The sequence below is a fragment of the Pan paniscus genome, chromosome 12 (assembly GCF_029289425.2).
Source record: "Pan paniscus chromosome 12, NHGRI_mPanPan1-v2.0_pri, whole genome shotgun sequence".
Taxonomy (NCBI): Eukaryota; Metazoa; Chordata; class Mammalia; order Primates; family Hominidae; genus Pan; species Pan paniscus.
In genome coordinates, this window is record NC_073261.2 from 61,613,353 (window position 1) to 61,901,710 (window position 288,358).

General features: G+C 41.1%; 3 protein-coding genes, 1 long non-coding RNA gene, 1 other non-coding gene and 1 pseudogene across 11 annotated transcripts; 2 read left to right on the forward strand and 4 right to left on the reverse strand.

Annotated features, from left to right (window-relative positions):
- The first annotated feature begins 32,375 nt into the window (after window positions 1-32,375).
- On the forward strand, window positions 32,376-154,895 carry SERTAD2 (SERTA domain containing 2). Of its 2 annotated transcripts, none has more exons than XM_003830898.5 (2): window positions 32,376-36,563; window positions 149,645-154,895. In XM_003830898.5, exon 2 carries the CDS (start codon window positions 149,649-149,651, stop codon window positions 150,591-150,593), a length of 945 nt encoding a protein of 314 aa, XP_003830946.1. In that variant the 5' UTR covers window positions 32,376-36,563; window positions 149,645-149,648; the 3' UTR covers window positions 150,594-154,895. The 2 variants fall into 2 exon arrangements, with proteins under 2 accessions (XP_003830946.1, XP_034809163.1); XM_034953272.3 differs by lacking the exon at window positions 32,376-36,563 and adding an exon at window positions 132,567-132,916.
- Window positions 106,327-121,061, reverse strand: LOC100982524 (small ribosomal subunit protein eS10-like; annotated as a pseudogene).
- A 15,124-nt stretch (window positions 154,896-170,019) lies between the features above and the next one.
- On the reverse strand, window positions 170,020-179,209 carry LOC130541257 (uncharacterized). Its single transcript, XR_008955304.1, has 4 exons — window positions 179,101-179,209; window positions 173,416-173,735; window positions 173,211-173,323; window positions 170,020-171,248 (listed from the first exon to the last, which is right to left on the reverse strand). It is a non-coding gene; the product is annotated as an uncharacterized LOC130541257 (long non-coding RNA).
- Window positions 179,210-193,489: 14,280 nt separating this feature from the next.
- AFTPH (aftiphilin) lies at window positions 193,490-261,459 on the reverse strand. Of its 6 annotated transcripts, none has more exons than XM_003830897.5 (10): window positions 261,144-261,459; window positions 232,924-234,890; window positions 218,656-218,807; window positions 217,145-217,271; window positions 216,684-216,740; window positions 213,305-213,427; window positions 206,865-206,925; window positions 205,226-205,309; window positions 200,957-201,080; window positions 193,490-194,611 (listed from the first exon to the last, which is right to left on the reverse strand). In XM_003830897.5, the coding sequence occupies exons 2-10, from the start codon at window positions 234,856-234,858 to the stop codon at window positions 194,464-194,466; spliced, it is 2,811 nt and encodes a 936-aa protein (XP_003830945.2). In that variant the 5' UTR covers window positions 234,859-234,890; window positions 261,144-261,459; the 3' UTR covers window positions 193,490-194,463. The 6 variants fall into 6 exon arrangements, 4 of the variants coding, with proteins under 4 accessions (XP_003830945.2, XP_008954568.2, XP_003830944.2 ...); XM_008956320.4 differs by having other exon boundaries at window positions 193,490-194,614; XM_003830896.5 differs by lacking the exon at window positions 205,226-205,309.
- LOC129397226 (U6 spliceosomal RNA) lies at window positions 207,417-207,521 on the reverse strand. The gene has a single exon (XR_008624467.1). It is a non-coding gene; the product is annotated as a U6 spliceosomal RNA (small nuclear RNA).
- LOC130541227 (uncharacterized) lies at window positions 261,167-263,564 on the forward strand. Its single transcript, XM_057301300.1, has one exon. The coding sequence runs from the start codon at window positions 261,167-261,169 to the stop codon at window positions 261,641-261,643; it is 477 nt and encodes a 158-aa protein (XP_057157283.1). The 3' UTR covers window positions 261,644-263,564.
- Window positions 263,565-288,358: the final 24,794 nt, after the last annotated feature.

The following is a 288,358-nucleotide window of genomic DNA, read 5'->3' on the forward strand; positions in this document are numbered from 1 at the left end:
TGCTTGTTAGTGGAACAAAGAAATCCCCTTTCACTCACTTCCCCAATTCCACTCCCCAGAATTAACCACTGTGAAGTTTGATCCTTCCTGATTATCCTCTTTATAAATACACACAGACAGAGGAAAATATAGAGGTGCCTGTTTGCATAAATGGAGTTATGCCATACATGTATATTTTATTTGTTCACTTAATAATATATCATAGATGTTGTTGCTTGTCAATGATAATACCAAATTTCATGCTCAGTTGTGCCAGGCAATATACCAAGCTCTGTAATTTTTTTTATTTCATGTCACCTCTCAACCATCTCATTAGGCAGGTGCTATTATAGTCGCCTCTTAAAGTTGACAAAACAGTCACAGAGAGCTTAAGTGACTTGCCCAAGGTCAATCAGTTGATAAGTTGCAGAGCTAGGATTTGAACCCAGATTGGTCCTACCAATCCAGGTAGGACTTCAATTTTTGCTAGCTCCTTTTGCTGTTGATTATGTTTCTGCCACAGACATTCCTTTTTTTTTTTTTTTTTTGAGACGGAGTCTTGTTCTGTCACCCAGGCTGGAGTGCAGTGGCGCGATCTCGGCTCACTGCAAGCTCCGCCTCCCAGGTTCATGCTATTTTCCTGCCTCAGCCTCCTGAGTAGAGTAGCTGGGACTACAGGCGCCCGCCACCGCGCCCGGCTAATTTTTTTGTATTTTTAGTAGAGACAGGGTTTCACTGTGTTAGCCAGGATGGACACAATCTCCTGACCTCGTGATCTGCCCGCCTCAGCCTCCCAAAGTGCTGGGATTACAGGCGTGAGCCACCGCGCCCAGCCTCTGCCATAGACATTCTTGTAAGCCCTTGTCATACAGCCCCTCCACTGGGGACTGCATCAGCTACTGCACCAGATAAGCTCAACGTTTGCATCACCACCTCTTAGACTTCCCCAGAAGCTGCTGTGGTCTCCCTGGCTACTGGACTGCTGACTCTCCTGTAGAACACTTGGCCCCAGCTGCCCTGGCTGGCTTGTGCTGGGAAGGATCCTTCAATTCCATTCCAGAGGTTGTACCTGCCCTAGTCCCAACTCCTTTCCTAATCTTCTCTCAGCCTCCACACTTGTGCTCCGAAGCCCTAAAGGGTTTGACCAAACATCTGTAGCCCCTGCTCAGATAACTTGACCGTGCCTGGCATTTCTGCTTGAAAAGCTAGTCATGAATGGTGGCTTTAGACCCTCCCCTGGGGCTCTGAGTGGGCACTGCTCCCCTCTGCTGCTGTAGCAAATAGAAGGTTTTTGTGATGGTCAGGGGCATGTGTCAACCTTTTGTCTTGGGTCTCCCCTTTGGCCTAGAGCAGGTAGCAAGGGCCTAGTGAGAACTCTGCTCCTTTTCTGGGGCTGTAACCATGGAAACAGATGCCATCAAGGGGATGCATCCTCCTTTCTGCCTGCCCTCACTCCGCAGGTGCTCACCTTCTAGGTGGTACTCTCCCTCCTATTTTGCCCCCTTGCCTCCATCCCTCCCTCCCATCAAAAACTTCTCTTGTGCACATGCAGGTCAAGTGGCTATAATGTGAGACCCTGAGCCCATAGTCTCGAGTAGCCCTCAGGAAGAACAAGGACTTGGATATGAGGGTGGATGACCCCCTCATCAATGTCAGACATAGATGCTGGCAGTTGCTCCTGTGGTAGACAGGAGTTCTCTTCAGATAATTTGGAGCTGGGGGTCTGACCCTGGACCTTCAGAGGCTAAAGGCTGTCCTTGGGGCAGGACCAAATGAATGCTCTGAGGTGCCAGGATAAAGGCCTCAGCTGCCCATCTCTTCTTGGTGCAGCTGCTCCTGGTGAGCCCTGCTCGTGCGCCACGCCCTCCCCAAAGCTGGTCTCCCTGGTCAGTCCAGTTGCAGTCTTTGCCCTCTGGCCTAGTTGCAACAGGAGTTTCCGCAGGCCCCAGCAGCCCGAGGGAGGAAAGTGCAAAGAAAAACAAAGGGGTTTCCACACACTGGCCACAAACACACAGCACAGTCTCAGGAGGCAGCCCAGGCAGAGGTTCAGGTGGTTCTCTGTGAGCCTGTGAACTCTTAGACCTGCTTGCCCTGCCAGCCTTGACCCTGCTGCTCCAGCTGCACAGTGCCCCATGTCCCTTTGCTCTGCCCACGCTGTAGCCTCCCTCTCTTGGTGGTGATGCCATGAGCGGCAGGCGGCAGCGTGAGTGCCTCCAGGCCCTTGGTTTCGGGAGAGTGGGGGCACCTACCCCACTGGCTTCCCTGCTTCAACTGCTCACCCCTCAGGGCCTCTCAGAGCAGGGAAAGGCCGCTCCACCTGGCCGCAGGCCCTGCCTGGACCTCTGCTCCTCCCACAGGCCAGCAGATCCCCTGTAGCTCCCTGTACCCCGGCAGCCTGTGTGTGCTGGGCTTAAATACTCATTTCCACACCTAAGTAACCCAAAGTCTGGGGCAGGATTGCCAAGAGTTGCTGGGGCTGATGTTTTCTGAGTTCTGTCCACCTCTGGGTCCTGTGGCTCCTGCCTCTTTCCACACACTTGGGAAAAGCTCAGACCTTCACCTACTAACAGGCCTCTCCCCCAAGCATTTCGTGAGTGTAGTCAACTTTTCTGAAAGTGGAAGTGCCACTGGGAAGGGCCCATGTTGAAGCCTACTGCCTTTTGTCATCTGACTAGTTCTCCTCATTCGCCTTCCTTTCCCCCTTCCCCTAAGACAAGAACGAATCTCTCTACTTGTAGGTAAGCCATTTAGTGTCCACTTTTGGTAGCAGAAACAAGCTGTTGGGGTCACCCTCCATCCCGGTGGTTTATCAAAGTATCCCTCCCAAACACACACCAAGCTCTCCCTAAGCATTGTGGTGAATAACAATGTCTGCATTACATTTCCCCTCCCAGCCCTGGACTTAGAGATGGGGGAAGCAAGGAAGATCCTGCTCCCTCTGCCCAGGACTGTAGGCTTCCCGTGACAGTCCCCCTGAGCAGTGGTTCTCCAAGTAGGACCCTGGGACCAGCAGCTTGGCATCACCGGGGAACTTGTGAGAGGTGCAGATTCTCAGACTCCACACCAGACCCACTGAATCTGGATCTCTGGGGTGGGACCCCACAATATGTTTGAACAAGCCCTCCAGGTGGGTCTCATGAACACTCCAATTTGAGAAACATTATCTTAGGACTCCTGATCCTCTTGCTCTCCTAGGAGGAAACAGGTCCACTTCCCTCCCATCACAATGAGACTGAGGTTTCTCACATGTAGTTGTGTTTTGTCACTTTTGATTAGGTGCTGTGGTCCACCTTGCTAGCCCATGCCCTCTGTCTCGGGCCATAAATCAAACTTTTTCATCATCTCTCATGAGAAGCTGGTTATCCACCAAAGCTAAGTAGGAAAGAAGCTTAGAGTATTGGCCCTCCCAGGGAGTACTGTTGTGTTAAGAGGACAAGAAAACTAAATGTGTAACCTCAGGCTTTGGTAGAGGAAGGACTTAGGGGAGGCAACATGATTTCCTCACACTTTGGAAGCCACCTCATTGGGAGGATTCCCTTATTACTAGGAAGGGGGACAGGATCCATGATGCTTCATGCTGAAGTCAGACTTCCATTAACCATAACCTTCTGGAACACAGGGCTGGAGTGGGAAGCAGAGGCCGATCACATAGGGCCTTAAAAGCCATTTCTAGAAGCTGGACTTGGGGAGAGCCATGGTAGGCTTTCAGGCATAGAAAAGATATGCTCAGATTTGAATGTGGGAGATGGCTCTTCCTTGCAAAGAATGGATTGGAAAGGGGTTGGGTGAGGTCAGAGACAGTGAATGCTTGGAAACCAATTTGAGGAACAGGTGAGAGGAATTCAACAGTAGCTAGATTTAGGGCATTGGCAGTGGTAATGGGGAGAAGGAAACAGACTCTAGAGATGTTTAATGTGGTGGGAGAAGGAGAAAGAACACCCATATATGACACTTATGATGTGCTAGGCACAATCACAAGCACTGGACATTGAAAACTTACAATGACAACCTTATGAGGTCTGTACTATTTTTTAAAATTATTATTTTAAAGACAATAAAGACAAGGTCTTGCTACGTTGGCCAGGCTGGTCTCGAACTCCTGGGTTCAAGTGATCCTCCCACCTCAGCTTCCCAAAGTGCTGGGGATTACAGGCATGAGCCACTGCACCAGGCCCAGTCTGAACTATTATAATCCTCATTTTACAGATGAGGAAACTGAGATGCAGAGGAGCTAAATAACATGCCCAAATAATTTCTGATTGAGTGAAGGTAAGAGAGAGAGGGAAGACAGTCAAGAAGGGCGCTTTGGTTTCCTACAGTAGTACTGGGTGGATACAGTACTATTTCTTGAGATCGGGAATTGGGGAGGAGAAACAGGATTTTCGGATAGGGAGATAATGAGTTCTCCCTTGGACTTGCTGGGTTCTGGAGGTAGAAATATCCAGTCATAAATCCTTACTGTTCTCTTTTAAAGAAGCCAGCATAATGCAATTTAAACATTTTTATCAGAGATTGTTATGATGAAAAAATATTCAGTTGTTCTGAGGGGGGTGAGCTTCAGTGATGTAGAGTTACCAGTGTAGATTATTTTTAGGGCTCTGGGGCTTGGCTGAGCTTTGGGATTTTTATCCCTGAATCATGAAAGATAAAGCCATTGTCTTTTCATGAGTAACCACCACCTCAGAGTATTTAATTGTCTTGTTTTGCATGTAAAGCCACTTCTTTGGAAAAAGGAATCTTCACCCAAGAGATCAGAATGAATCAAGTAAATACGTATTTAGACAGTTTCTAAAAATCTGTAGTTTAACCCAAGAGACCAGAAAGGTTCCTGTCTCCTGGCAAACAACAATTAAATGGTATATTAAAATGTATATTATGTATCTGATTGGTCCACAGGGTAATTAGGCATTTTAGGAATATTTTTAAGCATGTGTTCTATATCTCTCAGCACTGTTTCAATCCATCAAGTAACTGAATACTTAGAACATGTGTTCCGCATAGTAAGAGTCATTTTATAAATTCCCATTAAAGGGAACTAAACTAAAAGGCATCAGCTGCAGCCCATTTTTCAGAAGTGTTTATGCCGACCAAATGTAGACAAAGGAAAACAAAATTATAGAGATAAATTGTCCACCATGGAGTCTCACTCCCTGGCTTGGTAATAGCTGAGGGGTGACCCTAGACTGTGAAGAGCAAACTTTGGGGGTTTCTTGGGCACCTTCTGTAGTTAGGCTACAAGATGTGTGGTGGTGGAGGGGAAGGGGGTTATAGCATAGGTGCAGGTTATAGCCCCAAGGGAAAAGTTCACACTTCCCTGAAGAGAATGAAAAGCAGGTGTTCTCTTGGCTGGTTGGCCACTGAAAAGGAATGAGCCAAGGTCCAGTTCTCTCTGATGTGTTGTGTTGGCCAAGAAGTTGGAGCAGAGGTGAGAGGTGAGTTGGGTACTCATGGGGGCCATAACAAAAGGAGGTGCAGGGGCCGGGCGCAGCGGCTTATGCCTGTAATCCCAGCACTTTGGAAGGCCAAGGCGGGTGGATCACTTGAGGTCAGGAGTTTGAGACCAGCCTGGCCAACATGGCGAAACCCCGTCTCTACTAAAAATACAAAAAATTAGCTGGGTGTGGTGGCACGCGCCTGTAATCCCAGCTACTTAGAAGGCTGAGGCAGGAGAATTGCTTGAACCTGGAAGGTGGAGGTTGCAGTGAGCTGAAATTGCACCACTGCACTACACAGCCTCAGCAACAAAGCAAGACTCCATCTCAAAAAAAAAAAAAAGAAAAAAAAAATGGAGGGGCAGGACCTTCCTAACAAAACTCAGAGGGCATGTAGCTATGGCCCTGAGGCCAAGGGGTTCTCCTGGCTCCCTGTGTGTGCTAACAACACCTGCTAAGGCCTACGAGCTCTCTTAGCCTCACATTGTTCTGAAGGAGGCAGCAACATACAAGGCACTCTATTTTCCCTAATATGTCAGCCTATCCTTTGTATTCATAAAGTGCTGTTTGCATGTTAACTCTTTCAGGCTGTAAGGAAACAAGGATTCACTGAGCATGCCATTTTCCTAGTCTGAGAGTCTCTCTGAGGCCTTGGCCATTAAGTAGAAGGAACTGAAGCTTCTTCTAGGCCAGGCACGGTGGCTCAAACCGGTAATCCCAGCACTTTGGGAGGCAGAGGCTGGCGGATCACCTAAGGTTAGGAGTTCGAGACCAGCCTGGCCAACATGGTGAAACCCTGCCTCTCCTAAAAATAAAATGAGCCAGGCGTGGTGGCTTGCGCCTGTAATCCCAGCTACTCAGGAGGCTGAGGCAGGAGAATTACCTGAACCCTTGAGGCGGAGGTTGCAGTGAGCCGAGATCATGCCACTGCATGCCAGCCTGGGCAACAGAGCGAGACTCCGTCTCAAAAACAAACAAACAAACAAAAAAGCTTCTTCTAAACTAAATGGACTTGGTGGAAAAGGGAGGTTTGCAGCATTCTGAGCCAGAGTGGTAGCCACTGTATCTTAAAGGTCAGAAGAGCCACACAGGAGAGAAAAGGAGCTTAAGAACTTCAGATCTCACTCGGAAGAACTGTGGAGTAGGCAAGTGAAAAAATAAAGTGATTCACCAAAGATTAAGTACAGCAGGCAAACATGAGAGAGAAGAAAAGGAAAGTCAGCAAACAGGAAAGTGATTAATAGGGAGGAGCTGAGAGGAAGTAATAATTGGATGAGAATTTTTGAAAAAGGGAGGAAAGGGCCGGGCGTGTAATCTCAGCACTCTGGGAGGCCGAGGCAGATGGATCACCTGAGGTTGGGAGTTCAAGACCAGCCTGACCAACATGGAGAAACCCCTTCTCTATTAAAAATACAAAATTAGCCGCGCATGGTGGTGCATGCCTGTAATCCCAGCTACTCAGAAAGCTGAGGCAGGAGAATCGCTTGAATCCGAGAGGCGGAGGTTGCGGTGAGCCAAGATCACGCCATTGCACTCCAGCCTGGGAAACAAGAGAGAAACTCCATCTCAAAAGAAAAAAAAAAGAAACAGAAAAAGGGAGGAAAGGAAAAGTAAAACTTTCAGAGGAAAAGGCAACCAATGTCAAAGTATGGGCTTTCGTGGGATTAATCAATGATTTCCTCACTGCAGACAATTTTTCCTCCATATATAAAGAGGAGAATTCACTCTCCTAGAAAAGATGGCAGCACCCCTCTTGTTTTATCTGTGGCATTAGGACAGCTCACAGCACTGGCTCCTATCTGGAAACTGGAGAATTCTTTTGACGTTATTTTTGGACGCAGTCCTACTCAGTTTTAAAGTATGACACAGAAGCATTCTTCCAATGTTTAATGTCTAAAGTCATTGATGCTGCTGGACGAGGAAGGAAATAAGCTGCGTGAAATACCTGAGTGGGTCTTGGCACGGTCTTGTGGCCTTAAGAAATGACTGTGACCTCAGAATCTATATCAGATAAGGCTGCCAAGAGAGCTTTAGAATGGGTCACATATTTATTACCAGCAATGCTGAGGCTGCACTGGATGAGGGCTGCCCAACTTCATTCTCAAATCGTCATCATTTAGTGAACACATCCTGTGTATAAGCATTGCCATGGATACTTTGCATTTACCGTGCCCTGATTTTGACAACCACCTTGCAAGGTAGGGTCATATCTGTTTCATTTCACAAAGGGGGAAATCTGGCATGACTGTGGCCTCAGGAGTGCCTTTACACTTCAGTGCTGCCTGCATAGCCACCTAGGAGTGGTATCCTTGCTGAAATGTTTTGTTGCTATTTTTTTCACAAGTAAATCAAAGAAGCCACTTGCTGAACTGTTTTATGTGCTCATTCTTTACAGGACACCAGCTTGTCTTCAATCCAGACTCTATTTCTCTCATGGTCAGTAAGTTGTGGGTTAATAGGAGAAAAAAAAGAGCCCTGAAAGGTTAGGTCCAGGACTCTGGACAGACAGTTCAATCACCAACATCCACTTGGTCATCTGCAACATGTCTGACATCTGCTAGGTGTGTTTTAAGGGATATGAGGGAATTTGTATGACAAAGGGGCTTATGGCTTTATTCAGAAAAGAGTCAGTCAGTCAACTGAAAAATCAGTCAGTTGATCAACAGCTGTTTATTGAGCATTTGTTCAACTATGCTGGTTAAGGCCTGTTCTAGGCTCTGAGATACAGCCATGAACAAAACAGAGAAAAATCTCTGCCCTCAGGGAGTTTATAGTCTCATAGGACAGAGAGAAAAATCACTAAAATATACAGCATGTTAGTGATAGGGTAAAGAGAAATGTAAAGACAGAAAGGAGAATAAGAATGGAAGGTGTCCACATGTAAATTGTGATGTAGTAACATATTTGCTTCTTTACTAAAACATCAATTAACATGATCTAATGGTGGGTCTAATAACTACAATCTTTGAAATCCCCTCCTTTTACTTCTCTGACAGCACTCACTACTGGTTCTCCTAAGTAATAGACATTCTTTTTTCACCTCTGAGAGACTTTAAGCTCTCTTTATGAGGTTATTCTGAACTACGCTGGTGATCCGCTACCACTCTTCATCCATTTGAAAAATATAAAGACCTTTTACTTGATACAGGGCCACATACAGAGCTTCTCTAACTGGAGTCTCCATGTAACTCCAGAGGCTGTTTTGCTGGGTGCTAAGAGTTGAGGAGGGAAGTCAAACTTAGGAGGTCTTAGAAGCCTTCCCAGTTTACCCTCTCTACTACAAGTCTTCCCTCCTGTGTTATCGCTCAAGTTGCAATAATAAAATTCTGTAGACTGGGTGGCTTACACAACATTCTAGAGGTTGCAAGTCTGAGATCAGGGCGCCAGCATGGCCAGTTTTGGGTGAGGACTGTTTCAGGCTGGTAGGCATGCACACACATGACCCTTTCTTTGTGCCTGCTTGGAGAGAGACAGAGAGACAGAGATAGAGAGCTCTGGTCTCATCTTATAAAGGCACATATCCCATCCTTAGGGCTCCACGGTCATGGTCTAATTACCTTCCAAAGGTATCATCTCCAAATACCTTCACATTGGGAGTTAAGGCTTCAATATATGAATTTTGGGAGGATGTAAACATTCAATCCATAACATCTCCCAAACACACCATTCTATATCTCAGCCCCTTGTTGGCTTTCTTCATAACACACTGTTACTTGTCCTTGTTTTCTCAGTTTACTTGGTTTGTGTCCATCTCCCCAGCTAGGATAACAGCTCAATGAGGACAGACACGGTTTCTCTTATTGTGATGTCTTCATCTCCCAGGACACAACATGTGGCATATGATAGAGGCTCAGTAACACTTACTTAATGGGTTTAAAGATAGATGAATGAATGAATGATCTCCCATAGTCCTCACTCGCATCATAGGTTAAGGAACCTACCAGGTCTGGGCTTTTGTCCCCGTGTCTGTTCTCACGGCGGAATGTAGATCTGCTGCAATGTCGGCCTAACACTGGCCACAGTCTCGCCATTTCCATTTTCCCTTGCTCCTCATCATCCATCTTAATGCCATTGCTCTTGGTTTCACATGGTTTTAGTCCACACCATATGATAACTCACATTTGTTCAAATCCAGTGTCTTTTGTGTGCTCATGACACATTTCCAAATTCCTGAAAATTTGGTTGTGCACTGGAAGAGACTGAAAGATTCAAAACAGGACTAAATAAGTGAGAAGTAATTACAAAGCAACATCTCACATTAACTATAAAAGTGTCTACAGTTTTCTCGGGGGTATCACCAGCTTATTTCCCTGGCCATACATTTACATGTATCTACCCATATTCTAGTATTAGGTGTAACTCCTTTAGTATTTAAAGTATTGGCAGCAAGCTGTACACAGCTCTACACCTGGTGGCACTACCCCCTGGCTAACATCATTGTAGTGACTGTATGTTACTGTGCAGTAAAAACACATTTCACAGATTATGCTAAATTTGTTTGCCCACCTGTTTAGGATTTGCAGGCCACCACTTGCACACTGCTGTACTAGCCTATTGACTGTCTGTCTTCCCATGCTCAATGTGAACCAAACAGGAGAGCCATGGTTGACATACATGGGTGCTGTTTCCTCTATTGAATTTGTATCTGTATATAAAGTGAGGGTATGTAATTCTCTGTAGATGCAGCCAGCGTTTTGGCTTCTTCTATTGAGTATTTTTCTTTTTACAAATTGAAGGTTTGTGGCAACCTTATCTTCAGCAAGTCTATCAGTGCCATTTTCCCAACAGGGTGTGCTCCCTTTGTGTCTTTGTGTCACATACTGGCAATTCTCACAGTATTTCAAATGTTTTATAGTTACTCTATTGGTTATAGTGATCTACCCCACTGACCAGACATTCCCCTGTCTCTCTCTCTGTCTCTCTCTCTCTCTCTCTCTCTTTCTTTCTCCCGCCTTGGGTCTCCCTATTCTCTGAGACACAACAATATTAAAATCAGGCCAATTAGTAACCCTGCAATGGCCTCAAAGTGTTCAAGCGAAAGAAAGAGTCACATATCTCTCCCTTTAAATAAAAAGCTAAAAATGAATAAACTTAGTGAGGAAGGCACATCAAAAGCCAAAATACACTGAAAGCAAGGCTTCTTTTGCCAAGCTGTGAATTCAAAAGAAAAGTTCTTGAAGAAATTAGAAGTGCTACTCAACTGAAAACACAAATGATAAGAACGTGGAACAGACTTATTACTGACATGGAGAACGTTTGAGTGGTCTGGATAGAAGATCAAACCAGCCACAACATTCCCTTAAGCCAAAGCCTAATCCAGAGCAAAGCCCTAACTCTTTTCAATTCTATGAAGGCTAACAGAGGTGAGAAAGCTGCTGAAGAAAAGTTTGAAGCTAGCAGAGATTGTTTCGTGAAATTTAAGGAAAGAAGTCATCTGCATAATATAAAAGTGCAAGGTGAAGCAGCAAGTGCTGATGGAGAAGCTGCAGTGAATTATCCAGATCCAGCTCAGGCCTTGATAAAAATGTCTACATTAATCAATAGATTTTCCATGTAGACAAAACAGCCTTCTATTGGAAGAAGATGCCATCTGGGGTTTTCATGTCTAGAGAAAAGCCAATGCCTGTCTTCAAAGCTTCAAAGGACAAGCTGACTCTTGCTAGGGGCTAATGCAGCTGATGACTTTAAGTCAGAGCAAATGCTCATTTATCATTCTGAAAATCCTAGGGCCCTTAAGAATGATGCTAAATCTACTCTGCCTATGCTCTATAAATGGAAAAACAAAGCCTGAAGGACAGCACATCTGTTTACAGCATGGTTGACTGAATATTTTAAGCCCACTGTTGAGACCTACTGCTCAGAGAGAAAAAAAAAAAAGATTTCTGCTCATTTATGATGTACCTGGTCACTCAAGAGCTCCAAGGGAGATGTACAAGAAGATTAATGTTGTTTTCATGCTCACTAAAACAACATCCATCTTCAGCCCATGGAGCAAGGAGTAATTTTGACTTTCAAGTCTTTTTTTTTTTTTTTTTTTCTCCAGACGAAGTCTCACCCTGTTACCCAGGCTGGAGTGCAGTGGTGCAATCATGGCTCACTGCAGCATCAACCTCCTAGGCCTAAGCCATCCTCCCACCTCAGCTCCCTGAGTAGCTGGGACCACAGGCATGCGTCGCTATGTTGCTCTAATTTTTAATTTTTTTTGTAGAGACAGGGTCTCCCTATGTTGCCCAGGATGGTCTCAAATTCCTAGGCTCAAGTAATCCTCCTGCTTCAGCCTCCTAAAGGCTGGGATTATAGTCATGAGCCACCACGCCTGGCCTGACTTTCAAGTCTTAATATTAAAAAAAATACACTTCATAAGGCTATAGCTGTCATAGATAGTGATTCCTCTGATGGATCTGAGCAATGAAAATTGAAAACCCTCTGGAAAGGATTAGCCATTCAAGATGACATTAAGAACATTCATGATACATGGGAGGAGCCCAAAATATCAACATTAACAGGAGTTTCAAAGAAGATGATTTCAATCTTCATGGCTGACTTCGAGAAGTTCAAGACTTCAGTGGAGGAAGTAACTGCAGAGGTGATGTAAATAGCAAGAGAACTGGAATTAGAAGTGGAGCCTGAAGGTGTGACTGAATTGCCAAAATCTCATGATAAAACTTGAATGAATGCTTCTTACAGATAAGCAAAGAAAGTGGTTTCTTGAGATAGAATCTACTCCTGGTGAAGATTCTGTGAACATTGTTGAAATGATAACAAAGGATTTAGAATATTACATCAACTTAGTTGATAAAGCAGTGGCAGGGTTTGAGACAATTGGCTGCAATTTTGAAAGAAGTTCTACTGTGGGTAAATGCTCTCAAGCAGCATTGCTTGCTATCGAGAAATCTTCCCTGAAAGGGAGAGTCAATCAATGTAGCAAACTCATTGTTGTCTTATTTTAAGAAATTGCCACAATCATCCCAACCTTCAGCAGTCACCACCCTGATCAGTCAGCAGCCATCAATATCAAGTCAGGATCCTCCACCAGCAAAAAAGATTGTGATTCAATGAAGGTGCAGATGATCATAGCATTTTTTTAAGCAATGAAGTATTTTTAAATTACGGTATGCACATTATTTTTTAGACGTATGCTATTGCACTCTTAATAGACCAAGCATAGTGTAAATATAACTTTTACATGCACTGGGAAACCAAAATAAATTAGGATGACTCGCTTTATTGCAGTGGTCTGGAATTAGACCTGCTATATCTCTGAGGTATGCCTGTATTTCTATCTGCAAGGTAGAGCTGGGTATTTCTAGCTGTGTGAGTAGAAAAGGGTGGAAAAAGGGTACTGAGAATGATCCAAAGTGTCCTGGGCAAAAACAGGAACTGTACCAAGGACAGGCACAAATGATTGACACCCGTGGCCATACACAGTAATCAGAGCAAAAGAAGATTAAAAGCCAAGATCAGCCATGAATCCGGAAGCGCTCCCTGCTCAGGCCCCGCCCACGGGCTGTCTCCTAGAAAACCTGTCCTCCAGTGATCCTCTGTAATGAAGTGGTACCAAAACATAAGGCAAGAAATAGTCAACTGAGCAAGATGCTCTGCGGCCAAGACATGATGGACATCAGAACAGAGTGAAAAGGTCCCTGAGCAGTTCAAGGTGGAGAAGAGTGAGGGGCAAAGTAGAGGTGGAAAGGGTTGTTGTATTATATATAGTTTAGGCTACTGAGAACAGCTGACTGCTGATTAGGAATTCCCAGACTGGAAGGATTATACAAGACTTATTAAGCGGAAAGAAAGCGAAAGTAGTTACAGCTACATGGGCTCCGACTTGTAAGTAAGGATGGTGTGGAGAGCTGGGTTTTTACGCTGCTCCAGATGAGGATCTTGGGAGTCTGAGGCTAGTAAACAGGTGCCACTATACCCTGGGTTTAGCCCACATCACCAATATTTTGTTATTCAAATGTATTAACATTTCAGTAATGGTATATACAATCTCCAGCCTCCTCTGCCTGTTCCCACTTCTCACTTACCTACAGTTTTACATCTTGGGAGGTCATCCACTAAGAAAAGTGGGCCAAGAGTGGGTGAAACCCAAAATAGCTAATTTTTCTACTACACATGTCAACTCTGGTTTAAAGTTTTTTCCCCCCTGGGGAGGAGATTAAAATCACAATAACAGCAAAAATGAGAACTCATAATTTTCTATGGATTTCAATTAACATTATCTATGAAAGTACCATCCCCCACTACCACTAATTACCAAGAATTTACTATAGCAGGATGAGAATATTGAGACACAATTACAGATGTAAGTATAGACACATGTGCATACATTTCAAATTTAATATTGAGAAGAGGTCATTAGAAATAGAAAGGTTTTGGGGGCTCATTTTTAGGATGTTTTAAAAAATGAAATAGAAAGATTTATTGTTATCAGATAACTGAGTTATTTTACCATGGGAAAAATGTAAAATTTTACATATTGAAATCCATAAATGCTCAAGAAGCCTAAATAAAGATTATTTACCAAAAGCTAAAATGTAAGTTATTTTTAATAACACACAGACAGGTGGATAGATTAGAGTAGAAACCAGAAGTGGGAGACTTAGCTAGTTATTTACATTATCTGTTTAAACCAAAAGAGAGATTTCACTCACTCATTACTAATTATGTAGTGTAGACAGTCAATGTAGGTAACTTAGGTCAAAATACCCACATTGTGACCCAGCCTTTCTAAATTATTGGTCTTCATCAAGCCAAAGTTACTAATCTCCTCTTGTGTTATACTGGTCACAGGAAAAAATGAATTCAATTTCAAAACCAGGTCACCACGTCAACAGTTTTGAAATCAATTTTTATAACTTAATGGCTGATTTCCTCACAGTTCGCCAAAACACCAGCTCTTGACCTATTTATTTCTTTCATTTAGATATAATAAAAGACTAGAGATCATCTGTAACCTAGTCTACTCTTTTAAGTGAGTTAAATGAGAGTTTTTTTTAACAAACCTTTGATTATTCCGCATGAATACCCACAATTCAGAGACATAGTTCTATTTGAACACCATTCATTAATTTTTTATATAAATCATAGACATTTAGAGTTAAAGGTATCTTAGAAATAAACTAGTCTGTATCAATCAGCATCTTGCAAGTGACAGAAAACGAATTTGATCCAGCTTAGGCAAAAGGGGTGAATCGATTGGAAGGACATCTGAGTGTCCCATTTAACTGCAGGCAAGGCAAGGGTACACGTGGGTCTCAGAAACACTTGATACAAATGCCATTAGAGGGACCTATCTCTTGTCTCTGCTTTTCACTGCATGTTTGCTTCTTAGACTTCACAGGGTGAAAATAGGGCTGCCAAATGGTCCTGAGCCCCACTCTACCTACTTTTACAGACTCACCACCACAGAGGTGCTGATTTTTCTCAGTACCAGTTCAAAACAAAACAAAACAAAAATCCCAGGGAAGTCCTCTGATTGGCCCAGCTTGTGTCAGATGCCCACTCATGGACCAATCAACTGTGGCCAGGGGGATGGAGTCATGTAAGAAAATGGTAATCCCAATAGTTGGGGGCTGGAGAGAAACAGTTTCTGGAAGAAGGGAAGGATGATGGGAAGATCCACCCCAACCCCAGAGTTCATCCTAATTCATTTTACAAACGTGGAAATTTAAGCTCAAAGAAGTTAAGTGACTTACTCAAGGGTACAACCTGTACTTAAACTCAACTCTTCTGGCACTTAGTCCAATGCTTGGTTTACTCACCCACACTGCTGTTCATTCTGTGGAATTTGCATTTCAGGGTCTTCAGCACAGAAAAGGCAGGGGCTAGGGTGGAGTGGTGGGGAGGAATTAGGGTCTTACGCTACACTTAAACTTCTACCCAGGATTTTGTTGGAGTTCCAACCCCATCAGTCTGTTATCTGGTTTTGCTTTATTTTCTTACTGGGGGAATGGACACCCCAAGCGGGACTCTCCCTGTTGCCCTCCTACCCTGTCAGTTCCAGGGGGTTCAGCCTGTTCATGCTGAATAATTATCATAAGAACACCTTACACTGAGAGAGGACTTACAATGTGCCCAAGACGGTCCGTTGTCAGCCTTCCCTCATTTAGCCCTTACAGCAGCCCTATGAGGGAGGTATTATTGGCATTATTATCTCCATTTTGCAGATAAGAAAACTAAGGCACAGAGAGGTTAATGAACTTGTCTAAGGTCACAGAGTGGGGAAGGGATGGAGGCAGGGTGTGAATGCAGGCAGGCTGGCTCCAGAGTCCTTGTTAAGTACTGCAGTTCTACTGTTCTTTTCTAGTCAAACACCTCCAGCCTGTGGCTGCCTGCACTCAACCCGGTAGGGTCTGGGACTCCTCCAATGTCTGCTGACCTAAGTGTTGGCTCATCTCTGGGGCTGTTGCCAACCTGTCTCTGATCAAGGCTCTTCCCACTACAACTGTACTGCTCCTCACCCTCATCTTTTGCCACTGCTGCCCAAGCTGCGGCGTCTTGCTCGGGGCCTGCCTCATCACTGCTGACAGCTGCTGTTGCCGCGACTGCTCCTGGTAATGGATCTGCTCTCTTGCTGCTGGAAGGAGCCAACTCTCCTGCTCTGTGCAGATAAAGGCTTTGCTCCCCAAACTTGATAGCACAGCTTAGGACAGTTTAGGGTCCTCTCAGAAATCCTTGCTCTTTCAGGTTTACAGATTCTCCTTAAAAGGACCTGAATCAAGTTCCAAAGGAACAAAGGTGATTGTCATAGTGCTCTCTTTGCAGAATTGTAGACCTCTGTAAACACAGACCTGGGCCCCTAAGTGATAAATAAGAGAGAGCTACTGCAACTGTCCCTCACTAGACGATGAGTTTTCAGGTCCTCGTGGTTGGGAATGGCCTTTATCTCCTCCTTGTTCAGAGGGGTTCATATTACAGGCTTTGGAGCTAGACGGTGGTTTGAGTCTTGGTCTACTACTCATTAGCCTTGTGACCAAAGGCAAATAAACCCTTAATCACTCCTCTCTGCTTTGGTTTTCTCATGTGTAAAATAAGAGTATTAATATATATCTCAAAGTCCTCTTGTTGCTAAATGAGATACTGAGATTAAAGCACATAGATTAAATGAGATACTGTGTTAAAGCACATAGCAGAGTACCTAGCATAAAATAAATTTCAATACTGATACAATATGATTATTATTTTAGAGTCTTAACCCTGCTGGCTAGAACCTGACTTTTGGACGCTCAAATATTTACAATGTTTTGAAGGGTGTGAGGCTGGCATGTGGGGCTAGGATTGCTCATGACCTATAGCTTGTTCTTGATTCCCCTTCAATCTAGGTCCTGGCTGGCAGAAAGCAGGTTTGGTAACTTAGGCAGGCAGAAGAGGTGGCAGGATGGAGGAGGGGCCCCCGATACAGAGCTGGTACCCACAAAGACAAACCTGTCAGTTACCCTGCACTTCTCTCTCCTCAGCTGGACAACTCTTCCTCATCTCTGCATGTTGTCATTGCTGCCACTGGTTGTAGGTTTTTCTGTCATGGCTGCACCACATTCATTTCTATCTGGTATCACTTGCAGAGAAACGTGATCTGTGCTATGTCCGGGCCCCGCCCAACCTGGGGGTCAGCCCTGGCAAAGAGAACTGCCTCCTAGATATTTATCATAATTGCACAACCCCCACTCCTACCTCGCCCCCTCACCCTGGGACCACTCACACACCTTCTTACCTCCAAATATTTCAGCCACAAACAGCATGCTTTTTGTTAAAATGTTAACCATTCTTTTGCCTGATTTTTTTCTCACGTCCCACATCTAGGAGCTATTTCTGATTTGCTTGGTTGATAAAGGGTTGTACTTTGTACTCTAAACCACACCCAGAGGATACAGCAACGTGGCCAGACATTCCGCAGATGAGGACAAATGCAAAAAAATGAGACCAAGGAGATGGCACTTCATGGGTGAATGAAAGATGCCAGTCTCTTTCACATACTATATAATCAAAATTTTACTTTAAGATAAGTGGAGGGTGGCATGCTGGCTCACACCTGTAATCCCAGCACTTTTGGGAGGCCAAGTTGGGAGGCTCCCTTAAGGCCAGGTGTTGGAGACTGGCCTGAGCAACATGGTGAGATCCCATTTCTAAATAATAATAATATGATAATAATAATAAACGGATGTTGTAAAATCCCTATTTAGAGACCTAATTTGAAAATACTTCCCCCCCACCGCCGCTTTTCCTGCATGCCTTTTTTATTGTAAGCAAGCACCCAAGCACCCTAGATATTACAGAGGTTTGTGATTTATTCAGCTAAGACGGTTTGACCCATATATAAGTATAAAATCCCAGTATCCCCGACTCCCTGAAAGTGGAACTACAACACATTATTTCCCTCAGATAAAATGCAATGAAATTCTCTTGTCCCCTCCCTACCCCAGGAACGCTTGAGCCCTTAAGGGGACAGAACTTATGGCAGTAGGAAGAAAAAATCATGCAGATACAGTTACTTGTGACAAAAAAAAAAAAAAAAAGAGGAAATGAATTGGAGAAAACAAATTATGAGAGGGATGGAAATAAAACCAGCACTTCGAAAAGGGCAGAAGAACCCAAAGAAAGCGCCAATCAAAAGGGAGAAAGAATTGCAGCACCAAAAAAAAAAAAAAAAAAAAAAAAAAAAGGTGCAAACTGGGGCAAATGTATGTGTGTAGGGAGAGAGGGAAGGAGGAAAAGAAGGAGGGAGGGAGAGAGGGAGGGATACCTGGACAGGGTCAAGCTGGAAGAACAAGCAGCGCAAGACAGGAGTCGGGGTGGGGGAATCCCAGAAAAATCTGTTTACAAAAAGACAGGCTTATGGAAATTCCAAAAGTGACTTTAGAGATTCAGATCCAAAATAGAAAAGGACCCAAATACACACATGTCTGTGTGTATTTTAACCAACTGCTGATGTTCTATCTAGACTGGAGGAAATTCTCCCCGGCCTTGAACAGACGCTGTGAGATTTTAGATTTCAAGAGACCTAAATTATCTTCCACGTAGCCTCTTACTGCGCCCCCGCGGCCCGCTTGCCCCAGGCCAAGCCCTCGGGCGCGGCTGGGACACAGCGAGAACGCGCGGTGCGCTGGGGCTGCCCCCTCGCAACTCCCTCGCATTGTCTGCCCGCCTCCCAGTGTCTCCGATTCCCAGGCGCGCTCGGGTTATTGTTCTCCCTTCGCGGGCAGGGAGGAGGGTAGGACCGGACGGGGGAGGCAGCCGGGGGATGCGGGAGGCGGCGATCGGCTGCCACCCGAGCAGGGGCGCCTCGGTCCTTCGCGCCCCGCCGTCCCTCCGCTGAAGACCGTGCGCCCCGGAGTGGGTCTAACGCAACCCTGAGCTCGGGTTCTGCAGGGGACCGGGTCCCCTGCCCCTGCCTGCAGGTCTCCAGCTCCTAGGAGGGAGAGGGGCTCGGGCCAGGGCGGGGAGCGGGAAGCCGGGCGGGCGTCCCGGTGCCGCGCAGTGGCTCCCGCGGGCTGCCTGGGCGCTTTCGGCTCGGGGGAGGGACGCTATGACGCACCCTGTCGGTATTAGAACACTTCACCTTCTATTTATAGACACTCCTCCGACCGCAGACCTACCTCGCCCTCCCTCTCCTTGCCTTCATCGTGAACGAAAAATCCTACCTAGAATGGGAGATGCTAATACACGATGATCGGGAAGAATTCAATTTTGTGTATCCCTTTGTAATTCCAAGTATTAATTGCAGGTCTAATGATCTCTCTCTGGCCCAAGGAATTCCCCAATTTTCTAAAGCTTTAAAACCTACACTACTTTATTTTACATCCCTTCTAAATATGTCAAATTCGTCTCTTGTGAGTTCATGAAATATTCGCCAAGAATTTGCTCAAGCTGGGTAAGACGTAAACCCATCGAATTCAGGGAAGGGATGTTTCTAGCTGGCTTTCTGTATCTGCGGAACCCTAGCAATTCTAAACGTAGAATTTATTCGGGAAGAGAGAGCATGTAAAGGAAAAATATTGCACATTTCAAACAAAAGCAAAGTTTGTCTTAGTGTTGTTGTTTTTTTTAATTGTGGCTTTTGGATACTGACTTCGTGCTTTTAGCTGTACACTAACCGTGTAATTATAGGTGATTAAAAATAATTCTTACCTAGTCACGTTAACATTTGCAGTAATTAAAACGGGGAATTTTTTTTAACGGTAATTTATTTCTTATAATTTGGTTGGTCTGCTGCAGTCAGCACTGAAGAGGAAGCCTGATTATCTTTCATCTTGGTTTCTAGTCAGTTTCACTTTCTAAACTCCACATACTCCAGAGTCGACTGCCTTTTAGATTTATTAAGAAAAAGGATTGGATATACATACATAGATATAGGTTTGTTTTTTAAAGCCTAACTAAACCATGGCTCGGTTACCATGCCAATTATTCTATAACCACAAAATTCAAGTAGAGTAGCATACAATGTACTGTTCTTGCTAACAACTAGTCTATGAAGTGGGGGTGTCTGTAAAAACAGCATTATTACATGGTTTTGCTGAGGAGAGTATTGTGCCCTACCACTGTATGAGTACTTAAACAACAACCACAATAGCAACTGTTAACAGTGCATTCATTATAAAACACCCATTTGATGGTAGGACCCTCATGAAAGACAATTTGGCAACTGCACTTACCCTTGGATCCAGTCATTTCATTTCTAGAAGTTTATGCTACAGATGCAGTACTTACATGTGAAGTCATTGGTTGTTGCAATGTGTGTACTAGCAAAAGGTTAGAAACAATATTAATGTCCCACAATCATGGTACATCTATATAATGAACTGTTATGTGGCCTTGAAGAAGATTAAAACAATCCCTTTATGTACTGATAGGGAAGTATCTCCAAGATATTAAGTGAAAAAAGAAAGGTGCAGAAACAATATAAACTACTATGATTTACATTAGAAAAATAAGTATACATGGTATATATGAACTTGTATATATATTCAAATTATATATATGAAACCTGTAACAATGTTTGCCTTCTGGGAGGTAACTGAGAGGCTAGGATGGGAGAGAAAATTATTTTCCATGATCTATCCTTTTGTATCTTGGAATTGAGTATGTATCATCTATTAAAAATTTTTTTAACTAAAAATAACCTTAATTTTTTTTCTAAATTTAGGCACATATGGCAGGCAGATCTCTCTTTAATTTATAGGTGAGTTAATCTTTGGAGGGAAATCTTCAGTTTCTTCTTTTGCTTGTCTGTGGAGGCCTAAGGGTACATAGTAGACACTCAATATTTGTAGAAGTTCTGTTTTGGGATTACCATTTTAGAGAAGTTTACTGGGAAACAAACAAAGCTAATCTTTCATCCTTAGCATGCTTTTTAAAAATTTTTTATGGGTACATAGTAGGTGTATATTTTATGGAGTACATGAAATATTTTGATACAGGCATACAATACATACTTATCACATCAGGGTAAATAGGGTATACCTCAAACACTTAACTTTCTTTTAGTTTATACTAAAAGAAACATTCCAATTATACTCTTAGTTATTTTTAAATGTGCAGTGAATTATTGTTGACTGTAATCACCCTGTTGTGCTATCAAATACCAGAGCTTATTCATTCTAACTCTAGTTTTGTACCCATTAGCCATCCCCACTTCTGCCATCCCCGACTACCTTTCCCAGCCTCTGGTAACCATCATTCTACTCTCTATCTTCATGAGTTCAATTGTTTTAATTTTTAGCTCCCACAAATGAGTAAGAACATGTGAAGTTTGTCTTTCTTTGTCTGGTTTATTTCACTTAACATGATGTCTTCCAGCCCCATCCATGTTGTTGAAAATGACAGGATCTCATTCTTTTTTATGGCTGAATACTTCTCCATTGTGTATATGTACCACATTTTCTTTATCCATTCATCTGTTAATGGACATTCACTTTGATTCCAAATTTTGGCTATTGTGAATAGTGCTGCAATAAACATGGGAGTGCAAATATCTCACTGAGATACTGATTTCCTTTATTTTGGGTATATATCTAGTAGTGGGATTGCTGGGTCAGATGGTCGTTCTGTTTTTAGTTTTTTGAGGAACCTCCGTACTGTTCTTCCTCAGCACTCTCAACCTAGCTGGACCTAATCTATGAATCACCATAGAAATCATTTGCTCAAAGCTTGGTAGACCTGTGTTATCAGCATTTTAAAAAGCATTCTGTTGTTCATATTTTTTCCTCTATTCTTGTGGCATGTTAGGAATAGAAGTAACGGCAGAGTTAAAGGTCTACTGAGTATCCGTTATAAAATAATTATGTAAAAAATTTATAACATCAATTTTATGTTACACCAGAGTGTAACTTAAAACAAAGATCTGTTTATCAGAATTCACATTTCCTACAATGGCTTTCTGTACTAGAGATCAAGTAGTTAGATTCCAAAATATTCCAGTGAGGTAATGTGTACACAGTGCTTCTGCCTGTTACAAAAGTGAAAAAGCACAGGCATTGAGATAGAAAAGGGGTTGTGCACTACAGGAGTCATGCCAGAAATAAGCCAAATGATTTGTTTTCAATTCCATTGTAGGTGTTTCTTACATAAGTTTATGTAAGTTAGTGTTGTTACTCTTCAGTACAACAGGAAAGGGTGCAGGATTGATGCTGCCAGGGCGGTTTCCCTTCAGAGGACCCAGCACTAATGCCCTGTGATGAAGATTTTGATGAAGACAAAGAGGAAGAAGAGGAGGAGGGATATATTTGAATAAATGGAAATATTTTGAGTGTATCTGTATATGAGCTAATGTACACAGAGCACTTTACCAGAGCCTGGCAGATAAGAAGAGCTCAAAATAGATTTATTATTGGAATGAGGAGAGATTTACAATAGTCTCTTGGGTCACAAGTTGTGTTTAGGGTCATAGAGTAGGGCTGCTCACTGCCCATATTCCACTTTCTTAAGAACCACAAAATTCCTGTGCAAACTTTCCACCAAAGTAGACCACTTTCGTGATTTGTACTCTCTCTATGCACCAGCTATACTATTTATAGGGACCTTTCTTTTTGAAAGCTTTTAAAAACTTTAATTCAGGCTACCTTTGCTCTCTACTTCAGTTTAGTTTTGCTCTAAGCAATAATCATGGCTTTTAGGTGTCAGCAATATATATATTATATATTTAATATAATATATATGAATATGCGGTATTCATATATTAGAATAAAACATATTCTGTATATTAGAATAAGAAACGTTTGTAAGGCTGCTGAAAGTATCTCATGTAGCACGTCTACCCAGTTGGGATACGGGAAAGGCAAGATCACAACGTACTTGTCCTTAAGGATCCTGCAGATATGCTATAACCTGAAGAGGACTTTATAACATACTTGGCAGCTACTCCTCCCCTTCCACATCCTAGATTTGGTTAGGGGTGGCTGTCCTGAAGCTGGAAAAGCATGCCATGTACCTGCTCTTTGTGCTACAAGGAAGACACTTACAGAGCAGAAAGCTTTTCCAGTCCTGGCCACACATGGTTAGGTCTGCTGTGTATCCATGTATGTCTGCGTATCTATATTCTAGTGCATTCCTGCATTGGTGCTGGTCTCAGCTCAGACATAACCTTTCAGACAAATATACTCCAGTCAGCTACTTAAGAGCAACAAGATTAAATTCTGTGGGTGGTGAAGAAGTTGGGTGTTTTCCCGGAAGAGCCTCAGTTTCTATAACCTGTCTGGCAAAATCTCAGGATACAGAGACTGAGGCTGGGGAAAACCTTATCTTTTGGAATTGGCATAAGATATATAGGCCTATATTATATCATGCACACAAAGGAGTATATTAAATGAAAGTGTACAGCTTAAGAAATAATCATAAATCGACACTCGTGTGTCTACCACCCAGCTTAAGAAATAGAACATTACTAGCCCCTTGGAAGCCACTGTGAGCCCATTTCTGAACACATTTGCCTCCCTGGCCCCACCTCAGGAGCTATCATCCTGAATTTCATCTTTCTATGCAGTTTTACTGCCTACATATATATTACTGAATAACATGGTGTTTAATTTTGTCTGCTTTTGAACTATATATAGATAGAAGCTTTGGTGACTTGCTTTTTTCACTATCTTTTTAAGCCCCATCCAGTCCTTTCCTTCCTCTTTCCACTGCAAGCCTCCATAGTGCCCCTCTTCGATTCTTGTGTTTCTCTCCTGACCAGGCTCTCTGTTGTCAGATTGTTTCCTCCAGAATTCATCGTACAAACCACCACCAAATACTCACCTTAAAAAGCAATGTTGACTTAAAAATCATTTTCTAGAAGCACATGCAGTATTATGAGAAATGATTACCATATATTGTTACATTTACAAATTTTGTACGAATATATTTCAAATCACTTATGAACCAAAATTCTAACAGTGACTCTCTCTGAACGGTAGGATTATAGATAGTTTAATTATTTTATTGGGATTTTCTATATTTTCCAAGGTTTCAATGGATTATATAAAGCCTTGGCAGCAAGGTACAGCAGCTCTTTCCTGCTTTCATTTTCCAACCTCCCAGGGGCTTCTGGGGAATGACCTGATGGGTAGATGGGAGCGTTGAAGCCAAGATCATGACTCAGATCCCCCTTTCTCAGAGATACATTCGTATCTAGAGCCCCTGGCTTTCTCTCCTACCCTCAGTCCACAGCATCATTATCTTGTCTGCAGCTGGGTAGTCTGGCTCTTCATTTATTCTTCCAAACATGGCTAGCATCACAGATCCCTTGCAGTTGTACAGGGCCTCACACTCAGAAGGGCCCAGGTTTGTTTTAATACTCTGCCGTGCTATCTTGAAAGTCTTAATTTTACTTTTGAACCTATGATTTGTAGGTGATGTCTGCTGGGACAATGGTGCACAAGCAGAGGAGATATTCATCAGCTGTACATCTGCTGTTCCTTGCTGCCCCACAAGCCCAGAATTCGGGTTGTCTTACAATGTTCGGAGGTTCAGTGACATGTGTGTTTCATCTTTGATTGGTAAGTGGGGGTGCTGACAGCCCTGAGAGGTCACATTTTCCATTCAAACCAGAACTTGTTTTGAATGCAGAAAAAAAGGCAATGGCATTCTAAAAAATGTGAATGACCAGGGAAATGGATCATGTATCTTTTCTTACTTGTTATATTTCCCTGTATTAGCTAATCACATATGCTGAACATGAAGACATAGAAGAAGTGGGAAATATTGGGCAATGTATAGTTCTTTTTCCTTTCAGCCATTCCTTGCTCATCACTAAGCTGAAGATAGAGTGTTGGTAGAATGCTTACATATCAAGGAATAAAAGCAATTGAGCTGGTTGTGCAGTGTTTCCAATATTCTGGTAAGAACAAAATGCATATGCATGTACAAACTATGAAATGTGAACTGGATAATTTCAGTGATTCCACTATAAAGTAAATGCTCTTATATTTGCACTTAAAACTGGTAGTGCACAATATAAAAATGAACAATAATAGTCAAGCTAATAAATTAAAATTTCCATTTTTTAAACTTAGAATGACATTAAATAAATGAAAAAAACCCACACCACAAGTTCAGAGACACACTACAGAAGAAAGGGAACATCTTTATATTCTAGTACTTTAACAGCCCTTTTTATTTCCAAGCTCCACAAATTATGTAGCTGTCCTGCTTCAAAATCTGTCATTCATGTTGCGTTGTAACTTATGAAAACCCACGCTTCTTCTTTAAAACTATTGTCTCTGTTGTGAGTTCTTAAAGTTCATTTTGAAAACTACAAATCAAGAATCGATTCTTTTCTTTGTTTCTAAATCTCTGCTGTGCTACCTCTGTACCGCAAGAAAATGGACAGGAGTATAGGAAATGCAGGAAAGCCACATTGGTTAATACCTCAAAACACTACCCCCCTATATTAAAAACAAAAACAGAACAAAATCTAGCAGCTATAAATGAAGGCAGGGACTTTTTTTCTTCCTCCTGGGTTTACCACAGTGTTTTCCTTGTTTCTTGTAATAAGGACCTAATAGCTATTTGTCCCTTTCCTCAACAAGTGTTTGTTCAATTAATTTTTTTGTTTTGTTTTGTTTTTTGAGACGGAGTCTTGCTCTATAGCCCAGGCTGCAGTGCAGTGGCACAATCCTGGCTCACTGCAACCTCCACCTCCTGGGTTCAAGCAATTCTCCTGCCTCAGCTTCCTGTAGCTGGGATTACAGGCATCTGCCACCAACCACCCTCTGCTAATTTTTCTTTTTCTTTTCTTTTTTTTTTTTTAAGAGACGGAGTCTCACTCTGTTGCCCAGGCTGAAGTGCAGTAGCATGATCTCGGCTCACTGCAAGCTCCGCCTCCCGGGTTCACACCATTCTCCTGCCTCAGCCTCCCGAGTAGCTGGGACTACAGGCACCTGCCACCACACTCGGCTAATTTTAATTTTTTTAGTAGAGACGGGGTTTCACCATGTCAGCCAGGATGGTCTCGATCTCCTGACCTCGTGATCTGCCTGCCTCAGCCTCCCAAAGTGCTGGGATTACAGTCATGAGCCACCACGCCCAGTCATTTTTTTGGTATTTTTAGTAGAGATGGGGTTTCACCATGTTGGCCAGGCTGGTTTCGAACTCCTGACCTCAAGTGATCCGCCTGCCTCGTGCTCCCAAAGTGCTAGGATTACAGGCGTGAGCCACTGTGACAGGCCTGTTCAATTAAATTTAAAACACTCTTCATTTTGCTTTTCCAGTTCTCAACCACCACCAGAGGGTCCCTATTGTCTTATCCCATAAATTGAAACTCTTAACCAGGCATCTAATGCTCTATAATCTGGACTCAGTCTACTTTTCCAAATACGTTTCCCAAGGCTCCCTGGAACTCAGTAAGTAATTACTGAGCAAATATGGAATGACTGATCAACAGCTCCTAGGAGTTACAGAAACTGCAGTTGGATAAATCATTAGACCTTTTAGGGTCAGGTTTATGAAACAGATGCAAGCTAACATTAAGGCCCCAATATTGGGAGCTGGTGGTGAGTGTTACAGACCCTAGGCGAGAATAGTAAGAAATGCGATCCCAAGAACAGTCATCCCCGCAGGATCATATTCTGGCTTCTGCAAGATTCAGGGACCCAAAGTTTGCTGGAGAATTGCCTGCAGCTGCTGCTAGTCCACCAGGAAAGGGTATGAGCAGCTGAGCCTCACAACAGGGGCCTTCCTGTAGAGCTCCCTACCTGAGCTCAGGCAAGCTCCTACATATGAGAGTTTGAGGGCCATGAAATCCTAGCCATTACTAAGGGTCAGAATTTAGTATACTGGTAATAGCCCTTAAGAAAAGCTTCGGGCAGAGACTGGCTTTTAAAGCAGCATAATTCGAACAGGCGTTATTCTGAGCGTACCTTTGTGGGAAACGATTTTGTTTTTAACATGCCTACTGGAGGGCTCATAACCTAACAGGGCTGGGAGAAACTTCAAGAACCATCTCATCCATTCCTCTGTCTTTAGCTAGAAAACCCTTAAATTTTTTTTCAGAAAACTACCCATGTATCCCCAGCCTTTTGGTAACTCCATTTGTTCATCAATCCTGATTTCAGGGAGCTATTTCTGATATTTAACCTAATCTTCTTCGGCTCTCTTTTTTCATCTCATGCTTCTCAACTCTAAATGGCCCTCGTGCCTACTGCTTGCTTATTGACACAAAGTTGATATTACAATCACTGTTATTGTTTTATCCTTATGGTTATTATTAGAACTGACAGCACATTAAGAGGCGTACAAAGATACATAAGTAAATATATGTTTAGATCAGTAGTCTTACAACTTTGAAAAATCCAGGACTGTTTGGGTGTTTTTTTTTTAGACGGAGTCTTGCTCTGTTGCCCAGGCTGGAGTGCAGTGGCATGATCTCAGCTCACTGCAAGCTCCGTCTCCTGGGTTCATGCCATTCTCCTGCCTCAGCCTCCTGAGTAGCTGGGACTACAGGTGCCTGCCACCACGCCCGGCTAATTTTGTTTTTGTATTTTTATTAGAGACGGGGTTTCACCGTGTTAACCAGGATGGTCTTGATCTCCTGATCTCATGACCAGGTGATCTGCCTGCCTCAGCCTCCCAAAGTGCTGGGATTACAGGCCTGAGCCACTGCGCCCAGCCAATTTTTGTATTTTTAATGCAGACAGTGTTTCACCATGTTGGCCAGGCTGGTCTCAAACTCCTGACCTCAAGTGATCTGCCCGCCTCAGCCTCCCAAAGTGCTAGGATTACAGGCGTGAGCCACCGCACCTGGTCTGTTTGTATGTTTTTAACTTGGAAATGGGGATGTGAGCAGATACGAATAGCAGAGTAGCAGGATTGTTTTCTATATCTCGGACTGTGGCCCACTCCTCAACAGCCATCACTCATCTTGCACCCAGCCTGGGAAGAAAACATATAATCGATAAATGTCTTTTAAACATGCAAAAGGGGAGCAGGAAGGTGATGGTGGATGCTATGAGGGTAGAAACCATGGGGGCCTGGGGACTGCATGAAAATCTGCCTCAACCTCATGTGAGAACTGGAAGAAAATATTTGTCAGAAGTGAATTGTAACAATACCTACCCTACCCTTCCCTCAAAGTGTCCCAGCTAAAAGCAGAAATGAAAAACAAAGAGATGTACCCTATAAGGAAAGACATTCAAAGGCCTGGGGCTTACGTGATCTTGTTCTGTTTACCTTTTTTAAAAAATTCATAAAACATTTAAAAAAATGTATCCATGTTGCAAAATGTACACTTAGTGCATTACTTCCAACAGCTGCATGTTGTTCCATGGCACCCATTACCTCGTACTTACCCATTGTGCTGGTGATGTATATGCTAAGGTTGCCTTCAATATCTGGCTAGCTCAAGTGCTGCTGTGATGAACACCTCAATTGTGGTCACTTAAGGACCTGTGCAAGAGCTTCTTAGGGGTGCACATTCCCAGGAGTGGAACTGCTGGGTCATCGGGAAAAATACATTCTACCACATTCTATATTTCATTAAGTATTGTTAGTTAATGCTCCAAAATGATTGTACCAGGACTTAACTCCCAATAACAAAGCAGGAGGATTCAAATTTCTTCCTATCCTAGGCAACACTTGATATTACTAAACTTTCACATGTTTGCCTATTTAATAGATGTAAATAAGTATTTTGGTGTTTTTATGTACAGTTATCTGATTATAAGTGAGGTTGGATATCTCTTCATCTACTTGTTAGTCTCTCAAGGTTCCCTTCTATAAATCTGCCTGTTCATATCCTTTGGCTATTTTTCTATTGCATTTCTTTTTTTCCTCAGTTATTTGTAGGAATTCTTAATACTGTATATTCTAGATATTAATCTTTTGTTGGCTTCAGCCTTTGAAAGTACTTTCCAATCTATCAACTTTCTCTAAACTTGTTTATGATGTTTTTTGTTGAACAGAACAGTTTAAAATTTTGATGTCATCAAGTTCATCTTTTTTTGATTTTATAGTTTATGCTTTGAGTCTTGTTTAAATGCTTTTCTTCTTTTTTCTACCCTAAGATTACAAAGCTATTCTTCTATTTTTAATTTCTATTAGTTTTACCTTTTACTTTTAGTTTTTTTTTCGTTGTTGTTGCTAATGTAGAGCTCACCTTTGCATATGGTATGAGATAGGGGTTTAATTTTATATTTTTCTCACAGTGAATCAATTTCCCCAACATTATCTATGAAACCAAATCTCTGTGTTAGATTGGATTATTGTTCCCAATCCTTCTTGTTCTCCTGGCTCTACAATTATACACCTGTGCCCTTTGGCATGAAGTTTTGCATTACCTTCCACTATTGATGTTCAACTTGGCCATATGACTTGTTTGGCCAATGGAATGTTGGTGAATATGATGAGAGGAGAGGTGTTAAATGTATTTGAATGATTTGGCTTGACCTCTTGCCAGGAGACATGTGGTGAAGACTTGAATCTGACCTGCATCCTGGAGTCAAGTCCAGCTGAATTCAGCTGAACCCAACCAAGTCTTAAGGAGCCCAGATGAGATGAGCTGAATCTCAGTTCATATACAGACCCATAAGGGAGAAAAATAAATGACTACCATAAGCCACTGATAAGTTGGGATTATCTGTTACATAATATTATTATTGCAGCAAGCAATAGCTGACTAACTCAACATGATTTCCTCATGGATTTGTGGTGTTACCAGGATCACATATCAGATTCTCTTATGTAAATGGGTTGTTTCTGAGTTCTCTATTCTGTTTCATGGTTCTGTATGTCTGCTACTATCAAAAATGACCGACTTATAAAGAAATTTAGTCTTCCATGTGCATTTTAGAATACGTTTAAATTCCCCAAATCTTGCTACAAGTTTGGTTTGCATTGAATTTATAAACACATTTAGAGATAATTGAGATCTTAATAACGTTACATCATCTTATCCATAAACATTATATATACCTCTATTTGGGTTTCCTTTGAATTCCTTCAGTAAATTCAAATATGTTAATTCCTGGATACTTTATAGTTTTGTTGCTTTTATAAATAGTATCTTATTTTCTAGTTTGTTAGTGTAAGTGTGAATGAATACTTTCAGTTTCCATGAATTGATTTTCTTTTTCTTTTTTTTTTTTTTGCGACCAAGTCTCACTTTGTTGCCGAGCCTGGAGTGCAGTGGCGTGATCTCGGCTCACTGCAACCTCCGCCTCTGATCCTTCAAGCAATTCTCATGCCTCAGCCTCCTGAGTTGCTGGGACTCGGGCATGCACAACCACACCAGGCTAATTTTTGTATTTTTAGTAGACACAGGGTTTTTCATCATGTTGTCCAGGCTGGCCTCTAACTCCTGACCTCAGATGATCCACCTGCCTTAGCCTCCCAAAGTGTTGCCACTGTGCAGGGCCATGAATTGATTTTCTATTTGGGAATCTTGCTATATCAGTTGGGATTAGATTTGGCTATAAGTAATGCAAACACACAAACACAAACTGAAATAAAAGTGTCATGATGAGACAGAGGTTTATTCAAGAAATTCAAGAAGATTGGTGAGTAGATAACTCAGGGCTGGTACTGTTATATCAGGTGTCTTCTGTTTTGTTGCTCTGCCTTGTGTGGCTTCCCTATCCAAGGTCAGCTTATGATCTAAGATGACTGCTAACACTGCAGCCATTATGTCTGCATTCCAGATAACAGGAAAGAGGATGAAGGCACACTTTCTCCCTTTAAGGATGTATGCACTACTTCTGCTTACAACCCGTTGCCTGGGGCATGACAATACTTAGCTGCAAGGGAGGCTGACAAATGTTGTTTTTATTCTGGTTGGCCCTGTGCCCTGCTAAAAACCTAGTATTATGGAAGAAGGGGAGAACAACATCTCTGTCACCTTGCTGAACGCTTATTATTTCTAATAGCTTGCTATTTCTATTGGATGTTTTACGTGGTTGATCGTATTACCGCAAACAATCCAAATTTAGTTTCCTTCCTTCTAATTCTTCTATTTCCTCTTCCTTTAAAAAATATCATTCTGTTAGCCAGAACTTTCAGGGTCATATTAAATAGTAGAGGCAACATTATCTTGATCTCAAACTTATGTGGAATGTGTTTAAAGTTAATCCATTAAGTAATGTACTTGCTGTACATTTTGGTCCTTTATAAGGTTAAGTAAATTTCCTTCTATTCCTAATCTTATAAAAGTTTTTATCATTAATAAGTTATATACTCTCTCAAATGCTTTTTCTTAGTCTTTTGAAATGGATTATATTGATAGACTTTCTGATGTTAAATCATACTTGAATTTCTGGAGTAAAGTCTACCTAATTTATTATGTTTTCATGATAGAGGACTAGATAGGTGGCTAGTCAGATAAATGCATTCTAAAGACAGGGAAATACGTTTTAAGGTTTCTCCTAGCTCACTGTAATAAGCATGTTGGATTTAGTTTGCTAGTATTTTACCTATAATTTTTGCATCTATGTTCATAAGTGAAATGGGCCTATTCTTTTCTTGATCTGTTCTTTTTTCAGATTGAGAATCTAACTTGGCTGTGTAGGTTTAAAAAAAGTTTTTCCCTCAACTTTCTTTTGCTCACAATGGCCTTTTTCTTCATTTGTTTTGTAATTTGGATTGTGAGCTCATGTTTGCCTAGGCTTTATATGTAGAAATTCTATGAGGTCTGGGTGGAATCCTTTATCCTTGATAGAGGATTTGCTTTTGCTTCCTGATCTATGTGGGTAGTATATGTTCAAATCTGTTTAAAAGGAGCTTGGCTCACGCCTGTAATCCCAACACTTTGGGAGGCTGAGGTGGGTGGATCACGAGGTCAGGAGATCGAGACCATCCTGGCTAACACAGTGAAACCCCGTCTGTACTAAAAATACAAAAAAAAATTAGCTGGGCGTGGTGGCAGGCACCTGTAGTCCCAGCTACTCGGGAGGCTGAGGCAGGAGAATGGCCTGAACCCGGGAGGCGGAGCTTGCAGTGAGCCGAGATCTCGTCACTGCACTCCAGCCTGAGCGACAAAGCGAGACTGATCAGCTACAATCATAAATATATAAATAACAATAAAAAGGAAATCTTTTATTATGACATACTGTTTGTTTTTCAGATTTTAAAAAAGACATCCAACTCATAATCACAACAGATTAGAAAGTAGAGATAAGCAAGAGGAAAACTATATAGAAATGAACCAAATTCTGCTTATCTCTGACAAACACACTTAAAGCCTCCCTACACGTTTCCTCAGGTTCCTGTTTTAATGTTGCATGTGTGTACTTTTGAGCCTCTCAAATAGATTGTAAGCCATTTGAGACACCAAAAATCTCACATAGTACTTTATCTTTTAAATAACCATCACAGCCTTAGTACATCACTATTACATCACTAGTATACTACCAGTACATCACTAGTACATCTCACTGTTTGGAAGAAAAATGACAATAATACTATAGTTGTTGAAATTAATACATTGAAATTTGCATTTTGAAATGTTCCTACATAGAAAAAATTCTGTCTCTGTGTATTTTGAGATCATAAACTAGTAAGCTTCTCACATATTACAATTCATATACAACATCAATTACAGTGATTTTTTTTTCAGGCATATATGATCTTTATTTGACTTGCCCATACTTCTTAGTGCTGTAGTTATGAGGTATGCTCATGTCATTTATAGAAGACTATTGGCCATCTTCATCCTCTTTTTTAGGGATCACTCCTTCCCCGCAAGGCCTGTGTGCAAGCAGTGTAGAAGGGGAAGTGAGCACAAAAATGAGAGGTAGAAAATATAGGCCGGGCGCGGTGGTTCATGCCTGTAATCCCAGCACTAAGGGAGGCCGAGGTGGGCAGATCACAAGGTCAGGAGTTTGAGACCAGCCTGACCAACATGGTGAGACTCCGTCTCTACTAAAAATACAAAAATTATCTGGGCGTGGTGGCACGCGCCTGTAATCCCAGCTACTCAGGAGACTGAGGCAGGAGAATCACTTGAACCTGGGAGGCAGAGGTTGCAGTAAGCCGAGATCGTGCCACTGCACTACAGCCTGGGTGACAGAGCGAGACTCCGTCTCAAAAAAAAAAAAAAAGGGAGAAAGGAAATAGAAATAGATACACATAAGAAAGGAAGAGGAGGAAAGGAAGAAATAAACAGGGGGTCTCAAATTTTCAAAACAAAGGAATAAACAAGGGTTCTCAAATCAAATATTTATTTTAGTATTTTAATATTTTAAAATGTTAATATTTATTCAAGTCACCTGGGATATTTGTTTAAAGAGCAGATGTCCAGGTAGAGCCTACAGATAACTCAATAGGTTTCAGCAGATCCAGGAATTTGGGTGTGTCTTCCCTTTAAGAAACACTGGACTAAGGAGAGCACAAAATTAGAAGGCACACGGTAGGGCCTGGAGGCATGCCAGTAACAACTGACACAGGGGCAGCTTCTGCCACAAGATGCTAACCCTAGGTATTTGCAGATCCTCTGAAAGATACTAGTGAATGTCTACTCAACTACATACTACGCACTACATTCTAGTGTATGAAGAAGATTCAAAATCTTCTTCAGGGTTATTCATATGTAAAACAATACTCTGATCAATTATAGTCACCTGAGTCATGAAATGACCTCACAGTGGAGGAAATAAGAAAGGGGCTTCTAAAATGTATCATTAGCACATTCTTTTTTTTGTTTTTTTTTTTTGTTTTTTTTGAGATGGAGTCTCCCTCTGTTGCCCAGGCTTGAGTGCGGTGGCGCGATCTTGGCTCACTGCAACCTCCACCTCCTGGGTTCAAGCGATTCTCCTACCTCAGCCTCCCCGAGTAGCTGGGACTATAGGCACGCACCACCAGGCCCAGCTAATTTTTTTCTTTTTGTATTTTTAGTAGAGACGAGGGTTCACCATGTTGGCCAGGCTGATCTCGAACTCTTGATCTCAGGTAATCCGCCCGCCTCGGCCTCCCAAAGTGCTGGGATTACAGGCATGAGCCACTGGACCCAGCCAGCACATTCTTAAATGTAGTTCAATAACCCACTTTGGAAAAAAGTGAATTTTTCCCACACAAGGGATCTAATTTGTTTCACTTACCACAGGGTGACCTGGCTAAGGGAACACTGTCCACTTTTTGCAAATCATGTCTTGGGATGAGGACACTGGCCTTCCTGCACTGTGGAATTCCAAAGGAGTTTCAGCATACTGAGAGGCAACACATACACAAGCTGTGTGCTACAAGAAGTTTGTGGCACAGCTCATTTTTGTAAGTGGACTCAGGACTACTGAAAGAAATCATGGAGTAGGGCTAAAATCAGAAAGGGAAGAGAAAAGAAGTGTCAGGCTGTATGTCTTAACAGGCCCAGGGGAAGGATCTGTATCCTAAAATGACAATAATCAAGGAAGGTCCCAATATGACCAAAGTAAACCTTTGTGTTCACTTAGTATCTCTCTTCTGAATTCCAGAGCACTGTAGGTTTCAATTTCATATATATATTTGAAATATATACACATATATACATACACACACACGTATGTAAAGATTTCGCTCACTTCAAGACTCCAAAGCTAAATTATTCCTAGGTCTCTCCAGATGACTCCTTTGTGGAAAGGGGATGTCGGGTATTCTAAGTGAATTTGAGTAGAGATACAGTGTCTACTTTGCCTTTCCTTAGTTTCTTCACAGAAGCAATTGTCTTTAAGTCTCAAATTACGTGCAGAAATGCACCTGTGGGGAAGAAGGTGGGTTCTTGCCAGTGTATTTGCTTTAGTGAACATCTCCATTCAGGTTTATTGGTGGTTACAGTTACAGTACTTTCAAGTACAAGGGTGTGTAAAGGGTTAAGGTCTGTAAAATGATTGCTGGACAGTAGCCAAGAAACTGTGAAAAGCCATAACTCCTGGGAATCAGCAGGGAGGAGAAGATCTAGTAGTGGGTGCTGCGGAGCATCGACGTCAGGGTTCAAGGTGAGCCAGTGGGAGGAAGATCCGTGCGGGAGGGAGGGTTGGAGGAAGCTGAGGTATCGACATGCATTTACAGCTTCGCTCATACCAGGTTAAGAAGTGCCTTTTCCAGAAACTCAGTAAAGCAACAGGACGTATTCAGGAGCTGTTTCGACCTGCCCACACCCTACCCTGACTTTCCCAGAAAACAGGCAAGCAAGCAAGGGGCAAATGTCACGGCCAAGCCTCCCGCCTACGGCTTCCAGCCTCCTCAGATCCCAGCACACAGCCCCGCCGGACTTCCCCCGGAGCGGTCTCCAAGAGTGGGCACTGCGTGATCTGATTCACTCCAAATCTGGCTGTCCCCCGGGAGTGGGGTTTGGCCGCAGGGGCTCCCCGGCAGCGCCAGGCAGAGGCTGAGCAGCAGCAGCCGCCTGCACGCAGAGTTAGGAGCCAGCCTCCGCCGCCGCCTCCTCCTGCCGGATCAGAGTAGGCAGCACAGCCAGTCCCTATCGCTGTCACGCAGCCAGCAGCGGGCCGCCGCCCCCCCGCGCGGCCCCGGCCCTCACACTGTTATTTGCGTGACTGACCCGAGCCGCGCGGGAGGGGAAGGCTGGCCCGGAGAGGAGCTGGTGGAGAGGGGGAGGCCGGGCCCGCCCGCTCCTTCCCCTCTGGCCGGCGGCGGAAGCCATCTCCTCCCCATTGGCCACACGCTCGCGTCCATCACTCCCGCGAGGCGCTCGGATTGGCAGAAGGCGCACTTCTGGAGCGAGGAGGGCCGAGTGACTCCGCGGGTCTCCGGCGCCTCCTCCTTCCCTCCACCCTAACACTTGAACGTCCACCCACCTCTCCCCACCCCCCACTCCACTGCCCCCGCCCCGCTCGCGGCAGTGTCCTTAGAAGACTCATTGGGCCAGGGGTGCAGCCAGCCGCTTAACGAGCCGCGCCGCCATAGGTCGAGGCCCACGCCCGTCGGAACGATGGGCCTCACCATTGGGTAGCTCCGCTCCGCTCCGCCCCCTCAGCGCCTCACCCTCTCGTCGCCGCCTCTTAGCCCAGCTCTTTCTCGGCCCCCTTACCCCGCCCGTCCCCGCCGCATCACCCCTGTCCAGCTGGGCGGGGATTGCTGTACGACTCTGTAAAGTCTGTGAGTCACTGCACAACCCATCAATCCAATTAAATGTCTTGAGCGAGCCGAGCAGGCGGTGCTGCTGCCCGCCGCCGCTCGCCCCGCCGCGGCCGCCCCTGCTCCTGCTTGCAGCGCCCCTCTGATCCATGGCTGGCTGTCTGTACTTGTTACGGTGTAACATCCTCCTCCTCCTTCTCCTCCTCCTCCTCGGGAGCCGCTGCAACTTCCCCTCAGCCAGCCTCCTCCTCTGCCTGGGGACTGCAAAGGCATGGGATAGACCCAGAGCCGCTTCCCTCTGTCTCCCCTCCAGCCCTCGCTCAATTTTCCCCCCTTTAAATTAAAGTCTGTTCCTCGCTCCTCGTCGTTTTAGAGATTTATTGGTTGGTCTATTATTTCCCCTGATTTTATTTTCCCTCTCTGGGGCAGAGATCGTAGGGGCCGGTGGGTTTATTTTAGGGAGGGGGCGCTCCATCACCCCACCCCTCCGTTTCTCCTTCTCCCTTTTCGGCCGTGACTTGATTTCCCCGCTCCTCTGCGCTCCCACCCCTCGAACTCACCGTCCTGTACTCGAGTGACGCACAGAACACCCCCCGCCCACAGCCCAGACGCCCCCTCCCTCGCTGCCACCCCGACCCGTCTCGGAGCTGGACTGGGTGCCGACTTCTTCGCAGAAGGGTGAGTGCTGTGCTGGGTTGGGTGGGGAGGATCTGAAAAAATTTGGTGGCCGGTCCGCTGTTGGGGAGGGCAGGGATCAGGTTGTGGGCTGCAGGTTCCCGGTCCGGCGTGGATTTAAGGTGGCGACTCCCTCCTTTCCTCCCTCCCTCGCTCCCGCTTCCCCCGCCCCTCAGCTCCTTATTCACCAGCCTTGCTATATGTCTAGGTATTGCCAGACTTCCACCATCGGGGCATTATAACGCTTATAAAACATTTGGTAATGGCATGCTTTCTATCTTTAGGATGCTTAGAGAGCAGTGATAGCCACCAATGTGATCTGATAGATTCTATCACCTGCAAAAAGTGTAAAAGGGACGATGCGTACGTTTTCTTCTAATTCAAAGTTAAACTTTTATTCAATAAAGGCAAGGCAGAAAGGTATTTTTAATTTTAATGCGTGGCGATAGGGCAGCGATAAAGCAGAGAAAGACAGATTGTCTAGTGGCATTGCTTAGTGTTTTTATTTGAAAATAGTTTTATGGGTTCCCTATTGAAAAAATATCAAGTCCGTATCAAAGGTTATGAAGTCTTTGAACCTGTTGGAGGAAAGCAAGGTAAGATGGAAATCCAGCTTGACACTTCATCTTTAGCTCACCTCTGTTACAGGGAGGCATTACAACACAGAGTTTTAAATTTCTCAGTCACTGGACACAATGGAGCATGTTAAGGATATGAGAGAAATATGGATTATTTCTCTTTTGATATCCATCTTTTGTGTACTTCATTGCTTGTTCAGCAATGTCATACTACAGAATTTTGTAAAATTTTGATTTGGTTTCTTGGTTGTCCATAGCTCAGAAGTACAAATACCTGTCTATATATGCTTTATGAGGATGTTGCCATATGCATCTTTCATATTTTGTTTGAAATAAAAGTAAAAATTATGAGAAATAGTTGCTCAGAGTTGGCTTCTGAGGTTGCTTTTTAGAATTCAGCTGTTTTAAAATGGTATTACTCTTTTTGAGTCAAGTTCTGGGCTAGTTGTCCACAAGATTCAAATGAGGCCAAACCAAACATGTTTTGAAACATTAAAGTACAGGAAAGGCCTCTTAATAGTTCATTCTCTCCTTCTCTTTCAGAGTAACCAGAATAAGTTGTTACTAAATTTAATTTTAAAGAATAGACTGTTCCTGTACCGAAATCTGCCAAGTTGCTACAGAAATATTTCTTTTTAAAGAGCAGAAATGTGTTTATGATCAGCCCAAAGTAGTAAAGATGAAAAGTGACTTAAATGTAAATGCTGTCTTAAAGAAATGCTTGTCATAAGCCCCAAAACCTTCCAGAGTGTTTCAGGAAGACTTACACAAAACCTTTTTGAATTGTTTAGTAAATTTTATCATGTGACCTTTTTTATGAGTGTTAAGACTAAATTATTGAAAGACCTCATAGCACAAGGGAGCCATGCTGCCAGAGTTTCAATCTTACCACCATCCCTCACTGGCTGTGTGACCTTGGGGACGTTTCTAACCTGGCTTTTGTGGGTTTTGTCCTGTAGATGGAAAGAATGACTTCTCAAGGGGTTGTTGTAAGGTTGCATGAGAGTACATGTCACAGAGCACTCCAGGTTAGCTACCCCATCATCACCAGCAGTCTTAGAGAGGTGTCTAGTGTAGTGGTTAAGAGTAGGACCTCACGCTGGTTCATGCCTGTAATCCTAGCACTTTGGGAGGCTGAGGTGGGAGGATGGCTTGAGCTCAGGAATTTGAGACCAACCTGGTCAAGATGGTGAGATCCGGTCTCTACAAAATAATTAAAAAAAAAAAAAAAAAAAAAGAGTGGGGCTTCCAGAACCAGATTCCGTAAGTTTAAACCCCAGCTTTTCCTCATTATCTTTGTGACCTTGGCCAAGTTAGCCTCAGTTTCCTCATCTGTAAAATGGAAATAATAGCACCTACTTCATAGGGTTATTGTGATCGCACAGAATGAGTTAATATATGCAAAGATCTTGAGTAGTCTTTGGTGCATCTTTGCAAGTTTAACTCTTATGTGCTTTGCATATCTTGAAATATGAATATGTTTTTTAGACAATTTTTTGTAAAGATAAAATTATTGTTATCAATAAAATAATCAAAATTTTTATCAATATGCCTAATGTTTTATGGGATTTATACTTTTAATCTAGAGTTTGTATGACTCTTTAAGAAATAGAGCTACTGGACCAGGCAGAGTGGCTCATGCCTGTAATCCCAGCACTTAGGGAGGCTGAGGTGGACTTTGAGCCCAGGACTTTGAGACCAGCCTGGGCAACACAGCAAAACCCCGTCTCTACAAAAAATACAAAAATCAGCTGAATGTGGTGGCACATGATTGTAGTCCCAGCTACTGAGCCCTGGAGGTGGAGGCTGCAGTGAGCTGTGATTACGCCACTGCATGCACTCCAGCTTGGGCAACAGAGACCCTGTTTTTTTTTCTTTTTCTTTTTCTTTTTTTCTTTTTTTTTTTTTTTGGAGACAGAGTCTCTCTCTGTCGCCCAGGCTGGAGTGCAATGGTGCAGACTTGGCTCATTGCAACCTCTGCCTCCCAGATTCAAGCAATTCTTCTGCCTCAGCCTCCCGAGTAGCTGGGATTACAGGTGTGCGGCACCACGCCCAGCTAATTTTTGTATTTTTAGTAGAGACACAGTTTCACCATGTTGGCCAGGCTGGTCTTGAACTCCTGACCTCAAGTGATCCACCCCTCTTGGCCTCCCAAAGTGCTGGGATTACAGGCATGAGCCACTGTGCTTGGTAAGACCCTGTTTCAAAAAAAAAAAAAAGAAATTTAGCTATTGAATGAATTGAGTTGATCCCCTTTCATTTAAACTTGCATAATAGAATGTACATACCTCTATTAAAGTGTAATACATATCACACATTTGCTGTTATCTGTGGTTTTCCCTCCTGTTAAACAAAGCTCTTTGAGGGTAAGAATAGTATTTCATTTATAATTTAATCTCCAGTGCCCAGTACCTTGTATTTAAAGAAGCTTAATTAATGCATGTGAAATTAATTAAATAATGCTACTCTCATGTTTATAGTAGTTGAGTGACATTGTAAGTGATACTTATACAAATATAAGTAATACTATTATTTGTATTATTGAATTGAATTTTCACTTTCTCAATTATTTTTGCAAATAGAGAATAAATGAGAGGAATTACAGTATAATTTACTCTTCATTATGGAACTATTTTTTATTTTCAAGGTTAAACAGGAAATAGTCTGAAAAGTATGCCTGTCATATCCTTCTTTGATACCTGACATGTCCAGTTTTTAATCATAAAATCTGACTCCCACACTTTCTGTCATTAAGTTGGATGTTGTTAATAATTAATATGAATTATGTGAATTAGATTTGGAATGTCCCAAAAATGATGATATGATGTTATTATCTGTTACAGATTAATAATAATAATGTATCAGCCTAATCCTGTGAAATTTAAAATGGCATCATTTCCTTAGGGACCACATCCTTATTCTCTTTCCATTCAAGAGTGAAACTTTCTCTTGAGCAGTCTTAATAAATAATTAGCTATTGAAATAGCTGCACTAAATAGTGTGGCAGGAATCATAAAGGAAGCATATGTAATTAGTAAATAAAACACACTTTAAACTTTACCATACGCTTAATATGGTTACTCAATTGGGGAATATATTTTTCAAAATAAGCAAAGTTCATGGGGCCTACCGCCTGCCTCGTTTATAGAATCATTCTATTTTACTTGTCAATAAAATCCAGTCTAATTACTGAGCCCTCTGAAGTTATAAAAAGCCAGAGTTATCTTTCATTAGAGATCCTTGGTAATAAAATCTGAATACTAATCTACTCAGAATTGTTACAGTGTTCCATCACATTGTTAAAACTTTTCAAACACATATATGAAATATCTATTACAATGTGGGCAATTTTGTGTATATAAATCTTCGTTTAACCAAATCATCAGTTACCCAGTTCAGTTTAATATATTACATTTTCATTGGCTAAAACAATTAATTTAGAAAACTTGCCCTTTTTTGTTTTGATACATTTAAAGCAGCTAATCTACAGTGAAACTTTAAAAAATAATAATTTATAAGCACTTAGAACCTATGCTTAAGTGTTTGGTATGCAAGATCGAAAGTCTATTTTTCACTTGACACATTTTAGCATGCCATTTATTCTATAGGTCACACCTCTTTCTTTCTTTCAGCTTTTTTTTTTTGCGAGGACATTTGGGTATTTATTAGTGTTTTACAGACATATACAATTTCCGCAGGTTTTTTTTTTAAACAATGTTTGTTGTGTACAATTATTTGGAAAGAAGAGCAAGGAAGGGTAGAAATAACCTTTGAGGCTTGCGATTTCTATCCTTGTCTTCTAACATTAGGAACATGGATAACTATCTATACACTTTGTCAGTAATCAAAAGGAGAAGAAAATAACGTATGCATTATCTTATGGCATAAACTCAGAATTAAGGTCCATGAAGTTCTATACTGAGTGATGCTACTGATTGGCATGTGACCTTGAGCATTACACTTAACCTTTACCACTCTCCATGAGTGAAGGCAGTTACCCTCTGCTCACTCACAGAGGAAGTTGTAGGGGTCAGTTGTAAGTGCTTTTTAAAAGCATTTGAGAAGGACACAATGCAAGCAAATACAAAGTAAACATTAGCATTTATAAATGAATATTTGTTCATCATTATTTAAAAATTGTGACCTTTCAGATTTTTTACCTAATGGGCATTTTTCCTTTTAATTTTATATGTGAAGAGACTTCTTACTAGTATGTTCACAAAAATATATATATGGTACCTTTTAAAGAAGCAATGAACTTTGGTTTAGCTGAACGGGGTTTTAAATGTTGTAACACTGAGATTTTGGTACATCCTGGGTTATAACAGATGTTGATATTTTTGAGAACAAACTTCAGGTATCTTGAGAGTTAATACATTTTATTAAGTTAAAGTTTATAAAACTTATATTTGCATTGCAGGAAAACATGTTCAGACTTAGATTCCATTAGCAGTGTATTTAAATAGAAAAATTAATCATATTATTTACTTTTAAATTTCAAAAGGATTACTTGGCTATAGGACCCATCTTGTTTTATTTTATATTTTTATTTTTTTGAGAAGAATGGAATCCCTGGAAAGGACCCTTCTTTATACTAACTTTTTTTTTTTTTTTTTTACCTTGAATGCAGTGAAATATGCATTATTTCAAAATATAGTGGCTTGGAGGATTTAATTTATTTCAGCTAATTTTGTATTTAGGAAAGCTAGGGAAGGCCCGTGTGGAAAGGCTGCATTTTAAGAAACTGTGTCCCTAGTGATGAGTTAGGAATTATTAAAATTTAAAAGTCAATGTATATAATTAGCATTATATACATTCCTTTGAATTCAGTTTTATGTCTCTGTGATTATTAGCAGAATTGTCACAACCTCATGATGTTACTCACTTTTTTAAGCGAAAATGAAATTCTAGTTTACTCAGAATAACAACTATTAAAACAAATAAGGCATGTAAAGAAATATTTCTTCTAACTGACTTTAAGAAGAGTGAATAGTGATCCTCAAATGTGAGGTTTCTAAGCAGAAAGTAACTTTAAAAAACATATTGTCCTTACTGTTCAGTAGCCAACCCACTGAAACTTAGAATGATCAGTTTTCTTTTTGAATTTAAAGTTCACATTGATGTTTATAATGTGTCGTGTGTTGGTATGTATAACTCTTTGGTATTGAATATTTACCTTTAACATATTAAATAAAATGGTCAAACTAGTCTACCTTTTATTTAAATTTCATCTGTTTTTCACACCCTTCTTTTTATTCTTACGTTGTATTTCAGTTTTCTTAATATTTCCACGTTTGTCTTTTCTTTTTATGCAGCATCTTCATTTTACTCTGTCCTGTCTGCCTCCCAAGAATCATAGGAATTCTTTTTCCTTGATCATAGCAGGTTTTTTTTTTTGTTAGCTCCCTTTGCATTTGCCTCTATATAAGGTATGGAGTAGGAGTTTTTATTTATTTCAGTCTGCTTTATGAGACTGATGGAAAGACCTTCTCTATAGAACATTTGTTTTGCCTTGTTTCGGAAGATGAGCTCTCCAATCATCTTATCTACACAAACTTAAGGGACCACGTCGTAAACCTAAGACCAAGTTATAGCTTGTGTGAGGTGGTAACAAGGGAAAACTGTAACATATTTATTATTTACTGATTTTCTATTAATCTATTTTATGTGGAGGAGCCCACAGATTTTTTTCTTTTCACATTATCTTGAAATGTTTCATCCAAGCTTTTTTTTTTTCATCCCGTGTCTGGTTCCCTGGTGAGCTTTGGAGTTGGTTTCTGCCATGATCATCGCCACCTGACCATGAGGAGGGTGGCTTGCCCGAGAACATCACATTAGCCGGGATGAGCAGCTCCTTTTGTTTTGTTTTGTTTTGCTGTTGGCTCCTTAAAGCCAGGCAGAACATCAGACCATGTCCACTGTGACATTTTCCAAGGTTCACCGTTGTGGAATGATTAATGGTCGTTGGTGAAGTAACCATCAGCTTCATTGTCTTCTATGGCTTCAACTCAAATGAAATGTATCCCTTTGAGTTAACTTTAGTTTTGATTTTAAGGGTTCTTTTTATCCAGAAAATCAGAGTATAAAAAAATGTATTTTTAAACATGAAAGATTTACATAAAAATCCTGTAAGTAAGAGTTTTCGTACGGACCAAACTTCATTGATCTGGAGAAAATATTTAATAGTTTCTCAAAATATCTGACATATTTAGACATCAGTAGTAGAAAAGCTTTAAATTTGATTAAACAAAAATAAATCCTCCTTTTGATTTAAAAAGCAAAGTCTATTTTTACTTTTTAAACAATTTGAATGCAAAATTAGATAAACCGAGTTTTGGAGTTGATTAAATAAGATATTTCCCAGAAATGGTACTTTATAAAATCTATGCCTCATGGAAGAAGTTTGATCTTTTTTATACCTATACGTCCCATTTTGGGCTTCTGTTCATTTACTCATTCAGTTAATTCAACAGATATTTATTGGGCACTTACTATGGGTCAGCTACTCTTATTAAACACGTATGATATAGCGGGGAAGAAGAGGGATGAATACGCTTGCCTTTATGGAAATTCCAAACTATTTTGGGGGTATTTACAGCTTGTTATCTACTATTTGGAGTAGTTATAATGAAACATTGTACAATAATGACCTGAAAAAAATAAGGATTCTTTACATGGATTTTATGCCTGCTGACTTGGTATAAAAGGAATCCTAAATCTTAAAACAAAATTTCATTTAAATGGACGATTTTTATTTGAATTTGAGTTGAAATATTAAAAACAATAATGTCAATAGTTTCCAACGGAAATCATGAATCATCCTCATTTCTGAACCCTGGAAAACCTTACAGTGGACAGAGTCTGAAATTTCTCCTAGGTTTTCTTTATACTTTTAAGTTGTTTTATCCTATTGCTTTGTTTTCTTTGTAATAGAGCCTGAGAAAAAGGGTAACACTGAAAATTACACAATGGAAATGGAGTCGTCTCTGCTATATTGCACAATTGGCAAGAAAATCTTAAGTTTTCTTTGTCTAGTATACATTAAGAACTAATTTTTTGTTTCTATGATTGTACTATGTAATTTCCTAAAGAAACAAATAAATAAAACGCTTAGGGTTCATTTCCACCTCAAATATTAAAGTAGATATACCTAAGTATCTATGCAGTACAAGTAGCATTAATACAGTATAACATATAATGATTTTCATTAATTGTTTCATTTTTATTAATATTTAATACATGTCCCAAGTGCTTGAGGCTATCAGAGACTAATAATATAAGACATGGCATCTGCCTATAATGGTATTCACAGTCCAGTTAGAGACAAAAGAGCTCCATATGAAAATTAAATCATTTATATTAGGCAATATGTAATTTAGCTTAATGGGAAGTCTAGGGTGGACCACTACAGTAAGCCTAGTCTTGCATCAAGTGAACTTACCTTCTAGAAGAAGTTTTAAGTGGCCTTCCTGGGAATCCATCTTTCCTTTTAAGTCTGGGCAAAAATGGTTAGCAGGCTTTCTTTTTGTCCTTGGACACCTAAGGGTAGAATAGTCTCTGCGCTAGCTGTTGCCGTGGCTCAGCAAGAGAGGGGAGGAAAAGGGAATGGAGCACACATTTTACCCATTTATTATTCACTAGCTATCACCTTGGGAAGCAAAAAGTGCGCCTGAGAATAGAATATATGGACACAGTATGGATATATTTTAGTTTCTTGAGAATAAAAATTATTCAAGACTGAGCACAGTAGCTCACACGTGTAATCCTAGTGCTTTGGGAGGCTGAGTTGAGAGGATTGCCTGAGGCCTGGAGTACGAGACCGGTCTGGCAACATAGCGAGACCCCTGTCTCTGCACAAAAAAGATTAGCTATAGGTGGTGGTGCACACCTGTGGTCCCAGCTAGCTTCTTGAGGGGCTGAGGCAGAAGGATGGCTTGAGCCCAAGAGGTCAAGGCTGCAGTGAGCTATGATTGAGCCACTGCACTCAAGCCTGGGTGACAGAGTGAGAAACTGTTTAAAAAAAATTATTTCATAGCTTTGAGAAGCCTGATACATCAATATGGGCCCCATGGACAAGGGAAGTTCCTAAAAAAATGGAAGAATCACTGGAAGGGGAATAAAACGTGGGTTGGAGGCTTTTGACAGTTACTGAAGACGCTTTCTTCCTCGGTTTTCCCTAGAGCAGCCCTGCCTACAAGATGGGTGTCCTCCAGACCTAATATAACAAATTTAGGAAGTTTGCATATATTGCTATGATTTATAGATATAATCTCTCTAAATTGTTTTGCTTTGGAATTAGCTGAAGTTCCTGATGTGTGTGTGTGTGTTTAAATTCTCAAATGAAATGTTATGTGACTGTGGCTTTTGTTTTCATTTTCTTGGATATTTGAAAATAGTAAGAATCTCTGTTTTTATAGTACAGGTGTTTGTTCATTTGGAGCTAAATCTAAGATAGGATAATACAACGTATGCTTATCTCTTATATTTAAATTAGGGGAAAAAGGCTGGGCGTGGTGGCTCATGCCTGTAATCCCAGCACTTTGGGAGGCCAAGGCTTGCGGATCACCTGAGGTCAGGAGTTCGAGACCAGTCCGGCCAACATGGTGAAACCGCATCTCTACTAAAAATACAAAAACTAGCTGAGCGTGATGGTGCGTGCCTGTAATACCAGCTACTCGGGAGGCTGAGGCAGGGGAATTGCTTGAACCCGGGAGGCAGAGGTTGCAGTGAGCCAAGATCGTGCCACTAGACTCCAGCCTGGGAGACAGAGTGAAATGCCGTCTCAAAAAAAATAAATAAATAAATAAATTAGGGGAAAAAAACCCCAAAGTCTCAATGTTTATCTGTTAATAACAGTATTCGGATACTTATGTGGATACTTCTTTTAAAAAAAAAAAAAAAAGATTATCTGTATGAAAAGTTTCTTTTCCTGAAAATGATTTCTCCTAGAACCATCAATCTATATGATTCAAAAAGCCACCAAAGATGTTAATTTTGTTAATTATCTAGAAAGTTGTGATGGTTTTGAGGGTGTATACATATGTCACAGCTTATTAAATTGTACATTTTAAATATATGCACTTACTATATATCAATAAAACTTTTAAAAAAGCCAACCAGATTGTAAGGTATATTTTCAGGATAAAATACTTATTATCTTTGGGAGGCCGAGGCAGGCAGATCACCTGAGGTCAGGAGTTCAAGACCAGGCTGGCCAACATGGTGAATCCCCGTCTCTACTAAAAATACAAAAAATTAGCCAGATGTGGTGGCGGGCACCTGTAATCCCAGCTACTTGGGAGGCTGAGGCAGGACAATTGCTTGAACCCAGGAGGCGGAGGTTGCAGTGAGCCGAGACTGTGCCACTGTGCTCTAGCCTGGGCCACTGACTGAAACTCTGTCTCAGAAAAAAAAAAAATATATATATATATAATATTTTTATATTATATATTATATAATATACAATTATATATAATATATATTTATATATTATATATAATATATATTTTATATATTATATAATATACGATTATATATAATATATATTTTATATATTATATATACAATTGTATATTATATATATACACACACACATTTCTTATAATAGGTATTTTCCTTTTTTGGAAATGGAGTTTTGCTCTTGTTGCCCAGACTGGAGTACAATGGCGCGATCTTGGCTCACTGCAACCTCCGCCTCCTGGGTTCAAACGATTCTTCTGCCTCAGCCTCCCGAGTAGCTGGGTTTACAGACACCCACCACCACTCCCGGCTAATTTTTTGTATTTTTAGTAGAGACAGGGTTTCACCATGTTGGCCAGGCTGGTCTCGAACTCCTGGCCTCAGCCTCCCAAAGTGCTGGGATTACAGGCGTGAGCCACCATGCCCGGCCAAGAATTATATTTTTAAAGTTTGTTATTTATGTTTTATTTCTTTATTTCATCCACCCTTTATTCACCTATATCTCATACCCCAGAAACACATATTTCAAGTAAGAAAGACAAATAGAATTAAGGAGGGCTTTGTGCCCATTGAAATTTAGATATAGGACCTTAGAGAGCTTTTTTACCATATGTAAGACTCACTGGAGTATCTTTAAGTAATTTGCCCAAATTTGAATTTGGAGAATTGGAGTTGTGTATTCTTCAAGGAATCCTTTTCTTATAGTTTAACAGATTGTGACTTATCTTTGGCAAGGAGTAAAGAGCATGATTTTAGCGAGTCTTTTTCCTCCTCTTTTCTTTCTTTCTTTTTTTTTTGGAAGAGGTTAAATGGCTTAATGCTTTTTAAATATTCCTTTGTCTCCCCTGCATGTTATACATTAAATTTTGGCATGTTGGGCCATAGACTCTATGAATAGATTTGTTTAGGGAAGAACCAGGTTTGTTCAATTATTCTTGCCTGTATGGTCTTCAGCACAGTACAGATACCTTAATATAAGTTTGTTAATTGGTGGTTTAATGTTAATCAAACATTCCTTATGTTGCCCAGTATATATATCAGGCAAATTTCTGTATGTATAATATCAGGAATTTTTTTTTTTTTTTGAGGTAAGGTCTTGCTCTGTTGCCCAGGCTGGAATGCAGTGGTGTGGTCACTGCCTACTGCAGACTCAACCTCCCAGGCTCAAGCAATCCTCCCACCTCAGCCTCTCCAGTAGCTGGGACTACAAGGTGTGCACCATCACTCTTGGATAATTTTTATTTTATTTTATTTTTTGAGACGAAATTTCATTCTTGTTGCCCAGGCTGGAGTGCAATGGCACAATCTCAGCTCACTGTAACCTCCACCTCCCAGGTTCAAGCGATTCTCCTGCCTCAGCCTCCTGAGTAGCTGGGATTACAGGCACCCACCACCACACCCGGCTAATGTTTTTGTATTTTTAGTAGAGATAGGGTTTCACCATGTTGGCCAGATGATCTCGAACTCCTGACCTTCAGGTGATCCACCTGCCTCGGCCTCCCAAAGTGCTGGGATTACAGGCGTGAACCACCACGCCTGACCAATTTTTAACTTTTTCTTGTAGAGATGGAGTCTCACGAGGTTGTTTAAGCTTTTCTTGAACTCCTGGCCTCAAGCAATCCTCTTGCCTCAGCCTCCTGGAGTGCTGGGATTACAGTTGTGAGCCACAGTGCTGGGCTGAAGCTTCTTTGTTGTTGGAATTAATGCCTATGTTAAATTTAGAACATTGGCAAATTTTCATGAATTAAAAAAATAGTCTATAAAAATGATCAGAATTGTGTTTCTGGGGTTGGGGCTATCAGGGCATTAATGAGTGATTTGAAAGCTCTAGCTCTTTTTACAACACTAGCAGGACACGTTGGAATCACCTATGTCTAGGCCACAACCCAGAGGTGAGGCCCTGGGTTATTGTAATGTGTAGCCACACTGTGCTCTATGATGCTGTCTCTCATACCGTATTCCCCCATACCCAAGCTTTCTATCATAAAACTTTTCAGACATGTAGAAAACCTAACAGAATAAGTCAACAAACACCCATATTCTCTCTACCCAGATTCAGTAGTTATTAACCTTTTGCTGTATTGGCTTTATGAGTCTGTCCCTCTTTCTCTGTATGAGTACTTTTTTCCTGTACCATGTGAAAGTAAGTTTCAGACATCATGAGTCCTTACCATTAAATACTTCAGAATATATGTTCTGAGAATAAGGACATTTTCTACATAACCACAATGCCATTATCATCCCTAGGAAAATTGGTAATAACTTGGAATGCTTTTCAAAAATTCAGTTCATTAAAGACATATGAATTTATATCCTACTAAAAATTAAATGCATATAAAGTGAGAAGTTTCACAGAATATGGAATTTTGGAAATTTTCTGGTAAAGATATGCATTTCTTCTCTGTGTTTACAAGTGAGGCCACTACTTCAAACATTTTTATGAGGTAAACACATTTTCTATGTTTAGTGAGGTAAAATCTTTTCTAGCTCTCCCAACTCATGATCATAGCAATGAGAAGAAAGAAACATTTCTCAAAGTTCATGCCACAATGTGGTTTAGTGGAAGAAGTTCAGTCTTGAGTCAGAAGGAACAGTGTTGGTTTAAATAGTTGCTCTGCCCGTTCACTGGAGGTGACCTTGCAGAAGTGAAGTTCTTTTATCAGTTAAGATGCTTTTAGAAACTGCCCTCAAGCTCACTGGAATCATCAGGAAATGTATTCTTTCACAAAAAAAAATTCAGAGGCAGGGCAGGCTTCAGGGTTGGTCAGTTCTGGAGCTCAGGTTCTGAGTGTCCTTCTGCCTTGCCAGGCTCCTTGTTGGCTCTGACTTTGTTTCACCTCCTTCCTCCAGCTGGTTTATAGCCATATATCACCATATTCAGAAGTCAGAAACCTCTCCACAGGGATGGACCGTCAGTTTTCCTGTCTGATTGGGCATCTCTGCCCACTTCTGGATCAGTAACTGTCTTCAGAGAGCGTTCTGCCCTGGATGGCTTGGACTAACCTGTAACCCTACCCCTAAAGCCAGGATGGCGTTCACTTAGGGAGAGGAAGGGAGGAATGGATGTTGGGTATGTCTCTAAGACTTCATTTTCTTTGCTGTAAAATGGGAACAATGATATCTACCTCTATGCTTATTACTGACATAAAATAAGTAAAACAACAAACACAAAGCTGATATTTAATAAATGTTAATTCCTGTTCTTTCTTCTCTCCTTTCAATCTTATATAAAATCCTATCTTCCACTGATGCTGCCACCCTCCATACTGGTAAGCATTTGTTTTTTTTTTTGTTTTTTTCTTTTTGTTTTTGTTTTTTTGAGACGGAGTCTCACTCGTCGCCCAGGCTGGAGTGCAGTGGCGCCATCTCGGCTCACTGCAAGCTCTGCCTCCCGGGTTCATGCCATTCTCCTGCCTCAGCCTCCCGAGTAGCTGGGACTACAGGCGCCCACCACCAAGCCCAGCTAATTTTTTGTATTTTTAGTAGAGACGGGGTTTCACCGTGTTAGCCAGGATGGTCTCAATCTCCTGACCTTGTGATCCGCCCGCTTCAGCCTCCCAAAGTGCTGGGATTACAGGCGTGAGCCACCGCGCCTGGCCGCTGGTAAGCATTTGTAAGTGACTCTCCCTTGGCTGGTCTCCTACCTGACCTCTCACCTCACTGTCTAGGGCATAGCATTTTATGTGAGCTTTGCAAATTGGTCAGACCTTCCATTAACCTATCTTGCCCATCTTATTTTTTTCTTATATATTTATTTTAAAATTTTTCTGTAATATATCCCTAGAAACATCTTACATAATTTCAACTTCACTTGATATTTTTCTAAAACCGAGGAAGGGAAATTGTTAACAATGTGTACAAGGCCAGGCATGGCAGCATGCACCTGTAGTCCCAGCTACTCTAGAGGCCAAGGCAGGAGGATCACTTGAACCCAGGAGTGTGACATCAACATGGGCAACATAGCAAGACCCCATATTTTAAAAATAACACTTAAAAAACAGTGTGTTGTACATATTTATCAAATGTGAAAAAAAAATCTCTTCAGCTTTGCTGTCCATAAACACAGAGTTGAAATAGATTTCCCCCTTTATGAAAAGAAAACCATGATGACCCATGAAAAGGTAAGCAAAATAAAATGCTGTTTGAAATATAGTAACTTGTTTGTCCAGGATAGACCAGGTCTTTGATATTTTAGGAAAATCTAGACTCACCACAGTAGTGTAGCTGCTCCAGTTTCAAAGAATTTCCTTTAGAAAAAAAATCGTGTCTAATTCCAGCCTGGCCAAGATGGTAAAACCTCGTCTTTACTAAAAATACAAAAATTAGCCAGGCATGGTGGCGGGTGCCTGTAATCTCAGCTACTCGGGAGGCTGAGGCAGAAGAATCACTTGAACCCGGGAGGTGGAGGTTGCGGTGAGCCGAGATCACGCCACTGCACACTTGCCTGGGTGATAGAGCGAGACTCTGTCTCAAAAAAAAAAAAAAAAAAACGTGTCTAATTTACCAATAAATCTCTTTAGGATTCTTTGGTCTTGAACCCTCTCATACCTACTGCAAGAGAGAGTCATCTTCCAAAGACATGTTTTCCAATACTCTATGCAGGAACAATGGAGGGTCTTTGTTCAGGCATGCCCTTTTCAAAATAGAGAGAGAAGGACTGTCATATTTTTCTCGCTATGGTATTTCTAAAGCACTTCTGAAACACCTGTGACTTCCTGCAAAATTGCCACAACCCAATTACATGGGATGTTCTTCCCTTTTGAATTTTCTTCCAAAATGACAGCATCACTCTTGAAGGAAAGTTATTGATGCCTGTTGACCCCTGTAAGTAGAACGTTTAACTCTGCCATCCTCCATGACAAGAGAATGGAAGAAGGGTGAAAAGTCTGGTCTCTCTCTTGACTTGGAAGATGCTGAACCCTGGCCTGTTCCTTTCTGTTACTTTTTTTCAGTGTCTTTAATTTTTAGATTTAGTGTTGAAGTAGCTATTGATCCGTTAGGCTCTGTGAATACTGAAAATACTCAGATTTTGGATGGTTCGATCCATAATTCAGAGCTTCTGCTGGCATGAATCTTTTCAGCCAGAGAGATGTTTTTTAAAGGAACTCTTTAAGTGTGTGTTGATGATTCTAACACATCTCAAATTAGGTTCTATAATTGTAATGCTGCACAATGAAAGCAAAACTCTGAGATAAATTATAATTTTATTAAAGAAGCCAGAGAATGGGACATTGTGGCTATAATTTTGTTTAAAAGTGCTGAGTTTTGAGAATATAAAAATTTGAAATTCATATTGCATTCCTTGAAGTGCTATTGGTTATTTTTAAGAAGGATGAAATATGATTATAACTTATGAAGCTTGGTTTCATTTGAGCACATTTTAAATGTTAGTGCCTTGCAGAAAAGTTTTGTGGACGAGATTCCCTTTGCTGTGTAACAAATGCTTTTACTGTTTAGCCAAGGTTTGTTACTAACGGCTCAGAGGCTGAAATGAAAAGTGAAATGTCTGTTGTTTCCCATCTAGTAGCTTGATTTTATTTTTATTTCCACTACCCAGTGCTAAAAAAAGAAAGCCAAGATCAAGATCCAAAAGCTCAAACAAACTAACATTTAATTTCCCAACTAGAGTTAAGACTGACCTTGCCGTGATGTGAAAGTCTTGTATGGGAAACGTTTATTCATGGCTGTGCAGTTGACCATACTCATTGCTGGATCAGGGTGTATTCTTGTCTTCAGACAATCAAGCAGGTAAAAACCAGTCGAGACTAAGCAGTTGGACTGACTCAATTTCTCTTTTTCGTCTCTGTTGAGAAATGTTTTAACTGTGTTTCTTGCCCCTACTTCTTGGTCTACCTGAGAGAATGGAACAAAAGTCTAATTCAGTGGATTGGAAAGCAACGAAGAGTCCAGAGTGTATTATCTGCCACTTATTACTGAAGGTTTATACTCCAATGATAGAGCAATCACTAGCGCTTTGTCTTTGTGTTTGCTAATTTCTTGATTCTGTCATTCCTGTGTACTCTCTTGGAGCTTCTCATGGGCAAGATCTACAACTTCAAGTTGTGTGCGATGGATTTTAAGGGCAAACTGCCATAGTTCCAGGTCATTTATTGTTTTCATTTTTCTTGAGGAATTCTTATTCTGACTGAAAACTGCAGGATGACCAGTGAAAAATTGTTGACCAGCTAAGGAAAATGTATTTACAATAGTTTTTAAAAACTATTTGGAAAAGAGATTATATTTGGAGAAAATTTGTCTGTACTTTGGCTAAGTCCCTAGACATAAACTTTATTGTGTACCAGGTCATGGATCCATCTTTTCTACCTTAGCATGAAATCCATGTGGTACAAAGACACTCATGTCTTCTCAGCACTGTTGTGTTCCACTGCCACTAATTTCACGTTATCACTAGTGTAGTGATTACTGAATGGTAAGTACACTAGATTGACATGGGTCATGAAGATTTGGTTTTATTTTTTGCAGTACTTATGCATCTTAAGAACAATATGATAAAAATGGAAACTTTTTCCACATGGGCTAATTTAGGGTTATTAATAGAGTTATACAGGCATTTGACCACTCGTTTTTCTGTTTTGATCTTACATGATGATTGGACAGGTAGATGGACAAAGAAGCATTGCATAGAAGAGATCACTTTCATGATGGAGGAGAGGTGCTTGTTACCACTACCTTTTGTTTGTCTGTGCAATCTACAAATCAGTTCATATGGCCTCTGACAGCTGTTCTGGTGACCTAGGTTCTCGTATTTTGGAGAAACTGTGACTTTTATTATTGAATAATTATGTGAATGAGGAGTTTTTTTAGAATGGATTTCCCATTTCCTAAAATAGAGGCCTTTTCTTTAAGATTCTTTTGCTTCACTTTATGTTAGTTATTCATACACTTATTGACATTGTTGGTGTGAGAATTACTCTTTTACATTGTTCTTCAGTTCAAGTTGTTAACATTCCAGCTAGCAGTATCCCTACCTCTCACCTTAGGAATACAAAATGAGATGCAGTATGGAATACTTAAATCTTAACTTTTGAATGCTAGATGCAGGTATCAGTGTAAACTTATTACACCATTATATGATGAGGGAAAAAAATAGGCATTTTTAATGACTAGGAAAAAGTTCTTGACAAAGAAAAGTTCTGTTTTGTTTAGTCAGTTACTGAAATGGAACTGAGTCTTTTTTTTTTGAGTTGGAGTTTCACTCTTGTTGCCCAGGCTGGAGTGAAATGGCCCTATCTCGGATCACTGCAACCTCCATCTCCCGGGTTCAAGCGATTCTCCTGCCACAGCCTCCCAAGTAGCTGGGATTACAGGCATGCACCACCACGCCTGGCTAATTTTGTATTTTTAGTAGGGATGGGGTTTCTCCATGTTGGTCAGGCTGGTCTCAAACTCCTGACCTCAGGTGATCCACCCGCTTTTTATTAGGTGTGTCTTTGAAGCTAAAGTGATTCAGTGCTTACAGTCACCTATGAGCGTTCATGTAGTGAGTTCTCGGAACCCTTTGTGCTCCTGGAGAGGCAGTTTATGTAGCAAATGTATAGTAAGCAAGTGTATTATGACTTTTCTAACTATCACACCATTGAGCACATGATGCTTTGATGTACTGGAGTGCAACAAGCAGTTTCGCCATGGGGTGTCAAGTGGGAACTCGGGCCCTTGGTCAACCCAGTTATAAATGTCTATTCTTCACATGTCCTCCTATTTTCTTTGTGTGCATTTATAATTGCTTTTAGTGATCCTGTCAATTTGACAAACAGAAAAGGTTAGAAAAGTAAAGTCCAAATAGCCAGTTTTAGAATTTTAAGTAAAAGTTGGATAGGGGCAAATATTAAGAATAAGGGTTCCTGTCAATTCAGTTTCTCTTACTATTCCTCTTACTGATTGCCTTGACTGACAAGTTGACTGCTTTACTTTATGTGAGGTTTTATTCTTTTAAAGATAGAGTTCATGAACTTTGTACTGGCTCCAAACGTGTGAAGCTCTGCTCTAATCATTGCTTTGTTCAGTCGATAAAATTCCTGCTCATTTAAAGCATTCCTAACTGAGACTATTAATGCTCCTGCCTGCCGCCTTTTTGCTATCATTGTTTCACATCATCATTGATTCGTGTATTCAGGTGTCTTTCACCACATAAAGGAATGAAGCTGATGACAGCCATTTTCAAGTATAATCTGAAACTACTTCCACATTTTTCTACAAAGGTGTTTGGCATCTGGATTAGCACTTATGTTGGGGAGGAACCCTGGGATAGATAGCTCTTTAGGTTTCTTGACGTGTTTAGGATATGTGGCCAATGTTACTTGCTGGCACCAACCCTGAAAAAGTTGAACTGGTGTCATACTTTTTATGCTCCTGTTACGTCTAACTATAAAATGAAGGAAGTGCTCATGGCACTTCCCCCTTATTTAGTGAGTTCTCCTCCGCAGCTCTCGGAGGAGTTGGCCAGGGTCCGGCTGGATGCGCAGTCCATGTTTCTGTTCTTTTCTAGTTCCTGTAATGTAATGTTGCATAAAACTTTTACTCGTTATCTTCTTTTTTTCTTATGTCCTCCTAAAAATTGAAAAGTAGTATTTTCTATTATCATCACCATTTCTCATACACTGAGAATAAGGCCCATCTTGGCTAAGTGTTTGACCTAGGATTATATGTAATGAACTGCAGAGCCAAAAACAGAACTTGGGATTCTTTCTGGGCTTCATTTTATTCCTGAGCCATAGTTTCTCCTTTCTTCAGCTACACTTAAAACAGGACCAAAGAAACTAATTTCCAGGGACCAAGAATATTTCCCACATCTCTTCTTCAGTGTTCCAGTGTTAGGATTTACACGAGATTTATTGTCTGAGGTAAAGTTTCATTGCCAGTTATAAACACGATCCGCTCCCATATTATTCCTGATTTGACTGCTGTCCCAGAAGGTGATGGATAGTTGAAGAAAGATTATAATGAAAGCAGCCCCTATTTTCTTTTTTGCCCTCTAAATTTGATTTAACAGGCTGCTTTCTGCCAGGAAATTTCATGAATGGGCAAATGTTAATAAGCCAGATTTTCTTCCCGTTTATAGTAATAAACGTAACAAAATATCTCCCCAAAGTGGATTCAGTTAGACTATGTTAGTACTTGAGTGAGTACTTCCTGAACTTATAGGAGGAAGCAACTGCAACCACTCTGAAAATGAAGTGGTTCCTATAAAACTTGGTCACTGCAGTCTGAATATATTTCATGCTTTGAAATATTTTGTCCATAGTTCTTTTGTTAGTGAATGTAGAGCTTGAGGAGAGTTCTGTAAAAACTAGAATCAACTGTTTTGCTTTCAAAATGCTTTTTAAAAATCAAACTGAGGATAAAGTTGCCGAATGACAGGTTTTCCCCGCTTTCAGAGTAACAAAAGTGAAAGTTGCATTTTGATCAATTTTGCTTAGTCTTCTTAGTGAAATCGTAAGATCCAAAGTACATGCTGTTGTGCACACACCAAGCAGTTAAGCAGTTTTGTTGTTTTAGTGCTGCTGAACGTGAACTGGTGCATGTCCACACATGCCATGCATAAAGAGTCCATTCTTGCTCACGTGCAGCCTGAGAAGCCTGGCCATAGAGGTCTTGGGCTCAGTGGAAATTGGCAGCCTCTCTTCTCCTGTAAACAACAGCCTGACGTCACCCCATGCAGTGGTGATAGCAGACCCACTTCAGAGATTCCCAATTGACAGAGCTGTGGAAGGGCTGGCTTTGATCATCTTCAGTCACGCTTGAGTGAATGCAATGCAGAGAAATTTGTTAATGTCAGAAATACTGGAGTAGCCCTTTAAAACTGTTTTTAAAATACTTATCTGTGAATTTTCACATGTAATCCCAACAACAAATCTGTGTGATCAGCAAGAGAATTGTGGCTATTCCTATGTTAGAAATGTGCCAATTCAAGTCCAGAGAATAAAAAAGTTAGTAAGTGGTGGTGGAGTGACTGAAATTCAGGCCTTCTAAACCCTGCCTTGTCTCTCTTTCCACTATATTAAATAATTTCTGTAGAATAGTAATTGTTAATTGTTCCATTCTGCTATTTCCTCTCCCATCTAAAATGTGTGGGGTGATGATTTATGAGTTTTCTTTTTTTCCCCAGTCAAGACATCTGTGCATTAACATCAGATACACTCTTTCTGCATTTGGGAACTCCTAGACAATAAGGTAACCCACTCCTCTGCTTCTGAGAGAGCCTTTGAAAAATCTAACATAAGCCTACACTCACAACTTAATTGGAAAGATTTATTAACAAGATGATCCTGTTGCTCATTTGGCTTCTGAAAGCTACATAAAATTGACAGGATGAATCGTCGTAATTCTTTTGTGTTGTTAACTGGAAGAGACAAAACCAACATGAAAGGACTGCTCTATTAGTTAGAATTTTATTGGGGGAGGAGGAGAAAATTGAATAGCCACTGGTGAAAATATAACTTATTTGTTATATAAAATAGTTGTCTTTTCTCATGTCCCCACTTCTGGTTTATTTTCAGGCAGTTACAAAAAGTAGAAAAAGAACTATTACCTTCCATGATTTATATAGTTGCATATATGATGTGGGAATACTTCAGGCTGTAGGTAGCTCTTGGTTTTCTGTTTGTGACTAAGTTAGTTTTTCAGGGTGACATTAAGAATAGGCAGGAAGAGTGCTTAGATATCGTGGATTATCCATAGTGAAGTATGTGGACCTTCTCTGCTGAATGCCCGGAACTTGGAGCAGCTCACCTGGGAGGTGTATGTTTAGGGAATACAAATTTATGTTGATTTTAGTTTACCCTAGACTGAAAATGTATTAACATCCTATACATTAAAGCGAATGTAGTTTTAAAAAATAAACGGCTTTTTAAAATGTACTTTGGCAGATAGCAAGCACTCAAAAAAACGAGTTTTAAATAAAGCTGTGATAATCAGAAGTTAATTATTTAGCAACCTCAGTAAGCTAGCATCTATACAATAGTTGACTAAAATATACCCAAGAGAAAAAGTACATTTGGGCTGGGCACGGTGGCTCACGCCTGTAATCCTAGCACTTTGGGAGGCCGAAGCGGGAGGATCACCTGAGGTCAGGAGTTTGACACCAGCCTGGCCAACATGGTGAAACCCCGCTTCTACTAAAAATACAAAAATTAGCTGGGCCTGGTGGCGTGTGTCTGTAGTCCCAGCTACTCGGGAGGCTGAGGCAGGAGAATCACTTGAACCTGGGAGGCGGAGGTTGCAGTGAGCCAAGATTGCACCACTGCACTCCAGCCTAGGCGACTGAGCAAGACTTCGTCTCAATAAAAAAAAAAAAAAAAAAAATTTTTGGGTGAAAGAAATGTATCTTACTGAATAAAGTAAAACAATCTAAAAGGGCTATTTATTTTGCATTTTATTGCATTAAATGGAAAAAATGTTTTGCCTTTAAATGATGATACTAAAATTACAGCAGGCTGAAGGAATAAAGTATATAGAACATTCTTAAAGCCTCCATTTATGAAGAAACAAAGAAAACAAGTCACTGCCTTCTTACCGTCTTTCTCTTTTTTCTGTGAGTGACAAAGAATAAGGAGCAACTAACAGCTGCCAGCCAAAGCCTCTCACTTCTGTTCTGCAGTTAAAGTCTCAAAGTCTGGGGCTGCTGTGAGCGTGGAGTGGTGGTGCGTGCAGGGAGCGGCCCGTGCAATGCATTGTGCTGGCCTTGCTGGAGCTGCCCATGCAAGGAGCAGCCATGCCGTAAGCTACTCATGCAGGGAACGGCCATGCAGGAGCTCAAGCAGAGGGCAGCCCTTGCAGTGCTGTGGGCACCTTGTGGAATGCAGTGCAGAAAAAGCCAGTGCAGCATGCATGCCAGTCCGGGTCTTCCCCAACACTGCCCTTGGGGAAACCCACACCTATTCTTACAGGAATGGCAGCAGGGGGTCTGCCCAAACCAGCTTTAAGTTAAAAACAAAACAAAGCGAAACAATTCCTAAAGTGCCCCAGCTTATCATCTAACAGGCAGTGGAGTTTCTCAGCACTGCCTGAGGTTGTTTGTAATTGTAAACTAATAGTAGTAAGGGCAGAGGCCAGATGTTAGATAACCGAAGTCAGTGGTAGACCAGCTGGAGAGCCACGCTGGGCTTAGATTTTAACTCTTAAGTTGTCTTGCTGTCCAGTCCACACCTAGATATAATATGAGCAGAAAACAAAGAATTTCAATTTTAGTTCTTCGGGAAAACATGAGCTTTTTATTTTAATACTTCAGAGTTTGTTGAAAAAACCGTCTTGGCAGGTTGGTACAAGGAATAATACCATCTGTATTTGTATGGTGCCTTGCAGTTTGTAAGTGCTCTCATGAGCATTATCCTATTTAACACCCACAGCCACAACCACCTTGTGAGGTATTGTCTCCCATTTTACAAACGAGGAAGCAGACTTCTGAGAGTTTACAGCTTGTCCAAGGGCATACAGCTAGTAGTCATTAGAGCCATCCTGCTCCAGTATTCCCTCCACCATATAACCAGCACTTTGATAGCATCTAGCTTCCTGTCTTCCCTGTCATTCTCATATTTACACAGAAAATCACCGTCTAAAAATCTTCCTCAGTGGCCATTCCATGTTACTCACAATAAGAACATATATACCGTCAAAGGGTAGCTTCTTGATTGACTTTGAAGTCAATACTTGAATAAAAGAGGAGCCTTGTTATTTCTTACTTAGAACCATGCTGAATGAACCTTAGGGACCATTTGGTTCAAATATGTGTATATATCTAAATCTAGAGTAAAGCCCTTCATAAGGAAAGTGAAACTCCAGTTAATTGCAAAGACTAGGGCCCACTTCCTCAAACTCAGACCATTGTGTTCTTTCTTTTAAAGTACACCTCCTTCAACAGAGGTACAGTTCTTGTCTCAAGAGCTAATTTGACTTGAGATTCTAGCAGATATTCCTGAGTATCTACTCTGTGCAAAGCCCTGTGTGGAACCAGCTCTGGAGGAGTTTTGGATCTAGTGGGAGAGACTTAATCCAGGAGAAAATGCACCTAGTGCTAAGTCTTGAGCCATTTAAAAGACTAAGAATGTCATAGATAATCCAAATTTGGTCTTGGTCATCTGGAAACATTTATGAAGAAGCCCTTTCTTATATGTTCTTATATGACCTCCTATTTGTAGAAAAATAGCAACTGTGGCCACTTTGGAACTTTTGGAATAATGCCACCCATCCCTGAGAAGCTGAAGTATAAGATTAAAAGCAAATCAAACTGTGATTGTTAGCACCAAGTTTCTCTTTAGGTCTTGCCCCTAAAAGTTTTAACTTAGAAAATCACATATTACTCATATCTTATTATAAAAGCTCTGCTAATAACTTTGAACTCCTTAAAATACATTTTCAAAGAGCTGATGGTGAGCAAGCCACATGTTTCATGGCCTTCCCTCAGCACTGATCAGCTGACAACCTGGAGAGCCTTTCTGAATGCACCCCTGATAATTTGGGCTGTCTCCAAGTCAAGATGAATTGATAGGGAATGCAAAATTGATCAGAATAATTACAAATGCCATTATATGAAAGAGATCACTTTGCCAATGAACACTCACAGAATGCCTTTACAGACCTAATTTGCACCAGAATTAAGTTTGTCTTTCTCAATAGTTGCTTCCCAAACTAAACAAACTGCATCGTGTAAGTGGGTCAGTTTTCACAGTACTCTGCTTGAAATATTCAGATATACACAAAGGCAGTTGGATTGTAAATTTCAAGGGCAAACTAGTGTCCAATAAAGCAGGTATGGGAGGAAGCTGTGTTACATTCTTAGAGGGATGAGTTTCTCTTTAATTTATAAAAACGCATTCAGTATCCTGCTTGCTTTGCGTGGATCATACTCAGCTTCCATTTTTTGCCTTTTAGCCAACCTCTTTTCATTTACTCATGTTTCTGCCTCTCAGTCAGCAGTATTTGGCTATAATCAGGTGATTTTGCCCTCAGTTAGTTCTCCAGGGCCTAAGAACTCAATAGTATCGAATGGTTTTGGGTTAGGTTTTTTTTTTTTTTTTTTTTTTTTGAGATGGAGTTTCGCTCTTGTTGCCCAGGCTGGCATGCAATGGTGTGATCTCGGCTCACTGCAACCTCCACCTCCCGGGATCAAGCAATTCTCCTGCCTCAGCCTCCCGAGAAGCTGGGATTACAGGCACCCACCACCATGCCCAGCTAATTTTTGTATTTTTAGTAGAGATCAGGCTGGTCTCGAACTCCTGACCTCAGGTGATCTGCCTGCATTGGCCTCCCAAAGTGCTAGGATTACAGGCGTGAACCACGCGCCTGGCCAATTTTGGGTTAGTTTTTAAAAAATAAAGACACTCTATTGATAAAGGATTGTGTAGTACCTAACTACCATAATGTGTCTCACTGGCTTTAAATCAGGCCAGAGACAGAAGTAAAATATTATAAATAGTGCATACATGAACTTTGCCAAAGAAGGTTTGAGGATTCCACCTCCACTTACCATGTTTACCCCAAAATATTTTTTATTTCATTATAGTAGTGAAGATGACAGTTGAATTTCAGCAATAATTTTTTTTTTTTTTTGGACGGAGTCTTGCTCTGTCACCAGGCTGGAGTGCAGTGGCACAATCTTGGCTCACTGCAACCTCCGCCTCCCAGGTTCAAGTGATTCTCCTGCCTCAGCCTCCCGAGTGTCTGGGACTACAGGCACGTGCCACCACGCCCAGCTAATTTTTATATTTTTAGTAGTGACGGAGTTTCACCATGTTGGCCAGGATGGTCTAGATCTCTTGATCTCATGATCCGCCCACCTTGGCCTCCCAAAGTGCTAGGATTACAGGCGTGAGCCACCGCGCCCGGCCAGCAATAATCTTTTTATATTTGTAGCTTTTAATGAATTGTTCCAGTTTTCCCTTTTCCATGATAAATGGAGTGTGGTGAGGACAGGGAGGTTCATGAATTTTAGGACAATAATGTGTTTATTATTTATTGGAATTGAAATTTTCAGTTCATCACTTCAGCCCCCAAGTCTTTAGGACAAAAACAGGCGTTGCATATATATTTGATTGAAAGTGTCAGAAGCCTATGAAAGTAACTTAGTGGAAAATGGGGACTTACTGGCTTACAGGATCTAAGAAAGAATTGGGCCACCAAACTGTGGGAAGAGCAGTAATGCAACTGGCCTCAGTAGGGCCAGAATTCTCTCCATCTTTCATCTCTGCCTCTTTCTGCATGTTTATTCCATTCCTTCTCAGAACAGACATTTCTCCGTATGGCTGGAAACATGGCCACCAGCAATTTATCCTATAGCTTCTGTTACTGAAAAGTTCTGTGACTGCCAAGTTAAAAAAAAATTGTAAGCAAGTAACTCATGAGGTGAGGGTCACATAGAAATGTGGTGACATGTGTGTTTGCCTGTATGACTATAAGTGGCTGGGTGACTATTTCCCTGGATAAGAGATAGTTGCTGGGCAGAAAGTTACCCAGCATGTATGCTCAGTACAGTGTGCCCAACTAGTGCCTTTCAAATGTTTGGACAGAAACCCACAGTAAGAAATGTATTTTACATTGAGACACACATATAGACACAGGTTTGATTGAGAAAAATTTTCTTGAAACAATACTCATCCTCACTATGTACAAGGCATTCTGCTATTTTCTATTATATTCAAAGGTAGTTCATTTTTAAAAAATTCTGACTGTAACTCATCTAAATGATCTCATGACTCAGTGGATAATGATCTGTAGTTTGAAAAATACTGCGCTAGACATTAAAAGTATCAGGTAAGTTCATGTGTCAGTAGATATTTGGGTATAGATATTCGTTGAGTCCTGAAGGAATAACTTACATTCTAGAAAGATACTAGGGACTCAAGGGTGACAAATATGTGACGTGAATGTCCTTTCCAGTTCCCACGGTGGAGATGGCAGCAGCTTTCCTACTGAGGAATGTTCTGGAGCCTCTCCTCAGCCCTTTATAAAGTCAAGCAAGTTAAAACAAGTGCCCTGTGCTATCAGCTTCCCTCCTCTTTGTTTTGGATTTACCTTTTGCTGAGAAATACTGAAATTCTGTGGACCTAGAAAATGTCCCAAAGTGCTTTCAGTTCTCTCTTAAAACAAAACATCAACACAGCTTTCTTGAAAGCTTTATTGTGGCAGTATTCGTGATAACTGTGATATTGTAAAAGGATGGATGATATCTTTACCTATCCAGGAATCAGTTGAAAAACTCTGGCCAGGCGCAGTGGCTCACATGTGTAATCCCAGCACTTTGGGAGGCCGAGGTGGGCAGATCACAAGGTCAGGAGATCGAGATCATCCTGGCTAACACGGTGAAACCCCGTCTCTACTAAAAAATACAAAAAATTAGCCGGGCGTCATGGCGGGCACCTGTAGTCCCAGGTACTTGGGAGGCTGAGGCAGGAGAATGGCGTGAACCTGGGAAATGGAGCTTGCAGTGAGCTGAGATCGCGCCACTGCACTCCAGCCTGGGCGACAGAGTGAGACTCCGTCTCAAAAAAAAAAAAAAAAAAAAAAAAAAAAGGCGGGGTGGGGAACTCTAAGGTCTCCAGTTTTTAATTTTCTGTTGAAACATTTGAACCTATAACCTTCTGTCTCTTAAAGATTCAGATGGAAACTTAGTAACAGTAGTACAGAATGACTTCTGAATGTGACATGAAAATGCAGAGAAGAGTGTCAGAATTCCTTGCCATAGTTGGAAGCCCAAAGAGATCCTTAATAACTAATAAGTAAGTAGTGGCAGGGATCTAACTATGAAATGCAAAGCAATACATTTCCTTGAAACGATACTCATCCTCACTATGTGCAAAGCATTCTGCTATTTTCTGTTATATTCAAAGGTAGTTTATATTTTAAAAATGCTGATTGTAGCCCACCTAAATGATTCCGTGACTCATTCTTCTAAAATAAAACTTTTAGAAAAATGTATTAGGAATATAGAGTTAGGGATAGAGAAAGATTTCATAAACAAGACTGACCATTAAGGAAAAGACTGATAAGTTTGACTTCTGTTGACGAGCTTCTATTCACTCAAAGACAGATTGGGAAAAGTATGTAGAACACAAGAGACAAACGACCCATATTCAGAATATATAAATAACTACTGGTGGGAGTATAGACGGGTACAACCATGTTTACCAGTGTCTCATACAGCTGGAGATAAGATACCCTGTGATCCAGCAGTTTCACTCCTAGGTTTATACCCTAAAGCAGCAGTTCCTCATACCTTTGATCTCACTTGACACTTGATCTCCTCTACACTTTTAAAAATTACTGAGGACCTCAAAGAACTTTTGTTTATATGGATAATATCTGTTGATATCTACCATAGTACAAAATGGAGACATTTAAAAATATTATTCATTTAAAAACCTATTATGTGTTAATATAAATAACAATTTTTGAAAGAAAAATACCATTTTACCAAAACATAAAAAAATTAGTAGAAAGAGTGGCATTGTTTTACAGTTTTGTAAATCAGTTTACTGTCTGGCTTAATAAAAGACAGCTGGATTGTCACATCTGCTTTTTGCATTCAAGCAGTTGTGATGTGTTGTTTTGTTTGAAGCATATAAAGAAAATGTGGCCTCACACAGCTATGTAGTTTGGAAAAAGGAGGAGTATTTTCATAACCTTTTAAATAATTGTAGATATTCCTTTTTGATACTTAATTAAAACTTTGACAAATGATAGTTTGAAAGGTTGGTGGCAGTGTGAAATCTGAATCCATATCAGTGAACTTTTAATATTTATTACATTAAAATATTTGGTTTACCTTGCATGCTGAGTAGGTTTTTACTTATGTATGATTTTGTAATATCATACATTGATTATTTGGAAACATTAGTTTACTGAGTTATGTAGATCTTTCCATTGTTGACACAGTTCATTATACAGTATTAAAATATCACATTCTGTAACTTTACCACTGATCTCATTAGGAAAGTGTTTAGTAAAGCTATACTTTCAGGGATCATTTCTATAGCTTTTTACTAGAAAAGTGTTTAAGTATTAGGAAACTGTCAAGCTCGTAGTGGCAGACATGTTTTCCAAAATTAATTTTCACTTGAAAGCCTGAATTTTGTCACTGGCACCAACTGTCAATTGGTTTCCAGCTTTATTTTTTTATTTAACTTTTTAATTTTTTAGATACAGGGACTTGCTCTGTCACCCAGGCTGGAGTGCAGTGGTGTGATCGTAGCTCACTGTAAACCTCAAACTCCTGGGCTCAGCCATCCTTCTGTCTCAGCCTCCTGAGTAGCTGGGACTACAGGCACGCGCCATCACATTGAGCTAATTAAAAAAATTTTTTTTTGTAGAGACAGGGTCCCACTATGTTGCCAGGCTGGTCTTGTGCTTCTGACCTCAAGCGATCCTTCTGTGTCAGCCTCCCAAAACACTGGGATTACAAGTGTGAGACACCATATCCAGCCTGTCGGTTATTTTTCTTCAAGTGATAGGTTCACTTGTCTGCCAGATACTCACATTGGAATAACCATAGTTTGTCTGACTGTCATTCCTTCAGGTAGAAATGGTGTTCTGTGATAAAAGCAACGATGTCAGCTCAAAAGCAAACAACCGCCCCAGTGCTTTTTTCCTCCAGGCAACCTTCCTACCTGGGTGTGCGGCAGAAGGGCTTTGTGTGTGCTCTACCATTTTGTCACACAGAATATTAAAAAGACATATATTCACGGGTAGAGATTTAATAAAAGTAATATTTCTTCTGCCTCACCAAGGACATTTTAAAGTGAAACTGGCATATTTTCTTTAGTGTGTAGAGGAGAGGAATACAATGACTGCTAGTACTGCCTTTGTTCATGCCAAGGCACCAGCAGTTCTTCCAGCCCAGATGTCAACAGTGACAGAGGCAAAGAATATCTTAGAACTAGAGTGAAAATAGTTTTAACTTTGTGGACTCTCTGAAAGGGTCTGGGGATTCCCAGGGTTCCTGCTCCCCTCCCCACAAGACCACACTTTGGAAGCCCTAGGGCATGCCCAGCTCTTGTACACCGGGAGTATATGCACTCCAACGGGATGGGAAGCAGGGGCCCTGATCCAGGAGGGTGTGTGGCTGGGAGGGAGGGAGTTTTGCAGTACTGACCTGGGTAGGGGCATTTGTTCTAGACGATGTCAATCAGTCATTTATATTTATATACTTTTCTAAAAGTCTGTTATACTTTTAAGGTTTTTTAAAAATTAATTTTCTCACACAGCCTTGACTCTTAAGTTTTGTAAACTGCATTGTTAGCCTCTGGTTTTGTGATGCAGACGGTGTTGAGACGGAAAGAACCATTTCTGATACTTCCCTGTTTATGCTGTATGCAGGATTTATTTGTTGAACCTTTTCTGCTTTTTGGGCTGTGTTTCCTTTGGTTATATTATAAGTGAGGTAGGAATTTAAGTACTCTTATGTACAGTTTCCCCCTCATAGTTACTGACATGATTAAGGCAGTGAAAATTATGTAGAGTACTTTTTTTTTTTTTAAGACAGAGTCTTGCTCTGTTTGCCCAGGCTGGAGTGCAGCAGTACAATCTTGACTCACTGCAACCCCTGCCTCCTGGGTTCAAGCAGTTCTCCTGCCTCAGCCTCCCTAGTAGCTGGGATTACAGGTGCCTGCCACCATTCCCAGCTAATTTTTATATTTTAGTAGGGACGAGGTTTCACCATGTTGGCCAGGCTGGTCTCTAACTCTTGACCTCAAGCAATCCACCTGCCTCAGCCTCTCAAAGTGCTGGGATTACAGGCGTGAGCCACCGCACCCGACTGGAGTACTTTTTTTAAAAATCGACAGCTTTATATTGTGCTTAGTTACTTGAGATTTAGCAACCTTACCATAGAAGCAATTCCCACCATCATTATTTTCTGGAAGGGGAACAAAATGAAGAGTGACGAGTAAGAACGCAAAGTATAGAATAAAACCATTTCTAACTTCCTTAGTAACTTTGCTGTTACTAAATCATAAAACTATGGTGGCTTTGTAAGTGAAATAAAATATAGTAAGATTTTGGCCCTGCTGTATTAAATGGCTTATGGTCATGCCTTTAGAATTTTAGGAACACATTCGCTTCAGTTGTTTCATTTTCTCTCTTCAATGCTATGAATTAGGCATAACAGGTACTAATACTTCCATTTTATAGATAAGAAGATTGAGGCATAGAAAATATCAGTGACTTACATATAACTAATTCAGTAGCAAAGCCAGAACTAGTCTAGTTCATGACTCTTAGAATTTGCTTTTCCCACAAAGCTGGTTTAATTGTAAGCAATTCAGGATAGCCATCAAAATGAGGACCTTTTTGTCCGTGCCTCGTGGGTCATCATGCAGCAAGCCAAGCTCTCCTGTCTTCGGTCTGCCTTATATATGTGTTGGCATCATCTGCTGTGCTTCTTTACATTCTGAGACTTGAAATGAGAACATTTAGGAGACCACAAAGACTAAATTAAATTTCAGTTTTGTCTGTTAGAAATGGAGTCCGTTGAGGTGTGCATCTCTGCTACTAAGCATAGTTGTCAGCATGAACCCCGGTGCTATAAGTGAGAGGCATGTTAATTCTCCATTTATCAGCTGTCAAGATGACTGGAAAGCGGTGTAGTTGGGCTGTGGATAAAAGCGATTAACTTTGAGATGTACCTGATCTCCCAACAGGAATATCTTCCTGTTCCTTGGCATTGGTTCACCCACTCGGGGCCTGGGTGGTATGCAAGAGTGTATGCAGTAAGAGGAAAGAATTATTCTAGCTTGGTTGCAACAGATCAGCAAAGATTGCCCGGGCTCTGTTGTGTATGTGGGATGGCGTCCTCACAGAACTCACTCTGATTTAAATGGACATGTAAAATCCTCGCAAAAGCAGCTAAGAATATCTGGCAAAAGAATGAGGTAATTAGAAAATAAATTGAGGCTCTTTATATAGTTTGTCCAGGCTAATCTTTTTTAAAAAATAAGATTTACTTTTGTTGATGTTGGTGTCTGTGAATAAATAAAAACGTTTTTGAACATTATAGACCCTGTATTTCACAATACAGAATCCCGATTCAGTAAATACTTTTCTCACTAAATCCTGGCAGGATATTATTTGTAAGGCATAAGGTCTTAATCCAAGTGTTTCACAAGTGAAATATAACAGAAATCTAATAAATGAATCTGCTACTTGCAATTTTCCTGATGCATTTCAAATAGGGCAGTCTCTAATTATAAGCCTCCCCTACATACAAATGGCTGCTGCTCTTGCCCCAGTTTTCCCCATCTAACCAGGCCCAGATGCTGCTGCCACAGAAGGCATTGTCAGTGCTTGTAGAGAATGAGAGGGTCAGAGCAGAGGAAGGAGGAAAAGTTATGGAAACAGTAACCAGGGGAGCAGATCCCAGGAACAGAGCCCATCTGGACCTATTGTGGTGCTTTCCTGCCCTCTTGTTTGCTGTTGGAGTTTTTCTTATTTATCCTTGTCAAGTGCCACTGAACAGAGTAACAAGTTTAGGGTAACAAGCGTCTTCTTTAACATATGTCAAAAAGGTTAAGAGCATGAGCTTTGGAGTCTGACACTTCAGACTTGAAATTGGGCGTTACTACCTCCCAGTGGTGTGACCTTTGGGCAGGTTGGTTCACCTCGCCTGTCAAGACTATTTTGTCTTCTGTGAATGGGGATGATTGTACCTACCTCCCAGGGTTACTCTAAGGATTAAATGAAGATCTGTATACATACAGTGTACATGACCCCATGCCAAAGACGTACTAAGCTCTTACTAGACAGTAGCTCTTAATGTATATGCAAACTGAAAGTTTTTAAATGATCTATATATCATAAATTATTTTTATGATTTATGTGCTTTATTTCAAATATCAACTAGAACTTTACTCCCTGGAGGCACTGACATTTTGAGAGGAGTGGGACAGTTGGGAACTTTTAGCATGGAGATGTTAGGGAAAAAGGCAGGTCAGGATGGGGAACTCAGGAGATTTATAACATCATATGGACCTGGGAAATGGGGAGGAGAATTCTAAAAAGTGGGAATGGGTGTATTCTTCCTGCAGCTGAACCACTTACTCATTGTTAGAACCCTAAATTCAGGCCTAGACTATTAATACTGTATCTTCCCTCTCTGTGCATTCAATCACCTGAAAAGCTTAAAACAAATATTCATGCTTGGGCCCTGCCCTAGTCCCTCAAATGTGAATCTCTAAGGGGTGAGACTCAGAAGCACCTCAGGTAACTGATACACAGCCAGGGTGAGAAGCACTTGTTGAACTATGTTTGAGTTAAGTTTACTAGTGAAGGCTAGCCTGGAAACCTGCCCATTCTGTCTTCTTTTTTTTTTTTTTTTTTTGAGACGGAGTCTCGCTCTGTCACCCAGGCTGGAGTGCAGTGGCACGACCTCAGCTCACTGCATGCTCTGCCTCCCGGGTTCACGCCATTCTCCTGCCTCAGCCTCCCGAGTAGCTGGGAATACAGGCGCCCGCCACCACGCCCGGCTAATTTTTTTGTATTTTAAGTAGAGACGGGGTTTCACCGTGTTAGCCAGGATGGTCTTGAGCTCCTGACCTCGTGATCCGCCCGCCTCGGCCCCCAAAGTGCTGGGATTGCAGGCGTGAGCCACCGCGCCCGGCCCCATTCTATCTTCTAAACAAGTGCGAACTATACACGGACACACACAGACACACAGACACCCACCCACCCACGCACACACACACGAATGTGCATATGCAGTTTTAACTTCACCAGAACAGTCTTTCTTTGATTCAGCAATCATAAGGAGTGCAGAATAAATGCTATTGTCAATGGAGGGGTAAAATTTATTCACAATTAAGTATAAAATTTCCGAGATATTATGAATGCCAAATAGAGGTACAAATTAGGATGACAGTTCAGAGGAAGGACAAAACATTTCAGTGCTAGCAGGGAAGGCTTTTTGAAGGAAGTACCATTTGAACTGGATCCTAAAGGACAATTAGGGTTTTGGACCGTAGGGGTGAAGCAGGGGAGAGATATTTCAGAGAGAGGGAATTGCAGGGAAAGACTTGGAAATGGCAAAGCCCAAGCCATATATACAGGAAGTAGTTCCTTGTGCTGGGTGATTGAAGCAGAGAGAATGTTAAGGAAAGAAATTCTAACTAAAAAGCGGGGACAATAGATGGACCAGATGGGAGAGACGTGAAGTTCATGCTAAGGAATATGGCAAGTTAACGTAGGTCTTGAGGAGGGTGATGTGGACAGAGCTGTCTTTTAGGAAGCTGAATGACAGTAAACTGAGGGGAGAGGACTGGAAGCGGATATGTTCTCATGGACATATGTCTTTTCTGAAGAAAAGGGGCTGTGTGAAGGAGTGAGGGAACAGTGTGTGTTAAACAATGAACAATGGTGGTTGGGCTGACATGATGAGAATGGGAAACAGGAGGGGAGGCGGCTGGATCTGAGGGGGAGCTCATTCTTTTACTCCACCCTCTGTTGCATACTGTCTACATTTTATTCCGCAAGATCTATGTTGGCCCATTTCAAACCACTGTTTGGGTTATTTTTAGAGATGCAAAGGCACAGAAAAAAAGCTAGAATATTTTTTGAAAACTACCTTTTTTTTTGGCTGAGAATTTTTTTCTGAAGCTGAGTCTGGAATATTGGAAAAATTGTTTAAGAGAAGATGTTTCAATTGCAACCTTCTCATAACTGCTGATTCCTCCCAGATTACTTCTAAAAACCCAGCGACAGGAAAGACTTCCCTGGAAAACCATCCGCAGCTATTATTTCCCCGAATCTCATTCTCCCTTTGTCAGGCATTCTTTATCTAATGGCCTAGATAAAATGAACTCTTCAGGAGAGTATAGGTGCTTTTCCACTAACAAGCACAGAGAAATACTCTATTTAGAAATAGGAAGAGATTCATCGGAAGCCAATCCATGTGGCTGCAGGACTCTCATATCCAGAAAGTAAGGAAGGTGTGTAGGTATAGAAGCACCCTGGATGAGCCCTGGACAGACTCAGAGTCTTGGAAAGGGACAGCGATTTGTGTTATTTCCAGTTAATATAAATGTTAAAAGTGAGAAGAATGGCTACTGTTAGTGCTGCCTTAGAAATGAGACTAATAAGGCAAAACTGTGCATGATAGAAGTCATAATCAGTGAGATTAGGGGGTAGGAAGGTGGTTTTCCCTTAAGAAGTTTCCTCTGCTTTAATGAAGTTGAAAAATTAATATAGATATGAAGACAATAGAAAAACATTAGACATTTTTAATTTGATAAAGGATACCCAATCACAGCCATTGAACTATTTTTATATTTGTCTTTTGCCTTATTCCATGTATGTATGTTTTTATGCAGTTGTAAATAATACACATACAATGCTGTATCCAAGAATAAGCACTTAAAATATAACAGTGATACTTTTGTATGTCGATCTCATTTTTAGAATAAAAATTTAATATTATAAATATTTTATTATATGTATTCATAATTTATCAAGCAGTTCTCTAATACTTGATTATTATTTCTTATTTTTAGGTACTAGAGAAACAATGCATTGTTTATCTTCTACATATGCCTTTTTGCTTTCCTTCCATTACTTCCCTAGAATAGATTCCTAGGAGCATATTTATTGAGTCAAGGGTATAATATCTTTATGGTGCTTGTCCCAATTCCTTTCTGAAAATGAGTACTTTATCTGCTCAACGCTCTAATGATAATAAACCTAGAAACTATGGAGGTTTCTTATTTTACCACAGTTTTGATTATAGTTTTTAAATCCCAAATTGATAAAAACTATTATTCCCTTAAATTTAACATCACATAAATACATTTACATCATTTAAAAATAAATTCACTTCATGAATGTATAATTATCTAAATAAGCTATATCTTTTTTATAAAATAAAATATAATTATAAAAGCTATATCTTTTATATCTAAATAAGCTATATCTTTTATTTTATTTTATTTTATATATTTATTTTATTTTATATTTATTATATATATATATTTGAAACAAGATCTCCTCCATCACTCAGGTTGGAGTACAGTATTGTGATCATGGCTCACTGTAGCCTCCACCTCCCCGGCCCAAGTGATCCTCCCACCTCAGGTCCCCAAGTAGTTGGGACCACATGTGCATGCCAGCATGCCAAGCTAACTTTGTTTATTTTTTATAGAGATGAGGTCTCACTATGTTGCCCAGGCTAGTCTTAAACTCCTGGGCTCAAGTGATCCTCCTGCCGTGGCCTCCCATTTTATTATATATTTTAAAACTCCACACATTATCTTAGATTCATTATTTCCAGAAAGCTTATATCACTAGTTTGTTAAACCTATAAATCACTATACAATTCTAATTTTCTTTATAATATTTTAGGTCAGTCAACCATATTTACATATCTAGTATGTCTCAGAATTTACTTTATAAAATTTGATGTTTGTACACACACATATGTTTCTTTTGTTAATTTTTTTTTTTTTAAGACAGTCTTACTCTGTCACCCAGGCTGGAGTACAGTGGCCCAATCTCAGCTCACTGCAACCTCTGCCTCCCAGGTTCAAGCGATTCTCATGCCTCAGCCTCCCAAGTAGCTGGGATTACAAGTGTGTGCCACCACGCCTACCTAATTTTTGTATTTTTACTAGAGACAGGGTTTAGACACATTGGCCAGGCTGGCCTTGAACTCCTGGCCTCAAGTTATCCACCCGCCTTGGCCTCCCAAAGTGCTGGGATTATAGGTGTGAGCCGCTGTGCCCGGCTCTTTTGTTAATTTTTAAAAAGGAACAACCTGATTTTTACTTCAGCCAGTGTATGTAGATCTGGAATACTGAAGTACATTTTTCTCCAAGCTGCAAATCTTTCTATGTTTAGATGGGTCTTTCCCAAGGATTCATTTTTCTGTTGTCTGATACATGGGTTTATTAAGACTAAAAGAAACTTTGTGGCCTAGAATAGCTTCCTAACCAGTCGGTCTTTGCCACACTTTTCTTTCCCCTCTAGTCCATCCTATTCATTACTCCTAGATTAATTTTTCTAAAACACTGGTTATTGAAAAACCTCACTGAAAAACCTTAATTGACTCCCCATTTCTAGATGAATTGAGCAGAAGCTTTTCACCTTGGCATTTAACACCTACAACACGACATATTTTTGCAGTCTCATGAGAACCACTGGCGAGGAGATAAAGTGGGTGGCCAAGGCCCCTGGCCCAGAGCCACCTGCTCAGAAACCTCTAGGTGTAGGACCCTCTGGAATCTCTTGTTTTTTAAAGCTCCACAGCTGAAGCACCACTAGCCAGGGGTGGTGAGCTCTGGCACTAGGAACGGGCAGATGTAGACTCCTATCTTGCCTTTACCACTTACTTACAACTCAGTGATTTCCAGCGTGGGTGCAGGCCTCTCGAAGCATAGGCTGCTGCTTTCTGTAAAATGGGGTCAAATGATATCTTGTGAGAAAAATTGCAATTATATGTACAATAATAATTGGTATAGAGTGAGCACTAGACAAATGTTAGGTGCTATTGTTTCACAGTAATAGTAGTAATAAAAGTCACAAGCTTCGTGTTCAGGCAGATGGGGGCTCAAATCACAACTCTGTTCCCCCCGCCTCTAGATCTTACCCAAAATTGCCTAATTCTCTGATTCTCAGTTTCCTCGTCTATAAACAGGATGAATAATGCCTACCTTATTTGATATAAGATAGAAAACATTGGCTGGGCGTGGTGGTTGACGCTTGTAATCCCAGCACTTTGGGAGGCCAAGGCAGCAGATCGCTTGAGCTCGGGAGTTCAAGGCCAGCCTGGGCAATATGGCAAAACCTTGCTTCTCTACAAAAAAAATACAAAAAATTAGCCAGGCACGGTGGCACACACCTGTGGTCCCAGCTACTTTGGAAGCTGAGGTGGGGGAATCACTTGAGCCCGGGAGGCAGGGATTGCAGTGAGCCGAGATTGCATCACTGCACTCCAGCAGACCCTGTCTCAAAAAAACAAAAAAGAAAGAAAATATTAGCACATCACTACATAGTAGGCACAAAATCATAGCAAATGTAGTTTTTTTGTTTGTTTGTTTGTTTTTTGAGACAGAGTTTTCACTCTTGTTGCCCAGGCTGGAGGGTAATGGCGCAATCTCCGCTCACTGCAACCTCCGCCTCCCAGGTACAAGCAATTCTCCTGTCTCAGCCTCCCAAGTAGCTCAGATTACAGGCATGTGCCACCATGCCCAGCTAATTTTTTTGTATTTAGTAGAGATGGGGTTTCACCATGTTAGTCAGGCTGGTCTCGAACTCCTGACCTCAGGTGATCCACCCTCCTCGGCCTCACAAAGTGCTGGGATTACAGGCGTGAGCCACTGAGCCCAGCCAGCAAGTGTTTTAATATATGCCAGGGACTGTCCTAAGCTCTTCATGTTTTCACCAGCCCTTCCCTTCAACCCTATGAGGTAATACTGCTATTATTTTACAGGTGAAGAATCTAAGACAGAGAAGTTAAGTGACTTGCTCGAGGTCACGCAGCTGAAAAGCTTCAGACTCTAGAGCCCACTCTTACCTGCCATGCTGTGCTACTTCTCATTATTATAATGCATTACTATTGACTTACTTTCTTTCCCTACTTCCACCCCTATCAACACTAGCTCCCATAAGGCTGTGAGTAATTCTTTATATCCCCTATAGCACCTAGCAATCACTTCATATGGAGAAGACACTGTTAACTCTGTAGACCTTATCATTTGAGAGAGATGCTGGATTCATTTCCCAAAAAGTATGCTGTTTTTAAGGGGTCATTTCTGAGCTACTTGTCTTCTCCGACCTCTTCTTTATTCTCTCTGCATCATGAGAGTGTCAGTTACCTTCCCTTTTCATGCTGTTACACTTACTTTTGTGGATTTCACACTTAGTCCTTTAAAGACTGTTTTATTCTGGCTTTCTCCAAAGGAGAAATTTAGGTGTACATCTTCCTGTATTTTATTACTCATATTCTGAAAATTTGGAGATTTAATCAGGATTCCTATCTTCCTGAGTCGTCTAAAATTCTGCATTACAGTTGCGATTATTTTCCTTTGATATTACAATTTTGATTTATGTTTTTTATAACACTTGTATTTTTCCTTATTACCACATCAATATATATTCATTGTGGAAAACTGTGTAAAAATGCAGAAAAGAATACATTAAAAAATAAAAACTCCTGCATTTTACTCCTTACTGATACTCACTTTTAACATTTTGATAAATGTCCTTCTTGTTTTTTCAATGAACACACACACACCTTTCATAAAATTAGGATCTAACTGTACATACTATATCTTAATTTTCTTTTATTTTGTGATTTACAAATATTGTTCTTTGACTTATTTAACAAATAATGGAAATGAATGAAAAGGAGATTTTGTATACATTGCTAGCTACCAACAATAGGCATTTATTACTAATGCGTTTCTTAAGACCTAGATAGCTTTTTGTCTGGGATCCATTAAAAAGCCTGTCTTAGCAGTAAGAGTGACTAAAAGAAAATTAGCTCAACAGGGAATTTTGAGGAGGTTCCCACTGTCAACGGCAGGCGCTGGCCTTCACTCTGCCATTTGAGTCCTGCTACTGAAAACAAAGCTGGCTTTGGGCTGCGCACTACTGTATGTGGTATTTGATTCTATATGCCTTGGTTTTCCACATACCTTGCCAAATTGGTTTCCTGACCATGACCTTGTAGTTCAGCATTTCCTCTTCCCTCCACCCGTTTCCTGCCTTTACGTTTGATCGTCAGAATCTTTTTTTCACATGAATCCCATGGTAGTAATGTAGTAGTCATATCTAAAGTCAGGAGACCCCACCCTTGGTCTCCTGAAATTCTTTTGGAAAAGTACACTTTACATGTCTGTACTCCATAACTGTAATATGAAACCACCACACAATATAAAAATGTATTTTCTGTCTTTTTTTTTTAATTTTTATTTTTGAGACAGAATATCGCTATGTGTCCCAGGCCAGAATGCAGTGGCGTGATGTTGGCCCACTGCAAGCTCCATCTCCCGGGTTCAAGCGAGTCTTCTGCCTCAGCCTCCTGGGTAGCTGGGATTACAGGCTCCCGCCACCATGCCTGGCTAAGTTTTATATTTTTAGTAGAGAAGGGGTTTTGCCATGTTGGCCAGGCTGGTCTCGAACTCCTAACCTTAGGTGATCCTCCTGCCTCAACTTCTCAAAGTGCTGGGATTACAGGTGTGAGCCACTGCGCCTGGACTCTATTTTTAATAGAAGATTTTAGAATAGAGAAACATTTTTTCTTCATTAATCCTGGCATGACATTGCCTTAAGGAGTATTTTCACCTCTTACCTGTATGCGTGTGACTCCTACATCTTGTCCAGCCCACACCTCTCCTCTCTGCTTCAGTTCTCTATTTCTGTATACTTTCATGACATCTTCAGCTAAATATAATATTGTCACTTTAAACCCAGTCTTTCTTAAATGGACTTCATTATTTTGCCTACAAACCTGCTTCAACTGTTGTCTTCTCCTTTCCTGTGGAACCAAATACTCTTTCAGTCTCCTGGAGTACTGATAAAACAGTAAGGTGGCCAGATACAAAGTAACTATACAGAAGTCAACACCTCTCCGGTACGTCACCAGTGATCAATTTAAAGAAATAAAACTCCAATCACCATAGCAATTAAAATTATAAAATACCCAAGAAAAAAATTAATAATTCTGTAAGACACATATTGCAAAAAATATTTATTGAAGAATTAAATTCATGGAGAAACATATTCCTAGAAGATAAAATGTTAGTTTTCCCTGAAGGGATCTGTAGATTCAGTGTAATTCCAACCAAAAGTCCCAGTGGAATTTTAATTTGATAAACTTAGTCTGAGGTTCCTCATAATTTGAATGAAGAAGATTGAGAGGAATAGTCCTACCAGGTATAAAAGTATATCTTAAATTTAAACATTATGGCATTAGCACAAGAAGAGACAAACAGATCACTGAAACAGAATAGAATCCAGAAAAAAAAAAAGGACTTAGAACGAAATTTTTTTCTTTTTTTTTCTCTTTTTCTTCTTATAAACACTGCTCTAGAAAGAACCAAATTTAACATATGATAAATACAGCATTTAAAATCAGAGGGAGGCCGGGCGCCATGGCTCATGCTTATAATCCCAGCACTTTGGGAGGCCGAGGCAGGTGGGTTACCTGAGGTCAGGAGTTCGAGACCAGCCTGACCAACATGGTGAAAACCCATCTCTACTAAAAATACAAAATTAGCCAGGTGTGGTGGCGCATGCCTGTAATCCCAGCTACTCAGGAGGCTGAGGCAGGAGAATTGCTTGAACCTGGGAGGTGGAGGTTGCAGTGAGCCGAGATCGTGGCGTTGCAATCCAACCTAGGCAACAAGAGCAAAACTCCGTCTCAAAAAAATTAAATAAAATAAAGTAAAATAAAACAAAATAATAAAATAAAATCAGAGCGAACAGGAGGGACAGTTGAGTAAATTGGAGAGGACAAAAAGAATATTGCAAAGGCCTTCAGGTGAGAGAGCATATGTGGTGCATCTCTTGGACCAAGAAATTCCTGGGATCTGAGAGCAGGAGTAGGGGCAGTAGAGAGAGAGGATGTTAAAGAGCAGGCAAGGCTAATACAGTATGTGTTCTTCCGAAGAGTTTGGACTTTTATTAAGTGTCTTATTCATCCCCAGCAGCTGAGTGACATGGTCAGATCCACATTTGTAGAGGGATTGCGCTGGCTAGCTGGAGTTCTGTTCCAGTGAAATTCAAGCAAGAGAGCATCTCAGCCTGAACTGAACTGAAGCAGTTGGGGTGGTTGGGGTGGAATGGGCAGACCTTGGTGCTTGCAATGTGGTGGGCTTGGAAAGAGGAGGAGAGAAGGATTGTGCCCCAGTTTCTGAGTTGGGAGACTGGATGGATGATGATGATGACTTTCAGTGAGAGAGAGAAATTGGACCAGGTTTCAGGAGAGGCATGGAGAAGAGAATGAGTTCTGTTTTGGACATGTTGAATTTAAAATACCCATAAGACATCTCAGAAGAGAAGTAGAGTTAGGCATTTGACATTGTAAATCTGAATGTCATCAAAGATCTGGCTGGAGATAAACTTATGAGGCATCAGGACATAGCTCACAGTTGACATCATGGGAGCAGATGAGAGTGTACAGGAAGAGCATATAAGCGAACAAGTGAGGACAGCATCGTGAGGAATACCTGAGGGAGAGGGGCCTCCAAAAGAGACTGAGAAGGGGAAAAAGTGGATGGAGACAGCTTGTTAGGAATTTTCACTGCAAAGAAAAGAAAGATGGTGGTATTTAGGAGAATATGTGGAGTTGAACAGTTTTCTGAGTTTCTTTTTTGAAAATGGGGAAGGACATCGACATGTTTAGATATTGATGGGAAGGATCCAGAAGAGAGAAGGGAAATAATTGATAGATCCTGGTCTCCAGTGAGGCTGAAAACAAAAGCCCCAGATGGGTTGGGTGCAGAGAAAGTGCATGTGTAGGTGACTGCATTGGGTTGGGATCAAGTTAAGAGAGGCTAATGGCTTCTATTTTCTCTGTGAAGTAGGAACAGAGTTTTCTGCTGCAAACAAAGCAGCAGAATGAGGAGAATGAGGAGTCTGAGGAAAATGCAGAAAGTTTGAAATAGCTACTGTGGAGAAGGGAGAGAGAGGCAATTAACACAGTACGATAATTTTGGACATATGGAATTTGAATTCCAGAGAGATAACATCTATGTGAGGTGAGGGTTTGGAGCTGAGGCTTGAGTTTAAGATTAGATATGGAGATTTGGGATTGTTAGAAAATTTAAGTTAATGGTTGAATAGAAAATGAACAACTGGCAGGGCAAAGGGAATCAGAGAAAGAAACTCCAGATAAGGAGGAACAGTAGGAGAAAGCTGAAGGGGAACAGCAGGAGAAATAGAAATACCCGGCAAGTATGATATCATGGCAACCAAGATAAGGTCATTATCCTTAGCAAACTAACACAGGAACAGAAAACCAAATACTGCATGTTCTCACTTATAAGTGGGAGCTAAATAATGAGAAGACATGGACAGAAAGAGGAGAACAAGAGACACTGGGGCCTACTTAAGGGAGGATGTTGGGAGGAGAGAAAGGTTCAAGTAGAAGGGGTGAGTTAATGAGTGGGGTCACTTTTGTAAAGTAGTGATTCTTGACCTTGGCTCATGTTGGAATCACTTGGGGATCTTTAAGCAAATACCCATGCCTCTGCCAATCCAAGACCAATTAAATTGGAATCTGTGGGTGGGGCCCTGGCATCACTATTTTTCTTTGTACTGCAAACTTCTTTTTAAAAAATATTTTAACTTTTATTTTAGGTTCAGGGGTACATGTGCAGGTTTGTAACATAGGTAAACTTGTGACTTGGGGGCTTAGTATACATGTTATTTCATCACTCCAGTACTAAGCATAGTACCCAATAGGTTTTTATTTTTTTCTGAACCTCTTCTCCTCCAAACCTGCTCCCTCAAGTAGGCCCCAGTGTCTCTTGTTCTCCTATTTCTGTCCATGTCTTCTCATTATTTAGTTCCCACTTATGAGTGAGAACATGCAGTATTTGGTTTTCTGTTCCTGTGTTCGTTTGCTAAGGATAATGACCTCCATGGAACTGGAGGCCATTTTTTTTAATGACTGCATAGTATTTCTTTTTTATGGCTGCATGGTATTCCATCATGTATATATAGCACATTTTCTTTATCCAGTCTACTGTGCATGGGCATTTAGTTTGATTTCATTTCTTTGATATTGTGAACAGTGCTGCAGTGAGCATACGCATGTATGTGTCTTTATGGTAAAATGATTTATATTCCTTTGGGTATATACCCATTAGTGGGATTGCTGGGTCAAATGGTAGTTCTGTTTTTAGTTCTTTGAGGAATCTCCACACTGCTTTCCACAATGACTGAACTAATTTACACTCCCACCAGCAGTGTATAAGCATTCCCCTTTCTCTGTAACCTCACCAGCATCTGCTTTTTTGTTTGTTTTTACTTTTTTATAATAGCCATTCTGACTGGTGTGAGATGATATCTCATTGTGGTTTTGATTTGCATTTCTCTAATGACTAGTGATATTGAGCATTTTTTCATATGCTTGTTGGAACATGTTTGTCTTTTGAAAAGTGTCTGTTCATGTTATTTGCCCACTTTTTAATGGTTTTTTTTTTTTGCTTGTACGTTTCCTTAAGTTCCTTGTAGATTCTGGGTATCAGACCTTTGTCAGATGTATCGTTTGCAAATATTATCTCCCATTCTGTAGGTTGCTTCTACTCTGTTGATAGTTTATTTTGCTGTGCAGGAGTTCTTTAGTTTAATTAGGTCGTATTTATTGACTTTTGCTTTCATTGCAATTGCTTTTGGCATTTTCATCATGAATTCTTTGCCAGTTCCTATGTCCAAAGTGGTATTTCCCAAATTATCTTCCAGGGCTTTTATAGTTTCAGGTGTTACATATAGGTCTTTAATCCATCTTGAGTTGATTTTTTTTGTACTACAAACTTGTAATTCGTAGCCAGGGTTGAGAATCCCTGCCAGAAAGAGAGAGAGAGAGAGAGAGAGAGAGAGTCCGATGAAGACTAAGAAGTGATTGGATCTGGCAAGCAGGACATCAGTGGCTTTTGAGGGGGCAGTTTCAGTAAAGTGATGAGACTAGATTCCAATTTATAGCAGGAAGGGCTGGATAAGGATACAGGGTTTTGTGGTCAATGTAAAGTACATGGAGAGAATTGATGCTGCATGGCCCCGATGTTATGAGGTAATATTGTTAACTGCTACGAGTTGGATCTTTTTGAGCTGTGGAACTTTCTGAGACTCGTGGAGAGTGGGGAAGCACTGAAGAGATGCTCTTAGGAATATAAGAAGAGTCTGCAAGGCCACAGTGATGGCCTGGAAGAGTATGAATTGCATTCTGTAATTATGTGGCCCCTATTACCGACTGTTAATGATGTAACGCATACAGTGCCGATGCATGTAGTGGAGTTGCTTCTAAGGCCTGAGACAGATTTTGAAGTTAGCATGTAAGGCAAAAATGGCATTGGTCAAAATTGTTCTTATAAATCTCTTAGGAAGGTGCAAGTGGCGACTGCCTTTCCATCTCCACAGGGAGCCAGCTCTCCCTGGAAGCAGCAGAATATTCTTCACTTGAGCACCAGGTGAAATAGTTGACTTGTATACAGCTAATGTTATATGAAAAAATGTGACTCTTTACACCAAAGCCATGCTCAGTTTAATTAAATACTCTCATTAAGAAGAAGTACTTGGGTCATTAATGAGGGATATTTAAGTACGGAAATTAACTGAGGGTACAAAAGAATTAGTTCCCCGTCTCTCTGCTTGTAGGTATGTGATGAATAAAATGAGGAATTGTGTACACTAAGTTGTAATTTTTAGTTTTCTTTTTCTTTTTAAATATCCTATGATCAGTTGACAGTTTTCATTTTTAATTGAGCACATATAATTGAATTTGAGTAAATTAAGTGCATGATGATGCAGCTCGCATCACTGCATTTTTTATTTCTCACTTGCCCAAAATTGAGAGAGTATAACATAGTCATTAAGAGGATGGGCCCTGGCTCAGACCACCTGGGTTTCAATCATGTCAACATCACTCACAATATGTGTAACTTTGGTTATGTTACTTAATCTCACTTTTCCTCCAATTTTTCATCTATCAAGTCAGCATGAAAATAGTAGCTACCTCATCTGTTTGTTGTGAGGACCAAGTAAGTTAATACAGGTAAAACACTCAATACTGTCAGAAATTATTATTGTTGTAGTAATGGTGTATGCTGATGCATAAGTGTGATTTGATGTTAGGCTACAACTTATATCACAAGGTCAGGCTTTTACTGGAGCTTAGGCTGTGGCCCATTATATTATCTTGCCTTTCAAATCAAGGGCCAGATGAAAGAGCTGCTGACAAAGCTCAGATGTTTTACTGCAAAAAGCTGTGGGCGGGGAGGCTTATTTATGACTTTAAAAAAATTGAGCCTGCCCAAAGTGGGGGGTCTCTTTCAAAACTCAGAAAAAAACAAATACACCAATCAAGACACAAAATCATGGTCTTTGGACTAAGATAAATGGTAAATACATTGGGATGTCATAGATTCTTAGTTAATTAAAGCTTTTTAGATTGTTTCTACCAAAACCTGTGGTGCTCTGTGTGTTAAAGGCAGACTCTTTTGGTGATGTGATATGATAAATTCACCAGATTTTAGGTCTCATGATTTTTTGCAAAGAGAGAGAGAGAGCATTTATTTCAAAAGAGCATCCCTATTGAAAAGGGACAATTAAATGAAGTCTAATGATGTGTTAATCATCATTAAAGTTAAAGGATGGTGGCCAGGTGCGGTGGCTTATGCCTGTAATCCCAGCACTTTGGGAGGCCGAGGCAGGTGGATCACTTGAGGTCAGCAGTTCCACACCAGCCTGGCCCACATGGTAAAACCCCGTCTCTACTAAAAATACAAAAATTAGCCAGGTGTGGTGGTGTGCACCTGTAGTCCCAGCTGCTTGGAAGGCTGAGGCATGAGAATCATTTGAACCTGGGAGACGGAGGTTGCAGTGAGCTGAGATCACACCACTGCATTCCAGCCTGGGCAACAGAGTGAGACGTGGTCTAAAAAAAAAAAAAAAAAAAAAGGGTGAAAATGTAATGGTGAAGTGGGGGGAAAAAAGAAGCTTCATTTTGATAGTGTGGGGGGAAAAACAATACATCTAAGATAGGTCAGTTTTGAGTACGAAGCTTTTCATGTTTGGATTTTGCAATAGTCCCATTCAAATTTTTAGTAATAACTGGCATAAACTTCCCATTACCACTTCTTTGAAGTATACCTGTCATGTCTGTAAAGATTTCTTTTTCAGAATGAAGCTGGCAGCCATGATAAACATGTTCACATTTAGAAATTGTCTATTTGAAAAAGAATTACTACAGTTTTGGTTCAGAAAATAATTAAATTAAGCTTCTTAGTGCTTTGAGACTATGGTACTGTGTAAACTTATGAATAACATTTAGTTACCACTGAGCTTAATAGTGCCTTGAAGAATTAAAGTTCATTATTCACTACTTTTTTAAAAAGTCAGAACCATAATGAGTTGAATAATAGATGTCTTAAAAGTTAAATTTAGTTTGGTTAGTTCTATGGCTATCCCATAACATTAGAGTACTAGAATAATTTATGCCTCATAGTCATACAGTAGCTAATATTTATTGAGCATTTTTTTTGCCAGAAACGATTCTAAGGGTTTTACATATATTAACTTATTTAATTATTACACCTCTGTGAAGCAGGTCTTGTTGTTACCCCTTTTTTATAGATGAAGAAACTGAGGCATAGAGAGGTAAAGTCACTTGCCAAAGACTTCATAGCTAGTATACGGCAGCACCAAGATTTGTATTCATATCAGCCACTGCCAGGGCCTTAACCACCAGGCTAGACTGCCTCTACTTGAATACATAAATTCTGAGTTAGAGTTTAACATCCTTGAATTCTCATATATCTTAATTTTTAAAGAAGTAGGGCAAATTTACAAAATTAACTTGGGTTTATTGTACTAGTTATGCTACCCTGTAGAGAGGTTTCTGTTTCAAAGGTAGAATTCTTGAGAATTTAAATACTTCAGAATATTATGGGCCATTGAAACAAGACTTTGAGATGTGCTGGTTGTACTATTTAGTGTAGTAGACTGACAGGTTGTGTTACATTACCTCTTCTTGTTATCAATCTTGCCTTTGATAATACATGCCAAGTATTTTACTTACTACTCTTCAAATTGATTCTATGTCTGAGGATTTGGGGATAAGCAGTGGGTATGTTTGAGTTTGTAGCAAAGAAGAGATACTGGGTGGTTTTGGACAAAATAATTCCCTTGCGTTTTGGATGCTTTTTCAAGTAGTTTTTCTGACTGGTCAAAATTGACACAACAACCATCTGAACAAGTCTTTATGGCCTTCATTTGTTCCCTCATAGTTCCTCATATACCTTTGCTTTTTGTGCAAATTCAGAAGAGCATTATTTACAAGATACCATTATTTGAGCGGTAGCAAGTTCAGGGATGGGGAAGGTTCCGAAGAGCATCGTTCATTTATTCCGAAGATAAAACAAATTATTTCCTCAGGATGCTTCAGTTGGTTGCTGGTCTAGCCTAGGCCTTTCCCTTAGGTCTTATATCTCTAGAATGAAAAGAGAGGGGAGTTATTCCTATTAGGTCAGTTTTGTAAATTTTTAGGCTTACATTGCCATATGAAAAGATTAAAATTCTCTTATGTCTTAACCGACTCCAGAGTAAATTTAATTCCTTTGGAAATTATACTGATTTTATGTATGTGCATGTGTGTGGTTTGCATTATGATTTTGTGTGATTATAAAGATACGTTTGTGCAAGAGATTCAAACCATAAAGGCATAACCCCCCTCCCGCAAGCCCTCCACCCAGAATCAACTGGCATCATTTTAATGAATGAGCTTCTAGACCCCACCCTCCCCCAGGGTATATATATAGAGAGAGAGATAGATAACTTTATATAAATAAAATCATACTATAGATGCTGTTTTGCTTTCTGTTACTTTCAGTCATGGGGATCTTTCCATGTCAGTATAGACTGTCTTTTTAAATGGCAGCATAGTATTCCAATGTGAATGAATAATAATTTATTCAACAAACCAGTATTTCCAGGCATCTGTCTTGTTTTTCATTGTACTCTTGTAGGCATTGTGCTGCTGGGAACATCATTTAAACCTAACATTTTCTCACATTTTTTTCATTTTTCTCCATGGGGTACATTTGTAGGTATGGGCTTGCTGAGTCTAGCAGAACGTACATTACAATATTTTATGATGTTGCCAGTTTGTCCCCCAACGTCTGATTGTTATGTAGTCAGATGTATCTTTCTAGGCAGGCTTTCTCCACCCTAAAATTATGAAAGTGTTCACTCATTGGAGTAGCCAGGGTTCTTGGTTGTAAAAACAGAAACTGGGCCAGGCGCGGTGGCTCACGCTTGTAATCCCAGCACTTTCGGAGGCCAAGGCGGGCGGATCACGAGGTCAGGAGATCGAGACCATCTGGCTAACACGGTGCAACCCCGTCTCTACTAAAAATACAAAAAAAATTAGCCGGGCACGGTGGCGGGTGCCTGTAGTCCCAGCTACTCGGGAGGCTGAGGCAGGAGAATGGCATGAATCCGAGAGGCGGAGCTTGCATGAGCCGAGATAGCGTCACTGCACTCCGGCCTGGGCGAAAGAGGAGCGAGACTCCGTCTCAAACAACAAACAAACAAACAAACAAAAACAGAAACTGATTGTGGTCTATTTAAAAAAACAAAAACAAAAATGGTATCCGGTGCTCCTAGCATTGGCAGGAAGACTAGAAATAAGGTGTTAAGGGAGCTGGGTGCCCTGCATCACAGTAAGGCCACATAGCAGGGATAGGCTGGTGAGACCAACCTTCCCCATCCCTGAACTTGCTGCCGCTCAAATAATATCAGGAATATGTTGTTTTCCCACTTTTCTTCATTGGTTTCCCCTGTAGTGTCTTCATTCTTACATGCATTGTTCCCATGTGGTAGTAAAGACAGCAAGAATCCATAGTCTTACCATTTTAGCATCCCAGAAAGAAAGAAGGCACTTCCCAATATTTTGTGTGGAAATCTTGGTGTGGAATCTTATTGGTCTGTCTTGGGATATGTATGCACCTGTGAACCAACCACTGTGGCAAAGGGGATGAAATGCACTGACTGGCCAGGCCTAGGCCATGTGCCCATCCCTGGTGCCGAGAATTAAGTCATCCAGACTGAGAAAAAAGGGAGAGGTGTTTCTCAAAGAAAAGAAGGGTGAGGTTGTGAAAGAAGGGGAATAGATGCAACAAGAGAAATAAATATCCCCTGTGACTATGGTATATATTTTTAATATTTGACTGTATTCTTTTAGGAGAACAAAGTGCCATTTTACAATTTATCATTTCAGAAAATTAAACTTTTTATAAAATCTGTTCTTCATTGTACATGGGATTATTAAAATACCAGTAAGGATTTATTAAAATACCAATAAGGAAAGTAAGCTTCATTCTTTATTTTTCAATCAATTATCTTGAATTAAAGAAGGCTGTGGGGCCGGCTGCGGTGGCTCAAGCCTGTAATCCCAGCACTTTGGGAGGCCGAGGCGAGAGAATCACCTGAGATCAGGAGTTCGAGACCAGCCTGGCTGACATAGTGAAACCCCGTCTTTACTAAAAAATATAAAAATTAACCGGGCATGGTGGCCGGTGCCTGTAATCCCAGCTACTCGAGAGGCTGAGGCAGGAGAATCACTTAAACCCGGGAGGCAGAGGTTGCAGTGAGCTGAGATCACGCCATTGCACTCCAGCCTGGGGGACGAGAGAGACTTCGTCTCAAAAAAAAAAAAGAAAGAAAGAAAGAAAGAAAGAAAGCTGTAAAGATGAGTAAAGATTTGCTTATTTTTCATTGTATACGTGGAATATGGATTCTTAAATATGCAGGATTCACACATGGTGAGGGTATACATTTTACTAAAGGACTGTATATTAGTGAAATTTGATATAGTATTCTAGACACGTCTAGAGGGATACATAACAGGCATACACTAGGAAAGCCAAAACTAAAACTAAAAAAAAAAAAAAAAACCTCAATCACATGGCATAAAAAGTCATTGCTGTGTTTTACAAGACAGTCCTGTAGTCATTCAAAACTGTTTCCCCATTTGAGTCACTAGTTACTCAATATATTTTCTCCCATGAATGTCTGTAATATGTATTTTAACAAACAGAAGAGTATCAAGAAACAATGTAGTGTAGTGAAACAAACATGGGTTTTGAAGTTAGACAAACTTGGGTTTCAATCTGATGTTTGTTTGTTTTTTTGATATGAGATGAGATCTGTATTAGTCCATTCTCAACGCTGCTGATAAAGACATACCTGAGACTGGGTAATTTATAAAGGAAAGAGGCTTAATTGACTCACAGTTCAGCATGGCTGAGGAGGCCTCAGGAAACTTACAATTATGGCGGAAGGGATGCAAACTCGTCCTTCTTCACATGGTGGCAGCAAGGAGAAGTGCGAGCAAAGTGGGAAAAACCCCTTATAAAACCATCAGCTCTTGTGAGGACTCACTTCGCTATCATGAGAACAGCATGGGGGGACTGCCTCCATCATCTAGTCACCTCCTACGAGGTCCCTCCCCCAATGCATGGGGATTACAATTTGGATTACAATTCAAGATGAGATTTGTGTGGGGACCCAGAGCGAGACCTTATCAGGATCTTACTGTGTTGCCTCTCTGGGCTCAAGCGATCCTAGTACTTCAGCCTCCTGAGCAGTTGGAATTTCAGGGGCACACCGCTGTGCCTGGCTTCCAGTCTGATCTTAAAGGATATGACCTTGCATATGTCTCCCCATCTGAAACCTACCTCGTGAGTTTAAGGATCAAATGATGTTTTTACATAACAGTAGTAACTATTACCATTATTATAATAATTTGGAGTTATTACTTGAGGGAAAAGTAACATTTTTAAAGAAAATCGGTTGTTCCAATTAGCATATTCAGAGACGGTTGTATGTGTAGGAGAATTATGATACATTTCCAAATGTGTACTGGGATTTTTTTTTTAATATCTGCAGTTTTGGTATAGCTGTGGTAAGTAAGCCTTTGGGGTGAAAAGGTTGATTTACTAGAGATAGGCTGTGATGTGCCAGCTAGTATTACTCTACAGTGATCTGTGAGAAGCAATACTTCCTGTACATTTTCAGGAGTAGAAAGGAGCAGTGGTGGCCCAAAGTGCCTGGCCGCTGCACAGTGGTCATGCCCCCTAAAAATTGAATGAGTCTGTAGAGTGAGCCCAATCTAGCCCAGGAGTGTTTGAACTCTGGGTCACACTTTAATTTGATTAACACTTTCACTTATTAATGGTCTTGATTTGTCTTGGCACTTTGCAATTGAATGGTCTATACAAAGACTTTCTCCTTTGGACACAGCATATGTTTGTCGTCTAACTACAGAGTTTAGCATCAAATAATTTTATGACAGACCACATTTGGCATGCCTAGTTATTCAGGGAATTTTCAAAGAACCATAGAGGGACTTTTTAGTCACACATCCTCTCTGTTCTTAGTCATCTACTCCTTTTATGGTAGTCATTAGCCAGTATCTCTCAACCTCTTCTACAATGTTTAACAGTTAGTGTACACTCTCTGTAGCACTGGCTTTTTTTGAGCTCTGTGTACTTAATAATGAGACAGTCAGCATATACTTGTGAAAACATAAACTAAATGTTGGTATATTCTCCGCATGGTTTCTTTTTATAGAACCACAGTTGTTAACACACATTAACTACTTCAAAATCACTAATTAAAACATTTTCTCATCTGTATTTTGGGAGTATTATCTTTTCTCCCCTCCAGTTGTACCACTTAAGTATCATTGGTTACATTCAGAATTAAGGGACAAGAGAAATGAAAGACAGTGTGATTTAGAAGTTTTCATATTCTAGGTAATCAGAAGTACCTTCTACATTTAACTACTTGACCCTAATGACCTGGTCAAATTCCAGTGTTGCACAATTGCATTGTACCTTCCCTAATACCCAGTGAATTTAATTGTTTGGCTACAAACTATTCCCCTTAACTTTTTAGAACCATTTTGTAGGCTGTGCTCTTATAAAGATATATCAAAAGCCGCACTTGTCACCTTTTCTAAAAATGCAAGTCATTTTCACTCCCTCTCCTTCTAATCCTTCTACTTTCTCCCCATATTTATAAACACATTTCCCAAAAAATATTCAATCTTCTTTTTCATGGATCCAAAAGACATTGGACATATGGCTTGAACACAACACTGGGGTAATAATTAATTAAGGTAAGAAAGCAAGGATTTTGGAAAGTGTGGGTTGATGAGTCAGATAATGGTAGGATTTTTCTCCTGATCTCTGGTAAGGTATTACAAAGTTCTCTCCTAATTGTCTTGCAGGCCCCTGACAGCATATCCTGAATTAAACTTGTTCTGTTTTTCCCAGCTCACCCTTCTAAATTCTGTATCTCCTGTCACGGCATCTCTCTCCATCCCTTAATCATCTAAACTGGAATCCCAGCTCTCTATTTCACACCCCATATCCAATCCCCTCGGCCCTTAGGGGAGAGCGGGCAATAGATCTTGGCTGCGCTGGTCACCTGTGGGCTCCAGCAGCAAACAGGTGGGTTCATTTCCTGCAGTATGCTGTACAAATGTTTTATTTTTGTATGCCCTGATGTGAAAAGGTTTGGAAAGTATTCAGGATAGAATTTACACTCATATGAAAGCTGTGCCAGAAATGACCCCAACTGACTTCTGCTTCATCCTCTCCCTCTCTCCTCAAGTACATTTTATGTTATAACCTCATCAAAAAAAGTCTCAGTATCCTAAATACACACACTTTGCCATTTTATTTCCCCATCCTTAATTACATCATTTTGTGGTTGCTTCTCCCTGTTTCTGCATGGTGAAATTTTATTCCTCCTTTAAGCGTAACCCAAATGTTATCTCTTCCTTGGCCTTAGTAGGGAGAATTAATGGTGTTTTCTTTTGTGATTCCAGAGCTTATGCTTTTAACCATTATGCTATGGTGAGCCAGTAAATCTCTATTTCTCTGGAATTAGACTACCTGGGTGTAGATCCCAGCTATATAGCAGCTGAATGACTTTGGGTAATTGTGTAAACCTTCAAGTACTCAGTTTTGTTATTTGTAACCTGGATATAACAGTAGTCTCTAACTGTGTCACTAGGATTAAATGACAGAGAATGTTATTTAGTGCACAGTAAATGTTTTCTTACAATGATTATCTGAATATTTATCAAATATTTGGAAAAAAAAGTCTTCTTGTTGTGTGTCCTGTACTGGGTTGTAACCTCCTTGAGGGAAGGGGCTGTATCTTATTCCTGTATCTTATTCATTTTTGTCCAATATTTATGATAGTGCTTGGCACTATTATTAGTATTAGTATTAAGCATTCTATAGATCTTCCTCTCCACCAGGAAGTATCTCCTTCAAATACCCTCGCAACAACTCTATGAGGGAGATACTGTTTCGTCCATTTAACTAAGGCATAGAAAGGTTAAGTACTTTGTCTAAGGCCACAAGCTAGTAAGAATTTGGACCCCAGGCAGCCTGGAACAAATTCCAAGCTATTAATCACCACACTAGGCTACCTCCTAGTAGGTGCTTAGTAAATCTCCATTGGAACAAATAGATGAATGAGATTCAGATAAACAGGCAGGTGGGATGGAGTGCTAGGAAATGGTCCTATTGAAAAAGATGTGGGTAAGAAGTGAAGAAAAAATTATCAAGAGCTAGACTAAGTGAGTAAGAGGAAACATTGATAATAGTACTATAGTAACGCCGGGGGTAATCAGTATTAGTGTCCTTTGCAGATACATAAAACTTTATTTTCTGAGTTGGAAAGCTTCTGGATTGCAAAAAGTAGCTTTATGCCTCAAATGAGCTCAGTTTATACCCCAATTAAAATATATTACAATGAGAATTTATTTTTCCACCGTGATAGAGTTACTGGCACTGGTCCTCCCTCCTATTTCAAGTAACAAGAAAACTGGACACAATGTATGAAAGAACTGTTTCCAACACTGGACAACAGGCAGTGCAGACAGGGATCTCTAAGAGAGGGGAACAGAGTCAGTCTTGGGATCACCACAGGTTTCTGAGTGCAGGCACTATGCATCCACCATGTAGCAGAGCTGAGGGAGGAGAGAGATTGGAGGTCAGTGAAGCTGAAAAGACTGGGACTTGTGAGGCAAAGTGCCAGAGAGGTGGGAGCTATGCAGAAAAAGAACTTCACACATCTGCATAGGATCCCTTGAGTTTGTTGCCAGATACTCAGCTATGCATGCCTACAGTTAAACTCCCCATGGCCAGATGTGTTGGTGGTTCCCAGATCACCCTCTGTTTGATGACTTTCTAGGAGGACCCACAGGGCTCAGGATGTACTCCTGGCTAAGATTTGCTACAGTGAAAGGCTACAAAGCAAAAAAACAACAAAGGGAAAAGATGCATGAGATGAAGTTTGGAGGAAGCCAGGCACAACAAGCTTCGAAGAGTCCTCTTCTGGTGGAGCCACACAGGATGCATCTAATTTCCTTAGCAATGAGTTGTGACAACACATGTGAAATGTTGTCTACCAGGAAACCTCATTAGAGACTCAGTGCCAGGATTTTTATTAGGGGTAGTCACATTCTGCCTGCCACATACCAAAATTCCAGACTTTCACAAAGAAATCAGGTGTTCAGCACAAACCATATTGTTTACACAAATAATTTAGGCACTGTGAGCCACTCTTAACAGGGTGTTCAGAATGATCCTAAAATCCAAGTTCCCAGGTGTTAGCTAGGGGCCAACCTTGTAAGCAGGGCTTTCAAAAGGCAGCATTTGCATCTGCTATGTTAACTTTTTAATACGCTTTGGGCAGAGAACTGTAAGAGATCCCAGAGGACATTTGACAATTTCTGGAGACATTTCTGTTGTCATAACTGGGAGGTCCACAGACATACATTGGATAGAAGCCAGGAATGCTGCTAAATGCTATGCAGTCCACAGAACAGCCCCCATCCCCTCAACCAAAAATTATGTGGCCCAAAATGTCAGTAGTGTCAAGGTGGAGAAACTCTGGTCTAGACCTACCCTAACAGAATTTAACAACAAGCCTGGAAGGGATCAAGTTGATTTGCAAGTAACTTAAATGCTAGTCAAAACAAAATCAGCGGCCGGGCACGGTGGCTCACGCCTGTAATCCCAGCACTTTGGGAGGCCAAGGTGGGTGGATCACCTGAGGTCAGGGGTTCAAGACCAGCCTGGCCAACATGGCGAAACCTCATCTCTACTAAAAAATACAAAAAATTAGCCAGGCGTGGTGGTGGGCACCTGTAATCCCAGCAACTTGGGAGGCTGAGCCAGGAGAATTGCTTGAACCCGGGAGGCAGAGGTTGAAGTGAGCCAAGATCAAGCCACTGCACTCCAGCCTAGGCAACAGAGCAAGATTCTGTCTCAAAATAATAAATAAATAAATAAAATAAATAAATTATATACCAGGTGAAAATACCCTTCAGAAATGAAGACAAAACAAAGACATTTTCAAATCAAAAGCTATGAGAACACATGGCCAGCAGACCTGCACACCAAGAAATGTAATGGGAAAATGTTCAGGCTGAAGAAGAAGAGATCCCAGATGGGAATTTAGAAATACACAAAACAATAAAGAGCATTGGAGGTGGCAAATATATGGGTAAATACAGGAGACTTCTTTCCCCATTAAAATTTTATAAAAAATCCTTTTAAACAACAATTGACTGTTTAAAGCAAACATGAGAATGTTGTATTGTGGGCCTTATAATCTATGTAGAAGTAAATGTATGAACCAATATAGTACCAAGAATGGCTTTTACAATATATATGAAGTGATCTAATATTATTTGAAAGTACAGGTTGAATATCTCTTATCCAAATTGCTTGGAACCAGAAATGTTTTAGATTTTGGACTTTGGAATGTTTGCAGTATGCTTACTGATTGAGCATCCCTAATCTGAAATCCCAAATGCTCCAATGAACAATTTTTTTGAGCATCATTGCAGGGCTAAACTTTTCCAACTACAGAGCATTTTGGATTTCAGATTTTTGGGTTAGGGATCCTAATTCTGTTAAATTAAAAATGCATAGCATAGTGCCGGGCACAGTGGCTCACGCCTGTAATCCCAGCACTTTGGGAGGCCAAGGCAGGTGGATCACAAGGTCAGGAGTTCAAGGCCAACCTGGCCAACGTGGTGAAACCCTGTCTCTACTAAAAATACAAAAATTAGCTGAGCATGGTGGCGTGCACCTGTATTCCCAGCTACTCGAGAGGCTGAGGCAGGAGAATCGCTTGAACCTGGGAGGCGGAGGTTGAAGTGAGCCGAGATTGCTACACTGCACTCAAGCCTGGCAGCAGAGCAAGACTAAGTCTCAATAAAAAAAAAAAAGCATCTTGTAAATACTAATAAAGAAATAAAGAGAAATAGCTAATGTATAAATGGAAAAGATAAAATGAAATAGTAAAATACTCAAAAGAAGGGAGGAAAATGTAGTCAAGAACAGATGGTGGAGGTAAGGAGTAGAATGAAGGTTACCAGAGGCAGGGAAAGGTAAGAAGTAGAATGAAGGTTACCAGAGGCAGAGAAAGGTATGAGGGTGTGTGTGGCGGGGGGAGTTCGGGATGGTTAATGAGTACAAAAATATAGTTAGGTAGAATGAATAAGATCTAGTATTTGATAGGACAACAGGTAACAATATATTATACATTTAAAAATAACTAAAAGAATATAATTGAAATGTTCATGACACAAAGAAATGATAAATCCTTGAGGTGATAGATACTCCGTTTACCCTGATGTGATTATTACACATTGTATGCCTATATCAAAATATCTCATGTACCGCATATATATATCCACCTACTACGTACCCATAAAAATTAAAAGTTAAAACAAAGAACAGATGGGACAAATAGAAAACAAGTACCAAGATGCTAGACTTGAGCAAATCCATATCAATAATTACATTAAGTGTAAATGGTTTAAACAATCCGTGTAAGGGACTCAGAGTGGGGAAAAAAATGATTCAACTATATACGCTATCTATAAGCAGGGCCTAACTATATGCCATCTATAATTATATGTTATCTGCACTTAAAATATAAAGACACAGGTTAAAAGGATAAGGAAAAATAAACCATGCAAACACTAATCAGAAGGAAGCTGTAGTGGCTATATCGATATCAAAGTAGATTCAGAACAAGAAATATTGGCCAGGCATGGTGGCTCACACCTGTAATCCCAGCACTTTGGGAGGCCGAGGCGGGTGGATCACCTGAGGTCAGGAGTTTGAGACCAGCCTGGCCAACATAGTGAAACCCCGTCTCTACTAAAAATACAAAAATTAGCCAGGTGTGGTGGCAGGTGCCTGTAATCCTAGCTACTCAGGAGGCTGAGGCACGAAAATTGCTTGAACCCAGGAGGCGGAGGTTGCAGTGAGCCGAGATTGCACCACTGCACTCCAGCCTGGGCGACAGACTGAGACTTTGTCTTAAAAAAAAAAAGAAAAAAAAAAAAAACAAGAAACATTACCAGGGATAAAGAAGACATTTTATAATGATTGTGGTGATTTTAAAATATGTCTTCATATTGTTAGATATACTTTTCTTTAAGAGGTAGAGCCTAATTCTTCTCCTCTTGAATGTTGATTGGACTTTGTGACTCATGAATAGAATATGGTAGAAGAGATAAAAGATATTGTGGCTTCCAACTTAGTTGCTCTCTACTTAGTCATTTGCTCTGAGAGAGGTCAGCTGCTATGGATGAAGAGAGGTTCACATAGTGAGCAACGAAGACCTCCAACCAAGAGCCACGTGTGTGAGCCATCTTGGGAGCATATCCAACAACCCCAGTCAAGCCTTCAGATAACTGCAGCCCCAGCCAACCTGTTAACGGCTACCTCATGGGAGACCCCAGACCAGAACCACCCAACTAAGCTACCCCTGAATTTCTGAATTTCTGATCGGCAGAACCAGTGTTTGTTTTTTTAATAAATGTTTATTATTTTAAGCTGCAAAGTTTTAGAATAATTTGTTACCTAGCTTTAGATATCCAATAGAATGATAAAAGGATTGATTCATCAAGAAGATATTCAAATCATGAATCTGTATGCAGTTGACACCTTCAAAATATACTATATAAAACCTGAGAAAACTAAAACCAGAAATAGATTATTCTGCAATTAAGTTGGAAATTTCATTACTCCCAGCCCAGTAATTGATAGTACAAAAATAGACAAAAAATTGGAAAGGAATGGGAAGACTTGAAAAACACTATCAACCAACGTGATTGAATTGATTTTTACGGAATACACTACCCAGTAGTAGCAGAATACGTATTCTTTTCAAGTGCATATGGAGTGTTCACCAAAATATACCATATTCTGGCCCATAGAAAAAGTCTCAGTAAATTTTAAAAGATAGAAATCATGGAGAGTGTTTTCTGATTACAGGAGAAACTAGAAATCAGTAACAAAAATGTACCTGAGAAATTCTCCAAATATGTAGAAATTAAACTTTGTAGTTTAAATATAACACATGGATGGTTTGAAGAAATCACAAAGGAAAATAGAAAATATTTTTAACTGAACGAAATCACAGCATGTCAAAAGTTGTGGGATGCAGTTAAAGCAGTACTTGAGGGAAATTTATAATTTTAAATGCTTATACTAGAAAAGAAAGAAGAGCCAAAATCAATTATTTAAGTTTTTACCTGGAGGAACTAGAAAAAGAAGGGCAAATTAAATCCAAAGTGAGTAGAAGAAAGAAACTAATAAAGAGAAATCTATAAAATAGAAAAAGGGCAGCTAATACTCCCCCAAAAATCTATGAAACAAAAAAATTGGTTCTTTACAAAGAATAATAAAATTGATTAAATGAGTCTGATGCATTTTTGCATCCTTAAAATACAATACACTGTTGACATGACTTTTTGAAAGCCAAAATGCTGAATTCCTCGTTGTTCTTTATTTGAGATATGTGGCCTTGTTCTGAGTATTCAGCCAAAATAAAACCTACTTAAGCAAGTGTCAGTTAGAAGTTTAGTTATGATAAATTGTATTTATTTTTGTCCAAACATTTCAGAAAGTTTCCTCTGAAAGGTAGTTATGGAGAAATAGTATTTGGGAAAAAACCTTACAATCTATGTGTTCTCTATTTTGTCTTTAATTTTGAACAAAAAAGGTATGTAAAGCGGGTGATGAAAAGTTTGAGATCAAGACCAAAAATATGTGTTCCAGAAAAATCCAGTTAAAGATGTTGAAAGACACATATTGGACATTCGTAGATTCCATTCGCAAGAAGTGTATTTTCATAATATACAACATTTATGGCAAGGTGTTATTCAGATACTATAGATTATTTTTTTAAATTTTCCAAAAGAAAGAAAACTATGCAAAGACCAAACTATCAACATGTCAATGATCATGTGCAATTTTAATAGTTTATCTCTTCAGTTACTAAACCCATTGATAAGTAATCTGTGCCACTGTTTGTAGTTATTCACCGTGACAGAATCTTGTAATAAAGATGAAGTAAATATGTATGTATAAGGAGTAATTTTGTTCTTAATGAAAATGATTTCAACTATTTGGTTTTCTTCAATTTGTAAGATAATAAACTACTTGATTGTTCAGCAAATACTGAGTACAAGCCCAAGGAAAATGTAAAATTAATTAAAATTCTCATAACCACTAGGATATTTAGTAAATTTATGTTGTTTCATGATGGTTCACTATCTGATTATTTAGTTCATAGACTATATGGATTTTCTGTTTGCTTATAAAATCTTAGAATCAGAAATATAGTCCTGCCCCTCATTCAGTTTCCTTTTACTTTTCATCTTTTGAACACTTCAGTGATCACGAGCCTCCCAGATACAGGAAGAAATACTTAAAATTGACCCAGTCAGTTCTGCTATATTCTAATGGTGCTTTTAAGAGATTTCTTCATGTTGTAGTGGATGAGAAGTGGGGTGGAGGATGGATATACAATGAATGATAAAACAACTAAGTAACTAATCCACAATTTTAGGATTATTGGTAGAATTGAATTTCAGATTCTGATTTTTAGCTTCATTTAACCTCTTAGTTTGTAATATGCTTGTCCACCCGCTTCTCAAGAATAGTTTGTTTCTGTTTTTGATTATCTTCCTTCTGAAGTATGAATTTTCACCCCAGGCAAAAGATGAGAGTTAATAGACAATAGGGCAGACAAAAGGGAAAACTTTATAAAGATTCATTTTTTCTAAGGGAATTTTGATGGTTTGATTAGATAGGGAACAATGCTAGAAACAAAAGGAGACTTTTGACTGGCCCAGAGGAGAACCAGTTTTAAGGATAGAGGACTATCATTCTTTCTGCCTATTGTACAGTTTTCAGCTACCAGGAATTCTTGAAGTGCTGTGAATCCCAGGGATTAAGTAAAGACAGAGTAATAATTACACCCGTTATTGGTGGGAATTGTTTGCACTCTTGTTTCTTTTATGCATGTCTTCCTTCCACATTTTTGGAGTTTACTCTATTTGACAGCTGTGCTATTTGACAGTAGTATTTTTATAGTTCAACATAACTGAATGTAATATAGATGTAACTCTATTTTCTGTAATTTTCTCTTTTTTATTTATTTATTTTGTTTTTATTTATTTGGGGCTGTGTTTATGAAGTAAGAGGAAATAAAACACCAGACAAATTTGAATTCTAAGATTTATTGTTGCAGAGGGTAAGATCTAATGCCATCATAAATAGATATAAAATGAATTGTGACCATCTGCACTCACTCTGCCTTTCTTTTTGATTTGTTTTAGTGAGTGTTTCCCTTTTCTGAATTCAACTTCTCAACTTATTCTTTCCCTCTTTCTTCTTCTTATTCCTAGGTGTTTCTTCCTGGGCTAAAGCAGTACTTAATTCTTCTCAGAACTAGATCTTCCCTGTTTCGTTTTAAAAAAAAATATGACCTGTCTAGAACCTCACTTTTCTTACACGGTTTATTTGGCAGATAACATTTTTTAAAATGAATATTGTGAAATCTGTAAATTTTCTAGTAAAATAATAACTTTCCATCATAGTGGGCACTAAATAAACATATGTTGACTTAATTAAAATGAATTCTTTTACTTAGATTTAATGCAGAATTGAGAAATACCCAGATTATCAGAGTCCCCAGAAAGGGATCAATTAATCCCAGCAGACTAAAGCCAAAGGTCACCATGTTCCCAATGGTTTTGTAATTCTGTAGAGACTGGCAAAAATGAACCCTTGGTTACTAGGTCACATTGCATAAGAAGAGGAGTGTGAACTCTATTCATTCAACAAAATGTATCTAATACCTGGAATAATCTAGGCATTGTGTGGTGTTGGGATATGGTGGTAATATAAGGTAGAAGTTGTCCCTGCCTTCATGAGGTTTGCATTCCAGGTTCCCTGAGAAATCTGATCCTTAGCTAGAGGCAGCCATTTCTCATCTGCTGCCTGATTTCTCTTCTCTTTGTTTCTCAAACCATGTCCAGGGGTTTTCTTTGTTAACATTCTGTTATACCATTACCTGGGTACTCCTATCACAATGTCTTATACTGACTTAGATGTCTATTTTTCCAGATTATAAGGGACTGTCTTTTTATTTATATTGCCCCAATACCTAACAGAATAATTGGAACATGGTTGGTTTCAAGATATGTTTGTTTACCAAGTTAGTCAAACTAGAACAGTGCTTCACAGCTTTTTCTGTGTTATGACACACAAAAAATATTGAAGAGAGCGAGCCCTCCTGAGGCACTGGCTTGAGGGTTTCCATTGCTCTGGGCCCTTGGTGGCTGCCTTGCAGATGGAAGGATCAGCATCTCAGTGTACCTGCCACCCATTCATGGTACTTTGCACACCGTGCAGAAGCTCTGCACTGGAGAGTACCATGTGCTATTGGAGGTCTGCGGATCTGGAGGTTATAGTTAGAGAAAATGGAGAAAGAGCAGTGGCCAAGAGCAAGTGTATGGCAGTGGGGCTGGAGGGCAGAGTCATTTAAGAATAAAGGCTGAAAAGTAATCTAGGGATTTTAGCCAGTTGTGGAGGAGAATACGTTTTTGGTTTTTTTTTTCTTTTTTTGAGACAGAGTCTCGCTTGGTTGCCCAGGCTGGAGTGCAGTGGCGCGTTCTTGGCTCACTGCAGCCTCCCAGGCTCAAGCAACCCTCCCACCTCAGCCTTCTTTTATTTTTTATAGAAATGAGGTTTCGCCATCTTGCCCAGGTTGCTCTAAAAGTCCTGAGCTCAAAAGATCTGCCTGCCTCAGCCTCCCAAAGTACTGGGATTACAGATGTGAGCCACTGGACCCAGCTGAGAATAAGCTTTGAAAAAATTCCTGCAGGTTAGCTTTGGAAGATAGGCCTTAGTCTTTGAAAAGAGTGGTAATTTATGGAAAATTTCCTCCTTTCTACTTTCTTATCATCCTGCCCTCTCAAAACACCATGTGCAAAATGCAGCTGGTTTTACAACTCTGTGAATATACTAAAAGCCGTTGAATTGTACACTTTAAATGGATGAGTTGTATGGTATGTGAATTCTAACTCAATAGATCTGTTATATTTTCCTCCACTGTATTTGAGTTTTTAAAAAATAAATCTGAAGGGAAACAAAAGAAAAAATGATTTCTCTATGCAAGAGAGAGTCTACTTAGAGGGTTGGAATTACCAAGATGTAAATATTTAAATTATCAATACTTAAACATTTCCAAATCTGAATATTTAGAAATTTGCTTGTTTTTATTGATACCTCATGAGTTTTATAACATTTTATAAATCTCACAGATAGAATTTCATCTTGAGTTATAATAAAGATTCTATTTTATCTTGGTGGAAAAGAGTAAGAGATCTTTATGACTATAATATAGATTATTACTTTGATATGAAATCATTGGCCTTAAAATATTTAAACAAAATTAATTATTTGAGTACTTTCAAAGGCTGTTTTGCTAGTGTTCAAATTGTAGCTATAAACAAAGTTATTTTAATACTCCAATGATGTATTCCCTTTATTTTCATATAAATACTACCTACAAGATTGTAGTATGTGTAAAAGCAGCAAAATCATGAAATGAAATGCATGTATGCCCTTTAAAAATTACCTATTTTTTTTTTTTTTTTGAGACAGAGTTTTGCTCTTGTTGCCCAGGCTGGAGTGCAATGGTGTGATCTCGGCTAACCGCAACCTCTGCCTCCCGGGTTCAAGCAATTCTCCTGCCTCAGCCTCCCAAGTAGCTGGGATTACAGGCATGTGCCATCAAGCCAGGCTGATTTTGTATTTTTAGTAGAGACGGAGTTTCTCCATGTTGGTCAGGCTGGTCTCGAACTCCTGACTTCAGGTGATCTGCCCGCCTTGGCCTCCCAAAGTGCTGGGATTACAGGCGTGAGCTACTGTGCCCAGCCCTCAAAAATTACCTCTTATCATTGATATTTCTATTTTGTAAGTCTGTATCAGTTATCTATTTATTGCTACATAACAAATTACCTCAAATTTAGCAGCTTACAACAACAAGCATTTATTATCTCAGTTTTTCCATGAGTCAAAAATCCAACTGCAGCGTAGTTGGGTGCCTCTGCCCCACAGTGTCTCAGTGTCAGGCAGGGTCACAGTCGCATATGAAGGCTCAAATAAGGAAAGATTTACTTCCAGGCTCACTCACATGGTTGGGGGAAGGATTCAGTTCCTTACAGGCTATTGGAATGAGGACCTCAGCCCCTCATGGGCTGTTGGATGGTGTCCTTATCATAGGAATTTCTGTCTAGAATAGCTCACAGCATGGCAGCTGGCTTTCACCAGAGCAAGCAAGCAAAAGAGCAAGAAAGGGTAAGGAAGAGGGAAGCCACAGTCCTTTTGTAAACCTAATCTTGATAGTGACATCCCATGACCTTTACTGCCTCTGTTTGTTAGAAGTGAATCGCTAGGCCAGCCTACTCTCAAGGAAAAGGGAATTTCCCTAGGGTGTGAATACCTGGAGGCAGGAATCACTTGGAGGCCATCTTAGAGGCTGCCTACCACAACGTGTCTCTCAGAAGGTTCTACATAATATATATTTCAACTTAGAATTCATTTTTTACTAAGAATTTTGTGGTATCTCCCGAAAATATTAGTGATACTCAAAGATATAAAGAAAGATTAGGGAACAATGCACTAGCACTATGATCATATAACTTTCTATCTTCACTTGCTTCACCATCCCTGGAGCATTGCCTTTGTCCAAGATGGCTGAACACCCATTAGATCAGCCGTTGGAAAGGGAGGGGGGATGGGCACAACCCAAAAGTGACAGCTGTCACTTTAGCTCACTTCAGCTCAAATCCTGTTTGCCAATCACATGGCCACACCCAGCTACAAAAGAGGCTAGGAAATTTAGTCTTTGGTTGGGCAGTCATGGACTCAACTAAAAATTAATTATTGTGGAGGAAAGGGGAGAATATATATGGAAAGCTAGAAGTCTCTGCCCAAGGCTGTCAACAACATCAAAATGGATATCACACAGCCATGCATTAATGCATTTTACCCAGAGGTGACTAAAATCATGTCCCCAGTTCAGAGCCTCTTAGTCTTATTTAGACAGAATTCTTATTAGCTTGGTTATAGGGCTTCCTAAATCGTTACAGATTAAAAGGAAGTGTAGTGAGTGGCAGGCATCTTGACAGCTGCAAAAATTGAGAGCAGAATGCCCCAAAACAAATAAGGATGTACAAAAGGCTGAGGCAAAAGTTAAACTGGCAATTCAGAGGAATCTGACACAGGGGCAAATAGTCCTATGAACTTTAGTGGCCCCGAGGCATTGCCCATTTAACAACATTGCCACATAGTAAAATATTTAGGTTAAGTAATCAAGATCCAGAGTCTTCCACTGTGGTTAAAAGAAAAAACATTTTGACACTCTAAAAGAAGGTAAGCTTCATCAGTTTTCTGGAATTTTCATTTATGTATAATGTTCTATGAAAGTGATTCTGTCAAATAAAGGAGAGGCCCCTCTGCTTGCCATTCTTTTCACCTTCATCTAATTAACACCACATTGTTTGTGTAGGAAAATGCCTTCTGAATTCCATTTTTGGAGTCTAGGATTATATATTATCTCAGAGGGTTTGGCACTAGTACTTTTCCTTGTTTTTGAAGAAAGTGCTTATTATATTCACCAATCCCCAAATATTTCAAATTGTAGACACAGAGCAGTTACTCTCCATCCCCACCTCCCTATCCTATAAAGAGTATAGGACTTTCTGGTTGCACAGAAAGTATTATTGTAGGTATAGGATTGTCAAAAATTTCCCATGTTCTCATGTTTTTTAAGCCAACTGGCATACTAGGTAGTATTGCAATCCTGATACATTATTCTTGAATGTTCTTTCCCATTTCTCTATCTGGCAAACCTTTATTTGCTTAAGACCAAGTCCCATTGTAAAATAAGTTGTATTATGCATGTAAAGCACTATCAATAAAAGGAAAAATTGACAAACTAGACAGTCAAATTTAAAAGTTTGCTCTAGGAAAGACCATGTTAAGAGGATGAAAATACAAACTACAGACTTGGGGAAAAAATATTTGCAAACCATGTATCTGACAACTAAGATATATAAAGAACACTGGAAACTCAACTGTAAAAAAATCATAGAATCAAATTTAAAAATGGGTAAAAGGCATGAAGAAACATTTCACCAAAGAGGATATACAAGTGCAAAAAGATGTTCAACATTATTAGGGAAATGCATTTTAAAACCACAAGATACAAACACACCTCAGAAAGGCTAAAATAAAAAATAGTGAAAACACCAAGTACTGATGAGGATATGGAGAATCTAGTTCACAGGCACATTTGCTGGTGGGAATGTAAAATATTGCAGGCACTCTGAAAAACAGCTCGGCGATTTCTTTAAAAACTATGCATGACACTACCACACGACCCAGCAATTGCACACTTGGGCATTTATTCCAGAGAAATGAAAACTTAAATTCTTACAAAAACCTATATACACAAGTGTTAGTAGCAACTTTATTTGTAATAGCCCCAAACTGTAAACAACCCAGATGTCCTTCAGTGAGTAGGTGGTTAAATAAACTATGGTACTTTCAGCACTACTCAGCAACGAAAAGGAACGGGCTAATGATTCATTCTACAACCTGGACGAATTATGCTGAGTGAAAAAAAGCCAATCCCAAAAGTTTCAGACTGTATGATTCCATGTATGTAACATTTTTGAAATGACAAAAATCATAGAAATGGTGAACAGATTAGTGGTTTCCAGGAGGTAAGGAAGGTGGGGAGTGGGGAGTGCAAGGGAGGGAAGTGGATATGGCTATAAAAAGGCAACACAAGGGATTTGTGTGATGGCAATATTCTGTATCTTGTCTCTATCAATGGCAACATCTTGTGCCATACTTTTGCAAGATAGCACCCTTGGGGGAAACTGTATAAAGGGGACATAGTATCTCTTAGGATTGTGTCTTCCAACTGCATATGAAAATACAGTTATCTCAAAAACAAAGTTTACTTAAAAAATTATGAGCTCCTTAAAACCCCATTGGACTGTGAACTCCTTGAGGGAAAGTATTTTATTTATTCAGCAGCTGATATAGTGCTGACTTGTAGAAGATGTTTGAAAAGTGTCTGTGGGTTGCCTTAGGTGAGAGAGGCTAACCATTTGAATGTAGCCATATTAAGCACCCACAACTGACAGTACATCTCCAAATGAAGGGCAACTCTCTGCTGACCCATTCATTTAAAAACTGTCTACTGAGCATCTACTTTATGGTAGGCATTGTTCTGAGTGCTGGTGTCTTAATTCAGGCTGCTGTAACAAATTAGCACAGACTGGATGGCTTAAACAGCAAATATTTCTTATGGTTCTGGAGGCTGGAAGTCTGGGATCAGGGTGCCAACATGGTTGGGCTCTTGGTGAAGGCCCTCTTCGTGGTTATATCATTATATGGCCTTTCCTTGGTTTGAGCACATACACAGAGAGGGAGAGATCCCCTGTCTGTTTCTTTTTCTCCAAGGGCACTAACCTCTATCATGGGGACTCCACTCTATGACCTCATCTAAACCTAATTACCTGCCAAAGGCCCCACCTCCAAATACTATCACACTGGGGATTAAGGCTTCAATGATGAATTTGAGAAGGGGACATAAACATTGAGACTGTAGCAGCTAGAAATATAGTAGTGAACAAAATCAGGGGGGAATGCCCTGGCTTTCAGGGACCTTACAGTTTAACTGAACAGAAGACAATGACTATAATACATAAATTATGCAATATGTTAGGAAGTAATAAGTGCTATGGAAAAAAATTTTAAAGCAGTGTTTACAGGTTAAGGATATAGAAAGGCATGCAAGAGTGGGTGGTTGCAATTTTAAACAGTTTGAAGAATATCATTTGAACAAAGGCTTGAAGAAAGTGAGAGAGAAAACCATGTGGATATATGGGGGAAGAAAGTTCCAGGCAGAAGGAACAGCCATTGTAAAGGCTTTGAGGTAGAAATGTTTCTAGCATGTTCAAAGACCAGTGAGCAGGTAAAGCCAGTGTTGGTGAAACAAGATGTATGAGGGAGAATAGTTTGGTGAGAGGTTAGAGGGACAGTGAGAATATAGAACATTGAGAGCCTTTTGTCTTCTCCTTTAAGTGGAATGATGGGGGCCATTGGAGGATTGGAGGAGTGGAGAGGTGGCATGATCTGACTTCCGTTTGGAAAAGAATCACTCTATAGCAGGGCGTGGTGGTGGGCACCTGTAATCCCAGCTAACTGGGAGGCTGAGACAGGAGAATTGCTTGAATCCGGGAGGTGGAGGTTGCAGTGAGCCAAGATCACGCCATTGCACTCCAGCCTGGGCAAAAAGAATGAAACTCCCATCTCAAAAAAAAAAAAAAAAAAAAAAGAAAGAAAACAGTCACTCTGACTGCTGTGTTGAGAACAGTAGGAGAACAAAGGTGGAAGTAAGGAAGTGTACTTCAGAAACTATTTCAGTATTCAAGGTCCAAGAGGTGATGATGATTGGGACTGGGGTAGTAGCATAGCACTAGAGTTGTGAGAATTTCCTGACAGATTAGATGTAAGAAATCAATGATGGGTCCAAGGCTTTGCAGCTGAGGACTTGGACAAATAGTGTTGCCATTAACTGAGTTGGAAAAAAAATGCAGGGGGATGGCTTTGGGGGGAAGTTGAGGAGTGCATATTGATAAGACATCTATATGGATATGTTGAATAGGCAGTTGAAGATTTGAGACTGGACCTCAGAGGAGAGGAATACAGGCAGGAGATACAAATTTGGAAGTTGACAATATTTATATGGTATGTAAAGCTATAAAACTAGATGAGATCTCCAAGGGAGGAGCATATTGAAGAAGCCCAAGGATTGAGCCCCAGTTACCCTTGAGAGTTTTAAAGGCCAAGGAGAGGGAGAAGAACTTACTAAGAGAGACTGAGAGGCGTGGCCAGTGAAAGAGGAAGAAAAATCAGGAGTGTAGGGTCCTGGAAGCCAAGTGAACAGAGTGTTTCCTAGAGGAGGGAGTGGTCACCTGATCAACTGTGTAGGTCAGGTCAGGTAAGGTGTGAGAACTGATCATTGAATTTAGCAATGTAGAGACAACTGGGACCTCCACACGTCAGAGGGAAAGAATTTTAGCCATTAAATGAACGTATGGCTCATTACAAGAACATAATTATGTTTTAAAAGATTTGTTTTAAAAAGCTACTTTTCACTTCCTCAAAAAGGTAAGCATAGAATTACAATATGATCCAGCAATTCCACTTCTAGGTATATACCCCAAAGAATTGAAAGCAGAAACTCAGATAATCATATGCCAGTGTTCACAGCAGCATTATTCACAATAGCCAAAAGGTGGAAACAACCTAAATGTCCATCAACAGAGACTGGATAAACAACATGTGGTATGTACATACAATAGAATATTAGCCTTAAAAAAGAATGAAATTCTGATACTGGGTACACCGTGTGTGAACCTGGAAAATAAACTAAGTGAAATAAATCATGCACAAAATAACAGAATTCTACTCACGTCAGGTACCTAAAATAGTCAAATTCATAAAGACAACATAGAATAGCTGAGGAATAGAATAGCCTCCTTACCAGAGGCTGAGGCTAGTAGAGAATGGAGAATCATCATTTAATAGGTATACCATTTCTTCTTGGGGCAATGAAAAAGTTCTGGAAATGGATAATAGTGATGGTTGTGCAATATTGTGAAGGAACTTAATTGTACACTTTAAAAAGTTTAGAATGGTAAATGTAAGTGCCACAATTAATTTTTGTTTTGTTTTGTTTGTTTTTTTGAGACGGAGTCTTGCTCTGTCGCCCAGGCTGGAGTGCAGTGGCGTGATCTCGGCTTACTGCAACTTCCGCCTCCCGGGTTCAGGCGATTCTCCTGCCTCAGCCTCCTGAGTAGCTGGGATTACAGATGCACACGGCCACGCCCTGCTAATTTTTTTGTATTTTAGTAGAGACAGGGTTTCACAGTGTTGCCCAGGCCGGTCTCGAACTCCTGAGCTCAGGCAATCTGCCCGCCTCGGCCTCCCAAAGTGCACAATTTTTTTTCAAAAAAGCATAGGACGCAGGTAAAACACTATCTCAAGGGAAATTTATAACATATATTAGAATTAAAATCAACAAATAAGCAAAAGAAAAGCTGTCTTTTACGTATTGCTGACCTGAAAACTAAGTTTGCTTTAGGCATCATCTATGACTTGGCTTTCCTTGTAGATCCTTTTGTACATGTTTGTTATACTCATTTCTTAAAGGATCAAGCTTTAGCCATCACAGTTAAAGAAAACGGTATCCCCTTATACAGGTCATCATCAGAAGGGTAGGAGAAAAGTCAGCTACTGCAGAGTGATCCAACTACTTACAATTTTAGTAAGAGTGTATCTTTTAAATAACATATTTTATTTATCTGTATACTCTCATTCAGGAAAACTGTTCTCTCTCTCATATAATGGTTTTTGAAAAGAATGTTCCCTGAATGCACATGTAAATAATTTCTTTGCTAAAACCAGCATTTCTGATAATTTCACAGAACTGATAGTGAGAAAACCTTGAGTACTGGAAGGTTTTGTGGTGCAGCATATTTAATAACTGTGACAACTCAAGAATTTTAAGCAGACTCGCCTCCTTGTCTGGGATCTGTCGGCAGCATTGTGTCTCTACTGGCAAGCCCCTCAATGTACTGTTTCAGCCAAAACCGTGCTAATGATGGTCTACCAAATTTTTACTTGGTATTTTAAAGTCTCAATATTCTCAGGATTTAGAAAATACTTTCCCTCATCCTTTCAAAAGCTGCCACTCTGAAATACATAGGATTTTTTTTAAAAAAAGTCTAAAATTGCTTTACAGCCTTGATAAAACAAAGACTGGTGTGTTGATGTGGCTGCTTTTGTATGATTTCCGAGGTGAATTTAGATGACTGGAAGATAGATGGGTGCCAGATGCAGTTTGACATAGATTCAGGCAGCTGCTCCTGGGCTAGGTTTCATTAGCTGGTAAGTGCTCCAGCAGAAGCAGCAGAGCGAGGCCCCAAATGCCAAAATGACAGTGAGAACAGTGGAACAATACAATATTCACCAAGTGATTTTAATCTCGAAGATTAAATGTCACCCAATCAGTTTCCAGGTCTTAAAAAACCAACTTGCATGAAACCATTAGAGGGCCCAAGTCTTTGTTCACCAGAAGAAACAAGTTTTACTGTTTTTGAAGGGGGAGGGTGGTTAGTTTTAAAACACCAAAAAAAAAAAGTTTTAAACCCATGTTGGTAATATACAATTAAAACTCTTGTCAACCCCCAACACCCACACCACAGTAAAAGAAGTTCATTCACTATTGCAACCGGGCAGATAGGCAGATTCCTCAATAAAAGGAACCAATGTTTGTTTGTTTATCTATCTTTCTTAAAATGAAAGTCTTGGATGGGCTTCACAAGCCTCTTCCAGCTTAAATGCCCTCCCTCCCCCACCACAACCACACCCATTCTTCTCCAAAGAAAGCCAGAAGTCTTAACACAGAGAGAGCATACTTCTTTGTTTTTGAGACCTTATGGTCTGCATAGCTTTTGGTGGGTAAATAAGTACCCAACCACATAATTGTGAACTTAAAAAAAAATGTTCCTATAAAGGATTTTTGTTCTCACTACTTGTGGTGTCATAAGTAATTGTGAAACTGATTCCAGAATTCTCCGTACTTGATTTCAACTCACGTGTTTTCTCAACTGAGAAAGGGGACCTTTATTTAGTGTATTATTTACACTTACTAAACTTATCTTTGCTTTTCTGAAAAGAGTGTAATGATCTAACCCTTCAGTGATGCAACCATTTCATGTGAGGTAATTTTTTTTCACTAAAATTAACCCAAAATAAATAATTGATTGGACATGTACCTATTTGAAAACTGCAAATCTAACCAGTCTCTGCTTTTCTTCTTTAGTTTTAGGAAGCTACTGCATCACAGTAGCTCTGAAGCATTACAGAGTATCTTTTCCCTCTAAATGTGTGTGTGCTCAGCTCTCTTAATAACAATGGGAGTTGTATATGTACTCAAATAATAGTTTCCATTGCATTTTAGTATTTTTAGTCTTTTGCTTAGTAATAATGTCGTAATGCTACTTTTTTTTTTTTTTTGTCTACAGAATGGTTAAAGATTTGGAAATAAGCTCTGGTTGAATTAGAAACACTCTATGTTCAAAAGCAAATTATAATGTTAACTAATGGCCATGTGATGCCCTACCAAGTTTGAATATATTCTGGGCCTGAAGATATTGCATACATGCTCTCTGAAAGTTGAATTTTCTTGGGGCAGAGCTACCCATCTCTGAATTTACATTTGAATTACAGGGAATAACATCTCAGGTGCCATGGTTTGACTTCATCTAAATCTTTGAGAAATGTTTCATAGTAATCAAAGCTTCTCTTTCTCTTCTTTTTTCCCTTCCTTCCTTTATGGGTCTAGCACTGACAACTTGACCACATTGACCTAAATATTAAGACCTTTTTTCTGTTTCTCTGTACCCACTACTCACAAGGGCTATGCTAGCAAACGTCGTTGATGAGAGGTGAGTATTGCGTTAATGAAGAGTCATTAGGTTCAGCACACTCAGTTTGGGTGAACCTAATTAGACTCAGATTGTATTTCTCTTGAACAGCTTTTAAAAGCCTTTTTCTCTTTTTTTGAGACAGAGTCTTGCTCTTTTGCCCAGGCTGGAGTACAGTGGCACAATTTCGGCTCACTGCAACCCCCATCTCCCAGGTTCAAGTGATTCTCCTGCCTCAGCTTCCCGAGTAGCTGGGATTATAGGCACCTGCCACCACACTTGGCTAAATTTTGTATTTTTAGTAGAAATGAGGTTTCACCATGTTGGCCAGGCTGGTCTCGAACTCCTGTCCTCAAGTGGTCCGTCCGCCTCGGCCTCCCAAAGTGCTGGAATTACAGACGTGAGCCACCCCGCCCAGCCCCTTTCTAGCCTTTCTTTATCCCTGAATTTACATAATTCCTCTGCTCCATTTTGCTTCATTTCTACCAGGTATCTGGTCCTTCTTTATCTTCAAGAGATGTTGTGAGAAGACAGTGAAAAGGGAAAAAGGTGGTGAAAAGAGCATTGGGTTCCAAGTCCAAAGTCCAGGAGGTTGCCTCCCTGCCAGAGCCGGAGCCCTGTCTTCCTCACAGGGTGGCTGGGAGGGGTAAAGGAGCATATGGAGATCCTTGGAGAAAAGCACTATATGCAGAAGTCCAAGATGCCATTGTGGTTATTACTATTAATTACCAACCAAATCCAAAGCCATTTCAATTGCTAATCATTTGATATTTTAATTCATTTTTTTCTACCTTAAAATTATAAATGTAAGCCACAGTCTCTTACCACTTATGGACTACTAACCACTCTATTAACTCTCCGTGCTGTATCTATTCCCCCAGTTCTCCCATCCTGTTTTATTTGTTGTTGTTGTTGTTGTTTGTTTGTTTGTTTTTTGAGATGAGATCTTGCTATGCTGCCCAGGCTGCTCTCAAACTCTTGGGCTCAAGTGATCCTCCCTCCTCAGCCTCCCAAATAGCTGGGATTACAGGTGTGCACCACTGCACCCAGCTCATTACTGGCATTTTTTAATGTAGAAAAAAAAAGTGCTGTAACCCAGTTATAGCAATGAAAGTAGGAAGAAGCATGCTGATTCCTCCTGTTACTTGAGTTATAAAGCCATTGAAGAAAGTAGCTGGTCTTTCCTAGACTTTATTATGTTTTCCCATCAGAATATAACTAAAGCAAAGGGACAAGAGGAGGGAATCTCAGAAAATTAACAATCCAGAGGTTTGACACTCTTAGTAATTTGTGAGAGAGTCTTGTCTTAAGCTTAGCCTAAAGCCTGGCACAGTGGACATTCGGTAAATGTTAGATGAAGAAAAAACAGGGGTATTGGTTTTATATTAAATTTGCAGTGGCAGAGGTACATTTTGAATGCTAGTCAGATGATGATATTCATTCAATAAAAATATATTTCTCCTATACTCCAGTCTGACCTAATGCCTTAAATGAGTGGAGCTTCATCTAATCTCTCCTGTACAGTGCGCACCACAACGCCTCTGTAAGATTTGTCCCAGTTGGCAGCAGTGACGAGGCCTGCTGGGGACAAACCAGGGAGCTCTCCATCCAGCGCCAGTGACCACCAGCACAGTATTGAATTTGATGAGCATTATGTTATTAAATAATTATTAACAAAAATAACTACTGTTGTTTATCATTTTCAGAGGCTGCACTAACCTTTCTACATACATTATCTCATTTAATTCTCACAGTAACACCACACTGCAGGTTCTGGGTCTATCCCCTTTTTACAGATGAGGAAATTGAGGCTTAAGCAAGTTGCTGAAAGTCAACCAACCAACACATGGTCAAGCTAGAAGTTGAAACCCTGTCTGTCTCAGGACTGTCTGACTCCACAGTCAGTGTTTGCAGGCATGTCAGAAAATGTTGCCCACAGTTTGCTAAGTTACATGTTAAGTAGTCTCAAAATACTCTTTGTTTTGCCTCTGGTTTCTCTGCAAAAGAACTAACAGGTACTGATGGTATAAAATGGTATAAAAGCAGCCAAACTCATAATGAAGACTTTTTTCTTTTTCTTTTTCTTTTTTTTACCGTTAATGTAGAAAAGATGATTTCTGATGAAGGGTGCCTTTACTTCAGTCTCATAGCACAGGCTCTCCCTCAGGTGGGAGGGTGAGTCAGAGGTGGATGACTATGCTTTCCTGGAGTTATTTGCAGTGTGTGACAGGGACAGAAAGTGTGAATGCATGCAGCCTCACATCTGATGGGTACATCCCTAAGCTGCACAACTGTGGCAGCCTCAGATGAATCATGGCATTTTAGGATCCGCATGTGTCGTCAACATACGTGGGTTGAATTAGCATGGAAGCATAGTAGTACTCTAGAAACACAAATAAAAGTAAAACACACCATTGAAGTACCTGCAGTTTTTCACATAGAAGCCAAATGCTTGTGAAATCAGTACATTTTGAGCTTTTTGTTTTTAGAGCTAATGCTCTTGTTTACTAGATAAGACCATCTTAGCATTTTCTATTTAAGTGTTTAAAATTCAGTCATAAAATTTCACTCTAAGCTAAAGCTGTTTATAGTAACTTAGGCTGTATGTGGGTGTATTAAGAAGGAAAAATAGAATATATTTCTAAAAAGATATATTAAAGTTTTTCTGGTTCATGCTGCTTGATTGATGATAGATAGATGATTGATTGCTAGATAGATAGATAGATCACCATAAGTTTGTTTCCATCTGAGTTTGTTTTTAGAAATGTGCCTTGGCAAAGAATCTTCTTTAGACAGTTAAGTAAAGTGATATTTACAGTAATATAAATTAGAAAATGAAAACCAGATCTTGAAGTAGAAGATATATAGATTCCAGTCTGGGCTTTGCTTCTTGGTGGTTGTGTCATCTTGAGAAAGTTTTCTCTGAGCCTCGCTCAGTTCCTCAGGTGTAAAACAGAATAGTAGCTGGTGCTTGGGGTCTTGGGGATGGGGAACAAATAAGATGATGATGTCAGCGTGCTTTACAATCTGTAAATGCTATACAGTTTTTTAAAGTACTGTAATTATCCAAGTTTAAAATTATCCACAGCCAGCAGATGGACTGATCCGTCACCATTCTTCATCCATGAAGGTGATAATGTTTATTTTGGTCTCCTAAAAAACACAGGTTTTTTTGGGATTTTTTTGTTTATTTTTTTACACATTTATTGAGCTCTTATGATTTGTGAGGACTTCCTTCACATCAGCAGAATTTATATGTAGATTTATAATGCCTTTGTTTACACAGACTTGTTATTTATATAGCATACCAACTTTCTGTGCATGTGAATTTTATAGACACCTGAAGTTTATCTCGTTAAGTACCTAAACTTGTTTAACATAAGCTTGTTCAATAAAAATCTTTCTTTATGTCATGTTTGTTGTTGATGTTATTATTATATTTTTTCCATAGACAGCATTGAGCAATGCTACATTTTCATCATGATTCAGGATCATTTAGATTGCTAAAATATTCTGTGAAATAGATTCCTTTAGGGTAGAGCTAGTAAGGGACATGGTGCTATTTACCATTATTTTAATGGTCCTAGATCAGTAAATTTTTTGAATTATTGAATCAGTGTTGGTTTTTGTTTTTAATTAAAAGAGATGGGGTCTTGCTGTGTTGCCCAGGGATGGTCTGGAACCCCTGGGCTCAAGCAGTCCACCCACCTGTGCCTCCCAAAGTGCTGGGATTACAGGCATGAGCCACCATGCCCAGCCAAATCAATGTTTTTATAATCCCTCCCTTCTATTCTAGTTGTTAGCTGTCTTTTTCTTTTTTCTACTATCATGCACTTGCCTCTTTTAATTCTTTCTCCCTTCTAAATTTCTAAATTTTCATTTACAATCTGTGGTTTGGGAAAAAGGCCAGATATATTTTAATCTTTAAGATTAAATAGGCACTTAGGTAATACATGTTAATGTATGAGGTTTGGTATATGTGCTTTGTTTTATCTTATTTTTGTCGAAGGATTTTTTTGCTTATTTTCTAAGTTCCAAGTAACGAGTTCTCTCTGGATGAATTGTTTTACACACCAACATTTACAGCCTGCATCAATTTCACCAGTTATACTTTTTTTTTTTTTTTGAGACAGAGTCTTACTCTGTCACCAAGGCTGGAGTGCAGTGGTGTGATCTCAGCTCACTGCAACCTCTGCCTCCCAGGTTCAAGCGATTCTCCTGCCTCAGCCTCCCGAGTAGCTGGGACTACAGGTGCATGCCACCACGCCCGACTAATTATTTGTATTTTTAGTAGATATGGGGTTTCACCATGTTGGCCAGGCTGGCCTCGAACTCCTGACCTCAAGTGATCCACCGCCTTGGCCTCCTAAAGTGCTGGATTACAAGCATGAGCCACCACACCTGGCCAATCACCAGTTATACTTATGTAGCTCTTTATTAATTTCAAAGTGCTTGTGTATACTTTGCCTACCTTGATGTCCACAAAATCATGAGAGACAGGCAAGACATATTTCAATATTTTACAGATAAGAAAGCTAAGGCATAGTTGGAGGTTATTCAGTAGATCTTAACTAGGGATTGCAGCCGAATCTCCCAGGGAAGTTTGTTCACCTGTACATACCAGGGTATCCCAATTCCATGGGTCTGGGGCAGAACTCAGGTACATATATTTTGGAAAAAGATCCCAAATGATTCTAATGTGCATAGCTTTCCCAGACCTTTTTCTCTGTCCCCTCATCCCCCACCTCTGCTCCCACTGAGAACTGCTAGGTTAAAGTTTTTTATCACCAGTAAGTGGTTTATTAAGATGCTTTCACCTGCAGGTTACAGAAAAGCCAACAAACAGTGGCTTAAATCTGATTTTCGGTGGTTCCACAATCAGCTGGTGTGGTGGTCAGAGTAATCCTCCCTGTATGTTACTTTACGTGGTAAAAGAGACTTTGCAAATGTAATTAAGGTTCTTGAAATGGGGAGATCATCATTATCTGGCTGGGCTCCGTGTAATTACAGGGGTCGTTATAAGAGTGGGGCAGGAGCATCAAATGCAGAAGAAGAAGGTGGGATGACAGAAGCAAGGGTTGGAATTATGTGCTCTGAAGATGCAGGAAGGGGTTATGAGCCAAGGAATGAATGCAAGGCAGCCCCTAGAAGCTGGAAAAGACAATGAAGGAGGGCCTCCCCTGAAGCCTCTGGAAGAATGCAGCCCTCTCAAAACCTTGATTTTTAGACTTCTGACCTCCAGAACTATATGAGAATAAATTTGTGTCATTTTCACCCACTAAGGTTATGATTTGTTACAGCAACAATAGGAAACCAGTACAACTGGGAAGTATAAAATGCAGATTCTTAAGCCCCTCCCACAGAGATAAAGTTTGAATAGAGTAGGTGAGGTTTAGGGAGCTGTGTTTAAACTAGTCCTTAGGTGATTTAGTGGCCTGTGGTTTTTGGCCCGTTGGCCCGCATCTACAGAGTTACAAAATAACCACAAGGCCATTTACTGTTTTCCTCAGATGTCTAGAGCTGGGTGGTCCCAGCATGGCAAGGATGGGGGTAGGGGTGTCATCAAGGACCCAGGCCCCACCTGGACCTCTGCTCTACTCCTCTCAGTGTGTTGGGCTTTTACCCTATCCCTTATTTTTGTTTTGGGGTTTTTTGTTTGTTTTTTTTTTTTGAGACAAGTTCTCGCTCTGTCACCTACCCTATCCCCTTTTTTTGTTTGTTTTTGGGTTTTTTTTTTTTGTTTTTTTTTTTTTTTTGAGACAAGGTCTCACTCTGCCACCCAGGTTGGAGGGCAGTGGTGTGATTATAGCTTACTGCAGCCCCAACCTCCTGGGCTTCCCACCTCAACCTCCCGAGTAGCTGGGACTACAGGTGCACACCACCACACCTGGCTAATTTTTAACAGTTATTTTTAGTAGAGATGAGGTCTTGCTATATTGCCCAGGCTGGTCTTGAACTCCTGGGCTCAAGTGATCCTCCTGCCCTTGGCCTCCCAAAGTGCTGGGATTATGGGCGTGAGCCACCCCACCCAGCCTTACCCTTATTCTTGTTATATCATGGTCACAGACGGCTACCAGAAAGAAGATTCCTTCCCAGAAGTTCCAGCAGACTTTCCCTTTACACCTGACTAGCCAGAACTGCAGCACCTGGCCATCTCCAGCTGCACAGGAGGCTGGACAGCAAGAAACCTCACATGGTATCTCAAAACATTATTCTGTCTCCCTTCTCCTCCTGGGAAACACGTGCACCCCTCCAACATCACTTACCTTTCATCTGGCTGTTGTCTCCCTCCTCCAACATGGCTGTTTAGTGTCAGGTCCTTGTACCTTTTAAAATTATCTCAGGCTGGTGGCTCACTCCTGTAATCCCAGCACTTTGGGAGTCCCAAGGCAGGAAGATCGCTTAAAACCAGGAGTTTGAGACCAGTCTGGGCAACATAGCGAGACGCCTGTCTCTATAAAAAATTAAAATAATAAAATGGTTCCTGTCATTTTGGAAAAAAGAAAGCACTTAATTTATTTAATCTTTACAACTTCATGGGATGATTAATTTCCTTTTTTTTTTTTGAGATGGATTCTTACTCTGTTGCCCAGGCTGGAGTGCTGCAACCTCTGCCTCCCGAGTTCAAGTGATTCTCGTGCCTCAGCCTCCCGAGTAGCTGGGATTACAGGCATGTGCCCCCACGCCCGGCTAATTTTTTGTATTTTTAGTAGAGACAGGGTTTCACTGTGTTAGCTAGGATGGTCTCAATCTCCTGACCTCGTGATCCGCCTGCCTTAGCTTCCCAAAGTGCTGGGATTACAGGCGTGAGTCACTGTACCCGGCCTCAAATGTCATTTTCTTATCAAGGTACATTCAACCACCTCTTTACAATTGCAGCCCTGCCCCACACATACACACTCAAGCACACATTACCCATCCTTTTTTCCTACTTTATTTTTCCCATAGCACTTAATCTCTAATATACCATATAATTTACGAATTTATTCCACTTTCTCCCACCATCCTGAATGTAAGATCCGGGAAAACAGGGATTTTGTGTTTTGTTTGCAGCCATATTCCAGCTCCTAAAACTTAGGCTGGGTGCAGTGGCTCATGGCTGTAATCCTAGCACTTTGGAAGGCTGAGGAGGGCGGATCACCTGAGGGCAGGAGTTCGAGACTAGCTTGGCCAACATGGTGAAACTCCGTCCCTACTAAAAATACAAAAATTTGCCTGGCACGATGGTGCACGCCTGTAATCCCAGCTATTCGGAAGGTTGAGGCAGGAGGATCGCTTGAACCTGGGAGGCGGAGGCTACAGTGAGCCAAGATCGTGCCATTGCACTCCAACCTGGATGACAAGAGTGAAACTCCATCTCAAAAAAAACAAAAACAAAAACCAAAAAAAAACCACTAGGACATAGTAAGCATTCAATAAATTTTTGTTGGGCTGGACGTGATGGCTCACACCTGTAATCCTGGCACTTTGGGAGGCCGAAGCAAGCAGATCGCTTGAGCCCAGGAGGTTGAGGCTTCAGTGAGCTTGATCATGCCACTGCACTCCAGCCTGAGAGTTAGAATAAGACCCTGTCTCAAATAAATAAATAATTGTTGAATGAACACATTCTTTATGCATGGTTCCGATTAGGTCTATGGGGCAAATTTCTAGAAATGAAACGACCATATTACAGGATATAGAAATTTTAAAAGGTTCTTGATACACATCTCCAAAACCCTGTCTTTCCCAAGGTTAAATCAATCTATACTCACATCAGTAACTGTGAGACAACCTGTCCACTGCACCCTCACATTGTTAACAGCTTTAAAACAACTTTAGCTAGCTTACTATGTAAAAATTACAGTTCTTTTAAATTTGTATTGCTTTTTCATGCATTGCTTCCCTTGATAATGATTAGTTTGGGTCCTTTGCTCATTTATAAAATTTTGTTTTAGTGTTTTCTAATTTAGTATTGATGGTTTTCTAATTGATTCATAAGACCTCTTTAGGTTATAAAGTTACTAAGTCTTTGTTACCTGTGTTGCAGTTATTTTCCCTAGTTTGTCATTTAAAAAAAATTTTTGCTTATGGTGCTTTTTGTTATATAGTTTTTGTTAATGTAGTCAGTTTTATCTTCATGGCTCTTTTGCTTTATGTTTGAAAAGGTCTTATCTACCTCTAAGATAAATTATTCATCTGTAATTTCTTTTAGTTCTCTTATGTTTTTTAATGTTATTCTTTAATCTCTGGTGTTTTATCATATTGTATGAGGCAAGGACCTAATGTTAGTTTTTCCTCCCTAAATAATAAACCATTCATTGCACATGCCTCCCTTACCTCACTTATAAGAATGTGTCTTTAGTGTATACTAAATCTTTTTACTAAAGTCTGTTTCAAGTGTTTCAATTCAGATTCATTTATATTTTTCTTTTGCCAGAATCCAACTCTTAATTATTGTTTTTAAATATATTTTAATATCCTTTTTTAATTTTTATTTCATTTTTTCCTCATTTGTTGGTTTGTCTAAGTAAATGTTAGAATCATTCAGTAAAGTTCAAGAATCAATGGGGAGTTAACTTCCTAAAGTGAAAACCACGTCATGCCATTCTCCCATGGAAGATCTCTTAATGACTTCAGAACATAAAGGCCACACTCAGTGTTGCCTCCAAGACCTTCCTAGACGTGCCCCAGCCAAACTCTCTAGTGTTATGTATTGCTACTCCCTGCCTGAAATTTACACTTCAGATCTGTACCCACATCACATGCTATTTCTCACCTCCCTATCTTTGTTCATCCTGTTCCATCTGCCTTTAATGACCTTGACTAATGACCTTGACGAATTCCTGTTTACCCTAAAATCCACTTCCTGGCCTCATTCCACACTGGCCAGGCTCTGTGGCCACTCCTGCATGTCCATTGTCATCCTGTGCATGTCTCTTACACCCACCACATAACCCATTGCATCACAATGATGAGTTAATCTTCCACCTGAACTGGGTGGGAGCATCTCTTGTTCATTTTGTATTTCTAGGACCTACCATGCTACCTGTCATATAGTAAGTCATGTGGATGGATTAGAGGAGAATATTCGGGACTGGAAATTGGGAGACAGATTGTTGCCATAATCAAAGTGAAAGATAACTAGAGTATTGACTAGGGCAGCGGTGGGAGAAATGGGACATACATGGAAAATAAGAGAGAAGATTGACAGGGCTTTGTATCTGGATGAATGTGAGGGTAAGAGAGATGGAAGATACTTTGAATCTGAGATTTCCAACGGAGACTCCAGGTGGATGTTGTGCCTTAACTGTATTTAGGCATTTGGGAAGTAGGGGGCAATTTAAGGAGAATATGATTAGGACAACTTTAGATGTGCTGTGAGTTGGAGATGCCTTTACGATACCCAGTGGAGATGTCTGATAGGCAACGGGACATGAATAGGTTAATTATATGCTTTTATCATTCAAACTAGGACCTTTTCGAAATTGACACAGGGTGCTATTAATAATTATGCCAGGATAACAAGCATAAACCAGGAATGACCCTTATAAACTGGGTTGCATAGTCTTCCTATATAAACAGGTCACATCTGGAGCTCAGAGAGAAAGGTCTGGAATGAAGTTAATGATTTGTGAGTCATTAGCATGTAGGTGCTCTGAGAATGGGTGAGATTGCCTAGGGAGAGTTTCTAGGATAGGAAGAGAAAAGGGGCAAGACAAAAACATAGGGAATACTAATATTTACATAGTTAATTAGGTAACTGGGATTATTAACTGGGAAATTGTTTTTCGAAACACTTAACATTCCTAAATTTTTCTGAGGATTCTAATATCCTAATCAACCATTCCCATGTCTGCTCCCAACCCGGCCATGAACCATAGCCATCTCCATCCCGCCCCCACCACAGTACTTTACCCCTCTCTGGCCCTCTCTGCAGCCGGAAGTTGTTGTTGTTGTTTTTTAAGTTTAAAACTACAGGTTTATAGGGAGGGCAGAGGAAGAGGAGCCAACAAAGGAAACTACAAGTGGCCAAGGAGACAAGAACCAGGAGACTACAGTTCAACTTGAAGGAAACCTTTCGAGGTGGTCAGTAATGTCAGATGCTACAGAAAGGCTAAGTAGTATGAGGAGCTGAGAAGTGTCCATTGGCCATGCCATTTAGGGGTCACTGTTGCCCGTTTGTGGGATGGTCAGTAGAGTTGTCCTGCAGTAGGCAGAGGAAGCAGGAAGAAAAATAAAGCTGTAGATAGACAGAAGTAGCTACTAGCAGCATTCCTGCAGCAGTAAACATGGGGAGGATTGATTCCTATTTTAAAAGTGAAGATAGAATACAGTGAATCTGTAATTTATTGATTGCAACAAGGAGCCAGTAGGAAGGGCAAGGCTGAATGTACAAGAGAGGGAAGAAATACCAATCTTCAGTCATATTGAAGCTTTTTTGCTCAGTCTCATTCCCTTGTCAGGAGCACCTGTGCTGTGTTATAGTTGAATGCCACCAGTCTGTTCTAATAGGTGTCACTTTGACTTTAAAGACTACCATCTAATGTCTTTCTGTTTGGTTGGCTTGGGATCTAGATTGTCCTTCCTCTTTTTCTAAAGACTCAAGATGGGAACCTTTGAAGAGGATATAAATTTGTCTTCTAGTTGCATTGATTTGCTGACCACTGGTAAAGTGCTGATAACCCATCAGTCTAGATATATGGGTTAATGTGATGTATCCTTGTTGATAGATTTAGAAACATATACTGCATGTGAACCTACTCCTTTAGTACATGTATGTGTGTCTCTCCATGGTGTCATGTGTATTAGGTGGAAAAGTGAGTTTTTACACCAAAACTTGTTTTTATCTTGAGAAGTTCCATTAAGAAAAAAGTTGTTAAAATACAAACTGTTCTGTTTTCTGATTTGCTATCTCATAGTAAGCAGTTAGTTGTAAGATTAACTTCCTCAGAGGAAAGAAGGCAAGGACACCAGCAAAAGGAAAAGAAATGTTTAATTGCTCTGCGAAGGCCCCAACATGCTCTGAAAAGTAAAGATTTCAGGCTTAATGTGCATGGAACAAAAGGCCGTTGTGAGCTGTGTACAAGAGTTGGTGAGAGTTTGTATTCTGCCCCTTTTTTCTGTGGGAGTTATTTCCTGTTGTTGACTAGAGTTCTTTATTTAGAACCACCTAGCTTCAGAATGCCTGCTAGCTTGCAGAAAAGTGTGTACTTAAAACATAGGCTTATTTCAAGACAATCTCTTTGAAAAAAAAGTCACACTACACATGCACTGAAACATCATGTTCCCAAAGGTCAAGATCCCCAATAAGAAGAGACATAAGAAGGAGCTGCAATGCGTTTGGTGTAGCACTTGGTGGTCACCTGAACACCTAGTGAAAGATATTTTATGGGGAAACTGTGTTTCTATTTTTTACTTTAAAAAAAAAACAAACCAAGATTTCACTTTTTAGTGCTGAGTTCTTTGTCATTTTAAGGAAGTAACAAGAAGCCTTCCATATTTTGTGAGGAAGATTTATCCTTGTTAGCATGATAGAAGTTCGCCTGGCAGGTAAGAAATAACACCCAAAACAGGCATTAAACCACTTACTCTCCTATACTTGAGCAATGAGCTGGACTTCCTATTGAAGAACGTTAGGTTGATTTAGCATTATCATTGGATTTTATAGTCTAATATTGAGAGCGAGAAGGATAATAGAACGAATGAGAAGAATAAATTGTTTATTACTGAAATAATAGGGAATAAATGAATGCTTGCAATACAAATATTGTCCAATATTAACAGGTGCTAGAAGTTGTAGGAAAAAAAATCTTACACGGTTCTACTTCATGGGAACCATAAGGAAGAAAGAAGAGAAAATGTATTTCTTTAACTTACTATATTCTGAAACAATGAAATAATTAGAATACATTTATTTGCTTTTGAGACTTTGATACTTTTTAAAAAGACATCTCCTGTGTGTCTCTCCCTGATTCTATTACCCTCCTCCTGTTACCAGAGGTAACTACTTTCTTGAATTTTTAAATCTATTTTCTATAATTGCATACATATATATATGTAAACTATATATACAGTGTTTTGCATGTTTAAAAATATGTTATATAAATGGTGTTGTATATATTTTATAACTTGCTTTCTTTTAGTCAATATTTGTTTTTGAGATAAAGCTTTATATTTTGAGATCAACACATAATACATGGTACCTTTAGTTCTTTTTTTTTTTATTTTAAGTTTTTTTGGCTGTAAGTTTATTCAATGCAAAATAATCCTCTCCAGTTTTACTGAGGTGGCTGACCACGTCCATGACCAAACCCGCCTCTAAACTGGAATTCGGTTGCTGACCCAGCCCCAGCCTCGGCTTTCTTGTTGGCATCAGGGGGCACAGTACTCCGCCTGTAGGTATCTCTGTCTGCTTCCCCTCTTGTGAGTCTTGCAGGTTGCTCACCCCCTAGACCTTTAGGCCGAGGCCTGCCAGCCTCTGGATGACTGTGGTGTAGGGTGGCAGGCACAATCTCCGGGGGCAGATGAAGGTACCAGTAGAAACGTCTCCAGGCAAACTGTTCCTCCATGCAGCCTCAGGACTTGAGAGACTGCATGGCCTTCATGACATGAAGGTTGGGCACATTCTTGTCTGCCAGCTCTGGGTGCTTAGGCATGTGGACAACCTTCTTTGCCACCGTGACTCCCTTCTTAAAAAGGAGTTCATAAACGGGAATCTGGTTCTTCTTAGGCATCAACATCTCCATGGCTGTAGGGTCTGGGGCCAGGGCTGGAAAGACCTTTAGTTCTTTTTAACCACTGTAGTTTTCAAGGATATCATCTTGAACTTTCAGGTTACTTACAATATTTTGCTATTACAAGCAATACTGCCAAAAAGATTCTTCTCCTATGTCTCCATGGGGATAAAAGCAAGAGTCTCTCTAGATTCTAGACTTAGCCCTTCTCATCCAGAATTCCTTGAGGGAATTAAGCCCCAATCTCTTAAGGTATCTTTGTAGGGTAATGAATTAACTTCTGTAAGTCTGGAATCATTCAAGTGTTGAGCTGGAGCTGGAGATTGATAGCCACTCCTAAGAATGAATGTGCTAATCTCTTCCTAATTCTTGAGTTCAGTTGGGAGGCTTGAAATCAGCCATGGTATGGGTATTTATACCACAGAAATCAGCAAATGCTACAAATAAAAGCTTCCTTCCCTATCCCCCTAGCTGGTTGTTAAACATTTGCTAGCACATCACAGATTTTAACTTTATACCATCCTTGGGAGAACTGAGGAAACAGTCACTTGAATCCTTTTCTGTAGAGCTTATTTTTCTATATGAGAAAGACTGTATGTGGCAGGGTGTGTGCATCTCCAACTTTACTAGACAGTGCCTAATTAGGCTGGGCATGGTGGCTCAGGCTTATAATCCCAGCACTTTGGGAGGCTGAGGCAGGAGGATTACTTGAGCCTAGGAGTTCGAGATCAGCCTAGGCAACATAGTGAGACCCCATCTCTACAAAAACCCATAAAAATTAGCTGGGCATGATGATGTGCACCTGTGGTCCCAGCTATTTGGGAGTCTCAGAGGATCGCTTGAGCACGGGAGGACAAGGCGCAGTGAGCTGTGTTGGCACCATTGCACTCCAGCCTGGGCAACAGAGCAAGACTGTCACAGAAACAACAAACAAAGAAAATGCCTAATTATCTCCAAAGTGGTCATACCAAATTATATACCCACAAGTTTTATGAGAGTTCCTTTTTATCTGCTTTCTCATCAGTATTTGATATTGGTATACATATAAAACTTTGATTTTTATCAATTTGATAGCTGTGAAATATCTCTTTATAATTTGCATTTTTCTTTTTTTTGTAGAAATGGTCTAGCTATGTTGCCCAGGCTGGTCTTGAACTCCTGGCCTCAAGTGTCCTACCACCTCAGCCTCCCAAAGTGCTGGGATTAGTGGCATGTCCACTGACACAACCTGATTTGCATTTTTCTTTTTACTGTTGAAGTTGAGTGCCTATTCCTGTGTTCATTGGACATTTTAGTTTCCTCACCCATTTTTCTATTGGATTTATATGTCTTTTAAAAGATTGATTCAGAGGAGTTCTTTGTTAATTCTGAATACTAATCTTTTGTTGATTCTATTTCTATGAATCACGTATATCATTTGACAATCTTTAGCTTGCCTTTAACTTGTTTGTAGTGTATTTTATGTAAGAGATGTTTAATTTTAGTGTAATCAAAGCTATTGATATTTTTCTTTATGGTTTGTTCATTGGGTGTTTTGTTTCTTCAATAGTCAGAATCCCTGCAGGAAACAGAATTCTACTGAGATGATTCAACTAAAGAGACACTAGTGAAGGGACATTTTACAGAGATGTGACAAAAGTTGAGGCACAGAAGACAAATAACTGTAGGAAGCTGTTACTATCCTTAAGCCTAAAGGGGAAAGGGGAAGAAATGGTGTTGCTAGAACCTGGTGGGAGTTGGCATCCTGGAGAAGGGGCCACCTGGCAGAATCTGTAGTTGTGGAGGGATGTGTACTCGCAGGTGAGGGCCCAAAGCAGGAAGGAGCAGGGAAGAAGTACCCCAGCTTCTCCACCTTCTGACCCATTGGTCTCCTTCTGGTACCTTCTTTGTCTGAATCCAGTTGGAAGCTAGTGAGCAAAGGAACTTGGGTGAGGTGGTCCCTAGATGTCAACATTTCAAGGCATGGAGCCAAGCAGAGGCAAGTGGAGAATGAATCTCAGATGAACTACAGTCAGCACATTTTCCTTATCCTAAAGCCATAAACATATTTTCATATATTCTCTCCCAAAAGTTTAAAATTTTGTTTTACCTATTTAGTCTACCTGAAATATATTTTTTTGTAAATATTAGGCACCTAATTTATTTTTCATACAGGTAATCAGGTGGCCCTGAGCTATTTATTTATAATTTTTTTGAGACAGTCTCGCTCTGTCACCTAGGCTGGAGTGCAGTGGTACCAACATAGCTCACTGCAGCCTTGACCTCCTGGACTCAAGCGATCCTCCCACCTCAGCCTCCTGAGAATCTGGGACCACTATGCTCTGCTAAATGTTGGTTTTTTGTTTTGTTTTGTTTTGTTTCTTTTTGAGATGGAGTCTCTCTCTGTTGCCTGGGCTGGAGTGCAGTGGTGCAATCTCGGCTCACTGCAACCTCTGCCTCCCAGGTTCAAGTGATTCTCCTGCCTCAGCCTCCCAAGTAGTTGGGATTACAGGAGCCCGCCACCACGCCTGGCTAATTTTTTTTTGTATGTTTAGTAGAGATTGGGTTTCACTATGTTGGCCAGGCTGGTCTCGAACTCCTGACCCCGTGATCCACCCACCTCGGCCTCCCAGAGTGCTGGGATTACAGGCATGAGCCACCGTGCCCAGCCTGCTCAGCTAATTTTTAAAATTTTTGTAGAGACAGGGTCTCTTCATGTTGCCCAGGCAGGGTTCAAGCGATCCTTCTGCCTCAGCCTCCTGAAGTGCTGCGATTATAGGCGTGAGCCATCGTGCCTGGCCCTGAGCTACTTATTGAATTCTTTCCTTACTGATCTGTAATTTCACTTCAGTCATGTATTACACTTCCATATATATGTGGTTCTGAACTCTCAATTCTGTTCCATTGATCTATTTATCTGTACCTATGTCAACTCTACTCTGCTCTAATTACTAGAGCTTTATAATAAGCTCTGATAGGACATGTCCCCCATCTTGTTCCTTAAGCTTATTACAACTGTGTTTGGCCCTTTTCTATTTCAGATGAATTTTAGGATTCATTTGCCAAGTTCCATTGAAGGAAAATATGGGATTTAAATTTCATGTAATTTGTTGATAAGTTTGGGGGAGAATCTGCATGTATATAGTATTAAGTATTCTTGTCCATTAAATGGTATGGCTCCCCATTAATTTTTATCTTTTCATCTGATGAACTTTTGGAAAGGTGTTTGTTTTCTCACTTTTCATTTTTGGCTGTAATGAGAAAATAGTAATTCTGGGATCTTTATTCTCATTGCTGTTAATTGTTATTAAAACTAAAAGCATGATGTCTCACAGTTTTAAAGGGGCAACAAATCAGAATGGATTGAAAATCAGTATCTGATTAATTAAAAATTTTTTCTACCTTTTTGTAATTTGGGCTTTAGTTTCTTAAAGGAAGCTAAACAGAAATTATGTTGAAATTATCAACATTAGTCCCACAAAAATGATTTTTCCGTAGCCCAGTACTGGATTGTGCTGCACTCTGTGTAAAGAGGCCAAATGAATAGCTCTGCACTCATAGTGAGGGAATCTGGCACTTTTTAAGTGAGATTTTTGACTTGTTGTGACTCTTTCAGATGTATGTTTTCTTTTAAATGAATCATCTTTAAATATATGCATTGTCTGAGCAAGTTCAGGATTGTAAAGTGTACATTTAATTGTAACAGAACAGAACAGCAGTGGGCGTCTGTGCTATAGATGATATTCTTAGGGTATTTGCTGCCATCCACTCTCCTTTCTAAATTTGGTGTTACAGATTCAACTTCTGTTTTTAAAAAGGGAAGTTGCAGATAGATCATTCACACTATTATTTTCTCCTTAAAGCCAGCTTCTCTGCCCATGTGAGGAGTTTCCTATAACCTAAACAAGACTTCTCCAAGAAAACCGCTTTGAAACAAATATTACTTAGCAAGATTAAATCTTTTGTTCAATATTTAAAGTATATTTTTGAAAAAACAATTGACTACTTATACAAGTGTACCTAATGTGGTGTTGGTGTCTGAGCTGCTTGCTTTATTTTCTTCCTACTTGACTTTACTCTGCATTTCTGAAATTTTAGATATAAAAATTTAAAAACTAAAAACAAAAAAGAGAAAGAGAACAAAAATTATACATTTTATTTTATTTTCATTCATTCTTTAATTTGTTTTGAGTCAGCTCTGTTGCCTAGGCTGGTGTGCAGTGGTGCGATCTCAGCTCACTGCAACCTCTGCCTCCTGGACTCAAGCAATTCTCATGCCTCAGCCTCCCGAGTAGCTGGGAATACAGGCGTGTGCCACCATGCCCAGCTAATTTTTTTGTATTTTTAGTAGAGATGGGGTTTTGCCATGTTTGCCAGGCTGGTCTCGAACTCCTGGCCTCAAGTGACCTGTCTACCTCAGCCTCCCAAGGTGCTGGGGTTACAGGCATGAACCACCATGCCTGGCTATAAATTTTAAATTGTGTGTGTGTGTGTGTGTATATATATATTCCAGTTTAAAACAAAAGACTAGTATTATTAGACAGGTTGGATAATTTTGAAAACCTCTTGTTTATTCTGGCAACAGGTCTTTAAAAGACAATTCTGCATTAGCGACTAAAAGGTAAAGCCTACATAGTCTTGGCAAGTGTTACCTCTCCCCTAGAAAACTAATACAAATTCATGTGGCAAAGGGCTGATTCATTTTTAGTTGTATATTGTGTTTTACACTTAAACTGTATCTTCTGTTCACGTTTATTTTCTAATGATGCCTCATAGCCTAAACTTGGAGGCACTTCCTGGGCACCTATTCACATTAAAGTCTTGATTTTTTTTTTTTAACTTCTCTTAAGTAGAATTTTTATAGCTGAGACTTCAAAAAAAGGTTTAAATATATTATTTACATTACAAAATTCACCATGCTTAAAAGTCCTCTTTACTTATAAGGCTTAAAGGTACTCAATCCTAGATAGTTTCTACAATAGATATAAGAATATGTAAACCAAAAGATAGAATTTAGTCTAGCCAATCATATAAATTTGCTTGATTTTAAAACATGAAAACATTTAGCATTAGAGTAATACTTTGGAAAAAAAATATTTTTCCTGTCATCACTTTGCCATTTTTTCCTCAGAATTAACAGATAAAATTCTTAACTACTGTCATATTTTTGTATTCCATGAACAAAAGGGTGTGAAGGTGACAGTGTTAAATGCTCATTTGAACCATTCAGGTAGCCATTGGAAAATTTGGATAGATAAGTCTTTTTTTTTTTTTTTAAAGACAGAGTTTAGCTCTTGTTGCCCAGGCTGGAGTGCAATGGTGCGATCTCGGCTTACTGCAACCTCTGCCTCCCGGGTTCAAGAGATTCTCCTGTCTCAGCCTCCTGAGTAGCAGGGATTACAGGCACCCACCACTACGCCTGGCTAATTTTTGCTATTTTTAGTAGAGATGGTTTTTTTTTTTTTTTTTAATTTATCTTCAGGTTGATGGCCTAAGCATATATTTTGGTTTTCTTCAACCCCTATGTGGCTTTTTTATTTAACCTAAAAATAAAATGCTGCTGTGTTTTAAAATGTTATTTGACTGATACTTTTCATTCTTAAAGTAAGTAGGCAGAGAAGAATCTTCATTAAAAAGTACAGAATGGTGAGATTCTGGCAATAATTTGGTGTTTATCTGCAAGGTTGTTCCCCGTGTAATGATCCTGTTAAAATTAACTCTTAACAGTACATACTTCATGAGAGAAATTTTAGCAGGAAAGATTAACCTCTTGAGTTTTTGAAGCTGGTGTAAGTGCTTCAGCATTCCTCATTGGTCCACTTATTGAGTGATCCTTATTGAATGCCTACTGTGTCAGGCAGTGCTGTAGAGGCTAGAGACAGGGTGGTAAACAAGAATGACTGTGTTATGAACCTTACTGGAAATGAGTGAGGGGCTAGAGGATATGATGAGTTTTATTTCTTTTTTGTTGTGGTGGTTGTGGATTATTAATTCTGTGGGATAAAATATGGTGCTAACAAGGCTAAGCATAGGCAGGATTGGAGTTTTTTGTATAAGAAATAGAATTGTTATTCCATGACCCATGTAGAGAGATGGAGCTAAGCAGCATCCAGTTCCTAGCCCAGCACTACCCTCCTGTTAGTCTCTGCACGTTGACTCTGTATTTCCTGGCTCTGCACCATCTGCTGTTTCTGAGGAGTGTATGCTCTTCTCAAGACGCTCAGCACTCCTGGCTTCCACAGAATGCTTCAGTGAATGTTAGATCCAGACTTTCTTTGACCCTGGAGTCAGCTTGATAAAGAATTCCATTGGTAGGTCCTTCTCAGATCCTCTGTTTAGTCCTCCATGAGATGTGGGTAGTAGTACCTGCCCTGCCTATGGCACAGGGAAGGTATTATGAAGAGCAAACAAGTGGATCCATATGAAAGCACCTTGTGGCCGGGCGCGGTGGCTCACGCCTGTAATCCCAGCACTTTGGGAGGCCGAGACGGGCAGATCACCTGAAGTTGGGAGTTCGAGACCAGCCTGACCAACATGGAGCAACCCCGTCTCTACTAAAAATACAAAATTAACCAGGTGTGGTGGTGCATGCCTGTAATCCCAGCTACTTGGGAGGCTGAGGCAGGAGAATCACTTGAACCCAGGATGCCGGAGGTTGCAGTGAGTCGAGATTGTGCCATTGCACTCCAGCCTGGGCAACAAAGAGCAAGACTACATCTCAAAAAAAAAAAAAAAAAAAAAGCCCCTTGTAAATTGCCCTGCTGCTATACAAACTTAGGGGGTAGGGGTATTCCCAGTCTCACAGCTGGGTGACTTGAACCCTAAGGGGTAACAAATCTAGAAGAATATGGATAGAACTGCTCAAGTCCATCTTCTGGACTTAAAAAAATAATTCAAAGAACATATTGAAGAGAGCACATTATCCTTATTTGTATTTCTAGTCCTTTCATTTAGAAATATGTGGACATGAACTTGGTTTTATATTCTTCCAGACAAGCTGAGCAGCTTCCAAAGCATTTTATCTCATTTTAGCCCTAAAACTCCTCCATGAGGATATTGACAGTGTAATCACTGTTTCATAGACTCTTAGCTCTAGGGAGGGGCTCTTGAAATCTTTGAGTCCAAGTTCCTTTTTTTGCCAGGTGTCGAAGCAGGCCCAGTGCAGAGGGTCTGATTCGGCCTCCCTGCTCGCTGTGGCTGACGAGCTAGCCCTGAAATCACCTGACTCAACAACCCTGCGCTCTTTTGACCAGAACTGGTGCTGATCCTAAATCCGTGACCAGTCAATTAAGAAACTAAAAAGTCATAGATTTATCATGGTTAAGTAATTAATGTGTACAAGATCTTCAAACTCCTAGTCCAGGACTTTTCCTCTCACCAGGCTGGTTCCTGGGGGCAAGAAAGGTCTGTGCAATTTCTAACATTCATTGAAATTTTCTGTGGAAGCTAGAAGTGTGCTCAGTGCCTTGAGAAGAGTGGGAACTTCTCAAGAATGATGGATGGCTTATAGACAGGAATAAATACATAGTCGATGCGTAGAGGCAATGTGTGTTGTGTAGGGAGCTGGGGATGGGAGATGTTTCTGAGAAGTGACCACCAGTCTTAGTGGAGTAGTGTCCCTGCAGGAGGGAACCCTGGAGTTGTCAGAGTCACCAAGAAGGTTCTTTGCATTTTGATAGACTGCACAAGGCTTTTGAAGATTCAGTGGAAAATGGAATAGGAAGGAAGCTGATGCCTAACAGAAGCCATCTTCTCCAGTAATAGTTCGAAGGGACTGACCCCAAGTGCTAGAAAAAAAGGAAATGGTTTTAAAAGCATTTTCTTTAAATATTGCCATGAAGATTGTGTTTCAGGTTTAGATTTACATATTGTCAGATTTTTAAAAGAGAAAAAGGTATATCTTTAACAGACAAGTGAAACCCCCCTCAGAAGGTAAGAAGCAGTCGTTGCAAAGCAGTTCAACGTAACAACATGGAAAGCTTTGCAAAGGGGCCTTCACTGGAGCTGCAGTTCTGCTTTTATGAATTGTGACTTCAGGGAGGAGCAGAAAAAAACCATGACAAAAGCAGGTGGAAGAAGAGATGGAGAAAAGTTTGCAGAAGTAGAGGAGTTCACTTGCTGCTTCAATAGAATTGTTTTAAATTGTTAGTGGCTGAAAAGGACTGAATCTGCCTGTGCCATCTTTGTGAGAGTATTTACTTTTCCAAATCATTGTATCCTCTATTGACTCCTTGCTAATCAGTTAGGTGATGTGACTTCCAGAACTTTATTTTGAAGACTTATTCCAATATTCATTTATCCGAATGATGAGTCCACAGTTAGGATCTCCGTATTTTCCATGAAAAGCTTATTTAGCCTAGCTGGCTCTATACAATTCATTTAATAACGGAAACATTTATCTTTTTTGCCATAAAACCAAGACCAATATTTGCAAGGTATATAGATGGATGATCATTACTGGCATTTCAGGTGGAACCTGAAAGATAAAAATTTAATAAAAGCAAAGGAAAAATGAAATTAAGTTCAAAACCTGTTGTAAAGTCTTTGTTTCTCAGTTTATATATCCAGTTTGCCCCTTGTGTTTTTGGTGTGTGCTAATTAAGTGCCAAAAGTGGCCTTCAGTTAGTGCACTAGTGTACTAGTCTATAAGATGTGAGGGCACAGAAACTTTCAAAGGAGAAGCAGTGAAGCGTAAACTAGTACCCAGAACTACAAAATGATGCCGAGAAGTACTTCTCTGAAATTAAACTCAGGAGCATTTTTAAAATTTACCATCACAGTTCTATACTTACAAAAGGAATGTTTCTTTTCTCCCTAAACAGATATGTTCCTGGTAGTTAAATGTGGATGACTAGCCTAATTTCTTATAACTGTTCTAAAGTTATGTTATATGAAAGTGAGAGGCAGATCTTCTAAATTCTGGATGAGGCCCTCAGAGTAGGATTATTTTAAATGGGATTTTGTTTTGAGACAAGATCTCACCTACATTGGAATGCAGTGGTGTGGTCATTGCTCACTGCAACCTTGAACTCCTGGGCTCAAACAATCCTCCCACCTCAGCCTCCTTAGTAGCTAAGACTATAGGCATGCATCACCATGCAGAGCTAATTTTTTCATTTTTTGTGGCGACGGGGGTGTCGCTATGTTGGCCAGAATGGTCAACTCCTGGCCTCAAGTGATCCTTCTATCTAGGCCTCCCAAATTGCTGGGATTACAGGTGTGAGCCACTGCACCCAGCCCTTAAATGGGCTTTTAAATCTCCCAAAGAGTGAGAACAAAATTTACATATTCACTAAACACTGCTTATTCAATGACATGATTTGAAATAATATTTTATTGAATAAATATTTCAAATCATGTCATTGCATTCTGAAGGGAGCTGACTTCAGAAGTGTGGAAAGTGCCTTTCCTTATCCTCATAGACTTGAATTTCTAGGGCTGGGTAGAGATTGCTGTCCTGGCCTATGTGTGGCTCAGCCTTGGGGTAGGGGGTTGCATAAGGGGAGGGAGAGGGTTAACCAGCTGGTGTTAACCACATTGGCAGCTGTTGAAACTGCCAGCTCACTTTAACTTCTTGGTCAAAGATGCCAGATTCTAAAAGTGGGGGAAGTGGGAGCTATTTGTAATGTGTGCATTGATAAGATGTTACAGCCTTCAGAGGTATAAAGAGATGGAAACCATTTCACTCCAAAAAACGCAGGTTGCTGGTCTCGTTAAGAGCGCAAACCTTTGTATGAGCAGGTACAGAATACAGACCTTATGGACTTCGGCAGAATCCTGTCTATCCTAGTGACACAAAATTGTCACTTTGACTTAAATCCTGTTATTTTATACAGAAACATTGCATTTGGTGTAATCTATTTGCTAGAAAATACCCAAGTGTCACAAAAGTTCTGCAAGTGTAACTTCCTGCTTACTTTAATTCAAGAATAGCAGTTTAAATTCACAAATAGCAGTTTAAATTCACTTTAAATTCAACAGAGCTAATGCCTCTGGCCTCCTCTACAAAGATATCACAGGAAGAGATTATTGCAGCTTCTATTTCAATGGCTTTTCCTTAAAGTGAGCACTGAAAGTATAAGTGAGTGGGTGGTTAGGAAACTGTTAGTAGTTAATGCCCTCTAAACTGCAGAACTCTGGAAATGAAAAATATCTTGGCTTCACAGCAAAATGTTTGAATGTTCTGCCACTCAGGCGCAAACTGAGCAAGACCTGCAGAGGGCCGGTGAGCACAGCTTCCATAATATGTCATTTTGAATGACATTATAATGGGACTTTGCAAAGATATCCACAAATAATTAGCTTTTGGCTTAGGTTATACTGTATAAGACTTTAATTATACTGAGGGTCCAGTAAAAACCTTTTCCATCCTCCTTAAAGATAAAACAAGAAGCTTTGTCTCCTCTATCAACATTTTAGCACAAGTTTAATTTCGATGAGATCATCAATTTGATTGATAACAAATCATTACAGAACAGTTTAAACAAGTCTAAATTTCTCTTGATGTTAACGACTTACAATCGCCTTTATGTTAGGTCTTAAAGCTTTATTATTCTTAAATACAACTAGTATAGTGGACCATTAAACTCCAAAGTGATCTGAAATGATATTGATTGGGGTGGCAGCCAAAATTTTAAGGTGCCTGCCTGCATTGCTTTTTACATCTTGACGCTAAATGCACGTGTAATTTTTAAAATAATCATTAATTTTCCAGTGGAACCATCTATCTGGCCTCTTTCCCTAGTGCTCTTAAATTCTCACCATTTGGGCATACACACATTCTCTTCCAACTAGTATAAATTTCCCTGGTAAATTTAAGTAGTTCCAAGCATAAGCTTACTCCACGGGAGGGAAAGGCTATCAATGTGAAACTTGTGGGCAGAGGACTGCGCCTCCGACCTGGCTGCGTCTCCTAGCCTGGCTTCCCTCCTGCCGGGTCTGCACCGAGGCCCGGCCGGCCCCGAAGGATGCAACTCGTTCGGTCCGGCTCCCAAAGTGCCGTGGACTTGGTGACCCACTTCTCGTGTCGGGCTGAGGCCACGCGGGCAAGGGACTTTTTCTGTCCCCGGCTCACGGCTGGAGCCCCCATCCTGCCGTTCGGACCAGTGCGGGCCTCGGAGGAGTGTCCCGCAGCGGACCCCCGCCCAGGAACCCCCGCAGGCAGCGAGACGGGCGCCCGGGCCAGCTCTCTGCCCCTCGCCCCCCGCGGGGACCCTGCCCGCCCCGCTGACCGGCCCCACGTTGCCAAATAGCTCAAATGCTTGTCATATTTGCGGTCGCGCGGCTCCGCGGGCTGTGCACGCGCTGCACTCGCCGCCGCCTTTGTCACCAGCCGCTTCGTCATTCGCCTGAGCACTTCTAGAGTGTGTAGGGGGCGTTACTAGTGGCAGTGGTGGTCCTCGGGCCGGAGTGTCTCCTTCTGTCTCCCCTCCTCTTTCAGCCCGTCCTTACGAGAAAATCAGGGGCGCGCCGGCCCGGCAGGGAGCTGGGGGCGGCGCTGCCACCAGGCGCCCCCTACGCCCCGACGCCCCTTCCTGCTCCTCCGGCGGCCGCGGCCGGCCTCGGCCTTTATCGCGCCTCCCGGGACCGCCGGGGAGAGGCGGGCCGGGGCGGGGCCGGCGGGGGCGGGGTCGGGCGGCGAGGGGCGGGGCCTGCGGCGCCGGGGCCCGGAGCTCGCGGGAGGCTCGCGGGCCGCACGTCACTCCTGCACGGCGAGTGCTGGAGCACGAGCTACCGCTCGCTCGGTCAGGGCGCCCCCTCCGCCCGCCTCCTGCTTCCTCCTCCGCTGCCTGCCGCCGCCGCCTCCACCATTGTATAATGCTCGGGGCGCGCAGGCAGAGGACGGCGGAGTCTTAGCTTCAGCCTCGCCTGCTGCCCGCTCCCCGGCGCCACCCTCGGGCCCCTGGAGCGGGGCACTCCGCATGGAGCGGGAGTAGCTGAGGAGTGGGCGGAAACCCCTCCTGATGCGTTAGTTCCCAGGTGGAGCTGCATGTGGTAAGTTCTCCCGGCGTCGGGCTGGAGGAGATCCGCGGGCGCGGGGGGCTCCGGGTGGATGGGGGGCCGGTGTTGGGACTCGGCCAGGGCTGGGAGAGCCCGGAGGGCGGAGGAGGGGCCGGGCGCCGCCGCGGGAGGGAGCCGGGGACGGAGCAGGTACGGGAGGAGCGCTCCCTCCCGCGGCCCCGGCCCCGCGCTCTCGGACCCCCGGCGCCTGCGGGCTGAGCCGCTGGGGGGCAGGGCCGGGGTCAGGAGGGGGTCGGGAGCTCGGAGAGCCGAGCGGCGGGCGGGGGCGCCTGGAGCTGTCGCCTCTACAGCTGGGATGTGTGTGCGCGTTGTGGCGGTTGTGTTGTTGTGAACGTGCGAGACTTTTTTTAAGGCTCGGATTGCTGGCGCGAAGGCTGCTTCACTTTTGAGTTCCGTGGCCGGGTTTGCATCCAACTTACTGTAGTGCGTTTTTGTGAATTTCCCGGTGTTTTTTTTTATAATGTTGAAAACCTTCCTCTCCACCCTCTTTTCGTCCATGCCCAAATGAATTGATTTGGGATCTACATGTATATTAAACTTAACGTCTCGTTGGTTTTTAAGTTAGAAATCTACAAGTCATCTTCGTGGTAACCGCCTATGACTGAAAGGGAGGGGGCTGAGGGGAGCCAGCTGTCCCAAGCCCTAGACTTTGTACCAGTAAGACAGGGGGTGTCGTCACAGGGCCACTACATGGACAGAAAATCGTATTTTGTTTTGTTTTCTTGGCTATAAGTTATCTTACCTTTAGCAGAAGTGGTAGTAATAGATTGAGATGGGAGTCGAGTTTTAGGTTTAGTTTCTAGGTTTCACGAAAATATCAGGTATAGTTTGCATTGGAATAACTTTTTGCTTGCAAGCTGAGTCGTTTCAGGAGGTAGAAAGTAAGTTTTCACAGACACTGAATGGGGAGGACAGTCAGCAGAGTGAGACAGCCAGCCTCAGACCACAGCAGTTTTTATTTGAATCGAGTTGGGCAGCCTCAGTTGGGCTTAGGGTAGAGAGTACATGTTTTCAAGCTTTGTTCATGAAATACGCTTTTTGATTTCCCAATATATGTTAAGAAATATCCATAATGTGTGTAAAGAGCTTAGAAGTTGTAGTCACCAGGATTCCTGAGGCCCTAAGTGTTCACAGTAGCTTTTTGTAATTAGAGACTAGTCCCTGACAAGAGTGAAGTGGGCTTTTGGCTTCGCTCCGCCCCTGAAGGACCGTCCACCTGAGAGCGTCTGGGCTGCTTGGCCGATGGGGGTTGGGGGTAGTTGCTCAGCTCAGCAGAAGGCATGTCTCACCCTGGCAGCTCCCATCCCTCCCCCTTTTTATAGCAGTCTATTCTGATATGAGTGTGCTAGGGTGTGCTGTGAAGATGAAAATATCCATCCTAAGATCCCAACTTCTGGAGTGAACAAGAATAGTTTGTTTGTGGATCTCTGCTTTTGTGTTTTTTTCAGGGTTTTTTTTCTTTTTATTTAAAAGAGACAAATGTTTAAAAGTTTTCCTTTAGCTTCATTGACTTCTTTAGAGGTGTATTATATGTTAATATAAAATTGTTTGTGTCGTTCATTAAGTTTGGAATCCTTTAACAGTTTTTTTTTTTTTACTTGTTTCACTCCCTAATTAAAATATACATAACCATGTTGTTCTCAGATGATAAATCTTATTTTGGATTTGACATCCCCCAACCCCCTTTTTCCTTAACACCCGGCCCTTTTCCTTACTTCATTCAGACAGGTAAGGGAGAGGACTCACATTTTGTAAAGCCAACCAAGTGTATGTGTGACAGGAGGTGTCCTAGGGAACGGTTTTATTGTCAGGCGAATGTCACAGCGTCTTAGGTAACAGCTGCTCAAGCTTGTTTCCCTTGAAGAACTAAGAGAAGGATATTAATTCAGATTTAGAAAATCTTTACACTTCTGTTTGCTGAATTGTCCCTCTTTAAAGCTTTTCTATTTAATTGAGAAGCTAAAATATGAATTTTGCCCAGTTGCTACACACTGAATTATTACTGATAATGAGCCTAGTAAAATAGCACATATTTTGATATTTTAAAACTCATTCAAATTTGTGTGGTGACTGATAGCTTATGGTATCTGCTATTTTAAACAGGGTTCCAATGGCAGAGTAAGTTACAACACTACTTTAGAAAGGCACACACATGCATCACACACAAAAAACATTACAAAACGTATGAAGGCAGTTTGAAGATGTTCGAATGCAAATACATAAAAATTTCTATCAACTTGCAGCATGCTACTTTTATTATCAGTGTCCAATTATACTACAAGATTACCCTCAGACAAAATATTTTACATTTTAGTAACTAAGAAAGGTGAAAGCTGGAACAGAAACTTTGAGAGGTTTCTTTTGCTGTGGTTTCTTGTTAAAAAGCACAGAAAAAAAAGTATGAAGCTTTATTTTATATTTCACATATATCAACAGAATCAAGACCACTTTGTCAATATTACCTGTGGAAAAAGCTATGTATAGATAGGCGTATTTGGGGCCATGAACTTTAATTCACTCATAGAATTTTTAAAGCTTCTTGGCAACAGAAATTTTGTATTCACTGTCATGGCATATCCTATAGGAGATAGCTCTAGTTGCAATAGTTACTTGGTGCGTGAGAGAGAGAGCAAGCGCAGGCGCCGTCTCTGATTACTGAGTCCAAAGATCAGTTGTGTACTGAAGGCACCAGAAGGCAAGCTCCAGTTGACATGAAAATGGCCTCACAATAAGGGTGACACCAGCTCTCATAGGTCTTTCTGTTAATTAATACTGACTAGCAAAACATGAAAATCTAAAAGTGCCATGGCCACTTTATATGCACAACTCATATATTTTGTACATATTGTTAATAATTACTCATTAAGCAATTGGTAGAAACCTACAAGCCAGGACTCCTGTTTAAGAAATGTGTGGCTATTTCATTTAGTTTTAGTATGTTTGAAGGAAATGGCTACTAATCTAGAAAAAACGATTGTCTCAAATGGCCAGTGCAGTTGATATTAAAGGCAAACTTATGCCCTGTGTGCAGATGCTGGGAAACCCTTATGAACAGAACTGTCCCCTGGAGCGTCCGTCACTCATTGTGTGGAGCAGTGTCTTTCTCCATTAGCACTGTGTGGCAGTTCATTCTTTGTATGAATCTGTGAATGGCATATGTCAGCCCAATAAGACGACATTCCTATTCTGAGTAATAAATAGACTCCTTGTTTTTTTTTTTTTTTTCTCGGAGATCACGAGACAAACAAAACATGATTGGCTGTCTAAAAATTTTCTTTGAAATACAAATGAAAATTTTAAAGTAAAATCATCACAATATATTTTATAATATATGATTTCTAATAGGACAGAACAGATACTGCCAGTTTCAACAAGCACCGCATATAGACAGCGCAAACTCTCTTTTGAAAATTCTGCCCTCTTTGTGGTCTGAGGGATCCCAAAGCTGGAAAGACCCATTTGTCTTTTCTCAGAATCCTCTGTCCGTCATCTGAACTTAATGCTAGGATTCTCTGAAGTAAACCCCACAATTTGATTGATCTATTTTGGAAACCCAAGATCACCTAAGCTGTATTCCGCACCCATTGCAGTTTTCAGCTCAGAATGGAGTTGGCATCTGTGCTCCTGGCCGGCCTATTCTTACACTTGCACACTGTCTGGCCAGAGCTGGCCCTGCCTCCCCACAGGGACAGCAGATCAAGGGGTGAGTGTGCCCGGCCCACCTCCACCCTGAGTAGAGAGTGGACTGAGCTATGCGGAGGCATGGGGTGGGGGCTGGAGGGAGAAGAGCAGAGGACAGATCTGGAGCTGACTGTGCAACTGCTATAGCAGGTCTGACTAGTTTGAGGTGCCCAAAGGCAGCTTTGTTTCTCTAGTAACTCCAGGTAGCAGCAAACTTCAGTTCTTAAAACTCATTCATGTCTGCCTTACTATCTTTTTTGTCACTTTACAAAAACCTGTAGCTTTGCAGAGTTACTAATTAATTCTAAGCTTTTTTCCTTTAAAAACCTTCCTAGGCAGTTAACTGAAAAGAAGCTAAGCATTTTCTAAGGACTTTCCCATACAATAGTAAAGGGGAAGGGATTCTGGTTCTTACAGACATGATCTATGTCTATATATTCTGTATATCCATATGCACACTCACTGATGTTTAACAGTGGGCTGAGTGAACCTGTTGAAGAAAAGTAAAATGTACACTTGAATAGACCATGGTCAAAAACACTAAATGATCAAAAGTCTCTTGCTCCAGATCAGCCTTTAGCGCTTTGCTTGCCTCTGCTCCGGCCGGCTGCTTATCATTCCACGCCATGCACTGCAGCTCCTGGGGTTTGGAGCAGGCCTGCTGGTGTACCCCACCCTTGTGTTTAGAAGTATTGCCCAAGTTAAACTCAGAGAATCTGAAAGTCCCAAGGTCATCTCTACACCAGAACAGGTTTGCATAAAATCCTAGTCACGCTAATGAGATATCGAGCTGGCAGCTGCTTTAAACTGATCTTCCCTGTGTGGTTATCCCATTTTATAATAGGTGATACAGATTTGCTTTTCAGATTTCTTTCCTTCTTTGAGGGGACATCTCCCTGCCCATCTGTACCTCTCCTGTGTCTTCCATGCTATCAGAGAAAACCAATCTGCCTGAGGAATTTGGGTGCTATGATCCAGAGTGGAAGAATTTTTGCTCTGCCTCTCTGCTTGTCAGGAACTTGGTGGTCTTTTCTGAACTTTTTAAGGCAAACTAATTTTTTTAAATAGTTTTACCATGTCCAGAAATATAAAATAAAATACGTTTCACTGGCAGTGATTCTTAGCTCTCTGACAAGTAGTTGGTTTACACATTAAAAATTCAATTCTTCAGGTGGTTCCTGCCTCCTCCTAAAGCTCCAGAAGACAGGTAGAATGAATAGAGTGGCAGGCTGGGGGTGGCAGGCTGGGGAGGTTGAGGAAGGCTTTCCATGAAGACCATTGAAGGTAATTGAAGAATTATGAAGTATTTTCCTTAGAAAATAAATAGTTATTACATTTAGTGTGGTACTCTGATTATTTTTATTGTATTTAAGTGACATAGCTTAAAGTTCAATGAGCCATTCATTATCAATGCACAGAAGTCCTTGGGAAGACAAACATTTTATCTCAAAATAGTCCCAAAGTAGTTATTCTTTAATGGCTGCCATATTTACAAAGTATCATTTACTCCCCTCAAGTTTAGTTGTATCCTCATTGCCTTTTTCTTTCTGCAATTATTTTCTGTGTGTGAATTATTCAGGTATATGATACAAAGTTTAAATTGTCTTTGTAAAACCTTATTAGCCTACCTAATTCTTAGAGGCAACCAAATTAAACATTCGGAACATGTAGGTTACTTACATGGGACAGGTATTACATAAAATAGTTATTTCCTTCCATTTGCATGTCTCAAGTATATTTCTATTATCCTGCACCTCAAATTTTTGTACTCATGTCATGTTGTAGAAATGTGATATTGTTCTCTAGGGAATCCAAGTTTAGGCCGTACAATACAATGTTCAGTTTTGCACAGTAAGTAAAAGAAACAACATTTCTCAGGTTTTCCTCTTTGGACTGCACGGATAAGTTATAAGATGAAATATGTTCTGTATTTGTAAGGAATATTTTAAGTGATTCTTTGATAGTAATGAAGCATCCAGATTTGAAGGCATGACTAGTTTTTAATTTTTAACTTTTAAGAAAAGCTTCCATTGAAGCATTTCTTGAAGTAGCATACTTTATTTTTATTCCTTAGTTTTATTCAGTGGCAAATAGTTGTCTAATAAAACCTAGAAGGCCACCTTTGGTTTTAACTAAGATGTAATTTTATCTTTCACAGAATTGTTCTAAAACCTTATATTTCCCTGTTTTAGTAAGACTTATATATATCTTGAGTCTTTTTTTTTTTAACACAAAAACTGTCACATACTTTTGGCAAAGCCTTTCCTTTCTACTCTAAGTTCCCCACCCCCTTGACATTGTTTATTAAGGGTCTCTAGTGTGAGGGAGAAAAACAGTGTATCTTTAGGGAAAAGATGCTACAGGAGGATTGAAACAGAATCCCATCCAAGCAATTATAAATACAGGAGAAAAAATATTTTCATTATGCCCGAGAATGGGAGGTTGGGCAATGCTGGCTAGTCTTTACTAGTAAAGCACGTAATCTTATGGGAAAAATTGTCAAATCTGAGAGTTCCTTACCCTAATGTTAATGAGGCCTTAGACTCAAAATGCTAAAAACATACTCTGACACCAAATTATTATGAAGTAGTATCACAATTCAAATGATTATAAAATATAGATATGTTTATAGTTTCCAATTTTCAAATGTGGAGACTCATTATAACATTTCATCTATTATGAGCATTATTATTGAACATACAACATCATATAACCTGAACTTATAATTTAAATAGAATCCCAGCAAGTAGTTACACATAATGATCTCGCTTCATCATCTCCCTAAGGTTAACTGTGTTACATTTTATAATTAAATGGCCCCTCTCCAATGTCCTTTATGAAGGGTTTTCCCAAATAACTGCCTGAAGCAGTATCTGTTCAGTATGGAGATAATTTATAGTTATTAAGAAGTAGTAAGTAGGCCTAGTAAAGGCGTCTGTCTATACTGGTAAAAGCTTAGTGCCGAATTTATTGAGACTCATTGTTTTATTGGGAGTCCATGTTGCAAGCCCCACTGGAAATTCTGAACTGTTGGTTTCTCCACGTTCACATCTCATGACTTGGGTGTGTGTTTGTTGTTGTGTGTTTGTTCTCATTTCAGGAATCCTCCAGGGATTTTAACCATGGTTTTTGAAATACCAGTGTTAACTTTTATATACAGAGAAACAACCTTTCCTATACACAGTACTTCCAGAGTTTGAACCGTACCATAATTTAATTTATTTTGGCCTTGGCAAAGCTCCCAGCTTGCTTAGCAGTGTCCTGTGGATACCTGAATTTGGAAACAATCTTGAAAATGTGTATACTTTGAGAGAGCTGTAGGTAGAAATTGCAGTGAAGAATGAGACTTTTGCGCTCCTTGCTGCTCGGCTGCGCCCCCTCGTGGCTGGATGTGATGTGCTGTCTTCCAGAATTTAAAGAGTTCCAACTTGAATTGGGCGTGCTTGTTTACATGGAGCACTAATAGCTTTCTTCTGTGTGAAGAAAAAAAAAAAACCCTATCAAATTAATATAATAGTTTTCACTGGGGGTGTGAGTAATTTATTGTGCTTATTTTATATGTTTTAATTTAGAAATATGTATTGGCGTGTTGTGGTTTTTAACTTTTTATTATGGAAAATTCCAAACACATTCAAAAGTAAAAGGAAGAGTACAAAGCACCGCCTTGTACTTATCAGCCAGCCTCAGCAGGTATCAACATTTTGTCAAATCTTGTTTCATCTACATGGCCAGGTTTTGGGTTTTTTGTTTGTTTGTTTGTTTTGGAGTATTTTAAAGCAAATTCCAGGCATCAGAGCATATTATGTTTTTGTTAAGGTTAGAAACTGTATAATTCTACTCAACCTTTTACTTGAATTAAGTGTGCCATTCCCAAGTAATCCTTTTTCCTTATAAATTAAAAAAATTCCTTAAAACTGAGAAAACAAAGCATTTTTCTTTCTAATTTTTTTTAAATCAAGTGTACCATACTTTTAGCCAGAATCCTTAGATAAAATAAAACAATTGGCAGCATTCTCATTGTCCTTGGAAGAAGGTAATTGGTGTCCATAGCTTCATAAGAGTTGGGATTAAAACTTAAAATTCCCAGCTGGCAGAGGAACCACTAAGACAGGATATAAGAAACATTTTATACCACTTGACATTTATATTCTAAAAAGCCTATTCTCTTTCCAGATGTGTACTAACAAGGCCATAATTTATTCTAAAGAAATATTTACTTGAAACATTCCCTCCCAGAATTTGACTATGTTTTTGCTTACTAAATGCAGCTGTCAACATTTTAAAAAAATTATTTTACTAGGAGAAAAGTTTATATTTGACAAACCTCCAGTATTGGAAATTGCCTTCAATTTAATAGGAGCATGTAAAAATCTGAGAGGAGAAACTAGAATTTTAAAAATTTGGACTTTAGAAAACAACCCCAAACAGTAAAAGTTGTTTCTTAAATTTACTTGGGGCTTGACTTCCTGTTCGAATTTCAGTGTATCGTCAGGCTTTTTTTTTCTTCTTCTTCTTCTTCACTGTCAAGAAAGCCGGGAGGATTGCTCCTGCAGGTCTTCGTCAAATGCAGGGTCTCATCTTGCACAAACAGCCTAGGCTGCGTTGCCCTGCGGGCCCCCGCGCGGCCGGTGCGCAGCGGGAGAGCCCGGAGGAGGCGCCGGCAGCAAACAGTGGTATCGGGTTACAGGTTCAGAATATCGCTGGAGCACAGGAGACTGGCTTGATCTAGTGACTGGCTTTATAATTACATTGCTGATTTGTTAGGGGAGGCTTTGTCTTACTTACCAATTAGCATGGATGTTACTGCAGGGACCTCAGACATTCTGGATGAGTTTTGGTGTGTGTTTTTTTTTTTTTAAAAAAGCATCCCGATCCATAGAACTTCATGAGTTCTGTTACTAATACTCCGCCTTGTCTTTGGGCATCCTTATACCCTGTCTGTAAATAAGCCAGAGACGGTCTCTCCCTGTTGGAATTTTTGCCCACTCCCCTGGGCCAGACGCAGTTGTTTTGGGGTCTCAGGTTTGCTTTTGCTGTTTGGATACCCCAGCACCTTCCCGCACCGTGCTGGAGGGGACAGCCCACATCCCGTGCCTGCTGCAGTGTCAGGACACGCGAGGCCCGGCTGAGGACGCGCCTGTTTCTCTTAGCTTCCTTTCTGATTCTGCCAGTATCATCCACCACTGCAACCTTTTCAGGGCAGCCTCTTTGTTTTCGCTGGTGTGTTTTATTGTTCCTTGGGGGAGGAGGGTGTTAAAAGCCTGGACATGATCAGATTTCTTAGTCCAGTGTGTTGTTTAAGGTGTAATATTTGAAGTGTAGAAAGTTGTCTAAGCAAACAGCTTCCCCCAGTTAGGATCGGGCTTCTCCTTCCTGCTCGGAAGTTGCTGTGTCACACTACGACAGCAGCCTGGAGGCAGGGCTCTGGGGTCCTCAGCGTCCCGCCCTCAGGCTGGTGGGAGGTTCCCTTTTGTCATGAACAGAGGCTTTCCCACTTGGATGCCTCAAAAGCAGGGTCCTAAACGCACTGGGAGACCAGCCTGTGGAGTGAGGAGAAGAGAAACAGCATATTCTGTGTTTCAGAAGTTGTCTCAAAACAATCCTGGCCCTACTTTGAGCCTCTTTTCGGCTCAGAAGTCTGCCACATGCCCAGCTAATTTTACCAGGGGCACCCCTTTCCTCTACCACCACCACCAAAAGACACCAGGAGAATGAATGTGTTTCCACTTAGGGCTGTGGGCTTTGGTGGCACAGTATGTCAGGGGAAGGGAAGGACCGCTGCCAGCCTTCTCATAAGACAATCGCCACACTTCTTTTTTCTTCCAAAGAGGTGGGTACATGAGGGCAGATCACTACTTTTGAGTGTTGGCGTTGGGTTAAAGGCCTCATCTTTCTGGTTTTAGCGTTAGCATTGACACCTCTGGACTTGTCAGCAACCAGTGGTCACACCAGCAGCCATATGGGACAGTGTGTCTGATGAGGTTAGGGATACAGCTTGGTGTTTTTTTTGTTTTGTTTTGTTTTTTTGGAGACGGAGTTTTACTCTGTCACCCAGGCTGGAGTGCAGTGGCGCGATCTCGGCTCACTGCAAACTCCGCCTCCCGGGTTCACGCCATTCTCCTGCCTCAGCCTCCTGAGTAGCTGGGACTACAGGTACCCGCCACCGCCTGGCTAATTTTTTGTATTTTTAGTAGAGATGGGGTTTCACCGTGTTAGCCAGGGTGGTCTCGATCTCCTGACCTCGTGATCCACCCGCCTCGGCCTTCCAAAGTGCTGGGATTACAGGCGTGAGCCACCTTGCCCTGCCAAGGGATATAGCTTGTTAAAGCTCCCCTTTGAATTAGGAGCCTTTTTCCTGAGAGCTGTTAGCTAGCGTTTTGAAAACGTTCCTGTTGAAGTATAGCGTGCATGTAGAGCCGTGCAGGATCCCGCGTGTGCAGGCCGGTGACTCATCATGAGGCAGGCCCCAGCTGTGCTCTCCACCCAGGTGAGCGGCAGAGCATGGCCAGCTCACCCCACTAGCCGCCCGTACACCACGGCAGACACTGTAGTTCAGTGTTGCCTTGTTACCTGACTTTTAAAACAACATACCACTTAATTGTGAAGCCTGCTGCTCTCCTGAGAAGGGAGCATACAGAATGTGTAGTTGTTGCTGTTTCCCAAAAGGAAATTGGAAAAAGCTCTTGAAAACGTACACAAGGTACAAACCAGTTGGGCTTCTAAGGCGATGCTTTCCTGAGTTCCCCGTCTGTCCCCGCACCAGGTCAGGGTGGTGCCGAGCTGCACAAGCCCCAGGGGTGCAGGACCAGGTGTCTCCACTCAATCTTTGATTCCTTTTTGGTCACAAGACCAGTCACACCTTCCCCAATTATTTCCTCTCTTAAGAATTTAGAACTAAGCTGTGAATTTGACCCCCTTTTAAAGTCATTTTGTGGCATGAATTCTCTTTCTCCAAACAGAGTAGAAAAGTCTATCAGTGAGAGTTTTCCTTCCGCCCGGGCTAATGACAATCATTTGGGATGAATCAAGTTAAAACATAATGCAGAGTTTTACATCTGTGAAGACTTTTGCCTCTTTTTTTGACTGGCACAGAGAAACCCAGCAAGCCAGCCTTGGTGGTCTGAGGAGGGCTCCCTGTGCAGGCCTCCTACAGCCCCCACACTGCCCCTGCCCCCCCAACCCAGGGTCTGTCGAGGGAACCACCAGGATGCTGTGATGCTGCAGAGGCTGGGGTGAGCCTGCAGGTTAAAGCAGTGGTTTTTGTTGGTGGTGGTAGGATGACAGAAGTGGTAGTTTGGAAAAGTCGATTTAATACTCTCACTTTAAAAAATCATAACATTTACTTTGACAGTTCAAATAACATTAAAGGACAGTAATTAAAAAAAAAAAGATTTTTAAAAAGGTGTAGCTTTTAAATAGTTGAAAAACCTTGAGCTAAAGATAACCTTTTCTGATTCATCTTTAAAAAAATTGTTTGCATTTTTTTTCCAAAATGCAAAATGTAGTAGTGTGAGATGTTACTTACTCTTTTAAACGTAAGTACTGTTTCAGTTCCTTTCTGGGCTTTGGATAAGATCCCACTGCCATCACTTTAAGACCCCAGCAAGGAGAATCTGGGCCCCACTGGGCCAGTAGGATCTGACACATCAGTTTGAGACCCTGAGTTTTGTCATTAAAATTGAGTATAAGACATCTTAACTCTGCGTGCAGTATTTTGTTTTCTAATGTCAGTTGTCAGTTGCTATCACAAAAATGCTGTTCATTCCTTTTTGTCCTGCTAAATTAGACACAAATAAGGAAGGCCTTGGGAATCAAGATTAACTGAATAAAGATATCCTCCGGCCTAAACCTGAAATGGCCTGATGAGGAAAAGAAGAAATGGTAATTCTCAAAGTGAGGTTCCCAGACCAGCATCACCCGAAAGTTTGTTGGAAATGCTGATTTGAGGGCTCCTCCCCAGACATGCTGAAAGAGAAATATGGGAGGTGGGGCCCAACGGCCTGTGCTTATCAGGCCTCCAGGTGAGCCTAAGGCTTGTCCGTGGTTGAGAAGTGAAGGATGGGAGAGCCGCTCACAGAAGAGCTTCTCAGCTGGAGCTTTCCTGCCTACTCTATATCTCAGCTGCTGGTGCATTGCGCGACCCTGATCCCGCCTGTAAAACCGTTCAACTCCGAGGTCTGTGCAACCCTCCCATTCCTCAGACCCTCCCTCCCAGACACAGTTCACGCTCAGGGACACACACACACACACCTGGCTCTGTTTTTACAGTGCTGCCCTGGCTGCCCCTTGGTGTCTTTCCTCATTATTTCCACTTACTGTTCGTGTATTCAGTGACCATCTATGGAGCATCTTGTGTTGGAGACTACCTTATGCTGAGGGTACAGAAGTGAACAAAACACACACCGTCTGTGCCCTAGGGGGCTCACTATCTTGAGATGGGAAACAGATATGAAGAGACAATCCCACCTTAAATGTAACTTTCAAATAGGCTACAAATCTATTTCCAGCAGTCTCCCGGCCGCCCCCAGCCCACAGTAATCTCTCAGATTGCTTACTGTGGGAGTCACTCAGATTCTGGAATTGCAAAGCCCCAAAAAGTCAAGTCATTCAGGCTTCTGGTCCTCTGGTCCTTTGACTTTTGAGGACACTTCTAGTGACATTTGTTACTTTTGAGCATCTACCCAGATTGTAGCTTTTGAGGGCAGGGTCCTTCCTAATGAAAAGTTGCACAGTTGAAAACTAGTTTTCATGTACAGAGTTGTGTTTAGTATGAAGTTTCCTGGAAAACTCCAGAAGTTTTCATTTATGTCTCTACCAATGAGTTTTGTTCTTTATGTTTGAAACTTAGTTTGCTGCAGTTAATAGTTGTTAAAATTAATGTTTAGAAAACCAGAATGCTAGGAATTTGTTTCTAAAAAGTTTATTGGGGAGGGAGGTCGTTTGATCTCAAACCTCATGTTAAGAGCCAATGACTATTCAGTAGAAAAGTGGCTGGGGTTAGTTTTAGGCCCCTTAGGGTGGGCAGAAGATGGAGGAGCACCCACGTGATTCCTCCACGTGGGAGTCTCCAACCCCGCCCTGGAGCTCAGGGGCACTTTGGGTCTTTGGAAAAATTGGGTAGAAGACATGGGTTTTTTAGGCTTTGGTCTTCACCAGCCAAGGGAGGAGATAAAGTGGAGTGTCAAAGCCCCGGGGGTGACCTAGGAAGCCAATGGGTCACAGGCCCCCCCTTTCGTGAACTCCAGGCCCCCCCTCTGCAGGAACCACAGCACCCCCTCCCTAGAGTCACCTACACGTCCTTAGCTCCTGCTACTGCTTCATCTTCAAGTTGCAGCCCAGCGAGGCCTTTTTGAAAGGTCCCTTGCCTCTCCAAAGGGTGGTTAAAGAGCTATTGTTATTTTCTTAGAGTGCCTGAGGAAAGAGAGGCTTCTGAGGAGCTAGGAGCTGGGCCGACCCTGACCTTGGCCAGCCTGAGCCACGCCCAGAGAGGCCTGGAGGGGCTGATGCGCCTGGCTTCTTGCCCTCCGGTTCTTGAGGGCATGTCGTGTCTTTTCTCCTTTAAATTGGGCCCTGCTTAAGGGGAGGTGGTTGTTACACAAAGCCCTGAGAGTGAGAGTTCCCACTGCCCTCCCCCTCTAGGAGTTGGAGGCCTCTTCTGAATATGCTCATTGTAATGTTACTGCAGTGTGTCAGGCAAACTTAAGGAAAATGACTTCACTTTTTATTATGTTGCATTGTATTCCTTTCTGTAACAGCTTAGATAGAATTAGGATTAAAAATCAAGATTATATGCATTTTACAATCTTACTGGGTGTGTGGAGTCAGTTTTGCCTTATAATACAAAATAGAGAAATGGTGGCAAAACTGCCTTGAGGTACACTTCATCAGGGGTCCGTATTCACACCTCTGAGGTGCATCCAAGATTTGGTGTGTGTGTCTGTTCCTGCTTACAGGTTTTGCTTACCGAGCCCTCTGCCCTCCCCTTCCAGGCAGCATTACAGATGTCTTATCAGGCTTTCTCTAAATCATTAGGATTAGCACACAGCTCTGGCCAGCTGGATCATTCTAATTGGAAATTAGGTGCTTCTCACATTGAAATCCTTCTGAAAATATCTCCAAAGATCTCTTTCAGCTATGGGAATTCTACTAAATGCCTATAATATTTTGCATGGCCTGTATACTTTTTAAATAGGTGAATTCTGTAGATTCAGTGATTATTTCTAGAAAAATGCAGTATTAAAAAAGCCCTGTTGTTTGTTCTAGTAACAAGTCTTTAAAAAGACAATTCTGCATTGATGACTGTAAAAAGAGTCTACACCATCTTCCCTAAATGTTACCTCTCCTCCAGAAAACCGATAAAAATCCACAGTGGCAATAAGCTAGTTTGTTTTCGGTTGTATTTTGTTTTACACTTACGGACAGTGCTTCTCAAGCTTTCTGTGATTAGGGGCTCTCTTGGTTCCCTGGCCCCCCAATCTTTCACAGACTTGAGTAAGACACAATAAAAATAATTATCATAAAATGAAATAAAAATACAAAGTTATGGAAAATAGAAGCCCCATTTTAAAAATTCCATGTACAGACATAACAGTCACTGTGTAAATTTGCTGTAGAAGTTTCTAAATAATAAAATGTCTCTCTCTACATACCTCATCATGGACCAGTAACAGTTCGCAGACAGGCACCATCTGTGGCCACACTTTGAGAAACACTAGTTTAGAGTGTGTATGTATCTGTGTACTCACACATTTAAGTATGTTGCCATGATCACATTATAACATAACATAAATCTTAGAACTTTATATGAGAGTTAAATGCACTTAGCTCTTTAGCAAAAGTGAAATTTTTCTATAGGTATTTAAATGCTTAAATTCTAAGCAAATACCAATAGTATACCTGTGAATACAGTTATGTTTCAGAACCCAGTTGTCCAGTAGTACCTCTGATGCATGAAGTAGAAAACGTTTTGCAATGTGAGATGAAACCACCTCCACTCTGATTCACCTTCAAGTTTAAACAGATACTTTAGATAGGAAATGTTCTATGCAAAGTAAATACACAAATGAGAATTTTAGCACTAAACAGTAGGAAATATGTCTATCACGTGAAGTATTAGACAAACCAACTGTTACTATCATAACCTTTATTGCCCTGAAGAACAATTAATTACTGGACTGGTCATTGTGATTGACAGCCATTTTTTAAATGTTAACAAAATGAGGGGAAATGTTTCATGCAAGTAACTCCACATTCTTCATAAGTATTAACAAATCTCAAGCCGATTCTGATGTTGATAGGTCGCAGCTTGTTCATCTGTCTCTTCTGGAGACCTCATGAGACATGAGGTAAGACGGTTACCCCAAGTGGCAGGCTCCATGTCTACCTGTATACTGGCCTTGAGGGCAGCATGGCCTGCTTTGTGACAAAGTATGAGAAAGAAGTTCTGTGAAGTTTATATTCCATTTAGCCTTATTTCTTTAGGTCGAGACTTGAAATTCAAAATGGTGATCAGGTGTAGGAGGGGCTATTTAGCCTCTTGAAGGCCAGGGTGTTCATGTGGGACTCCCCACTGGGCCTGGCCAAGTGCCTATGACAGTGTAGATGTGGATAAGTTATTAAAGGATTGAATGAGGTGTGATCCATCAGCTGAAGCAGTTCATTAAAAGGTAAGTGGCATTTAGAAGAGAAATTGAATAACTACAAAGCAGTTGCCTGTATATGAAGACATGAGAGGAGTCACACTGAGGACAGGATTAGCAGGAGTCCCTGAGAGTGCTGTAGCTGGAGGCGGGAACGGTGAGGGAGCAAGCATGGGCCTGGCTTCATTCGAACCACGATCCTGGTCCGAACACCAAAAGACAGGTTTCTTGTTAAATGGTTAGAAAGTGAGATCTTTGAGGCAAAGGCTAATGAACTTGAGATTGTTCTGTTTAGACAGTAGAAGTTCTGAAAGGAGGTTGTGACGATGTCACATGACCTTGGAAAGTTGGAAGGACCACTCCCCAGAAGGTGACAACCAGATGATAAAATGTATTCACTAAGGCCAGAGCAAGAGAGGACACAGCCTGGCCTGTAAGCAGCAGGCAAGATGGGGCAGGAGTTCCTGGCTGCAGTTTTAAAATTCAACCCATTACCAGATTCTCAGGGTCTGAGATACGAGGTCATGGTTTCCTCAAAATATGCATGTATCTCTGGAATCACAGGAGGTAGTTTGTTAGGAAATGTCTCGAGTACCCAAACGGCAATGCTTGTAATCAGAGCTAATTACTTCAAAATTAATCCAGTTGTCTTCAAACATAACTGTGCGTGGATGAAGTTGAGCCAAGGAAAAACTTAGGCTGGGACATACGCATTCCTCCCCTTGATTCTAGAATGAAAAGTGGCGGCGGCTCAGTCACTGTGGTCATTTAACACAGGTGCAGTGCTTCACCACATGTCCCCAACCAGGCAGAAAGACTCCGTGCTTAATGAGGAAGGAAAAGCATTTTGAAAGCACACACAGTTCTACCCAAATTATACATGTTACCTTTCTTTAACTTGGTTCTTTTAATCCTTTAAGAAGTGCTCAAGCTGTAATCTATGACACCTATATCTGTTTAGGTCATAGCATTGTAAGTGTTTTCTTGGGCTTTAAAAATAAATCTACGTGGGGGAGGGAAATTGAACCTGCATGATAATCTTAGGCATGCGAACACAAGCACATGAGCTGAGAAAGTCAAAATCATGGTTTCCATGGTAATTCTTAACTTGTCTGTGTCGTACACATTTCTCAAGAAATACACTCACCAGACTACCTAGTGATAAAAATTGCTCCACAGGCATACAAAGGTGGATTTTCTAACTCTCTCTTAATGTAAAAGGTCTTCCTTCCTCCCACCCCTAATTAATCCACGTGTACTTGTAAATAACCCTGGGCAGGAAACTGAGGTCCAAGTCCTGCCCTCTAAATCAGTCTCTTTTTTTATGGGAGAAATCAGCTCTCATGTGATTAATGCCATTTCCTCTCTCTCCCCTCTGCAGATATATGTTGGGTAAAGGAGGAAAACGGAAGTTTGATGAGCATGAAGATGGGCTGGAAGGCAAAATCGTGTCTCCCTGTGACGGTCCATCCAAGGTGTCTTACACCTTACAGCGCCAGACTATCTTCAACATTTCCCTTATGAAACTCTATAACCACAGGCCCCTGACAGAGCCCAGCTTGCAAAAGACCGTTTTAATTAACAACATGTTGAGGCGGATCCAGGAGGAACTCAAACAGGAAGGCAGCCTGAGGCCCATGTTCACCCCCTCCTCCCAGCCCACCACCGAGCCCAGCGACAGCTACCGAGAGGCCCCGCCGGCCTTCAGCCACCTGGCGTCCCCGTCCTCCCACCCCTGCGACCTCGGAAGCACTACGCCCCTGGAGGCCTGCCTCACCCCGGCCTCACTGCTCGAGGACGACGATGACACGTTTTGCACCTCCCAGGCCATGCAGCCCACGGCTCCCACCAAACTGTCACCTCCAGCCCTCTCGCCAGAAAAGGACAGTTTCTCCTCTGCCTTGGATGAGATCGAGGAGCTCTGTCCCACATCTACCTCCACAGAGGCGGCCGCGGCTGCGACTGACAGTGTGAAAGGGACCTCCAGCGAGGCTGGCACCCAGAAACTCGACGGTCCTCAAGAGAGCCGCGCAGATGACTCAAAACTGATGGACTCTCTGCCTGGGAATTTTGAAATAACGACGTCCACGGGTTTCCTGACAGACTTGACCCTGGATGACATCCTGTTTGCTGACATTGATACGTCCATGTATGATTTTGACCCCTGCACTTCCTCATCAGGGACAGCCTCAAAAATGGCCCCTGTGTCTGCCGACGACCTCCTCAAAACTCTGGCTCCTTACAGCAGTCAGCCTGTCGCCCCAAGTCAGCCTTTCAAAATGGACCTCACAGAGCTGGACCACATCATGGAGGTGCTTGTTGGGTCCTAAGACCCGGGGACCCAGCGACTATGCCCACCCAGACCCCAGAGCGTTCCCATAACCCTGACAGTTCTCCACACTGTGCATGCACCCTTGCTTGCCTTTTTCAGAGAAAAAGAAAATTTTACAACAGGATCACACTAGTTTTTGCTTTGAGCAGAGTTGGAGTGCCTTCATCCAAGTATGACCACTTTTAATACACTTTTTTGAGTGGTTCCTCAGAGACCTACTACCCTGGTATAGGAAAGAATCCATTCGAAGACAATGTTGCAATGTTGAATGACAAAAATAAACAGTTCAAGTGAAGCACAAGGATTAAGTTGGAAAAGCTGTAAATTGCATGTGCATATTTGTCTATTTTTTCTATAAGTTTTATTGCAAGAGGTAAAGAAGAAAACTATATATATATATCTTATTTAGATAATCTCAGTACCTTTTCTGGCATTTTTGCCCTGTATAGGTTGACTTGGCAATTCGGCCTTTTTAGAGGCATTAACTACTCCTCGTAAGTGTTGCATTTACATGGCTGTTTAGAAAACTGCTGCCCAAATTTATTTTATATTTTTGTACAGATTCTGCAGTTTATGATATTGTTTTTCTAAAAACAAATGCTGTTTATACATATGAGATAGCTATTTTGATAGGATTTGCTCACATAGTTCCTGCAAACTTCAGATGTACAAGTTGCACTTGTACTTTTATAGAGTTGTAATGTTTTATATGTGTATGGTGCAAGAGAAAATTGGATCAAATCAATCTACAGTTGATGTCCCCAAATGCAAACACAGGCACACACATGCACACACACATAAACACACACACACAGTGCTTTAAGAAAGGGCCAGGTGATATCACATCCAAATTTCACAAGCACTGACCCCCTGGCACCAACACCCGCCAGTACTGTGACTTCCAAAGCCAGAGCCACATGTGCTCATCAAACTTGCATTAAGCAGTTGGCGGGAGATGGCTGTGGAGCTGGGGATTTAAGTGATGGTTCTCTTTTGCTCCCTCTTTTGAGGGTAAAGCTACTGTCTTTCTTAAGAGTGTATTTATGCCAAGTTTGCGCTTTTAATTGTTTTTATTTTGTTTTTTAATGAAAACCCAGATCTTTCCTTTTTGGCATAATTTTTATGATGACCTGAAATTTTACATCCGAACAAAATTTTACATCCGAAAAGCAACCAACTTCTTCATGGAACTCAGCCCTGTTGCAATGCTTAGGGCCCTTAAAGAAGAAAATCTCCCCAGAAGGCATCCATCATGTTGCTTAATTGTCTTCTGCAGCTTCCTTTCCCTAGAGCTTTCCCTGTGTTGCTAAGAGCTGAAAATGGCATCTTCGTGATCACCACAGTGAGCTTGGCTCGCCTCGGCCGGCCCGGGATGCACTCTTACAACATGTGTGACTCTTGAACCTGGAGTTCATCACATTACGTCACAGCTTCCCATCTGGTTGCTTTCCTAAGTCAGCTACTTCACACTTGTCAAGGCTGTTTTACCCCAAAACTCAGACAGGACTTTCTATGCATGTTTTCCCTCCTCCCCCCAATTCCCCCCCCATCACCTTATCTCCCAGGACACACTTGAGAAGTAGCTTTTTATTCCTAGTGGTGTACATTTAATTTTTAAAAATTTCAATGTATCATGCTTGTTGCCGAAACTGTTTATGGCCTTCTTGTTTCAGTTTTTTCTTTCCTTCCAATGGTACTTTAGCTGTTGAGTGCAGGTTACAACCTATATTGTTATGCAGATGGCTTCTTTAGGAATAACTTTTATATTTATTTAAAAATTTTTAAATTATGGGATGTTTTGTTGTTGTTGTTGTCTTTGTTGTTGGTCATTTGTCAATATTCAGTCACCAATTCTGCTCACTTCTTGCCATGGATAAAATTGGGTCTTTCTGGCTAATTAAAAAAGACAACTTTATAAAATGGCACTTTAAGCAAGCCATAGTTAGTTTTATTTTTGTAATGCACATGGCAAAGCAAAGACGTTTGTGATGAAGGAACTGCTCATCTAAGCAAAGGATTTGAGTATGATATGATAAAGGCTTTCTACATTCTAATTTACTTTTCCCCCCCACTTGAACGTGTTTTAAAGGCTAATTATCAGCTCAGTAGAGCAGTGAGAAACTGATCAAATTGCACTTGTTCTCCTACAAGCAACCTCCACGCAGACACCTCGTACTGCTACAGGTGTGTCATTTCCTTTACTAGGACCAGGGACCATGTAACTGAGGTGAGGGTTGTAGTAGATGCTTCCAGTGTCAGTATGCCTGTTAATTTTAAGAGCTTCCCTTTCTTGCAGAGAACAAGTCTGCCCAGATTCCATGCTTTCTATAACTGGAGGACCTGGCAAACCTGCCGCATGCTGCACACATCTACCTACGTACACATATACAATAGTATTGATGATTCTGAACAATAACAGGGTAAAACAGTTGGTTTGCCATTGTTAAAAACTGATTTACAGTAACTTACAACAACTGTACTTTTGTTGGATTAGCAAATCATGTGTTTAAACAAATCCCATATGTTGGGCAACAGTTCAAATAAGCACGGAGAAGTGTTGCCCAAACTTGGTTCTCTGACTCTTATGTATTTGTAAGGCTGGGCTTCAAAATCAAAACAAAAACCCCAAAAACAGCAGGCAAATGCTTTTTAACTCTGACACCGTTGCCATAAATCCCTGATACTCAAAGTCTAACAAGAAAGACATGGAAAATTAGCAGCCCATTTTCAGAAAGATCAAAATGATCTAGGGTTCTAATTGCTTTTGCATCCTATTCTTACAAAGTGATGTCCCAACAGGGAACAGTAGGAGCTGGAGTGGGATCTCCAAGTCCCAGTTTGAGTGTGGGATGTGCTTCCAGCAGTGCCTTCCCTTTATGAAAGACATCACATGGCATCCAGGGCCAGGCAGGCAGCTTGAGGTGCCTTTACGAGAAAACCGAGCTGGGGCTGGGAGAGGACAGTTATTGACACTGATGTGCAATGAAGTGACAAGATGAGAGCAGAATCGTAAGAGCTTTGAATTTGAAGTGAGTTTTTTTCCCCCCATAAGTTATTTATTCCTTTTCTCTGTGTAAATATATTTATTTTACTGTGGAGCGCTAACATCTGGATCGTAACATGTGCAGAATGTATGGTAGGAATGTATTCTCTTGTAGGAATGTAAATCTGTATTAAAAGGGGGTCCAAGCCAGGCCCCCAGGTCTTCTCATTGTATGCACAGTCCGCATTCATTTTTACTCTTCTCTAATATGGGTCTATTTGAAATATGCAAAAGGTATGAGGAATGTTTTAATACCTCCAAATTTTTAAGAAAAGCATCAAAGGGTTGATATTTTTTAAAGTTTTTTTAGTAGCACTTTCTCTGGATGACAGAAGGGGCAACCACATGGGCACCCTTGTTCATACCAAAGGGTGAGCAGTGGCCAGAGCCTCCTCTGCACCTCTTGAGTGTCTTTACCAATTGAGCTTTTTATCGCCATAGCCCCTTGGAGTGCCCCAGCTGCCCTGAGGTCAATCAAGGAAAATTTCTTAATGAAATAAGCCCCAAAGAGCCAAAGTATCAACTTACAGATCGTTTTTAAAGCTTAAATTTATGAACCACCTTTGTGGTAAACAATGAATTATGAATACCGCAGGGCAGCCTTCTTAAATGACAAATGTAAAAAAAAAAAAAAGAGAGACTCTACTTTGTGCAGCAATTGCTACTCTATACGAATTGTCTTAATTTGAAAACCTTGCTGTTACAAATTGGACCTTTATACATTTTCTGAAAACAAAAGAGCATATTTAACCTTTTCTGGCTGTAAATGGTTACCTTCCTGTAACTGCCCCGCACCTGGAGGCATGGAGTTGTGTGCATCCTGCTTATGTACAATTGTTTTCAGTGTTTCTAAGAATGAGTCTGAATGGTTCTTGAAAATTAGCCAGGATCAAATGCTATTGCAGACAAAGCCAATAAAAAGTTGGACTTCTTTTGGGGATAACAAGTTTTGGAAGAGAAATGCAGGCCATATGTGCGCATGACCGAGATTTTGAAAAAAGATGTACATAGTGACATGTTTGGTGCATGGTTTTTGAGGAGGGCTTTTGTCAAAAAGGAGGTATAACCTTTCCCCCACAGACCTGAGAGCTGTGCCTTTTCTATGCAATATTACAGACGTTACATCGGAACCCAGATGGCTGTATTCACATGTAGGTTTGGGCTGTAATCTAAACAATTGGACAGATTAAATGTACATGGAAATGAGCAGTCTTACTTTTGTAGTTTTATATTATACAATAAACAGTTAAAAGATGAGAGAGGCATGCTTGCAGTTTTCTTTTGATGGGAGCTCAATCAGCTTATTTGTGACAGTTTGCTCACATTAAGCAAAGTCCAGCAAGAGAGAGCAGCAGGGGGGCCCTGAAGGAGTGGGTGCTGTTGGTCTTCCTGAACCCTCCTGGTCTCAGGAACCACCCTTTCTGGTTCTCCTCCTGCTTCTTGGACCCTTCTGGACCTCCTTTTTCTCACATCTGTGCCCCAGCTCTCTTTAAAACATTGTCTTTTCCAGGGTTTGGCCCATGACTGCACTTCACTGAGCCTCCATTCCTGCTGCCTCTTGCTTTCCCAAGGCGATCTAATCCACTCAGGACTCAAAACTGGTCTCCAGCCCCTGCCTCTCTCCTGAGCTCCAGACTTCAGTATCTACCAAGATTTGCCCCCTCACTCTCAGCGCGTCTAAAGAGCTCTCGTTTCCCCTGGGGGCTGATTCTTCTGTGGGCTCGTTGTCTTCAGCACTCTGCTCCACGCTTGGCTCAGTTGCCCACCCTTGCACCCTGTTCCGCAGTCCCAGCCATGTCATTCCCTCTGCCACCACCTCTCCATCCTCACCACAGCGTCCCCAGCTCGGACCCTTCCTCTCTCCTTGCCTCTGACCGCCGTACCTGTTTCCTGACCAGTCTTCCTGCTGTGATCGTCTCTCTACCATCCCTGATGCTGGAGTTGACATTCTAAAATGCCAGTGGGTCACGTGGTTGTTGCACGTCCTCCAGGTGTACCCACTGATTATACCATCTGGACCCTGCCCCTGCTGTCTTCCAGTGGGGAGTGGGGGAGACCCTGTGCAACCTTCTTGGCCACTGGGCTGTCTTGGATGGAGTCATGGGATCTGGCCTCACCTGGCCTAGGCAGTTTTTTATTTTGGTGTGGTTGGGCCACCACACCACTGGCGAGGGAAAAGGGATGGATGTGTGAGACCTGGGAAGTGAAGGTTCAGCTCAATCAGCAGTGGAATGTGAGGTGGGGCGTGAAGTGCTGGGGAGGTGTTAGGGGCTGAATTGTTTCCCCCAAAAAGATAGGTTTCAGTACCTCAGAATGTGACTTTAATTTGGAAGTGGGGTCTTTATAGAGGTAATTAGGTTAAAATGAGGTTATTAGTGTGGGCCCTAATTCAGTGGCTAATGTCCTTATAAAAAGATATTTGAACACATACATGCACACATGGAGAAGGCCATGTGACAGTGAAGGCAGAGACTGGGGCGGTGGATCTACAAACCAAGGAGTGCCAAAGATACCAGCAAACCACCAGAAGGCAGGAGAGAGGCATGGGACAGACACTTTCTTACGGCCCTCAAAGCAACCAAGCCTGCTAGCACCTCAATCCTGGACTTCTAGCTCTAGAAAAATACATTTCTGTTGTCCCAGCCACCCAGTCTGGGACACTTTGTTTCAGCAGCCCTAGCACACTGATGCAGGGGTAGAAGAACAGGGCGAGCACTTTCCAGACACCCGGCGGAGATAAGCACCAGGCAACTAGGACGGAGGGTCCGTTGTTCAGTAGAGTGGTTTGTATCTGGAATTAGGAGCTTCTGCTATTAATTAATGATAAAACTTTGGCAAATCATTCAATCTCTGTATTTATGAGGATGAGATAAAGCGTGGCTCCCAGAGCTCTTTGAAAATGTTGACAGTACAATGAAAATGCAAATTATGAATGTCGTATCTGTCCTCATGCCTAGAGCTGTGCCCAGCATATGGTAGGCACTCAAAATGTTTGTTGAATGAAAAGAAGAAAAAACAATCTTGTAGTTCATCTTTCTTTATAGAATGAGAGAAGCCCAGCACTCAACATGTTTCTTGTCTGGGTCCTGGGTTCACACCACCCTCGCCCTCAGGATGTGCTGCTTTGCCAGCACGCACCAGCAGCCTGCCTCCACGTGTCCTTGCTTGCACCTGCCCCTTCTGCTTGTGGAAATTCTGCCCATCATTCCAAGGCCAAACTCAAATGCCTGTCCATGAAACCTCTGCATGCCTGGAGTCAAAACCAGCCTTTTCCTCTTTGGGCTTTCCCAGGGCTCCATGCCTCTGCAAATGCACTTAGCAAGTCCTGCCGCGTCTTCGGATTAGCTGTGCAGTTTGTTGTCTCTGTACTCCCTGTATCCTTAAGAGCAGCAACCCTGTGTTGTTTATCTTTGACAGAGGTTGGCAAACTGCAGCTTACAGGCCAGATCCTGTCCACTGCCTGCTTTTGTAAGAAAAGTGTTGCTGGAACCTGGCCATGCTCGTGTATCTGTGTGTTGCCCTGTCTGCTGTCTTACTACGATGGCAGAGTTGAGTAGTTGCAAAAAGACCACATGGCCCTCAAAGTCTGAACTATTTGCTATTTGGCCCTTTGCAGAAAAAGTTTGCCAAATCCTGATCTTTGCAACTCTCCCAGTACTGAGAACAGCGTCTGACCATAGATGGGATAGGCTCAGGGCTACATAGACTGGGGACACACACCCCTGGAAAGATGAATACGGTACAGGCGTCAGGGGAGTCCTAAGGGCGCAGAATGCTGGAGGTGGGGTTTCGAGGGCCAGACGGGGCAGAGTAGTCTGGAAAGTTACACAAGAGTGGACATATTCAGAGAGCTTAAGACTTGGGAGGGGCCGTAGAGCTAGATCTTCCCACCAAAGGGGCCTTTTTGACAGATGTGCAAACTGAGACCCAGAGAGGGAAAGGGATTATTGTCTGGGGCAAAATAGTTTATAGCATCAGAGTTCAGTTTGGCTCTGCTACCAGATCTCCCAAGCTTGAATCCTGGCACCTACAATCTCGGGCAAGTTCCTGAGCCTCTCTGTGCCTCAGCTTTCTTAGCTATAAAACGGGGGAAATAATTGAGCTTGTCTCAGGGCATGGTGGGGATCAAATGAGTCAATGTGAAGCACGCTCGAGCATTTCTAGGGCACTGGAAAGTCCACAAATGTCAGTACAGCTAACATGATGGCAGACAAGGCTAAAATCCAGCTCTCCACTCTCAGCGCGGTGTTTTAGGTTAAGCCTCAAAGCACAACTGGGGTATCTTAATGCTGGAGGCATGTTTGCTGGGCAGAACCATTATTTCCTAATACCTTGCATGTTGTGGTGGTCGGCCACTTACAGAGAACACTGTGCTCCATGCTTGCATGGCAATATGTGGTCCCAGAGTCTCTATTGCCTCTTCCATCTTCGTTTTAATGCCCTTTTGTTCCCCTTGGAGAGGAATATTTGACTGAATCAGGAGTAATAGTTTCCAGGGTTACCACTTACTGAGCACTCACATGTGCCAGACACTGCTATATACTGGTGTGTGTGAGCTCATGAACTCTTTCCAGCGCTTTGAGCTTTATCTTACTACCCCCACTTTACAGAAGTGGCAGCCGGCTCAGAGAGGTTAAGCAGCTTGCCAAAGGTCACACAGCTGGCAAGTGGGTAGAGCTGGGATTGGGTCTCTCTGACTCTTAGAACACCTTCGAGCACATGTCTTGTCTTCAGCCTCGAAGCTGAGCAAGGTGTTCGAATCTGATCGTTACCTCTATAACTTCCCTGAACCTTGGACCTCTCTTCTTCATGGGGTGTGGATTTCTCCTGGCACGTGCACAGCATTGCCCTGAGGAACAAGAGGAGGAAGATCTCCTACTGGGGCCAGCAGTAGACCAGGAGTTAGGATAGCTCTCCAGGGCTGAATGCCCCCTCAGTTCTCTTGTCCTGGCTCTGTGTGACCTTGGGCCAGTCACTTCCCCTCTCTGGGACTCAGGAGCAAAAGACAGAAGCAGGACATACATGCCTTCTGCAAGCTCTGGACTACGCTTCTCCCTACAGCACATTGGAAGCATGGAGGTCTCCGCCAGCATCCCTGGACATGCCATCCAGGCCTCGAGGATTTTACAAAAGCTCTCGGGTGGGAGGCGAGCGCTGTTCTGTGGTGCCAGCCTTCGAGGCTTCTGGATAGTGCGGCCGTGTACATGATCCTGGAGACACACATGCCCGCATTGTCCTTGGAACTGGAACTGGGAAACCCCACCACAGCAGGCTGGCTGCCCCAGCCCCACAGCCCGCCAGGCGGCCTCCCTCCCTCCCTCCCCTCTCAGGCAGGGCAGCCAAGCTGCCAGCTGCTAGCAAGGCCTATTGTTCAGCAGTGACAAGAAATGGCTGCAGAGCACAGCACCCTCCTGGAGAGAGGCTGGAGGCGGAAGGGGGAGGGTGGGGTGAGCTGGGGAAATGTCCCTGACACCGGCTTCCCTGGGGCGCTGGCCTGCGTGCCCAGGAGGAGTCAGGGACAAACACACCACATGTGCGGGGTCTGTCCCCTCCTTCCTTAGGGCCTCACAGACTTCTTTTTCATTTGTCTTCTCGGGACGTGATGATGGGTGGAAGTGTGTGGCCGTATTTTCGTGGGTCAATGTAGGGAGTCAGGCCTCCTCTAGAAAAAGATTTATGGTCACTTACTTCCCAGCTGATGGCCTGCAAGTAGTGCCAGGTGGCCAAGTGCGTTTGAAAGAGGCTGCTCCTGTCAGTCCAGCCCATGCTCTGAGTGGAATGCACTCCCTGGGCCTGGAGAGGCTCCCGTGGAGCTGAGGGGCCTGACGTTTGTGGGTAGCTTCATGGCGTCTGAGCGCCTCACACACACTCGCTGTTTTTTTTTTTTTTTGAGACGAAGTCTCGCTCTGTAACCCAGGCTGGAGTGCAGTGGTGTGATCTCGGCTCACTGCAACCTCCGCCTCCCGGGTCCTGGTTCAAGCAATTCTCCTGCCTCAGCCTCCTGAGTAGCTGAGATTACAGGCATGCACCACCATGCCCAGCTAATTTTTGTATTTTTAGTAGAGACGGGGTTTTACCATGTTGGCCAGGCTGGTCTTGAACTCTTGACCTCGTGATCCGCCCAACTCAGCCTCCCAAAGTGCTAGGATTACAGGCTTGAGCCACCGTGCCTGGCCCATTTGCTTTCTTTGATTCTCATGGCAGTTCTGGAGGAGGTGGCAGGGGAGGGAGGCTCTGCAGACGTGGGGACACTGAGGAGCAGAGGGCATGGGCCACTGAGTACAGAAGTGGCACAGACAGAAGAGCAGGTCCCAGACCCAGGCCCCTCCCTTTATCACCCTCAGGTGGCGGCTTTCGGGCTTAGAAAAAACAGCCAGAAATTTACGAAAAAATCAAGGTCTATAAGTGAGCCATGGAGCCAGAAGCCACATATTCTGTTGGGGCTTTGTAACAGGGGCAGGGTGGGAACTGAAACCATTCTGAGCTTTGATTCTGTCCTTTCTGTCCCGGAGACCACCTCTCCTCCCGCTGCCCCAAACACACACACACTCAGCCATAGTGGAGGGGAAGAAGTGATGCAGCTACAGGTGGCCACTGTCTTCCTCAAACATTCCACCTAAGACAGAGTTAGGCACTTCCTGTGTTTCTTCTGCTTTTTTTTTGTTTTTGTTTTTGAGACAGGGTCTCATTCTGTCACCTAATGGCACGATCATAGCTCACTATAGCCTCTAACTCCTGACCTCAGCCATCCTCCCACCTCAGCCTCCCAAAGTGCTAGGACTACAGGCATGAACCACAGCACCCAGCCCAGCACTTGCATTAATCCAGCTTTGAGACAAACCCTGGGTCCCCTTCCAACCAGACTCTGCCTCTAAGCCTTGCCAATGCAGAAATTCTACGGCCCCCATGCTCACTGGCATACATGCTGTCTCCCCACAACCGCCCCATCCTCTCTCTCCTTCCTCTCTCCCTGTCTCCCAGTCTCTCTCCCGCTCCTGCCCTCCATCTCTGACTCTGTGTCTCTGGCTCTTACTCCCATCCTCTCCCTTGCAGTGTCTGTCTCTGTCTCTCTTCTGCATTATTACTTGAAAGCAAGCTTTGCTGTGGCAGAGCAGCTGAGTCTGACCTTGGGACCTGGATAACACGGCCAGCCCCCTGCCCTCTTGAGGTCTGGGTTTTCTGGGTCTGACGTGCTGGGCTCCAACTTCTGGGCATTGAGGCAGATCTGGTGGGGCTGGGTAGCTCCAGGGCTCAGGTTCATTGAGGTCTGGGGTCCTCAGAGTCACCACAAGAGGGCCCCAGGACCCTTTGGAATGGAGGGGGGTGTCCAGGGCCTCAGTACTGCCCCGAGTACCTGGCTTCCCCATTTGGGGCTGCCTAGCTTGCAGGCTATGAGGTCATTGGGGTTAGAAGTTTTCTATCTCTGTTTTCTGAGTTGCCCAAGAAGCTCTGATTGGACCGTGTCCTGCAGGCATGGAAGGAGATTCTAGGCAGAGAGGCTGCCTGGGCTGGCTGAACCAGTGGGGTGCTGGGCCCTGGGGAAGGTGGGCTCTGAGGAGGCGTCCACTGCCTGGGAGGAGGATGGAAGCCGGTGGTACCAGCAGGGGTGGACAACAGAGTCCGTTTTTTTTTTTTTGTTTTTTTGTTTTTTTTTTTTTAAAGAGATGGGGCCTCACCGCATTGCCCAGTCTGATCTTGACCTGCTGAACTCAAGCATTCCTCCTGCCTCATCCTCCTGAGTCGCTGGGATTATAGGCGCCCTCCACTGCACTTCCACTGTCCCCTCTGCCCAGCTGAAAGGCAGCAGAGTCTTCAGTCATTTGTTCTAAGTGGTCTGTAAACAGACTGTGTGGCATGGGCAGGGGCTGCTTGGGGCCCCAAGTGAAGGCTGCGAGCCTGTGCTCAGGGAGATGGGGCCGGGGAGACCACCGGTGGAAAGCTCTTTGCCTTTACAGAAAGTGTGGGCTCTGGGCAGGGCCTTCTCTGGTCTCCCTTTCACAGATCCAAAAAGGGAAACTAAGGCCCTGAAAGGTTAGGCAAATTGTGCAAGGCAGCTGGAACCTGGGAGCTGGGGTCTGAGTGTGCCTGTGGGACTCTGCTCTGCCCTGCTGGATACATTTCCCCGCTGTCCGGGGGACCCGGGCCTCACTGTGGGTTATCGTGGAGATGCCACTATGCAGAAGGCTTAGACATGATCCCTGGCTTTCTCAAGGCTGGCCCAGGGGGAATCAGGAACCAGGAATACTCTCTGGTCCCCAAACCCTAGTAGTCTGCTACTGTGGCCTGCCAGGCCCCTCAGCTTGGCTACAGGGAAGACAAGATGGTTAAGAGAGGATCTTTGGAAGAGAAAAGGGCTCACTCACACTCACTGAGGCCTATCCCCATGGGTCAAAACAGGCCAGAGGATAGAAAGAACTTGTCTGATGGCCGGTAGCCTCAGGAAGACTGGCTGGGGAGGCTGTGGGTCAGGAGCCCTGTGGCCCATTAGCTCATTTGCCGCTGCGCCCATCACAGCAGATACACTACCACTTACCTAACTCATAACGCCCCTGGAGCCATTCTTGCCTTTCCCCTTTCCCACCCACACACACCCCATCAGCAATCCTGGTTTATTCTGCCTTCTGAATAGATGCAGGATCCACTGGCATCTCACCATCCCCACTGCCAGTCACCTCTCACCAGGATGATCACCACAGCCTCTGCACTGGCCTCCCTGCTCCCATCGTCGTTTGGATGTCTGTTCTCAAGACAGCACCCAGAGTGATCCTCTAGAAAATGAGTTAGCCGGCCAGGCGCGCTGGATCACTCCTGTAATCCCAGCACTTTGGGAGGCTGAGGCAGGTGGATCGCTTGAGGTGAGGAGTTCGAGACCAGCCTGACCAACATGGTGAAACCCTGTCTCTACTAAAGATACAAAAATTAGCCAGGCATGGTGGAGAGCGCCTGTAATCCCAGCTACTCGGGAGGCTGAGGCAGGAGAATAGCTTGAACCCAGGAGGCAGAGGTTGCAGTAAGCCGAGATCATGCCACTGCACTCCATCCTGGGCCACAGAGCGAGACTCCACCTCAAGGAAAAAAAGAAAAAAAAAAATGAGTTAGCTGTGTGCTTCCAAATAGGAGCACCTGGGGATTTGTGAGGATGCAGAGTCTAATCAGCAGGTCTGGGAGGGGACCAAGAGCCTGTGTGTTTAACAAGCTCTGCGTGTCTGGCGGTGCTGGCCCAGCATCAGGTTATGCTCCCTCTGTGTTCCAAGCACTCCATGGGCTTTTTTGGAGTAAAATCCAAAGTTCTTCTCCTGGCCTCTGTGGCCTCAGCTGCTTGTCCAATCCCACCGCTCCCCTCTCCCCTACTCTTTGTTCCAGCCCCACCAATCTTCTTGCTGTTCCTCGAGCACACTTAGCACGTTCTTACCTCTTGGCCTTTGCACACACTGTTCCTTCTGCCTGGCACCCTCTCCCTTCTCCCAGGCTGCCTCCCAGGCCTTTCCCGACCGCCCTGCCTAAGGTAGCAGCCTGTCACTCAGTAGCCCTTTCCTCGCCTTCTTTTTCTTCACAGCACACATCACTTCCTCGCAGTACACCTCTCCGTGTTTATTTGATGATCGTGTCTCCCTCACTGAATTGCAGAGTCTGGGAGGGCTGGAATGTGTGTGTATGTGTGTGGCTCTTTCCCTAGCCTGGCACAGGGCAGACCCTCAGTACTGCCTGCTGAGGAAATGCAAGATCCCGTTACATGCTGGGGCTCCAGGACCGACACAGCAGATCCGGTGCCTGGCCTCTGCGTCATCTACAGCCTTGTTCCCCAGCAGGAGGACAGGCGTGGGGCTGATGAGCGGGAATAGTCATGGTGGATACTTCCTGACCGCTTCCTGTGTCTGCCCTATGCTGAGGGTTTTCTGTGAATTATCTTGTTTAATCTTCATTACGGCCCAGCTAGGTAGGCACTGCCATCATCGCTACCCCCCACTGGAGGGTGGCCTCCTGCTTGCTGTCCCACAGCTCTTCAGGGCTCCCCTGTCTGCCCTGGGATCAGTGGCTTGACCTCCTTACCCTATCCTGTCCCGAGCCAAGGCACAGGCAACCTGCAGGGAGGAGAAGCATCTAGCGCTTCCCCCTCCAGTCCCCTGAGGCTGGGGCGCCACAGCTGTCCCTGGGCACTGCACTAATCTGGCATCCCACCCAGGGACAACTGGAGAGGGTTGGGAGGGCAGGAAGGGGATGTGGAGTACGGATGGCACCCCTGCAGAGAGAAGGTCTGGCAACATCATCCCAGGCCAGGTCATGGATTGAGATGATTTGTGTGCTAGTGTTGGGAGAGATTTTTCCCTTTCCCAGCTGAAGAAATGTTGTGCTCTCGCCTGGCCCCAAGTGGTGCTTTGGGCTCCCTCATGAGCACTCCAGGCCTTTGGCTGGGGAGAAGGGAGAGTTTGCTGGCAGCTGGTGCTGAGGGAGAGGGGTTGCCTCGCTTTGCCCTGAAGGAGATGGAACTAGGCAGCAGTTTTTTTTTTAAATTATTTTTTAAATGTTTATTAATAGGCTTTTAAGAAAGAGCATCTTTAGGTTTACAGAAATTTTTTTTTTAAGTACAGAATTCTCATATACCCCTTCCCCCAACCCCTCAAGTTTCCTCTGTTATGATTATTTTCATTTGTTTGTTTGTTTTGAGATGGAGTCTCGCTCTGTCACCCAGGCTGGAGTGCAATGGCACTATCTCTGTTCACTGCGACCTCCGCCTCCTGGGTTCAAGTGATTCTCCTGCCTCAGCCTCCCAAGTAGCTGGGATTACAGACGTGCACTACCGTGCCTGGCTAATTTTTTGTATTTTTAGTAGAGACGGGGTTTCACCATGTTGGCCAGGTTGGTCTCAAACTCCTGACCTTGTGATCCGCCTGCCTGGATCGGCCTCCCAAAGTGCTGGGATTACAGGCGTGAGCCACCCTGCCCGGCCCCTAGTTTCCTCTGTTATTAACATTTTGTATTCATGTGTTACATTTGTTACAAGTGATGAGCTAATACTGATACATTATTATTATTGTTGTTGTTATTATTTTGAGACAAGGTCTCACTCTGTTGCCCAGGCTGGAGTGCAGTGGCATGATCACGGCTCACTGCAGCCTCCGTCCCCAGGTTCAAGTGATCCTCCAGCATCTTGATTAGCTGGGACTACAGGTGCTCATGACCACGCCTGGCTAATTTTTCTTATTTTTTGTAAAGCTGAAGGCTTGCTCTGTTGCCCATGCTGGCCTTGATCTCCTGGGCTCAAACTAGCCTCCTGGCTCGGCCTCCCAAAGTGCTTCATGTATTATTATTATTAGCTGAAGTTTATAGTTTATATCAGAGTTCACTTTTAGTGTTGTGAGTGCTGTGGGTTTTGACAAATGTATAATGGCTACCATTATTATAGTGTCATCCAGAGTAGTTTCACTGCTCTAAATATCCCGTGTTCCCACAATTCATCCCTCGCCCCTCCCCAGGAACCCGGGCAACCTCTGATCTTTTCACTGTCTCCACAAGTTTGCCTTTTCCAGAATGTCATATACTGGAATCATATAGTATATAGCCTTTTCAGACTGGCTTCTTTCACTTAGCATTACACATTTAAGGTTCCTTCAGGACTTGATAGCTTGATCGTTTTTTAACCGTGAATAATATTTCATTGTCTGGGTGAACCACTATTTATTTAACCTTTACCTGCTGAAGGATATCTTGGTTCAAGTTTTTGCAATTTTTTGAATAAAGGTGCTATAAACATTTATGTGCAGGGGGGACATAAGTTTTCAGTTCATTTGGGTAAATTCCTGAGGGTGATCGCTGGATTATATGTTAAGAGTATGTTCAGCTTTGCAAGAAACTCCCAAACTGCCTTCCAATGTGTGTGTATCATTTTGCATTCCCACCAGCAATGAATGAGAATTCTATTGCTCTTCAGCCACTTCAGCATTTGGTGTTGCCAGTGTTTGGGACTTTAGCCATTATAATAGGTGTGTAGTGGTATCTCATTGTTATTCTAATTTGCAACTCCCTAATGACATATTATGTTGAGCATCTTTTCATATGTTTATTTGCCATCTGTATGCCTTTGGTGAGATGTCTGTTCCGATCTTTGCTCATTTTTAATTGAATTGTTTTCTTATTGTCGAAGGGTTCTTTGTGTACTTTGGATAGCAGTCCTTTATCAGATACGTGTTCTGCTAATATTTTCTCCTAGTCTGTGGCTCGTCTTTTCGTTCTCTCAACAATGTCTTTGGCAGAGAAGTTTTTAATTTTAATGAAACTCAATTTGTCATTTTTTTCTTTTATGTATCATACTTTTGGTGTTGTATTTAAAATGTCATCACCAAATCCAAGGTCACCTAGATTTTCTTCTGTGTTGTCTTCTAGAATTTTTATAGTTTTGCCTTTATATTTAGATCTAGAATCTATTTTGAATTTTTTTTAGGGGTGGAGTCTCACTCTGTGGCCCAGGCTAGAGCGCAGTGGTGCAATCATAACTCACTGCAACCTCGACCTACTGGGCACAAGCAATCCTCTCACCAAGTAACTGGGACTGCAGGTGATCACAATAGCTTTTATAGTACGTCTTGAAATGGGGTAGTGTCAGCCCTCTGACTTTGTTTTCTCCTTCAATATTGTGTTAACTGTTCTAGTCTTTTGCCTCTCTACATAAACTTAAGAATTGCTTTGCCAGTTCCACAAAAGAGACTACTGGGAGTTGATTATGATTATATTGAATCTATAGATCAAGCTGGAAAGAACCGATATCTGAACAATATTGAGTCTCACCATCCACGAACATGGAATATCTCTCTATTTATTTAGATCTTTGATTTATTTTACCAGCATTTTATTGTTTTACTCATATAGATTTTGTACATGTTTTGTTAGATTTATACTAGAGTATTTCTTATTTTGAGGTGCTAATGTAAATGGTATTGTCTTTAATTTCACATTGTAAAACATTCAACATTTTAACATTCCAAACATGAATCAGTTCACAATCTGACCCTCGAAATTTATTTTTCCCACTGAACTTAGACTCTCAACTCCTTCTGTAGCCAGGCCTGCCCTCCGAGCTCACTTTTTCCTATGTGTTCCTCACTCAGTGCCCTGTCATTGCACCAGCTTTTCTGAGCTGAGACTGCCACTCCAATCTCAGTCCTGCCTCCATTCCTTTGCATTAAATATGCTCAGCACCTCTATCTCTGTATTATGTTGAGCTCTCCGAAATTACTGTTTTTAGACCAAAAAGGGTTAAATATCTAGACTAGATGAGATTCTACTATGTCTCACTCCTTCTCATCCTCCAGTTCTCAGCTGAAATGCTCTCTCCTCAGAGTAGCCTTCTCTGACCACTCATCCCAGCCAGACATATCAGTCTGTTCTTCTCCAGCATTTGTCACTATCTAAAGCAAGGGTGTCTAATCTTTTGGCTTCCCTGGGCCACATGGGAAGAAGGAGAATTGTCTTGGGCCACACATAAAATACACTAATACTAATGATAACTGATGAGCTGGAAAAAAAAAAAAAAAAAGGAAAAAAAAATTGCTAAAAAAACTCATAATGTTTGGCCAGGCATGGTGGCACATGCCTATAATTACAGCAATTTGGGAGGCCAAGGTGGGCAGATCGCCTGAGGTCAGGAGTTCGAGACCAGCCTGGCCAACATGGTGAAACTCCGTCTCTACTAAAAATACAAAAAATTAACTGGGTGTGGTGGCACGTGCCTGTAATCCCAACTACTCAGGAGGCTGAGGCAGGACAATAACTTGAACCTGGGAGGCGGAGGCTGCAGTGAGCCGAGATCGTGCCACTCCACTCCAGCCTGGGTGACAGAGCAAGACTCTGTCTCAGAAAAAAAAAAAAATCTCATAATGTTTTAAGAAAGTTTACAGATTTGTGCTGGGCTGCATTCAAAGCTGTCCTGGGCTGCACGTGGCCTGCAGGACACAGGTTGGACAAACTTGATCTAAAGCTATCCCATTTATTCATTTGCTTCCTTGTTTCTTACTGTTTTTCCTCCTCTAGCATATAAACCTCCTGATACCAGGGGCCTTGTCTTGATCAACAAGCCCCTCAGAGACCAGCTGGGCTGGAGACCCCAGATACTTGTCCCACCCTAGGGAAGGGGAAGCACCCCTTCACCCCAAACTTGACTGATATCATATTTCCAATGAGCTCTGTGTTTGGGAATGAAGCCTGATTTACCTGACATAGAACAATAGGGAAACATGATATTTCTGTCCCTAAATATTGAGGACCAAATTTGTAACTCCGTGATTGTGTGGTTGAATAGTAGCATGGATTGTTCAAATAAGGGATTCTGTTGGATGCAGAGGGACTGAGTGAGAATGAGCTCTGGCCCAGAGACACCCATTTGTTTCCTTGGCTACCACCTCCTCCAGCCTGTTCTATGCCCAATAACAGAACAGGCTTCCTTACACCCATGGTGCTTCTCCAGCTCTGACTCTGATCTACAACTTCAGTGCCTCCCTATTGCCACAGGAAATATTCATTCCCCTTCCCATACCTTCAAGGCCCTGCTCTCTCCTGCCCCACTGACCCCTCCTGGAGTTGCTGCAAAGAAGTCCCCTTCTTTCCCCTCTGTCCATCCTTTGGAGCTCAGATTAGGCCCCAGCTCCTCCAGGAACATTCCCCATCCTCCTGCAGTATGCCCCCATGTGCCTCCTGTCAGTGTCCCAGTTAGTCCGCTCAGCTCTCAGGGTTTCTTTGAGAATGTCTGGGGCCTGTTTTAGAGCTCAGGCTCTGGAAGAACAGGAACTGAGTCCAGAGACTGAGCACCAGCTTGTGAGTGTGACTTGTTGAAGTCAAAGAAAGAGAGGCCGACAGGCCTCCCAGCCAGAGAAGAACTTTGTGGAGGAAGTCTCTCCTTCGTGGGGACCAGACCCCCAAGAACATACCAGCTCAGAGAAGTCGGGTGTGGTGCCCTCGAGGGGGAATCCATGCAGCAGTTCCTCCCCAGCTTCCTCCCCTCCCCACCCTCAAGTGCGGAGCCAGAACCCAGCTGACTCAAGTGGCGAGAAAAAAATGCCCCCTGCTCCCCCACCGCCAAGCTGCTGCACATCTGTGCCGAGACAAAGCCAGCTATTAATCCTTGCCTTTGTGTGAGTGTTTGGGTGTTGAATTCCACTTGGATCTGCTGGCTTTTGGAAGGGGAGATTGGAGGGGATTTAGTGAAGACAAAAGGAACCCACTATGGGGAATGGTGGGGGGCAGGGGAGCTAAGAAACCCAAGCGCATTCACTCTTAGCCTGATGAGGGTCCTGGGAGCCCAACTTTAGCTAGAGCTGAGTGGGGCACCCGAATTCCCAGGGTCTGAGTCCCGAAAAGGGGCCACTCCCCAGAATAAAAATACCTGTTTCTCAGGGCCTGACAGCAGCTTGCCTTTCACTCCAGATGCTGCCCAGGGCACTGGCCCCAGCCTAACAGGGCCTGACCCTTTCAGACTGGAGAAGCCCATTGCCCAGGTGAGTCCAAGGGGGAGAGACAGGAGGAAATAGGGACTAGGAAGGAGTATGGAGCGTCAGAGACTGAGTCCAGATGGAGAGAGAATCTCAAAGCCACCAGAAATCCCCAGCTGAGTCAACAACACAGCAATAAAGCCAGAGGGCCTGTGGCAATGTGGCTGCTCAAGGCCTGGGTTGGGCTCTCAGGAAGAGTTCTTGGGTACCTGGTCAGGCAAAAGTTAAGTGTTCAGGGAAAACAGTCCACACAAATTCTATCTTTGGCTCAAGCATCAAACACATAGAATAGCCCAGAACAGGATGAGTGTGTGTGTGTGTGTGTGTGTGTGTGTGTGTGTGTACAGGGTCTTAGAATGGTGGGCAAGTCTGTGGGCAGCACCGCCCCAGCAGGTGTTGTTTGATTAACTTACTTAGCAGAAGCTCTGGTCTAGTTACCAGATTGCTAGGAGAGCAGGCTGGGGTATGAATGGAAACACCCTGATCTGCCCCTCCTACTTTGTTAATTTCATTTAGAAAATGAGATTTCCCCATCTGTGGGTGCTTGATTCTAAAGCTCACCGAGCTGTCAAGTTACACCAAGTACAAGTGACTTCAACTCTACGTGGGTGCGGAGACACCCCCCCCAAAGCTTCCTCCCCCTTTTCCCCCTTATCTGAAATGTGCGGTCATGTCATGTCATTCATTCATTAAACAGTTGGCCAAACTACTGCACTGCAGGGCCCAGTTCTGGTTTAGCTGCTGGGCAGCAAATGCAAAATGTGGTTGCCTATTGACACTTGTATTCAACTAAGCTTCTGGGCTTGTTTAACTGTGTTCTAAATGGTGTTTGTACATCCACAGCTATTTTATTCTTTCTCTACCTTAACTCTAAAAATAAAAGAGTAAAGTAGAGGCATTCATTCATTCATGCATCCATTCCTTCAGGAGAGGAGAAGGCAAGGCTGGCTCCAGTCTTCTCCAAACTCTTTCTTGGTCTTTGGGGAAGGGAACTTGGGACTTACAGGTGCTCCACCTGCTGTTGTAAAGGTGCCCTCCTCCCATCACAGTTTCTGAGGACCTGGTCCCAGGCAACCCCACTCTGGAGGGCAGGGGAAGAATAGGAGAGGCCAGTTCCTGCCCCAGGGACTGTGGCCTCCTCTGAGTTAGGGAATGGGCCCAGCTTCTCCAGCTTCCAGATGGGGCTTTTTAGAAGCTCATACAGCCACTTCTGTTCCCGATGTTGTCTGAGGGCCTCTGACTGTTGCTGAGCCACCTCTGTGTGTCTGGGTGGCAGGCCCACCGCTGCGCTGACCAGAGAGCTCTGCACCTAGTGTAGACCCTGCTCTGCACTAAGGAGCCAGAGTCCTTGCAGACAGCTTCCCCTCTGGGCTGGCACAGAGAGTCTTGGAGGCATGGAGATGGTCATGGGGATTGAGAGAATTGGTGAGGGTGGTGGTTTAGAATCCCCAAGTCCCACATTGTTGTAAGGCACGGAGGGCGACCAACAGTGGCAAGATGAGTTCAGTGCCTTGGGCGTCTCTGCCCTGACACCATAAGTGGACTGTGATAAATGGAATTGGGGTGGGAGGAAGGGTCAAGAGGGGGGCAACAGGACATTATGGGATGGTGTGACAGGGCAAATGGGGAAGAAGCTGGGGTCAGAAACCCTAATCAAGTAACAGGTCCAGGCACGGAGTCCATACCTTCATTCTGGAGTCCGTGGCTCTGGGGCTTGGCTTCGCTCTCCACCTACCCTCTGAGGATGGCTGCAGGTGGGCTTGCTACCATCACAGCCCTTGGGTACGTAAGGGTCTAGCTTCCCAAATTAAACGCAGTCAGGGTGGCATTTACTGAGTGTTACGTGCCAGGCAATGTGCTAAGCCCTTGACATTGTACCATCTCAGTAAAGCCTCATAACCACCCACGAGGTCAATACTGTTATTACTCCCATTTGATAGCTGTGCACACAGAAGCTTAGAGAAGTCAAGGGCCTGAACTAAAGTCACATGGCTACACAGAGCTGGGGCCAGGACTTTGGAACCCAGGCTGCTCTCTACTCAGCTGAGGCTCTCTCAGACCTCTAGATCTTTGTCTTCCTCCCCAGCTCCACCTCCTTCAGCCTTTCACAGCCCAGCAGCGTGGAGAAGGCCTGGAAGAGGAGGGAAAAGAAGTCCAGTTTGAGGCTATATTTTGGTTCCTTGGTCAAAGGTGGGGTGCGGAAATAAGGGTGGAGAGTCTGGGGATTTTCTGGAGATTTCACTGCACCAAGATGTTGACTGTCTCCTCCCAGAGGAAAACAGATGAGCAAACTGCTCATTTTTTTAAATTAAATTTTTAAATTTTCATTAATTTTTTTAATTAAAAACAATTTTTTCCTTTTAACAAACACGAATACAGTATATCCTTTGCAGGGAAAAGCTAGAAAATACAGAAAGCAAAAATAAAAATATAAAATACCTTTGTAGTACACAAAGGTGATGACTACTAAAACTTTGCTTTTTTTTTTTTTTAGACAGGGTCTTACTCTGTCACCCATGCTGGAGTGCAGTGGTACAACCATGGCTCACTGTGACCTTGAACTCCTGGGCTTAAGGATCTTCCTGCCTCAGCCTCCCAAGTAGCTGAGACTACAGGTGCGTGCTATCATGCCTGGCTAATTTACAAAAAAAAAAAAAAGAAAAGAAAAAAATAATTATAGAGACAGGGTCTCCCTATCTTGCCCAGGCTGGTCTGGAAGTCCTGGCCCCAAGCAATCTTCCCTCCTTAGCCTCCCAAGTCTTTCCAGGATTACAAGTATGAGCCACCACATCTGGCCTGCATATATTTTTGCAAGCTCTTTCCTAAGTACCGACACATACACGCATATACTTTTCATATTCTTCTAATTTTTTTACTTCTATTTCATGGAAGGACATTATTTTTTTAAAAAGCAAAAATGGTATTATTATTTGGAAACTGCTTCTTTTTTCACTCAATAGTTTATCTGAACATCTTCCCTAATCAGGACATAGTCATCGACTCTATTACATTCAGTGACTGTGTGGCATCCTGTTTTATGGCAGCACCGTAATTCATTGAACTCATCTCCTAATGGTAGATATTTAGGAATTTCCAATTTTCTGTTCCTGCTAAGATTAACAGCTCTAGCTAAATCCCAGTGCATCCTTATAGAATCTTAATGTGAAACTGATGGGTGTAAAGGTGCATGTTGCCCAGCTGCCCTCAGGAGAGATTGTAGCTATTTATTCTCACAGTGTTTGAGACTCGCCACAGCCCCACCCCCAACACACACAAACATGTTGTTGTTATTCCTGGGAATATTCTTTCATTAGAAAAAAAAGGGTTGACAACTTGATACGTGAAATGCTATCTCATTATTGTTTTATTTAGCATTTCTTTAATTATTAATTGGGGTCAACAGGTTTTCATGTGCCCATTAGCCATTTTTATTTTGTCTTTGTGAATTGCCCATTCATGTCTTTTGTTCATTTCTCTATTGGATATTCTTTCTAACACAGTTGTCTTATTTTAGGTGAGTAATTCTTAGCTGTGGCATATTAGAATCACCTGGAAGACTTTTTAAAACACACATATCACACACACAAGCACACATACACACACCCCACACACAAGGAAAGCAGGCAAGAAAGCATCCCATCTCAAGATAAATATTTGGTGGGGCCTGGGTATGAGTATTTTTTGAAGTGTTCTTGTGCTTCTAATTTGCAGCCGTGGTTGAAAACCACTGTTATACATCAGATTTCTCCCACTGTCTGGCTCCAAATGCTTTCATTGCAGAATCTATTCTCATTTCGTTGACACCCAGTTTTCTCTTGTGAAAAATGGGCAGCAGAACTGCAAAGCAACACAGCACCCCCTCCCAAATTCTGCAAATCCCATGGGGGAGACCGAAGTTTCGGGAAGGAGGGTGAGACAGACGCTGTGGTCAGGCTCTTTGCCAGGTGGATTGGAAAAAATTAAAAGAGCTTTCTCAAGCAACGAGACTTGCCCTGTAGACAGTGTGCGCTCTCAGTGGAGGAGGAGAGAGCTGGGGTCTTATGGGACATTTGCTTTTCTGTTGCACCCATCTTCAGATACATAGCAATCTTACCCTTCCGAGGACTTTGAGGCTGAAGATTAGCACTTTATCTGAAGCAGTTCATCTCCTTTCATGAGAGACTGGAGAAGTTTGGGCCCAAGGAACTGAGTCCTTCAGGAGAGAACCTGTCAAGGCATCAGAGGGATCACTTGGGGATACAGGGGCTCCTCCACCACTTCTAGCCCTCTTGAGGGATTTATGACATTGTCAAACTTACTTGAATTCATTTCTATTAAAATGCACAGGAGCCGCTCCCCTTCCTCTTCACCTCTGTTCTACCTCAGGGCGTGGGATCCCACCTGGGGGACAGGATGGAATGAAAGGGTCTTTCCAGTGTTCAGTCAGGAAGGTCCCTGGAAACCCCCAGGCTGGCTCAGTGCCCTTCCATGTTGGAGACTGCTGAGGCCTCGTGGAGGATGACAGCAAATTTGGGTCCTCCAGGTGCTGTTGCTCCTGAAGTTGAAAGAATATGGTCAACGGCCTGAATCCTAGTCCACTTGGTGTCAGGTGTGTGGTCCCGGGCCTCAGTTTCTGCATCTGTAAAATGGAGATAGTAATGTTGATATTCAAGGTTATAACAGGACTAAAAACACAGCACATACAACACCGTAGATGCTTGATTAATGCCAAGGGTGATTTGTGGAGGTCCCTTCACGCCCTCACCCTCTCCAGTCAGGGCTAAGTGCTTTGAGTTTAGCTCCAGACTCTCCATCCTTTCTTTTTTCTTCTGAGATGGAGTTTCACTCTTGTTGCCCAGGCTAGAGTGCAATGGTGCGATCTCGGCTCACTGCAACCTCCTCCGCCTCCCGGGTTCAAGCAATTTTCCTGCCTCAGCCTCCCAAGTAGCTGGGATTACAGGCATGCTCACCGTGACCGGCTAATTTTGTTAGAGGTGGGGTTTCACCATATTGGTCAGGCTGGTCTCAAACTCCCGACCTCAGGTGATCCACCCGCCTTGGTTTCCCAAAGTGCTGAGATTACAGGCGTGAGCCACTGTGCCCGTTGACTCTCCATCCTTTCATCCCCAAGCCATCCTCCATTATTCTGTTGTTCAGGGGGCACAGGAGGCAACCCCCACCCAACTGGTCCCCCAGCCTCCAGCGCAGTGCAGCACCTATGCCAGAAGCTATGCCCCTTGGCTGGCATCCTGTATCCTGTCTCCCACCCTTTCCCTGTGAACCCCAAGCAACCTCAACCAGTTCCTCGCTACCCTTGCACTTTCCTGCCCAGACTTGACTTTAGAAATTCTATTGTAAATTTAATTTTCATTGAGCACTTACTCTGTGCCAGGGACCGTGTTTTGTATTCATTACCTTATTAGTTGCTCACAAAAACCTTTCATTATCCCATTTTACAGACGGGAAAGCCAGACTAGTTAGTGAAACCTGCCCAAAGCTACAGGGCATCAGGGAGCAGAGCTGGGACTCTGACCCCACCCTGCTCTGCTGACCTCCTAGGTGCCAGCTCCCAGGGAACTTAGATTTCAGGGGATGTCTTCTGTCCTTCCCCTGAGCTCCCACTGCATCCTGCCCCTCTCTCTCTTACACACTTGTCCCACCCTGCCCCACACTGCGATTTTCTGGCTACCTCTTATCTCCATTGACCATGATGAGTTCCTCCAAGGCAGAAAATACATCCTTGTAGCTTATTCATCTTTGAGTCTGGCACAATGCTTAGAACATTGCAGGTTCTTAAACTATTTTTCTAATTCAAAAGTAACACGTGCTCATTATGGAAAACAGACAAAATAAAGCAGAAACCAAATATCACCTATGAACCCATCACCCAAAGAAAATCATTGTTAATATTTTGACAAACTCTCTTCCAGTCCTTTTTAAAAATATATGTTTCCTTAGGCAAATAATATGTATTTTGCATAAAGTAGGTATCATACAATACCATTTTCTATGCTGCTTTTCACCTCATATCATGAGCAATTCTCCATGTCATTAGAACTGTTTTGAAAATGGGATTTTTTGATGGCTGCAGATTGTTCTCTCATGTGACTGAGCACTCTTCTTTAAACCCCTCCCACATTGTTAGGTTTTTCCGTTTGTTTGTTTGTTTGTTTGTTTGTTTGTTTTTGAGACGGAGTCTTTCTCCATTGCCCAGGCTGGAGTGCAGTGGCTAGATCTTGGCTCACTGCAACCTCCGCCTCCTGGGTTCAAGCGATTCTCCTGCCTCAGCCTCACAAGTAGCTGGGATTACAGGTGCCACACCGGGCTAATTTTTTGTATTTTGGGTAGGGATGGGGTTTTGCCATGTTGGCCAGGCTGGTCTCGAACTCCCGACCTCAGGTGATCCACCCACCTCCTTCCAAAGTGCTGGGATTACAGTTGTGAGCCACTGTGCCCAGCCTATTGTTGGTCATTTAAGGCCTCTCTGATTATTCCCATAGAATAAATTCCTGAAGTAGAATTGTTGGGATAAACAGGCTCTTGACAGCACAATTGGCCCTGAACAAACCCCTGCTCTATCAAACCCTCTCCCATCCTCCCCAAGCAGACCAGCCAGAAAGCCCCATCTTCTGGGGCCCTCCTCTCATCCCTAACCCCCAGCCCCCAACCTCCTACAACCCATTCAAAGGCTTAGAAGCAGGTGAGAGGGTCACCTGGAAGATGAGACTTGAGAGACCTGGCCGGCCTATCCCAAATCTCCCCTCACTCTGATCCGTACTCCACCATCAGAATCATCCCCTTGAGTCAAGGGCAGGGTGATTCAAAGGTTGTTGGCTGCAAAATGGACTTCTGGTGGGAGATATTGTGCAGTGAGCCAACATTCCTTAACACACCATGGCCTTAACCCTCCCTGTCACTACGTTAACAGCAGACACTTGGGTCTCAGGGAATGGGACACATTACAGAGTTATGAATGTGTTAAATTTTATTGTAAATATTACGTAAACATATTTTAAAATATTCTGGAAAAAAGACAAAAAGTTATGGTCACATCTTTTGAATTATTCCGCATTTTTCTAGGTGGAATAAGAAGGGAAGTAGTTCCTTCCTATGAAATGGGAATAATCTTTAGTGAAGGTTGGAAGTATCTTCAAGTGTATCCCAAACCTTCTGGGATAGATTTTCACTCAGCCTATAAATGACATCCATGAAGCAAGGGTCCACGTTCCTGGCAGAAGGCTGGATATGTGAGCCACGCCAGGTGCTGAGGGCCCCTCAGAGACCATTGACAATAGAGGGTCAGAGTGCTTTTCCAGCTCCATTGCCAACAACTTGGGATGTAATCTAAACAGATGCTAAATGGATCAATCCTTTGAGGAAATTTGTGTCAATTTCCAAGTCACTCCTGGTCATCATCCAGGAAAGACCATTTTTATTAAAGTACCCCAGGGCTGCCTGCAGGAACCATTTTCCCTGTCTCACCAGTCAATAATCAGCAGGACTCCCTGCTATTTCAGGGAACAAAGACAGGGTCGCTGTCCTCGAGGGGCTCAGTCCACCCTCCCGCTCTGTCCACCCTCCAGCGGGGTCTGGGCTCCAGAGCGGAGGTTCTCAAGCTTCCGCAGCGTCAAAACCGCTTGGAGGTCCATGACACCCAGTCTGCTGGTGCAGGGGTTCTGATCCAGAAGATCTCGGGTGGCTACAGGAGCCGCATATTTTTCTACCAAGTTCCCCGGGGATGCGGCTCTTGGCCCCAGGACTGGGCCCAGGAGGTCAGAGAGAGTGACCGTCAGGCGCGGCGCCGCGGGGAGACGGCCCGGGCTCAGATCCCAGGGTGGAGGCGGGGGCGAGCGCCCGGCAGAGGGGACGGGGGGCGCCGAGGGGGCCTGGCGCGGCCGCCGGGCCTTGGAAGCGCGACGCGGAAGCCGCCGGAGGCCGGAAGCTGGGGCGCCCCCGAGCGGGCGGGCGGCGGCCCTGCGGCTCCGGGCGGTTCGGCAGCGCAGCGCGGCGCGGCCGCCTGCAGGCTCCCAGGCTCGGGTCCAGCCGCCACGACCGGCTCGCGTGGCTCCGGGGGAGCGGCCGAGAGTGAAGCGCGGAGAGGGCGCCTCGGAGGCTGCCGGGGCGGCGGGGCGGTTGTCCTCTCTAGAGGGAGCGGAGCTTCCCCCTGCCCCCAAGAGCACCGGTAGCCCCGGCCCCCCGCATCCTGGCATCCCGGGCCCGGCGGCCAGAGCAGACCCTGCGCCCCCTCGGCTTTCCGGTCCTCGTGCGTCCCCCGGGGCAGAGGCGCGAGGAGGGACGGCCGGCTGAGGCCTGTCACGCCTTCATTCCCGAGTGTCCAGGCGGACGGGGTCCCTGCCTCTCCAACCCCTCCTCTCCCTTGGCTTCCCCCAGGGCACAGAGCGCTCCTCCTTGTCCACAGGAGACACAAGGCTTCAAACGCACACCCCCACACCCCAACCCTCTCCAAACACACTCAGGGCGCTGGCCACTGGTTCTCCTTCCTCTTTCCTTCCTTCCTTCCTTCTTCTTCTTTTTTTTTTTTTTTTTTTTTTTTTTTTTGACAGAGTCTTGCTCTGTCGCCCAGGCTGGAGTGCAGTGGCACGATCTCAGCTCACTGCAACCTCCGCCTCCTGGGTTCAAGCGATTCTCTTGCCTCAGTCTCCCGAGTAGCTGGGATTACAGGCATGCGCCACCACGCCCGGCTGATATTTTTGTATTTTTAGTAGAGACGGAGTTTCACCATGTTGGCCAGGCTGCTCTCAAACTCCTGACCTCAAGTGATCCGCCCGCCTTGGCCTCCCAAAGTGCTGAGATTACAGGCGTGAGCCACCTCGCCTGGCCCTTTTTTTCCTTTTTTTAAGAGAGGAAGATCTCGCCCCTTGCCCAGGCTGGATTCGAACTCCGGGGCTTAAGCGATCCTTCCGCCTCAGCCTCTCCAGCAGCCAGGACTGCAGGTGCGCACCACCGTGCCCGGCGTAGCCACCCGTGTTCTATCCCCAACACAGCTCCTTAGATGGTGACTTTTAACAGCTCACTTCGCCTCCCTGTCCTCAGTTTCTCCTTCTGGAAAGGAAATGGATTGGATGGGGATGGTTTCTGAGGCTCCTTCCAGCTCAGTTGTCCACCTTAAAGGTGTAAGTGGCAGAGGGTGGAGCGGGTCTGGTTCAGGGAGGAGAGCTGGGAGTAAAGGCAGGCCAGGGGCTGTGAGGTGGGTGGAGGAAAGGAAGACAGGAGGGAGGAGAGCGGGGCATGGAGGATAGCTTTGCCAGCCTAGCCCACCAGTCCCGGCCTCTAAGAGCAGGCTGGCAGAGCCCCAAGAGCCTATACCACGGAAGGCCCCCATGGGAATCCCCTCACTCTCTGGGTGCCTGAGTTTGCAGATATCTGTTTGCCAAAGGATGAGGGAAGGAACAGGAAGGAACGTGCCGGCAGGACTGGAAAATCCAGCTGGGCAGGAGATAGCTGTGGCTGCACCTCGCACTGGAGGCTGAAGCTTTGCTTGGCTCTGCCCCTGTGTCACGTGTCAGGTGAGGCTGCTGGACCCCTGGAAGCCCCGCCAAGGGAAGTGACTACCACCAGGCCGCAAGCTCCTGTGCAGAAGTCTAGCAGCCTTTAGCTTTGGGGCCATACACATGTGCTTCCAAGACGGTAGGCAGATGACGTTCGATTTAAATCCACTTTCCTATACGTTTACTCAATGAGTTCAAAGATGCTTTTCATTTACAAGCTTGGCGGCAGCTTCCAACACATTAACCCAAAGGCCTTCATGTTCTCCCCAGCCTACCCCTTTGTCCCTCTGCAGAAAGGGAACCTCCTGCAAAATGTCCAGATGGTTCAGAGAAGTATATATGACAGGCTGGTTGCAAGTGGCAGGAACGCCCCTCTAAGTAGTTTAAAGACATGTGTATGGGTGTGTGTGTGTGTGCACGCGTGTGCATGTATATAATTTATTTTTTGCTGAAATAATTTTGGTAAAGGTAATTAACTAAAGGTAAATAACTAACCTTTACCAAGAGCAGGGATGTGGCTGGGCCCAGAATGCAAGACTCTCCGATAGCAGCTCCCAAGCTTAACAAGTTAAAGACACACTGCAGCTTTTCTCCAAAATTCTAGTTAAAAGCTGAGGCCGTCACCAAGCAATTGTTGCCAAGAGCTCAGGATGTTGTGGTTGGAGGGGCCTGCGCCAGAGGTCCACTTCTGAACCAATCAGCAGGGCCCGGAGGCTGGGCCATGTTCTGCTTACCTCACAGCTTCCACACCCACAGGGTTTTGGGAACCGGAGGCAGGCGGACAGCCCCAGGAGTCATAATGAGAAGAAATGCTACCTCGGTACAGTGGACGAACGTGCAAACCACACAGAAAGTTTGAAAAAGGTCTACTGGAGGCTCTGCTTTCTGGTAATGGCTCCAAAATACAAAGGGCCTCACACTCCGGCACTGACGAAGTCCATACGGCTCTTAGGCTGACACCCACCAGCCAGTCAATGGGAGAGCTGGGACCAGAGGGCTGACTTGACCTCTTCAGCAGGAGTGTCCAAGGCCTTTGTGGGCGGTGGTGCAGGTTGTGCGTGTGAATAATGAAGGCAATTCATTATTACTCAGAACACAACACCTTGGCGATCTTTAGAAACATGAGAAACAGAGCTTCCAAGGTACCTGCTCACACGCCTCTCTGGAGGTAATCGCTGTGCCGTGGCTCTTAATGAGCCACTCTCCACATGGCCTGAGGCCTGGCACCGTGGGAATTCCCTCTGTCCCTGAGTCATAGGCCTCTGCTACTGAACTGTAAATAGGGACCGGGTCAATGACAGCGGGACAGCTGGCCCAGGGAGCAGGGTTGGGGTGGGGACTGCTGGGAGGCTGTCGTGTTAATCTCTCTCTACCATAGAAGGCACTCCTTGGGTGACCCCCGTGACTGTGATGCAGAACAGGGAAGGAGAGTGGGTGTTAACCTTGAGCCTAAGGCTCCTCCTCCACCTGTGGGACTGTAAGCCACCTCTCCTGGGCTGAGGGCTCTGGAAGGAGGCTTGGCTGCTCCTCAGCACTCGGGGAGCGGTTTTTCAGGCACACACACTTGAGCTCCATGACCTCCCAGATTCCCACCGCCCCTGCTTGACTCTTCCCCTGTCTCCCCTTCCTGGAATGACCCCCTCTGAATTCCTTTGACTGTTCTCTGGTTGTCAGTCTCACAGTGAGAGGTGTGTAAAGCATGAGGTGACCTTGGGCAAGTTGTTCAACCTCAGTGTTATCACCTGTAGAACGGAGAAAACAAGACTACATACTTTGGAGGTAAGTGTAGGTTCCAATGAAATAACAGAGCTTGAGAGGTCCTCTAGGCACATGGACCTGGAGCCAGACCCCCTGGGTTCAGATCTGTCTTGCCATGGGTTTTGGGGCAAGTTCCTTTTCTGTGCCTCAGTTTTATCATCTGTAAAGTGAGATGAGAATAATGGTACCTATTTCTTAGGACTCTTGGGAGAGTCAATGAGCAAATACACAGAAAACACCTTGAACAGGGCCTGGCGCTAAGTGCTGGGTTGAGAGCTAGCTATTATTGTTGTTGTCAGAGAGCTTAATATTGTGCTGTGCATACAGGAAGCTCTCAAGAAATGATAACTCAACAAAAGAAAATAAAACAAAACCCGAACCTGCCTCCTTCAATCGGGCCTTGTTTCCTAAATGAGCCTGAGCTCCTGGGTGAGGTGCGGCACAGCAAGAGTTTCACACAATTTTGATCCTGTATCCGAAAAGCTGCCGGACACTGTGTTTTTCTTACCCTTCTTTTTGGGGGTGGAGTGAGGATGTCACAAACTCCCTTGGGAAACTGATGAAAGCTACAGACCCTCTCCCCAGAAAGGTGCTTGGAAGCAAATATTCACAAGATGTTGCACACAGTTTCAGGGGGTTCCTGGGCTCCCTGGGAGCCAGGGTGAGAAGCTCCATTTTAGATGGTGCACTGTGCCATGTCTCATTTGTTGGTTTGATCCCAACAAAACACAAGCTAGCCCTGCTCCTTTGCTCATCGGTGGGTTGTACCCCAGCTTCCACCCTGGCTCTGGGGACTCTCCTTGATTCCTCTGCCCAGGCCCTCTGGCTCAGTGCCAGCTCCAAGCTACAAAACTTGGCTGGGAGTTGAATGCAGAACTTGTTCAGCATTTGAAGGCTAAGAAAGAAAAAGGAGGAAAAAAGTAGACTCGACTTAGAAAAAAATCAGACAAAAGAAATCATCCTCCAAGCCAAGTGCTATAATTCATAGAGCTCATATTTGCTGAGTGAGACTAAATGGTATTTATGGCTAAGCGGCCCTGGATTCACCCTGGGTTGAGTGATCCAGGAGTTGCCCAAAGTCTGGTGGAGAGGGCGGGGTGGGCCTGAGGGCTGGAAGACCAGACAACTTGCACAGGGAGACTTTGTTGCTGTTCACAGATGATGTGGTTTTTCCCCTGCTTAATGTTAAGTGTAGTTTCAGAATTTTGTATGTGTTTCTGGGAAGATGATACCCTCAAACAATATTACTTGGGGTAGATGGTATACTTAGAATTGGATTATTAGCCATAGGGCCCATTCATTCATATACTCATTCATTCAAGGTTTATGAGGTGCCTTCTTTGTATAAGAAGCTGTTCTAGGCACTGGGGATACAGTAGTGATTGTGGCGATAATGGTCCCTGTCCTAATTAAGTTTACAGTGTTGGCAGGAGAGACAGAGAACACAAAATAAACAGTAAATATATCTTGGATGATATGGTGTGATAAGAAGAAAAATACAGTAGGCTGGGATCTAGAGAAGGTTGGGGGGCACACTTTCAGTGAATGGTCAGGAAAGGCTTCTTCCAGCAGAGGCTGAAGTGGGGAGGGAGGGAGTTCAGCACAGGTCTGAGAAAGGCCACTGTGAGGAAGGAGGACCAGGCACCAGGTGACCAATCCTGATGGGGCTGGGATAGCCCAGTAGGAGTGATGACCCACAGGGCCAGTTCCCACTGCTGGGGGTTTCTGGATGACGAGGTTGTTGAGCACCCCCATGCTTATGGATACCATGAGAGGAAGCATAGGGGATAGAGGGACAAGCTAAATGACACTAGGAGGAGACAATCAGATAAATCCAGAATGTGGGACATTCTACAAGACGACTAGCCTGATCTCTTCAAAAAAGCCATGTAATGAAAAATAAAAGTGCAGCCATAAAAAAGAATGAAATCATGTCCTTTGCAGCAACCTAGGAGCAGCTGGAAGCCATAATCCTAGGCAAATTAATGTGAACAGAAAACCAAATACTACATGTTCTCACATAAGTGGGAGCTAAACATTGGGTTCTCATGGACATACATAAAGATGGCAACAGTAGATACCAGAGACTACTAGAGAGGAGAGGGAGGGAGAAGGGGAAGGGTTGAAAAACTAACTGTTGCATACTGTGTTCACCAGCTGGGTGGCAGGATCATTTATACCCCAAACCTCAGCATTATACAATATGCCCAGGTAACAAGTCTGTACACGTACCCCCTGAATCTAAAATAAAAGTTGAAATTATAAAGAAAAAGAAAAAGATGGGAGAACTGTTCTAGATGAAAAGAAACATACAACCAAATGAGGTGTATTTTCCTTGAGCAGCCCCTGGTTTGAACAGGCAAACTATAAAAGACATTTTAGGGACATTTGGAGGAATTCAAATATAGACTTCATTTCAAATGGGAGTCAGAAATTATGTTTAACTGTCTTAGGTGTGATAACAGTGGTGAGGTTAGATATGGAAAATCATCCCTTTATTTTGGATATGGTGTTGCTGTGTGTGGGTGACATGGGAGAATGTCCATAATTTATTCTAAAAAATTTCAGTAAAATAAACAAGTAAATAAAATCTAAGATATTTGAAGTTAGGGATGGCTCGAGGGAGGAAGATGAGATACCCTAAAGGACACCATTCACCTTCCTGGGCTTGGCCAGGTACCAGATGCTTGACAAACCCAAGGGTGAACACTCTCTGTGAGTTTGGGATGGAACACACAAGCACCTGGCACATAGTAGGTGCTTATTAGAAGTTGAATGAATGGATGGATGGATAGTCTTTGTTGGGATTTACTTCCCAGGATGGGCCCTGGCTGATCACTCCCTTTGCACGTGTTCACATCCCACCCATCTTGCAGGCCACCGCAAGACAATTAAAAACATGGGCCCATCATAAGACAATTAAAAATGTGGACAGGTTGCCAAGGGTCACCTTTTATGGACATGCCTATGAGATCCCTCTGAGGTCTCTTTGGGTGATTCTGGGCCACATGGCCGTCTCCCCAAACTGAGCCCCTTCCCAGCCTCCTGACAGGGCTTACTTCTGTAGCCTCATCATTAAGTCAAGAGTAGGTTGCTCATAATCATTTGATAGCGAACAGCTGATCTGACGGTCCCTAATTAGTTCATTGAATCAGGTGCTGCATATTAAATACCCTAATGCCCTAAAAAGCTCCCAACCCAGGCAGTATACAATGTAGATACTCACTAAGATCTTGGTGTCCTAAACAATAACACCTAACATTTATTGAGCACTGACTATTTCCAAGCGTTATGCTAAGTGGTTGTAGATGTTGCAGTTATACCCTATGGAGATTCATGTGCTAAGGGTTTAGTGCTCTGGTCTGAATGTTTGTGTCTCCCTCAAAATTTATATGTTGAAACCAAATCCCCAATGTGGTGGTGTTAAGAGTTGGGGCACCTGGGAGGTGTTAGGCCACGAGGGCAGAGCCCTTGTGAGTGGGATTAGTGCTCCTATAAAAGGGGCTTGGGAGCTTACTTATCCCTTCTTCCAGGTGAGGACGCTGTAGGAAGGCATCTGCGAAGCGGAGAGTGCACCTTTACTAGACGCGGAGTCTGCTGGCGTCTTGATCTCGGACTTTGCAGCTTCCAGAACCGTAAGCAACACATTTCTGTTGTTTATAAATCATCCAGTCTAATGTATTTTGTCATAGCCGCCCAAACAGACGAAGACAATGAGTTATCTCTAACTCCCCTAAGTAGGCTGTTTTGGTATTTTTTCTTTTAATTCCTAGCCACATTTTACATACTGGTCTATGGTCTCACAACAGAAGTGGCGGTGCCCTCATTCGAACTCTGGCTGCCACTTTTCTGCCTCTTTTCCAGGAGTGATACACAGGCCACCTCTTCTGTGACCTTGAGGGCTCAGGATTCCTCATGTCCTGAGTTGAGGCTGGTGCGTTTGAGGACATATGGCCTAGGCAAGCCGTGAGCTGGCAGGGCCCCAGAGCTGCCTCATGCATAAAACACAGTTCCAGTTATGAGTTTTGTTTTCTACCAAGCCCCACGTTGAAATGATTATCTAAAATCGCGCATGCCCTTTCTTTCATGATCCTTCAGAAGCACACCACAAGACCATGAAAACTCAGGCAGATTGACAGGTGTGTCGTTTTACGGATGTGCCTGGAAGGACCCTCTCCCCAGAGGTCAGCCCCGCGGAGGTGTATACTGTGGTGGCAGCCACTCCTCTTCAGCAGGGAAAACCATCATGTCTTCAAGCACCTTTGGGTTTCTTGTCAGTCAGTGGGGAAAGGGATTCCCAGCAGGTCCCCAGGAGCATTTGCAGCTCGGACCCATCACCTTTTCTTCTCTTTGCTCTTCTGTTAGTGCTGGGTTGCCGTCCATTTCCCTGTCAGTGGAGGCTGATATTAGATAAATACCAGCTGTCACCGGTGGGCTCTGCCCAGATTTTCTACCCCTGACTACATCCTTTCAACAGGTGTCTGGTGACACAGAGCCCATGTGGTCCTGTCTGCCTCACAGATGTTAGGTTCCAGCCAAAAAAAAAAAAAAAAAAAAAAAAAAAAACAAACAAAAACCACAACCCTAGGGTGGAAAAGAAGTGTCCAGATTTTACTGAAAATGAGGCTTTCTAGGGCTGCTGACTAAGGCGTTTTCTTTCCAAACATCTGAAACAGCAAACAGATTGTAAATTAAGAGGGAGTTACAAGATAGTAGCTGAAGGGAAGCAATACCTGCCTGTCTTCTGGGTTGTAGCTGTTGCTGCACGGCCAGGACAGCAGTGGCCAGGACAGGTGATTAAATAGGGTGGGGGAGAAGGAATCACCGTGGAATAGGGGTGCCGAGACAGATATTAGGTTAACAGGAAGTGAGTTCAGTCCTCTTCTTTGAGCCAAGGGCGAACATTTTATCTGACAAGAGCTTGAACTGACCCGTGCCATTCTCTGATTCCCACCCAGATCAAAGTTCAGACTCCCAAGGCAACTCAGCAGAAATAAAGTGAAATAAATTGCAACCCCACTCCCCTGATGCTTCCTAGGACTAAAGTGTTCTATGAGGAGTTGGACAGTCCTTAGGCAAGACTTATCTCCTCCCACTGAGTAAAAATACTGATTTTGGTAACATGTCTCCATTCAGCTGAGGGTCTCTTTTAAGCTGTGGCTTAAATTTATTTGTTTTTAAAAATTGTTGGCTGAGCACAGTGGCTCATGCCTGTAATCCCAGCACTCTGGGAGGCTGAGGCGGGCAGATAACCTGAGGTCAGGAGTTCAAGGCCAACCTGGCCAACATGGTGAAACTCCATCTCTACTAAAAAATATAAAAATTAGCTGGATGTGATGGTGCACACCTGTAGTCCCACCTACTTGGGAGGCTGAGGCAGGAGAGTCATTTGAACCTGGGAGGTGGATGTTGCAGTAAGCCAAGATCACACCACTGCACTCTAGCCTGGGCAACAGAGCAAGACTCCATCTTAAAAAAATTATTTTTATAGAGACAGGGTCTCACTATGTTGCCCAGGCTGGTCTTGAACTCCTGGCCTTCAGCCATCTTCCTGCATCAGCCTCCCAAAGTGTTGGGATTACAGGTGTAAGCCACCGTGCCCAGGCTATGTGACTTGAATTTATAACAGAAGGAGAGCCCCCAGTGTGGCTTGCTTTGGCAGTAATCCTGCTGGGTTTGGGGGTCCTTGGGCCATGTTGGGAAGCCTGGTCCCAGAGCTACAAAGTCAGAAGCAACTCCACCTACCCTCCCTGCACCACCTCCAGCCCAAACTTGGAAGTCTTGCTTTGGATAACAGAGAAAAATAAAAGGTTGGGGGTGGGGTGCGGTGAGGCTGACAGTGGGTGGGGCAGGTTTCCTTAGGGAGCATGCCTTCAGGTGCTCCTGTGGTATCACACTGAGAGGCATCTTTACTGATTTCCTCCAACCATCCACTCAGGGCACCCTAGGAGGAATGGTCAGGATGGGTCCTAGGTTCAGGGGTCTCTCCTACAGAGCTGTGTACATGCTTTTCAACTAGGGGCTCCCTGGTGCTGTGGGCTGTAGAGCTGTACCCCAGGAATAGGATCACCCCATATCCAGCTCTTACCTGCTGGTTACACAAGGCAGGGATTGAGGCAAAAGCCAACAGAAACAGATAGCATTTGGCAGAATGAAAACCGAAGGGTTTGGGGGGTTGCTTCAGAGCTTGGAGAACTGAGTCAGTGATTGATAGAATATGATATTTTGGGGGAAAATTTGGACATTGCTTGAGGTGAGGGTCACAATGTTTGCAGGCAGAAGCAAAGCACAGATTCAGGAAGGGTCCCCGTACATTCCCCTGAGGGGCTCATGCATAAACTGGTTTAGGAAGCAAACAAAATGAAAGTCAGCCCATGCACCAGGCACTGTGCCAGAGAACAGGGGACAAACATGAGCCAGATCCAGTCCCTGCTCTCAAGGAGCTCATGGCCTGAGGGAGAGAGACAAGTAAATCCATCATCAGGAAGCAAGGTGAGAGGTGACATAACAGCCTTCATCCCACTGAGGCTGATGCTCTGTGGCTAAGTGTTCAGGCTCTGTGATCCTTCAGATCTGGGCTCAAGACTTTTCTGCTTCCTGGCTCTATGACCTTGGGGGAAGTGACATCATGTCCCGTCTTGGTTTCCTTATCAGGAGATGAGTTCAGGTACCTTTTAGGGTTACTGTGAGCATTAAGAGAGAATGTGTGTGAGGCCCAGTACTTGGCACTCAGCAGAGCTCTTAATAAATGTGAAGTAGTTTTATTATGAGCATTACATGATCAGAGAGATTTGCCAAGCAATCGCAGAGGCTGGAGAGCCAGCTCTGTCTGTGGGGGTGGCCCAGAAAGGCTCCCTGAGGAAATGAGGCTGGCTGGCTGGTGAGAAAGGCTTTTCCTAAGAGACGATGAGCGTGGGCCAGCCCTCAGTGGGCATTTGGTAACTAGCAAGGAGCTGGTAGGCCAGGTGGGAGCCTCCATGCAGAGAGGACGATCCCAGTGCTGTGGAACCTGCCAAGGAGCTGACTGTCCAGAGGGTAAGGGGGTACCATGAAGGATGCTCAACAGGAAAAGAGCAATCCATTGACATAGTGGAAGGTTAAATTGGAGGTGGGACGGGCAGAGGAAGGTCAGCATGAGGCTGTTAAAATAATCATGTAAAGATGATGAAGGCTTGAAGAGAGAGGCAATGGATACTTAGGAGGTGTCACTGACAGGATTTCAGGCCAATAGGATGAGGGGTAAGGAAGGGGAGCAGGCTGAGAGTGAACCTGAAGTGTGGCAAATGGAGCAAGGGCGATCCTAAGGCCAGAGGCATGGTGGGGTCGGGTGGAGGGCTGGAAGGCTGTGAGCACAAGCTTTTGTGGTACACATGTTTAATTGCAGGAGTGTCTTGGGGACACCTAGGTGGGGACGGCCATAGGGTTGTCAGAATAGTGGTGCAGGGCTGAGCACAGTGGCTCACGCCTGTAATCCCAGCACTTTGGGAGGCCAATGAGGGCGGATCACTTGAGGCCAGGAGTTTGACACCAGCCTGGCTAACATGGTGAAACCCCATCTCGACCAAAAGTACAAAAATTAGCTGGGCTTGGTAGCACACAGCTGTAGTCCCAGCTACTTGGGAGGCTGACACAGGAGAATTGCTTGAACCCTGGAGGCGGAGGTTGCAGTGAGTCAAGATTGTGCCACTCAACTCCAGCCTGGGTGACAGAGTGAGAGACTGTCTCAAAAAAAAAAAAAAAAAAAAAAAAAAGGGGGTGGTGCACAGAGCTCAGGGGAGAGGCAAAGATGAGGATCTCCACTGAGATCATCATTAGCTGTTTTGATCAAGGATTCTGTAGTGGAAACACTGGGTAGGAGATGACAGCAGCCCCTCTTCTAAGGTAGACACAGCGCAGATCACAAAAGATCTCCTTATTTTCCCTCCTTGACCCTTTTGGTCTTTGTGACCCTCCCTAGTCCCTGACCTTCAGGGGAGGGATGGTGAGGCAGGAGAGGAGCATGAGCTCTGGTCAAAAGGAGAGCTGGGAGTGAGCAAGCGAAAGGCTTTGAAGTCACAGTTGACAACAGTGACCAGTATTTTGTTCCCTAAATCCTGGTTTTTGAAAACTGAAGGAAGGGAGCAGTTTTTGAAAGAGGTAAATTTAAAATAATAACATTATGTAAAGTGATATGCAGTATTCTCACAGAGGGTCCAGGCTGAAAAGATAACTGAAATGATAGAGAATTGAAACAAAGCAGATTCCTTAAGGGCAACTTTAAGAAGACAACCATATCCTCCTCCTATCAGCCTCCTATCTGCATCATCAATGACAGAAGACTGATCTGGATGAATGAAGATAAAAAGTTGTTTATTGAGGGCTTTCTGTGTGCCAGTGATGATATGGATCATCCTCACTTAATCTCCCATCCTGAGTAGATGTCATTTTATCTTCTACTTGTTTTATCATCCTTATGCTTCTTTTGGAGAACTAGTCAGATTTTTTTTTTTTTTTTAAAAGATGGAATCTCAGCCGGGCACGGTAGCTCACACCTGTAATCCCAGCACTTAGGGAGGCCGAGGCAGGCGGATCATGAGTCAGGAGTTCAAGACCAGCCTGACCACCATGGTGAAACCCTGTCGCTACTAAAAATACAAAAATTAGCTGGGGGTGGTGGCACGTGACTGTAATCCCAGCTACTCTGGAGGCTGAGGCAAGAGAATTGCTTGAACCCAGGAGGTGGAGGTTGCAGTGAACCAAGATCTTGACACTGCACTCCAGCCTGGGCAACAGAGTGAGACTCTGTCTCAAAAAAAAAAAAAAAAAAAAAGGAGTCTCACTGTGTTGCTCAGGCTGGTCTCGAACTCCTGGGCTCAAGTGATCCTCCTGCCTCGGCCTTCTGAGTAACCAGGACTACAGGTGTGTGCCACCATGCTGGGCATCACAGAAATGTTCAAGCTGCATGAGGTTTGGGGGAGCATCTGTAGAAATGCGCAGGATGGCCCATGAGATGCCACAGGTGTAACATGATTGGATTTGGCAAGGCTTCACCTGTTTTTATGACTGGTGGGCAAGATGAAGAAATGTGGGCATCACTGGGTTGAGAAGCTGCACCCAGGGTCTTCCTGGCACACTGGATGTTTTACTGGTCAACATTTTGTGTGAGTGATTTGGATTATGAAGGATGTTTATCAATCTGTGGATGACAGAGCAGAGGAAGGAGGGCAAGTCTGTGTGTTGATGGTACAATGAAGATTTGATGGGATGAGCAGGCTGAAACAATGGTCTAAAGCTGACAAAAAATCCTGAAAAAGGATCAATATAAAACCGTGCTTTTAGGCTCAAAAAACTCAGTGACACCAGGAGATGAGAGATGAGAGAAAAAAAATCTGGTTTGACGGCAGTTAGGGGTAAAAGGCTGTTCACACAGTGAGCTAAAGAGGCAATATTGTTGCCATAAACAGTAATGCAATTTTAGGCTACATTAAAAGTAGGGTCTGAGATAAACCTGAGCCCCATGCCAGTGAAGAGATGACCTCTGGCTCTGTCAGGGGAGCACATTTTAAGAGGAACTTTGGCAAACTGGACAATGTCCAGAAAAGAATAATGTGTGTGAGAAAGGCCTGGAAACCATGTCATCACGGGAGGTTTGGTAGGAGGAGGAGCATGATAGTGATCTTCAGATATTCATGGAAGAGTCTAGGTTCATCCCTGCAGCTTGAGAGAAGGTAACTTGAACCAATGAGCAACCGGTTATGGGAAACCAGGTTTCCGCTCAAGGTCCTAGCAATCTGTGCTGCCAACCAAGCGTGTGTGTGTGTGTGTGTGTGTGTGTGTACGTGTGCATTGGAGGTGGGCAAGGAGACTTCCTGGTGAAGTCCTGAGCCCACGTAGTGTCCCTGCAAATGTTCAGGCAAAAGCTGGCCAGCCAGCTATTCAGACGGGGGTTGGGGGTGGGGTGGGGTTGCAGGAGGGTATAAACAAAAAAGCCAAGAGTAAGGGAAACTGGGTTCAGGTCCTGCCCCTGGTTATAGATATGTAATGATGTGCCAGTCAGTTTTCTTATTTAGGCTTCCATTTCTTCAGCTATGGGTATTGAGTCATCTTTGGTTTTCAACTTTTGGTAGCAATGGAACGTTTTTATTACATGAAATCTTCTGCAATCACCTTTCCCCTCCCTAAATATATAAGCCCAGTGTTATTATTGGACACACCCTGACTGTAGGTGCCAAGGCCTCCTGGCACTGCTGCGGGGCTCCTGGGAGTAGTTGGAAAGCACTGGACCAGCTGATCTTCCAGCCCTAAAATTCTATTCTTTAAGGTTTTCTCCTACCTTAGTCTTTGATTCTATAGATTCCAATCCCTCATTTTATGAAGTACCTGGTGCTTAAAAAAGGGATTTATCGAAGATCTTACAGCTGGTTAGTGACAGGGCTGTATTTAACACACAACTCCCACTCCAATTCAGTGTTCATCTCATCAGGCTGCCCCTACTTCCACCCGGGACTTGTCTTAGCACTTGTTCCTCCATGGTCCCAGGAAATCCTGTACTGCCCTCTATAGATCCTTTCCCTTTTGGAAAAGCATCAGGAAGGCAATAAATCTAGCCTGAGGCATTGCAGCCTGAGAAAATGATCTTGGAATTCATTTCTCTATGCATTAGTTTATCTCAAGGAAGTATGTTTATGAGCTGAGAAATAAAAAACAGGTGTGGCTCAGACTACTGGTTGCCCTATATGATCTCTTCTTCCTTACAACTAGGTTCCCCATCTTTTAGATGGCCACCCAGAATAGAGGTATTTCCCAGCCTCTGTTGCTGCTAGATAGGAACCTGCAATGAAGTTCTGGCCAATAGATTATAACTGGAAATACTGTGTATGCCCTAATGAAAGTATCCTTAATGGGAAGGAGAATCCCTTCTTCACTCTTTCTACCCTGATGGCTGGAATATAGGCATGGAAGGCCATAACCTTAATGGCCACCTTGGACCAGAGGGTAGAAAGCATGTGTTGAGAATGATGGAACAAGCTAGTAAGGACTTCAGGAGGTGATCATATGAAGCCCCTTACCAGCCCCAGACTGTTTTCTTCCAGCATTTTACAGGAGGGAAATAAAATTCCACTGTTTAAGCCACCATTACCATTTTCATCTACTCTGTCATTGGTCGTAAGGTAACATTACTTAGTACGTCGCTAAGAAAAAGAAACTGCTGCCAACTAAAGACAACCCATCCAATTGTATGACACATTCCAATTTCAGAGAAGTTAAAATGTGACAAAAGGATGAGTCTTATTACATGAAATGCAGTATTTTGGGTTTTTGTTACTCAGAGCCAAGCCTAATCCTAACTGATTCAATAAACATGAAGGAATGAAAAGATGACAAATTCTACATAAAGAACACAATCATGAAGAGGGAAGAACAAGCTTCTCTATTAAAAAAAAAAAAAGAAGACTCATAAAAATAGTACTGATGTGACTCAACTTAGGAAAGTTTTCTCCCATGCTTCCCAGTCTGGCTTGGATTAACCTGGGGAATTATGTCTGGCTCTCAGGACTTGGGCATCCAGTGGGATGAAGCTGCGGGATGAATGAGCTGGTTTTAAGACATAGAGGACCCAAGGCTGTTTGCTGAACCCCAGTGTAGGCTTTGGCCTTTTGCAGCTCCTACTACTTAGTTTCTTCCCCTCTTAACTCTGCAGGATCTTCCTGGATGACTTTAAGACAGATGTGCAGCTGCTGATGACCAAGACAAGCTTGTAAGCGACAGGCTGCCCCTTAGCTGAGATCCCAAGAAGGTGCTCAAAACTCTTCCTGCCAGCCACTGCTATTGTATAGTTTAAACCTGGTCTGGCACAAAGCTGACCATTTTTTGGTCTTCAGTACTGAAGCATTAACTTTAAGTTATGATGATCCAATATTAATGTACCTGTTATGAAATCATCAAAGACCAATACAACAACAAAAGGAAAGTCTGGCTTATCTAAAAGTGGTTATAAGATGAAATATCTGAGTCATTAAAATAAGCCATTTTCATAACGAAGGCCCATTTAATTTTAAAATGCCAAGTGACTCTATTATTATTTAGTGACCCTTTCTCCTGTGTCTGCTTCTTGAACCTACTGGGACTCCAGGAGCTTTCACGGAGTTCCCTGATGCTATGCTCTGGCTACCGCTCACTGACTGTTTACTCATGTGACAAATGTCTTATTAAATACATCCATTATTTAATACATCAACCTCATGAGGTAGGATCACTCCCATTTTTATGGATAATTCAGGCTCAGAGAAGTTGATTAATTTTCTCTTGGTAACACAGTTAACATGTGGGCTGTGAACTTAGGTTGGTGAAACTTGCCATTATAATTTAGTTGTAATGTACTATAGAAGTAGCCCTTTATGTTTCAATTACTGAAACATGAAAAATTCTGCTAAGGAATTTTCCAAGTCATCTTTTTCCATCCAAAAGGTTTGCTGGACACTAAAAAGTTGTGATTATTTTGAAGGAAAGTTTCTCTGAAAAAGACCAAACTTTTTTTTTTTTTAAATAGTTAGGGAAATGGTGGGATATGGACTGGATAGGCATCTTGTCACTCCAGGCCATACTTACATTACACTCAGGCAAGCGTTCCAGTGGCCAGTGTAATCCCCTGGCAACACAGGAATCTGCCAACGACAGAGGTGCAGGAGTTCCACTGGCACATTCCCAGAGTGGATGAGGCCGACTGTCAGCTGACTGCCTGTTCCTGATGCAATGTCATGTGACTTTTTGCTGAAGCAATATCTAATATTCTAAAATTTTTAGACTTTTTCTGCCTACCTTCATTTCACGCTTATATATTCTTGGAAAGAAAAAATCCCTACAAATCCCTATTTAACCTTGCCAATACTCTGATGAAGACACATTATAATGAATCACGGGAATTTCTTTACTGATCTCATGTTCTATATAAAAACAAACAGCTCAGCTACTAAAAGTGCTGATCCAATTCTTATAGGCCAGATTCTAATTCCTCCTGGCTTCAACAAAGTAGAAGCCCTACCAAAGATTTTCTCTGGATTGAAATATGTTAATATTCAATAAAACTTCTCATTCAAACTCATTACATTTCTCCTCACATACCAAAGTACAAAGACACCAGGCTAAATTTCTTTTAAATTATTTTATTTTTGTATAAGCTAAAAGGCAATTTACACACTGAAATTTCAAAAGACCTTGGGCATGCACATTAACCTTGTTAGAGGTTCTTCTACATGTCTCTCTTTTTTCCATAGGAATTTCCCCAAACATTTAAACCCCATAGTTTTCACTGTATATACAGCCTAAACCATAGCAATCTATGATTATGTCATTTTACACTGTGCAAAATCCTCAAAAAATAGTGGTACAATAGAACAAAAAAATCAGTAACAAGTAAATTCCATTGTAAGACATTCATATAATTTGGTCCTTCTCTGAATCATACTGATTTTAAACAGACACAATCTCTTTAAACCCCTCCAATCAAGTTCTGACAATGATCCATACCCTATAACAAAAGAGCAATTGATTAAGTACCTTGCAAAAGGTCAAACAGCAATACGCCAGATTGAAAAGATTAAAAAAGCCCCAAAATGTTATTAACAAAAGCCAGATCTGAAACCCATCATACACAAAATTAAAAAAAAAATTAAATGGGGGACTTTGGAGCTTATTTATGACAGCAAAAGTAATTTGACATGTAATATGAAAAATCAAGAGGACAGTCAATGCAATCTGAAAAGACTGAAGGGGATTTCACAGACAGTGAAGATTTGAGTTTTTTTTTAATTTCAAAAGTTTTGTAAGAAGGACACCACCAGTGTGTTTCACAAAGACATAAATGTATACACCCCAGCAACACAAAAAGAATAAATCTTCAAAAATGTTTACCCCCGATTATTTACATTTTTCTAATATAAATTTAGGACTTCAGTATGTAAATAAATATACATTACTATGTATACCTTTCTAGTGCGGCTTACCAACAAATCAGCTGAACTTGAATTTTTTTTTTTTTTTTAATTAGAGCAGGTATGCTTTTGATGGTAGGAAAGGGATGGAAAAAAGGAAAAGCAATAGAAACTGTCCAATTCACATCAGTTATCCGTCTGCTTTTTCTTGAGAGCTTGTGGAAGGTGTTAACGTGGCTGGGAACATCAACACCTTGGCATGCATGAATGTTAAGTCAGGAAGGCCAGCGATCACCTTGATAGCTTCTTCACTTAGGTGCTCTTCTCTTTTCGGTTTCCTACTGACAAATGAAAAAAAGACAAGTGTGTTAATGTGACTTTGCTGTAGGTAAAATGGGAGACAATCCACTCTCAAGGTAGACAGTTAGCAATCTGTGGGGACTTGAGTATTTTTTCCTCTGCTAGTTCCTGAATCTTGTAATACTTTTGTGCAGTGTGCTTCCTGTGCCAAATGCCAAATCTCATGAAGAGTGACATGTGGCCCATTTATGTTCATTAAAGCTAGGCATGCACACATAGATACTCACATGCATACCTAGACAGCTCGTGTACTTTCTAGCCTTTACATTAGGCTAGAAGCATCTACCCAGGCATAATTTTAAAATGTTACTAAACAGAAATATAAATCTGAAGCCTTAGTAACACTCCACCTAACTGGATTTTTCCCTGCCCCTCCACCCCCTGAAACTACCTCAGCCTGAAACAAAGTATGTCCAGGGAAAGACTAAGTCATTTTAACCTCAGGCTTTCTTTATCCCCAATGGGGAATTCCAGGAGAGAAAGCTCTCAGCTCAGAAGACCCAGTCTCAGCCTGCTGGGATGCAGACAGCAGGGCCAAAAGCAGCAGCACTAGGGCTGGTTGCTGGTGTTATGCACGTACACAGGCAGGACGGAACTCTGGGAGAGGGAAATCTCAAATCATATGGGTCCTGTAGATGAAGTAGATTTTGCTACACTGGCCCCCGATATGGGAAATAAGCAGTTTGGTGCCTAGCACAGACATGAAAATGCCTGGTGACCCAGGTCTACTCAGCAGGTGAGCCACAGAAAATGCCAAATGAGCCTCAAATTGGGCACATGATTGCAATTCAAACTTTTTCTGGGATATTAAATATATTAAAGGAATAGTTATACATATTATTCGCTTTAGACCAAAAATCATTTCAAGTTGTTCATTATAAAAAGCCTAATTCTCTTTTATGGTAAAGGATAGCTGGTATTCTTAGATGTGACACAAGGTATTTCTTTGACCTAAATGTTTCCTTTTTCCTTGGATGGGGTGCAGGAAGCCAGGAGGTAAAGCAAGAAAGGAAGGACAGCTACAGGCTTTTTTATTCCTAGGACTTTTCTGTTACCACTTTGAATCCAGACTGAAATAAAAATATTTTATAGAATGAATGAAAAATCCAACGACTTTTAGGACTAAAGTTTTTCAAAAGGGAAAAAGCATCAGGCATATAGCAGATGAACCAAATACTGCATTCAGTACTAGGTTCTTAGAAGAATGGAATAGCAATCCAACATTTTTTTCTGATGAAAATCTACATTTTTAATTGCACTTAAATAGTGGCAAAACTATTATGTGGATGTTTGATGGGGAATTGGATATCTGCATCATTCCAAAGTAAAACCAGATACATGACAAGTCAAAACCTGAAACTGTATAATGGAAAAGGTCAGTTTCTCACCAATCGTCAATCTCAGCACCACTAACAATGGAGTCAACCAGATGTATGGATCTTCTGATGTGATATAACACCTAGGATGCATTCTAGCCAAAATATTTACCCTGAATTCGGCAAGCCTTTAGATATAATTTCCAATTTACAGGAAAATAGGGAGATAGAGAACACAGCAAATATTACTTGAAGGAAGCAAACAGACAAATCCAGAGCTTTTAGTTACTAATCTTTATATAAGCTACTGTTAATAAGAAAACAGAAGGAATGAGGAGATATGCTAGGTTAAAAGGGACTTAAGAGCCCCAACAGCCAGGTACAATAGTCTTCAATTGAGTACTGGTTTGTACAAAGCTGAGAAAGGATAGTTGGAGAAATCTGAATATAGCCTAAGTGGATGAAATGAAAACTCACTGAAATTGACAGAGATCACTGACTAAGACTAGGTCAATTTTAGAGGTCAATTCACTATGACCTCTAAAATCTCATTTTTGGTGGAACCCCCCCCCCATATATGTATTTGCATAGAAAAAGATCTGAAAGAATTACACTAAGGAATTATAGTGATCCTGAATGGTAAGAATGTGATACTTTCATTTTTAATTTTTTTTGGTCTGGATTTCCTAACTTTCTAAAAATATACTTTACTACTTCTATAATGATAGATGGTTATTTAAAACAACAGTGAATAAATGCGCACCTAAATGGACTTTCCCATTTGTGGAGTGCAGTTTGGGTGTAGGAACAGACAGCAAAAAATAAGTTTTTATCTAAGAAACAGTTGGTAAAGATTATTCTAGGGTTTTAAACAATTGCCTTATTTCAGAGGCAATATGAAATTATATTTTAAAATAAAAACAAGTTTACACAGTTCATAGTTTGTGCATTTATCTGTGGTCATTGTGCATGGGTGTGAGCTAGTCTTCTTAGAATATGGGAAGAAGTAAACACTTAAGGAGAATTTGAAAATAAAGTTATATCATGATCATTTCTCAAAGGCAGTGACCTAATTTTGATTTATTCCTCTCTAGTGAAGATTTATCCTTTTTATCAATGGAATATAATTGAGAATATAATTGAGAGTCCAGGAAAAAAACATGATCAATTGTTTTTTAATTTTTGTTTTTGACAAATGTGCCAAAACCTTTCAGTGGGAGAAATCGTTTCAACAGTTTTCAGACAACTGGATATCCACCTGCACAAGAATGAATGTGGACTCCTACCTCATACCATAGACAGAAATTAATTCAAAATGGATTAAAGACCTAAATGTAAGAGTTGAAACTATAAAACTCTTAGGAGAAAATCTAGGTATAAATCTTTGTGACCATGAATTGGGCAATGATTTCTTAGATATGATACCTAAATCACAAGAAAAATTAGATATTATCAAAATTAAAAGCTTTTGTGTGTCAAAGAATACTATCAAGATAATGAAAAGACAACCTGCAGAATTGGAAAAGATATCTTCAAATCATTTCTCTGATAAAGGCTTAGTATCCAGAATATACTTAAAAATCTTACAACCTAACAATAAAAAGACAAATTATCCAATTAAAATACAGGCAAATGGCTGGGCACAGTGGCTCATGCCTGTAATCTCAATACTTTGGGAGGCTGAGGAGGGAGATCGCTTGAGCTCAAGAGTTCAAGACCGGCCTGGGGCAACATACTGAGACCTTGTCTCTACTAAAACAAAACAAAAACAAAAAAGGCAAAGGATCTGAACAGATATTTCTCCACAGAAGATATACAAATAGTCGATAAACACATGAAAAGATGCTCAACATCACTAGCTATCAGGGAAATGCAAACAAAAATGTCAATGAGATATCACTTCAAACCCACTGGGATGGCTGTAACCAAAAAGACCAATAAAAAGTGTTGGTAAGAATGTGAAGAACTTGGAATGTATATTATTGGTGGGAATGTAAAATGGTGCCATCACTTTGGAAAAGTTTGGCAGTTCCCCAAAAAAGTTAGAGTTCCTATATGACCCAGAAATTCCACTCCTAACAGAGTTGGAAACATCTGTCCACACAAAAACATATACACAAGTGTTCACAGCAGCAACATTACTCATAATAGTCAAAAAGTGAAAACAACCCAATTATCAACTGATTAACGGAAAAGCAAAATGTGCTATTTCCAATGAAATATTATGCAGCCAAAAAACAAATACGGATACATACTACAACATGAATGAACTTGAGAACAGAATGCTAAGCAAAACTGAGACACAAAAGGCTGCAGACTATAGAATTCCATCTATATGAAATAACCAGAAAAGACAAATCCGTAGAGACAGAAAGCAGATACTAATTGCCAGGGCCTGGGGAACGAGAGGGATAAGGAGTGACTGCTAATGGGTACAGGGTTTCTTTTTGAGGAGTGACTGCTAATGGGTACAGGGTTTCTTTTTGGGGTGATAAAAATGTTTTGGAATTAGATAGTGATGATGGTTGCACAACCTTGTGAATATACTAAAAACCAGTGAATTGAACACCTGAGTGAATTATAAATTTTTATCTCAATAAAAAGGCCTAAAAAAGAATAAAATTTCTTTGACCTGCATAAACTTCAGTTACAGGTCTATGGCTACTAACTAGCTGTCACTAATTAGTAGTGATTTAGAATAGGAAGTAATTTTCCTCCATATTAGGAAAGTTAGGCAAGAAGATGGAACTATTTTAAAACTAAGAACTTGCATTTCTTTAAAAAACTCAAAGTGAGAAGTCACTTTCACAACTTGTGTTCCAAAAGAGAAGAGCACATATAAATTCCCTGAGACATTCAAAGGCACTTAGTAAAGAGTACTGGATATTGTTTGGTCCACGTCAAATTTCTTCTACCTTGACCACTGTTTAACTCCTTCTTACCCTATAGTCTACCAAAATGCCTTTTCACTTTATCTTCTGCTTATTGTCAATAGCCAAGAAGATTTTGCTGAGCTTTATTTTTTGCAGTTTACTTTATTCAAGAGAAAAATGAAAGAAAACCTAAAAATAAGATACTAAAAATGCTTTCTGAAATTATGCCACCAGCCTGTCTCTGCTCTGTACGATTGAGAATCACTTGTTGGGACATTTTACAGTATTTTAAGACTTGCGGGCATTTGTATTTTTTACCATTTTCAAATGACATTTCTCAAAACAGAAAATACAAAGTTGGCAACCTGTTCTCTCCAATTTATTTTGTTTTAAACATGATGCTGGACAGGTCCTAGCGAGTAACTCAATACAGAATTAGCAGACATTAACTCCAGGATACATTATTAGTTCATTCCCTATTAGTATAGAACAAGAGAAAAAATGAAAATAGCTTCTTAAAGTGATAGGGCTTGGAAGAGTTCTCTAGATTCAGCATGTTTCAAGGATGAGTTAACGAATTAGGAGAACAAGTTAAGGTGGTTTAGAGCTCCTCCTAATGGCACAAAATGAATTCTCATCATTGGGATTTTCAAAACTTCTATAGTTCTTTGGTCAGTGAGACTGCAGGGGAAACAAAGGAAGGAAAGAGTAGAACTGTCCCAGAAAGGGTTGTCCTAAAAATAGCAGGGGGAAACCCAAACAATAAAAGCATCCTTTTTGGTTTTTAAGTCAAATGTGTGTTAGCTTTTAGTTAACATATACAAATTTCTCATCCATTTTTTTCTATGAGAGGAGTTTCAATTTGAAGAAGTGATTTACTTGGAAAGAAAAAATTTAAAAAAATCCACATAGCCACATTTACGAGTAGGTTCATTGAAGAGGAGGCTTTGGCAATGCCAGGTGGCATACTGCAAAGACATGGGGCTATGAGAACAATGGAGAGAACTGGCAGACAAACAAGGATTTACATGCTACAAAGCCATTCTAGGGAAAAGTTAAGGGTAGTCTAATGTATAATAATGTATTTCATAATTATAAATATTAAAGGCAATAAGAAAAATCTGGGGGAATAAAAGCACACAAAGTTTAAAAGACAATATGATAATTCAAGCTGAAGTTAAGAGAGAGAAACATTTATTATTCACAATAAAAAAGGCTTTTTTAAATGGATGTCTTTCTATAGAAGAATCTATTTAAAATATAAACCTGAATTTAACATGTGATTGGGATGTATTTATTCAGGAGAAAGAGCTATAACACTTCTTTCAAAGTAGGCAACTAATAGGTAAATAGTTCCACTTTAAAATGCTGATGCATCACAGATTTGAGACAGCAGAGCTGGCGTGTCAGTCAACCAGTATTTGCTTTTGCACTAGTGATTTCCTGGTTCAGAATAGTATCTTCCTGTTAGAAACTGACTTAGTCTTATGGTTAACAATAACTCAAAGCAATGGATTGTACTAGCCTAATCATATGAAACTAAAGATTCTCTGAATCGCAAACACATGGCCCGAGTGACATTCCGTGCCTTTAGTTCCAACACAGGGAGATGGTAATTGCTCTTCTATAGGCCATGCCTCTGAAGGGGCTTCTAGAAAGCTTGGTAAAGTAAGGCTTTACCTCCCAAATCAGAGGTGCATGTCAATGAAAATTCCAAGAACCATCTTAGCCCGCAAGTAAAAAGATCAGCCTAGGTGACTCCAGGATTACAAAACTGGGTTCTCAAAGATGATCTTCTCAGTAATTATGAAGAGAAAGGGAGAGTGTTTCTATAATGGCTTTATGATCACAATACTTAATCAGAATTAGTCTCTACAAAGTGAGGTGAGGGGGGCGGGGGGTGGGGGAAGAAAACCACATCTGTCAGCCTTGGCCAATCTCTTATGAAATAATCCTGTTCTAATAAAGTTCATAATTAAACATAATTTGATAATATTTTCTGGGCTTGGGCATTGACTGAGTTTTATAAAGCAAGTTGTGGTATATTGAAATGCTGTCAACTGACATGCTTTTTCCTTTGGGTCGTTTTATCTCAGAATTCAAAATGTGGGTATAATTGACACTATTTATTTACCTGGTAGATGTGCTTGTCTTCTCTACTGTAGACATGAGTCTTGCAAATGCATCAGTCACTTTGAGGCTTGAGGTGGAGATTTCCAGCTTAGAAGTTGTTAACTCATACAACTCCGGATCCACACCTTATAGTATAAAATGATAGTCAGTGATGGCAGGCTGCAGTGGGTTACCCAGTTAGCCACAATCCAAGATGCAAAAGGCAATATTCTGTAAACATCTGAGTGTTTTACAAACAGAACATATCTTTAGAACACTGCAATACTGCATTTATTTTTTAAAGTATAAACTCCACTTTTTGGAGTTTTTATAAAACAGGAAAATACTTTTCAAATTCCATTTTGGAATGAATATATCCTTAAGCTAGCATTTATGCAGCAGATGCTACCCAAATACTTCTAAAATTTCTATCTGCTATAGAAAACTCCCCCAATTTGGATTAGGATGTGATATAAAATTATCAATGTTTTATAAATAGAATGCACATGATGTGACACCCCATTTTTCAATTAACTAATCTCATTTTAAAAATTTTCCTGTTTCCTCACCTCCTTATTTTTTCTCTATTTTCTTCCACAGAAAAAGATTTAGAAGCTACCACAAAGTCTCAAACATGGTAAATGATCTGGTTAGTTTAAATATATCATGACTGGCCAGGCGCGGTGGCTCACGCCTGTAATCCCAGCACTTTGGGAGGCCGAGGCGGGCAGATCACAAAGTCATGAGATCGAGACCGTCCTGGCTAAAACGGTGAAACCCCATCTCTACTAAAAATACAAAAAATTAGCCGGGCATGGTGGCGGGCGCCTGTAGTCCCAGCTACTCAGGAGGCTGGGGCAGGAGAATGGCGTGAACCCGGAAGGCGGAGCTTGCAGTGAGCCGAGATCACGCCACTGAACTCCAGCCTGGGTGACAGAACAAGACTCTGTTTCAAAAAAAAAAAAAAAAATCATGACTAAGGACTAATCATAAACATATGCCACATAGCTCTTTCTTCAGGTTAGAGGTGGGGAGGGTAAAAGATTTTCAGAAAAGGTGAGTAAAAGTACTACTTTTGAACAAAATGAGAATTCTTGTCTACAGGGTTAATTTCTGTAGTCTCATATCTGAGTCTGGTAGTCATTAGTTCAAATATCTTGTTAGAGTAATTCAAAAGGAAGCTCAGAGGGTTAGATTTATTGCAAAAATTGATTTAAAAAATCTCCCCCATCTGACTGCATTAAAATACATATAACTTTGTGTATTTCTCATGTAATACAGATTTATAGCAATGATGACAACAATAACATTAAAAAGAACAGTTTAAATATTTTAAACTTAAGTTACACTTTGAATAATATTCAGAGTAAAAAAAAATTTTTTTAATCCTACACTCTCCTGGTACCAGCAAATAACTTGAGAAAAAAAGTTCATGAGTTGCCGGGCGTTAACAGCAAAGCAAAATTCTAAGGAAGAATGTCTTAGAGCTTCTGAAATTTTTACTTATTATTTCTTTAAAAAAATGCCCTGTAAGATCAGCAGATCAAGTTATATATAAATAACATATATAAATGCATATATTTAGATTAACAAGTTTTTTCCTTTTAAGATACTTAACATATTAAAAAATTAAAAAATCAGAAACTGACTTCTATTAACCAACTTTACAGAAGTAAACACAGATCTCAGATGTTTACAGAAATCAGACAAGCAAAAGCGACTTCCACAGTTACGAAGTCTAACAAGGGAGGAAGGCTATAGAAAATGTATATTGACTCTCCCAAGTTCTCAATATTTCATTAAGGTACGGTTTCAAAATATACTTTAAAAGGACTTTCCTTTGTGTTCCTGTAATAAGAATATGGGTTGCAATTAAAATGTAAAAAATTGTATATGTCTGTAAAGGGACTAAATGAGCCCAAAGTACCTCCCTCTCTAAAGGCTAGATTCCAGCAACCACAAAATTTAAGTTGCTGTCTAGTGTATAAGGCAGAATAAATAACTGCATTCTGATTGGCAATAGGTAAGTGCTAGTAAAAACTTAGTTGGGTTTATAAAATACTGGCCACTTGACTGTCAAACAGTAAAGAGGCAGATTAAAAAAAAGACAACAAAATCACACCTCCAAATAACTACCACCACACCAAAAACCCCCCCAAAACTATGATTAGATTTTTCAAAAACAAGACAACTATTTAATAATTGGAGAGTAATTTTTTTAATGGAAGGTCTTTTTTTTTTTTTTAACAGAGCCTTAATGAGGCATGGTTTAGTTACATAACTAAAGCTAGCCAACCAAGTTCTATGCCAACCTCCTAAGTCTCACACACAAAATAATTAAATAACCGCAAGCTAAGACGAAATGACTTTCCCAGAAACAAGTCAGAAAAAATGCAAGCAAGTGATGAAATGGAATACTAAGGAAGGTGTTGATACCTGTAGCTTGATGGTAACTTTTAACAAAACCCAATAGCAATAAAAAGAAGCCAAAGCAAATATATAGTAATCAAATTTATATAGCATCTAGAGCATATTAATGAAAATACTGAACAAAAATATTTAAAAGGCTCCAAAGTAATGAGAACTGCATTTGACCATGCTGATTTCACTTCCATTACAGCTCTAAGCTTCTGAAACCGCTTGCTCTTCTCGCAGCTGTGTACACTGAGCCTGATTATCAGGTCATTTCTGTACTTCTTTATATAGCCACGTTATTTGTGCTCCTATGAATGGTTTTTAAATGAGTTTGAAATGTAACCAAAAATTAAATTTAAACCAGGTTTTTAGGGATCCAAAAGAAAAACAGTGACCTCATTCAAATTATAATACAGTTTATGACAAAACAAAGCTGAGAGCAAATTTAAAATGGGAGCTTAATAATTCTTGGGAATACAGTAACAAAAAGATATACATGTTTTTGGTTGTCCCTCCTACCCCCCAGTAAGTATTCTAAAATGTCAGACAATTAGCTCACCCAGGTCATTGCACAGATCAAATGTAAATTTAGAAGTAATTTAAGTAAATAGTACAATATCATTTTGAAGTCAAAACCAGACAGATTGGTTTTTTATATGCTTGCAAAATCTTGAAAACAGTAAGAATAACCAGGGGCTTGGATTTGAGGAATCCAGTCATTCTATACCAAATGACCTTGGAACTTCCCTGCAGCAGAATCAGATTTGCATAACCAGATCTCAAGAAGGGCATCCTAGGTCCCAGGTTCACTCTGAGCTGACTGTTAGTCTCCCCCATCCACAGCCCATCATGGCTGCTCAACTGTTGGAAGTGGGTGGTAGCACTATCTAGTGGAATAGCACAAAACCAGTGAATTCTCAGGAACCAGGCTAGTTGTGAAACTGGCCACTAGTGGGGACAGAAAGGGACTCTCACTATGCATTCTGGGCATGGGCATCTCTACGGCACCCCAACAGCTGTCTGGTGATCAATGGACATGATTACCAGATCACATGTTGGGATGACAGTTATTAATATTGAATAAAATGTAAACATAAAAATGCCATTATAATTTTAATCTTTTATTCAGTTAGAAAGTGACAAAGTACATTAGTCCTTTGGTCAATGAACTGAACTTTTGCAGGGCTGAATATTAACAGGCACTCCAGTAAGTTTTAATCTCTAGCTTTTAGTATCTCATAGCAATTATTTTCTACTATTAACTTTTGTAACATTTTTTTCCCCATGGAAAACTAACAGTATACTTTCTATTTAAGAGCTACATAAAAACAGAAATAGTTCTATGTGGGACTACATACTTAGTGCTAGACTCCAACATTTTGGAACCCAATTATATATTTAGCAGCACTAATAAACAACTAATTGAATGCTGGAATTTGTAAAGGTTATATTATTACAGGCACTACAATGTAAAGTCATCTTTGTATACTAAAATATTCTATCTCTAAACTTGTATTTTTTTCAAATGGCTTTATAGAATATGCTTTTAAAAATAAGCATATAAAATATCACATTTTCCACTTAGAGGAAAAAAAAACCCAACAGCCCTGCCTTTAACTCTCTAAGGACATTAGGGATGTTTTATTCCTAGAAACTACTTTCAGCTTTGAATATTAAACTCTGAGAAAGTTTTCCTTGAAATACATAAGTCATTTTTTTTGTAATCAGATACTAGAAAATAACAGATGAAAGAAAAGTATTAAAAAGACATTATAGAGAATACAATCTACTTGTTTCCTTGTTTATAGGAAAGTCAAGTGATGTGGTCATGCTTTTAGTAAATAAACTGGAATTGTGGTTTTAACACTCTGCTGACCTGGGATTGTGGTGCTGCTGCTAGAGCTACTGTCATCCACGGGCCCAAAGAAATCAAGGTTCAGAAGAGTGGAACCTCCACTAGCTTGAAATTCAGTGACCGTGTTGGTAGGCAGCCACACAGAAGGTAAGCCAAGGGAGGAGGGGTTATGTGTAAAAAGGGGTAAGACACACACTTGAACATGCAGGTTATAATTAGTAATCATTACACATTTTAAAAATCAACATTAAAACAATGTGTACAGTATTAGTTTTTCATTACTAAGGACATTTCTAAAATAACAATTTAATTCAATGTACATTTTCTCATGTACAATGTAAAGAATGTAACACTTAGTAAGGTTTTAGGAGTTCAGTTGCTTCAATCAAAACTGGAAGCCATACCAGAAAGACCGAAAGGAATGCGTACCCGTTAAAGGGAAACAATACTTTAATCTCAACCCAACATTAGAAATCACTGTACATGCCCAAATCAATCTTTCATGTTAGTAATATTGGTTTCTAATTAATGCTTTTTAAAAAGTGACAAAGTTGTCAGTTTCAGGACACGCACCAATGTGTTAACTTAGTTTAAAATAAAATAACATAATAAAGAATGTCATAACTACCCTACCCTGATGTGCAACCTCAAGCTGTACTGTTCCCCTTTAACTCTGAAACAGTAATCAGAAATAGTATACATTTTTAAAGAAGTTGTTTGTTAATAAAAAGCATGATGATTTGACTGAAGACACCAGACAACAGCAAAAAGTGCATCCAGGCTTTCCTTCAGCACTATATTAATTCAATTGGATGCTTTCCAGATATCCTAGGACCCCACTATAAGGCCAAGCTGATAGTGTTTTTTTACAATGGCAAAATAATTGCCATTTAGACAATGACAGGTGTTTAGACAATGGCTCGAACAACTTAAGCACAAGGAGTAAGAGCAATTACATCTTGGGATCCACTTAAAACTTGTGGTGTCAATACTAGAAACTAGCATTGGTGTGTTACTTATTTTAAAGAGCCCACATTACATTACTGAAATAAGTTATTCCTTTTTGAGGATTTTCTTTTAAAGCCATAAGTGAAACCAATTATTTTTAGAACTGCCTACTAACATTTGGAGACACGCTTTAGAAAAGGATTGTGAAATTTATTTTCTATTTGCATATAGGTGCTCTATAAAATATTAAATCTAAAAACTACTTTGAGTCAATAAACATGGATCTATGCACGCTGTTTTTGGCTAAATAATTGTGCTTTGTGCTCTGAAGCAGCCTCTAGTCACAAGACTTTGCATCCAAGAAAATTCCATAAATTAAAACTTACAGAAAAAAATTCAAGGTAAATTGGTCCTAGCTAAAATACCTTTTAAACTATCTAGATATTTGTAAAAAATAAAGGAGCTTACTTTTGACTTAAAGAAACTAAAATTTTACCTAACTACTATTACCTATATTTGGACATTAATACTGTTGATAATAATAACGGCTGGTTTCTTGAGCAATTACTGTTCAGAAAGAAAGCCTGAATTTCCAAAGATAAGAATAAGTTATGTTCAAATAAAAAAGGAAATCAGCAGAGAGAAGTTTGTCTGAACTTTGTAGCTTTCTTAACTCTAGCTCTGGTGCTAGAGGCTCTACGGAGAGACGTACCATCTAAAGGGTTAGTAAGGCCACTGCTACTCCAGTCAAACTGGACGGGTGGTAGAGACTCCTAGAGTTGAAAACCAAAAAATCAAAATTAATCAGTACAGGTTGTAGCAACGTAAAGAATCCTTAAAAAAAAAAAAAATTATAGCAAGACCATTAGGCAACAAAGTACCTAAAGACAAAATTGGGATAATTTACAATTTCAGAAGGTTACCTGCAAATATCAGCACAAACTGAAATTGCAAAATTTACAAACAGTACAGGTTATTGACATTTAAAAAGTTGTATCTGGGAAATGAAATTATCTTTACATTTTTAAACAAATTTATGAACTGATTCTATGTCAAGATTTCAATCTATTCTCAAATCATGATTTAAACTATTGATGTGATTACATTAAAAATTAAAACATGGTATAAAACAAGAAGATTCAAAGTCTAAGGTCTGTCTGGTTCCTTACAATTTTCCAAATTTTGAAAATTATGGGCTAATAAGACATTTTTAAAGTGTTGACTTAAAATATCTATTTTAATCAACTTCTTTCATTTAGAAATTACTTATTAGATACCAGAATTTAATTTTGGGTGTCATCCTCGTACTGGGGCAATGCTAATCTCCTCTGATCTTGCCAAATTTTATAATGTGCTGCTGAAGTGAGCATAGAATTTTAAAAACAATACACTCAAGGGATGCTCAGGCAGGGCACGGTGGCTCACGCCTGTAATCCCAGCACTTTGGGATCCGAGATCACGAGGTCAGGAGATCAAGACCATCCTGGCTAACACAGTGAAACCCTGTCTCTACTAAAAATAAAAAAAATTAGCCAGGCATGGTGGCACACGCCTGTAATCCCAGCTACTTGGGAGGCCGAGGCAGGAGAATTGCTTGAACCCGGGAGGTGGAGGTTGCAGTGAGCCGAGATCGTGCCACTACTGCACTCTAGCCTGGGCGACAGAGTGAGACTGTTTAAAAAAAAAATTCACTATTCCAGGGGTTTAAATTTCCTAACTGTCAAACATATAAAATAAGCAAATGGTAAATTTAAGATGGAAGGCAGTGCAAACACATTTTTAAAATGAGCATTCACACTTCATTTTAAAATATTCTTACATGAAAAAATGTTGGTTTTTTCTTTTCTTTTGGGGATGGTGTTAAAATAACCTGTATTTTATTAGATTTTTGATATCAAAATGTTATCGTCTTTTGTTTGGACATCGCTTACCACTACGCTTTATTGTAAGGCAGGCACTGTTAAAACTTTATATTTTTTTCTGCGTAGGTAAGATCACTTGCTGTTTTTTATAGAAAAGGAGCATGAATCAGTTATTTTTGTAAAGTCTAACTCCATGATATTATAAGACGATTGTCTGGATAACTGGGATACCAATGACAGGCAAATTAATTTAAGTATTTAGTCTCCAAAAATCAGGTCCAGCCTGGAGCAAGGTATAAACCGAGTAAAATACTAACATTAATTAGTGGGTGTAAGGGATGGGATAGGGATGGTTGTGGGGCAGTGACTATTAAGGGTGTTCTTAATAGTGGTGGTGGTGGAAGAGTTTTGTATCTTGACTGTGGTGGTGGTTACAGGAATCTACCTATGTGATATAATGATATAGAACTATACACACATATTGTACCAATGTCATGTTCCTGGTTTTCACATTATAGCATATTATGTAAGATGTAACCATGGAGGAAACTGGTGAAGGGTACAAGGGACTTCTCTGTACTATATTTGCAACTTCCTATGAATCTATAATTATTTCAGATAAAAGTTTAAAAACTGCTGAAAACCTAGTTTATAACCTACCTGCACAGCTAATAAAAAACCTAGTTTATAACCTACCTGCACAGCTAATAAATATTTAGAAATATCTTCTTTAGCTGATCATAAAAGGAAACAAACATCTCTAAGCATTCTAGCAGATTCAACTTACTCCACTTCTACATCAGTGACACCTTTGGGCATATTCAACACTGAATGAATGGACAAAATCTAGGTTTATACATATACAATAACGATTTCTGAATAAATGGAGGAAGTTCTTTCATGAACACATCTATCCGAAAACACATTCTATCTGAATGATGTCAAGTAGCTGGGTGCTTAGAAATATTTCAATGATTTAATGATTTGCTGAAATCTGAGCTGCTCAAATAGGGGTATGGTATTTTGAAGACAGCCAAAATCATAATGAGGTGATAAACACGAATCGACATTTAATGGAAATGAAAAAGGTGAAAAACAGGATACCGAAGCAAAAAAAGACTAAAACTAATGATGTTCACAAGTATGGAAACCAGAGAAAGCTTGAGAATGAAGCGTTTTAAAACCACTTGAAGCAATGTGGTATGAATTATTACTGCAGAGATAAAAGCACTAGGCAAATAAGGTCATAATAAAAAGAACAAAAACATGGAGACAGGAGGCTTGGATTCCAGTCCTAGCAGTACCACTAATACATGGTTTTGGGTAAATCACTTAGCCTTTCCAATGCTGTAAAAAGTGAGCATGGTGGCCAGGCGCGGTGGCTCACACCTGTAATCCCAACACTTCGGGAGGCCAAGGTGGGTGGATCACTTGAGGTCAGGAGTTCGAGACCAGCCTGGCCAACATGGTGAAACCCCGTCTCTACTAAAAATATAAAAATTAGCCAGGTGTGGTGGCAGGTGCCTGCAATCCCAGCTACTCGGGAGGCTGAGGTAGGAGAATCACTTGAACCCAGGAGACAGAGGTTGCAGTGACCTGAGACTGCGCCATTGCACTCTAGCCTGGGCAACAGAGCAAAACTCTTGTTTCAAAAAAAAAGTGAGCATGGAACTACATAATCATTTTTTCTTTTCTAGCTCTAAAATTCTGATTCACAACTAAAATACATCAGGCAGTCTAAGAGAAGGTGCTACCGGTGACTAGATGGATAACTGCTAGTCAGAGTGTTGACCCTACTCAGCAATGAATAAAGTGTAAAGTATTGACCTTACTAAGAGGGAAATCAGTAGTGGCACAATGGTGTGACCGTGAAATTCAGCAGATAAAAATGAAAACACACACACAATCCCAAAAAAGGTAAAATTACTGTTTTCACCCTTAAACTAAGTTAATAAATTTCTAAACAAGAGATGCAATAGTTATAAGATCAATGAATACAAGCCAATTTGGAAGATAAAAACAAACTCAATGGGTACCAAAATTGGGATAGAATAGACAGACCCAAAAGCATGCAGTCATAATGGGAATTATACAATTGTGCTTGTGCTAAGTTTGAAAGCCACTGTTGCTTCTAGCACTAAAGGCTAGGGGTGTAGGAAGATGTAACTTCCTGCATGGCCAAAAAGTAAAATTACATATATTTACATAAATATATATATACATACACACACATATACACACACACGTATTTCATTTGTATGACACACACATATGTGTGTGTGTGTGTGTGTATGTAGCATGCCAAAGAAGAGTGGTAAGAAATATTTTCTAGGCCGGGTGCGATGTCTCACGCCTGTAATCCCAGCACTTTGGGAGGCTGAGGTGGGCAGATCACTTGAGGTCAGGAGTTTGAGACCAGCCTGGCCAACATGGTGAAACCCTGTCTCTAACTAAAAATACGAAAATTAGTCTGGTGTTGTGGTGTGTGCCTGTAGTCCCAGCTACTTGGGAGGCTGAGGCAGGAGAATCACTTGAACCCGGGAGGTGGAGGTTGCAGTGAGCTGAAACCATGCCACTGCACTCCAGCCTGGGTGACAGAGCAAGACTCTACCTCAAAAAAAAAAAAAAAAAAAATATATATATATATATACACACACACACACACACACACACACATATACACACATACATATATATATATAATTTTTTGTAAAGAGACTCTTTAGAAAATGTACGTCAGATGTTTGTTAAATTTTTTTTTTCGAGGCAGGGTTTTACTCTGTTGCCCAGGCTGGAGTGCACTGGTGTGAACACGGCTCACTGCAGCCTCAAGCTTCTGAGCTCAAGTGATTTTCCCACCTCAGCCTCCTTAGAGGCTGGGACTACAGGCTCATGCCATCATGCCTGGCTAATTTTTGTAGAGGCAGGGTTTTGCCATGTTGGTTAGGCTGGTCTCGAACTCCTGGGCTCAAGCAATCCACCTGCCTTGGCATCCCAAAGTGCTGAGATTACAGGCATGAGCCACCATGCCTGCTCTGTTAAATATTTTAACCTGAGTCAGAGGTATGGAGTCAAGCAAGGACCATACAATTCTGTTATGGAGGTCAGGCATCTTAGCACAAAATTCTAAACATGTTTTTCATTAGGTCATCTGGACTACTTTTTTGTCAAGTCCATAGTGAAATTATAAAAGAAACGTGATAAGCTATGACTAAAATGAAATACACAGTAAGATCAAATCAGCTAGAGGAAAAAATGACAGGCAACAGCTAACTGATACAATAAGCAATAGTTTATGGGGTTGTAAGGTGGAAGTGGTTAGATGGAGGAGGAAGCAAGCAAAACTAGCAACAAATGGTCTCAATAAGTACAGCTCCATTTTCAGTGAATGTACCAAGTAGTTACTCAAAATACTTTCCTAATACCTAACACTGTAGGAATAAGAATGCAGATGGAGGCAGAAATAAAAATGTGCCGTGGGAAAGGTAATTCTGAAATATGCATAGACAGGGCAGACCTGGGACAGCAGTTTATAGCCAGAGGGCGTATCAGGGCAGCAAAATTAAGGTAACTAAGAACAGATTCTACCTATGGAGACATTCTGCCCAAGCCACTTTGTCTGCTGCCCAACCATCAAGGCCAGGCATTGTAAACATCAAGGTCCTCTGGCCCACTAATTCAGTGCTAGTTATAAGCCGGCTTCAAAGTAACATTTAAGCTATGCCCAAGTATAAAACACAGTGGTACACAGCAGTAATATTAGATGTTTCTTGAAACACACCTAAAATGGCAGGACCTATGCTTTACACATTTTCTAAAGTATGTTCTTCAAAACACTAGTTCTGCAGGTGCTACCACTCCCCTCTCCTCTGATCTCTGCAATAAAAGGTCCTGTGGCCAAGTAAATTTGAGAAATGAATTAAAATTAAGGCCATTCATTGCAGGACTCTTCAATGTCCTTAATGTGTGCTGTGATCTCTAAGGGTGGTTATGGGGGTATGATATGAAGTATTTCCCAAACTTACTTTACCCTGGAACCCTTTAGTGGACCACCTCTGGGGATTAATGTTCAATGGGAACACATTTTGGGAAAGGCTGTCCAAGCATACACTTTTTGTGTTAGATACAATTAAAGATGACATCTAAGGTTAAGAAATGACAAAACATGGCAAGAATATGTTTTAGAAATGGTAATGTTCACTTAAAAATACTAATCTTCTAAAACTATAATATTTAACCAGCACTGAGTCAGTTTGTAACTTGATATGGAAAGAGTAAGCAAGCCCAAATGGCCCATTTTACCCGAACAAAAAGTGAGAGAAGACTTTATATTAACATATTAGTCTGAAAAAAAATTTGTGCTTAAGTGTGCCAAGGAGGTAAAGGATAAGAAAGGTAAGACAGTTTTCTGGCTGCGTGTGATGGCTCACACCTGTAATCCCAGCACTTTGGGAAGCCAAGGTGGGTGGATCACCTGTCATAAGTTCAATACCAGCCTGGCCAACATGGTGAAACCCCATCTCTACTAAAAACACAAAAATTAGCTGGGCACGTTGGCACACACCTGTAGTCCCAGCTACTCAGGAGGCTGAGGCAGGAGAATCGCTTGAACCCAGGAGGCAGAGGTTATAGTGAGCCGAGATCATACCACTGCACTCCAGCCTGGGAGACAGAGCAAGATTCCATCTCCAAAAAAAAAGAGTTTTCTATTTTCCTAATCCATAGATTGTTTAGTTAAAGGTCACATCATTTTCGAGTTAAATAACCATTTTGCTTAAACTCTAAAAACAAGTTTAAGGCAATGGACATATCTAACCTTTACTGCTTTATAAAATTTCACAGGATTCCAGAAAAAATACACATACAATAGCAGACTTATAGAGTTGGTATAAATACAGTGTTTCCTTTTTTCTTTTTTTTTTTTTTAAATCCAGCACTTACCAGATTTGTGTCAGTAATTATGATCACACAATATTCAAACTGTAAGGGACTTTAGAGATACCTGTTTTAAACCCTTCAATTTATAGATAAAGAGACTAAGGCCTGGATAGTTTTAAGAACTTACCCATAATCACCCATTTCTCAAATTGTGCTTTTCTGTTTTTGAAAATTAAAGACAATTTGTTCATTGTATTCCAAGGGATGTTAATTAATCAAAATCATGTCCATCATTAAATCAAGCTTTACAAATATTTTTAAAACAGTCATAAATGAAGGAAAAAGGCAGTATGTGTGGATATATGTGCATATACACGCATAAACATATTTATACACATATAGATATTTTTACCTGGAACTGATCAGATGTACATGTGTTCATATCTGGTGACATGGTGGCTGTCTGACCGATGGAAGCTATTTTTTCTGCAGCAGAAAGTGGTTTCAATGGTTCCTTGGTGGGCTCTAACATACCCTGAAAAAGGAATATTAGCCTTTAATGGGGATGGGGGGCACAGCCCATAAACTTAATCTATCAGAAAGAAGAAGGTAAAAAACAGGTCACTTGGAAAGTACTGAAGACAAAAAGGAACTAGTCTTTTTTTTTTTAAGAGACAAGGTCTCACTATGTTGCCCAGGCTGGCCTCAAACTCCCTGGCTTAAGGGATCCTCTTGCCTCAAGCTCATGCCACCACACCCAGCTATTCTTAAATTTTATTTACTGAAAATCCTATAGCACTATAATGAGAACCATTTCACAATAATACCTTTAGAATCAAAAGTTTTTAAAGCAAGACTTTGTATTTTAAATCAGATGTTTTAAAGTACAGAATTATTACTGTCACATGAAAGCAGAAGCACCAACTCGGGATGGGTGGGGGGAGACAACAATATGTCACATCTAACCTCTAAAAATCCAACACTAATGACACGAAAATTGTAAGAAACGGCACCCTTTGTACACATTACCCCATGGTGAGAAGTGAGAGCTGATAGTAAAACACGCCATATAATATGACATCTATATCCTTCAGTGTAAACTTAATATTTGATCCTGATCTCTATGACAGCACTGGAGACTTAGTTCCTTGGACAGGCAAAGCAGATACACAGCCTTTTTAGAGAGGAAGAACATCTTACAGGTTCCACAGGGTTTGTTACAAATCTAATACACCTTTTTTTTTTTTTTTTGAGACAGAGTTTTGCTCCTGTTGCCCAGGATGGAGTGCAATGGTGTGATCTCAGCTCACTGCAACCTCTACCCACCAGGTTCAAGCGATTCTCCTGCCTCAGCCTCCCGAGTAGCTAAGATTACAGGTGTCCACCACCATGCCTGACTAATTTTTTGTATTTTTTTTAGTAGAGATGGGGTTTCTCCACATTGGCCAGGCTGGTCTCGAACTCCTGACCTCAGGTGATCCACCCGTCTTGGCCTCCCAAAGTGCTAGGATTACAGGCGTGAGCCACCGCGCCCGGCCTAATATGCTTTTTGAGTAAGAAAAATAGATGTTCAGTATGGCTATAGAAATAAAGAGGAAAAAAATCAGTATTTTTCATCAACACTCTACCAAACTCAAAATGGGCCGTAATCTAGGCCTGAAAAATGTCAAACTGTTACATGTTTTAAAATAATATCTGAAAAGCTTTTGAATGTTTTTCAAAGGTTATATCCTAGACAAAATCACCCTTAACTGGGCCAAAAAAACAAAAACAAAAAAACAAAACCTCAAAGCTGCTAAGTCTTTAATGTTAGAATCTGTAAATTTCTAAAATTTTCAGGAGAATCCCTGCCTCCTCCCTTCCCCAATAAAATAGGTGTAAACTAACTAAAACAGTTTGCAGAATCAATTCTTAACAGTAGCACATCTGAAAGGCTTTAACCGAGCAGCTAGAAAAATGAAATAAGTTCATGGGCTAACTCAATACCATATGTATTATACAGGCTCTCTAGTGTGCCCTTATGCAGAGACGATACATTTGGCAAACAATTACTAGTCTCAGCCAAGTTTTTTAATTTGAATGATCACTTTAAGCAGTGGTTCTCAAACTGTGATTCCCAATCAGCAGCTTCTGTGTCACCTTGGAACTTGTCAGATGTGCAAATTCTCGAGCCTACCTCAGAAATACTGAAAAAGAAACAAGGGGGTCGGGGGCAGTGCTCAACAACTTGTGTTTTAACAAGTCTTCCAAGTGATTCTTATATACATTAAAGTTTGAGAACCAGTGGCTTAAATGATCACTTCAGGTACTATTTCTCCAGGTGAGATCAAAAGATTATTGAACATCTCAAATGTGTAAGGTACCATGGGTAAATTTAGCTATAATTAAAACTTGATATTAAAAAAAAGTTTCTAAATGAAAGATATCACAAAGATGGGGGAGGGGGAGATACATTTAAATTCATTAAATAAACTTTGGAATTAAAGCTTATAGAAATAGTAGCCATAGGTATGAGCTGACAGATGTGAAAAACTGGAAAAAAGGTGGGGGGGGGGAGGGGAGGAAAGAAGTGGGAAAAAAAGTCCATAGAAATAGTAAAAATATTACTAATAAAGGTTGAAAAATAAAGCATAAGCTTTAGCCTCTAACTTCTCACAAACCTCACAGAACTGGCTAATGGGCTGAGGCTACGCATAAGCATTAAGTAGGTCACTGCCCCTAATATGCTGAATGAAAGTGCCTACAAATTAAATTCCTAGTTCCATAACATCAACAACCTCTGGATTGCTACTCCTTGAGAAAAAGAGAAATCCAAATAACCAAAAAGTTAAAGAAATGTCCAGCATTATATTTACCTACAACAGAAAACAATGTGGGGATCATCAAAATGTTTTTAAAGTACACGATAACCATTTACAAAGGAGTAAACAGATTTAAAAAAAACCAAAACTCTAGAAAATCCCACAAAACAAATCAAAATGTTCCAATTCAAAATCAATAATTAGTGCTTATTCATGGAGAAAGTTTGTAGATTTAAAGGTCAAGTTCCACAGCAAATTGTCACATGCACATAATGGGTTGTATAAATTCTATACCAAAGATTCCTTCATTATTTTTTCCTTATTTCCAATTTAACGGTTATAGTAATGCTTTTAGTTTGATGGGGCATTTTTATTCATCGATAAAAATACACACCAAAAAACACAAACATCAAACTTTAAAATGTGACTGAGTCTTGAAAAGGAACAGAATGAAAATGTCTCAGTTTTCCGGGACTACCTGGCATATCTGAAAAAACAAAATTCAACACATTTAAAACATTAATGGAAAAACTAAGAACCCATTATGAGTCCTGGCTCATTTTCATTTCATTATAATTTGGTGTTTCTAAGCTTTTATGTACATCTATAGCCTCAATATTGCATTTAAAATTAATAACTGGATTAAAACAAATGATATCTTTAGGCCTTCTGATACTTCAGCTTTTTCTTTAAAGCAAGTTTAGAAAAGAAAAAGAGTCCTCCAAAGGTGCATTTTACAGTTATATATGCTAATATGACTAAGATAAAAATTTTCAATCTAAAAACAGTATCTGTAATTAATGAAATATTTTAAAAGTCCTGCGATCAATATTTGATGGGATTTATGAGATCAAAAAAGATCTATTTATACCCTTCAGATTCCAACACTAAATGTCTCTTATATAGCATGACATAGAAGTGTATTTTAAGATGATTTTACAGAATAGATGCAGTAATGATAAATACATGCAGAGAGATTTTTGTACTTACCAATCCTGCTGCATACATGGGCACTATAACAGGCTGCTTCTTATTGCCCGTGAAGAGCTACACACACGTTAGACAGAAAGAATATATATTTAGAGAATAATCTATCATACAATGAAATAGTTTCCAAATATGCTTGAGATGTTTTATTACATATATTGGGAATGATAAATTGATGAAACTTAAAAATTGCCCATATGGGTTATTTTATCTCCCAGTCCAATTCCTTCATTTTATATTTAAGAAAAACTACTAAAACAATTTTTTCTAAAAATAAGTATTGATTAGAGAAAAATTTAGGTAGACTGATGTTTAAAAGTCAGCACATTCAATATAAATGAACATTTAAACCAAATATTTATTTTCTGAGGAACTAGCTTACCACAGCTTAAACAGAAGTATGACAGAATTTTAAAACATCCACAGGTTGATTAAAAGATTTTTCAAGGTACTAACAAACTCACAATGTTTCGTGTGTCTATTCCCAAGGAGGACAAAAGCTTCTTGTTGCTATGGGAGCCGCCCCACTGGTATCTCAAGCCATGTGCATCATGGATATCCTGTAGCTCAGTCCACACATCTAGCAATTCCCTGCAAAGGCCATGATGAAGCCATCAACAACAGGTTACTCAATAACTTTCACCATGAGTTCTACTTATAATATGGCTGTGACATAATACACATTCCATTTACTCTTGGGTCCAACGTAAGTGTATAACTATTTGAATGAAATCAAGAGCCAATACTTATAGTCACTAGAAAAATAACTAAGTTAGGCCGGGCACGGTGGCTCACGCCTGTAATCCCAGCAATTTGGGAGGCCGAGGCAGGCGGATCACCTGAGGTCAGGAGTTCTAGACCAGCCTGGCCAACATGGTGAAACCCCATCTCTACTAAAAAATACAAAAAATTAGCCAGGCATGGTGTTGGGTGCCTGTAATCCCAGCTACTCCGGAGGCTGAGGGAGGAGAACTGCTTGAACCCAGGAGGCAGAGGCTGCAGTGAGCTGAGATCACTCCAGCCTGGGCAACAGAGCGAGACTGTCTCAAAGAAAAAAAGGTATTTCACTGTGAAATTTCAGAATATCAGCAACAAAGAGATCTTAAACTATAAATTTAATGTGAGAGTAGAATAAAAATTTGCCTCCCATCTATCTTTTTTCTCAGAAGGCTATTGGAGGATATGCTCCACCAAAATGGGATCTAAGTGAAGGGAAGTCCCAAGGCAATGTATGTGTAAGCCCAGACTGAAACCATTCTAGATGGGAGCAGAATGATAAGGTGTTGGATCACAAGTGTATGAACAAGCTCTTAAAGGGTAGGGAAACATTAATGAAAAAGAGAAGTCCAGGAAGAAGTTGTACTATAAAGAAAACAGTGGCTTAAGAGTCAACAATACATACGTGATTATAATAATAAAAATGCCAAATAAGAAATTAACCAAAAACTGATATATGGGGAAGATGAGGGGAGGAGAATAGCAGAGGTAAGATCTAAATTTTCAGTTTTCATTCTAAGAAGTCAAAAAATAATGTATAACATCAACTGATTATTGATTTAGAAATATAAAAAGAAATAGCTCAAAAGTAAAAAGGCAGGGAGTTTAGGTTTTGACACAATGTTTTTGAGCCTTAATTTTTTTTATTTTGGAGATAGAGTCTTGTTCTGTCACTGAGGCTGGAGTGCAGTGATATTGGCTCACTGCAACCTCCATCTTCTGGGTTCCAGCGATTCTTGTGCCTCAGCCTTAATCCCAAGTAGCTGGGATTACAGGCATGCGCCACCATACTCTGCTAATTTTCTGTATTTTTAGTAGAGACAGGGTTTCACCATGTTGGCTAGGCTGGTCTCAAACTCCTGACCTCAGGTGATCCATTGCGCCTGGCCTGAACCTTAATGTTTTAAGATAAACTTATAAATTAGAACTACTAAAAATAACAAAAACACATGCTATCTAAAAACAGTCTCCTACTTACCCACTTTCAGGTAAGGCCTCTCTCGTTTTTATTGGCAAAGTGCTTGTTTCCAGCAAGTGCTTCAGGGAAGTAACTTCCTCTTCAGCATCAGGGACAAGTATGGAAGGAAAACATGCTTCGAAAATTCGCTCCAGGCGGTTTAATAAAGCTGTCTGCATCAAAACACCCCCCAAAAGTTTATTTTCATTTAATTTTGATAATATCATAGTTATAGCATTAAAATGCAAACACACGCACACCCTGTCCACTACTGTAAGAGAGGAAGAGAACCATCAGAAAACACTGAGTGAAAAGAACACAACTACTCATGAAACAATCACTCTAAATGATTAATTTAAATGATGATGACGAGCTACGTAGCTGGCAATTAAAAGCAACGTGCCAAGCAATATATCTGCTACTTTATATGCATTATCTTAATCTATTACAAAATTCTACAAAAAAGAAATTACCCAATTGTACAGTGAGAAAGCAATCTCAATGTCTGAATAATCTGCCTAAAGCAAAACCAAAAAAACCCAGAGAGCATTTATATTCTTTCCACCACACTGGAATGTCTCTTACTACCACTCATCTACTCTAGATTTAGGAACAATAAGATTGGATGCTTGTGGGAAGTATTATGCTATTATAGCTAAACAATCTTTTTTTGGACATAAACATGAATTTTGATAGCCTTTTGGAAATATCTTTGCTGCTAATAGTACAAACCAAAGTAGCAAAGAATGTCTCAATTTTTACTGATAAAAAATCCAAAAGCTCATTCATCATTTTGGTGATATGTATTATCTTTTAGAAACTCCATTTCTCTACTCGTCTTTGTTGCATGTATATTTTTGAATAGAATACTACCTTCCTCCCAAGTAAAGCCTGCATATTCCCCAGAGTATTTCCACCAAGAACAAACAGATACATTTCTTGGCTTTTTTTTTAAAGTATTTTTATTAACTAAAACTTGCTGGATTTAGATCAACTTAGTTTTGGTACCACTAGGCTTACTATACATGTGCAACCTATAATAACATTCATTCCTATTTTCCTATTTCAGATACATGTAATATATTTTCCAACTTAGCCCAATTTACCATTTAAACATCAACTAGGAATACAAATTGTTATTAAGTTAAAGCCTGTTGTAAGATTAAGTTTACTATTGAATTGACACAGACTGTACAAGCAAAATGCCACATCATGGTGGTACTTCCTGCCAAGTAACAAAAACAAGCTGATGCTTGATTTCTGTTTTGTAGTGTAGTGGGCACCCAGGAAAATTAAAAAAAAAAAATTCATAACATTTTCTGAACCCAAATCTCTTTTGGAAGCTGTATCAGAGCAAAAACTTAACACTGCATAATTAGTCTTAGGGTACTCTTTTGTAATTCTACAAAAGTTATTCTCACATCATAATTATATTCATGTGTGTGATATTGGAAAAGGTTCTCACTATCAATTATGAACCCTAAGTAAAAGGTAGCCTCAAGATCCCAAGGCTTGTGAAACTTGAGTGCATCAAGGGGCCCTTGCTCTCACTTGCCTCAACAGAGAGAACGGACAGACATTATTTTCAAAGGGATCAGATAACCACCTAATCGGATACATGATTGGCTCCTCCTGGGCAGGGAAGGTAAACAAAAAACTAACATGGCCAAATTTTATTTCTCTGTAAATTAAATCTTTCTTGTATCCTCTTTGTTATCTTTTTAATGGGATAGGAAAAAAATGTTTACCACAGGAAGAAAGAAATGACCCTAAAACACATCCAACCACTTGGGCAATGTTACACATAACTTCCAGGTGTCAAGATACCAGTAAAATTCTCAAATGAGTGGAATGAAGCTGAGGCAAAAAAGGATATAAGTTGAATGGAAATTTCTAAAGAAAGTTTCATATATGTTTAGGATCAGATATTACATTAGATTGCTTCAAATCTTACGTTGAATAAGATAGAGCAGATTAGCAATCTTTTCTATAGAGAGCCAGACAGTAAATATGTTAGGCTTTGTAGGCCATATGTAAAGGAATAAGCATGGGTATGTTCCAATGAAACTTATTTACAAAAACAGGCAGCAGGAGATTTGTCCTGTGGGTCATGGTTTGCCCCTTGAGGTAGAGCAGTAAATAATAAATAACCAGAATCCACTAACAGCATTGCCCAACACAAGGAGGGAAACTCCTCAACAATTCAGCAACTAATAGAATGAACAAAGGCTTTCTTTTTTTTTTTTTTTTGAGATAGAGTCTCGCTCTGTCACCCAGGTTGGAGTTTAGTGGTGCAATCTCGGCTCACTGCAAGCTCTGCCTCCCAGGTTCACGTCATTCTCCTGCCTCAGCCTCCTGAGTAGCTGGGACTACAGGTGCCCACCACCGCACCCAGCTAATTTTTTGTATTTTTAGTAGACGGTGTTTCACCGTGTTAGCCAGGATGGTCTCCATCTCCTGACCTCGTGATCCACCCACCTCGGTCTCCCAAAGTGCTGGGATTACAGGTGTGAGCCACCGCGCCCAGCCCAAAGATTTTTATTAAATTTACTCTGACATTTTATTTTTAAAAGTGTATCAATTTCCAGCCAGGTGCAGTGTCTCACGCCTGTAATCCCAGCACTTTGGGAAGCCGAGGCGGGTGGATTGCTTGAGCTCAGGAGTTTGAAACCAGCCTGGCCAACATGGTGAAACCCCGTCTCTACTAAAAATACAAAAATTAGCAGGGCATGGTGGTGCACGCCTGTAGTCCCAGCTACTCAGGAGGCTGAGGCATGAGAATCGCTTGAACCAGGGGAGGTGGAGGTGGCAGTGAGCTGAGATCATGCCACTGTAGTCCAGCCTGGGTGACAGAACAAGACTTGGTCTAAAAAAAAAAAAAAAAGTATATCAATTTCCATAAGACCAGTTTGGTGGTAAGGGCATCCTGTAATGAGTTTCTCACCACTATCTTGTTTTGGGTAATAAATAAGGCCAAATTTAACTTACTACTAGTTAATTCCAGTAAGTAAATGACTGGTATAACAACACTTCAATAGAGGGCTATAGATCCAGGGGCCAAGACTCCAGTTTCTGCATTTATTTTTTTTATTTTTATTTTTTATTTTTTTGAGATGGAGTCTTACTCTGTCACCGAGGCTGGAGTGCAGTGGTGCAATCTCCGCTCACTGCAACCTTGGCCTCCCAGGTTCAAGCAATTCTGCTGCCTTAGCCTCCCAAGTAACTGGGATTATAGGCGTCTACCACCATTTCTGCGAAGTTTCTGCATTTATAATCTGGAGATATCAGGGTCTATCTACCTCACGAGGTGGATGATAATTCAGAGGATTAAATATTTGGCACCGAGGGTGTCAGAGGTGGCAGCTTTTATCATTACTACTGCTATTATACAAATGATACATATAGACACAGGTGGCTTGCCAGGGAATGAAATAAATGAATGTCAAAACTAGAATCAAAGCTCACTAAGAATGTTTCTCTACCATGATTTAGCATTCTAAATCACTATGAAAATACTTATCTCAATTTATCAATTTCTACCATATTATGATATAACAAGAAATTAAATAATCTAAGCATTCTGCATCCTTCCCAAGGTCATCCTATTGAGTTGGGGAAAAAAAAAGTACCTAGCTTTTAAGTATCTATTTTTAAGAGTCTCTTATATAAATGAAACCTGCTATAGTTACTCCTTGTAGAGTTTAAATTTTGGATATTGGGGGTTGGCTTACAGTCATTATGACTTAAATCTTGATTGCATTATGAAACACAAAATGTATAAACCACACATTAGGCATTAAGAATACTTTGCTTCTCAGCTGGGCGCAGTGGCGCATGCCTGTAATTCCAGCACTTTGGGAGGCCGAGGCAGGCAGATCACAAGGTCAGGAGTTCGAGACCAGCCTGACCAACATTGTGAAACCGTGTCTCTACTAAAAGTACAAAAAAATTAGCTGGGCGTGGTGGCTGGTGCCTGTAATCCCAGCTACTTTGGGAGGCCCAGGCAAAGAGAATCACTTGAACCTGGGAGGCAGAGGTGCAAGACTCCATCTCAAAAAGAGTACTTTGCTATCCAAGAAGCACAATAAAGTTAAACATTCAAAAATGTGATGTAACATAGTCCAAATAACTTGGTAAGTAGAACAGTTACAAGAATATAACTAATGTAATACTCAGAAGAAGAGAAGTTAAAATAACCTACCACAAGAACAGTTTCTCTTATGACCAGACAGGTTTTTTTTCAGGAAATAGATTTTCCCAAACAGATTGTGATCAGACACTAATTTTTTAAAGAAATCACTGCTATTTTGAACATAAAATTTGAGTACTTGGGATAAAAGGTGTATCAAAACTGTGAGAGTGGCAAAGGTTTCAAATTTGTTTTTCAAAAATTTTTTGGGGGTACATATATTATTTTAATCTGTTTTAAAATACAATCATCCTCTCAACATCAGCCAAGGATAGTTTAACATATGCAAATAAATCAGCAGTAAAATTCAGTATCACATCAAAACTCAAGTTAAAGTAAAATATGAAACTTGGATTTCTTCTTATGAGTACAAAGGAACTTTGCTTATATTACTCTGCTTATGTGAACTCCTATTTCAATACAGAGTATATGCAGCCACAATGGGAAATCTACTGGTTTTGATTAGGTGGGGGCACAACACAAATCTTCAAACTCCTTGTAGCAGATTAATGCAGAAAAAGGTTGCATCAAACAGTGACATTTACTAACATATTACAGTACGTGTGGACTTGAATTAGATGTAAAATTCCAAAAAATAGATACTTTATTATTTAGAATTGGTGAAGTGACACTGGCTGAGCTCTAGTTTCCTTAGGCACGTAAGGCAGTATAAGTAAAGCAAACAATATCATTTTAACCCAGTTCAAGAAAGTGGGAGCCTAAATTCAGCAAAAGATCAAAAGATGTACTCTGAAACCTACTCAGAAGCTGCAAAAGCTTGCTATCATGTATCATAATTTTCATTTAATGCTCACATAGTGCCCACCATGTGGCAGACATTATTCTAAATGCTTTACAAATTTTAGCTCATTTAAGTTTCAAAAGAACCATATGAGGGAGGTAATAATATCATCTCCATTTCCTGGATGAGAAAAGCAGAGCAGAAAGAGGTTAACTTCCCTGTGGTCACATGAATATTAAGTGGAGAGGCTGAGTTCCTACCCAGGAAGTATAGTTTCAGTGTAGGTGCTCTTAACCACTATATTATGTTGTCATCAAAGCAGTTCTAAGTCCAATTTCTAAAAATTACAAGAGCTTTGAGGGCAGGGACTATGTCTTTTTCTTGAATTTCTAGTACCTGGGTTCCTGCACATAGTTGGTATTAATGTGCACTAGATTAAAAAAAAAAAAAGCACTTCGCCTTCATTTAGGACTGCAGGGGGCATAATTGTTCTACTTATAAAAGTATATCTTATTGTAAGCCATCTAAATCATTTTTATACACAGGTTGGGCATATTTAAATAATTACAAGACATAAAATAGCCAAATTTTGTCTTTCATATACCATATTATGCTTGACGCTCTACATGTATTACTCCATGAATCTTCTAAAAGAAACTCCAGAAGTATTGCTGTCTTCATATTACAGATGAAGCAACTATAGTTCAGGAAGATTCAGGTAAGTACCATAGCCTTACTGGTGGTACAGTACACAGCAGATATTTGATTCAAAGTCTGACTCCAAAGCCTACATTCTTTTCACTAAATCATGTTTTTCCCCACATTTTGTGGTCTTTCAAACATTTCTAGCCATAATTAGATAAGGGATTTACCTGTTAAATGGTGCGGTGATAACTATGCTTAAAGCAAATGATTTCATCTAACACTACAATTCATTGTTTTCAACAAAGTTAGTTGTTAATTCTTACTAAAGAGTCAGTGCTGCATTCTGAATATGAAGGTAACAAATAAATGCACACTTAGCATACTAAATATTTAGCTGATGTTACAATACTAAACGTCAAATTAAAATAATATTTACAGCAATTACTTGATTTTTTTTTTTTTCTAAGAGATGGTCTCACTCGCTCATTCAGGCTTCAGCGCAGTGGTGCCATCACAGCTCACTGCAGCCTTGAACTTCTGGGCTCGAGCGATCCTGTCACAACCTCCTGGGTAGCTAGGACCACAGGTGAACACCACCAGGCCTGGCTAATTTTTATTTTTTATTTTTTGTAGAGATGGCGTCTCACTATGTTGCCAAGGCTGGTCTTGAACTCCTCCTTTCAAGCAATCCTCCTGCCTTGGCCTCCCAAAGCACTAGGATTTCACATGTGGGCCACCACACCCAGCCCCAATTACTTGAATTTTAAATGCCATCATCTTCAAAGTATAAAGAGGAAAAATAGTCCTTGGTTCTCCCTTGAATATGGAATAAACTGATGACTGGCTAGCTGAATACCAGTTTATGTGACTCAGTCACACCTTTTCATTCATAGAAGTACCAACTTCTAAGCCTGGCAAACAGCACATCTGGCTATTAAACATTTTAAAAACTGGGGCTCTGATAAATGTAGGATTAAAAATCAAATGCTATTCAAGGCAGGTACCATACCCTCCTTTTTCATTTTCTCTATTAATGTCCAATGCTATGAAGCCAAATAGAGGAGCTATGCTACTTACACAGAAGTATACTTGTGCTTAGACTAGTTCATACCTATCAAAAACCATTCTGAATGGAAAGTAGCCCAAAGCAGGAGCTTTCGCTCTCAAAATAGCCTGACAGGTGAGTATACTAACAAGAGCCAGAACTAGGGGGTAATCCCACGCAAATTCTGATTTGCCTCCCTATTACTTTCTTTTTTTTCCTCCCCCAATATGGAGTTTCGCTCTGTCACTCAGGATGGAGTGCAGTGGCACGATCTCGGGTCACTGCAACCTTTGTCTCCCGGGTTCAAGTGATTCTCCTGCCTCAGCCTCCCGAATAGCTCAAATTACAGCCGCACACCACCATGCCTGGCTAACTTTTGTAGTTTTAGTAGAGATGGGGTTTCACCATGTTGGCCAGGCTGGTCTCAAACTCCTGACCTCAAGTGATCCATCCGCCTTGGCCTCCCAAAGTGCTGGGATTACAGGCATGAGCCACCATGCCCGGCCCCTCCCTATTACTTCCTGTTAACCAAAAAACACATTTTATGGAGAAAGGGCTCAGGAAAGTCGTAATGCATCCTTGGCTACACCACATCTTCAAAGGTACATTTGCTTTTATAGCTTTTCCCTCTTTCCCAATTTTCTCATTTCTTATATATTCATTTTCCTATCAGGGTCCTTCATTACCTTGAATGTCTTTATAATTATTATTTTTTTTAAACCAGATTTGGTTTCTGGGAAAGCAAAAAATGATTACCCAATGGTTTAATTCATCAGTGGGGCAAAGCTTCATGTATGAATTGACAACTTTTACTCATTCCTAGTTCTGTCATGTCTTTATGTCTGGAGGTAGTGGAAGAAAGTCCCAGGGTATATAAGCAGCCATTTCACTTTATCCATTGGTGCAAGTAAGCCATTTAATCTAATGCAGAGCTTCTCGACTGGCACGTTTTAGTCACAAACAGGTTCCAGTCTTCCATAAATCCTGAAAGCTATATATGGATGTAAGGTGTTCCCTCTTGTGATGGTTAAATTTATGTGTCAACTTGACTGGGCCATGGGGTGCCCAGACATTTGGTCAAACATTATTCTGGGGCGGAGCATGGTGGCTCATGCCTATAATCCCAGCACTCTGGGAGGCAGAGGCAGGCAGATTGCTTGAGCCCAGGAGTTGGAGACCATCTGGGCAACATGGCAAAATCCCATTTCTATAAAAAATACAAAAATTAGCCAGGTGTGGTAGCACACACCTGTAGTCTCAGCTACTAGAGAGGCTGAGGTGGGAGGACTGCTTGAAACCAAGAGGTGGAGGCTGCAGTGAGCAGAGACCATGCCACTACACTCCAGGCTGGGCAACGGAATGGGACCCTGTCTCAAAAACAAACCAAAGAACGCGAAAACATGTTATTCTGGGAGTACCTGTGAGGGTGTTTCTAGATGAGATTAACATTTGAATTGGTAATCTGACTAAAGCAGATTGCCCTCCCTAATGTGGGTAGGCCTCATCCAATCAGCTGAAGACCTGAATAGAACAAAAATGCTAAGGAACTTCTGCCTGATTTTGAGTTGGTACTTCAGTTGGACTTGAGCTAAAAAATCAGCTCTTCTTAGATCTTAAGCCTGCTGGCTTCTGGGCTGGAACTTACACCACTGCTCTCCTGGTTCTTAGGGCTTTGGACTCAGACTGGAACTACACCATCAGCTCTTGGGTCTCCAGCTTATGCACTGTGGCTTTTGGAACTTCTCAATTTCCAATAATCAATCTCTCTCTATTACCTCCACTTCTACTTCCCCTCCCCATCCTTCCCTCCCTAACCTCCACACATACCCTATTGGTTCTGTTTATCTGGAGAACTCTAACTAATACACCTCTATTTTATAAATGACTACATCTGGGCATAAAGAGATTAAGTGTATTGCAAGTCTCATTCAGCTTTCCAGAGGGGTGTACACAGGACCCCAGACTCTGGTTCTTATGCCATTCAAATGCCTATCTCCTTTAAAGGACAGCAGGTCCTTGAATAATGTCATTTTGTTGTAATGTTGATGAGAAAAACAACTGATTCCTGGCTGCAGCCACTACCTGTGTGGAGTTTGCACATTTTCCGCATGTCCACATGGGTTTTTTTTCTGGGTATGCCAGTTTCCTTATAGATCCTAAAGATGTGTACATTAGATTGTCTAAATTGTTCCAGTCTGAGTAAGTGCTGGTATGTGTGTGTGAGTGTGCCCTGCAATGGAATGGCATCCAGGCCAGGAATAGTTTCAGCCTTGTACCTTGAGCTGGAGGGATAGGCTTTGGCCACTGGTGACCCTGAGCTGGAATAAGTAGATTGCAAAAAGAATAAATTACAAAATAAACATTCGTGAAGTCTACAATAATCATACAAATGCACAGCAATAAATTATGCAGTATGAAAGTGCCCAGTGAGCCTGCCAGATTTGTGATTGTTTTTGAATTGTATGGTGGTAGGAGGTGCTCCTTAGATCATTTTTGCTTTGCAAACGTTTATCCCTTGATTTTACCCAGCACCACTATGAGTGATGTCACTCACTGATTCACCAAAAACTGGGTAAGTAATTATGTTTCTTGTTCTTTGTAATCTTTCTTAAATGTAAGTATAGCTCACATTTATTTCAATGTTTAATATTAGAAGTGCTTTGTTTCTTTATTTAGAGGTTCAGTGATGTTTCTGTGACCAGAAAGATGCCATAGAAACTTAACTCTTGTTTATATCAGTTAGCCTATGGTAAAATTGGTTTTGTTATATGTCCTTTCACTTAAAGTTGCAGTTTCCAAGACCGTATCAAGGATATTAAGTAATGACTTAAGTATTTTATATTTAAGGTAACTCTTGATATTCCTTCAACTTATTTCCAGTTAGTTTTCCTTTCTTGCTTAGGGACAGGAGTTGATTAATATCAATAGTTTTAATATTGATAGCATTAGGTTTCACACTCAAGTAGAAGTTTAGAAGAAACATTAAAATCCACTGGGTAATTTAATCTTCCATTTAAGAGGATATCTTATGCTGCAGCACCATTAAATATTAAGTAAGCTATCAAGTACAATCTACAACTGTATACTTACCAATCCCCAATTTCAAGCTGTATAAAGAGTGACCAGCTGTAATATTCACCAGATCTAAACATGATTTTTCCCTTCTGTACAGTTTCTGAATAAATCTAATAAAGCATTTCTATTTTGAAATTAAACACCAGATAGTCAAATTTTCTGAGGAAAAAATAGCAAAAGGAAATTCTATCGAAATAGTTAAATAAGGAAAGATCTATAAGGAAAGCTAAAGTCTTACATCTTAATTCTCTTATTTTGTTGCTTACTTCTGTTTTCAGTTGTATGTTCCAGTGTTCACAGGATGGAAAACCTGCATAAATATTAGCTAGATGACTAAATAAGTGAAGATAAAAAGGTAGGACTGGTTATTTTCAGTTTAAGAAGACTGAGTTTCTATGCCTGTAATCACAGCTACTTGGGAGGCTGAGGCACGAGACTCGCTTGAACTCAGGAGGCATAGGCTGCAGTGAGCCGAGATTGCACCTGCACTCCAGCCTGGGCGACAGAGCAAGATTCTGTCTCAAAAACAAAACAAACCAGTAACTTAATCTTGAACTAACACAAGCCAAGGTATTAGTAATTCTCTTCTTTTTGGTGGCACTTGACTTTCAAAGCTCTCAAAACAAATCTTCAGCTAACAACATTTTCCCTGTAGCATTATCAATTGGATGTCTAATAAAAAATAACTCATAGCCTCCTTTTCTATACCCAATTAATATAAACAGATTACTTACCAATTACCTAAATTTCTAAATGATATCCAGAACAATATTTTAAAATTTTACAAAAGCTCAGGGTTAAATGCAGTGCTTATGACATTCATTATCTCTTTTATCATGTATCTATCAAACAAGGCATTTTGGTTATTTCAATCAAGATTTCTTTCTGAAACAAAAAAGTTAAAAAAAAATTTCCTGGCTTCCCAGGACAGAAAAAAAATTGTTAAAATAACACTCATAAAAAAGGACTGCTTTGAAATGTAAGGAAGGTTTTGTTGTTGTTGTTGTTGCATTTTGTTGTTTTAAATCTTTAGCCAAAAAGTGAAGACCTCGTTCTCATTCGTATAATGGAGATACCACTACTTACCTTCTCTACAATTTATACAAATGTTAACAAAAGAATGAAATATACTAAACTTCAGGTTCTCAGAAAAAATTATTCACCGAAGGGACAAGATATCTATTTCTCAATAATGTTCATGTATGGCTTTTACATCAAAGCTTGAACCCTCTGAGACTGGCTGGACCCACAGCTGAGAATTAGGCTACGAACATTTTTTTAATTTTGAAAGAATTCTTGCTTGACTTTTCGCTACCTAAGTAACAAATTATTGCACTAACCCCAACGAAGACATATTTATTAACATTTTAAGATATCTTTTTGGTGGGCTAAAAACAGGAAAGTGCTAAGAAATGGGGACCTGGACAATGTCACATACCAAATAGTGAAAAGTGGAAGAAATCTGAAATGACCAACTATACCATCTGTCTGACTTCACAAAACAAAGATTTGTTTTCCATGCTTGTTTAATCAAACAAATTAAATCAAATTGCCACGTTTGTTTAATTAAGCTCTGAATTCTAAAACACGTTCTGTCAAAGCAAAATTCGGACAAAACCACTTGATGGCATTTTGTTCAGGACACTTGTGGCATCCAGGTAAGATTGAACAGAAATAAATCATTTCAACTTTTACCACTAAAAAACTTAATGCTTACTGTTATTAATATGTGAGGAGGCCAGGCACGGTGGCTCACACCTGTAATCCCAGCACTTTGGGAGGCCGAGCCGGGTGGATCACCTGAGGTCAGGAGTTCGAGACCAGCCTGGCCAATGTGGTGACACCCCATCTCCAATAAAAGTACAAAAATTAGCCAGGCGTGGTGGCATGGGCCTGTAGTCCCAGCTACTAGGGAGGCTGAGGCAGGAGAACTGCTTGAACCCGGGAGGCGGGGGCTGCAGTCAGCTGAGATCGTGCCACTGCACTCCAGCCTGGGTGACAGAGCAAGATTCTGTCTCCAAAAAAAAAAAAAAAAAAAAAAAAGTGAGGAATTCTGTGCTGTTCCGAACACTGTCTGGAGCAACTAGGGAAAACATTTTAAGAAAAATACTAATAAATCTAATCCTCTCCAAAAGGGCTAAATTAATGCACTCTTCTAGCAGAATCTGAAGCCCAAGAAAGAAAGTGCCAGCCGCAATTCTCTTTCACAACAGCAGGGTAAGAACGAGAGTCTTTGTTCAATCTTTCTCCACTTCTGACTCAGTCACTTACTCAGCAGGGTTTATCCATTTCACTACTTCAACTTTCTTCCCAAACTTCTTCTGGCCTCCTCCAGCAGTTTCTCTTTCCCAACATCCAAATTCTGTTCATTTTCCATAACCCATTAGCAAAAATAGAAGCATGAGGCCTTACCCAAACAAATCTAAGAAAGTCTTGTGTGTGTGTGTGTGTGACAGTCTCTCTCTGTAGCCTAGGCTGAAATGCAGTGGTGTGATCTCGGCTCACTGCAACCTCCACCTGCTGGGTTCAAGTTATTCTCCTGTCTCAGCCTCCTGAGTAGCTGGGATTACAGATGCACGTCACCACGCCCAGCTAATTTTTGTACTTTTAGTAGAGACAGGGTCTCACCATGTTGGCCAGGCAGGGCTAGAACTCCTGACCTCAAGTGATCCACCCACTTCAGCCTCCCAAAGTGCTGTGATTACAGGCATGAGCCACTGCACCTGGTCTCAGAAACTCTTAATGCATCTTGCCCCATCTATACAGTTTGTTTTATTTTTATAAAAAAAAGAATCATACTATAAAATTCTTATTTTCTAGCAGATTATTTCACTCATTTTAAAATTTCCTTTTATATTCACAGAAGTTCTTTGAAGTAGGTATTACCTTCTTTGTATGTACAGCTGAATTCAGAAGTAACCTATCCAAAATCATAAGGCTTTTTAAGAGGCTGGGTCAAAATTCAAACTCAGATCTGTCAGATTCCATGAAGCCCATATGCTTTATTATCTCCTATATCCAGTTATCAAATTATACATAAATAACTTCAATCAACTTGTATGATGCAAGAAATTCCTACTTGAGTGGTCACACTTTAAAAAATTCATTATCTGATGATGTTAAAAGTTCTAAGGCTACAAATTAAAGATCACCCAATACCAGTGTCACCCTATCCTCTAGTGAGATGAAACTAAATAGGGAAAGGGTTAGGTCAAAAGCAACAGTCCTCATTTAGCATCATAATTAGTTCACTTCTTGTTTAAAATGGCAAGGTTCTGCCTAAATAATGAATTGCTCAATAGGAATAATACACATTAGCCAAACCATGTAATAATTGAATTAGCAAATTAAACTACTTAGACACAAAAGCCAACTAAAAAGCGATTAGCTATGCACACCAACTGGTAATACCATAATTTCTCTAATATCTTACTGTCTCAAAGTTATCAAGGCAATGAAATATAAGTATTTCAATTACAAAGACTTTGGAAAGATTTCCAATTGAAAATGGTTTTCTTAGCAAAAGATAACTGGAGAAATAAAGTTTGTAGATTCTGAGTTTATTAACGGTATATTTAAAATAAGCTTGTGGATCAGGTGTTAGTTACATATATCAATTGTCAGTATAAGGCAGTGAGGTTCAAGGGAGTGCCCTCTTCCACACCCCTGGAGTTGAAAAAAGGTAAAGTTTAGCACAGAGTGGAACTCTGGACTGGGGAACAACCTAGATATCAAGCTACACCTCTAGGGGCTAATTTAGGTCAAAGTGAATCTTAATGAATCTTTTCTGAAAGAGTCTGAATCAAAAAAGGATAATGTATAGGAGGTAAGGGGTAAAAATATTCTCCCCGACACACCTACTCTCTAGGAAGAGCTAACAAGTACATTTGTAAGAAAGTATAGGCAAATAAATACAACTACAATAAGTGAACCTATAGTTATTTCTTATTTTAGGACTAAACCTTAATTCATCTCATACCCTCACCCCAAGTCTTTTAGTAGCTGCTAAATTATGAGGAAAAAGAAAAATTTGCTTTTTTCTAGTTGTTTTTCTGTTCTTCAATTCACTATAGCCTTTGGCACAGAATGAGGTTTCAAATTCTGCTTGTTCTCTCCTGGAATCAAAACCGTACTTGAATTTCCTAGGTCTTTGATGGAAAAAAATTAACATTCTATTCTTAAGCTTAAAAAAAAAAGATCCAAATCTCAGTTTAACCTTCTTTTAAAATCACTGTAAAGGGTAATACTGAAGGATTTACTGGAACCGTCAATTAGCTAATAAGTGTGGGGTTTTTTTTTTTAACATATATGGTATTTATAGTCACCAAAAAATCCAAGTCGATGAGTATCTGTAAATATTAACGAAACTCATTGAGATAAAGAAAAATCTTACGCACTTTACTATAGGACTATTTGTAGTTTCCCAAAGGGTTGTGAAAAATGTAACCAACCCACAAATCAGACAGGCATTATACATCATAACGAGACTCCTTTAACAAGTACTCAGTTGAAAAAATATTTTTTGAAAAGCTGAAATTAGAAGCCTCCACAACAATTAATACATCATACAAAATAGAGAAAATTAGTAAATACCTGAACTGAAGTGGCTGATTCCTGTAAATGGCCACTAGCAACTGCTCCTTTGGAAGTTGCTGAAGGTACACTGTGCGTTTTGGGGGTTCCTGGAGTATCAATATTTTCATCTGTCCTATGTGACTGCCAGGCTTCCTTTCGATGATGAGATTCAGTAGCCTGCTGGTCTCCAAAAGCAGCCCAAGAACAACTATCTTTTTGTTCATCCTCAAAAGCATTCCAATCTACAACTTGGCTAGGACCAGCTGAACTGAAGTCTGCAAAATCATCAGAGTCTTGAAAACCATTGCAGTCATCCTGAATATTTGGCACAGAATCAAAATGTCCAATCTCACCTTCTTGCCCATTTTTAAGTTTTGAAACAGGTTCAGTGCCTGTTCCACTAGATTTTCTTGCCAATTGACATTCTTCTGATAAATTATCAGAAGTCTGTTTTAGGTCTGACTTTGTTAATATTGTCTCCTCTTGGCAAGAAACAGCATTTATATCCCCAAATTCTCCAAAGTCATCACCTGGTTCACTAAAATGTGGAAAGTGCTCTGAAGACTCTTCAAAAGTGGCATCACTCATTGAATCTTGAGTACCAGTAACAAAAGGTGGAGTTGAGCCACTGGCAGTGCCAAAGTCACCAAAATCACCAAAATCATCTTCATTGATATCATTGCAAGTCACAAAGTCATTACTACTATCACCATTTTTTACACTTGAAGAATCATCCAAATCATTTTCTTCTGTGGGGTCAATGTTTGGGCTTTGGAAATTAGTAAACTTTCTACTTTCTTCTTTGGGAGAACCAACTTCATCATCAGAAGTTTTAACAGAATCCATGCATAGGTGAGCACATTTAGAAGTAAGTAAGTCAAGTTTTTCTTCAGTTTTATATTGTTCTCTCCTAATGGCTTCTGAATTATCAGCTGAGTCTACCAAACTCCAAGCCTTTGACTGAACACCTGACTGTAAAAATTCATCTTGTTGCAGTGTTGGAAGGCCTTGTTTTTCAACACTGAAACCTCTGTTAGTCACTATGCTTATTTCTGAAACACAAACCTGATCCTCTCCATCAGTGTCTCCTTTGTTATCCAAGCTTCTACCCAAAGACACTTCTTTTACAGAATTCAGTTCATTGACTCTATTAATTTTATTGTTTTCCCGAATGGTTAGTGCTTCTCTATCATTTAAAACTGCACATTCTATTTCTTCTAATTGTATCCTTTCCTTTTTGGAAAATGTGGCAAAATCTGCAAATTCCTCAGCAGGACTAAGTACAGAGTCTAAATTATACTCAGTGCTATGAGTGCTAAGAGGCTTCCGTCCCTTTGAATCAGCTACATTGTCCAGATCATCTGTTCCCTGAGGATTTACAGTTTCCAACACTGCAAACCCATTTGTTAGAATCTCCAGACAAGGAGGCTTTTCACCATTACAGCTCTCTAACTGCTTGTTTTGATGAACAACATTCATATTAGTTCTAAAATCTCCTGGAGAGAAACTTTCAAGTGTTCCAACATTCTGTCTCTGCTCCACTACTTTATTTAAATTTCCTGGTCTTTCCATGCCATCAATGGAAGTATCTAACATTTCAGATGAAATTACTTCTTTGCTGGTGGTAGAAAGTAAAACATCAGACTGCCCTTTCACAGGAGCAGAAAGTTCAGCAGTGATGTCCTTATCATTACCATTTTTAATGGACTTAAAGCTTGTAAGGCTATCTACATTTTCTGAGAATTCATGAATTGGCATAAAATGGTTTGAAGGTACAAACTCTTCCTTGGGACGAGTATAATCTGGTGTATCAAAATCAACAAACCCTACACCAGAAGGGCTAACTTCTGAAAACCCACCAAATTCCCCAAATTCATCATCATCATCATCCTCTGCTCCATTGTCTAATGGTGGTGGGGATGAAGAGTACATTCGAATGATGTCTGGCTCCATTGTTCAGTTGCTTTCAAATAATTAATTTACACCTGTAAAAAAAAAAAAAGAATTTTTGGAGGGGACAGATTACATAGAACAAGATCTTTCAAAATTCTCTCAAAGCTACTTTAAAACAATGCAAATTTACAATGCCCTATTTTGTCTCCTTTTTTCCTTGACCATTTCCTGCATGATGTTTTGTATCTTTTAATCTATTTTTCTCTTAGGTGCAATTACTTTACACAGCTATAGTGTACTGGGAAAAAAAAAAAGTTCTCTTGGACTACATGTTACCAAGAGCACTGGTAGTACATTAATGAAATGTGGGGATTCCAGATAATTCTGAATATACACTTATAAAAGTACACCTACAAAATTCTCTCCTGGGGTAAGTGCTTATTCTGTTAAGTTCTCCTTCATTTCATTAAGGATTCAGTGCTTGCCTTATGGATTTGTATGAGTTCTTTATATTAATAAAGGCATCAAAATTTTATCTGTAATAGTTGTTACAAATATTTTCTTCACTTGGCTTTTCAATGTTTATTTCTGACCCAAGTTAATTTTTAAATACTAAATAATTTGAAATAGTTTAAGACTCAAAAAAAGTTGGAAATACAAGAGTTCTTGTGTATATTCCACTTAGCTTCTCCCAGTGGTATACAGTAATAAGGTAATAACCATAACACATGGTCAAACCAGGAAACTGACATCAGTACAATACTATTAACTCAGGTACAGACCTTGTTTGGATTTCACCAGTTGTGTGTGTGTGTGTGTGTGTGTGTGTGTGCATGCGTACAGTTCTAAAAATTTTATATGTGTGGATTAGAGTGACCATCACTACAATCAGGATAAGAACTGTTCTATCAACACAAAAAAAAACTCCATCATGTTACCTCTTAATAGTCACACTCTTCCCTAAACCCTAATCCTCGATCTATTCTACATCATTATAATTTGTTACATCAAGAATGTTATACATAAATAGAATCACACAATACATAACCCTTTGAAGCTGGCTTTTTCCCTCAGCCTAATAATGCCCTTGAGAGCTATCCATGTTGCTGCATTTGTCAACAGTTCATTCTTTTTCTTTTTCTTTTTCAGAGACAGGGTCTCACTATGTTGCCCAGGCTGGTTTCTTGGGCTGAGCAATCCTCCTGCCTCAGCCTCCTGGGTAGCTGAGACTACAGGTGCACATCACCACTCCTGGGTCTGACTCTTTTTCATTGCTAACTAGCGTTCCATTGTATAGATGTACCACAGGTTGTCTACCCATTCACTCCATATAGGATATGTGGGTTGTTTCCAGTATTTTCTTGTTACAAATAAAACTGCTATGAACATTCATGTACAGATTACTATGTGAACCCATGTTTTCATTTCTCTAAAATATATAAACCCAGGAGTGTGAATGCTGGGTCATGTAGCATGCTCAACTTTATAAGAAACTGCCAAGCTGTTTTCCCAAGTTAATTTTAGGAAGTCAAATCAATTGATTTTTTCACGAAGATGAAGAAAGTTTTATGCAACTTTCTTCATTATTTTGCTATCATATAAAAGTTAATAAATATTCACTTTTATTTTCTTCTACTTTTAGGGAATAAAAAACATTTAATTTTAACACATCTAGAACTTATTTTGGTGTATGATGTAAAGCAAAAATGTAAGGTGAATTTTTTTTTTCTCAACAGCCAAGCAATGGTCTTAATCCCTTTTGTTGAATAATCCTTCCCATACTAATTAATTTATAATAGCTTCTTTTTAATACATTTAATTCTTAAATGAAACCTCAGTTATTCTATTCCTCTGTGCTGAGGAGTCAAAAGTTCCACAGGTCAGATTTAACATTAAAAGCAAAGGGACCACCTATAATCCCAGCACTTTGGGAGGCTGAGGTGGGCAGATTGCTTGAGGTCAGGAGTTCAAGACCAGCCTGGCCAACACGGTGAAACCCCGCCTCTACTAAAAATAAAAAAATTAGCCGGGCGTGGTGGTGCACATCTGTAATATCAGCTACTCAGGAAGCTGAGGCAGAAGAATCACTTGAACCCAGGAGGTGGAGATTGCAATGAGGCGAGATCGTGCCACAGCACTCCAGCCTGAGTGACAGAGTGAGACTCGGTTTCAAAAAAAAAAAAAAAAAAAGGGAGGACTAACAGCCAAAGTCCTAGAATAAAACCAGCACATAAATAATAAACAGATACTTCTTACAACTCACAGCTGCCCAGTTAGATACATGAGGAAAATGTTTACTACAAAATTCAACCAGTTTTGCAAGCTAGACTTCTCTCAGAATAAAATTTCCTAAGATCTTCCACAGTTTTAGAGTGAAGGTACCGTAGAAACCACATAGTTTAATTTAGAGGTGAGGAAAATGAAGCCAACTAGTGAGTAACTTTCCCAAAGTTCATTCAGACAGCTGCTTAGTGGAGAATGGCTTCAGAATTTTGAAAAGGATCTTTGAGGTTAATGACTGGTCAGTCACTCAGAGTTACCAGGAAGAAATGAGCAAGTCACAAGAAAAGGAAAAGGCTCCATTGTAATATATCTACTTCAAATTATCTTTCTTACGAAATTAGCACCATAAAGAAGGAAATAACTGCTTTGCTCTGCCATACTCTTCTTTCCTGCTGCTGATTTAAATAGAAAAAAAAAGTACAAGATACACACAAATACTATTTTGTTCCCTTGCCTAGTGTCCTGATAACCCCTTCTAATTAGTGTACGAGGTAATCTGACCTCTAACTATGTCCCTCTAATTATGAAGTTCCTATTATTTAAAATCACTTTGCGATTGTTAATGAGAATGTGGGGAAAGGAACCCTTGCACACATGCACATTGCTTGTGAGTGTAAATTGTTACAAGCCTTCCAGAAGGCAATATGGTTGTACTATGCAAACTCCTTTTAAGGAAATCTAAAACAAAATGCTGCAAAGGGATTATTTAGGCAAGTTATACTATATCCCTACAATAGCATATTATACAGCCATTAACTACAGGATTCCTTTTTCTAAAGCTTAAAAGCAGCCGGGCGCAGTGGCTCACACCTGTAATCCCAGCACTTTGGGAGGCTGAGGAGGGTGAATTACTTGAGCCCAGGAGTTCGATCAAGACCAGCCTTGGGCAACATGATGTAACTCTGTCTTTACAAAAAATACAAAATATTAGCCAGGCATGGTGGCATGCACCTATAGTCCAGCTACTTGGGAGGCTAAGGTGGGAGGATTGCTTGGGTCCAGGAAGTCAAGGCTGCAGTGAGCTGTGATCACACCACTGTACTACTCCAGCCTGGGTGACAGAGTGAGACCCTGTCTCAAAAAAATTAAATAAAAATAAAATTTAAAAGCATTAATAAAGATAGTGACATGTCAAAAGGATACAATACAAAAGCTACCTTGAAAGGGCTACTACTAACTAAATCAGGAACAATTTGAGCACTGAAATAAAGATAATAATGGATTATAACCCAATAAATAAAATAATAAACTGAGTCCTCACAGATATAAACATGTAAGTAAATAAACTGCAAGTTAGATGAGGAACTGGATATTTGCATAGTTTCAAAGTACTTCCCCACAATATACTTAATTACAAAGGGAAAAAGTATAAGTTTACAGTGTGAAGCCTGACACTACCTTAATCAGGTGATCAACATGAACATTATCAGTAATGGGAACACTGAAATCATGCACCACCTGATGAGATGCAATGAGAATACAGGATCACTTCTGGGATATCCTGTCAAAAATACAACACCTGACTTCAGGAGGAAATTTCAGGGAAATTCAAACTGAGAGAGAGCCTACAAAATTACTGGCCTGTAATCTTCAAAAGTATCAAGCTCATGAAAGTCAAGGAAAGACTGAAAACCTGTTTCAGATTGAAGAAGAATAAAGAGACATGAGAAGTAAACGCAGCACTTGGTCTCCTTCCTATAAAGGTTGCTACTGGGATGATTGTGAATCATCTACTTTAACAGAGTCCAAAAGATTCACTATAGCAGCAATGTATCAAGGTTAATTTCTTGATTGTGATGGTAGTATGTATGTATGTATGTATTTTTTTGAGACAGAGTCTAGCTCTGTCGCCCAGGCTGGAGTGCAGTGGCACGATCTCGGCTCACTGCAAGCTCCGCCTCCCGGGTTCACACCATTCTCCTGCCTCAGCCTCCCAAGCAGCTGGGACTACAGGGGCCTGCCACCACGCCTGGCTAATTTTTTTTTTTTTTTTGGATTTTTTTTTAGTAGAGATGGGGTTTCACTGTGTTAGCCAGGATGGTCTCGATCTCCTGACCTCGTGATCTGCCCGCCTTGGCTTCCCAAAGTGCTGGGATCACAGGCGTGAGCCACCGCGCCCGGCCTTGTGATGGTAGTACTGTAGTCATGCATGAGAATGTCCTTGGTTGTAGGAGATACACACTAAACTATTTGGTAGTGATGGGGCATCAGGCTGGCAGTCTTAAATTGTTCCAGAAAAAAAATTTATTTGTATTGACATTGCAACTTTTTATGTTTGTGATTGTTTCAAAATGGAAAAAAAAAAGCATTCAAAGAGATTTATATGCCTACATTTAAATATGTGTATTTTAGAATAAATGTGTTACTTATACAATAACACCTTTTAAAAAACTGTGGTAAAATAGACATAATATAAAATTTACCATGACAATGTTGGTACATTACTGTTAACATTATTGTTCGCAGACTTTGTTAAATTGTTACCATTAAAAAAAAAAAGGGCTGGGTGCAGTGGCTCACGCCTGTAATCCCAGCGCTTTGGGAGGCCGAGGCGGGAGGATCACTTGAGGTCAGGAGTTTGAGACCAGCCTGGCCAACATGGTGAAACCACGTCTCTACTAAAAATACAAAAATTAGCCAGGCGTGGTGGCGGGTGCCTGTAATCCCAGCTACTTGGGAGGATGAGGCAGGAGAATTGCTTGAACCCGGGAGGCGGAGGTTGCAGTGAGCCGAGATCGTGCCACTGCACTCCAGCCTGGGTGACAGAGTGAGACTCCATCCCACTAAAAAAAAACAAACAAACAAAAAAAACACTTGCGTTTGTGTTTGTGTATAGTTCTGTTCAATTTTATCCTCTATTCAGATATGTGTAACTACCACCACTATCAAGACACAGAACTGCCCCCACTCCACCTCCATCCCTTCCCCTTGCAACCACTAATCTGTTCTCCATCGCCACAATTTTGTCATTTCAAGAGTATTATGTATGCAACCCTTTGAGGCTGAATTTTTTTCACTCAGTGTAATGTCCTTGAGGTCCATTCTGGTTGCTGCCTGTAACAATAGGTCAGGTCTTTTTTTTTTTTTTTTACTGCTGGTGGCATTCCATTGTACAGATATACCAGTTTGTTTAACTGTTCACCTGCTGAAGGACATTTTGGTTGTTTCCAGTATTTTACTATTATAAACTGCATATGTATAGTGTGTGTGTACATACATAAACACTAATAGTATAAACAGTATATACATAATAATAGTATATATAAATAGTATGTATAATAAGGATGCTAGGAACATCCATATACAGGTTTTTGTGGGCATGTAAGTTTTCATTTATCTAGGATAAATGCTCAAGAGTGTGACTGCTGGGTATCATGGTAAGTACATGTTTAGTTATGTAAAAAACTGCCAAACTCTTTTCCAGAGTAGCTGTACCATTTTACATGCTCATAATACCTTACTTTCAAAGAACTATGTGTGATGGCTTTTTTTTCCTAGCCTAATCTGTGATTAACCTATTGCTTTTTTCCAAAACTTTTACTCTTTAAAAATGAAATAATTTATTGGTTCACAACCTATTCCAAACTCAGACATTAATGCAAATACAAAGATCTGAATCAGAAACTCTGTAACCAAAGCAACAACTCCGCAAGTTTTTCTTCCTGTCATACCTTTGCAAGGTACTCTATTTTCCATTATAGGTGAGACAGGCTTTATTGGCCTTCTAGAGTAAAAACATTTTCATATTTCTCAAAAAGGGGTCACCAACTGATGGTGAGAACTTGGGCTGCTGCATGTTCCCCTGCAGCAGGTATTGGCTCTGACCCAACTTACCCTTTAGAAACCTAAGAGAGTGCCACTGCTTCTAAGTGTCCTTGAACCAATCAGTGTAGGGGAGACTCAAAACTTTCCAGAAAATTCCTGTGTCTAGGCCAACTCTACTTAAAAGAAGTTTCATGTTAATTGAAGTATTACTTGTATAATGAATTTACAAATAAAGTTTCATTTCTATAATCCACTTTAACACATAAAATATGGGCTTTAAATAGCTGTTCCTACTCAACAGGAAAAAAAAGGATAGATAAGCTACTTTAGTACTGTGTCTGGCACACAACAAACAGAATAAATGTTTCTTCATCCTTCATAATGGACTACTTTCTCCATCCACACCACAAGGAGTCCCAAATAGTCGTCTAATTTCTTTATAACCTGTACAAACAAGCAAGCATGCGTGTGTGTGCATGCATGTGTGTAACTTGCCATTTTTATGTCTACTTATTCTAAGACCTGTTAGAAGGGAGCAAATAAATAATGCTGCTATTGTCTTGCAAGCCACTGTATACAAAAACAGTTGACAGGAGGGTCTCATAATTGGGTAGCAAACAGGATATCCTAGTAGTCAGAGCATAGAGATAGAGAATTTGGGTGGGCTTCCTGTACTTTGGAGATTAGTCTATGAGAAATCGCATCCTTATCAGGAGATTAGGGGACAATATAGGTGAATAAAAATAATTAATAAAAGTGCAAACTGAAGCCGACTTTCAGGGCTACGAACCAGAAAAATCAGAGGGTTTTGGGTTTGGGAATTCTGGCATAGAAGGTCCAATATAAAGGGGTCAGGGAAACAGTTTAGAAGCCCAATAGCAGTCAGCAGTGGAACCTAAGCCCCAAGCCAGATTAGTAGCCAAGATGGCAGGGCATACAACAGGTGAAGGTGATTCTGTATTAATCTTCCACCAAAAGAGAAGCTGCACTTGCTTATGGAATTCTAACCTCTAGTCTGAAATGGTCATGGAAAAGAACAGATGATGAGTCTGTAAGTTGTAAGCTCTGGGGTCAAAAGGCAAGATGGGCTTGAGAAGGCAGAAGGAAGGAATGGGGCCAACAACTGTCTGAGACTATTTGGCCATTTAAAAATAGTTTCTCAAGAAAAACAAAGTTGGAGGACTTAAACTACCTGATATCAAGACTTGGTTTAAAGTCACATGGTCTTGTGATAAAGATGCCACTGCAGTGTGGTGGGGAAAGGATAGACTCTTCAACAAATGATGCTGGATTAACTGGATAACCACACAGGCAGGAAAAAAATCTCTGATTCTAACATCTTATACAGAAATAAGCTCCAGATAGTTCATGGGCCTACATGTGAAAGGTAAAGCAATCAGCCTTCCAGAAGATAACAGAAGAGATTATTTGTATGACCTTAGGAAAGGCATAAATGTTTTAAACAAGAAACAGAAACACTGATTACAGAAAAGATTGATATATTGGACTGCATTAAAATTTAAAACTTCTCTTCATCAAAAGAATACCATAGAGTGAAAAACCAAGAAAGCCACTGCCTGGGAGAAGATATGTGCAAAACATGTAACTGTCAAAGAACTCATATCCAGAATATGGAAAGAATTCCTACAAGTCAATGTGAAACAATCCAACAGAAAAATGGCCAAAATATTTGAACAGGTATTTCACAAGACAGGCTATCCAAATAGCCAACAACATATAAAAAGTCATCAGGGAAAAATGTACATTAAAACAACAATAAAATACCACTATACGTCTACCAGAATGACTAAAATTAAAATTATTCTCTCCACAGCCACTTTTGGTAAGGATGTGGAGAAACTGTGATTCCCACACTTTACTGGCGGAAGTATAAACTGGTACAGATATTCAGAAAACTGTTTGATAATATGTACTAAAACTATACCAGACCTTCAGTACCTGGCACATTCTGTGCACTAAGTAAATGATCAACTACCATTATATTTTAACTTTCACCAACTCTGTGGCTAAAATAATAACCTATCTGTAATAAAACGTAAGTCAGTGTTTGCTTAGTTGGCACAAACATTCATATGACTCTATATTTTAAAAGGTCACTGAAAGAATAAGTCACTTAAGAAAAATATGCATAACCACACTAAAGATACATGAAGTTGACTTTATTGCCAATTTTTCTAACCAATCCCTAGAAAATATAAAACTTGACTTATATAACTATATAATTTCATAGGCTTGGGGGCATGGCGGGGGGGGGATGCTGATAACAAACTAAATCTGAAGCCCAAGGTTGAAGGACTGAGATCATAACCTCTAAACAAGCTCAAGGGTCCAGTGACCAGTCTGTAAAAAGATGGAAGTTTTGAAGTGAAATAGAAAAATGTAACCCAGAAGTTCTCATTGGTATCTTGAAGTAAACTGCCTGTAGCTCCTATTTGGTTAGATGAACAACCATAAGAATTTAGAAGGTGCTTGGTTGGGATGGAAAAGATTCATCACATGTGGGAAATATATAGGGTATTCCCTACATATTCCTCTAAGGAATAGTTAATCCCTGGTACCCTCCTACCCCCATCATCCACACACAGTATCATGCACCCTAAAGGTCCATGGGTTCACATTTGAGGGGGGTGGAGTGTCTCTAAGTAAGAGGCCCTCTAGCAATCTTTCCAGAATCAAACATCGAGAGTTCTTTCCAGACAAGTTAAAAACATACAGCACACACTGCTCAACTGGGAGAAACTCCCATCCTTTACAGGGTACCAGCCCAGCTGTATCAATGTGTACATCATCTTTCAAGGACAGATAAACTGACCTAGATTATACAACCCAACTTCACTCTAAACTTATTTTTATAGGGACTAGGATGGAGGGTGAAGGAAAAGATATTGTAGAAAGAAGGATGGTGATAAAAGGGAGAAGAAAAACAACTGTATCTGAAATATGCTAATGACTTCAATAGTATCAATGACATTAGCAAAGTATATTTAATGGATGGCAAAAAATAATCACCATCTTTTTACCACAATATGTCTGAGGTTTATAATTAGTCACTTGGGTGAGTGAAGGAAAAAACAAAAAAGAAAAACCGTATTTTCTTTAGAAAAATGAATGAAAATGTCACGTAAGCATTAACAACATCAATTTACATTACAAGTGTTGCCTGGTGTACAGTAGTTCAAATTCTTCCAAATCTTTATTATAATATCCTTATGGAAATTTTAAGGTCATATCAAAATGTACTGTCAATGAATTTGCCCAGCCTACATTTCTGCTTGAGTAATAAAGAAGTAGAAAAGAGCCCTTCTTCTGAACCACACGAAGACTTGGGTTTTAGTTAACTTTTTGGTTTTCAATATATTTAGAGTGCTATGATATCACAGTTGTTTTCACGGCTCTAAATTTTAAAATCTACAGAAATAATTGTTTTTTCTTTTCGGGTGTTTTTTCTTTTGTTCTTAGCATATTAGCACAACAGAAATTAACAAATACAGGCAGAGCCTCTAATTAACTTGCCAGCCTAAAAACAAAAACCCAAGATATCAGACACCAACTGTATGTCACTGAGTCACCAACTGCATAATTTACGTTATTTAAGATGACATTTGTTAAATAAATAGTATCTTCCACGTGTTTTCACTCCATGTTTACACCAATGTCATTATTAATACTTATTGAGTGCTTACTATGGGCCAATATTATGTGAAGAGAATTCGTGAGTTATCTCAATTATCTCCTCATACTATCATATGAGGTGGAAACGCTTCATTTTAAAGATGAAGAAATAAAAGCTCAAAGAGGTTAAGTAATCCTACAAGGTAGCATAACTAGTAAGTGGTGAATTAATCACAAGTTAATCAAACATTTTAAAAGTGTCTTAAAATATTAGATGTGATTGACGGCAAATATTACAATTATAAAAATTCTTACAAAAAGGCTTCTGAGTGGTTCAGAAAAAGGTTTCTGAAACCTCCAAGTAACTTGGAAGGGGAAAGATTTTTACAAGACAAGAAAGAACAGTATAACCAACAAAAATGCCAAGCAGCAAATATCTTGTTTCAGTATTAGTGTATATAGTACAAAATATGAGCAAACAATGAAAATGAGCAGCAAAATACCTTTATACTGAAGTTGATCACCCTAAAAAAGCCACACTGTCAATAGTGACAACAAAAAATTTTGTCTTTCTAGTTTTGATGTCAATACAATTGACACATAAAAGTAAAAATATATATATATAATGTCAGTTACATGAGCCGCAACACACGTTCACTTTTCAAGTGCTACTTACCTTGTTAAACAGCAATGAGTTGAGAGAAGTTGGTTTTCAAAAATTCCCATGAAAAATTTTTTCTTCTACTGAACATTTTAACCTTCTACACAAATTCATAATAACACATTTTATTTGCATTTGGATAGTTTCATGTAAAAATTAAACAAGATAAAAATATTAGAGATTGTTGTACCTTTAACTCATCATATCAGCTGACCATATTTGAGAGTTTACTAGCTATTTTTCCCAAAAGGTACTTCAATATAAAATTGAATACATAACATTGGATAACTATTGATAACAAGGGCAACAAAATGGAAGCATCCACGAGGATAGATGGATTAACCCTTGGAAAACATTTTTTTTGCCCTAGAACTCTCAGCTTCTATTATATAGATGCAGAATAAATTAGTCACTCTAATTCTCTACTCTCATATCCCTGAAACTCTGCAAAGAAAATAGAATCTGAAAGGCAGAAACTGCTTTGATTTCACGTCCCTTCACTAAAATCTTGCTTACATCCACAATCTTGTCTACAGATAATCCCTGGACCTTCTGTTTTTCTTCTCAACTGCTTGCTCAGGGGCTTTTAAAAATTTTCCATCACTATTGATCCTTTCCTATAAACGTTCAGCCTCTTCCATACTCAAAACAAATCAGAACAAAACAAAACAAAACAGAATCCTCTCTTCTGTGCGCCCTAGCTCTTCTCCTCCTCACCACCAAGCTTCTTGAAAGAGATGTGCCTATTCACTCTCTCGACTTCCTAACTTCCCACTCACTCCTCAACTCAACACAATCTGGCTTCCATGCTACCACTCTACTGAAACTGCTCTTTCAAGAGTTACTTTATTTGAGCTCAAATGACTGTAAATGTTGTGTAGGCATAGACCTCTGTTGTTTACCATTGCATCCTCAGAGCCTGGCTCACAGCAGGAACTAAATATATTATCATCATTCTTGCTGGGGCATTTATTCTACTAACCACTCTTGAATTGTGCTCCAACTCACCCACACTCCAATTAGATTTCTATAACCATACCTCTGGTCTCTTAGTGCTTCACCAAATAAGTTATGAAATATCCAAATGTAATCAAGGTAAATAAGTGGGATTTGAAATGTGGCCTGAAATGTGATGAATGTGGGACAAACAACCCAATCATTTGTGCTGCAACATGTCTAAAGAGAAAGTATGTTAAGAGGGGCAGTACATTATATGCAAGCTGCAAAAAACCCTAGCTAAATGACAAAAATTTGTAGTGAGTTTTTAGACCTGCTATCATGAATATTTACTTTGATTTGAGACAATTCCTCAGCATAAGCAGAGGTGTCAGTGAGTGTCGCCAGAGCATAATGCTACACTCTGGATAGTCCAACTAATTTCTTTTTCTTGTTCTCTGCTCCCCAGGACTTTAATACTTCATGAAAATTTTCCCACAGAAGATTTTGCAATCAGCTGACATGAACAGCTGACATGCTTTAAAGTAAGTTTCTTGCTGTAAAGTTTTAAATTAGCATTCTGGTCAAGACTAAGTTAAACCTCAAGTGACCAGTGTATACTGAGAAAAAAAATCCCCAGAAAAACAAAATAACAAACTACTGTGTGGACTTTCAAAATGAAAAAAATACCACTCTAGTCTGTAACCTAAAAACGTAACTGTGGCAGCTGCCATTCCTCTGACAGTGCTGCTTTCTACATCACAAACACCCACCATGAGAGCAACTCACCTCTTACAGAAAGAAGCATTTACTAAAGGTTATAAAACTGCAACCAAGTGCAGTTAGAATTCAATTATCTGAGCCACTAAGAAAGTAAGCAACAATGTCCTACATAACCTACAACTCACAAATTTGGCCTTAAAATATGACCTAAGTAACAGGAGATTTACCTCACAAATTAAGTCTTTGCCAGGTGCTATTAATTTTACTTTAATTTGTTTTCCTACCACCCATCAATTAAGAGAAAAAGATGACCTGGAGGCAATGAAGTGACAGAAGGAAACAAAACAATTAACCAAACTTAAAGACAGTCATAAATGATCCACAGATAATAGCACACATGATATTTTTCAGGGAATTATTATAAAACAAACTTCATATATCTGAAAAATCAAATATAAACACATTCCAAAATAGTGCTCAAGAGTGTATGCGTGTGGAGTGTACACAGGTAATGCCACAAATGGGTCTACCGATACTAATAACTGCACAAAAACTACGGAAGGAATTCCATGGAGAACAAATTCCTAGCTGGTTGACCTTTTTTAATGCTGGTTTTGCTTGGTTTAAAGTTTTACTTTTTCCTGAGAGGTAGAAAGGCTAAAGGATAAAAGAAAAAAATATATAACATTTATTTGCAGTGTACCCAATGCATCTGGTTAGAAACAACTTGAGAATTGGCCCGTCATATAAAGCAGAATTTTTCACACATTTTTCCCCTATGACTCACAGAAGAAATACATTTTACATGATGACCCAACATACATTTAAAAAAAAAAGTTTCGCCAAACAGTATTTACCCTTACCATGTACTCTGATTTTTAGTTCTATTTCATTTTTTCTTAAAAGCTGGTCATGACCCTCTTAAATTGATTTTACAAACCAGAAATAGGTTTTAATACAAAGTATAAAAAAGTATTCTTTCCATCTCATCCAGTTCCTCCAAATCCAATTACTGCTTCTAGCATACAAGAAGAGGGAACAGGGCTTCTTTTAAAACAAAGAATTCCTCCCTGATCTGGTGCTTACAAAGACAAAATGCATTCTTAAATTACATTATTTCAACGAACCAAGTATTTGATAAAATGAAAGTGTTCTTTTTCTCTTTACAGAATTGTGTATAAAAGTAATAAATGAAAATTACTATTTATTTTTCAAATTCATACTACCTTCAATCTGGGAAGCATGCTACTTTAAGGATAACATTTTAAAAAAACATACAAACATAACATAAAATTGGAACACTTTGGCAAATTTTAACAATTTTCACTTTCAGAAAGCATTTAGCAATTGTTTAAGTTTGCAAACATTAACTTTTCTGGTACAGTATCTACAATGTAAAAGTTCTCTAAAAGATACTATTGGTAGGAGTATATATTGGCTCACACACCCTATAGCAGTTTAGTAGCATATGAAACATTTTAATGAATTCTTTTTAAAATTTTTAATTTTTTAAACTTTTATTTTAGGTTCAGGGTTACATGTGCAGGTTTGTTACACAGGTAAATTGAGTGTCACGGGGGTTTGGTGTCCAAATTATTTCATCACCCAGGTAATAAGCATAGTACCCGACAGGTGGTTTTTCCATCCTCACCCTCTTCCCTCCTTCCACCTTCAAGTAGGCTCTGGTGTCTGTTGTTTCCATTCTTTTGACTAAGCAATTTCATCTGCAAGGATGTATTCTACAGAGGCATTCATGCAAATATACAAAGATATTTCCACAAAGTATTGATTCCAGTATTGTTTGTTCAATTTTTTAAAAAGCAGCTGAAAACAATCTATTAATAAGGAAGTGTGTAAATAAAAAGTGCAGCCATTAAAAAAGAGAAAGCTATATTACTAATAGGGCAAAGTGTCTAAAATACATTTTTAAGTGAAAAAGCATTTCTGAAAAGCATTCTTCTTTTCTTCTTCCTTTTTTTTTTTTTTTTTTTTTTTTTTTTGAGACAGAGTCTCCTTCTTTTCCCAGGCTGCAGTACAGTGGTGCAATCATGGCTCACTGCTGCCTCTGCCTCCTGGGTTCAAGCAATCCTCCCACTTCAGCCACCCAAATAACTGGGACTACAGGTGTACACCACCATGCCCAGCTAATTTTTAAATTTTTTGTAGAGACAGTGTTTCGCCATGTTGCCCAGGCTGGTCTCAACCTCCTGAGCTCAAGCAATTGACTTACCTTGGGCTCCCACAGTGCTGGGATTATAGGTTTGAGTCACCACACCCTGCTGGCAATTCTCTTTTGATTCTCCTACTTATATTCTATCCCTTATCCTTCAATGAATCTGATTGCCCTGGCTTCTCTATATTCTTTTTTTTTTTTTTTTTTTTTTTAAGATGGAGTCTCGCTCTGCTCTGTCGCCCAGGCTGGAGTGCAGTGGCGCGATCACTGCAACCTCCACCTCCCAGGTTCAGGCGATTCTCCCACCTCAACCTCCTGAGCAGTAGCTGGGATTACAGGCGTGTGCTACCACGCCCATCTAATTTTTTATTTTTATTAGAGATGGGGTTTCACCATGTTGGCCAGGCTGGTCTCAAACTTCTTGACCTCAGGTGATCCGCCCACTTTGGCCTCCCGAAGGGCTGGGATTACAGGCGTGAGCCACCATGCTCAGCCGCTTCCCTATATTCTTATCACTGAGAAATCTCATCCCCCTTTTGTTTTTATCTGTTCATAATGCTCAAATCTTACCTATATGTCTGACCTCCTGATCTGCCTACCCAAAAGCCTTTTTAAAATCTCTCTACCTGGATGTCCCAGATGTATCTCCTATTCTCCAATTCCATGACTGAATTCAACCTCTACTCAAAAGGTGAACAGAAACCACTTGTTCCTACACTATATTCTAAATTCTAAGTCTAGAAATCTGAGTGTTAGACCCCAACCGCTCCCCCTCTACCACAAATTAAATCAATCAAGTTTCTCCCTCCTTAACATCTCTTACTGTATTTGTTTTAACATCCCACAACCTATACCTTGTCAGGGCCTCATTATTTTTGGCCAGGATTACTGCAGTCTACTTAAAACTCCTTATCTTAGCCAACATGGCTAAGATACTCCCTCTTTGTTCCAGCCAGACAAAATTACCTCTGGATTCTCCACTGGCACGGTTACCTCTAAGTTGTCACACATGTCATTTCTTCTAATGTATTGTTCTTATATGTCCAGAGAACCCACTGACTAAGCCTTCAAAATTCTATTCAGGCATAAAGTTTTCTATCAAGGCTGGAGAACTGAGATCACCTATATTTACTAAGTTACTATGTGATAGGTACTGTGCAAGGTACTTATTCATACACCAGTTTATTCATACATTCAGTTTAATCACAAAAACCCATTTTACAGAGGAAGAAACAAGTCACATAATCTGTTCACGGTCCCACAAAGAATAAGTAAGGAAAGTGGGACTCAAAGCCAGTGTTCTTTTCGTTGTATCAGGTTTCCTATCTGAATTAATCCTCCTTTATATCTATTTCCTATTACATTTAACAAAGCAAATCACATTTGTTTCCATGTTTTTTTCCCCTAATAGGTTCTCAACCTTAGCTTTGTATTAACTTTTTTCTCTAATAGAATGGGTAGACCCAAACATCTTTTTCAAAAGTTTTGAAGATGATACTAAATGGGTTAGTTAAGGTTGAAAACCTTTGTGTTAAGTTCCCAGAGTACAGGAATGCCAATGGACTTTATAACTCCAGGGATGACATAAATGTTTCTAAACTGAACTGCTAAACTCATTGATATAGGTAAATCACTGCAGTAGTACTTTTTCCTACAAAAATGTTTTCTCTTATGATTTGGTTGTATAAATAGTTTAAAGTTGTGTTGTACACATTTATCTGAGACTAGCACTAAGAAACTTAACTTTCTTAAGATTTCAAAAACAAGGAGTTTACAATATTAAATCGTCAATACTCTTCTTAAAAATGAAACTTGAAAAATTTACTTAAAAGGATCAAAGTTAAAGCACTGTGACAATTTTTGAAACAACACATAAGTATTTGAGACAGCTCTAGATTTGGGAAATTCCATTTTGGAAATATTGCTACTTTCTACTTAACCAGAAAGTTTATGAAATCATTTGTTTATTCCTTTTTGAAGCTTCACTTATAATTAGTATATAATTTAAATGTTATGGAATTCTCAGAAAAAAAAAAAAACAAGCTTAAAGAATTAATCACAGTTTCACTTGCAGATGAACATAAAGAAATGCTTATGTGAACAGCAACACCAAACAACAAAAAACTTCCCTACTTCCAGAAACCAGGGTCACTGCTAATCTGATTAAAATCTGAACTTTTTAGTTACGTGTAACACTTGCCCTGTGCTTTATGTAAACTTATGAAACCTAATGAGACAGAAAACTATCATCTGCTGGCACAGAATCTGAAATATGGAAAAGAAGAGGAAGTGGTAACTTAACTATAAGTAAGAAGTGATGAATACTCAAATATTCTGTTTGGGCTTCAGGCGAGAGAAAATATGAATTTTTGATACCTGAAACTCTTAGTAATTTTTTTTTTTGGAATGAAGATATTATCAAAAAATAGTAAAAAGTATAAAAAGAGTTCAGTGTAAAAAGAGTTAAATTATCTCTTAATAAGTTCATTGCTTTTTATAAATAGCCACTAAAAACAAAAGCCTTAAGAAAATAAATCAATGCTTCAGATTTTGAGTGTCATTGTAGCAGAAGTATTTTAGCTGCAAATACTCCAGGTCAACATTTTTGCATCCACATAACAAACAAGATGAGAAATGATAAACCACAGCAAAAGTGAAAATACCACAAAACTTAAGCAATCACCAAGAAGAAAACACCAAAAACCTCACTTGGGAGGGTGGCTAAGGCAGAAACACTATTCATTTCAACCATTTAAAAAACTGTGGCTTCACTAAAATGTATGAAAATATTAAAAATCCTACTCCTAGGAGTTTTGCTTTGAAAAATATCACGTCACTTAGAATGATTTAAAGAATAACAAGTGGTAAATAATTCGTCAATCACTTAGGAAGGATCACTTTTATTACCTAAATATAGAATTGTTAATTTTATATAACATAAAAATTGAATCTGTTAGCAATATAGAATTTTCACATTTATTAAGTTTATTGTTAGGTATTTTACCTTTTTCTGCTCATGTAAATGGTAGTCTTCACTTCCACCCTAACTGGCAAGCATTATTTACATAAACAAAAGCTCTTGGTGGTTATATAGTATACCATCACATCACTAGCAAATTGGGGTAGACTTACCGTTTCCTTTCCAAGTCTCATAACAATGGTGATAGGCAGGAATCTAATATTCACTCTTAATTAAGATACTGATTTCTGAGTTGAGGTGTATGTTTTTATTGTCTTACAGAATTATTCAGTAATTCTTATTTTAAGTTGCTTTGTTAAAAAATCACAAATGGGGTTTTAAATGCCTTTTCAATATTTATGAAGATAATTATGTAAGTTTTCCTTAGATTTTTGTTTGTTTGTTTGTTTTTTGGAGGCAGGGTCTCACTCACTCTGTTGAACAGGCTGGAGTGCAGTGGTGTGATCTCAGCTCACTGCAGCCTCGACCTCCTGAGCTCAAGTGATCCTTTCATTTCAGCTTCCCGAGTAGCTGGGACTACAGGTGCATGCCACCATATCTGGCTAATGTTTTATATTTTTTATAGAGATGGGGTTTTGTCATGTTGCCCAGGCTGGTCTCAAACTCCAGAGCTCAAGCAATCCACCCACCTTGGCCTCTCAAAGTGCTGGGATTACAGGCATGAGCCACCACACCTGGCCTAGATCTATTAATACAGCAAAAACATCAATACCTATTCATAATTGTCTTCAGCTTGTTTGATAGTTAGGAAGCCCAGTTTATTTTCTGCAGGAAAAAGGTAAATGTTTCCAAAGAATCAAATAAGCATTATGTAAGATTATCTACTTAATTACACATATGTCAAACAGTATGTATTTAAACTTATTTGATCTTACTCCTTGCCTTCATTTTTACACAAAGTGGGCTACAAAATAAATTTTCCCATAGGTATTAAACACACTCAAATTAGTAATACAAGTTTATCTAGGTTTCATCCTTACTCAATTTTCCCAAAACAATTTCATCTACCTAAGGCTTTTATTAATAATTACCATATTCTTGGACTCTCAGATTCATCTTTACAGCCTAGCCAAGCCAGTTCCCTGCTTAGACCTCTCCACTTGATTCCACAAAGATCTCCAACTGAGCTTAACAGGAACAGAGCTCAAGCTCTTTTTCCTTAAAGCTGGTCATGTTCCAGGGCTCTCTAACCCAGTTACCATACCAGAAACTTAAGATCCCCTTTGACAAAGCTCCTTATCCTTTAATATCTGTAACAAATGATTTCACCTCACAAATCCCTCAATTCTGGAATATCTACCTCTTTTCACCTCTGACTCCACTCTGGTCCAGAATGCCATTATCATCTAAACTAATCTCCGTAAGTAGTATTTGATCATGCCCAACCCAAGTAATCTTTTTAAAAGTCAAATTTGATCATGCCAATCCTCTTCTTGTGATAAAGATTTTTTAAAAAAAATATTTAACAAAGACTTTAAACCATTCCTATCTCTCCAGCCTTACTCCTCCTTTCCCCTATTGTTTTCAATGCTCTAGGCTAGGCCTTCTTCCAGTTTCTGAAAGGTAGATAATTAACATTCCCTTGTGCCACAGGGTCTTTGCACTTACAGTCCCAGTGCCTAAGACATTCCCACACATCCTTCAATTTTTAGGTGAAAGATCAATTCCTCAGATAAGTTTTCTAACACCCTCCCTCAAGTCCTCCTACACATATTTCTTTCAGAGCATAAGAACCATAGTAAGTTATAGTTTGTGATCAAACACTTGTAACTTGAAAAATTACCGTGCAACCCATGTATACTACGAAAAATATACTGAGAGGTTTAAATGTAATATGTAATTTTAAAAAATCTATGTATTCCTTTCTATAAGAGTGAAGTTAATCCTATATTTTTTCTCTAAATAAAAAGTGTCATTTCTAGAGCAGCGCTGTCCAACTAACAATAAAGCCATATATGCAATTAAAAATCTTCTAGTAGCCACATTTAAAAACAGATGAAATTTTATCTAACCCAAAGTATCCACAATATTATCTTAACATGTGACCAATGTAAAATATTACTGATATATTTCACATTAGTTTTTAAAATCTGCTGTGTATTTTACACTGAAATCACATCTTAATTTGGGCTAGTTTCATTTCAAGTGACACATCTGGCTAGTGGCTACTGTATTAGACAAGATAGTTCTAGAAGATAGTACTGTATTTTTTTATACTTAAATAGCTTGCTAACAGAATAGGTTAACTTAAAAAGAGCATGGCATTAAGCAAGATTAATCTTATATCAAATAAAGGCATATCTCAGGTTTAAATCATTCAAAAATTTTAAATTATGCAAACATTCCACACTGCTGAAAAGCCTAAATTCAAAATAAAAATTCCAGTAATTTAAAAACTGCATATTACTGATCATCTGAGGAAATGAGGGAGATGGGGACCCAACCACTGCTGGTAGGAGTGATTTTATTATAACCTCTTAGAAAGTAACAGGCTTTCCCTCTGACTTAATAACTCTACTTCTAAGATTTGATCCTATGAAAATAATCAACAATAAGGTCAAAGAATTATGTACAAACTTTTTCACCAAGATGCTCTTCTATGATGGTAAAATCTGGAAAACCCACATTAGTGGGAAATAGCAGAGATAACTTGAAAATGGCATTCTACACAGTCATTAAAAAGCATCGTTTTTTTCATTTTGTGTGTGTGTTTTTTTTTTTTTTGAGATGAAGTCTCACTCTGTCACCCAGACTGGAGTGCAGTGGTGTGATCTAGGCTCACTGCAATCTCCACCTCCCGGGTTCAAGCAATTCTCTTGCCTCAGCCTCCCGAGTAGCTGGGATTACAAGTGCCTGCCACCACGCCTGGCTAATTTTTGTATTTTTAGTAGAGACGGGGTTTCACCATGTTGGCCAGGCTGGTCTCAAACTCCTGACCTCAAGTGATCCTCCCACCTCGGCCTCCCAAAGTGCTGGGATTACAGGTGTGAGCCACCGCACCCGGCCAAAAAGCATGTTTTAAGGAAAATTTAGTAACATGGAGAAATGCTCACAATTTAATAAGTAAAAGAAAGATCAATGCAATATGATTCATATGTATATGTATGACATGCTCACATATCCACAGTAAAAATAAAACAGGAAGAAAATCAAAATATTAAGTTTTCTTTTTGTAGTATGATGACCAGTGATATTTTTCTTCTATTATCCCTCTTAACATGTATTTATTGAGTGTTACTTTGTGCCAGGCATTAAAACAGAAGGGTTCCTGCCATCATGGGCACACCCATTTTCTTTCTACTTTTTTTCCACATTTTCCCAAATTTTCTATAATAAGCACATTATTTTTTCATAATTTTAATAACTGGAAAAACATAATATGAAGTAGATAATGATTTGGGTAAATCAGTTGCCAGGGGACATTTTTGGGTGAACTGGGGAAGAATCTGAATATGGCCTTGAATATTAGTTTAGATGACTAAACTGACTTAAAACAAAAAAAACTACAAAACACTACAACAAGTCTTCATTTTGGTAAAAAGTACACATATATAAATATATTAAAATGTGTAGGAAAATATGCATTATTATATAAACTGTAACAGTGAGGGATTTGCTTTTTTTTGTTGTTGTTGAGACGGAGCCTCACTCTGTTGTCCAGGCTGGGGTGCAATGGCATGATCTTGGCTCACTGCAACCTCCACCTCTCAGGTTCAAGTGATTCTCCTGTCTCAGTCTCCTCAGTAGCCAGGATTACAGGTGGCCGCCACCATGCCTGGCTAATTTTTCTATATTTTTAGTAGAGACGGGGTTTCACCATGTTGGCCAGGCTGGTCTCCAACTCCAAACCTCAAGTGATATGCCCGCCTTGGCCTCCCAAGGTGCTGGGATTACATGCGTGAGCCACTGCGCCTGGCTGAGGGATTTTTTTAAAGTAATTTTTCCAGCCTGGGCAACATAACAAGACCCTGTCTCTACTACTAATAAAAACAATTAGCCAGGCGTGGTGGTGTGCGCCCGTGGTCCCAGCTATTTAGGAGGCTGAGGCAGGAAGACTGCCTGAGCCCAGGAGGTCTGGGCTGCAGTGAGCCATGATCACTCCACTGTACTCCAGCCTGGGTGACACAGTGAGACTCTGTCTCAGAAAAAAAAAAAGTGATTTGTTTTTTTTGCTTGTCTATTTTCTATGATGCTCCTGTATGCTTCTGCAATAAGACTATTTTAAAAAATTTAAATATGTATACACCCACTATTTACTGAGCATCTATTACATACAAAACTGTGGTAGAACTGAGTAAAAGGAGTCACAACCTTAAAGAAACTTACAGCTAATTAAGGAGAATAATACAAGAGAACAGCAAAAATAATGCAAGATAGAATATAAACATCACTGAAGTAAAATGTGGCTACCAAGATTCTAAGAAAAAGATCACACTTGATTGGGAAGAGAAGGAATGGTGAAAAAAAAAAAAAAAACTTCAAAAAGGAGAAAATTTGAAATAGGAAGGATTTAATTGACAGAGGAAATGGTAGTCATTAAAGATAAAGCATGGGGCCCCTATCAAGGAACAGTAAGACACATAATAAAATATGGTTAGAACACAGGATATATGAAGGGTACAGGCAGTAAGCTGGAAACATAGGTTGCAAGGGCCTTGAATTTTCAGAAGGGAGTGGCTCTGTAAGCTTTCTGAGTTTAAAAATGAGGGAATTATTGCAGGTTCCAGTTCAAGAAACTGTCCTACCACTTCTCATCTCTACTGCTACCATCTTGGTTCATGCCACTACCATCTCTTCTTAACTCTACCAGCACAATTCTCTCCTGACTCTGCTTCTATTCTTACATTCCACTCCTATAGTCTATTTTCTATATAACAGCTAGACAGATCCTTTTACAACATAAATTATCTTACACCTTTACTCAAAAATCCTGCAATGACTTATCATCTCCCACAGTAAAAAGCCTAAGTCATTAGAATTTCTGTAAGGACCCTAAAACACTGCCCCTCTCACCCTCTAACTCTGATCACAATTTGTACTACTCTTCTACTTGTTCACCCTATTCTATCCACCCCAGACTTCTCTGCCACAATTCCTTGACTATTCCAGGCATACTTCTGTCTCTACCACTCTTCTTATTTGCTTCCCCTTCTTCAGGTTTAAGCCTTCTCTGACTCCACTCTATATAAAACAGCAAGCCCCACCAACCTCCCTTACTACTGGCTCAAAGCAAAAAATTCACCACTCCCTATCCCCCAAAACTGATTCCATTTTTCTGATGATACTTAACATCATCTGCCATTATTGCTATTGCTTATTTTATTGCTATTTGCTTATTTGTCCCAAATACGTACACAAATGTGTGAGTACATACATATATACACAAAGAAACTGAAGCTGTAGGAGGGCAGATTTTTTTTCTTGTTTGCTCATTTCAGTATCCCCAGCACCTAGAACAGGGCCGGACAAATAGCAGGTGCTCAATAGATACTTGTTTTATGAATGAAAGGAAGAAGATAACATGCATGGTGTCAGTAGATATTTAATTGAAATGGTTTATGGTATACTGTAAATATTTACATAAATAGAACCTACAGTAAATTAATTCTCATTTACTGTGTAATTTTCCTATGGGAATTATTCACAAATACAGTGCTTGTAAATTAACCTTTAATTAATTAGCAATCTATCTTTGCAAAGTTTATCTTCAAGTTAGCTATTTGGAACAAGGGTGACAGCGACTGACAACCATAGGATGGAGTCTTAAATCATTATTTCCCTCTTCTTCTCAATTATCCCAAATCAATAAGCAGTGATTCCCCACCTCCTTTCTTCCTCCCCACTTAGTTCTGACCTTTTCCCTTTTCTTGGGAATAGGTCTAATCCACAGACCTATGAGCCCCTACCCTAGGAGGGTAAGGCCATAAATAGACACTAGGAGTGTGACAAAGGGCTGTTAAATGGTTGCCAGCAATAGGGAAGAGCCCAGGCAAGGGAATTTAATGCAGAGGAATCTGGAGAGGCAAACAATTCTTAATTAAAAACATTTTTTAACTTAGAAGCTCCTTGTATTTTAAAAGAAAGTCAACACAAAATAATACTAACTCCTTTCCTGTCCTTTTTTTAAATATACAATGCTGAAAGAAGAGTGATACTTTATATATGTTTTAAAGTTAAATACCTAAACTTTTAATTTCTTTTTTCTTTTTTTTTGAGACGATGTTTTGCTCTTGTTGCCCAGGCTGGAGTGCACTGGCATGATCTCAGCTCACTGCAACCTCCGCCTCCCGGGTTCAAGCGATTTTCCTGCCTCAGTCTCCCGAATAGCTGGGATTATAGGCATGTGCCACCACACCCGGCTAATTTTGTATTTTCAGTAGAGACGGGGTTTCTCCATGTTGGTCAGGCTGGTTTTGAACTCCCGACCTCAGGTGATCTGCCCACCCCGGTCTCCCAAAGTGCTGGGATTACAGGTGTGAGCCACCGTGCCCGGCCTTTAAACTTTTAATTTCACTGTGAAGAACTTCATGCAAACCTTAGGGAGAAAAAAGCCATAACGAATGAGCCAGTAACCATCACCCAGGTGTGTTAAATCTTAATCTCTTAACAAGTCAACTTCGGATTTTTTTTAAGGATATAAAGATATGTTTGTAAACCCATGGGCCCCTCCTAGATCCTTCATCCCTCTCAAGTTCTCCAAAGGTCACTTTTAGTCTGACCTGGTGTTTATCATTCCCATGCATGTTGTTATACTTTTGCTACATATTGCACAAATCACAGACAATACATAGTATAGTTTTGCATGAGACTATATAAATGGTCTAGCAAACGGCTCTGTCACTTAACAGCTGTTTGACCTAAGGCAAGTTACTTAGTATCTGTGTGCCTCAGTTTCCTCTCTGAAAAATGAGGGATACTACTACTTACTGCCTTACAGGTTGTTGTGTGGATTGAGTTAGTACACTGTATATAAAGCATTTAGAAAACTATCTTGCTCATAGGAAGCAATATATATGAGCAACATATATACTGCTCACGTGTTAGCAATTATAATATAAAGCTGAAAAAGAACTTGTGACTATATCTGATATATGCACAAACTGATAGAGAAAATGATTAGCAAAATGAGATATGTAAAATCCATACAATGCCAGATTTTCAAAATAGTGTAAAAACTAAAAATACTTATAAAGTTCCGGCTAGAAAGGTTCACTATTCTACTTAAAAAGGAATTGAAAGTGCTAAGAATAGAGGGAAAAACCTTTATTTTTTAATCTACAAAGTGTAGGTAACATTAAATTAGAATATAAACATTTTATTTAAATAATTTATGATGATTAAAAAATATCTAAATACTTAGCGGCCTCCTTTTATGAGATCTGGGGGAAGGGTTGGGAGAGAACGGGCAATCCCTTAATGAGAAGCTATTCAAAGACTTTGCCTGCTGAGGAGAGCACTTTAGATTTCACACAAAATAAAACATTATTTGGTACTCAAATGTCATTACATTTCTGAACTAGTTTTTCACTAAATGCAAGCAGAACAAATGAAAATGTAAAATGATGTTTTATGATATGATTCACCCACACGATACAATTTTCATAACGAAAACTGGATTCTGCAAGATGTATCAAGGCTATTAAGGACATATTATCCTTGTTGTGATTTAGGATTATTTTTTAACAGTCTCTAGGTCAAAAGATCAGCAAACATTAAAACTTAAATGCCCTACATATTATGTGAACTGTAGTGGATTTTTTTCCAGAGGTTTTTGAAGATTTAAAAATATATGTGTACTTTGAAGATCAACTGATATATCTAATTTAATCCACGGAGGAACAACTACAGCTAATGAATATCTGCTAGGTGCCATTTACTGGGCTAGATGTTTTACACAAGATCTGTCTTTTAATCCATGTGAAATATCTTTATGAACAAAATTTAGGAGACTACCACAGACACTTTGTTTAAACAAATATACCTCTGCGAAGTGTTAAAAATGACTACTAAAAAAGCCAACATTTAAACTGGTAAAGCATATAAAATGTACGTGACTGTGCTAATTATATTAACATAATAATGTTGAAACATTTGTTGTCCCTAGAGTTTAGCATATATTTTAATGTCTAAGAGGTTAACTGAAAGCAACAATTAAGTGTAGCATCAAAGATAAACTCTGTGTCTCCCCTCCACCAAAGAAAATCCTCGGAATAGGAGGTGGAAGGAAGACTTACACAGTAGGAGAAGTTGAAAACCAAAGTTCTACTTTACTTCTCCTAAAGTGAGAACTTTGAAACGGAACCATTACTTTTGTTTCATCCCCCCGCCCAGTAAAAAATTTACATGTATGAGTCAGTTCTTCCCTCGGCCCCAACAGAAAAGACTCAGTATAACCAAGCTATAACTTGCACAAAGTAACAAGGAAAAAAAAACCTTGCTATCCCCATTACTTTCCTAATAGAGCAAGGAACCTACCACCCCTCACTCCATGCTCTGCCTCTGCCCCAAGCAAGACGCAGCACCTGCCAAACCAGGCACTTAAGGAATATGGTCCAACTTTTCAAACGCAAACTGGAGAGGAGACGCAGATAATTTCTTGAAGAGTGCAAGAAGACAGCAGAAAAGGTACTCTGAGGAAGGGATGCGTGAGCTTTGGGGCTGTCCCCTCTGCCTGTTGGAGGATTCCTAATTCGCTTGCTTCAGAGACCCTTGGAAGCAGCACACTCAGGTCGCGGCCAGCCTCGGGCCTCGGTGAAGGAGGCAGTGTTTACACCTGTCACGAGGGAGGGGGAAGGAGAGCGAAGAAGCCCGAGCAAAGCCCCAAACTTCTGAACAGCTCCCGGGAGAACGCAGCCAGCGCGGAGCTTTGGGAGGTGGAAGCAAAGGGGCAGGGAGAGCCGGCGGTGGCCGGGGAGGGAAGGACTCCCACTTACCCGGCCGGTGCCCGGGATGGCGAGGAGGGGGCCGTGCGCTTCGGGCGCCACCAGCGGCGTTCCCGCACTCGCCGCAGAAGAGAGCAGAGCCCAAGCCGGGAGCCCGCAGGCCCGCAGAGCCAGCTCCGTCCTCACAGCTCCCGGCTCCGCGGCGGGCAGATGCTCCCGGCCCGGGTGAGGGTCTGGCTGCTGGGCCGGGCCCGGTCCCCGCACCCTCTTTCCCCGGCGCAGCTAGGGGAGCGGAGCGGCGGCGCTTACCTGGCTCCTTCGGGGCGGCTGCGATGGGCATGGCTCAGGGGCCCGGGGAGGAACTGACTCCCCGGGGAAGGACCGTCTATTCCGACGCGGAACTGGTGAGAGCGGAAGGCCGGCTGCTCACAGCCCTGTCAGCGCAGCAGCACCATGGACGCCCACCCGGAGTTTCACCGCTGCCGCGGGACCCCCATCCCACTACCCTCCGCCCTCTTCCGCCGCCGCCGCCTCCACCTCCTCCGCGGAGACCCCCCGCCCACTCCACACACTCTCCCATCATGCAGCGGGGGAACCGCTGCCGCCGATACGTCACTTCCGGGCGCAGGTGGCTAGGTCGGGACCGGGCGCTGGTGGGTGCTGTGGGGTGGGGGAGGACACTCCAGGGGAATTGGTGTCACAGAACGCTTATCCCTGCGCAGGCGCTGTCGTGCGGAGCGCCGACCGCCATTTTGGGTGCGGGCAAGCTGCCCTTTCCTTTTACTTCCTTGCGAGTCATAGAGCTGTAGGGGGATAGACGTCTTCCCGCACTCAGGCGCCGGTTGAGGCTGCGCTCCCGGCGAGGGACAGGTGCTCCTTCCAGCCGGTTAACGTTCAGCTCAAGACCGGATTAAGTCTCTTGCTCTCCAAATAAAATTGTAAAGGTTTGGAAATATAGAACCACATTTTTACCAAAAACCTACTAGAGAGCATTCGTCAGCTTGCCCTTTTCGCCCCGAAAAACGACTTTTTCACTCACAGCCTGTCTCTTCCTCTTTTTAAATTTATGCCGACAGAGGAAGAAGCTGATATTTAACAAATAACAAGAGGTTGCGATAAATAGAATTTAAGGTGGGAAAGCAGCCGCCAAACTGACAAATCGTCTTCGAGACCGACAGGAAAATAGTAGTCCGGAATTTGGCTAATGGATGGAGAAGGTGGTCGTTTTTCATAGACCCTTACGGAGAATATCCAGTGAAGCTAAAGAGATCACCATAAACTTATGCATTCAAACGCATTTCTGGAACAGAGGTCGTAACCGATTTTGTTTCCATCATCAGTCCTGAACAGTTGATTATTTATATAAATAATCAACTGTTATTTATATAAAGGTAATAAAAATATTACCTTTCCTCCTCCTTTACAATGAATATCTGTTAGAACACCTGCCAGTGTAACAATCAGACTACAAAGCTACAGGATTATGATTACTGTCTCGGATGATGAGCCCGGGGTCCTACAAATCATGACCCCCGCCGGCCCCTCATTCTGCCCATATTTGCCAAACGTCTGCATCAGTAATTTGAATAATTTAAAATAGTTCCAAAACAGCAAAGCTCAGCAGTTACGCAAAGAAACAAGAATGGAAAACATCCCCTCAGGCACAGAGAAGTGTCCACCCCTTTGGGTGGAGGAATTATACAAATCAGGAGAAAGATAAGGACAATAGCAGTTCATCACGATTTATCCCGCCTCTGCAATGTTCTAGACAAATTAACTCGGAGCGCTCCAATGGACCCGCATTTGTCTCTTTACTATTCAATCGCTGTAAGATATACGGAGACTGCATCACTTTAAATGGGAGTATCAATTGCTTTGTGGTTATGCTGGATTTTGTGTTATTGCTCAGTCACTAAAGTAAGAAAAATCTATATGGCTTGTCAAATTTATGCCTATTGTATTTCGCCCCCTGCTGGTTTAGCTCGTGTGCAAGCTTGAATTTGTGTGTGTGTAGAAACTAGAAATTGATTTTAAACGAACACATGCTTGTTTTCATTTTACAGCTCTACTAAACAGAAATATCAAAATAAGAACATATGACTAGACCTTAAAGCAGACCCTACACTAAGAACATGCTTAAACTAAATGAATTTAAACTGCACTCCAGCCTGCGCGACAGAGTGAAACCCTGTCTAAAAAAAAATTAAATTAAATTGCACACCACCCATCAGCTTACAATTTTGTAATAGGGAAATTGAGTACCTATTTGGCCAACTAACTTGTAATTGGTAATCTTACATGTAATTCCGAAGACAGTGCCCTAATGATCATGACATTTTATTACAAAAGGAAAGTATTTGAGTGTTTTTAAGGTGATAAATCTGTGGGAAATATAAAGTCCATTTCATTTGGAGTCAATGACAGTATTGTTTTTACTTACCTTTTAAAAATTATGGCCATAACTGCATTATCTAAGATTTGGCATCAAGAAAAGAAGAAGAAAAAAATTACCAGTTAACATTTGTTGTATTTACTTCTAGTTTTTTTTCCTGTGCGTACTTTTTACAAACTTGTAATCATAATTTAAGTAGATTTTGTGTCCCTTTTGTGTTGTAAGCATTTCCACCCATCGTTTAATGTAAAACCTTAATTTTAATTGGCTGCTTAGTAGTCAATGGAATGACCACTATATGGATAGTTTTCACTATTATAAAATAATACTTAGATGAACATTTTGTGTGTGTGGCTTTGTTCAATTTTAGAATTTTTTTTTCTCAGTATAAAAGTTACTAAGCGAAAAGGCAATGAATGTTTTATTGGTAATTTATCATCTCATATTATTTTCCAAGAGACTGCTAATTTAGAATGCCACCAGCAATATATGAGTGCACTAATTTTACCACCTCCTTACCAACCAGCAGTGAATGATAATTAAGAGGGGAAAAAAAGATGGAATAGACTAAAAAGTGAAAACAATTTAATTCATTTTATATTGTGTAAGAAATTAACAGACAAGCAAGAACAAAACCTCAGCAATATGGTGGTGTTCTGGAAAAGCAATATGCGTAGAACCTGGGTCTATGACCAGTTCTGTTGTCACTATGATTTTGTATAAGTTACTCAACCTCTCTTGACCTCAGTCTCCTTATATAACAAATAAGAGAATACAGTCAGATCACAGGTTCTCAACCCTCTTAGGACAAATAATGTTTTGGCACATGTATCTCTTTAAGAATACAGTAAAAGCTTTGGCTCTTTCTATAGAAAAATGCTTATGTCCACAGACACTCAAATTTCTCATCCTAAAGCTCATTCACAGAAGAGGGTCTTTGAACCACAGCTTAAGAAATATGCACCAGATAATCCCCAAGGTCCTTTCTGTATCTAAACATTTACTTAAAATTTTATTTATTTATTTATTTTTATTTTTACTTTTTTGAGACAGGTTCTCCCTCCATTGCACAGGCTGGAGTGCAGTGGTGCCATCACGGCTCACTGCAGACTCAACCTCCTGGGCTCAAGGGATCCTCCTACCTCAGCCTCCGAAGTAGCTGGGACTGCAGGTGCATGTCATCACGCTCAGCTAATTTTTTTATGTTTTGTAGAGATGGGGTCTCACTATGTTGCCCAGGTTGGTCTCAAACTCTTGGGCTCAAGCAATTCACCCACCCTGGCTTCCCAAAACGCTGGGATTACAGGTATTATGTCACCACTACCTCTTGAAATATGTCCTTCATACAGTTTTATAAAAATAGGTTATTAGGCTGGGCATGATGGGTGACGCCTGTAATCCCAGCACTTTGGGAGGCCGAGGTGGGCAGATCACTTGAGCCCAGGAGTTCAAGACCAGCCTGGGTAACATGGTGAAACTCCATCTTTACAAAAAATTAGCCAGGTGAGGTGGCATGCTCCTGTAGTCCCAGCTACTCGGGAGGCTGAGGTGGGAGGATCACCTGAGCCCATGAGGTCAAGGATGCAGTGAGTTGTGATTGCGCCACTGCACTCCACCCTGGCTGACAGAGCAAGACCCCTTCTCAATAATAATAATAATAATAATAATAATAATAATAATGAGCGACTTTCCCAAAGTGTGATGAGCAACAGAGATTTTGTTTCTTAATCATTCCCACTGATCTTTCTTGGATTTGCTTATCAAATTTATTGCATAAATAATAAAAATTACAATTTGGTGTTATAGTAATTCCTGGAGTACTGGATATCTAGAACTTTCTGGACATATTCAATGTATCAGGGAAAATATTGAATATTTCAATATTTAATATGTCTTAACCTGTTAAGACAGTATTAATTTTATCCGTAAAATTGGAGAGGTAGGGAAGAAACTGCTGTTTGACTACATTATTTCTAAAGGTGCTGAAACTTTTTCAGCAAATTTTTTAAAGGCTCAAATTCTGTATATAAAGTTCTAACAAATTTTATAGAACTTTCCAACGAAAAACTTTTGAAGGATGGGCTTCTGGTAGTGGTAATTGACCTGAATACATAACATTTAAATCAAAGACCTCAAACTAATTTCCTAGATTTATCTAGACATATTCTTTTGCCACATGAGGACCAGTGTTCCACCCCCTTTGGAGGATTTGGCAACAAGGTGCCATCTTGGAAGCAGAGAACAGCACGCACCAAACGACCAAATCTCTTGGCACCTTGATCTTGCACTTCACAGCCCCAAGAACTGAACCTGTACCCACTCATGGGCTTACCACATATGGAGCAATATAGATGGAGTGTTCTCCTGAAGGGAGCTGCAGCCCAACCTTCTTCTTTATTCTAGTCTTCAAGCCTCTCTTTTGGCTCTGAGCAAAGCTTTGAAGGGCTCATTATGTGCTATAATGGTTCCACTATCAACCTGCTATGTTGTGAAATTCAGCCTGATCACCTGGAGAAAACATGACCTTTCTGAGCAACTTGTCTCTCAGGAGAAAAGTCTCCTTTATTTTGAAGGAGATTGGCCTCAGGGCACTGTGGAAGTGATAACTCTATTTCTACTTTTGTCCCTTATTTCAAGGTGAAGAGAAGTGGAAACCTTGCAGTGAGTCATGACAAAAATATATAAAATAAAACATTAAAATTAATTTCACCTGTTTCTTTTCACTTTTTAAAACTGTAGCTACTAGAAAATTTTAAATCACAATGTGGCTCACATTATCTTTCTATTGTACAATGCTGAACCTTTGTTTAAAACCTACATCTGTCTTTAAATTTGTGTAGTCATAGGATCCAGGGAAATACAATAGAAATAGTTTTCATGCAGTTTTAACAGTTGCATGAAGGCAGAGACTTCTGTCTGCTTTATTCATTTCTATATTCCCAACTTCAAGAAAGTGGCCTGGTACATGGTTGATGGCAATACATATTTATTCAGTAAATGACATTCCATTGAATGAGTGGCGTGGGTAGTTCTAGAAAAAAAAATTTAATGTATTTCTGTTTTTTTTTTTTTTTTTGAGATGGAGTCTCTCTCTTGTTGCCCAGGCTGGAGTGCAGTGGCGCAATCTTGGCTGACTGCAACCTCCACTTCCTGGGTTCAAGCGATTCTCCTGCCTCAGCGTCCCTAGTAGCTGGAATTATGGGTGTGTGCCACCTCGGCCAGCTAATTTTTGTATTTTTAGTACAGATGAGGTTTCACCATGTTGGCCAGTCTGGTCTTGAACTCTGGACCTCAGGTGATCCGCTTGCCTTGGCCTCCCAAAGTGCTGGGATTACAAGCATGAGCCACCACGCCCAGCTGACAAATTTAATGTATTTTTAATAGCTCTCTTGAGGCTTTGCTATTTATCATGTCTTTCAATGGTTTTATAATTATACAGGTGTAATATCAATTTATGATCCTATCCTTGATTATCATTTTTGTAATTTTTCTTTTTAAATTAATTAACAATTTACTGAACACCTTTATGCACTCAGCTTCCTCTATTTCTGTGCTGAGGGACTGTAAAGAAACAGGCTTTGGTTCCTGCCCAGAAACAGGAGTTAACAGTCTAGTTGGGGAGACAAGACTGATATACCTGAAACAATTGTCACCTTGAAACTTCTGATTCTATCAAACGGAGAATAATTAAGTGCTGAAGCTGCATAGGATTGACAATAAAAGTAACAAGTTCAAAGAAGAGGAAGATCTGCTGGAATAGTTTGAGAAATGCTTCATTTCAGATATGTGTTTGCCCCAGTGTATCCAATTGGTTCTGCTGAGGAGTACTTCTCCAGCTCCTTGAGGCCCCATGCATTAGGCCCTCCCCTTCCCAAGAACCAGCCCTTCCTCTCTGCGGGGGTCCCAGAGGGAGCTTCTCTCAACCCTATAGCTGTTCCAGTGAAGTATGGTTTGTCCAGGCACTGTTCTCATGCTGCAAGTCTTGAATGATCTCAGATGTCTTTGGAGGCTAGGATCTTGTATATAAAGAATTTAGGGATAATCCTCTCATTGTTATTTCTCAGGAGCCCACCACTTTCACTTCAAAGTCTTTAACATGTTCCATGTCCCCCTAGCTCCAAAGCTACCCTCCTGGCTATCTCTTCTTCGAGTCTTCATTCAGGTGGCCCCATGAAGAGCACCAGTGGAACTTCCCATTGCCCTTTGGGAACTCTAACCAGATCAATGCCGTGAACCCAGAAGCTGCTCCTGGCCCTGAGATGATGCTCCTTCAAGACTGTCCCAAGCCTGGGCAACACAGGGAGACCCCATCTCTACAAATAATAAAAAAATTAGCCGGGTGTATTGGCGCACACCTGTGGTCCCAGCTACTTGGGAGGCTGAAGTAAGAGGATCACTTGAGTCTGGGAGGTTGAGGCTGCAGTGAGAAGTGACCGAGCCACTGCACTCTAGCCTGGGGGACACAGTGAGACCCTGTCTCAAAAAAAGACAGTCCCCCACACTTCTCTATTGCAGCCAGGCCTGGGATGCTGACATTGTGCTGTCAGAAAGAGGCAGCTTGGTATATGAACAGGATCAGCTTCAAAGTGGGATTGGCCCAGATATGAACGTTAGCAACATCATAGAACCTTGCAGAGAACTTTCCTTGACTGCAAAAATCAAGAAAATGTTCCCACCCCACAGAGTTGCTATCCAGCTGAAATGAATTAATGTATGTAAAAGATTCCTACATTGAGCCCAGTATTAGTCTCTTAATGGAAAACCCTACTGTCACCAAATTGACCTTTCCCCCAGACCAAAGATTCTCAAATGGGGCAATGTTGACACAAGCCCCTCCCCACCAACCTGGTGACATTTACCTATGTCTGGAGACACCATTAGTTGTCACAACTGATGTGGGGCTACAACTGGCATCTAGTAGGTAGAGGCTAGGAATATCCCTAAACATCCTACATTACAGATGAAAGCCCCCCAAAATGCAGAATTATCCAACCCAAAATATCAGTCGTGCCAAGTTTGAGAATGATCTTGTTTCAGAACACCCTAAAGCTGCCAATTGCCACTGATACTGCCTCAGAGAATTCTGTCTACTGGGGCTGCTAATTCTGAGTCCCTCAAGTGTCTGCCGCTGCTCCCCTGAACACACGGTCACACTGGCTTTCCAGAGATTGTCAATGCCGAACTCCCTGATGACATTTTGGACCTCTGGTGTGCTAGAGCTGAGACAGAGACGATAATTCTGGTGCTCTAGTCTGTGCCCATATTGAGTGCACCAGACTCTAAGTTCTTATAGCTCTGTAGGGCCCATGAAATAAGTGTTGCTGTATTGTGTTGTTTTTCTTATTAGGAAATCAGAGCAGTCCTTACCCGGAACTGAGCAGGAGAGACCTGTGCAGAGGCTGTGCTGGGAGCTTGCCCTGGGGTATAGGGGGGTCTTGTTCTCAGATCCCAGTCAGAATCAGAGTGGGTGGGAACTTTGCTTCCCTTCATAAATACCATCAAGAGGAGCATCTGTCCTCTCAGGTGAGGGATTCAGCCCAAAGCCAAGGGCTCAGAGGCAGACAACATCTTAGGGGGCTGGTTAACACATCTCTCTACTACACTTTTGGTTCCACTGTGACCCTGTCTTAGACTATTTTGCCTCATCCAGCCTGGTAGGTATTATTTTTGCTTTGCTGCCTCCCTCCCCAACCCCCACCAAAAGACAAAGACAATTGAACACAGCGAGCCTCCTGATGTGATGCAATGTAAAGTACACAGATACAGAACTACACAGTATTCTTGCCAAACATATTTATCCTGGAATCTAAATAAGCCTTTAAATTCAGCTTCTAGTTTACAGGAAATACTGGAGGAACCAGTTAAATGGCACTATAAGGAAACAAGCACGCAAATCTAGCATATGGATTATTTTACAAGACAGATAACTTTGTCTCTTCAAAAGTAATATTCTAGATTAAAAGAGACTTTAGAGGATTAATGACCAAGTGAAATGCATGGTTCTTGATTGAATTCTTATTTGAATAAACTAAGCCATTTCTAAAAGATATTTTGGAGATAGTTGAGGAAGCCTGAATATGGCCTGGCATTAAATATTCAGGGAATTATTGTCAATTTTTAAAGATAGAATAATGAAATTATAGAGATATAAGAGAATGTCCTTAGTTTTTGCAGATGGCCAAAATGTCATGATGTCTGTAACTGAACAGAAAAGTGCATAAAGCACGTGCAAAACCCTTACCTGTACCTGATATTAGGCTACAAGCTCCTGGAGGACAGGGAATACCTTTTTCATCTTTATGCCCCTACAGCACCTGGGATAAGTCTTGACCTACTCGTTAATGCTTGTTAAGTGGTTAAATAATAAGCTAATAGCCAAAAGAAAATAAATACCCCCTTGAAACCCTATTTCAGAACACCCTGAAGCTGCCAGCTGCCACTGATATTGCCTCAGGTAATTCTGTCTGCTGGGGTTGCTAATTCTGGGTCCCTCCAGGGTCTGCTGCTGCTCTCCAAAACTTAAAATCACTTGGGGGAGCCACATTGTCACACTAGCTTTCAAGAGATTTTCAGTGCTGAACTCCCTGCTGACATTTTGGACCTCTGGTGTGCTAGAGCTGACAGAGACAATAATTCTGGTGCTCTGGCCTCTGAGCCCATATTAAACATTCAGGGAATTATTGTCAATTCTTTTAAAGATAGAATAATGAAATTATGGATATGTAAGATAATGCCCTTACTTTTTGCAGATGTCATGATGTCCGTAACTTATTTTAAGATAGTTCAGGAAAAATACTCCATGTACATAAAGAAAGCATGCCAAAATGCCAGCAATTATTAAATCAAATCTGGGTTGTAAAAATATTGTACCATTCTTTCTACTTTTTTCCACTTTGAATATATTCATAATGAAAAAGAAAAATTTAAAATACCTTAGTATGCAGATGAGATCTGGATTTATTTATTTCCAAATTACTGCATTCCCTAGGCTATCATTGTCAAATACACATTTCTGATGCTGGAACAGATCTTGTTAACAATGATCTTGAAAAGGATTTTAAAGATGTAGAAAGGAGAAAACCAGCAAGTACTGCAACTTCTGAATCAATTGTAATTAGTTTAAACCCTCTAATGTGCACAAATACAGTAGAATTACAACTCTGCTCAGCAAGGAGCAGTTCTAACGCAGTGTTAGCAAGAGAATGGCAGGAATTATATCATCATGAGTAGCGTGCTATTCAAGTGGCACTGTCAGCTGAAGTCCTTTCTATGACTTTCCAATACTGTTCCCTCTGCTTTGAACGCTCTTCTTCCTTCTAACAGTGGACAATTGTCTTTTTGTTGTTGTCATTAATGGCTCAGCATCTAAACTCATTTCCTATATTTCAGTAAATCTCCAACTTATGAGTCTAGGTAGGAGGGAAAGACTTCATCTGAGTATAAAAGCTGAAAATGCCAGTGTAGGGAATTAAAGATAGCTGCATTTTTTTTTTTTTTGCCATTCCTTGCATTGTGAAATGGAGCTTGTCTTTCTTCTTGAGTGTGTGCTAGCCTGTGACTTGGTTTGACCACTAGAATGGGTAGAAGTGATGCTCTGTAACTTCCCAGGCTGAGCATTAAGAGATCTGAAGCTTCTCATCTTGTTGCTTGGGATGCTTCCTCTTGGAAGAGAGATATTTTGTAAAATGTACAACTATCTTCAGGGCACCATGCTGTGGAAGCCCAATCTATATGAAGAGGCCCCATGGGAGAACTGACCTGCTCTGACTGAGCTCACAGACGACAGCCAGCTATGTGAGCAAACTGTCTTGAACATCCCAGGCAGAAAAGCCTTCAGATGATTGTTGACCCAGCAGATGCCACTTGGAGCAGAAGAACTGTCCAGTTGAGCCAAGTCAACCTACAGAATATTGGGGTATAATTATGGTTATTGATGTTTTAAACCACTAAGGTGGTTCGTTGTGCAGTAATTGATATTGAAAACAGGGATACCTATTTTCCTAGCTTCCTTTGCAGCTGGGTGCAGGCCTGTGACCTAGGCTGGCCTGATCAGATGTCTCTGTCCCAGACTTTGTTTTGGGAGCCAGTGGCACTTAGAAGCAAGAACTACAGATAATTTTTCTCTGATGGTGATGTTAGCAGCTGCAGCAAGACTAAACTTCTGGGACACCAGGTGCTGGTTGCTGCTTAATGTCTATGGGTAGTGGTACTGGCAATGTCAGCTTCAGCAGTATCCTCGCTAGACCAGATTTCTGGCATGATTTTGAGAGATATTTCTGGCTATGTGGACTCTGAGTCCGGTTCTTGAGTAATCCAGGAAATTCTGTGAGCTACCTAACAACACTTTAATAAGTTTCTTTTCTGCTTAATCAGCCAATGCTGATTTCTGTTGCTGGTGACTAAGAACTCTGATGGATACAGCTGCCTCCTGTTTTTTCCTTAAGATAAAATTCAAAGCTCAAGAGTTACTCCTCCTGAAAGCCTTCACTGACATCTTATCTCCACTCTCCATCCCCAAATTTGTTGCTCCTCTTCTAGCCTCTGCAGTGCCTTGTGTGTGTCTATAATATTGTGTTTATCATATCCATTGGAATTTCTAATTTCCTAAACTGCCTGCTCCACGAAATTGATGACTTTAAAGGAAGGAACTGTATTTTAATTTCTATTTCTAGTGCCTAGGGTAGTGCTCATCTAACATTTATTAGGTGAATGCATAATTGAATAAATGAAATTGATGGTATGAAATTTAGTATGTTCCTAACAGCAACATAAATATACATCATTTCAAAGTTTCTTTACAATTTAGATTCTTGTCATAATAGAACATTGATAAGGTTCTACTAACAATAAAAATAGAGCAAATTTCAGAATATTACATTTGTAAAACACCACTCTAAATTCTCTGGATATTACTGATATCCATAATCTTAATGAATTTCTTCTCTACCTAGTAATGGTTCCCCTTTAATGCACTGCCAGAACATTTTTCATTGTAATTCCAATGAATACTTTTACCCTTTCTGATGTAAAAATGTTGAAAGAGTGGGTTTTAAAAATCCATTTAAATGATATTCCCTAGAGTACTTTAACTATTTGGAAGGAAGAGTTGTGTAAGAAAAATCACTTTAGAAGTAAAGACATGATAGATACACATCATCATGCTTTTAGCCCTGTGATTTAGTGAAGTCATTTCATTTAGTGAAGTCATGCTCTCATTTGAGAAGAGCATGGAGTTAAAGGTGAATGAAAATATTTGTCTAATCAAAAATCCAGCTACTAAATCAGGCTCCATTCATTGCATCAGGTCTCCAGGCATGGGGTATTGGCAGTTATGACATTTAGAGTTCCACGGGTGATGGTGACATGTACCAAAAGTTGAAAACTATTAAGACAAGGGGGCATTTATTTTCTTTTGGCTATTAATGTATTATTTAACCACTTAATAAGCATTAATGAGTAGGTTAAGTCTTGATCCCAGATGCTGTGGGGGCATAAAGATGAAAAAGATATCCTCTGTCCTCCATGAGTTTGCAGCCTAGTATCAGATACAGGCAAAGATTTTGCATGTGCTTTAGGCACTTTTCTGTATGTCGTATACTTCATTAAAACAATTATTGAAAAATAATTGTCTCTACCTTATGGATTTATATGAGGTCTAGGTGAGATGATGTAAATAAAGTGTTGAACACAAGGCATGAGACATAATAAATACCAGCAAATGTTAGCTTTTGCTGCTGTGGTGGTGGTAATTGCATGTGCTGTATCTCTACTGGGTAAGAGGCCCATTCTCCTTTGGCTACATCAGCTGCATGGTTGGAGATAGATAAGTCATGCCAAGAGATGATGGCACACCTCTGAACACTGTGTCCCTCTCCTAACTCCTGAGCACAGGTTCAAGTGAATCAGTGTTTCAGGTGTTGCAAGGCCCCTCCTCACTGTGGTTCACAAAGCAGTTCCTAGAGTGGGATGAGGCAGAGTTGAATCTTGGGTTGTTCTTGGGTGCAAAAGGGAACCTGTTAAAATCCATATATTAAGGAATTGGGGTTGATGGTTCTTAAGCTTTTATGACCTTACTATAATACTTTTATCCTTCCATCAGCATTATACACATATGATGCTCAAATGTTTGTTGAATGAGCACATATGTCTCAAAAACATCAGTAGTTTTAAGTCTGTGTTGCCTTAAAGTCTATGTGTACATCCTGAACAATTTGAGTGCTGATCTTACCAACGCACCTGCTGAGAGAATTCATGTTATCCATTTTTTGTAACATTCAACCTAGAGAGGTGCTCCTGCAGCTCACTCTTGCGAGCTCTATCACAGATCAGCAATCTAGATTAGCCACACAGATTCCAAATCTTTCAGCCATATAGGGCAGCCCCTCTCTGGTGGGGTGTCTCAAGCCTCCCTTTGTTGAACTTGGTCTGTGGATCACTTCCAGACATGCTGGCCACCTTGCCATCTGTCAGGTTCGTTCATTTTTGCCAGTGCATGCTCCCCCAAATTCAACCTCAAAACAGCCTCCAGAGTGACCTATCTATATTACAAATCTAATTTTGCCATTTATTACCAAAAATACTTCACTAGTTTTGCCCAGCCTGCCTACATAATAAAAACAGAACTCTTTCACTTAGTAAACAAGATCTTTCATAATTTGCCATCAGTTTCCTGTTGTGCTACTTCTTCATATGCACTCAATTACTTGAAGCTCCCTAAACATTTCTCAAGCATGCATTCATTTCCCACTTGATTCCCTCTGTCTAGAACACCCTTCTACCTAGTTAATGACTACAAGTCCTAGAAGACTTGCTCAGACGTCACCTTTGGGAAGATGTTTTGACTTGCTGGCCTGAGAATGCCCTTTTTCTTTTTCTTTTTTTTTTTTTTTTGAGACGGAGTCTCGCTCTGTCGCCCAGGCTGGAGTGCAGTGGTGTGATCTCTGCTCACTGCTAGCTCCGCCTCCCGGGTTCACGCCATTCTCCTGCCGCAGCCTCCCGGGTAGCTGGGACTACAGGTGCCCACCACCACACCTGGCTAATCTTTTGTGTTTTTAGTAGAGACGGGGTTTCACCGTGTTAGCCAGGATGGCCTCGATCTCCTAACCTCATGATCCGAGAATGCCCTTTTTCTTACTCCAGGGCATACTGGAGCAGGAAACACTCATCATATGGCACTATATCAGTTAAGGTCCTTGAGAGTAAATAAAGGTGGGATCCAGGAATATGGGATATTGATGTTAACCTGATCAAAATTAAACACATATGTTGGTAAGGTCCTGGGAACAATGAATTTACAACAGTGCTGCTCAGACTTTAATGTCACTTGGGGATCTTGTTAAAATGCAGAGCCTGATTCAGTTGGTCTCGGGTGGGACCTAAGATTCTGCATTTCTAACAAGCACCCAGGTATTGGCAATGGTGCTGGTTTGAGGGCACACCCTTAAGAGCAAGAGGTTACATCAAGTAAAGGGCACTCTCCTACGTGCTGAGAATTCTAAGAAGTCTAACACATAATCATTCCTGACAAGAAGCTCTGGGTCTAGCTGGGGAGCTAGGACACACACATAAAAAGACAAACAAGGGTCAGATAGTATCATAACATCCTACTTCTCTTTTTAAGGTGTAAGGATCATTACTGCTGACTTTGCCATCTCTTTCATCTTAGTATAAGGTGTTAACATGCACTAAGGGATCAAACCATACAAATCCTGAGACATTTAAGATTACATATGTGGGCCAGGTGTGGTGGCTCATGCCTGTAATTCCAGCACTTTGGGAGGCTGAGGCGGGCGGATTACTTAAAGCCAGGAGTTCAAGACCAGCCTGGCCAATATGGCAAGACCCCATCTTTACAAAAATTAGCTGGGCATTGTGGCGCACACTTGTAATCCCGCTACTCGGGAGGCTCAAGCAGGAGATCACTTGAATCTGGGAGGTGGAGGTTGCAGTGAGCCAAGATTTCACCACACCACTATACTTCAGCCTGGGTGACAGAGTGAGACCCTGTCTTAAAAACAAACAAACAATAACAAAAAAAAGAAAAAATTACATATATGCATAGAACAATGGAGCCATTCATTTAAATTTTTCAGAGTTCATTATGCGTTATAAGGAAGTTCTGAAAATATCTATGACAATAACCACCTTAAACAATTTCAGCACCTGTGCACACAGAGCAAATACAAGAATATTCATTATAGCTCTGTTTTTAACAGCAACATAGTGGAAATAATCCAGCTGTTCACCTGTAGGGAGATGGGTAAATAAAATGTGGTAACTCACACTTAACATAAATGAAATAGATCTGCATGAATAGACATAGATAAGTTTCAAAAATGTTGATTGAAAAAGAAAGCAAATTCCTAAAAGATACACATAACATCAAAGTCTTGATTTAAATTTAAACATAAAACGCTATGTATGCTATTTTACAGCATAAAAGCATGCATGGGAAATATCATATACTAAACTTCAGGAGAACAGAGATCTCTGGCAAGGGACTTAAGGGTTAGGAAACTGGTCTTATCTCTGGGAATAGAGATAAAGGGAAGGGTTGAAGTTGATTAATGGACGAGAATCGGGCTCCATGCCCTCCATCCTGCTGAGTATGGGTGGAAGAGAGATCTGTGATCCCACCCAACTCTGTCCTCTAGGTTGGGTGTTTGCCAAAGATGGATAGCCTCTATTTTCCCAGCGGGTGCTTTGTTTGGATCAGTGTTCCAGGTGACACAAGGCCCTTCCTCCCCTGTAGCTCCCAAAAGAGTTCCTGGAGTGGGCTGAGGCAAGGCTGAATTTTGGGTTGTACTAAGGTATAAAAGAGAACTGATTAAATCCATGCACTAAGGAACTCGAGGTGGCGGTTCTCAGCTCCTGGCTGGTGAGCCTTCTCCTTACTTTTTATCATGAGGTTCATATAAATAGCAAAGGCATGTTTTAAAATTCTGAATCTGACATATTTTTATCCCCACAAAAATCTATTTGTATTTTTTAGTTTTATATTACATAACTAAAAATAGAAATTAAATTATAAAAATGCAAAAAGCCAAGAAATATATTTTCTCAGATAATAGATTATAATATAAAACAATACAAAAAAGGGAAAAATGTCTCCTACCCCAAATACACAATTCCACCTTCTCAGCCATTACCAATGTTAGCATCTTGATAACATAAAAATTCCTGTGGTGTATTTTTTTAAGGTATGAAATGGGTGTCTCCCTATGCTGTCCAGGCTAGAGTGCAGTGGCCAATCCCAGCTCACTGCAGCCTCAAACTCCTGGGCTCAAGGGATACTCCTACTTAGCCTGCCAAGTAGCTGGGATTACAGATGCACGCTACTGAGCCCAGCTACTTGTGTGTGTGTGTATTTATAGACTTTTTTTTTGCCTATATAAACATATATAAACATTTTTAACATTAAAAGTAAGTAATACTATTAATATTACTTCATGACTTGCTTTTTTTCTATTGGAAAGATGTTAGGTATCTTTTTCCATGTAAGTACTATAAATGAAAACCGATTGAAGCCTCTTTAGTGGCTGTATTGTATTTAATTGAATGGAAATACCTAATTAATGTAACTAGTCTCCTATTGAGGCATATTTACATGTCAATTTTAGATATAATAAATAGCACTGCAACATTTATACCAGTGCACGTTTGAGGATGTGTGCCACCACTACATAAAATGGAAATTACAAGATCAAAGGATGTGAATATTTTGGATGATCTACACTTGAAGGTCTTAAAACTAGGTGGAATAAATTGCCTTGTGACTGTCAGACTATAAAGTCAGTACACTATGGATTAAAGCAGAAATTCATGAAGCCATCCTCAAAAGAGTTGGAATAGATCTTAATACGATTAAAGACACAAACGTATCACACTGAGCGATATGTCACTCAGAAAAGGGTTCGTCAACAATGGAAGCATGAAAAACAGACAGTAAGAGAAGCCAACACAGCATGACCTTGTCCAAGGAAGAGAAAAATGTGGCTCTCAACCATGTGATTAAACTGGTCTTTATTATTATTATTATTATTATTATTATTTTACAGCGGAGAAGGAAGCATCAAACTTTTATAGCTTGATGACACTTCAACTGACTCTTCCCACACACTAAGCTACCTGCTGAAGATTATTTCTCTTACTCTCTGTTTTCCATGCTTCCATTGCTGATCAACCATTTTCTGAGTGATATATCACTCAGTGTGGTATGTTTGTATGTTTAATCATATTAAGACCTATTCTGACTCTTTTGAGGATGGCTTCATGTATTTCTGCTTTAACCCATAGTGTACTGATTTTATAGTCCGACACTCATAAGGCAATTTATTCCACCTAGTGTAAGTACAGTTCTATGGTAAGGAACAGTTAGAAGTGAACTATGTAGGCCTCCATGTATACACAGGTATATAGCTCCTAAATGTAATGTTGAGTGGAAAAGTTGCTAAAGGGTACACACACTATGATACTGTATATATAATGCCTGAAAACCTGCAATATCATTGATCACTCAGGGATATTTACGTATTTTATAAAAGTCTGAAGACACACCTGAAAATGATAAACATAAAATTCAGGATGATGGTTTTCATTGGCAGTGGATCAAAGAGGGAAGTGTAATCACAGAAAGGTTACACAGGAGGCTTTATAAAGTTTTATATGTTTAGACTTGATGGTAGATACATGGATGTTCCTCGTATTACTCTCTGGGCCTTTTTGCTCTTTTGAATGTTTTCATAAAGAAAGAATAAACGATAAGAAGGTTTAGTCTGGCAGGAGCATAGGATGTGAGGCGGCTATTGGAAGAGGTATGGTAGAGTGGGACAGGGTCAGCTCAGAAGGACCGTGCAGTAGCTTTGCACCTGAAGATCCCGAGAGGCCCCTGAGGAGGTTTAGCGGTGGTGTGGAGACTGTCTTGGAGGCGGGGTGACGAGTCAGATGGATGCTGCACGACTCAAGTGGGAGACAACAGTGAGTGGGCTACACTCGCAATACAGAAGAAAGGACAGAGTGAAACTGTCAGCTCATGTTGCCTCAATGCTTCCTCCTTTCTTTCTCAGGCTCATTTGCCAAGTGGCTTCTGGAGAACTTCCGCTAATGGGAGGCACTGTGAGAGGATGGAGCGGGGAACGAAGAAGCCTGGGTATTCCTTCCTCTCCCCATTTCTCTGCTTCAAGTGGCCTCTCCAACAGGGACTGTGCCTCCTTCACATCCACCTCCTGTGAGACAGCTCCTCTGCTGGTGCAGCCAGTTCTCACCAGGGAGCCCTGGCTTCTGGGCACGGGTAATAAGTTTGTCCCATCAGCCTAGAGCGGGTGACAACTTCCAATTGTTGCTGATGCCTGGGTCACATCATTGACCCCTGCTCTGCATCTCAGCTCTTCCAACACCCTGGTAGCTGGTTCTCTGTGTTAAATCTCCCGTTGATCTCTGTCTGGACCCTGACTGAGACATACACTTTTTGGATGCTTTATATTTTGTCTTCTGTGGGAAACAGAGGCATGGTGGCTAAATGAGCAGGGCTGTGGCCTCACAAGTACTAAGGCAGCTCGAGGCTACTAGAGGCACCTGAAGCTCTGACTGAGGTACTTTCTTCACAAATGGTGGAAACTCCTGAGAAGACATGGCTTCTTCCAGGGATATCAATGACTGCCATCAGGCCAGCCAGGCAGACTCAGTCATCAATTGGGCCCACCATTAAAATCAGCTTTCTTGTTTGAGGAGACGCTAATTCTTCTTTGGAAGGACACAGCAGTGGGGAATCAGGGTGAGGACTAAAGCTTTTACAAAGCAGTTTCTTTTTATGATTGGTCTCTATCATTTATTTATTTTTGAGACAGAGTCTTACTCTGTCACTCACTGCATCTCTGCTTCCTGGGTTCATACGATTCTCCTGCCTCCTGAGTAGCTGGGATTACAGATGTGCCTGGCGAATTTCTGTATTTTTAGTAGAGATAGGGTTTTACCATGTTGGCCAGGCTGGTCTGGAACTCCTGACCTCAAGTGATCTGCCTGCCTTGGCCTCTCAAAGTGCTGGGATCACAGGCGTGAGCCACCACACCCGGCCTGATCTCTATTATTTTTAAAAATTATTTTTGTGGTTACAAATTAAAACATATTTATTTACACCTTTTGGAAAATATATTTAAATTAGAAACAACAACAGAACTCTCCAGGAGTTTATCTTCCCTTATGAAGGGAATCAGTTTACATTAAATGAAATCTGTGAAACAAATAACTCGGATCTAAAATATTTTGCTTATTCCATCTTCTGTTGTAAGTCATCTGTTTTTGCTTATAAGGAAGCTGAAGTGAGAACCTAATGTACTAAACAAAAAGCTTTTGACAGCTGACTATTGGAATGGGGTGAAGGTCTCGAATGAGGATAAACATGTGTGCTAATATCCATCAAGATACAGATTTCTCTGTTGTCATTAATTATGAAGGGATAAGGATACCATTGTTGTCAAATTGTTTTTCTGCAGGGCCTTATCCATGTAAAATGTAAACCTGTTACATCTGCATGAATTTAAAGGCTTGTGATAAAGGCTTAGCCAGTCATGAAAGGTAATTTTAGCAGATGGTAATGGCTCAAAAATTACCTCTTATTAGTCACATGAAGATATATACATATTAAGTTCAAAGCATTTTTCTTCTTCTTTCCCTCCTTTCCCTGAGTTTCTCTTCTTTAAGACCATACTGTGTGACCTCTGGTGTTTTAGGCAGCAAACACCAGCTCAATTATTTTCCTTTTGCAGTGGCTTTAAAATAAAGTTCTTCTGACAGTTTATAAACCTAATATTCGATGAGAAGTTTTGTTTCTTCCACAGTGGCTAAAAAAAATATTCCAAGCTGAAAAACTGGCTTTAGAAAGTGGTGATCACACCAAAATACTCCCATGATTTTCAGGGTAGCCAGTAGGATGTCCCCGAAGTAGTTCCTCTCCCCACAGCACCGGCTCTCTCTGTCTCTCTTGCCCTTTCTTTTCCCTTCCTCATTCTTTCTTCCAAGCCTGCCTTCTCGCAGCCTCCCTGCACCTGAACTGGCTCTGGTTCTCCTACTCCTCCACGTCCACCTTTAGACTCACTCAGTGTGTATACTCAATCCAAACCAGCAAGGCAAGTAGCTCGGACCTTAGCCAAGTCAGACTACCTGTTTTTCTGCAGGCATACCCTTGGTGGGGGTGGGTCTCAGGACATCTATATAGTTTTTATTTTGTTTTATTTTATAAAAAATGGATTCATCTCTCTCCAGACATAGTGTTGGGAAAATTACTTGGGAAAAAAGAATGCTCATGGACATTTCCCCCTATTAATTCACGCAGTGCATTCCTCTTCTTTTTTACGGCTGCATAGTATTCCCTAATGGGGTCAACCACAGTTTTTTTTTTGAGGTGGAGTCTCGCTCTGTTGCCCAGGCTGGAGTGCAGTGGCGAGATCTTGGCTCACCGCAAGCTCCGCCTCCTGGGTTCACGCCATTCTCCTGCCTCAGCCTCCCGAGTAGCTGGGACTACAGGCGCCCGCCACCACGCCCAGCTAATTTTTTGTATTTTTAGTAGAGACGGGGTTTCACTGTGTTAGCCAGGATGGTGTCGATCTCCTCACTCATGATCTGCCTGCCTCGGCCTCCCAAAGTGTTGGGATTACAGGCGTGAGCCACCGTGCCTGGCCCACAATTTTGTTTTTTTAGCTAATCCCCATGTTGATTAACAGTAAGGCTTCTCTACTGTGTTTTGCTATGACAATAATGCCAGGATTTCTCTGTGAATTTGTCTGGAGAGTTGGGTAGAAAGTGAAAGGAAAGGTGCGTAGTAAGTTTGAAGCATGTCAATGTTTTTTTAGCTAATCCCCATGTTGATTAACAGTAAGGCTTCTCTACTGTGTTTTGCTATGACAATAATGCCAGGATTTCTCTGTGAATTTGTCTGGAGAGTTGGGTAGAAAGTGAAAGGAAAGGTGCGTAGTAAGTCTGAAGCATGTCAAAAGGTGGGCAAGTATGGTTTTGGCTGTGATGATGATTTTGGCTGGTCAGAGGGCACCTGCAGAGTATAGCTAAATTCCTTGAAGATGGGGTGGGGGGTGAAGGAGGAAGGAAGTAGAAAGGGCAGCTGAGGGGATAGGACAATGCCTGGATGGATGAGCAAGCTTTGTACTTGCCACCATCCCACTCCTTATTAGGCAACCAGTGCTATGTCTCAACTACCAAAGTGGGGTTAGAGAGGCCCAAAGTTAACTCATCTTTTCCCAGTCTAATACTTTAACTGCTGGCTCTTCTGTGCCTTAGTTTGGGAAGGCAGACTGAGATCAGCTTGTGGAGGGTCTTTAGTTCCCTACCAAGGGCTCTACAGCAATAGGGAAGACAGTGGACTGTGCTTGAGTTGAGACTTCAGTTCTCAGCTCAAAAGTTTGCTTTGCAGCCAGAAGTGGTGGCTCACACCTGTAATCCCAGCACTTTAGGAGGCTGAGGAGGGTGGATCACCTGAGGTCAGGAGTTCGAGACCAGCCTGCCCAGCATGGCAAAACCCCGTCTCTACTAAAAATACAAAAATTAGCCAGGAGTGGTGGTGGGTGCCTGTAATCCCAGCTATTCAGGAGCTGGGGCAGGAGAATCGCTTGAACCCGGGAGGCGGAGGTTGCAGTAAGCCGAGATCATGCCACTGCACTGCAGCCTGGGTGACAAGAGCAAAACTCCGTCTCCGCAAAAACAACAACAACAACAACAACAACAACAAAAACCCCAGAAAGTTTGCTTGCAACAACTCAAGTGTTCTTAGGAGATAAACAGCACAGAAAAGCCAACCTTGAGAAAGAACATAATATATCACCTATCTGGTTGTGCTTCAACCTAATTGTGTATCTTTATCTCCCAGGGTAGCTCCATTCTATTCATTGAACTCTGTCTATATTCTTTATGCTCTTTAACTGTCTATGACTATGTCCCCATAGCACCCCCATCCTCATAGCCCTGCTGGCTCCTTTGCCTCCTGTTTACTGTGCACATTCATAATGCACACTTGTAGCATCCAGCATGGCTTCTAAACACAAATATAACTTGTCCTCCAAGCTTGACTTCCTCTAAAGCATTTAAACCTTATGGTTACTTTTTTTTTCTTCTTCATAGAATCTTTCAGTCATCATTTACTTGGAAACACTTGTTTCCTACAAGGCTCATTTTGCAAACAGCAAAGCAACTCCAATAATTGTAGCAATATGTAATCTGATATAATATGTATGTATTAAACTACATGTTTATCTGCAGTCTAACACCGGCCCCCAAATAACAAAATGCTGCAAATTTTAAAATTTTGCAGAGTACATTTGAGTCTCAAATTTATGAATTCTATTTTCTTTGCAGGGATGATGAAAGCGGAAGGCTTTTATTCCCCTTCCTTCTATTGTTGCTCACCTTTCAGTCAAAGCATGGGTCTGCTTCCCAAACTTCCTCCTTCCTTCTCCGTTCCTGGGTTTCCCTTGGAGCAACTCGCCACAGGGCCTCTGTTTGGCCTGGGCCTTTCCAGGATGCATTACTTAGTCTTGGTTCTCAGGATCAGGTGAGGGCAACTCTCCTCTATGCTTAGCAGCCTGCCCAGCTGCTGCCATTTGCAGAAAGCTTGAACCCAAGGAGAAGCCTTTATGATCTGGAAGAAGGTGCCATCAACATTGGTACCTTTGCTTCTCGCATCAGCACCTGACATGTCTCCTCCTGAAACTTTTTTCCTGCCTGTCTCTAGAGAACCATCTCCTTTTTTGCCAGGGCTTTCAGCCTTCATTTCTCCAGGAAGTGATTTTCTCAGTCTCTCCACAAAAGCCCAGGAGGAAAGAAACTGGCATTTCATCCATAATTGGCCATGGTGTGGTATCAAAAGGCAGTGGGAATATGAATAAGCTTTTTACATGGTTGACACAAATATGTCTTCCAACAAAAACCAGCTCCTGCCAACACTGGAATAGGTAGTGATATAGTTTGGATAGGTATTCCCTCTAAATCTCTGTTGAAATGTGATCCCCAGTGTTGGAGGTAGGGCCTGCAGGGAGGTGTTTGAATCATAGAGGCAGATCCCTTATGAAGGGCTTGGTGACCCCCCACCTTGCTCCACCCACTCCCCCTCGCCCACCTCCCCTACTTCCCCAGTAATGGGTAATGAGTGAGTTCTTGCTCTATTAGTTCACACGAGAGCTGATTGTTTATAAAAACCAGGCATCTCTCTTGTTCCCTCCTTGCTCCCTCTCTCACCATGTAACATGCTGCTCTCGCTTTGCCTTCCCACTGAAAGATTCCTGAGGTCTCTCCAGAAGCCGAGCAGATGCTGGTGCCATGCTTGTACAGCCAAATAAACTTCCTTTCTTTATAACTACCCAGTCTCAGGTATTCCTTTATAGCAATGCAAAACAGGCTAATAGAGGAAGAAAGCTGACTTTGTTTTGAGTAATCAGTGATGGGATTACACAGAAAGTCCACGTGTCAAGGAATGACTTAGAGTTATCTTCCTGGAAATGACTTAGAGTATCTTCCTGGAAATGAAGATCAATATACTTTATTCATGGTGTGTATGGATGGGGACTTGTGTATGTGTGAGTTCCTTCCTTTATAAAGGAGCTAGTTTCTGAAATTGAGAGGGCCAGGTTCCCAGGGGATAATTAGGATTTTAACAGCTTGCTGTGAGCGGAAAATTTCACTTCTCTATGTGTTGAAAAGTAAGTGCATGCTAATGGTTATCCATGCCATTAGTTAGTCTGCCAAAGATTTCTATCAGACTTAGACATTCAGATAGATATTCCAACAAGCACTACAATCAGCAGATACCTGTAAAGACTTCTGGAGCAAATTAGTCTGTACCTGATGCATTATCTAAGCACATTCGCTTTTCAGATTCATAAGTTTTTCTTATTGCTGTCAGAGTAGCATTTTATTTCTCTTGACTTTCTATTGAATTCTTTAAGGTGGCTGTTCCAAACCCTTTTTATCTGTAAACTAAAAATAAAATTCTAAGGCCCCCAACCATCTGAATGCACTCCTTCCTTTCAGCTAGAGCACTTCAAAGTTAACCTGAAAGACTGATACAGGCCATGATGGGAAAGTGGGGGTCGGACATGCCTCATGATGCCCCCCTCCCTTTTGGAATTCAGGAAAAGCCAACCAGCATTTAACATCAACACAGACCTTAAGTCTGATGAGGAACATTTACAGTCTATTCTCTCTGAAGCCTGCTACCTGGAGGTTTCATCTGCAGGACAAAACCTTGGTCTCCACAACCCCTTCTCTTAACCCAGACATTCCTTTCTACTGATAATAACTCTTTCAACCAATTGCCAACCAGAATATGCTTAAATCTACCTATGACCTGGAAGCCCCTACTTTGAGTTGTCCTGCCCCTTCAGATTGAACCAATGTAAATCTTACATGTATTGATCGATGTATTGTGTCTCCCTAAATTGTATAAAAGCAAGCTATATCCAGACCACCTTGGGCACATGTCATCAAAGCATCCTGAGGCTGTGTCACAGATGCGTCCTCAGCCTTGGCAAAATAAACTTTCTAAACTAATTGAGACCTGTCTCAGATACTTTTGGGTTCACACATCCTTCCCAAAGAAGTTCTGACCCACTCCATCTTTCATAGATGACTTCTGCACCTAATTTACTGAAAAGATCAAGGGCTCAGCTCTCCTCTCCACTGTCTTAATTTTGCTTGGATCATCATTTATCACTTGCTTTTTCCTTCATTCTTCCTCCCTATTTCCAGAGAAGTCACATGCTATCTTTGTTCTCAAAGCCAACCTTATCTGGGTTTCCTGATTTTACCAGTACTTCTTTGCCTCCACCTCCATCTACCAGTATTTTCCTCCTTCTGGCATGTTCAGGTTGCCATTCTCTAGCTCCTTGAAAATATACCCTAACTTCCCGACTGCAAAAGCCTGAACCATGCATGACACTGCTTCCCTATCAGATTGCTAACCTGTCTTTTTCCTTCCCTTTACAAACAAATTTCTGCCAAGTGGAGGCTATCATGAGCTTCTCTGCTTTCTTTATATGCTTTATACTTGTCAAATCCTGGCAATCTGGAACCATCACACTTTTTAAAAATTAACACTGGCCTCTTGAGCCAAGCACGGTGGCACACACCCATAGTCCCAGCTGCCTGGGTGGCTAAGGTAGTAGGACTGCTTGAGCCCAGGAGTTTGAGATTGTCATGAGCTATGATAACACCTGTGAATAGCCACTGCACTCCAGCCCAGGCAACGTAGCAAACCTCATCTGAAAAAAAAGAAAAGGCCGGGCACAGTGGCTCACGCCTGTAATCACAGCATTTTGGAAGGCTGACGTGGGCAGATCATGAGGTCAAGAGATCGAGACCATCCTGGCCAACATGGTGAAATCCGCTCTCTACTAAAAATACAAAAATTAGCTGAGCGTGGTGGTGTGTGCCTGTAGTTGGGAGGCTGAGGCAGGAGAATCGCTTGAACCTGGGAGGCAGAGGGTGCAGTGAGTCAAGATCGTGCCATTGCACTCTAGCCTGGGCAACAGAGTGAGACTCCATCTCAAGAAAACAAACAAACAAATAAACAAAAAACCAACCTGGCCTCTCAAAAGGTGTCACTGAATTCAGTGAACTAATGAACTGTTCAAACCCCAGATCCAAAGACCTCCTCCTGCTGCTCTCTGTAACACTCAACAATTCTGACTGGGCCATGCTTGGAAAAGAGGGACAGTGAGCGAGACTAGGGAATAAGGGCAGATAAGTGAATTAAATGGATTCCAGAAGGGAAGGGAAGTTTTTGCAAGCAGCCATTGAAAAGGTTAAGCTGAGTCAAACACTCCAGGGTCTTGGGCTTTGTTCTTTTTTTGTGGAAGAGGATGGGATAGAGTTGCCTCCTAGGCCCTACTGTCAGAACCAGGGCAGTGGGTCCTGTGTATTCTGGTGGGTTTGGGCACAGCACTGCCTGAGCAGATAATGGCCATGTGGTTTTTGTTTTGGGGAAAGGACTTAGACAGATACTCAGAGCCCACAGAGAGGTTTCTCTTTACTTTATGGACTTAGGCATATTGATAATGCTCACCCCAAGCTTCTCTAAAGAACTCAAGTTATTCCAGATCCAAGACTATACCCAGGGGAAGATAACACTGGATGACCTCTCTTTCTTCAGATTCTTACCATGGTTTTCATAACAACATACTGTTCCTCCCTCTCTGGCCTTTGTCTCTCACTGGCTCATCTGTTGTTGCATGAGCTGCAAAAGCAGAAACATCCCAAGGTTCCCCTCCCGCGGATTCCTCTTCTCTCAGTGTATCTACCTTTGATTTATCATCCATTCCCATGCTTTCTAAAAGCTTGATGAAGCTGCCTCTTCTACAGTATAACCAAAAGTACACTAGGTTCTAGGAGGCACACTTTATTTTGGATAATTTTGAAAGCTGTGCAAACCTGCATCAAACTGCCCCACACTAACTCACTAATTTGGAAGGGTGGCCACATTCACACATATTAGAAATTACATGATCAGTTCCTACAGAAACAGTAGTGCCCATTCCATAGGTCCCCTGCTGTTGCTACGTTCTTTTGTTGTTCAGCCTACCTCCATGACCTTTAAGTTAAGGACAAGTTTCCTAGTCCCATACCAGAGGGCCTATTCGTTTGAGAGGAGCAAGATGCATTAATATGTAATAATAGCTGATGAGGCCATGTTGAAGGAATGATGGCATAAGAAAATTCCATTTGGCTACCACCGCAGTAATAACTGCTTAAGGGAAGAATGACCAATAAAAGCTAAAAGAACAATGAGAAACAAGATATTTATGCCATCTCAACGTATCTCCCAATAAGATACTTATTTAAAAAGTAAAAACAGTAATTTTCAGTGGAGAAATCTAGCAGATACCACCTCAACCAAGTGATCAAAGGGAACATTAGCATTAACGGGGCAAATAGGTATCATGAGCCTCTTGACATGAAGCACCGAGAAGACCACAGCATGTCTTCTGAATATTCCTGAACAAAAATGCATACTTTGAATCGAATCACAAGAAAACATCAGACAAATCCAAACTGAGCATCATTCTACAAAACAATTAGCTTGTACTCTTATAAACATGTTAAGATCATGAAAGACAAGAAGGAAGAATTGTTTCAAATTAAGGGAGATTAAAGAAACATGACACTCCAGCCCCTAACCGCAAGTGATCCGCCAGCCTCGGCCTCCCGAGGTGCGGGATTGCAGACGGAGTCTCGTTCACTCAGTGCTCAATGGTGCCCAGGCTGGAGTGCAGTGGTGTGATCTCGGCTCGCTACAACCTCCACCTCCCAGCCGCCTGCCTTGGCCTCCCAAAGTGCCGAGATTGCAGCCTCTGCCCGGCCGCCACCCCGTCTGGGAAGTGAGGAGCGTCTCTGCCTGGCCACCCATCGTCTGGGATGTAAGGAGCCCCTCTGCCTGGCTGCCCAGTATGGAAAGTGAGGAGTGTCTCCACCCGGCTGCCATCCCATCTAGGAAGTGAGGAGCACCTCTTCCCGGCCACCATCACATCTAGGAAGTGAGGAGCGTATCTGCCCGGCCACCCATCGTCTGAGATGTGGGGAGCGCCTCTGCCCCGCCGCCCGGTCTGGGATGTGAGGAGCACCTCTGCCCGGCCGCGACCCCATCTGGGAGGTGAGGAGCATCTCTGCTCGGCCGCCCCGTCTGAGAAGTGAGGAGACCCTCTGCCTGGCAACCGCCCTGTCTGAGAAGTGAGGAGCCCCTCCGCCCGGCAGCCGCCCCGTCTGAGAAGTGAGGAGACTCTCTGCCCGGCAGCCACCCCGTCTGGGAAGTGAGGAGCGTCTCCGCCCAGCAGCCACCCCGTCCGGGAGGGAGGTGGGGGGGGTCAGCCCCCCGCCAGGCCAGCCACCCCGTCCGGGAGGGAGGTGGGGGGTCAGCCCCCCGCTCGGCCAGCCGCCCCGTCCGGGAGGGAGGTGGGGGGGTCAGCCCCCCGCCAGGCCAGCCACCCCGTCCGGGAGGGAGATGGGGGGGTCAGCCCCCCGCCCGGCCAGCCGCCCCATCCGTGAGGGAGGTGGGGGCTCAGCCCCCCGCCCAGCCAGCCGCCCTGTCTGGGAGGTGAGGGGCGCCTCTGCCTGGCCGCCCCTACTGGGAAGTGAGGAG

Excerpts from the sequence above, each read along its gene's own strand:
- SERTAD2 (XM_003830898.5), top strand. The coding sequence starts at position 149,649 with ATGTTGGGTAAAGGAGGAAAACGGAAGTTTGATGAGCATGAAGATGGG.
- AFTPH (XM_008956320.4), bottom strand. The coding sequence starts at position 234,858 with ATGGAGCCAGACATCATTCGAATGTACTCTTCATCCCCACCACCATTA. Across the intron at positions 216,741-217,144 it reads GAATAGACACACGAAACATT|CTCTTCACGGGCAATAAGAA; the intron begins GTGAGTTTGTTA and ends ACGTGTGTGTAG. Across the intron at positions 194,615-200,956 it reads AAGACAAGCACATCTACCAG|TAGGAAACCGAAAAGAGAAG; the intron begins GTAAATAAATAG and ends TTCATTTGTCAG.
- LOC130541227 (XM_057301300.1), top strand. The coding sequence starts at position 261,167 with ATGGGCATGGCTCAGGGGCCCGGGGAGGAACTGACTCCCCGGGGAAGG.